The sequence below is a fragment of the Neltuma alba genome, unplaced genomic scaffold (assembly GCF_004799145.2).
Source record: "Neltuma alba isolate B1F8T4 unplaced genomic scaffold, ASM479914v2 tig00005275_pilon, whole genome shotgun sequence".
In the NCBI taxonomy this organism is placed as follows: Eukaryota; Viridiplantae; Streptophyta; class Magnoliopsida; order Fabales; family Fabaceae; genus Neltuma; species Neltuma alba.
The window spans coordinates 6,981-221,414 of NW_021634044.1; the positions used below are offsets into that span (position 1 = coordinate 6,981).

The 214,434-nt window shown below is 37.5% G+C and overlaps 33 protein-coding genes, 2 long non-coding RNA genes, 1 other non-coding gene and 3 pseudogenes across 58 annotated transcripts; 18 read left to right on the forward strand and 21 right to left on the reverse strand.

Moving 5' to 3' along the window:
* The first annotated feature begins 1,824 nt into the window (after positions 1–1,824).
* LOC114747338 (ATP-dependent DNA helicase Q-like 1) lies at positions 1,825–7,474 on the forward strand. The gene is made up of 10 exons (XM_028935659.1): positions 1,825–1,953; positions 2,604–2,933; positions 3,900–4,153; positions 5,148–5,311; positions 5,456–5,552; positions 5,653–5,696; positions 5,869–5,983; positions 6,072–6,425; positions 6,884–7,108; positions 7,200–7,474. Exons 1-10 carry the CDS (start codon positions 1,830–1,832, stop codon positions 7,308–7,310), a joined length of 1,818 nt encoding a protein of 605 aa, XP_028791492.1. The 5' UTR covers positions 1,825–1,829; the 3' UTR covers positions 7,311–7,474.
* Positions 7,475–7,822: 348 nt separating this feature from the next.
* LOC114747282 (FT-interacting protein 3-like) lies at positions 7,823–10,114 on the reverse strand. Its single transcript, XM_028935587.1, has one exon. The coding sequence runs from the start codon at positions 10,112–10,114 to the stop codon at positions 7,823–7,825; it is 2,292 nt and encodes a 763-aa protein (XP_028791420.1).
* Positions 10,115–10,320: 206 nt separating this feature from the next.
* On the forward strand, positions 10,321–15,560 carry LOC114747283 (uncharacterized; annotated as a pseudogene).
* Positions 15,561–17,739: 2,179 nt separating this feature from the next.
* LOC114747316 (zinc finger matrin-type protein 2) lies at positions 17,740–20,836 on the forward strand. The gene is made up of 10 exons (XM_028935627.1): positions 17,740–17,953; positions 18,059–18,139; positions 18,239–18,266; positions 18,414–18,496; positions 18,895–18,927; positions 19,400–19,478; positions 19,579–19,631; positions 19,761–19,821; positions 19,964–20,046; positions 20,283–20,836. The coding sequence occupies exons 1-10, from the start codon at positions 17,933–17,935 to the stop codon at positions 20,370–20,372; spliced, it is 612 nt and encodes a 203-aa protein (XP_028791460.1). The 5' UTR covers positions 17,740–17,932; the 3' UTR covers positions 20,373–20,836.
* A 707-nt stretch (positions 20,837–21,543) lies between these two features.
* On the reverse strand, positions 21,544–22,250 carry LOC114747276 (uncharacterized). The gene is made up of 3 exons (XR_003740363.1): positions 22,198–22,250; positions 21,811–22,036; positions 21,544–21,708 (listed from the first exon to the last, which is right to left on the reverse strand). It is a non-coding gene; the product is annotated as an uncharacterized LOC114747276 (long non-coding RNA).
* A 794-nt stretch (positions 22,251–23,044) lies between these two features.
* LOC114747317 (uncharacterized) lies at positions 23,045–25,318 on the forward strand. 3 transcript variants are annotated; one of them, XM_028935628.1, is made up of 2 exons: positions 23,045–23,470; positions 24,388–25,318. In XM_028935628.1, exons 1-2 carry the CDS (start codon positions 23,401–23,403, stop codon positions 25,140–25,142), a joined length of 825 nt encoding a protein of 274 aa, XP_028791461.1. In that variant the 5' UTR covers positions 23,045–23,400; the 3' UTR covers positions 25,143–25,318. The 3 variants fall into 3 exon arrangements, with proteins under 3 accessions (XP_028791461.1, XP_028791462.1, XP_028791463.1); XM_028935629.1 differs by having other exon boundaries at positions 23,457–23,470; positions 23,613–25,318; XM_028935630.1 differs by lacking the exon at positions 23,045–23,470 and adding an exon at positions 23,613–23,701.
* Positions 25,319–30,975: 5,657 nt separating this feature from the next.
* LOC114747315 (nicotianamine synthase) lies at positions 30,976–32,156 on the forward strand. Its single transcript, XM_028935626.1, has one exon. The coding sequence runs from the start codon at positions 31,013–31,015 to the stop codon at positions 31,937–31,939; it is 927 nt and encodes a 308-aa protein (XP_028791459.1). The 5' UTR covers positions 30,976–31,012; the 3' UTR covers positions 31,940–32,156.
* An 825-nt stretch (positions 32,157–32,981) lies between these two features.
* LOC114747284 (homeobox protein knotted-1-like 1) lies at positions 32,982–37,105 on the reverse strand (annotated as a pseudogene).
* Positions 37,106–42,270: 5,165 nt separating this feature from the next.
* Positions 42,271–50,719, reverse strand: LOC114747268 (uncharacterized). 2 transcript variants are annotated; one of them, XM_028935570.1, is made up of 20 exons: positions 50,294–50,719; positions 49,699–49,836; positions 49,185–49,259; positions 48,924–49,039; positions 48,636–48,750; positions 47,838–47,966; positions 47,640–47,687; positions 47,168–47,370; positions 46,804–47,000; positions 46,413–46,696; positions 46,149–46,295; positions 45,554–45,949; positions 45,296–45,445; positions 44,788–44,872; positions 44,577–44,701; positions 44,243–44,434; positions 44,025–44,159; positions 43,651–43,791; positions 43,005–43,211; positions 42,271–42,790 (listed from the first exon to the last, which is right to left on the reverse strand). In XM_028935570.1, exons 2-20 carry the CDS (start codon positions 49,831–49,833, stop codon positions 42,674–42,676), a joined length of 2,997 nt encoding a protein of 998 aa, XP_028791403.1. In that variant the 5' UTR covers positions 49,834–49,836; positions 50,294–50,719; the 3' UTR covers positions 42,271–42,673. The 2 variants fall into 2 exon arrangements, with proteins under 2 accessions (XP_028791403.1, XP_028791404.1); XM_028935571.1 differs by lacking the exon at positions 50,294–50,719 and adding an exon at positions 50,144–50,240.
* A 2,567-nt stretch (positions 50,720–53,286) lies between these two features.
* LOC114747272 (uncharacterized) lies at positions 53,287–64,917 on the forward strand. The gene is made up of 3 exons (XR_003740362.1): positions 53,287–53,388; positions 61,679–61,682; positions 64,908–64,917. It is a non-coding gene; the product is annotated as an uncharacterized LOC114747272 (long non-coding RNA).
* On the reverse strand, positions 53,804–58,714 carry LOC114747271 (RNA polymerase II-associated protein 3). Of its 6 annotated transcripts, none has more exons than XM_028935578.1 (11): positions 58,648–58,714; positions 58,223–58,322; positions 57,424–57,521; positions 57,207–57,331; positions 56,913–57,034; positions 56,732–56,814; positions 56,050–56,205; positions 54,908–55,090; positions 54,667–54,761; positions 54,482–54,582; positions 53,804–54,120 (listed from the first exon to the last, which is right to left on the reverse strand). In XM_028935578.1, exons 1-11 carry the CDS (start codon positions 58,648–58,650, stop codon positions 54,017–54,019), a joined length of 1,170 nt encoding a protein of 389 aa, XP_028791411.1. In that variant the 5' UTR covers positions 58,651–58,714; the 3' UTR covers positions 53,804–54,016. The 6 variants fall into 6 exon arrangements, with proteins under 6 accessions (XP_028791411.1, XP_028791409.1, XP_028791406.1 ...); XM_028935576.1 differs by having other exon boundaries at positions 54,482–54,579; positions 57,424–57,575; XM_028935573.1 differs by having other exon boundaries at positions 57,424–57,575.
* Positions 60,093–62,651, reverse strand: LOC114747270 (laccase-17-like). The gene is made up of 6 exons (XM_028935572.1): positions 62,444–62,651; positions 62,188–62,339; positions 61,847–62,091; positions 61,622–61,750; positions 60,588–61,520; positions 60,093–60,476 (listed from the first exon to the last, which is right to left on the reverse strand). The coding sequence occupies exons 1-6, from the start codon at positions 62,570–62,572 to the stop codon at positions 60,346–60,348; spliced, it is 1,719 nt and encodes a 572-aa protein (XP_028791405.1). The 5' UTR covers positions 62,573–62,651; the 3' UTR covers positions 60,093–60,345.
* An 847-nt stretch (positions 64,918–65,764) lies between the features above and the next one.
* LOC114747324 (solute carrier family 40 member 3, chloroplastic) lies at positions 65,765–70,680 on the reverse strand. The gene is made up of 13 exons (XM_028935636.1): positions 70,206–70,680; positions 69,559–69,769; positions 69,418–69,481; positions 68,689–68,903; positions 68,426–68,602; positions 68,256–68,330; positions 67,979–68,080; positions 67,777–67,894; positions 67,504–67,650; positions 67,100–67,206; positions 66,884–66,997; positions 66,205–66,505; positions 65,765–66,101 (listed from the first exon to the last, which is right to left on the reverse strand). The coding sequence occupies exons 1-12, from the start codon at positions 70,352–70,354 to the stop codon at positions 66,212–66,214; spliced, it is 1,773 nt and encodes a 590-aa protein (XP_028791469.1). The 5' UTR covers positions 70,355–70,680; the 3' UTR covers positions 65,765–66,101; positions 66,205–66,211.
* Positions 70,681–72,393: 1,713 nt separating this feature from the next.
* LOC114747286 (high mobility group B protein 10-like) lies at positions 72,394–74,499 on the forward strand. Its single transcript, XM_028935588.1, has 6 exons — positions 72,394–72,545; positions 72,804–72,879; positions 73,073–73,244; positions 73,433–73,549; positions 73,705–73,925; positions 74,067–74,499. Exons 1-6 carry the CDS (start codon positions 72,394–72,396, stop codon positions 74,265–74,267), a joined length of 939 nt encoding a protein of 312 aa, XP_028791421.1. The 3' UTR covers positions 74,268–74,499.
* On the forward strand, positions 73,837–100,234 carry LOC114747327 (uncharacterized). Of its 2 annotated transcripts, none has more exons than XM_028935642.1 (3): positions 73,837–73,842; positions 82,139–82,145; positions 99,599–100,234. In XM_028935642.1, the coding sequence occupies exon 3, from the start codon at positions 99,605–99,607 to the stop codon at positions 100,109–100,111; it is 507 nt and encodes a 168-aa protein (XP_028791475.1). In that variant the 5' UTR covers positions 73,837–73,842; positions 82,139–82,145; positions 99,599–99,604; the 3' UTR covers positions 100,112–100,234. The 2 variants fall into 2 exon arrangements, with proteins under 2 accessions (XP_028791475.1, XP_028791474.1); XM_028935641.1 differs by lacking the exons at positions 73,837–73,842; positions 82,139–82,145 and adding exons at positions 93,953–93,957; positions 94,993–94,998.
* On the forward strand, positions 75,749–78,045 carry LOC114747322 (pentatricopeptide repeat-containing protein At5g66520-like). The gene has a single exon (XM_028935635.1). It carries the CDS (start codon positions 75,751–75,753, stop codon positions 77,761–77,763), a length of 2,013 nt encoding a protein of 670 aa, XP_028791468.1. The 5' UTR covers positions 75,749–75,750; the 3' UTR covers positions 77,764–78,045.
* On the forward strand, positions 84,047–85,031 carry LOC114747326 (transcription factor bHLH147-like). Its single transcript, XM_028935640.1, has one exon. The coding sequence runs from the start codon at positions 84,263–84,265 to the stop codon at positions 84,866–84,868; it is 606 nt and encodes a 201-aa protein (XP_028791473.1). The 5' UTR covers positions 84,047–84,262; the 3' UTR covers positions 84,869–85,031.
* Positions 88,023–90,853, reverse strand: LOC114747328 (uncharacterized). 2 transcript variants are annotated; one of them, XM_028935644.1, is made up of 3 exons: positions 90,559–90,853; positions 89,966–90,114; positions 88,023–88,546 (listed from the first exon to the last, which is right to left on the reverse strand). In XM_028935644.1, the coding sequence occupies exons 1-3, from the start codon at positions 90,659–90,661 to the stop codon at positions 88,469–88,471; spliced, it is 330 nt and encodes a 109-aa protein (XP_028791477.1). In that variant the 5' UTR covers positions 90,662–90,853; the 3' UTR covers positions 88,023–88,468. The 2 variants fall into 2 exon arrangements, with proteins under 2 accessions (XP_028791477.1, XP_028791476.1); XM_028935643.1 differs by having other exon boundaries at positions 89,966–90,159; positions 90,559–90,811.
* On the forward strand, positions 91,500–98,613 carry LOC114747325 (intermediate cleaving peptidase 55, mitochondrial). 3 transcript variants are annotated; one of them, XM_028935637.1, is made up of 14 exons: positions 91,500–91,617; positions 91,939–92,025; positions 92,171–92,434; positions 92,979–93,071; positions 93,533–93,739; positions 93,941–94,044; positions 94,143–94,209; positions 94,286–94,393; positions 94,957–95,049; positions 95,349–95,439; positions 95,561–95,631; positions 96,054–96,109; positions 96,780–96,840; positions 98,067–98,613. In XM_028935637.1, the coding sequence occupies exons 1-14, from the start codon at positions 91,564–91,566 to the stop codon at positions 98,175–98,177; spliced, it is 1,467 nt and encodes a 488-aa protein (XP_028791470.1). In that variant the 5' UTR covers positions 91,500–91,563; the 3' UTR covers positions 98,178–98,613. The 3 variants fall into 3 exon arrangements, with proteins under 3 accessions (XP_028791470.1, XP_028791471.1, XP_028791472.1); XM_028935638.1 differs by having other exon boundaries at positions 91,951–92,025; XM_028935639.1 differs by lacking the exon at positions 98,067–98,613 and having other exon boundaries at positions 95,561–95,626.
* Positions 100,235–102,398: 2,164 nt separating the features above from the next.
* Positions 102,399–104,411, forward strand: LOC114747278 (protein RTF1 homolog). The gene has a single exon (XM_028935583.1). The coding sequence runs from the start codon at positions 102,399–102,401 to the stop codon at positions 104,409–104,411; it is 2,013 nt and encodes a 670-aa protein (XP_028791416.1).
* Positions 104,412–104,779: 368 nt separating this feature from the next.
* On the reverse strand, positions 104,780–108,742 carry LOC114747337 (alkaline/neutral invertase A, mitochondrial). 2 transcript variants are annotated; one of them, XM_028935658.1, is made up of 7 exons: positions 108,262–108,742; positions 107,758–108,222; positions 107,190–107,349; positions 106,841–107,052; positions 105,969–106,462; positions 105,801–105,849; positions 104,780–105,378 (listed from the first exon to the last, which is right to left on the reverse strand). In XM_028935658.1, the coding sequence occupies exons 1-7, from the start codon at positions 108,526–108,528 to the stop codon at positions 105,052–105,054; spliced, it is 1,974 nt and encodes a 657-aa protein (XP_028791491.1). In that variant the 5' UTR covers positions 108,529–108,742; the 3' UTR covers positions 104,780–105,051. The 2 variants fall into 2 exon arrangements, with proteins under 2 accessions (XP_028791491.1, XP_028791490.1); XM_028935657.1 differs by having other exon boundaries at positions 107,758–108,741.
* A 1,238-nt stretch (positions 108,743–109,980) lies between these two features.
* Positions 109,981–113,178, reverse strand: LOC114747263 (AP-3 complex subunit mu). Its single transcript, XM_028935563.1, is given in 9 exon segments — positions 109,981–110,428; positions 110,585–110,792; positions 110,934–111,143; positions 111,619–111,866; positions 112,202–112,291; positions 112,367–112,477; positions 112,717–112,742; positions 112,745–112,815; positions 113,052–113,178. Coding segments are annotated over 9 exon segments (1,245 nt in total). The 5' UTR covers positions 113,087–113,178; the 3' UTR covers positions 109,981–110,182.
* A 1,358-nt stretch (positions 113,179–114,536) lies between these two features.
* LOC114747274 (Golgi apparatus membrane protein-like protein ECHIDNA) lies at positions 114,537–117,325 on the reverse strand. The gene is made up of 6 exons (XM_028935581.1): positions 117,142–117,325; positions 116,606–116,662; positions 116,320–116,523; positions 116,108–116,167; positions 115,613–115,739; positions 114,537–114,929 (listed from the first exon to the last, which is right to left on the reverse strand). The coding sequence occupies exons 1-6, from the start codon at positions 117,154–117,156 to the stop codon at positions 114,841–114,843; spliced, it is 552 nt and encodes a 183-aa protein (XP_028791414.1). The 5' UTR covers positions 117,157–117,325; the 3' UTR covers positions 114,537–114,840.
* Positions 117,326–120,832: 3,507 nt separating this feature from the next.
* LOC114747330 (chloroplast stem-loop binding protein of 41 kDa b, chloroplastic) lies at positions 120,833–123,874 on the forward strand. The gene is made up of 10 exons (XM_028935648.1): positions 120,833–121,015; positions 121,094–121,228; positions 121,319–121,405; positions 121,478–121,568; positions 121,706–121,760; positions 122,216–122,276; positions 122,566–122,787; positions 122,938–123,054; positions 123,159–123,248; positions 123,376–123,874. The coding sequence occupies exons 1-10, from the start codon at positions 120,914–120,916 to the stop codon at positions 123,550–123,552; spliced, it is 1,137 nt and encodes a 378-aa protein (XP_028791481.1). The 5' UTR covers positions 120,833–120,913; the 3' UTR covers positions 123,553–123,874.
* Positions 123,875–127,762: 3,888 nt separating this feature from the next.
* LOC114747275 (galactinol synthase 2-like) lies at positions 127,763–129,450 on the forward strand. The gene is made up of 4 exons (XM_028935582.1): positions 127,763–128,204; positions 128,333–128,653; positions 128,737–128,871; positions 128,968–129,450. The coding sequence occupies exons 1-4, from the start codon at positions 127,875–127,877 to the stop codon at positions 129,163–129,165; spliced, it is 984 nt and encodes a 327-aa protein (XP_028791415.1). The 5' UTR covers positions 127,763–127,874; the 3' UTR covers positions 129,166–129,450.
* Positions 129,451–131,036: 1,586 nt separating this feature from the next.
* On the reverse strand, positions 131,037–134,115 carry LOC114747347 (ADP-ribosylation factor). 2 transcript variants are annotated; one of them, XM_028935671.1, is made up of 6 exons: positions 133,598–133,638; positions 133,299–133,459; positions 133,090–133,160; positions 131,830–131,949; positions 131,433–131,633; positions 131,037–131,336 (listed from the first exon to the last, which is right to left on the reverse strand). In XM_028935671.1, exons 1-6 carry the CDS (start codon positions 133,621–133,623, stop codon positions 131,331–131,333), a joined length of 585 nt encoding a protein of 194 aa, XP_028791504.1. In that variant the 5' UTR covers positions 133,624–133,638; the 3' UTR covers positions 131,037–131,330. The 2 variants fall into 2 exon arrangements, with proteins under 2 accessions (XP_028791504.1, XP_028791505.1); XM_028935672.1 differs by lacking the exon at positions 133,598–133,638 and adding an exon at positions 134,051–134,115 and having other exon boundaries at positions 131,039–131,336.
* A 1,039-nt stretch (positions 134,116–135,154) lies between these two features.
* On the reverse strand, positions 135,155–136,955 carry LOC114747287 (WAT1-related protein At1g09380-like). The gene is made up of 6 exons (XM_028935589.1): positions 136,921–136,955; positions 136,432–136,545; positions 136,056–136,299; positions 135,799–135,957; positions 135,451–135,602; positions 135,155–135,326 (listed from the first exon to the last, which is right to left on the reverse strand). Exons 1-6 carry the CDS (start codon positions 136,953–136,955, stop codon positions 135,155–135,157), a joined length of 876 nt encoding a protein of 291 aa, XP_028791422.1.
* A 4,832-nt stretch (positions 136,956–141,787) lies between these two features.
* On the reverse strand, positions 141,788–146,268 carry LOC114747340 (inactive glucose-6-phosphate 1-dehydrogenase 4, chloroplastic). The gene is made up of 12 exons (XM_028935661.1): positions 145,836–146,268; positions 145,347–145,611; positions 144,924–145,102; positions 144,470–144,564; positions 144,042–144,156; positions 143,651–143,856; positions 143,435–143,543; positions 143,310–143,347; positions 143,077–143,197; positions 142,805–143,007; positions 142,511–142,711; positions 141,788–142,437 (listed from the first exon to the last, which is right to left on the reverse strand). Exons 1-12 carry the CDS (start codon positions 145,944–145,946, stop codon positions 142,197–142,199), a joined length of 1,884 nt encoding a protein of 627 aa, XP_028791494.1. The 5' UTR covers positions 145,947–146,268; the 3' UTR covers positions 141,788–142,196.
* A 3,073-nt stretch (positions 146,269–149,341) lies between these two features.
* Positions 149,342–152,170, forward strand: LOC114747346 (pyrrolidone-carboxylate peptidase 1). 2 transcript variants are annotated; one of them, XM_028935670.1, is made up of 5 exons: positions 149,342–149,439; positions 150,358–150,681; positions 151,304–151,408; positions 151,515–151,562; positions 151,735–152,170. In XM_028935670.1, exons 2-5 carry the CDS (start codon positions 150,412–150,414, stop codon positions 151,972–151,974), a joined length of 663 nt encoding a protein of 220 aa, XP_028791503.1. In that variant the 5' UTR covers positions 149,342–149,439; positions 150,358–150,411; the 3' UTR covers positions 151,975–152,170. The 2 variants fall into 2 exon arrangements, with proteins under 2 accessions (XP_028791503.1, XP_028791502.1); XM_028935669.1 differs by lacking the exon at positions 149,342–149,439 and adding an exon at positions 149,562–149,652.
* A 700-nt stretch (positions 152,171–152,870) lies between these two features.
* On the reverse strand, positions 152,871–157,055 carry LOC114747343 (shaggy-related protein kinase alpha). The gene is made up of 13 exons (XM_028935666.1): positions 156,928–157,055; positions 156,271–156,443; positions 156,030–156,122; positions 155,489–155,548; positions 155,115–155,387; positions 154,938–155,012; positions 154,697–154,753; positions 154,433–154,573; positions 154,286–154,336; positions 153,861–153,956; positions 153,657–153,740; positions 153,382–153,484; positions 152,871–153,283 (listed from the first exon to the last, which is right to left on the reverse strand). The coding sequence occupies exons 2-13, from the start codon at positions 156,382–156,384 to the stop codon at positions 153,201–153,203; spliced, it is 1,230 nt and encodes a 409-aa protein (XP_028791499.1). The 5' UTR covers positions 156,385–156,443; positions 156,928–157,055; the 3' UTR covers positions 152,871–153,200.
* A 3,734-nt stretch (positions 157,056–160,789) lies between these two features.
* LOC114747342 (ATP-citrate synthase alpha chain protein 3) lies at positions 160,790–164,944 on the forward strand. 2 transcript variants are annotated; one of them, XM_028935665.1, is made up of 12 exons: positions 160,790–161,132; positions 161,277–161,531; positions 161,619–161,780; positions 161,899–161,979; positions 162,235–162,286; positions 162,604–162,718; positions 162,822–162,903; positions 163,413–163,508; positions 163,625–163,726; positions 163,847–163,963; positions 164,048–164,164; positions 164,523–164,944. In XM_028935665.1, the coding sequence occupies exons 1-12, from the start codon at positions 161,034–161,036 to the stop codon at positions 164,592–164,594; spliced, it is 1,350 nt and encodes a 449-aa protein (XP_028791498.1). In that variant the 5' UTR covers positions 160,790–161,033; the 3' UTR covers positions 164,595–164,944. The 2 variants fall into 2 exon arrangements, with proteins under 2 accessions (XP_028791498.1, XP_028791497.1); XM_028935664.1 differs by having other exon boundaries at positions 161,355–161,531.
* Positions 164,945–165,526: 582 nt separating this feature from the next.
* Positions 165,527–165,600, reverse strand: TRNAI-UAU (transfer RNA isoleucine (anticodon UAU)). Its single transcript has one exon. It is a non-coding gene; the product is annotated as a tRNA-Ile (tRNA).
* A 3,703-nt stretch (positions 165,601–169,303) lies between these two features.
* Positions 169,304–171,035, forward strand: LOC114747345 (PLASMODESMATA CALLOSE-BINDING PROTEIN 4). Its single transcript, XM_028935668.1, has 4 exons — positions 169,304–169,590; positions 169,673–170,233; positions 170,325–170,523; positions 170,623–171,035. Exons 1-4 carry the CDS (start codon positions 169,542–169,544, stop codon positions 170,807–170,809), a joined length of 996 nt encoding a protein of 331 aa, XP_028791501.1. The 5' UTR covers positions 169,304–169,541; the 3' UTR covers positions 170,810–171,035.
* Positions 171,036–171,532: 497 nt separating this feature from the next.
* Positions 171,533–174,506, reverse strand: LOC114747344 (nuclear envelope-associated protein 2). Its single transcript, XM_028935667.1, has 5 exons — positions 174,077–174,506; positions 173,846–173,953; positions 172,180–172,641; positions 171,964–172,065; positions 171,533–171,741 (listed from the first exon to the last, which is right to left on the reverse strand). The coding sequence occupies exons 1-5, from the start codon at positions 174,284–174,286 to the stop codon at positions 171,571–171,573; spliced, it is 1,053 nt and encodes a 350-aa protein (XP_028791500.1). The 5' UTR covers positions 174,287–174,506; the 3' UTR covers positions 171,533–171,570.
* A 2,318-nt stretch (positions 174,507–176,824) lies between these two features.
* On the reverse strand, positions 176,825–179,994 carry LOC114747341 (probable L-cysteine desulfhydrase, chloroplastic). Of its 7 annotated transcripts, none has more exons than XR_003740376.1 (4): positions 178,466–179,994; positions 177,928–178,004; positions 177,583–177,775; positions 176,825–177,143 (listed from the first exon to the last, which is right to left on the reverse strand). XR_003740376.1 is itself a non-coding variant. In XM_028935663.1 (2 exons), exon 1 carries the CDS (start codon positions 179,876–179,878, stop codon positions 178,514–178,516), a length of 1,365 nt encoding a protein of 454 aa, XP_028791496.1. In that variant the 5' UTR covers positions 179,879–179,994; the 3' UTR covers positions 176,825–177,138; positions 178,466–178,513. The 7 variants fall into 7 exon arrangements, 2 of the variants coding, with proteins under 2 accessions (XP_028791496.1, XP_028791495.1); XR_003740375.1 differs by having other exon boundaries at positions 177,583–177,835; XR_003740378.1 differs by lacking the exon at positions 177,583–177,775 and having other exon boundaries at positions 176,825–177,138.
* A 729-nt stretch (positions 179,995–180,723) lies between these two features.
* On the reverse strand, positions 180,724–184,060 carry LOC114747288 (G patch domain-containing protein 8-like; annotated as a pseudogene).
* Positions 184,061–196,777: 12,717 nt separating this feature from the next.
* LOC114747319 (uncharacterized) lies at positions 196,778–202,323 on the reverse strand. Its single transcript, XM_028935632.1, has 2 exons — positions 202,175–202,323; positions 196,778–197,373 (listed from the first exon to the last, which is right to left on the reverse strand). The coding sequence occupies exons 1-2, from the start codon at positions 202,254–202,256 to the stop codon at positions 197,027–197,029; spliced, it is 429 nt and encodes a 142-aa protein (XP_028791465.1). The 5' UTR covers positions 202,257–202,323; the 3' UTR covers positions 196,778–197,026.
* Positions 202,324–204,361: 2,038 nt separating this feature from the next.
* Positions 204,362–204,698, reverse strand: LOC114747320 (low temperature-induced protein lt101.2-like). The gene is made up of 2 exons (XM_028935633.1): positions 204,609–204,698; positions 204,362–204,445 (listed from the first exon to the last, which is right to left on the reverse strand). Exons 1-2 carry the CDS (start codon positions 204,696–204,698, stop codon positions 204,362–204,364), a joined length of 174 nt encoding a protein of 57 aa, XP_028791466.1.
* Positions 204,699–211,122: 6,424 nt separating this feature from the next.
* On the forward strand, positions 211,123–212,979 carry LOC114747297 (transcription factor MYB61-like). Its single transcript, XM_028935609.1, has 3 exons — positions 211,123–211,363; positions 211,461–211,590; positions 211,690–212,979. The coding sequence occupies exons 1-3, from the start codon at positions 211,231–211,233 to the stop codon at positions 212,630–212,632; spliced, it is 1,206 nt and encodes a 401-aa protein (XP_028791442.1). The 5' UTR covers positions 211,123–211,230; the 3' UTR covers positions 212,633–212,979.
* Positions 212,980–214,434: the final 1,455 nt, after the last annotated feature.

Consider the following 214,434-nt stretch of genomic DNA (forward strand, 5'->3'; position numbering starts at 1 on the left):
TCCCGGTTTGACTTATGGCATTGGATGAAATCCAAATAAAGAAAGCGGCTCTGGTTAAGCATTAACTTCTATATTTAGTGGAAGAATCAGAAATTGATGGCAGGCAGCCAACACGGGTAAATAGGGTGAATCCCATCAGCAGAACACACGCCATGTTCAACGTAATCGGTGGTGATTGATAAACGTTGTCAGTTTCCCGTGTATTAACTATAAAACATATTTCCTCGCATTTCGCCGTACCGGATCCCTCCAGACAATAACCTCCCCCGGTCCTCTCGTCTCTGATCGGGGATGGACGAGATCCGGCCCCACTTCGGCGGCAGCACCGTGCGTTATTCATCTCACGACGACGCATATTGCCGGAGAGAGGTAAATAACCAAAGCTCATCCCAGGGGAATTGGTGGAATGACCCTGACACCAAGAGAATGCGAAGATTGGCTAAGTACAAGCTTTACGCGACTGAAGGCAAGCTCAAGACTTCTTTCAAAAGGGGTCTTCGCTGGCTCAAGATCAGATGCGTCGCAATTATAACCACCTTGTAAACAGAACACACGCAGTAGTGCATATGGGCTCCGACTTCATTTTCTCCTTCCTCTGTGATCCACCTGATTTAGAGGTCCTTCCGTTTAGGATTGGCACGGCATGACCTTCGTCTAACCAATACTTGGCTTTCGATCTCGGGACCTTCAAGCTTTACGCGATGGAATTGTACCTGAATGCTGTATCGGGTGAAGGTTTTTCCTTTGGCCAATGGGAAGAAGTCAAGCATTATTGGGTGCTCATTTCTTAGATATTAATGTCAGGTTGCAGGTTAAGCAGAGCAGGAATAAAAGCGCGGAACAACCATTCTGCTCTTCTATGTTGCGATTTCGGTCGAATAAGAAATCTCATTGATTCTCAAATAATGTGTTTAAATTAACTGTCATAAAAAAAATTTAAAAAAAAACACCAAAACGGTGCAGTCACATCCAAGGATCGAATGTTAAGCAGATTCAATTTAGGACTGGTTTTGAAATAGTTTATAAGTAATTTTTTAATCGTGATTTACAAAATACGAGATAAGTATATGAGAGGTGTTTTGTCTCCGTTTATGTAAAATGTGTTTATAAGTAATCTTAATTGTAATAGCAAACATGGCCTTAATGCAACGTCAGAAGCAGCGACATTGGAGCAGTGAAATTAATCGCCACTGTCAATGATGAGCAGAGACACGTGGAGCTCAGTTGTTTCAGGCCCGACATTTTGACAAACAATAACAGATTTGATTTACATAATACTACTTCTGATTTTTAATATAAAACATATTTAATTAATTTATAAAAATTAAAAAAATAGTTAATTTAGTTTTTTATAATAAATATGTATTTTTTTTAAATATTCGTACTAATTATGTGTACTTAGTTAAAACTATTATTTGATACAACTTTTAACATACATAACTATTATAAGGACTGCTTTTAAAAAAATGAATAAATATGAAAAACAAATAGATTAGAGCTTTATATTTATGATTAAGTTAAAATTTAAATTAGTTTTTATATTTATGATCAGAAGTAGTATCGAGTTATCCCGGATTTTTTGTACCAAACAGAAGTTATGCCGGACTCAAGGTTAATATCTAGTTATGGGGCATGTACAAATACGTTTTTCCTCTTTAAAAACAAAAAAGAGGAATGATATTTCGGCCTTTCGGGGGCTCGATCCTTGTAACTCTCTGGGTCTATTTGGGCTTAGCCCACTTATTCTCACCCCAAAAGAAAATTCATATCCTGCGTCTCAGGCAGACTTCAAAGCGGCAAAGCGCGGGAGAGCGGACCGTGGAATCGGAATGGGAAGCGGGAAGAAACACGATCTGGAGCTTGAGAAAGTTCGTTTAGTGAGCTTGGCTCTTGATTTTGGCTTCGACGAAGACTCCGCCAAAAAATGCTTGGATCGCCTTGTCGCCCTATACGGTACTCATGTTTCCACCCACCATTTTAACACCCTCTCTCCTTTTTCTAGTTTTCTGTAAAGTATTGCTTCTCCATGCACTGGCTTCGATTTCTTTACTTGTATCGTAATTCAATTTCTGAGCTCATCTTTTCCCCTTATTAACCAGTGGCATGCTTTTTATTTTTTCCTTAAGGGTGAATTACGGGTTATGCTATAACTATGGGTCTCTCTTTTTCCCCATTCGTTACTTGAACTTTAAGGGTAGTTATTGAAACGGAATGTAAAGGTGTGTACTGTTGAACATCTTTGCATTTGGTATACGTAATTTGTTCATAACCTGCTAAGAATGTGCTGCACCTGGTAGTTGTTCATGGACTCTCTTATGCATGAATTTGTCTTAATCTACTGTTTGTGTCTTTGAAAAGAAAGGAAGGGGGGGTTAGCAGGGGATAAGTCTGAGGACTATACAAAACAAAAGGGGGACGATATTTACGTCAAAAAGCCATATATTCCTATTGATACTAGAAGACATGTCCATGTCTAATAAAATTTCGCTCTTCCATGAGAAATGGTTTTCCTCCCCATTGCAGTTATTATAACCAGCTATAGTACTTCTCTGTCCATTAACAACATTGTCACGCTTATATGCATTTTTGCTTTCAATTTTTAGGTGATGACGGCCGGGATTTTATCACTGTGGAGTACTGCGGTGATGATTTTCTAGCAGCTTTAGCTGATTCAATGCAAGATACTGAGGAATGGGATGATTTACAGGCAATAGAATCAGAAGCTTGTGGAACTCTGACGAACCTGCTTGATAAAAATGTTGTCGGGTGTAAGTATGAAGATAATGGCATTTCAGGAGGTTGCATCAATATTACCGAGGATTCTCCGGAACCTCAGAAGAACCAGAAAGTGGTGGAGTTGGTTTCAAGTGACGAGGAGATGGACTTCAGTATTTCAAGGGAAAAATGTACACCTCCAGGGTCTTATTTGAATGGTAATATATTTGCAGATCATCAGTCTCCAGTATCAGGGGTAAGAAATAATTTGATGAAGTATTCGATGTTATTTATGTTTTATGGTCCTAAAGTCTTGAATCGCTTCTCATTGCTCATTTGATGTTGCTACATTGTGTATTCAATCAAAAGCCTAGTGTGTCAGACAGTTTTTCGTCAATCAATGTTGGCCTGGCCTTGTCATACTCAAACAAGAATTTTCCCTGTTTTCGCAATGAGAACTGGTATTAAGATAATTTGGATTGGTGGGCGGCGTTAACAAAAGAGAAATAACAAGCCATTAAATCATGATCATTGACATATAATACAATAGAAGACAAATACAAAGTAGCTTGTTGGGAAAGTGTGAATGGTGCGTGTAAGAGATTTAAAAATAGAGATAGGATGAAACACCGTTAAATTATTGAAGTACATAGGATAGCTCCATGGATGAGGAAAGACTAAGTGGCAAATGTGAAAAAAAGGCACATAGTCATGTTTCTAAACCTACATCAAAACGTGAGATATGATAGATCTGCACATGTAACACTGAACGAATCAAATTTTTATGTAGATGTTAATATCTGTACACGTGCAAATGACACATGCATACGTAGTTGGAAAACTATGATGGATTTGAAAGCATGCACACGCATATTCTAATACTTTAATGTTAGACTTCTATAAAACCATGCAAGATATTTTTGTTTTCGGAGCTGAAATAAAACCATGCATGATGATTGAAGGAACTTTAATATAATAAAATTCAATACTAGAAACGAATTGGACTGAAAATGTAACTCAATCGATATGGCAGTGATCAAAATTCAAAATTCCCCTGATAAATTGGGAGCCATGAATTGTCTCCAAAACATCTAGATAGGATTTTCGCCTGCTCTTCTTTGTTGGATCACCAACTGAATAACTTGTTATCATCTACTAAAATGGTTATGGTATATTGAAGGACTGCAGAAGTAGCATCACTCAGGGCTCAATTTCTTCAACTGCCAGCAAAATAAGGTTGTCAGAACCTAAGGATGAAAGCCGTACTCTCACTTATGAAGAATTACGGGATCTGGATAACATTGAAATGGCAAATGTTGTTATATTCGGTAATAGGACATTTCGACCATTGCAGCATCAAGCTTGTAAAGTAGCTTTGGCAAAGCAAGATTGTTTTATTCTTATGCCTACGGGGGGTGGTAAATCTCTTTGCTATCAGGTCCTTTCTCCCTCCTAAACGTTCGATATAAATCTTCTTCGTATTTTTTGTGCCGTATGCATCTATCCTCATAAACTGTTGAGACTTAGCTATAGCAAATAGATATGTTATAACTCCTTTTTCAAAGACATAGAAAAGGGTAAACAAAATACATTTTCTTTGTTGAAGTTTGCGAGTCTTGAGCACATATTCTTACAAACTTTTCGCTAAACCTGCCTCTGGTTTGCAACAAGTTAGTATCAAAAATGTCTATTAAATTTTACAAAAGCAAAAAAAAAAAAAAACTATTTTTTCCGTTTATAAATTACTGCTTCAATTTCGAGCATCGTTTATTTTTACTCCCACTATCAGAAAAGATTCAGAAGTGGCCATTACTGAACTCCCAAGTAGGTGGAGCTGATTTTTCCACTTTACAGGCAACGACTCTCTTGCAACAAATACTTGCATATGCTCATATCTTCCCATAGAATAATATACCTTTTTCATCTGCAGAAATATTTTGGTGACATGGAACCATTTGACTTATTGTGTATCGTTTTGTACATTACGTTCTTCGTTGTACTACTTTGTACTCCCTCTGCCCCTAATTGCAAGTCCTAGTTTTTCTAAGCACATATGCCAAGAAAACACTGAAATCTAGTTAATGTGTGAAAATTTGTTTCTTATTTCTGGTTCTACCCTCAATCAAGTGCCACTATTGGAAAGTGTATTTCTATTAGGCAAGACATGTAACTGTGATCCTTTATCAGGGGTATTTTGGAAAAATGTTTAAATTCCACCTAGAACTTTGTAATTAGACTTATAATTAGGGACACGGCAAATCTAAAGACAGGGAGTAATAATTACGGAGAGAAGGAGTATTTCTTCAAAGTCTAATGTTTCCCTTTTGTAGTCAGAATATGATCGTCTCTTTTGGAGTTGCTCTATGCATCCAGACTTTGTTGGATAAAGGAAACTTACGTTCTATTAAACGTGCTTTATTTTGTACTTACAGCTTCCAGCCACTCTTCAATCAGGTGTTACAGTAGTTGTATCTCCCTTACTTTCACTCATTCAGGACCAGATAATCACATTGAACCTCAAGTTTGGAATACCAGCTACTTTTTTGAATTCTCAGCAAACTACTTCTCAAGCAGCAGCTGTCCTTCAGGAGCTAAGGCAAGATTTAGTTCCATGTTTATACTTATTATGATCTGTTCTATAATATCCCCTAGAATTCCCTGGAAGAAAAATCACCTCTCAGGTTGTTGATTAATATCTTGTTTAATAAATATTTTCTTACATCAATTTTCTTGTATCTAGAAAAGTCAAACCATCATGCAAACTCTTGTATGTGACGCCTGAGAGAATTGCGGGCAATCAATCATTTCTTGAGGTTCTAACATGCATGCATAACAAGGTACGCTTCTCTGAATTCTGAATGCTTATTTAGAAACCTTTTCGTAGGAGCTTTGGAGTATGGATATTTAATATATAAGTTTGGTTGGTTCTCTCCTCAGGGACAGCTAGCAGGTTTTGTTGTTGATGAGGCGCACTGTGTTAGGTATATCCTGTGCTTTGTGGACAATATGTAACTTTTAGTCTTCAAATATTTGGAACTTCTTGGAAAACTGACTTCACTATTGTTCAAGCTATACAATTCTTTTTGTATTGTGTAACTACTTGTACGAGACATTCAGTATTTATCACTTCCAAATTTATAATTATGCTCACAGCCAATGGGGACATGATTTCCGGCCTGATTATCGGGGACTAGGATGCCTTAAGCTGAACTTTCCGGATGTGCCTGTCATGGCGTTGACTGCCACTGCAACCCACTCTGTCCGCGAGGTAATGGAATGCCATATAGCTACGATGAACTTTTCTTTTCTTTTGCTTCTAAGTTATCTTATGTCTTCGCAATTTAAATTTGTTTCAGGACATCTTAAGCGCTTTAAGAATCCCCCACGCAATTCTTCTTGAAAGAAGCTTTGATAGGCCAAACTTGAAGTATGAAGTAATTGTTAAGACAAAGGAGCCGCTAAAGCAGCTTGGGAAGCTAGTAACGGATCGCTTCAAGAATCAATGTGGAATTGTTTACTGCCTTTCAAAAAGCGAATGTGTTGAGGTCTCAAAATATTTGAACCAGAAATGTAATATTAAGACGGAGTATTACCATGCTGGCTTGTCTGCCCGCCAAAGAGTTTCTGTTCAAAAGAAATGGCACGAGGGAGAGGTCCATATTGTTTGTGCAACTATTGCTTTTGGAATGGGGATAGACAAGCCTGATGTTGTAAGTCGAGTTAACTTCTTAGTGTTCAATTTTAATTTTATTTGTATTATTATGATAATGATGCTATCTTCTCAATTTGTGAAATTCTGTCTTCAAAAGAAATTTGATAACCCAGAATTTCTGTTTCTAATATATTTGCAGAACCTTTATCTCCAACTCTTTTTTATAACTTTAAGCGGGACTCTTTTTCTTTGCAAGCTGGCTATTGCAGTCCTGATAGACAACCATATTTTAAAAGGACATTTATGACAACTAAAACTCCTAATAATCTTATCCGTCGGGCTGAAGCACATTGTTGAATGCACCAGCCTAAAATATAAAACGAAGCATTTTAGACTGGATCTTCCTCATAAACTAGTCAACTGATTCTAACTGCGGTGAAATTAAACGCTTGTTTAAGTAGGTCCGAGTCATGAGGGTCTCTCAGTACTTGATTATTCTTTTGTGATATCTTTCAGCGCTTCGTCATCCACAATACGTTGTCTAAATCAATTGAAAGCTATTATCAAGAATCAGGAAGGGCTGGAAGAGACAATCTACCTGCAGTTTGCATTGCTCTCTACCAGAAGAAGGATTTTAGTAGAGTCGTATGCTTGATAAGAAATGGCCAAGGTTATAAAAGGGAAAACCTTAAGTCGGCAATCGCTCAAGCCAAAAAGATGCAACAATATTGTGAACTAAAGGTGAGCAAGCTCCTTTTCGTTTCAGTATCTGATTTATTCTCTCTGTCATATCCTGCGCAGACAGTTTATTTATAAGAATTTATATATATAGGATGAATGCCGGAGGCAAGCTTTACTCAAACACTTTGGAGAATCTCTTGACAGAAAAGCCTGCAAATACGGATCTAACCCCTGTGATAACTGCCTCAAGAATGGTCTGTGAGCCGCTGTATATTGCAAGCCTGATCTTCGAAACCATCTCCATGGAGCAACGCCTTTTCTGTTATTTATTTTTCCTTTCAGCTTTGTAGTTCACCTCTTCCACCATATCCTGTAAACACCCTTTCAAAGCGCAGTTAAAAAAAGATAGCTTTTCATTTTTCTTTACCGAAGTTTTTTTTTTTGGGTCTGAAATGTAGTCTTTTATTGGTCACCCAAAAACTGTCGGTCGTTAAAAAAGGACCCCAGGCGGTGTGATGAGGACCCTAGTTTTCAGAGAAAGTAAGCTTTGGACACAATTCATTCATTCTGCAGGATCTTAACTGATTGTGACCAAAAAAAAAAAAAAGCATGACCCGCATTTAAATTATCCGCAAGTGTCTGGTCAGTTCAACGGGGGCATAACAATAGCTTAATCTTATAAGATCCAGATATCAATAAACTAGAACTAGAATATTATGTCTCGGATTGTTCCTACTAAAGAAATGTCTCAACTAAAAATAAAAGCTTCTCCTGTCACAGTATTAGAGTTCGTTTGGAGGGCATTCTCATGAGGAAGTTTTGCGGAATGGAAGGTAAAACACTTCGGAATCTAGGATGCCTGAGATAAAATGTTATCCAAAGAAAGATGATAAATCGAGCGGGAAAAATAATTGTTACAATATAAGAAACGCAACAAAACATTAAAAACAAAGTTGTAGCTCTGGGGTCCCTCCAGCTTCTCAGAGACTGAAGTCTTTCTCCCATAGTTGCCACCTCATTTGCCATTCTTTGTGCAGTCCCTCCAACGGCTCGCAATCGATCATATCTTCTTCTCAAACGCTCTCCTTCGAATTGACTCGGAAACATGTCAAATTCTTCTTCTAAATCATCAGGACTTGCTGCATCAAGACAGGACAATTCTGCATCTATGTAAGGAGGATGCTTGGGCCTCTTGAAGTAACACTTCAGCCCAAGGGAAAAAGGGTAGAAAATCCCCAAGGGTAACAGTGGTTTCGGAAAGAGAAGCACAAGAATGCAGAGCAAGTAAAATAGAAAGGTCGTAAGAGGATTCTTCCAGTATCTAACATCCTCCAACCACTTCCACAAGGAAACAAAGCCACCCATAAGATTCTTGATCCTCCTCAGAGTAGCTTGACCTTTTCTCATGCTCCACATGGCTGATCTCACATCCAGCATATCAAACACCACCTCTCTATGCAACGGCGGTTCTGCACTGCTCAATCTTAGCGATGTAACATGAGCAGCTTGGTTTCTTAAATTATCAATCTGAGTTGGAGACAATGGGAAAATGTAATGGTGTCTGGGAAACAGAGGCAGTATGTAGAATTGATGCACATTAAGGAAAGACCAAAACGGCCAAGAGAACCTGAGGGCCAAATGGATTTCTCCCATGTTCTTCACTCCCGATGGTTGCAGACATATGAGAGGATAAGAGTGGGTGTATATTTTGCTACGCTCAAGCATGGACAGTCGAATTCGTATCTTACCCATCAAGGTATCCATTGCTCCTCTAGCCCTGTTCTCTGCATCTAGTTGATTGTTGTGGAATACTGCAATAGTAATAACTGTGTATGGATCATAAACCTCCCACATGTACTGTTCGTTCCACACAGGAGAAAGACTGTCAACTATTGTCCTTGTGCGAACCCACTTGGGACCATACTTAGCCACACAATATGCATGGGTTCGAGCCCCCATGTTCATTGGCTCCAACCCAGATGCCTTTAACAACCCCAACTCTAAAACCCCAATGCTAGGTCTCCAAAGCTTCTTTGCCGATGCTCTGAAATCGCTGCAATACTCAGTATGCTCGTCCAGCACGTGATATGCACCGTCCAATGAGATCCTTGCGTTGAACTTACTAGCAAACACTACCTCTTGGGAAGGATCAATCACACTAGGCCCTGGCTTGTCAAGGTTGTACCATCTACTTGCCACCCCTCCACCATCTAATCTCTTATCCACGTTTTTCAGAGGAATCACACACTTTCCTAAACTTACATGGTCAGCTAAAGTCCCTTGCTCTACGCTGATTACTAAGGACTCCTTGAACGGCTCTTGTGCTACAAACATCAAGTCCTCATTCCATAATGGGTTTGGGTTCTTCTTCTTAGAAAAGCTTGTTCTTAAACGCAAGCGCCCCAGATCAACTTGGACGAATAAATCTGAGCTCTCAGGATGAAATCTAAGGAGCAAATCTTGAGCTTGAATCACATTGACTCTGAGATACCATAATGTAGGTAAAATATATACCTTGGAATAAGTATAAGCAACAGTATCAATGCTAATCGAAGTACTATTTGAGAGCCAAGCTTGAGGAAAAAACTCATCTGCTTGAGTGCCCATCCACACAGCCAACATGACATCACCTGATACAAGTAGTGTCCCGTTCTGATCCTCGAGCTTATACCACTGCGGTGCCAATGGACTCTCCGGCGGTACTCGTTTCGGGGCATCAGGCACGAGAAACCGAACCCGACCCACGATTGCATGGGGCGTGACCATTCTGTCTCTTACGACAACCTCGAGATTCAAGTCCTGAATTCTGTCTTTCTCGAAGGCGAAGACTTGGTTCCATACAGGGAATGACGTCCTCTGAAAGAAGCGATCGATGGTTCCTTTGTAGTTTCCAAGTCTGACTTCGACGTAAGGAGCGCATGGAGGCAAGTCTCTGGCCCTGACAACTCTGACGTACAAGAACTGCATTTGTTCGACCAGATCATATCTCCTTGTGAGTATGTCTCTCTCAGTGGGTAGTCCAACACTGATGTTGGGAGAAGTCTCCCTTGGACCAAAGTTTGCCATTTCTAAATCTGCAAAAGGACGTGGTTTGATCAAGAGCACGAAGAGTTTAGTAAGCTAAAACATGATTCTTTGATTTAAGTTTTACTATTCCTGCATATATTGAGATGATGCGTGAAATTGGAAACGCAAATCAGCTATCTCAAGTCTCCAAAATTCTGAAAATAGGAAAGGAACGAAAATTCACCCAATCCCCAGTAATTAGGCACATGACGGGGAAATCTGGCTGCAGATTGCCAGTACAAGTATGAAGTAATGCTTTTTGTATTGATTAGAATCTTACAATGCAATCGTATATCTTAAAAATATTAAGATAGAACAATATAATATTATTATTATGCGTGATGATTTATATTTATTTTTTAAATTTATTATGTACAAATACCTTTTGCAATTGCAAACAATCCAATACCGAAGGAAGAATCCAAATTTCATCTGTGTTGAAACGCGATTATTTTTTCCAACAGTCTTTTTTTTTTTTTGGTGTAAGAAGTCAATTTTATTAATCACCCAAAAAAAAAATTACAATCACTAGTAGCCAAAAGCAAAAAAAAAAAAAAACACTAAAAAAAATCTAAAAGTACAACCTATCACACCATCTGAACCCGAAAAACAAACTTACATATGTTAACCCAAAAAAAAAACTCACACAACTACAAAAAACAGAACAAAACCAGAAAAACCAGAAGCAAATAACAAAGCAGACACCTTCAAATAAGTAGCTCCGTTAACCAACACCACACCTGTCAAAAATTCCACCTGGGACAGAAGTATTCAGTGCTGAGTTCCCTACCCTCCTGTAGAATTCATCCGAGCCTTAACTGAGAAATTAATAGGTTAACGAGATTTTTAATAAGAAAAGAGATTCATTTAGCTTGATCGGAACCAATTAAAAATATAATGAAAAAAAATTTTGCAGGCCTGCAGGGCCAATGGCAATAAGCAAAATAGTTATAAAAAGCAGCATATATGCAAGTGTAATGAAAAGAGGAACAAATTATCTATCTTTTTGCCATCAACGAAATATCTAATAAACTTTATATAAACATAAAAATGCTAATTAATTGAAATTAATCCTAACAAGTTTCTCCCAAAATAGAAAGTCCATAACTTGGCGGAGGGGTTTCATTAAAGCACAGATTACGACAACTTATCATTGCAACAATGGCCTAACAAATAAGATAATCGAATTACAATCATTACGTGATGATAGCATATTCCAGATTGCGGCCTTAATTAATACTCCTCCGGTCCTTAATATAAGAACCAATTTTTGAGTTGGTTTTGATCCTAAATATAAGACTCATTTCTTATATTTATCAATTTCTCTAAATTACTTCTATGATATTCTCTCAACCATAATCAAGTAGAAGAAGGAGAGTATTAAGAAAGATGATTATGGTGTTTTAGGAAAAATGTCATTTTTTTATAATTAACTAACTTACGTAACTTCTTAATCTAATCAAATTAGTCAATGGGTCTTATATTAAGAACCAGAAAAGTACTATAATATAGCATTTGATGTGATTGTGGTCTAATAATAAAAGGATACAATTCAATTACAAGTCTGACTTTTTAAAATAAATCTAAACAGACAATAGTGTATCAGTGGGCAATCTAGGCAACAATCATTTAAATCTAATTTAAGATTGGTGAATAATAAACGCGTGATTATAAAAGGAATATGCCGACATAAATCAATGCGCATCACGTTATAAGGGGGAGCTGGCGGGGCAGGTAGGGCTTTGGGGAAAAAAGACATAAGTTGGGCTCAATTGAACCAGCCCACAATCTGTGAATTTAATGTCAGTCCGAGACCTAATTTTGAACGTGAATTTATCTTTTTAAAACCTCAAACACGGAAATATGCAAGGTAATAAAAATCAGATCGGTCATTAAACTGATCCAAGTCGAAGTAGTGAGTCAAGAATAAGTAGATTAGACCGGCGTCAACCCTAGAGTCAAATCAATAAGAAATAAAAATAAATAAAAATAATAATTTAAACTTGTATATCACAATGTCCAATAATTAAATATTAGAATAGTAAATTGGATTACTGATAAAATAATCATATACTAGCAATTTTTTTCCAACCTTCTATGCAAATCTTCCGACAAATTGAAATCATAATATCATACTACTTTCGATATTTAATATAAGACTTTATTTGACTTTTATTTTAATTTTAAATATAAAACCTCAGCCCACTTTGTCTTTCATATTTATTTATTTTTTTTCAAAATAGTCTCTCTAATAATGGTAATTCCAGCCAATAAAATTGATTAGTAAGAATATTTAAAAAAAACAACACTTATTTATTATAAATAACTAACTTAACTTTTTTTTAATCTACTCAAATTAGTCAACTAACTTTTATATTTAGAATTGAAAATAGTACTATCAAAATTACTAAATGTTCATTCTAGCAAAATATTAAAATAGAACGTGATAACAAAATACTTCTTCCTACAATCCTTCAATCACTAAGTAATAATTATTAACCGCTTAAAAAAAATTTCATCAAAATAATTTAAAAACAAAAAAAGGAAAATACAATTGAGTGAATTCATCAAACTGGTCTGATTAATTGAGTCGCTCTCAGGTTGGTACCGATCATCTCAAGTCAATTTTTTCTGATTCATTTGGGTGGACTGGCCAGGTTACCAATTTCCAGTCTAATCCGATTTTCAACATGGTGGAAATGTATTTTAAATTTGAACCAAATGCGCAGAAAGGGACTACGTCAAAGGGAAAAGGCCGGATTTTTAAAAATTAAACTGACAACGCTTTTGACCCTTGAAAACTTACGAGATTACCATGAACCATGGGAAGCTGGGTTCTTCGATCTCTGGGAACCTTCAGTTTTTGTGTTTTTTTAATCTAAATTCCAGTTTTTGTTTTGTCCATTCGTTGTTAAATACCGCTTCTCCAATGAAATCATTGATCAGCCCCCAATCGGTAACATTACGCATCCACGTGTTAAACAACTTTCTCGGTCACAGAAGAGAAGTTTGATTCCTCAAAAGAGAGTGGACAGCTCACAGTTCTGTCTCTTCTTCTCTGTCCCACTCTCTAATTTATTATTGCTTCACTCTCAGCCTCTTGAGCTAAACCAAACACTTCTCTTATTACTCTATCTATACTTCTTTCACTCTGCTTACTCGCTTCATCTCTTATTCTCGTTGACTTTCCCTTTATACTTCTCTCTCTCTCTCTTTTTTGTGCCCCACATAACCTCGATCTCCTCATAGACTTTTCCAAAGGTTCTCCATTGCAGACCAAGTGGTGTTGCTTTCTCCCTTCTCTTGTTTTCCTTTTCCTTGTCTTGTTCTAGGCTTCCTCGCTTTGTCTTGTATCTCTCATTCATTTCTCGGTTTGAATATATCCATTAAGGAAGAGAGGTGAATTAGGGAATAAAGAGAAGAGTCGTAGAAAGTTTCAGTTGAGATTGACAGATGAAATGGTAGCATAGATACTGGATGTCTGGTGGGATTGACGAAAATACTGCGACAAGTCAGAATTTTTATCCAATCTTAAGGCCACCTATTTTGAAAAGAAGCTGGATTTTGGAAATGTATAGCGTTTGCAGTTTCTGGTTGCTAGAATTGAGAGAAAACTTGTGTTCTTGTGAGAAGGGGGTTCTCCGAATGAAACATTTTTGATAAGATTGGGATCGAATTTTACTTTTATTGTGCGTGTTAAAGTTGGATGCTGGTTTTCTCATTACCCATTGCACTTTTTGGCCTTAGTCAATGCTCGATTTACATGATTCATTTTTCTCTTGTACTTGGGGATGCTCTCTCCAGACTTGCCACACTCACGTAGATTTGGGTCCTTGAGATAACTTAGGGATTTCAGCAGGCCATACTCTATATGCTTTTGTTTTGTTGAGCAAAATAGAGACTGATAAGAGACATTCCAAGGGAGGCTTCCTCAGTTTGTTTGACTGGAACAGAAAATCTCGAAAGAAGCTATTTAGTGACAGTCCAAAAATACCTGGTAATTATCTTCTACCCCTACTTTTAGTTCATTGTTTTATTCAGTGTATATATCAGACCGTAACCTTGCCTATTATGCTTATCTGTTGAATCCTTTTCAACGTTTAAATCATTCTCTACTGCAATTGTGGGTTTACCTATTTTAAGTATGTTTGCTACATTAACCGTAGAAGAATCAATGCAAGGAAAGGAAAATGCAGAGAGCACGGCAAAGCCAGTTTGTTGTGGCCTTACTTTTTATCTGTGAGATTTATTCTCGTTGTTAATTATTACAACTATTTCAAATGCATGGGGATGGGGAAGTTGCAAGTCCAAGTTACATAACAAATTGTGATTTTAGTGGTGTGCTATCAATTAATAGTGATGAAGGATGTGGTGCTAAAGCCCCTGGACTAATGGCAAGACTGATGGGTCTGGATTTGTTGCCTGCTTCGACAATCCCTAAACTCTCATCCGCTGCATTATATGGCTCTGACTCTCTTGGATCTTGTCATGAGGATGTTCTTGGCTCAATGAATGGCTATCAACATGTAGACTACATAAATATGCTGCGTAAGCCAGAGAAGTCCTTAATGAATGCCATGGAATCGAGGACACAAAAAGTAGCAAATCGAGCAATCAAGAAATTTCAAACTGAGATGTTGCCTCCAAACTCAGCTAAACCGATTCTCGTTACTCACAATAAGCTCTTGTCCCCTATCAAGAGTCCAGGATTCATCCCCCCAAAGAATACAGCCCATATAATGGAAGCAGCTGCTAAGATAATTGAAGCAAGCCCTTAGCCATATATGAAGAACAATATGTCATCGGCTGGGCCTTCATCTCTTCCCTTGAGAATTCTTAATTTGAAAGAGAAAATGGAGGTTGCACAAAGCGCATCCATGCCTGAAAAGCCTGTGGATTCGAGCATTGCCAACCCTGTCAAAGGCAAGCGTAGTGGCAGGAGCAATAATTCATATAAGTGCACTCCAGCATTCAAGGATTTGAGAAATTCTGAAAAAAAAAAAAATAGCTCTCGCCATTTGGGAAGTAAATCATTATCACTTGTAATTGAATCTAAGGCCAATGTTCAGAAAAGAGATACATTGACTTCAAATGGCAATGGAGGATATGTGAAGCATAAAGAACAGAATGAGATGAAATCAAACCAATTTTTCAGGAGACAAAAACTAAAAGCGCAGCAGTTTATGCAGCTGAAAAATGGTACTGGCCGTAATAGAGCTGTGCTTGGGCAGAATAATCAAAAGCAGAATAATATGACCAACAAAGGTGCATCAGCTTCAAGAATTGAATCTAATAACAAGCTAGCTACATGACTTCAGTCATCGAGAAGTAACACTGGAAGAAGGAAGACAACTAATGAGGGTGTTGTAAATGCAAATAATGTATCCAAAAGGTCAAGCAGAAGAGGAACTAATACTCAAAAAGAGTTTTCACAGTCCAATGCTAAGAATGTTGTAGCCCTAAAGAAATTTTGTATGATGCATGTGGGCGAACACATCCCCAAGTGAACACACCAACCCTTACACACCTTTTCATTGCATGGTAGTATGTTGTGGTTACTTTAGGTGTAGTTGTAAGAAGCATGTTGTTGCTTACAGTTTGAAGAACTGAATATTAACAAGCTAATGATTTTTGTCGCGTTCAGGTGGAAATCTGACTCGACAACCCTCTCTGCCGCATAAGGCATATATCGTTTGCATTGAATATCTTGTATAGAAATCTTTTGGAGCAAGGAAATATTGGCTTAAAAAATCACTGAAAGAATTGTCGTCCAAAACCAGTTGCTGCAAACGTCTCAATGGCAAAATAAATTGATGATATAAATGAGATTTGTTGTGAGGGGTGGTTGTTAAGGGTCAGTTCTTATAAATGGCTTTTTAATTATAATTTACGAAATACAAAGTAAGTATATGAGAGTAGTCTTATCTTGATTTATATGAAACGTGTCTATAAATAATTTTTAAAGCTATGCTAGACAAGCCTTAAATCATGTAGTCCATTTTTCAGATTTTGTAGTGCACGGTTGGGTGTGTTTAATATCTCACTAAAATAAGACGTAGGTAGGTTATTTTATTTTTTGTTGGCCAAAAAGATAGGTTTTTTTTTCCTAAAGTTATTCATATGATTGGTGATAGGAACAATATAATACTCCTCCGGTCCTAATTATAAGACCCAATTGACTTATTTGAGGAGATTAAGGAAGTAAGTTAAGTTAGTTATTTATAATAAATAAGGTTGTTATTCCTAAATATCCTTGCTAATTAAGTATATTGGCTAAAACTATCATTACTAGAAGGATTATCTTGGAAAAAAATGCATAAATATAAGAGAGAAAATGGATTGGGTCTTATAATTAGGACCAAATAAAAAGTCAAATTGGGTCTTATAATAAGGACTGGAGGAGTACCATTGTTGAGAGGAAGATAGAAAAATAAAGAATAAAAATTTTCAAAACAAATTTATACCTTAATTCAAAATTAAGACCCGGGGGGAGGTTGGGTCAAGCCCAGCCCACATGAGTTGGGACAAGATTGGGAACTGGATGACATGTTGAAATGATGTTTTGGCCGGAAAATATGTTGAAATGAAATGCTACTTGTGTCTGTTAAGGAATTCAGCGCTCTTTTCCATAATAATAAATAATTTTTCCTCTTATGCTATTTATAAATTTTAAATTTGAGAAGAGACATGGTTGATTTTACAAATTTTAATTTTTTTAATATTTAATATATTTTTTAATATTATCCTTACTTATTTCTCTTATCATATTTTCTCACACATTTGTTTCATCAATTTTTTTATTTATTAAGAGCATATTTAAAAACAAAATATATTTTTAACATATTTATTATTTTTAATTAATTTTAACTAATTATTTATTATTCTTTAATTAATTATTTAAAATTTATAATAAGGGAAGTAATAAATAGGAAAAATCATAAAAAAAAGACTACTGAAATAGAAAAATTATAAACAGAGACCTATTACAATATTAGTATTTGTTTTGATAACAATAATATGGGTTTTGATAATAATTTTATAAACTGATCTTTGTATATAATTTTTTTAAATTTTAATGGTTTTTTTTTTTACGATTTTCCCTAACAAATAAGCTGAAAATAGAAGTAACAAACATTCTTGATAAATTAAAAAAAAAATCCATGTTATAGGGCACGGGGAAGTAGGACGTAAAACGGAAATTGGCAAGGATAATACTCCTCTGATATTTAATATAAGATTTATTTAACTAATTTGATTATATTAAAAAAGTTAGATAAGTTAATTAATTATAAGAAATATGATATGTTTTTTCTAAAATACCATAATCATTTTCATTAATATCCTCCCTTTTTTTTTATTTAATTATAGTTGAAAAAGCATCAATAATAGTAATTTAAAAAATTAATAAACATAAGAAATATGTCTTATATTTAAAATTAAAATTAACTTAATAATTAAGTTTTATATTAAAACAGGAGTAATTAATAAAAGCTTCTCATTGTACCAAATAAAAAAAACTCGTCTCTGTTTATCGATTATTGATTTGTTGGTTTTTAAACACTGGCTTTTGATTTGACCTAAAAGAGAGAACACTGGCTTTTGCGCGCATGGCACCAGTTAACCCCGCAGGAATGCGAGGTTGATTATTCAGCATCGTTTCACTTTACACAGCCGTTCTCTTGTTAATTAAATCTTTCGGTTCTATCTAGGGTTTGTCTATCGAATTGTTGCAGCGGTGCCGGTGATCTGTCTATTCGTTAATTGCTTCAATCAATTGATTTCCCGTTCCATCAGCCAGGGCAAGATTTTCGAGTCTCGATGGCTCACAACAGTAACAATGTAAGCTCTAATTTTCCTTTGGAGGAGAAAATTGTTTCTCACAACTTTTGCTTTGGAACGCTCATCGGATTTGTAAAATTTTCAATTCGTGGATTCTCTTCATAGGCCGCCGGAGTCGACAACACGTTCAGAAGAAAATTTGATCGAGAGGAGTATTTGGAACGAGCTCGGGAGCGTGAGAGACAGGTGAGTTATTACATTTTCGTTTCTATGTCAATGCCTGCTGACATTTTGCTTGTGGATTTTGAATAGTTTCGCTTAGTTAATCGTTTCATTTGTGAACAGGAAGAGGAGGCTCGATCTAGACCTAAAAGTAAGTCATTTAGTTTCTGATTTCGCTTGCATTTGCTTTCTGTTAGCATTTTGCACCTGAACTTTAGGGCTTTTTTGGTCGTTCTTGATTGACATGAGTACGTTATAGAGTTGGAGCCACGTTTACAACATCATCGTATTTATGCAGGCAAAGGTCCCCCAGTGCAGCGGAAACCCTTGAAACATAGAGATTATGAAGTGGACCTTGAATCCCGCTTGGGGAAGACTCAGGTAACAACTTTGGATAGGATTCTAGTTCTAAATGTATATGCTTTCGCAAAGCTAGGATTTCCGGCGTTGTATTGTGGCTTAGCTTCACACCTGCGACCAGATTTTATGGTTAGTTCCAGTAAGATAACATTTTTGCCTAATTTGCTCTCTCTTGGCTGCATGGTTTGCACAGACATTACGGGAGCTTCACATTCCTTCTCTTTGATCCTTTAACTTTCGTTGGCTTTCTTCGATCATGTGAAATATCTATAGTCTTTAGAACACGACCCCCCCGGGGGGGGGGAGAGGAAAAAACTTAATTTAGAAATGCCTGAGCGTTGTATTTTTCATTTTTATCTTTGAATGAACTTTTTGATTATTCAGTTCTACTAAAAAAATGAATATAAACCTTGTTGCAGGTTGTTACTCCAGTTGCGCCTCTAAGCCAGCAGGTACTTACATACCATGTTTGTCGACAGTTATTCCTAAATATCATAGCTGCCTTAAGTGAACAATTTCTTTGCCATTGTTGCTTTTCCCCACTATGTGATGCATCAAAATTTAGAGTAAAAATATCCGTCACTGAGCTTGCACTTTCCCTTGAAACACAAAATTCTGCTATCTTTTAAGATTTGAGAATTGATACAAGTAATGCTAGGGTTCAAGTAAGGCAAATTATGTGGATGATGATATATGTGAAGAATGGCGAGTGAGAATGGCTTGCTGGCTACTATTTTTCTGGGCATTGACAGTTAGTTTGTTTCTTGTATATATGCACAAAGAACAAGTAACTTAACTTGTACACTTGCATGTTCCAATCTTTGCTACTTGTGTCGTTGCTTATTATCTGGTACTCTGTATTCTGGTGTAACTTGTTTGACATTTCATTGCGGTTGTTCTCTGGATTATTTGCCTCTGTTGCAGGCTGGATACTACTGCCCGGTTTGTGAGTGTGTGGTAAAGGATTCTGCAAATTACTTGGATCATATTAATGGAAAGAAACGTATGTGGTCTTCTTAACATGCCTGCCTTGATTTAACATGTTAGTACTTGATTGAACTGTCTTCACCATTCTGATGATTATTATTTCTTTGTCCCTTAAGATCAAAGAGCTCTGGGAATGTCTATGCGAGTAGAGCGTGCTTCTCTTTCACAGGTATAGTGCAAGTTTGATTTTGCATTGGGAGGGGTGTGTGTGAGAGAGAGAGCATGTCTGCGGATCACTTTTTGTTAGTTGTTTCTGTACATGTGTTGGACAGCGGTGGTGAATTTTCTGATGAAACAGGTTCAGGAACGATTTGAAGTTCTTAAAAAGCGCAAAGCGCTTGGAAGCTTCACAGAGCAAGGTAAAGGCTTTGGAAAGGAGGCTATTTTTTTTTTTTTTTGGTTTGCTTTCCTTGGAAAAAATCAGTACTACCTAAGCAATTTTCTCTGTTTAGTTGTGGACAATTCCTTTTAATAAATATTTGTTTGATGATTACTATACAGATCTGGATGACCGGATCTTAAAACAGCAACAAGAAGAAGAAGAAAGAAAGAGACAGCGACGGGAAAGGAAGAAAGAGAAGAAGGTCAGCAGTTTAGTGCTTCTTATTGAATCTCCACGCATGGGATGGGTTGAAAGAAACATCCCGTCCTACCCCCACCTTAATACTGAAATGTTCATATCTGCCCAAAGAACCCTGGCAGTCCCAAGGGTTCCTTCTATCATGTTATCTTAATTAGTCATTACTGCTTTCCCCCCCATTTTCCCTTTTTTTTTTTTTTTCAAACAACGTATTTAATTATGTTTTGATTATGGGCTCAGAAAGAGAAGGAAGTTGAGGAAGCACCAGAAACAGATCCTGATGTTGCAGCTATGATGGGGTTCGGTGGCTTTCGGTCATCCAAGAAATGATGCCATGCCATATACTTCATTACGGAATCTTAACAATCATTTTGTAATGTTAAGCTAGATTTGGCATCTGTTGCCCACTCCAAGCATATATGGTGAAAGGAAAACGATGATGCATCTAGCAGCAGAAGAGGTGGATGGGGCTTGATGGATTCAATCTATAAATCATGCAATTCGTTTAGGTTATTTTATTGGCTTTGTTGATCTATGGTATATAAAGTGATCCGTGCCTTTTCACCTGCTCTGTTATTTCGCTAATTTGTTTCTTTTTAGACGCCCTTTCTCAATGGTCCATCCGGCGGGTGGACAGAAAATTTGGGAGGAGGTAAAAGAGTAAACTTTATGCATGGTTGTAGGCCCAACTGCCCAGGCTTACTGATTTAAGTATTCTCGTGCCCCGGGGTGAAAGGCTGCTTGGGATATGCTAATGCTTGCGCACTGATACATCCTGATGTCATTTCTCGGGCCATCTGCGTTGATCGTTGAATCCCTTGTGCATGGAATACTGGGCTCTGTTTGAGAAAATGAACTTGAGGGAAGTGGGAGTCTCGTGTCACCTAAAAATTGTTACTTCGAGAGATTGAATTTCGTGTTAGGGGTTGTTTGACTTCTCCTGAAAGTATCTTTGAAAAGTATTTTCAAGCAGAGAGATAAATTTCTTTTTTTTACATGTTTATTCCGTAATAAAATTATGATTTTTTTTTAATATAAACACTTTCTACATACAAGATCTCGAATTATTTTATTTTTATGTTTATTATTTTTTTAAGTCAATTTATCTAACTTATAAATTGATAAATAATTTAATGTTATATGATAAGGATTTTAAAAATTATGTTGCATGTTATTATTAATTGATTTATTCAGTCTTTTTAACTTATTCAGATCAGTGATGTCTTTTGGGGGAAGATTCAAGTCAGTTATGTAATTGTTATATTAAGAATTAAATGCAGTACTTCATTTGTATCCATTTATAAGAGACAATTAATTAAATTCCGTTGTATAATAAACTGTGTAGTTGTTTATAATTCATGGAATTTGTCAGGTTGTCGGGAAAGGCAGTAGCATGATGTAGATTTTTTTAATAGAAGTTTTTCCTCCAAATTTTACCATATGAAGTACATTAGTACAAAAGCAATTAAGGTTACGAGGAACCTATCAATCAGACCGCAAAGAGATCAAACGACTACTTCTTTCTTAATGCAAGTCATTGTTTGGCATTAAAGCAAATTAATTGCTGCTGCCACCAAGACGAAGAAGAGATGGGATCTAATCCAAATAGTTAAATTGCAGGCAGTGCTTATTTCTCCACCAATGTGATCTCCCAAGTTGAAAATCCCTGCACAAGCATATTATTCTCTAACTGAGGACAGCGAATATAAAATACAGAAGGGAAAGCAACCGGCGGCAAAAATCATAGCGGAAACAGTAGTATTTTGACCTCTTTCTTTGGCAAAGTTGCAACCAGCAATCAGTGCATATCTTATTTGCTGCACACTGGCTTTATTGTAGAATAGGAAATCGGATAGCATGTTATCTATGCAATTAAGCACAAGCTGTGTTTCTGCAAGGCATGGGCCACTGCAGAAAAAATCAGTCGCCTCAGGTGGTACGTTAATATTCCCAGATGGATTTAATCTATACAGCTGATCACATGCCACATAGATCTGCAAATTACCCGTGGCCAACCCAAAGAGAAAGCGTGAACACATCAGAGAAGAAACATTATTAATGGGCAAAAAAGAATGACCAGACAAGATTTCAAGAGCAGAAGGTTAACATGAAGCCCATGCAACCAGAGAAAGGAATATATGAGACACCGACTCACGAGGTTATTATCAAAGCAAGATAAAGCTTTTGCTAAGCTCTGTTCCTGAAATTGATCCTGTGCAGCCCCTGCTGAGGGCGAACGGTGAAATACACAAATATTACATGAAAACGTAGACAAAAGATGGATTTCAAATGTAAAGAATGACAAGTGATGGCTAACCTGAGTAGAAGCATAAAATTACTATAAAGATTAAGGAAGCCATGAATAAACTCTTCTTTGGCAGGAATAAATGTCCCATGATTGTGAAGGGTGGGAAGAGAAATATACATAGGAAGAATAAGGAAGAGTGCATCTTATTATGTCAAGGTATGGGGTGCCTCATGGTTCGACTTTTCCGAGGAAGAGGGGAGGGAGAGTCGGAGAGATGAGGGAGGCAAAATGGCAAAACTACAAAAGGAGGTGATGAAGTAGGTCAACCCCCGTAGAAGGGGAGAATGAAGGAGAGGTTTGTAGTTAGCAAAGATGGGACTTCGGAGGCTAATGGCAACGAAATGAGCGATGGTCGATGGAAATCTCAGGCAAAGTGTGACGCAATGCGTTGGTCGCCAAACCTGCGTCGGTCAACAAAGAATGAAAGCAAAATTAAAAGCGGGCATCGTGGAGATGCCGGGTATCGATCCAGGCACCTCTCGCATGCTAAGCGAGCGCTCTACCATCTGAGCTACATCGTCGACCGTTTTAAGTTTTCTTCAATCTGCAAGACCCTACAGATAAAGTACTATTATTACTATTTAATAGCAGAATGAGTACATAATTTGCTTAAAATTTTGAGAGTACTTCTCCGCATAAGGTTCCCGCAACGACTAACATCTCCGTCAGGGAGGTGCCTCTGAAACTTGACATCTTCCCCCAAGTGCTTGTGAATTCTTTTCTTATGAAAAAGGCCCTTGTCAACTCCCAATACAGTATTTGGGCCTGAAACGCCGGGCTTGCTTGCACAGTGGATTCGTAATCCCTTCCCTCAATACGGTGCGTTTTGGTTCGCCACGCTCGGAGTTCGAGGTCGCAGCTGTAAATGTCTTCCCAGTTCTCTCCCCCTTGCTGGAACGAGACCTCGTATCGAGTCTGTCGACAACACGTTCTTTGATTCTTCCCCCCTATTTCAAGTATGTCAACTGGCGGCGATTATTTGATCCGCTGAACGATATAGCAGCGTGATAGGTTATTTGCTTTTTAGGATTCGGGTTAATCGGTAGAGCCATGGATTTCCAGAAGAGGAGGGTTCAGTTACTGCTCTTCGTCGCGGGCATCATTGTTCTTAGCATCACAGGTACTCTTGAATCATTCTGTATTTCTATATCCATGTTTCGGATGTTCTAATTATTAGTGTTGATTACTTTCCCTTTTGAGTATTTTGGCATTAACATTACCCAAATATTAGCATGAGTGAGAATCACTAACTCCACTCACAGGTTTTGAACCTTACCAATTCTGCTGCACGTACTCTAGGATGAATTTATATCTCAACATTTCTGTTGCTTGCGTCGGTCTTGACTGAACAGTATCATTTTCTCCTGCGCCGTTTATATCTTGGTTCCCTGTTCACGATTAAAGTCGCACAACTCCTGCACCGTTTTCTCCATTTACAAAATTAATTTTTTATAGCGTTCACAAATTTTCAAAATGGATCTGCTGAATGTTGTTTGCGCCTGTGTAGGATCGAACGATTTGGAATTTGGAGTGCTAACCATTGTTTGTTGGTATTCATAGTATCATACTATTATATGCTTTATGCTCAAGCCACCATACTATATTTGGTTTGTTGCGTCGGACAGGACAGTTGCAGTTCACTTTCGATCATTCTTTTTGCCGTCCTTAACAGTTCTGCACTTTCTTTTTCTGAATTCTCGCTCAGTTTCAATGTGGAACTCTAATTTGGAGGTCTAAATCAATTTCCCACTGGGGTGAAGGATAGGGCTTACAGGTGGCAGAGCAGCAATGCCTGGTTATATTGTATCCCAAACTATAATTGGGCGATTTAGAAAAATATATTTGTTTTCTAGCATGAATTGTAGGAATGACTTCAACGTCTCATAATTTTCCTTGTTAAGTGATCATTTTCAGAACAGCTTCTAGTTCTTCCCGACAAGCTTCAGCGCATCAGCTTACTCTCTTTTAACCTTTTCCGTTTTTGGTATTTTTGTTTTGCTTGCTGAAGACTTCCTTTTGCATTGTTGTTATTTTCAGCTGAAAAATGCAGGCTGCTGGTTGGGGAGGAGGCGGCATCCCAAAGCGGGAAGTTTACATTCTTAAACTGCTTTGATATGGGCTCAGGAACTTTAGCATGTGTTGTCAAGGAAGGAGTGAAGCTTTATTTTTACAACATTAGAGCTGCTCACGTTGAAAGAGCAAGGAATCATGCAATCGAGTCTGCTCTTGTCGATGCTGTGTCACAAGGAATGTCAGCAAAGGATTCAGCTAAACATGCTCAGAAAGAAGGTGCCAAGGCTGCAAAATTGGCTTCACGCCAGGCCAAGCGAATTATAGGCCCTGTCATCTCTTCCGGATGGGACTTCTTTGAAGCTATGTACTATGGTGGAACTATCACGGAGGGCTTCCTCAGGGGCACTGGTACCTTGTTCGGTGCTTATGCTGGAGGTTTTCTGGGGGAGGAGAGGCTTGGAAGATTTGGCTATCTCGTCGGAAGTCACATGGGCAGTTGGTTTGGAGGCAGAATAGGACTAATGTTATATGATGTGGTTAATGGAGTGCAGTTCCTGTTGAATTCTGTTCAAATGGCTGGCAGTGAAGTTGAAGGTACTTTGGATCATGGAAGTTCTGAAGCACCCAAGAGTTCCTATTTTGAGGAAGCTCCTCTTTATGACAGGTCCGAAGGTTCTGATGAACCCAGTGTTTCTGAATCCTATGCCGCCGAAGAAGCCAATGCCTATGAATCTCCTGCCCATCAGAGCTCGGAAAAATATGAAAATTCCGATTTGTGATGAAATTTTTTTAGCTGATGCGTGCAAGGCATCAACTGCTCGAGTCATAATTGGATGCCTGATGTGTATGTTCGTTCCTTTGGTGTATTTACTTCCACCATTGGGCAACTCCCAAAGTACTGTAAAATATACCCCATGATTAATTTAGAAAAGATTATAATTTTAGTCTTTCTTGATTCTAGTTTCTTTACTCCAACTAACGAGGATTCCATAAAAATTAAGTAGTGATCTTTATAACTCATAAAAAGAGTTACTCTGTCAGGGATGCCGTGTAGGAAAATTGCCTATAGGTGAGAAATTATATATGGAAAAATTAAAAAAAAAGAATTATATTTACAAGTTAAAGTGTTAAACTTGCGCTTACAAAAAAAGTAGAAGCTTTAAACTTGCATATTTGGGAGTCATATTCATGCCATTCATGATTGAATTGTATATTTACAATCTAACTTTTTTTTAAAAAAAAAAATTTGTGGGAATTTCTTCATATAAATTTTCATTTAGCTTGATTAATTTAAATCTATATTATAGTAAAGGTAAAACTGTATTTTTCTAATTATAAAATTAAATAAGATTATGGATATGGGGGTATAGGAGCTTGGCGTTACTGTTCATTAACCTGTATATGATCTTTTCTAAATGACGTGCCTTGCCTGTTAAAAAATTTTGTATATATTTCCTTATGAAGATCGAATTCTCACTCTTACTGGGAGTTAACGTTTGAATTCTCGCTAAAAAAAAAAGCGTGCCAAAATTAATGGGAAAAGGAAATCTTGGTGTGGCGAGATCGTTTGCTGCTGTTATTCCTTTTGACCCCCTTGGTTTGGATTTATCCATTGGTAACCCCACAAGCGACTATGAGGTCAAGCAGCCTCTATAGTCTATGACTTTCCTGTGGCTGTGGAAGCGAGGGAGGGGTCGAAGACGAGGGGGCCCACTTACTTGCGAACCACCTGAGAAGACTAGATGCTCGTCCTGTAGTAATGAGGGCCCATTTCGTTGTTGAAATCCACAGCAATTGAAAGGGAATCAACTCTTCATTCTACCAACAGGAGTTGAGTCTAACAGAAACAGTTAATCTCTCACAACGTGTCCCTACTAGGAGAGGTACTCATATTTAGTACCTGATAGTGTTTTGAATAGGATTAACTCGAATAGGATGATATCTATGTTTTAACCCAAAAAAAAAAAAAAAAACTCTTCATTCCAGCCCTCTGTACATATAATAGGGATTTTGCAGCTGCAAACAACGGGAAGCCCCAATCACCGATGCTTCCATGGAGGTAGCTGAAGAAACGATGGCGGCATGGCCTATGCTGTTCGGTGGCTCCGCCTGGATGACCAATAAGATCAGAGAATACATTTATTTTCGTGTAGTTTTTATGGGCTTGAGGTCTCCTTTTTCATCCAACAAGAAACGAAGGACGGTGACTGTTAAAGGGTTTTTTCGGGTCATGAAATTTGTCTTAATATTGATAAATTTTTCATTACCACATAAAAGATGAATTAGAATTATACCGAATCTTCTTTGTGTTGAAGCTTGAATTATATTGAATCTTCTTGTTCAGTACTTTTTTCAACTTAATATAAAACACAATTAACTAATTTGAATAGATTAAAGATATTAATTAAATTAGTTAATATGATATGTTTCTTATAATGTACTTTAATTATCTTTTTAAATTTCTTTCCTCCTTTTATATTTGATTATTATTGAGGGAATATTAATAAGTTTAATTTGGAATCAAAATTGATAAACATGTGAAATAGTTCTTATATATAGAATAAACATCAATTCCTAAATTGGTTCCTATATTAAGAATCCAACAAGTGAGCATTCACAAGTAAAATTTTTTTAGGGGAATGTCATTAGAGTTTCTATTTTTTTTTTTTTTTGGCCAGAAGAGTCTACTTAATTTATACTACCTCTGGTCCTAATTATAAGAGCCAATTAACTAATTTGAGGAGATCAATAAAGTAAGTTAAGTTAGTTATTTATAGTACATAAGTTTTGTCATTCCTAAAATATTCTTGCTAATTAAGTGTATTGGCTAGAATTATCATTATTAGAAGGACTATCTTAGAAAAAAAATACATAAATATAAGAAAAAATTGATTTGAGTCTTATAATTAGGACCAAACTAAAAATTAAACCGGGTCTTATATTAAAGAGAGGAGGTAGTAATTAATACGTTGTTTGTGTCGAAAAAAAAGAAGTAGCCACTAGCCACGTCGCCCCCTCAATAATGCAATTTCTCTTAATAAAAAAGGTGCATCCGTGCATGATCAGCCTTTATTTTATTTTTCCTCCTTTAAACAAAATATCAGGACAACCGGATAGGTTATATTGTAAATTGTAAAGTCAATAAAATGAGCAAAAAAAATCACAGCCTCACGATTGGCCTGGTGTTTCTTGCACGAGAATGAAAAAGAATATACAAGCGTAGTCAATGACTTTTTTCCATGAGAATCATCATAACCTCACACAACACATTTAAGAAAAATAGTGTATATGTTAGCCATGTGGAATGCGATTATTGGATTATGCAATTAATATTCAATTCAAATACGAATAACCCCTTCGGGATAAGAAATTTTTTTTCCATAACCTGGACAAGGCTGGCCAGGGAAAAGGACCACACGGTCCCTGGGCTTACAGGTGAATTGAAATTCAAATTGTTTTAAAGAGAATACTTAGCATATTATTTAATTTTAATATAATATAATATACTAATATAAGGTCATGTCAATAAAAAATGGTTAATAAAAAAAATGATAAACCACTCTATCTTGACATCATAACCAGGATATAATATGTGTATATTCTACAAAATATACGGAACAAGTGGGAGAATCACGCATAAGGAGCATGAAAAGAAATGAGAGGATGTTTGGTAACTCTCAAAAGTGCTTTTAAAAAGCATTTTTTGAAAAACAAGACAAATTTCTCTACATGTTTACTGTGTAAACTGTAAAAATATTTTTAAAATTATGGTTTGATTTCCATCTAAACGCTCCTGGATCGTCTTAAAGTATCATGGCTATTTAAAATTACACACATGTAAATGGATAAAAATATTTTTACGCGTTTACGATCTCAACTGTGAATCCTGAAAAATTTAGTCGTAAATGAACGGTGGATTATAAAAATTTAGTAAACTCCAAAAAATCGGTTGTATTTTCTGAAAGTTTAATTGTAAATAATATAAGTATATTTTTAAATAAATTGTAAATCATACATATAATATAGATACTAGAAATATTTAGCCAATTAACTTCTGGCTTTTAGGATTAAGTCTTTGGTTTTTATAGTTAAACTTTCAGAATCTATAAAACTTTATAATCACAAGTGATTTCCAACTGATATTCCACTATTTATAATTAAACTTCTAATATCTGTAAGTGAGTATTTTTAATTTATAAATGTTTGCCAATTTATAATTTATTTGTAATTGATCTCTCGAGAACTGGAACTAAAGTCTTTACGCCGTGTAAATTATTTTCTATAATTTATAACTGAGTTATGTGTTAATCGTGCACGGCACTTTTATTTATTTGTTTGTTTTCCAAAAATGTTTTAAAATAATTATTTTATTTTCATTATACTTCCGTGTAATTCTCCGTAAATAAGCAACACAATACGACGTTAAAGTTTGAAAAATTGCAGAACAGTGAATCGTCTCTTCCCTCCGGCTCGTTGATGCCAACCAGTGTCCCTTTCGATTTCGTGAAGACGTATTCGCGATACGTGTCCAATTTATTTTTAATATTTAATTATCACAATTCACTATACATATTTACTCTATGCCATGATCTCATCGACGACACAAAGATAATATTAATAAGTATAAATCGCGATGCATGCTGAGAGAAAAGTCGTTTTTTTTTTTGCAACTAGAGGAAATTCATTAATCATTTGCATGTATAGTATACATGCCAAGTTATTATTATGTCCTAAATGTAAGACCCTTATACACACTAGTATAAGGGTCTTACATTTAAGACCGGAGGAGTATTTTTTTTGGCCAAAATTATTACTACCTCCGATCCTTAATATAAGACCCCATTTGATTTTTATTTAGTCCTAAATATAAGACCTCAATCCGCTTTGTTTTTTATATTTATCTATTTTTTTTCAAGATAGTCCTTTAATAATGATAGTTCTAGATAACAAACTTGATTAGTAAAAATATTTTAGGAAAAACAATATATATTCATTACAAATAACTAACTTAACTAAGTTCTTTAATTTCTTCAAATTAGTCAACTGGGTTTTATAATTAAGACCGGAGGTAATATATTTATTGGCAGCATAGTTATTTGAATACATTTGGTATGCCTGTTTATGCATCATCTAATAAAACAAGATGAAGTTATTGGTCTAAACTATATTTGTTCGTAACTTCGTGTTGTGCAATGTGGATATTTTACTCTCTTTTTTTCTATAATATAATTTATGCATTCTAGGACGGCATGGTGATTTATTTTAAAATAAGAGGGAAAATGTCTGGTGAGGTCAGGAAAAGTTAAAAGGAGAGGGGATGCTGCCGCACACAAAATGGGAAGCTTGATGTCTCATATCTTAAAAATGTCAAATTGTTTTGTTGGGGGGTTGTGGTCTGAGGCTACGGAGAATCATGGGTTAGGAAAAATTAAGAATAACAACTGAAGCTATATTTTGTGGTAAAAATAGCAAAAGTGCAATTAGAAAAGAATATTATTCATGAGCGTATATTTATTTACGGTGTTACTGGATCAATATAATATGGTTTTTAGGCAAGAAAAGATGATCGTGTGCCACCCACGCGCGATCCCAAATGTCAACTGAGTCGGATGCTGAGATCAGCAAGCGAATTGTTTCAAAAATGTTGGACAGTGACGTTCTGACGTTGTTCGGTGATCAATGGGTGTGAAACCAAAAACCACTCGGAATCTACTCATTATTATTCACTCCACCCGGGACCACCCGTAATTTCCCACAGGGTTTTGGTTCCTCAATGAAATTATTGCGCATAGCAGATAAAACACCGTAAAACTCCATGGCGTCTGTTTTCTGGCCTTGCCGTAGCTATATCATTAGCCACTGTGCTACGTCTAGATATTCCCTCCAATCCTTTTATATATAAGTAACATTTTCTTATATAAATATGGTACTATATAAAGATACGTAACACTTTGTTTTTATTTAAAAGTTAATGCTTTTTTTTTCTATTTTTACTCTCAATTAATCATATGTTTTTTAATGTCTGTTTTTTCACTCATTATGTCCTATTTTTCTCAACTCATTCTCTTTTTCACTCACAATTTTCATAAATAAAAATACATCTCTCGTATATGTGTTTATTCAAAAGCTTCATGCACGTCCTGATTTAGCCTTTTACGATTGCGTTATCCATGCTGTGAAGTGTGAGCTCCCATTAGATGCCCTTGTGTTTTATCTGTTTCTTCCAAGTCGCGACACGCACAAAGAAAGATTCATAGATGCCATGAAATAGTACTCCACACAGATCTGAATTAGTAAGCACAGCATGAAGCTTGCAGCCAGCCTATGAAGCCTCTCTCATGTGTTCCCCCAACCCTTTTATTTTTCCTTCAAAATAATACTGTCCGCATGGTTTCTCTTCTTCTTTTTTTTGGGTTGGTTAAAAAACGAGAAGTTGCTTTACGAAATTAGATTTTATTTGGATGCCTTACTTGAACCACATACATAGCAAGTAGCCGGGGAAATCAAAATTTCCACGGCGCCCCTGCGACAGGGAAATATAATCGGAAAGAAGCCAACGATGTGGGCCCTGGGAGCGGGCTTAAATATTGACGCAAGGGGGTGATATCGGGCACAGGGCTAATTGTAGGGATAACCTCATAGTGTCGACATGGTTGGCGAGCAAGAGCTGCTGGTTGACAAAGTCTGCGGGCTGTATGATCAAATCTCAAGGCTACAGAGCCTGAAGCCCTGCAAAAATGTCGACATGCTTTTTACCCAGCTCGTCCTCACATGCATGCCACCTATACCCATCGATGTCACCAAGCTCAGTTCCCGCGTCCAACAGATTCGATCCAAACTTATAAGAATCTGTGGTGAGGCCGAGGGACTTTTGGAGAGCCACTACTCCTCCATCCTAGCCTCCCACCACGACCCTCTCCGCCATCTCCACCTCTTTCCTTACTATTCCAATTACCTCAAGCTCAGCCTTCTCGAGTTCAGCATCCTCAGCCAACACTACCCCCGTGTCCCTTCCAAGATCGCCTTCGTCGGCTCCGGCCCCCTTCCTCTCACTTCCATTGTATTGGCCTCCAACCACCTTCCCTCCACGGTGTTTCACAACTTTGATATCGACCCCGTAGCCAATTCCAAGGCCGCGCGCTTGGTTTCTTCTCATCCTGACCTGTCCAAGCGCATGGTGTTTCACACCAGTGATATATTGCGAGTCTCAGAGGAGTTGCAGGAGTATGATGTTGTTTATCTGGCGGCTCTTGTGGGGATGGGGAAAGAAGAAAAGACTCGAATCATTGATCATTTGGCCGAGCACATGGCCCCTGATGCGCTTCTGTTGCTGAGGAGTGCGCACGGGGCTCGGGCTTTTCTGTACCCCGTGGTTGACCCTTGCGATCTCGCGGGCTTTGAGGTTCTCTCTGTGTTCCACCCCACTGATGATGTCATCAATTCAGTAGTCGTGGCTCGTAAGTTTGCTGTGCCAACACAAAACCTTGCCTCTGCCATGCTGCTCAACCTCGATGATCTCAAGCATGGAGATATGATTAACGAGGGATTATTGCAGGCTGACGTGGAGGAGGACTGAACGTCGCCTACCCCTGTACGTCTTATCACAAATATCACTTGTATTTGTGTGATCTCCTGGTATCGCTCTACGCACTTGTTTGACTTAGTTTCAGTCATGTCTTCCTTAATTGTTTGCGAATCATCTAGCTAGTAGCTAGCGATTGGTATGTATATTTTCTCGTGGTGTCGTCTATGATTTTTTCAAAGAAATAAAAAGACCAGCGATTATGTGTTTAGATCGTCGCTTTTTTTCAAAGAAATAAAAAGACTAGCGATTATGTGTTTAGATCGCCGCCCTCCAGCAAGCCATAACGGTACGGGTGAGTATGAATTGATAGCATCCCCGTCTATATATTACTCACCAAAGTCGATGGCGTATATAGTCCATGAATTCAGGACTTCGTTCGTTCGTTCGTAGATGACGGTGGCTTCTCCTTTTGTTTTAGTGCTCGATCAGTCATGTTTGGTGTCGAACTCGGTTACTGTATGACCGGAGAAGAGGCAGTGGGGGAAGCTAAAGAGAATATGAACAGGGTTTCTAGAAAGATTGGGTGTCTTTTGCTTCAAAATTGTTTATAACGAGGGAGTGACGGTGTTGGGCAGGCGTCGGTAGAAACGAAGATTCTGGATGCGGGTGCGGCGTGCGACGGAGCATTGGGGGGCGATGATGATTCCCGCACATCAATTATTTTAACATAATAATCGCGAAAGGTCAATCATTTAAGTTGCAAGTACGTGAACGAAACCTTTCTTTCAATACTGTCATCACGCCACTTACCAACAATTTATCATCTTATCGTCTTCGCCTGATACCGCAAAACTACAACCTCTTTAAAGGAAGCTGCAGTGTGTAATTTATACACAGCAGCAATATCATTCAACTAAACGACACCTAACCCCCTGTTGAGTCCGCATCCACTAATTCAGCATTCATCTTCCCTACATATCATATCACCCAGCCCATAGCCATTATGCTCAGCTCCTATAACATCACCGTCCCTTCATTGATTGGGCCTTCTCATTTTAATATATATTTATATAGATTGGGTTTGGGCAAAAGATGACCATACAATAACTTCAACAAATTCCAAGGCATTAAGATAAGTCAGATCACGTACGTTATGATCGTTCTAATGATTCGAGCCTTTGGGTAATTAAAATATTTCAATTTACACAATCTGGCTGCACAAGGAAAGGAACCACTACTGTCTTTACCTATCTATCAAGGTCGCTAACGCAGAAACCCCCTGAAGAGCAGCGTTCTAAAAGACATGGTATCTCCTTTTCTTTACTTCTGTTTTGCTTTTTTTGAAACTATATATATTGTCGTAACACAGAACGATAACTGCTTAATCGGCTAGAGCTTTTGAACCACTTCTATAAGCAAAAGAAAGCTAGCTGGCGAACAAGTTGCAGAAAATCATGGCGTTGATGCGTGCTCTCAAGTGTCAGCCAATGCCGCCGTCACTCGCGCCTTCCGTGAGGGAGCTGCGCATGTCTTCGGAGGGTTTCCAATGCCGTTTCCTCTGATTGATGAACCAATTATTGATCTGCTTATGATCAAGTCCAGTCATTTCTGATAGCTTCAATTTCTCCTCTTCCTGCCTCATTATTCTCAGAAATCAGGCTTCTTCTATACCCAAAATGGCATACCTCAACAAACACACACACTTACCGTAGGATAAGGCCATCTGCAGTGGGAGTACCACCATTGAAGGAGAGCCGTCCTCGCATCCTTTGGAAGCTTGTTCTTTTTCTTTTTCTTCGAGAACTCCTTCCTCAAACCGCTAATGTAGCCACTGTACTTGCGAAGCAGCATTTCTCTTAGCTCTTGATCACCTGCAAAACGGCTCCCATAACATTCATCACCATCGCCTGCTTCTGCATCTCCACAAAAAATTCCCTTCTCTTTACTCCCACTCGCCTCATCTGAAATAAATGGCCCACACTGTCACCATCAGCCCTATCGGATACGAGCTCAACCACAAACGAATCATGAGTTTTGAGAAATTAAGAACTGTACATGTCAAATTGGAATTAATTCTACCTCCCTTTCTTAATTAGTTTATCGGCTGATCCCATTCCCGTACATGCATGCATGCACAGAAAAACAGATGAAACAAGATTTCGCATAAAATTCCAGTAACAACTGAATTTGTCTTGATCATTAAATTTCTTGGGGCTTGGTGGGCTGGCAAGTATACTAGATCCTAAGCCACTATGCGTGGTTTAGGGGTGGTGGGGAATCTGCATAATGAACGAGCGGTCGTAGTTTTAAATATTGCTCCGTCATGTACAGGAAGGGGGAAAATGTCGAAACTTCAGGGTGGAAGGACGCTGTTGTTTGTAAAGCAAATGATTGAGCACACAGTAGAAGAAAATGGTGTTAAAGAGTTTGCGCGTAACCAGCCACAATCCAGGGAATACTAATGGCCCTGTTTTTGAAATGCCAATTTAACTTTTTGTTCTCATTGTTGATTTTGATGTCCTCGTGATCTTCACGAAACACAGCTGAAATGGTCCCCCACAGAAGATGATGCAAATTCCACTTTGGTTTTTTCATTTTCTAGCAAAGATCCTACTTGCTTCTTTTAGCTTCAAGAGACAACGTCAGTTTCGAACGAAAAAGCAAGAATTGGTCCCCCGCCCCCTACACATATATATTCTCAGAATCATGCGCATTTCACTTCAGTCACGCGCAAACTGTACATAGCAAAAATTGAATAATGAATATTGAACCACAATAAATGTCGTTTTGACATTACGGCCTGTGTGGCACTAAATGAGAATGAAAAGGGGAATAGCGGTGAGAAAGCTTTCCCACCATAAACATGGCATAAAGCCCACTTTTTCGGGGTGAAGAAAACATCTGCTATCTACCAAACACAATAAAAATACTACCCCCAGAGTCGGATGATTAATATAAGACACAATTGACTAATCTGAAAAAAATTAAAGAAACTAAAAATTATTTTAAAGTAATTATACTTATTATTTTTTCCAAACTATTTTGCAACATATGCTAGAATTAAGCAATTTTTAACTTTTTTAATCTCACCAATTAGTTAACTAAGCCTTATATTAAGTACAAGAGGTCGTACTTTTCCTGACCTTCCTCCTTAACCAGGGTCCCCTTTTTCATGTACTAGTCGCAGTCCTAAGGTTGAATTCAGAAAGATGCCATAGAGGAAATGCCATCTCCTCAATAATCAATAATTCATATATCCTACGTTAATGTGCTAATCTCAGATTTTGACATTAGTACGGATGAAAGTAGATAACAACTAATATACGACGACTTAGCAGCATTAGTCGCTTATTTCTTACTACGTAGAGGAGACGCGAGTGACCCTATGCACCCACGGGACTAAGTTCTCACTCAAATACCACATGCATCATTTAAAAAATTAAAAATAAAAATGACACAATACATCACCAACCCCTTCTATTCTATAATAGTTCGGTCAAGTCATATTAAATACCCCTTTTTAGCAAAAAAAAAATACACTCAGACTTCCTCTCCATTCATTTACTTCCAGTGAATTGAAACTTCCTACTCAATTAATATATGTTTCTTTAAAAACAAAATTGCAACTAGATCGCAGCTATATCATGAAAAAGTTAACTTCTTTTTTTTTTTAAAAAAAAAAGTATAATAGAAGTTTGTATAATACATATCAACATTTAGAGAAGACGAGTGTGATTTTTGTAAAAAATAAACATGAAGAATAAGACAAGCTCAGTGAGATTAGCATGATCAGTGATAACTCGATAACAAGGAAACTAATAACAGCCGTTTAGCATCTGTGCTTTTTTTTTTTTTTTGAAAAAAAATAATTAAGTTTATCACTCATAGATACATCGCTATTACCAACAGTTATCACCAAATTAAACGATTATCACAAATACTTGAAGGATGAAATTTGTTGACATTGAAATGTTCCATAACAAGTGAAAGCAAATAATAGTATCGCAAAAATCTGGACCTTTTGATAGACAGCTTGAAATGGGCACATTTTCATAAATGTTGAGATTAAAAATGCAATGTAGTCTGGATCTCTGACGTACGGGAAGGGCCATTCATGTTCAGCAAGCAATAGTAACAACAATAGAGAGAAAGGGAAAAAAAAAAAAAAACAAAACACACACACACAGTAGATGCCCATTCTTGAGATAATATAATGTTCGAGAGACTACCAGAGGAGGGACCGATGATCCTTGCAAAGATTGCTGAGTTTTGATTCCATAGTGCACAGAACACAAAGTGGCTTCGTCGAAGGCTTGGACAACTCCTCTTTGTATCTATTCAGAACCCACAGTATGATTCCTTGCAGCAGCAACAAATTCAAATCTTTCGTCAGAAGCAATAACACTCCACATATAAATCTCACATAATCCTTTAAACGACGAGGGCAACAACAAAACGCATAGTAACAGTATGTATGTATATCGTATATATATAAATATAAGCGTACCATGAACTTGTCAAGTTCAGGGGTCGTCCCCTATTCTACGAGGATTACCGAAGGTGGTTGTGCTCGCCCTTTATTTTCCTAAGAAGGGATACTCTTTCTGGGGAGGCTCCCACCTTAGAACACAACAAAATACGCCTTTCGCTGCTTAGTAAGCAATATTCATATAAACTGAAGAATACGTTAGCTTAGAGCGCGGCTGGCGTGCGTGCGTGCATTAGTTTGTGTGCGATGTGGAATAATATCAGTGAATTAGGGAAGAATCATGAACCTTTTGGCAGTCTATGTAGGCAGAGAGTAAGTCAGGATAAAGAGGGTGATTGGCGATCTGGGTCTTGAAGAACCGATCTGATCCGGAATCATCCGGGTCGGGCGCTTGGAGGAGGAAGCCACGAGTGTTCAGCCTGTAATTATTATCCAGATATCGCTGACAGAAGGAAGGTTGAACGAAGAAGATATATGAAGCGGAGAGAAAGGCAGGGGGATCACCGGAGAAGAAGAAGCAGCAATTAGTTAAGGGAGAGGAGTGGGGGAGCAAAAAAAGAGGGGAATTAAGGAAGGCACGTGTGAGTGTGAGTGTAAGGAGTGTAAAGGATGAAGATGGAGGGGAAAGAGAGGAGGGAGGAGGAGGGTACAGTGGAAGGAAGGATAAGATGATGGGAAGTAGGGCGGAGAAGTCCATAGTGAAAGAAGGGAAGAGAGGGAGAGAGAGAGAGGGATGGGACCGTAATGCGCTTGGTTCAATGCGCAGAACTGAAGCCTCCTAATTTAATATTCTTAAAGCTCTGGCCAAAAAATAATATTCTTCAAGCCATATCTTTCGTGGTCAGTATACAAGAGTGAGTTTTAGTTTATTTTATACGAATTTCAGGGACATTAAAAAAATTAATTAGGTATGTTAATTATAATAGATATGTGTTGATTTTTTTAAACTACCCTATTTAATCATACACATAAAAATTATTTTTTGATAGAAACTCTTTCAATCAATAAAGATATTTTAAAAAATATTATAAATTTGAGAAACAAAATCAACTAAAATCTTATATTTTAGATCAAATTTAATCTTTAGCTAACTCTTATGTCAAGAATAAGAGGTAGTATGCATACTTGAGGTTCACAGCAAAAAATGTTGAAGGATATACTTCGTAGTCGTATTTTTTTGATAGAAACTCTTTCAATCAATAAAGATATTTTAAAAAATATTATAATTTGAGAAACAAAATTCAATAATAAAGATATTTTAAAAAATATTATAATTTGAGAAACAAAATCAAATTTATATTTTAGATCAAATTTAATCTTTAGCTAACTCTTATGTCAAGAATAAGAGGTAGTATGCATACTTGAGGTTCAGCAAAAAATGTTGAAGGATATACTTCGTAGTCGTACGTACATAAAACCAAATTCGCGTATATCTAACAGCAGTGATGTTATTTGATAAAATAATGTTGAGACAATGATGAATTTAATTCAAAATATTAAGTTGTAAGATAAAATTATGATATTGTTTTTAAGATTTCAATGACATAATAAAACATTCAAACTAGAAGAATAGAAATAAAAATGCAACTTGTGATACTTAATATAAAATTTTGTTTGATTTTTATTTTAATCCTAAATATAAAACCCCAATCCACTTTGTCTCTCATACTTATATATTTTTTTTCAAAGTAGTTCTTCTAATAATAATAGTTCTAGTCAATACACTTGATCAGCAATAATATTTTAGGAAAGACAATACCTATTTAAGACAAATAACTAATTCAACTTACTTTTTTAATATCTTCAAATTAATCAACTAGTTGTTATAATTAGAAAAGATGGTAGTATAAATTATTTGAGGGTGATTGAAGGGGATGCAAATTCGTCTTATTTGTGCTTTATTACCGGGGCATGTATGATTGAGTTGAGCTTTTGACTAATGGAGTTAGCATTACACGCGATAATTCTACTGTGAGGTTTAACTAATACTGTCAAGAAAAATAGTGACGCTAACCTCTTTTTTTTTTTTTGAGAAAAAACCTTAAAATGCATCCGGAAGACTGGAACAAAACGTGATAATTCTGCGAGAAAGTGCTTAATAAAATATTTTATCCAAGAAAACTTAATTATTTTCATTTTCCTAAACAAGTACGTTATCTTTGGGTTTCCACCTCAATTTTCAAAGATTCGATTTTTTTTTTTTTTATGCGCTCCCTTTCTTGAGGTGGCAATGGATTTCTGTTTTCGCTCCAAAAATAATTCCGGCAGTTACAGCACACAGGCCTAATAACAGATAGATTATGGTTTTAATATTTAATAATTACTGCATTAGTGCAGATCAAAATCCAGGGGATCATTGCCCAGATGTCTCTGTATAGACTATAGAAAATAGTTTAGGTGAACTCCATAATACACTTACGAAATTTCATTAGGGTTTAGAAATAATAGAAACTCGCATAAAACCTCGATAAAATAAAACACTGTGAATTAACGAAATCAGTTGGGACTGTTGTGGAGTTAGGTTTTGGAACAAAAATTTTCCTTCATTGAATCTTGATAAAATTTGTTATCCTTTGATTATTGCTTTTATTAATATTTTATCATGGCACGGAATTTTTATCAAATTTGCACTTTTCAGATGACTAAATTTACAGACATCTGATACGTTAAAAAAGCATCATGGACGATTATGATAATCCTGCTATTTTTTGCACACAAGTTTCAACCTTTTTTCACTTGCTGACCGCGAAAGAAATTTTACTACTTTCAGTCCTAATTATAAGAGCTAGTTGATTAATTTGATGAGATTAAAAAAATAAGTTAAGTTAGTTATTTGTAATAAATATGTGCTGTTTTTCCTAAAATATCATTGTTAATCAAGTGTATTGGCTAGAACTACCATTATTAGAAGGATTACCTTAAAAAAAATATAAATATGAAGGACAAAATAGATTAGGGTCTTATATTTAGGACAAACATAAAAATCAAATAAGATTTTATATTAAGCATTAAAGGTAGTATTACTTAGAAGTAGGTCAAATTCTTTTTATAAAATGGAAAGAAAAATTTTCAGAATAAATAGCTTTGAAGAACTACCCGAGACTACCTCAAGCGGTAAACCCTTATAATGCATAGCCAAAAAAAAAAAGAAGTTTTGGAGAAAAATTTATAGTTTTTCTTTTAAAATAGCCTGATATATTTTTTGTTTTATGCGCGCGTGTGAGTAGAGAGAGGAAAAGAAAGAAAATAATTGTTGTGTCTAAATGAGGATCTTCAGTGAAATGGTTTTGCTTTTTTTTTTTTAAGCATACGTATCTTTTTATTGGAGATAATCCTACTCAAAATACTATAGTCTGTAAATACTAAATGTGAGTAACTCTTTTAATAAAGATTCAAATCTTAGTTCATTATATTATAAGAAACTAGTTTCTTTGACTAGATATAATTTCTGTGAGTACTTAGTAATGGTTTTGCTTTTAAGATAAAGGACTAAAAAAGTTAGATGAAGGAGCCCAAAAATAACATCCGTAGAAGACAGCCCACAAGCAAAAGAGAGATGGTTTTGCTTTCCGCAGACGACTACCGTTGCCAGTACTTGACCATATTCCTTCCGTTCATTGCATATGGTGTTGACGCAACCTTGTTGAAAATCAAACTAATCATTCGCGCTGCGAGGATCAGTGACACAAGTGGTTAACCTCATTATAATTAAAATAATTTAATTTAATTAAAATATATGAAATATTCATACATAATATTGAAAAGAATAATATTCAAATTTTTTTGGCCAGAAAAAATAATATTTAAATAAAAAGACATTAATGCACACGTAATATATATAATAGTCTAATAAAATAAAATAGGTAAAGGATAAATCTGTCAGATTATATTTTTTTTAGGAAAATCATTAAAGAGAAAAAAATACAGAAGATAAAATTCTTTACCAAACAAGTTAAAAAAAGCGTTTTACACATGTTTATTGATTTGATTGGTTCAATGATCCTGATTTTAATATCACGTAAAAGAAATTTATCGCAGACTAAAGGAGCGTTTGGAATCCCAAATTACTTTAAAAAAACATTTTCACAAAACTCCTCGCATGTTTTATATATTATAAAATTATTTTTAAAATTATATTTTGGATCCATTCACACACTTTTTAAATTGTCGGGAATATGACAAAAGAGTAGGGACAAAATCATGATTTCAGTCGGGATTAAAAATACCTTTACATGGGAAGCAGTAATTACTCGACCAGCGATATCCTGGAAAGGTGGTTGAAGCCTATCGAGGCGAATCTTCGCATGAAAACGATTGTGACAATTGCCCTTCTCAACACAAACTGCCTTTCATTTTTTCATTATTAAGCTTTTTGGCACGTGCTACAAACTAATCTCCCCGAACGTAAAATCTAAACCAAGTAGTCGCCAGGGCAGAGATGATCCGTGCTCACATTTTTTTTTCTAACAAAAAAAAGAAAGAAAGAAGAAGACAAAAGCACATCTACAAAGAAATAGATGCTGGGGCAGATATTAATCCTTATTTATATATTAGTATGATATGAGTTGGAATGACCATACCTCAAATCATGTACTAAGAATTGAGAGATTTAGCTTTGTTTTATGAAATTTTTTTTTAATATATACTACTAGTATTTTTCAATTCAGCTGATGAAAGCTTAAAAAAGAAATCAAAAGAGGAAGTAAATGGTAAAACTCAAAATGGGAACACTCACCATTTTTTAACGGATTAAAAAAAAAAAAAACAGAAGATGGGTGGGGTCCTAAGCGGAGAAAGAAAGAAGAGGAAGAAGGCGCCTGATAAAATAAATAAAACTAAAGCAAGCGAGGACAGGGAGATCCCCACAAATTGGAATATAATTGGACCTCAATGTCGCACTCTGATTCAATCATGCAACTCTTCATTCATACTTCTCCCCCTTTTCCACCGCAACCCCTTTCTTTCCGTACTGCTTGGACCCCCATGTTTTGAGCGCAAGGGTGACTATCAAGCAAACATCCACTTCATCTCTTCTTCCCACCAAATCCCCCATTTAAATGACTTCTGATTCAATGAATACTAGGTGAGCCGCATCTTTCTCCATGATGGAATAAATCACCCGTGGCTGCAAAAGAACTTCTTTTCCCATGTTTTTTCAGAGCCTCTTAGAGAAATTCATCAGCAAAAGCAGAGCTCAGCTAGACACAGCCAATTAGTTTAGAGCAGATTGTGAGTCGCCGACACAAACAGTTTATAGTGACGCCAGACCACCATGGGGCCACCCCTCCAAAAACACGACACCCAGATGGAAAGGATTTCATAAAAAAGCTGAGCCCGGACAATAAATCACCACAACAAGGATCAGTACTTTTACCCCATTCGTGTACCTGACCGACAAATTCTCCATCACTTTGCTCTGGTTTGCTCCTTTGTTTAAAAGGCCGAAAAGAAAAGTAAGATCTCTTCTTTACAAGATCTATTGAGTAGGCCCCCCTCTCCTGCACAAAGTGTCCTCCCCCTCACCCTCCGTCCCTCTCACCACCTCCATCACTCTCTGGTTTGCTCCTTTGTTTAAAAGGCCGAAAAGAAAAGTAAGATCTCTTCTTTACAAGATCTATTGAGTAGGCCCCCCTCACAAAGTGTCCTCCCCCTCACCCTCCGTCCCTCTCACCACCCTACTCCCTGACGTCACAACATTTCTCAATTTCCTCCCCATTTTATGTGGTCATTTCCGTCTTCGTTTAACCTGCATATCTATCTTCAACAAGATCGTCAAAATCCATATCTCTGTAGGTCTAAGAATATAAAGGATCGTATACTCTCTTATTTCGGAGTTCCATTAATACTTGTCTTACTCATTGAAGTAGAGAAAAAAATTGAGGGCAAGCCATACTAAAATACAAAAGCCGTCGTCAGGCAGTTATATTCAGTACCGGTTCTGGAATACCTAATGATATAAACAGACCTATCAAACCCGCACGGGGATTATCAGCTCCACAAAGTAGGTACCAAGTTAGGAATTTTGTTACACGAGTCATTCGACCATTGTGCCCCGCCTAAAATCTTTTTACAGCTCTCAGAATAGCAGTTCCTCCAATCCAGAGGCTCAAGTACAGAATTTCCCTGGGTTATAACAAGTAAATGCTATGCAATGCGGGGGCAGTTAGGTAAAGACTAGTTAAGTTCTTGGGAATATAAATCTAAGCGGAAGCACATCTAAAGCGATATTCATGTTTCACGATGGAAGTTATGCTACTGATCCTTAAAAACTACTGCTGGGAAGAATATCACATCATCTAACACCTAGCAGCTTTGAGGAAATTGTCGAATGGACTTGCAGGAGGTAGCTTCATGGCCAGCCATGGGTCCCCTGGCAATGCAGCTACATGGGCATGTCCACCATCATTTGCTACCTGCATGCAGGTGGAGAGAGAAATTTACACTACATTTAAGAGTTGGATGTATATTTAGAACAGTCTGAAAAGTTCTGTTCATAGTTTTTGTGCAATTACTGACCGACAATAATGAAATCTTCTATTGCAACCGAGAGATAGTAAATCAGTAACCCTCTATACGGACATGCTTAAATGAAACAAAAAAGGCTCTTAGACATAGAATGAGGCCGACCTTCTCAATTGCTGAAATTCCTTTTTCATTAAATGCCAGAAGTGATTTATCATCTGTATGACTGTAATGGTTCTCGTAGGCAAGCCAGTTTGAGAGCCTCTTCCTTGCACACATCCCAAGGGCTTCACACTGGCTAGCCATGGCATTGTATGGGAGAGGAGAAGTGGAGACAGCCGTTCCTGCTACTTGACCAGCTACCTCTAGTGCCTAAAAAGTAAGAACAATAGTACAGGTTATGGAACCAAAAGAGGCAAGAATAAAGAGTGATATTAAACATATTCTGTGATCTAAATGCCTGTTATATTGCTTGGAAAGTTAGCCTCAGGCAAATTTTGGAGATTCAGCAAGTGTTTCACTCAAACTCGGGCAACCACTGATCCTAATATCTGGCTGCAATATCATTTTAAGCGTTTCATAGCACCAGGGTTCAGTTTGTGCGGCAAAAGTACTGTGCAGAGAGAGACTTGCACAGGCCGGTGGGCCCTACCTGATCCTTTGATTTTTCCCCCCTCTCTGAGCAGCAGATCAAAACACCAACCAAGTAATTGTACCGGCATATCCACATTAAGGTAGATATAGCAAAGTTTGCGAACTACAGTGTATTCCTCTCATAAAATTTACGTAGGCATGGGAGAAAAACTAATACCGATTCCATAAGCTGTCCAATGCTGATAAGACGATGGGGCACAGCTGGGGATGCAGGCATCTTAGGAACAAACCGAGACACGTCAGAAACAGATGCTTCACTGGTGGCATCATCTTCAGCTACTGAATTTGAGAGAAAATCCTGCATAATGCAGACACCAATAAATGGGACCATTCCACAAAACCCAAAAAAAAAAAGAAACACCCTGGCCATGGTGTTCTGTGGCAGCTGGTTGATCTTTCAACTGAAGGTCAAGGTTACGTCTCTGGTTTTAAATGTGTTTTTGAAGAAATTCTGAACTCTTCAGATATTCACAGAGAGCTTCAATGAGAAAAAAACTAATTTCGAATTGTCAATTAGCCGAGAGAATATACCCCATCAAATGACAATGATTCCTTGGAATGCATAATCTTGTGATTCTGATCAAGAATTGATTTTGGCCCAAACATAAATTCTTCATCAGGCCTGAACACTTCTTCCAATTGTGCGGCAAGGCTATCAGCATCCAACTTAACAGATATAAAAGGGGAAAATTAGACAGTGCTAGCAGTACGTAAAGCATAAGGTAAGGTCTCTGAATGAAATGCAATACCTTAGTGATGTTCGCCAGATTCCGAACCAAAATATCCTTTATGGCCTGCTTGTATTCACATATTTTGTTCTGTAACTCAGAAATTGTAGACATGGCCAGCTGATTATCAGCAGCAGTACCATATTCTCTTGCGTCCACATGGATTTTAGCATAAACTTGAAAGTCATCACTGGTTTCCAAGAATGGATCAATCTGTTTTTATGGAAAGCAACCAACTGTTAAGGAGATATTTTTATAGATATGCCCCAAAAAATTGGCTTTTATACCACGAAAGCTGGTATAGTAATAAACTAACAGGCATTAGATGCCAAGTAGCAAAAATCCAGTCACTCACTTCAGATACTGCTAATGACTTGAACAAGTCATTCAGTTCATGAATCTGATACAATTTGCTGGCAAACATCAACATGCTTGCAGACAGTACAAATACAGACCTCTGACAAGCTGGAGGCAACATTCCTGCCAGAACATTAATTGATCAATTTCATATTCTCTTCAATGGAGTTTACTAACATCAGAAATGGAAAATTCTCTACAGGTCACACCATTGCTTGGTTCCAACAACATTTTCCAGAGGGAAAGAGGAAGCTGGAAGAAGCGGACTACCAAGTTATCTTTATCTCTCAGGTTCTGCAACATTACATTTTAACAGATTTAGACAATCAAACATGGGTGCAAAAACAGAAGTCGAAATCAGTAATGAATACTGACCACAGTTAAATGCAGTTTCTTATCAAAATAAGTACCACATTATTGTTGTAGGTGTAAGCATACAAGTCCAACAAGAAGGTAGGCCATCGGCCTATGCAAATACAACTAACTAAGCAATGTGAACCAAGAAAGATCTGATGACAAAACTATCAGTGATAATGAGGACATGATTGATAGACAAATTAAAGCATACAACCATTGGATTTATGGTACATACCTAACCAAAAAGGTGTAATCATGAAAAATCATATGCAAGAATAATTACAACAGTATATAGAGCAAGCAATGGGACTGTATAAGAAAATCTACCTTAGCAAGTAATGGGACTGTGAAAAAATCTACCTTAGTGTGTAAAGCAGTTAGTGTTAACATGAAGGAGTGAGCTATAGCTTGAATATTTGAAGGCAAATTATCTGGAAGATTGGCTTGAACCCAAAAGGAAGAAAGCAACTGGGCAATTTGATCTTCACTTAGCTTCAAGACGTTTGGTTCCTGAGCCAATTTAACACCAAACCTTATATTTTGCCAAAGATCCATATTGACTATAGTATAATGACAAATAACAAAATCCATTCATCAAAACCAATTGCAGATGCTTACCATGTCAGTCAGATTTGATGATCCAGTAGTCTTATCAATGATAGAGCTCAGTCTGTAAAAGTTAGGTGAATTCTTCAAGCTACAACCCTGCTTCCAATCTTCCACAATATCCCTCTCCTTATAATCATCAAGAACAGCTTGGCCATGATTCCCTGTCTTTGTTCCATCACTACCTCTGCGGAGCTTTTCAAGCAAAGCTGAAACTGAAGCAGATGCATATGCAGATCCAGTGGAAGTAGGGGTATGCCATTTTTTGTGTTGGTCTGAATATTCATGAGGATGGTAGGAATTTGGAAAAAGAAGCATAGAAAATATCTGGTGTGCTCCAACACGAGCCTCAACATCCAAATGCAGCATCACTGTCAAGAGTTGCACAAGAAGAACTTCAGGGAATGCCTGCATGAAATCACCATAAATGGTCAACCAGTGTATTCCAAGATAACATAAGCATAAGAAAAGTTCACACAAGCATGGTTCAGTCTGATTGATCAAAACAGAAACAAATAGCAAAAATTTTAATTAGTTAAAATTCTGCTTCAAATTTGTAGTATGCATTCTTTATTTAAACAAAATGATCATGAGAAGTTCATCTCACCTGCTGTGCATGTGAACGGAGTAAAGCCAAAGCTATCATACGGGAGAGTATTATCAACGATCTCATGGTTGCCCTGGCCGCAATGCCAGCTGGCAAATTTTCCAGGGTTATTGCCATCAAGTCAAAGAGTGGCCGAACATCAATAATCTAGTCATCCCAGGAAGAGGAAGTATTTTAGTAGCAGAAGGCAATGACCTAATCTATTGTAAAAATTGAATTTGTGGATAAAATAAAAGGACAAAGAACTGCTCACTATAAACCCACCGCTTTTGCAATTTCTAGTAAGCATTCCTCAATGGAATTCTGAAGCATGATATTCAAGTTTAGCTCTTGCTCTTCAACCAATTCACTGGAGGCTTGAAGGCTTTTCCTAAGATGCCGACAAAGATCACCAACAAAACCAATCTCCACCAACCCTCTAACTGACCTAATTTGCATAGCTAAACCGGTAGCAACTTGAATGACACTAGTTTTAAGTTGGGGATCATGCACAATGTTTTTGTGGTCCAAATGACGAATCAGAGAAGCCAGAATTAACACCTGATTCTCTAGGGAATAACAATTAAAACGAGAGAAAAATTAGAATATTACAGCAAATCCACAATAATTTATTCCCCGCCAGTATTTCTGTCAGGAGTTATTGAGAGACTGGTACCTGAATTATCAGTAAAATATGCCATGGTAGATAGAACCATCATTGCTAACCCATGCTGAGGATGCCAATGACGTCCAGAGTCAAAGTAGACGAACATTGGATCAAGTACACGGCGCATGGTTGTGCTTTCCTTCGCCAACTCAACCATTCTTTGAATGCATATTTGAGCCCAAATTTCTGGTTTCTCAATTTCTTCTCTACAATTATAAAGCAAAATACAGAAGAAATCTAATAACAAACTGCGTAATAGATATTATCAGGGAAAATAAAATGTGTAACTGAAGCAAGCAGCAGGATTTAAATTAAAATTTATCACAAATATTTAAAAAAACTCATTTTAAGATCTTGAATAATGACCATCTACCTATTCAAATGGGAAGGATCCTTTATTTCTGGCCGAGGCTGGAGAATCAAGCTACTAAAGCGGTTCTCATTACCAATGACTGCACCACCCCACCCTTCACATCGGACAACCTCATCCACCCAATTATGACGAGGCTCTGCCCTGATGTCATCGCCTTCACCATACCTAGCTCTCCCATAATTATCTAAGGTGGCATGGACAATCTGCATTTAGAAAGAACCAACATAACAAGGATATCAAATGAAATTACAAGCAGGAATTCAATACATGAAATTACAAAGAGCAACTGATCAACAAATAATAATTATAATACGTTTTCCAGAAAAGCACACATTTCCACCATAATCATCTAATCTTAAATGTTTGAAGACAGAGAGGAAAAGAAACATACAAGATATGCCTCAAGCAATATGACCACAGAGTTTACTTAACATCTATAGTGGTCCCATGGTTAAGCAACTGAATAACTCACCTCATCAAAGTCGTCAAAGATGTGCGAAAATTCAGCCATAAACCATATCTGCCAAGAACAAGGGCATGAAAATGAAAAATTACTCTTATCAAAGGAGGAAAGGGGCAAAATCAACACAAGAATGAAACCAAAGATACTAGAAAGCAACAACTGTTGTAAATTTGAAATGCAAAGGAAATCAAATAAAGCTTTCATTACCATAGCTGAGAGGCATTGCAGGCTTGCTGCCCTCAAACAGCACTTTGCATGTGATTCACCATGCTCCTGTGAAAGGATGCATACTTTCCTCACCAATTTCTCAATGTTGTGAGCATAAGTGGTATCTGCCTGTACAATTATCAAGTCAATAGATGAACAGAATAACAGTGTATGACAGAAATGATGAAAGCTACCAAGTTGTAATTATAACTATACTAGAAAGTGGTATGAACAAATGCTTAATCTACCCCTCTCCCTTCCCCACAGGAGAACAAAGAAAAATGAAGGATCAGCTACTAGTTGGCGACCTGCAAGGTTATGAATGTCGTATATATGCTTTTACTCACTTTAGATTACTCTAGTACTAAAATACCCTTTACCCTTTCCTTATCCATATTACAGATGTCAAGATGCATGATACACAGATCAATTTATCATCATTAAATAAATGCTTGATCTATCAGCTACTAGTTGGCGACCTGCAAGGTTATGAATGTCGTATATATGCTTTTACTCACTTTAGATTACTCTAGTACTAAAATACCCTTTACCCTTTCCTTATCCATATTACAGATGTCAAGATGCATGATACACAGATCAATTTATCATCATTAAATAAATGCTTGATCTATCCCTCCTTTCCTCACAAGAAGATGAAGAAAAATGAAGGGTCAGTCCTTTTCCTGGTTAACATTACAGTCAATTCTAAGTAAAAAATTGATTTAAACAAAGTACAACCATGCACAAGTTACATGAGCAAACAGCACAAAGGCCAAGACTTCTGATTGTGTTCCGTACCTGACTATAGATAAATGTCGTTAAGATTTGGCATCCAAGGGTCCGAATGTCATCATGCTTAGAAGATCCCAAGAGCTCAGAAATAACATTAAGAACATTGACAGCAAAGTAAGCTCTGCAATGCACAGAACGCATTAATGTAATACAAGAAGAACCACATACAAAGTTACGAACTACTCTCAGATTAAGGGGCAGTACATGATAAGCAAACAATATAGCATTTATATAAAAATGGCAATGCCCCATCAGAATGTGGAAATATAAACTCATTAATCCTGAAAAACTTACATCTGCACCTTACACATGGAAAGCAACTTGTTAAAAGCTTCTGTCACAATATTTACAAGTCTGACGTGCCCAGATCGGAGCTCTTTGTAGCATCTTTCTTCAAGATATTTTGCAATCTAGCAGAATAGGGAGACATGATGTACTTCAGCAATTGATTCACTTCATCCAAGTATGTCCATTTTTTGTCTTTAGTTTTTTGTTTTTAATCCGCTTAATCTTCACATATACAAGATACAATACTGAATCTATATTATCAAATACCTTGGGGATTCGGACTGGGTTTCTTGATGCATATTCACATAATTTGATAATCTTCCTGTCACTTGGAGGCCCATCCTGAAAAGCATATGATCAAGTCAAGGATACGAGAGGCTCTTGCTCGTACAAAGCAATGGGAACGAGCTGCAAAAAACATGCCTTTTCAAATGCCAAGTACAATTAAAAACTGTGTTCTTTGCCTTGGATAGCCCCCGTAGTTAGCAGCGCTTAAATAGTTCTAGTTATGCACCAACTCAAGGAAAATGGCAAGACAAATGTCCGCATTTGGTTATAAAAGGTCCAAAAATAGACAAAAGCAGGGTTTTATTTTAGCACAGCGAGGATCATGCCCTAGTAATGAGAACAGCTTGCATTCACCGCCCGAATATGTATTGTAAGAACCATAGAACCATTAGCCAGCAAAAATCAGTCACAATAGTGGGCTATCAAAATGGCAAGCCGATAGAAACTCAAAGGGGTTACAGGATTAATCTAAAAGAAAAGGTAAGATAAGTACTGGGGATTTCGGAAACATATCAGCCAATAGTTTTCTGTAGCGCTTAACCGGTTGGCGAGATCTCGACCTCAAAGCAGGACAGCAGACACACATGTTTCCGCATGCTGGAAAGACCTTCTGGGAGATGAAACCCATTTCCTGCACATTTTCAAAAGAAAAATACAAGAAAAATGGACAATCAGACCCGGAAAAGGATGACTTTGACGGTTTAGCAAAACAAGTAGCGAAAGTATGACACAGAAAAATCTCGAATCAGTGAGGCGAAAAGATGAAAGGCAAGACAACGCTAAAGCAAAATGCAACCCATCCAGAGTTCACAGTACAGACTGAGTAGCAGCGGAAACGAAAAAAATGTGAGATGCGAAGAAAACCAGCTACTAGAGGAGTAAAGCAAGGCACAACTAGAAAAGTAGAAAAGAAACATGTTGAGTGCCACACACTGTACCGAGATTATTCTAGATAGCAACTAGAACCAGGAGACGACAATGCAAAATAATGCCACCCCTCCTCGTCAGGGACTCTCTAGGACGCCTGTGGTCGATTCAACGACATTTCTGAGAACTCTAGAAAAGAAAAGAAAACCGGCAAAGTATACCTAGCCCTGCGGAAGCAGATCGGGAAAGCGAAAGTGGGGAATGGTCCCCAGAGTTCACTAGGCAAAAGAGCACGCAATGGAGACGAACTGTGAAGTGAGCGAGCGGCTGCGAATAGCGAAGAGCCAACGAGCAACCAAACTCGAACCGAAAAAGGCTGTGGATTAAGATGAGAGACTACGAGCTAGATCACGTGATCGGTGTCAGCGTCTTTTCTTTTCTATTGCACAATTTGACTGAAAAAGTAGAGCAGGGGTCTTTTTATTGGGTGCTTGCAAAGAGTAGGCGAAAGGAGAGGCATTTTTTCAAATTTAAGAAAATCTTAAACTTTTCTGTAGGTGGTGGCGCTCGAAGCTGTCACCAGAACCAGGAAGGGGAAATTATTATTGGGTTGGGAAGCAAGCTAGACTACTAGGCATAATAATCGCAGATCTGGATAGGGGTTATTTTCACGATGCCTTGTGCACGCTTTCGGGGAACCGATGTTGAAATTTTGTCTTCTTCTGTCTTTCCTTTTTCTGCCGTGGATAGAAGTCTTACTTCTCTTCAGCGGTTTAACCCGAAGCTCAAGTTTAAAACTAGAGTTTCAAACTTTCTCTGTTAAAAAAAAAAAAAAAAAGTTTCAAACTTCCAGCGTCTCCAAATAAGTAAAGTTTACCACTTGTCCCTCCCGAGTCCAGGCCGTTTCAAGTGATAAATAAATGAACGTCTTTAATTGCATCGCAGTTCCGTTTTAAAATCCCCATCTCCCCCAGTTGCTAACTACAGGCTACAGCAAGTCATAATTCAGGGGCTGTTTGGATAGAAACCAAACCATGATTTCAGAAGTGTTTTTACGGATTACGAAGTAAATATGTGGAGGAGGTTACCTCGTTTTGCAGAAAAGTGATTCTGAAACCTAGGTTTTGGTTTTGCCAAACACCCCCTCATTCTTGATTCTTCGACCTCTTTCGCGGTTTTTTCACTTGATCATCCGGCATCGTTGACTGTCGTGGATAAACTTACCACTTGCTCTGTTGCTCGTCTCGACTTAAAAATGATGCAACCAACTACCAGTTTTTTATTGTGAATTTTTTTTCAATTTTTAAAATTAATCTTAATCATTAGTGTTTTGCAAACGATGAAGCTTGCAGTCATTGTGAAAGAAAATAGCACTTTTAAAAATAAATCTAATATTGCATTAAATTTTGTCGGAGATCTTGTATTAAGAATTAATGAATATAATCTTAGAGATAGGATTAACAGGAGTAGAATCTATTGCTTTTTTTTTTTTTGGTAAAGTGTCTTTTGAATGGGAAAAAAATTGAAAGTAGGGGCAATATTTTTCATCTATAATATTTTTTGTTGTTCCCGTTTCATTTCAAATGAGTCCGACAAATTTTATAGATATATTTTAATACTATAGATAAAGGGACAAAGACAAAGGATTACCTAGATGAATAAATTATGCCTCTTGTAGTCTGTGGCCTATTAAGAGTGAAGTGTAAACCACCGATATCTCCCGTGTCTTGTTATTTTGCAAACACGGGAAACCGGCGATGCCTTGCGAGCGGTGCACATGGCCAAATAATTCCAATTTCGGTCTGTTTGGGATAACATTTAAAATTATCTATAAACACGTTTTATCCTCTCACATGTTTATTTCATATTCTGTAAATTACGATTAAAAAGTTACTTATAAGCTATTCTAAACGGCCATACATCTTATAATGAATTAACTAGAAGTTTCTCCTTGGGTATTCCGCTTAGCATATTTGATTAGATTTAAAATTATAATAAATCATATTATTTACAACGGATCAAGATTTACTTCTTATAAGAGTATTATTTTTTTATTTATTCAAATGTATTTGAATTAGATGTTCAAAATCTAGGAGAAATAAAAAAAATTGAAATTAATTATTTATTTCTCTCTTAAAACCTTCAATTGACACACTATTTAATTATAATATTTCTCATTTAATTCAACATATTCAAATTCAAATTAAGATATTATTCAAATTCAAAATTAATTATATTTTCTTTGTCTAAACCTCCAATTGAAAATCTATTTATTTATAATATTTTTTATTTAATTTAATATATTTAAGTTTCAATTAAAATATTATTCAAATCTTATTAATTGAATACCACCATATACTATAATATCATATCCAGCTTATTTTTAAACAAATAAGTATTTTAAGTTTTGATTGATTGATGATACTTAATTATCCATTTTGCACCACTCCATTTTGCACCACGTTCAGAATGTCCAATCATCGCTGCCCTTGCTTAGGAACAAATTTAATCGAGTAAGCTTGTCGCGGTGGGAATCTTTTGATGAAGTCAAGGAATTTTACAGAGTTTTTTCCCTCTTTTTTTTTAAAAAAACCATTCCTCGTTTCACGCCATACCTGAAGAACCCGAGAATGATAAATTATACCACCGCAATCTCTATCACTGATGTGAGTGTGTTTAGGATCACGGTGAGGGCCCTCAAACTAACTTCTCCACCGGTAAAAGCTGAAAAAAGTGACTTCGTTTGGATCCACCGTGAAGATAAATGGACTTATGCGGAAATGGACTTTTTTTTCATAAGCTGCTGCCTTCAGCTTCTCCGCTTTCAGCTTTTCCGTCTTCGTGCAGCTTCTCCACTACGCCCTTCGTGGGGCCCATGAGTGAGGGAGTGGAGAGAATACATTATGTGAGTTCTTTTTTTTTTTTTTTTCAATCCAGCTAATTAGTTTTTAATATTAAAAAATTATTTTTTGAATAATAAAATCATTTTTTAAAAAATAAATTATTTATTCTTTAAAAAATAAATATTTTTATTTTTATAATTTTAATTTTAATTTTTCTCTAACTTATCAAATTATAAATATATAAAATAAATATATATTGTTTAATAAAGTTTATATCCTTTTCAGTCATTTTACATTCAAACTTACTTTTACATTTATCATCCAAACAAGTTTCAACTTCTCAAACTGACTTTTTTCTAAAACCCAATCCAAACATAAATCACATTACCCTATCTGACTTTTACTCAATCTGACTTCTATAAAAGTCAGATTGAAAAAAAGCTACTTCTGCCACCGCTATCCCAAACACACCCGTATTCCAATAGTCAAACGCACCATCAGTTAGAACATTGGTGCTCTTCAAGGTGCGCAAAATGACACGTATCAATGCCACCCCATGGGCCCTTGCGGTCCAGCGAACTTTAGCGAGGATGTCCCACCTGATCATTAACTATGGCAGCCACAATAATGTCTGCCAGACAGATATGGTGATCGATCCCCGATGGTCCATGGGAGTGGGTGAGACATGAAGCGCAATAATGATTCATTAAGTTGGATTAAATATCCTGCTCGCTTGAGAATAGGTCAGCCAATCATAATTTCTCCCGGACTTGCATTGAACATCTGGGCGCTTCCGGATGGAGGATGGGTAGGACGGAAGATTCCCTCCTTTTCCCCCCGGCAAACTCGACATTAAGACAAGGCATCTAAATCCTACAGTACAACTTTCAGAGAAAAATTATCAAGAAACGCAACATATGGTGAATCCTTAAACAAGACGTTAAAACAATATATGGGATTTGCAAGAGGATCCTTTTCTTTTGCTAATAGCTTACAATTGTCAACCTCAAGAGTCAATGATGCTCAAACATTTTAATATCATGATGATTTACAAGTAGAAATAGCAGCCATATAGATAACATCCATCCTGCACTATGAATGTCAATGTTCAATGCAGTATTTGGATCGGAGGTTATCAAGAATCTCTGCATACTCCATTGGAGTTGCCTCGTTGCAGAACACTTCCTCCCAGATCTTGCGCAGATCTGTAAATAAGCTAGGTACTCAGTTAAATCACGTTTGCATTGGAAGCGTGATAAGTTGAAAGAAAGGAATTGCTACTGCTACAAGAAAAATGGGTTAGGATATGGTTATTACTTGACTCATAGCCTTGAAAAAGAAGTACTCGTGTTGAAGGAAGTGTAGAAGTCGGAGTTAAGATGAAGTTCATATAACGAGGATTCATTCCCATGGGAGAACCCTAATATCATCCTTACTGTAACCATCTCTGATTTCTCGTTCTTAATATAATATATATATATATTGCAACTTCAGTTCTAGTTTAACAGATTCTCAAAATAGGGCAATAGTAAGTGCTTGAATTTGACAACTGAATAATAAACATACCATGCTTATCTGTTGATGTAAGACACACAATGAGCATGTCAAATCTTGAAACCTTAGTCAAGTGTTCAATGTAACTGACAGCCAGAGCTGTATCTTCACTGCCAAACACACACACGGAGACATTGTTTAGTAAAGCTCAAACACGGTTCAATACAACTGATACAGATTCTGAGATAACTGCTTACGTGAAAAAGGATGCCACACACTTAATTATGTCCATTAGTAGTGCAGAAGATAAGGCATTTTTGAATATCTTCGGTAAATCTTGAGGAGATATGGCCTAACATATGACATAGGAGAACCATCATAGTTTATTAGAAAAAGTAGGATACTACTGAGGACCAAGAATAAACAAACAAGGTGCTTTAGCTTGATTGAAACTGACACAAATTAAAGCAGAAGTGACAAGTGCATCACACTAAATACCTTTAACAGACGAGCCTGCAGGGCAGGATCACCTGAAAACCCTCTCCACGAGACCTCAAACTGATAAGCTGAATTTGGCGGTGTTATATTTTTTGCAGCTTCAGCCATAACTCGAGAAGCCACATGTGAAGCAAGATGTTGAACGGATGCCTTCATTTCTTGCTTGTTAATTCTGTTATGTCCCTGTTGGAGATGCAAAACGAGAAGTTAATTACAATAGATACCCATTAGTTGCATGCTTGTTTCCTGTTTCTGAAAACAAATACAAAAGTGAAAAGGCAAAAAGAAATAAGAGGCCCTAATAAAGTTCTACATGCTGTGGGAATTTACAAAATATTTTTTTCAACAAAAGCATTGAACCTGAAATAATATTAATTTGCTTAGGGAACTCATTACAGAAAATATCTTAATAGACATAAGAAAAACCAAATGCTTCAAGGCAGAATGGAAATGTCTCGGTAAAAAAGGCTTTTCATAAGTTTAGGGAGGATTTCACATTAAACCATAACACTCCCCACACTCCAGGACAGAAACTCACAATTTCTCGTCCTCCAGGCTTGATTTTAATTAAGTTTTAATTCATTTTCGGGCCAAAAAAAAAAGGGAGAGAGAGATAAGTATTGATGGAGTCACGACAGGAAAGATGGGACAATAATGGAATTGAGAATATGGAGAGATCATCATAAATATTGTTTAGGCACATATTTTTAAGTGAATTAAGCATAAATAATTGTCCGCCATTTGAACAAAGAATTTGAGTTATGAATTTTAATAAGCCATAATAGTTATTGACTTTTTATTTATGCCAATCAACTACGTAAATTATGAATTAGAAGCATGTACTTTCTAGTATGCCACACATCAAAATAGTGAGCAAAACCTACTCTCAGTACCGCAAATAACATCACGTCAGATATCTGATACCTGGATCCATACAATTTTTATTGGGGCAAACTGCAAATTAGACAATGGTGGTCTTCAGTGCGGTTTTAACCATAAACATGAAATTTCTCTTCTTCTTCCTCTTTTTTTTCTTTTTTGACAAATTAGGGGAAAGAATTCAGAAATATGGTGTGTGAAATAAGCAACCCCAAGAACAACTTCCTTTGACACCAGAGTACGAGGGAGTTGCTTATTAGTACCTTCGTGTGATCTTGAAGGTCAGCAGCCCCTGATTTTTCAGCAACGTTTGGAACAGGATGGACGGTTCCCCTATAAGTATTTGTCGCTGACTCTCCCAGTTTTTGAGTTACCTGCAGAGAGCTTCCCAGAGCTCCAGACGCTTTCTGAAGAATTTCCTGGACGATAGCCAAAAAGCTTCAAGATTCATAAATTGCTCCAATGGAGATGTGAGAATGACAAAAGTAATAGAGGCTGAAAAGGCATATTATTTCAGAAAACAAGTCTTAATCCCACATGTTTGGAGCTACCAACTAGAACCTTTGATTGAGACAATATAAAATCTGGGACTTCATTTCACTTGAGCAATATAATTTTATTATTCGGCTAAACTCTCAACTAGACTTTTGCAAAGATATTTATCATAAGTTAAGATGACGGGGTTCTTGGTCTCCTTACATTCCCGTCCTGCACCAGCTTACTACATTTTTAAAAAAACTAAGGCTTTGAGCATATCTTCAACTTTAGGATTTGGTTGCTATGAATATACATTGGCCCAATACTTTGGTGGGCTGACCATTTCATAAGAGGCAGCAGTTTGCCAGCATCCCATAAGTTTTATAAGGCACCACCTTGGCAAATGATTCATGGTCCACATTTAGAAGTTGTGCTGCAGTCATATTACCCACCCATTGAGGTGCTTACATTCTCATACAAAGATTTGATATCAGCATACTGTTTCTTGATTTCTTGATTTTCAGGTTCCAGGCGCAGAGCAAACTCAGCATCTGCAGTTTATGCAGTAATCAGAGTCAACAAACTCAAAAATAAATCAGAGATGTTTAACTTTGCTAATGGAAAATATCAAGCTAGAGTTTTAACATACCCTCCATTGCTTCTTTAAGTTTCCCAAGTTCTTTTCTGGCTGTTGCTCGACGTGAGTATGCTTTTATGTAACGATCATCTAGATTTAAGGCCTCTGTACAGTCATCCTCAGCCTGTTGAAATCTACAGACCCATAAAAAGGGGGTAGAAAGAAAAATATCAACCAACATGTTGCAGTGACTTTCGTCTCTTTTGCAGTTGAAATCCTACTGTCAACAAAATACAGTTCAACAATGTTCTAAGCTAAAACAGACGTATTGTAAAAAACATGAAATGCACATCCGTTAAAGCATGCCTTCTGATTTTGATAAAGGCCATTGCTTTATTTGCATATGCCACAGCTGTCGGTGAGAAGGCAATACTTCTTGAATAGCAGTCAATAGCTTCCTTAAACTTCTTCTGCTTGAAGTACTCATTACCCTGAAAATTAAAGTTGGGTTAAGTGAACATCAATGTGAATGATGGCAATAGCAAATTTGAAGAAAAAAGATCTTAGTATATAGTGCTACTACCAGTTCTTTTTCTGAAGCAGCATTGGGGACATCTTCAGCGGTGAAACTACTATGGACATGATCAAAAGAATCTTTATTTCTTGAGAAATCATAATGCCCTGAAGTACTTTCTGTAAAAAAAGTTTCTCCTCTTGATGCAGTCCCCCCACCGGCTGATACAGTATTTTGAATTAAAAAAACTTGATAAATTCCCATCAAATTATTAAGCATAATATTTCTCAAATACATGAAATCAACTATATGAAAAGAAGTACATATAGATGAATCCCAAGGGGACTACCATTTTCTTTTCTCTAAGCATTCATGAAAGGTGATAATATATGAAGCATTAGAAACAAGAGCAAAACCAATTAATGAAACTATAATCCCTGTATCCAACAAATGATTACGACATAAATTAATTGGTTGCTGGTAATGCGCCTACATGACAAGGGGACCGTTTTCTGCTTCATTCTCTGAACTAAACATTCTGGTACGAAAGACTACACTAATTCTTAATCCTGATTCTCGACACATGGTATGGAAGAAAGTTCATTCAAGTTAAAAACAGTACCTCTAAAGAAAGTGGAGCCTAAATAGATACGATAAGTTCATTAAAACATAATATCTGATTGCCTGTTCAATTCTACTCGAGTCTCGACAGCACAGGCCTAAATTGATACTCGTAGAAAAAAGATTTGCAGCAAAATGATAGTAGTCCAGTAAGGAAATAGTTAGATGACTGGTTTTCGTTCACAAAATAAAATACAAAAAAATCTGAGAACAACTCGCAAATCTTCTGAGATAAGAAGAAAATTACCAACTTTTTCCTTTTGCAGTGCTTGCGACTTCATTTTTCGCGTTTTGTCTTTCCGAGAAAGTTCCCAATCTTGCAAGTCATTTAAGAATCCCTGGAAATCCTGCAAAAGTAAGAGGAAGAAAAGTGACTCCTGATCATAGTGCAGATAGTTGAATGTTTAAATGAAAACTGAAATCGAGTGCAATGCATCGTAATCAACAGACTATGGCAAGGTGAGGTAAATCTAATACCATGCCCCGGCAGTAGCGAAATTCAGCAGAAAAAATACGAGGAAGAAATGAAAATACTACAGTATGATGCGATAATAAAACGCCGTTGGCAACGGCATCGACGAATCACGGGCGTCTGTTGGGGGAAAGAGAGTGAAGATACTACTATCAGAGAAAGAGAGAGGGGGGACGCTGCATAGTGAAGCGAGACTTTACCATGAACCGGACAGAGGCGCCAACTCTCGGGCTCGAAGCATCTGGCGCCGTCGGCCGGGGCGGGGTTGTTTTATTTTAATGATTTTTTATCGTAAAATTACAAATTCAGTGTGTCGGAAAGAAAATTCAAGATAGTTTCGTGTGGGCCACACCACGCCATTTTTATGAACAAAAGATGATGGCCTGAATTAGCGTCCAGTCCAAACGCAGTCTCTTTCCTCAAAAAGGCCAACTCATGAAATGATTTTGGGCCAAGAAACTTCAAGATAGTTTTTTGTGGGCCAGACCAGGCCATTTTTGAGAACGAAAGAATAATGGGCTGAATTAGCGTTCAACCAAGCCTAGCCTTCCTTCCCCTCCCCCAAAAGCCCAGCCCGAAATTTTTTCACCTTTTTCCCCAACTTTGGGCCTCAAAACTTATGATCATGGTTTTGGTCTTCACTTTTCCTTGAAGCAAGTTGCGCCGGGGGACAATGAATTTCATGCCAAGTATCCATTAATAGTGATTGGTACGGTTTCTTTTATCCTTTACGTTTTTTCACATATTTTATGGGATTTGCCGTAACTTTTCCCATACCTTTGATTTTTATCATGCATTTTAATATAATATGAATATATAAAAGTGTTATATCTTTGAAAATTTCATTTTATTTATTGTTCAATGTTCATGAAAAAAATTCAATACTGAGAAATAAATTAGAGTTAATATGCAAATTTAATCCAAAAATTCAAAATCATAATAATATTATTTCTTACTGTTAAAAAATTAATATTGACATTTAAAATTGTGTTATTAACCATTAATATTTTTAATAATAAGGAGTATAAACTTTTAAGGCAAATTCATATTAAAAAAAGTTTCTGTGTATCCAATATTTCTAATTAAAAATTTTTGGGGCAGATTTATATTTTAACCTGAATAAATTAGGTAACTAATATCCTCAAATCCAACGGGAAAATGACAAGTTTCCTCCAAGTATAAACATATAAAGAAATCATGATTTGGTCCAAATACTTCTTAATAGAGAGTTACATATTTTTAATTTAATTTTTTAAATTGACCCATCTTCTACCGGCCAAGATCTCCGCCAAATAAAATATCCCGGCCAAGGTATTTTTTCCTATAGGATGCACATTATGATTTTTTTTTTTCCCGGGTGAAATGCATATGATGATTTATTTTTAAACTATTCTGACATTTTAATATCTAATATTATTAAAATATGTTAAAAGTTATAAAAGAGACAAGACTAAGGTGCATGCAAACAATAAAGCGTTGGCGTAAATTATTAATTTATAGGTATATTTAATCTTTTTGTTCTAACGATAAAATGCTTTCTTTGATACGGACTTTATTCTAACGATAGAATATTTTATTTGATATAAATTTTTTCTGCCTGAAAAAATAAGTTTTGTTGTCCAAAAACATGATAGAGTCAGAGAGAAACAGAAAGCAAACGACGGTGTAACTTTATTCCTCGCAAATTATTACACTCAATGCTTCGTACAGAAGCTTCTGGTTCAAGTTTAACACAAAAACAATATCAACTACGAACAATCTCTTCGACTGATCGATAAACTCCGGAAGATATGGTGAGTGAGAGGGAAAACAGCATAAAAAATGAAAAGGAAAATGAAAGGCAAACGGGCATCAGTTTTTGGGGAATGGTTGAAGTTGAGGGTTAAGCTTAAAAAGAATCAGCACTTGGGAAGATCGGCGGGGGGAGGAGGTAACTTCTGGTTCGGTTGCTTTCCATCCAGCACAATCCACGCCATCTTCAACCCCCAGCTCAGATGCACTTCGAAATGGCAGTGCATTAACCACACTCCTGTTCATTTGCATCACAAAACGTAATATAATTAATTAATGAAACAGTAATCGCAGCATTTTGGAGCGGTCCGACTAATAATTACTTGAATGAGCAGTGTAATATACTGACCTGGATTATCTGCGAAGAAACGAATAGCTACCCACCCACCAGATGGCACTGCCACGGTGTTCCTTTCCACTGGGTCCACAAGATTATAGCTAGCTGGGTCTTTCTTGGGATCGAAGTTACCAAAACCCTGCCCCACCACATAGAAGTTATATCCGTGGAGATGGAGAGGGTGGCTCTCGGCTCCAAGAATGCTTGTGTCCTGCATTACTAATTCCACACTCGTGTTGAACGGAAGCACCACCGCTTTGGTCCCGTTCATCACCATTGTATTGTTGGGTGGGGTGCCCGTGTAATTAAAAGGAATCAAAGGACGGCTTGGGAAATCAGTGGTGAAAACCCCATTTGATTTCCTGGAATAATAGGACTGTAGCATTGCCGTAGTGGGCATTGCAAAGGATATGTTGTTCACGGAAGCAGCGAACTTGGTACCATTAGGACCCTGGCAAGTCTGGTTCTTAGGACACGGGCTGCTTCCGAGGCCGACAGTGAAGAAAAAGCTTTTGTCTACAGTTTGAGGGACTTGTGGCTTGTCTAAGCTGCGGAATTTAGAACTGAAATTGGCAGCATATGAAGTGTCGTTTATGGCTGGGAGGGTTGGTCTGATTAGGGGAGAGGATTTTGATGTGCCTTCGTACTCCAGAACACCTGCGGTGGTGGTATTATCGAAAGTCCCAAGGCCAGTGTTATAAGGTCTAGCTGCCATAAGGAAACGGGCATTTGGTTGGTTTGGTTTAGCCTTCAAGAGGACATTTGTGGTCTGCCCTGGGCCTATGAGCAGTATGTTGGCTTTAAAAGGTTTGACGTACAGGGCATCGGCCTCCACAGTTGTGAGGCTGTGGTTTGCTATACTGAAAAAGAGCTCATCGTTGAGTGCAGCGTTGATCAATCGTAGGAGGTAAGTTTTCCCAGGCTTCACTTTCAGCTTGAACGTTTCTGTAAGAAGAAAGCACAGGTGGACTTCAATAATTTTCAGCTAAAATGAGAGTTTTGGTAGTAAGTATTACTACTCTACAACTTTACATATATACACAAACCTTTCTGAGAGCAATTATACAACGGACCAGGAAGTCCGTTCAGGGTGTATGCATCAGATACGTTAGGGCCGCCACCAGTCTGAAGAGCTTGGCTTATTACTGCCTCTGTGTCTACATTCCACCACTCACCTGCGATAAAATTAGAAAATAAAGCTCTTAGCATCCGGAAATGGAAAGGGGTTGAGTCATTATCTGTGAAGGTGCATGGTATGGTTTAATCTGTACCAAACAAGATGGGAATTTCCTTGTATGGCTTGGCAAAAGGGTAAGAAACTCCAGGCTTTGGAAGGATGATGATGGGTCCATAAAGGGTCGCTCTAAGCCATGAGACGTGAGCATGCCAAAACAAAGTACCCCTTTGGCCAATTATTGTGAAGTTGTAAACGTAGCTCTGGCCAGTTTGGATTGGGCACTGAGTTATGTATGCTGGTCCATCTGACCATTGGCTCTGAAGTTGTCGAATCCCGTGCCTGTCGCCAGCATGGAAACAGTAGTCAAAGCATGAATATATATGTGTTGATCAGAATCATTTCAAGTTAGTGTTAAAAGCTATATATAGTGCTCACCAGTGGATGCTAACATTGTATTGAACATGATTAACCACTTTGACCACTACTTGGTCTCCCTCTCTAGCAACGATAGGAGGCCCAGGGTACTTTCCATTCACCGTTACCATGCTCTTCGTGTGGCACAACCGTGTCACGTTTCGCATCCTTACCTGTTAGATTTGAACACCAGATGGTGTCAAAATCTTACTTATTGTGAGGAAATGACTGTTAAATCATCATACTAGTAATGACTATTCGAGATTAAGAAGCATACATTAAATGTGTAGTGTCTTGTTATTGGTCCATGCTTTGCAGCCACAATGTCAGGGAAGAAGCTAAGGGAGCTGATGGCCAGAAGAAAAGCTCCTAAATATGCAGCCGGTGGACGAAACAAAGCACCCATATCCTCGAATCGCGTGTGTGTATATTTTGAAGACTCGATATGGAACAGAACTAGGAGTATAACTCCAAGTTCATTAATGACTTGAAGTGGAGTGCCTCGTCAGAGCAAAACTTTGCTTCTTATACTGAATCAAAAGGTTACGTTCAGTCGATTAGGTAACTGTATGTCTCAAAAAAGTATACGGGGACCCAGTTAACCCAACTGGAGTGGTGTAAAAGTCAATTTAATTGGGCCTTGATCTCCTGTCTGATTTGGACAATCATTTTCCCAATCCAATCAGAGCATTTTCCTGTCGATTCCGGAATTTAGCTCTACATTAAGTTTGCTAAACCGGAATACAATGTTCTGTACCTACAGCTAACCGATTTATGTACACCACCTACCAAATACGGAAAAGTTTTTATTTCGGCGTCGTGTGCATGACGGTCCCCCACGCGCACAAGAATTTAGATGGCTGTTAAGGATGTTCAGCTGTAAAGTAACTTGGATAACAAGTGAAAGTCAGATTAACGTGATTGTCTTAGCACTTAGAGGGGTGCTCATGAAGATTATATTTAATCATTTACTGTTAAGATTGTGTGTGTGTGTGTGGGGATATGTGAGTAGTTGGCGGTGGCCGGTGGCGTCTCTTGCAGCCAGACAGCTTCCACTGTCAACCCAAGGCAAGAAGACGACGACGTTTGATCCACCTTTCTTTCAAGCAATAAAAAGAATGATAGCGATAACGTTAGTTTTCCACGAACTGTTATTATCAATAGAACTAGGTGGAGGAAGAAGTTACCAATGAGGTCGAAGTAACTTAACATTGTCTAGCGTCGTGATTTATTGAATCCGTCCCATTACCTTTAATTACCTCACACTTCAAAGGAGAGAGGGACTTTGGAATTCATCATGAAAGTGTCAGATTATACGGAGATTATCATGAAGAATTCAGTTTGGTTATTCTTCGATTGCGCGTTCCCCGGGATGATCGACGTGGATTTCTCCCGTAGCTTTAAGCTAATTACTTAATTAGCTAGTCTTTCCGTATTTTACACATAATTAATCATGTTTGGTACCCTATCTGGCTGCAGTTGATGAGTTAATCTCATTTGAGGCATAATCACAATTAAATATATATTGAATTATTGATCACGACGTTTCATGATAAGGTTGATTTGAACGCAAAGGAAGTACTTCTTAGTTGTTAATCCCCTACCTCTTGCTATTAGAAGGCTTGGTTTGAATCGAAGTACTTTTATCAATATTATTCCGAACTGAATGTCATATGTGGCAACCTATTACGATGGCCGTACAGTGGTGCATGAAATTAAATCAGTCTTTGGAAGTATATGCATGTACATGTCTGTGACATAGTATTTGCAATAAAACCCTCATTGCTTTCTGAGTAATATTAGGATTTAGGACTTACATTCATAGTAAAAGGAAGAAGAGTAACGAAGATACATCCTTTTGTGTTTAGATTAGAGTGTACGGAAGACAGAAGCTGCAAGAACGGGTCTACCATGTTAGCATCACGCTCCCTTCTCCTTCACTGTGGGCCAACATTGCTTTAGTAATACTATTTGCTATTTTTGGCGACCTCTCTCATGCGCACGCCTTCTCAGCTGCTAAAGACTTTATTTTCTTTATGAACTCACCATTATATTCTTTCTTTTTCCAGTCTTTCTGGGAAAACCCGAGCCGCTTTGCAAGATGCAGAAAAGTGTTACCACTACACCAATCACGATCCCTTTCTAGTTGCGTGGCGAGCCGGGGGTTGAGTTGGATCATGTGGTGTTGTTAAGTATTACTACCTCCGGTCCTAATTATAAGACCCAGTTGACTTATTTGAGGAGATTAAGGAAGTAAGTTAAGTTAGTTATTTGTAATAAATAAGTGTTGTCATTCCTAAAATATCCTTGCTAATTAAGTGTATTGGCTAAAACTATCATTATTAGAAGGACTATCTTGAAAAAAAAATGTATAAATATGAGAGACAAAATGGATTTGGGTCTTATAATTAGAACCAAACAAAAAGTCAAATGGGGTCTTATATTAAGGATCAGAGGTAGTATTATCCAAGGCTGTGTAAAATTTGAGCAGTCATTACTCGCAATAAACTCAAGAATTACACATGATTATTTCAAAGAACTTTACTGAATTTTCATTTCAAAAGATTCATTTTCATAAAATGAACATGAAATCATAACTTATAACTTATAAGTAGCTACTGATTTTCTAATTAGTGGCGTCATAATGTTCTTCAAATGTTTTTTTGCCCCCACCAATTTCATTTTTAAAACAATTTCTGGTGGAGTGGAGATATGAACAAGGGGTGGTGGATGGGGACAAGTCTACAAGAAGGAGGCGTGAGTAGGGCGGCCTCGTGGATATGACATTTCCCAAAAGTGTTTTTCCACCATAATAGAAAATGAGAAATGAAACCTGGACATCACGATTACTTGTCATGCAACCCGGCAACTGGGCAACACCCCCCCCCCCAAAAAAAAAAAAAAAGGTTACTTAAGCGTCAAATTTTCCTCGTCTTGAATGAAGCATCGCCAAATTTCACATGCAGAGTTTTATCAGAAACTAATGCCAGATGCTATACAGTGTCATCGTCCGTAGTTTTCCATCCGTAACTAAAAATGTGTCTATATAAAAACAAAATAATAGTTTTAAAAATGATTTTACCATATACGAAACAAATATATGAAAAATATTATCTCGATTTATAAAAAAATACATTTAAAAAGTACTTTTGTAACTTCCCAAACACCCCCTAATTCTCCTCCAATCCTAAATGAGTCTTACATTTAAGACTCCTCCATGATGTTCATTGAAATGCTCTAATTAATTTACAAATATTAAAAAAATAGTATTAAAAATTAGTTAAATTAACTATCTGCATTTTTCTTTTAATCATGTATTGTAACATCTTATTTAGCTCAAAAAATGTAATACTCCTCTGACTTTTAATATAAAACCTATTTAACTAATTTGATTAGATTAAAAAGTTAGTTAAATTAATTAATTATAAGAAATATAATATATTTTTTCCTAAAATACTATAATTATTTTCCTTAATATTTTTTCTCCTTCTTTGTATGGTTGAGAAAGATCCATAAGAGTAATTTAGAAAAAATTGATAAATATAAAAAATATGTCTGATATTTAAAACCAAAATCAATTCAATAATTAAGTTTTATATTAAAGACGGGAAGAGTATTAACTACTAAGCAAATAAACAAGAAACCGTTGAACCAACAAATTCTCTCCAAAACATTTGTCGCATGTTTGGTCCTACTAAGACAATCTGATTTGTACGGGGCATTTTACACATCTTCTTTTGACGGAAGGGCATTTTACACATCTACAAGTAAAGCCGGGTATCTATCTATACCATGGTGTGATCACATGGAAGAAAAAAGCCTCAGGCTTCTTCCACCTCATAAATAATCGCCCACATTCTTAAATACATTAACTTCGGCCTTTGGCAACGTCAGCAGACCTTTGCATCAATCGGGGCAGCTAACGCAACAAACAACTGCCAAAAGAAAAAAGAAGATGCAACGCTTATAATAAGGATACAACGCGACATAGAAAGTATGCCAAGAAATCAGTTAAAAATAAATGAAGTGGATACTTACAAAAATATCAAAATTGAGGATCATAAGAAAAAAGGGTTTTCTGTTCATCTGTTGGATTAAACAACCATCTGCAAAACATCCATGCTGCACCAACCACAGATAGAAGAGACAACATTGCCAAATACCCAAAATGTGAAGGGTCATTTGCAATTATGGCAACTCCCAGCATCATAGATTCTGCCAAACTAGCAACAGCAACCTCTGTAGTCCCTATGAGATTTGCTTTGGATGATGGGATCCCCGTCTGAATAATCTGAGCGCCAACAAGATCATATGACATGTGTCCTAACCGTGACAATATCTGCATGCAGAGGCACATAAAAAAATACTTGGTGAACAATATGTTGCAACTTATTTAGCAGAGAGCTTCTCTCGGTGAAGAATAAAACATTGGGATAGGGAATTTCAGACAGCTTGACACAGGTCGAATTCTGGCGTGCCAACAATCGCGCATAGTATTTCAAATTGAGGATTCAGAGGATCACGTTAAATATTTCATCAGAACTAACTACATTTCATATTACAGTTTACGAAACTATTTCAGTATGTACTGAACTTGGATCTCCATCAATTATATCCACTTGTCATCATACAGGCTCTTGAGCTGCAGTAAGCCACCCGGCTCATGGGCTTTAACATAAATGAACAGTGGCATAATAAAATCATTAAAACGACTTACAATCAGGGACAAGAAGAAAAGAAGTGGGCTTTGTTGGGAAATTGATCCACTCCAATATACAGCTACAGCCATGATGAGAAGTAAAGCTTGAAACACCAATCCTACTGCCCCAGCCTGGATAAGAAAAAGCCTTCTTTTTAATGAAATTTTTTTTTTTTGCATGTATACTAAGTTTTCATCCTTGATTATGTAATAAAAAGAAGCTGAAGAAGCAACCTTTAAAATGCCGAATTGCTTGACCAGAGTTGAAGACACAAATGTCGCAGCAACACCCATGAAAGCACACAATCCACTGAATCCTCCAATGATAGAGGGATGTAATCCTGTTGAAGAATCCAAGTAATATGCTGGGGTTAGCATTAATCAGAGGTGGCGCTTCACAAAATGGGGTATATACTTTGTTAGGTTTATGAACAAGCACGAGTAACTCCTTTTAGGGTTTGACAACAGAAGTTTTCAAAAAGGCAATTTCTTAGTCAATTATGAGAAACAGACATCACTCTTTATAAACTTGAATTTCAATGTTTCACTCTTTTCTGCACTGCAAGATTTGCTCCGTCAGAACTTAGATGAGAAAGTCTTCTCCAGAGAAAGAGTTTGATGAAGGATATTTTACATACCACGCTGTGTTAAAAACGCAGTCATCAAACTTCCTGGTCCAAGAACAACATTGAAGTACAGGAGCACCCACGCAAGACTGGCAGGAAGGACTGGCTGGCCCAGATATTCCTTCCAGCCAAGCTTTATGGCTTCTACACCTTTAACCACTGTTTTCCAGGAGACAATTTAAAAAAATAAAAAATCTGATAAAACCAGATGATGAGATGATCCAGCAAAGAAACTATTCTTTTATTTTTTGTAATAGAACAAAATACTATCGCTATAAATGATACCTATATTGCACGCATCTGGCCCAGAATCTTCAGTAAATACTCTGCAACAAGTTTGTGAAGATTTAGACCGGTCAAGAACACCAGTGGAGAGCTTGTTGGCTAACCATGTGAGTGCAATCTGTAATTTAGAATGAAGGGTGAAAACAAATCCATCTTCCAACCAATAAAAGTAGCAATAGAAGAAATAAGGCAAAGAAATTACTGTAACAGGAAGCAATCCCATCATTAAGCCAGCAGCAAATTTCAAGCAGATCACTGGATGAAATTTAGAAAGAAGAGCTCCAAAAAGTGATGCCCCAACTATCTGTAAATTCACATTTCATTAGTCTCCTGGTCAAAGCTCCTAAAAATGATGTGAAACAGCAGCTGCAAATTTCCCTACACAGTAGAACTGATTCTGTGCTCTAAGAAGTGAGAACTGATAATTGTATACGCTGGCTGATCAACTTAGAATGAACATATGGATAGCTATCAAATACCTCACACACGAGATCAATTCGATTTAGTACTGCATTTGCCTGTGCAAGTGCAACTGGCCTATTCACTCCTGCCAGCTGTCGAAGAAAGCACGATGAGGATTAGAGCAATATTTTTTAACAGAATGTTAAGTCAGAAAAAAGGGAATGAGGGAAGCTCTTTATAAAACTACCAATACAACCCAGTCACGTTCATTTGCAACCCCCACTGCAATACCACATAGCCTTTCGATAGCCCCAGCTGAAACTAATACAACAAACCATGGACATAGAAGCATGGAAGTCACTGAGGTAGGACGAACAGAATGGGCATGAATAATCATCGTTGCAGAAAGCAACTGCGCAGCTGCCTGGCAACAGAAAATATAATAAAAATGATTTTTTTCCCCGGAATTATAGTATCCTGCTGGACTTTGTACTGCTTATAAAGACTCACCTGAATGATATTCAAGCAGTTATATGCAGGTACTCTGGGAAAATAGTCCATAAATTTCCCAACCAGGGGACCTCCAACAATTATAGCAACTTTGGTGAAAAAGCCCATTACCGCAACAGGTAAAAGGCTCGGATGAATCAAGGCAATGGCAGAAGGCCAAGCGAAATTCCAAAGCTGTTCAACTAAATTTCCAGCTATGCAGTTCGCATAGAAAGCTGAAAGACATATACCCTTCAAGTTAACAGTTGCTTGGATAATTCAAGCATTCAACTTCAAACTCATCAGTAGATGTCCAGAACAGAAGATGCAGAATAAGATTATCAAACAAGATTCAATGGCCATCAACTATCTCTAGGACGCAATGGCACACTATAAGATCACAATCAAGGTTCAACTTGACCAACAGAAGGTGGAGGCTAGACAGTGATGCTAGGGATGATATCAATAACTTTCCTCAAGTGCAACAGACAGGAGTTCCATCTCTTCAAGATGATTGGTATGTTTAATGCAATTCAAGTAAAGAAATAACTACTGAATTCAAACACGATAAAACTAGTTTTGTTCAATGTGCCTTTGCAAAAATAATGAAACAGTTAAGGACTCATAATCACCATGTTTTAATTCACCAAAGGAAACTTCAGTTGTTTTTACTCAATATGAGAAATATCACAACATACTCAAGCATCACAACGACTTCATTGGAGTTTGTACACTAAGGAGGCGTCTCACCATATAATGCAGCTGGGTGAGCTGGTGTAGCAGCAAGGACATGTTGCTCCTCTTCCGACAAAACCTGTAGAGAAGACCAGATTAAGACGACAAACATTAAGGCTAGACTCAAGAATACTATATATGGAGAAAATAGCATACAGGTAATGCCGTCAAGAGACTATCTACATATGTGCCTTCAGTCAGTAGATTCAGGGGCTCAGTCTCAAGAATATCAGAGTTGAGTTTAACTACTGGCACCGGACAATTAGGTTTAACAGTTGATGGCTCTCCTTGGGCCTCATCCGTTGGGACCTGATCCAATTGTACACCGGTATCTGTTATTGAACATCTTGTACTTAAACAGTCAAACCTGTAACCAAAAGGGGGCAATGAGAGAGGTTCTAACGATGTTTGATACTTGAACAACTATTTCAGAGTCGCGCACGCAAAATCCCAGTTCTTTTGAACCTGAGCTGTACTCTAAGAAGACGTATTAACACAATACCAACAATCAAGTAATGTTTCATTATTCATGAAGTCCAAATTATCCTCACTCAGCTTCCTTTTTTTTTTTTTTTTGTTAACTATCCGTAGTTTACACAAATCCTATTGGAAGCTTTGAAAAATAGAATCAGGCCCGATAGTAGACTTATCATACAGAACAATATCTACAATGCTATTTTGGCCTCCAAAAAATGTGATGATTCTGTCCATCGATGCAGAAGAAGAACGGTTCGCCGATAGGTATCTTATCTGACGAAAAATAAAACGGATGAAAGAGCATTAATCCCGAAGAAAGGGCGTACCTTTGAGAGGCACAAGGATGATTAAAGTTCAACCATCGGCTAGAAGGGAAGCGATGGCGAATTCGAGCAGAAGACGGCGACGATAGAGAAGCTTGGCGAACCGAAAATTTGAAAGAATAGCTAGAGAGGGCGGCCGTAGCAATAACCATGGACGCTGTTGCCTGTAAAACTTCAAGCTCCTAAACTTGAAGGACCCTGTGGGATTTAACTCACTCATGCAGTCCAGGAAAATCTACGAAAATCCTTCAGCACTCTCCACAATCACAGCTTTTTCAGGTCAAATTTCACTCCTCAACACACCAACCATATATTGGTCGGCTGTTCTTCTTGAGATGGGATTTCAGTGAAGACGAGATTAGGAAGAACAACCGAGTCTCGAAGGCAGAGAAAATGGATAATGCGTAGTGAGCGTTTGAAGGCAATCTTATCCTGGCGATAGAGTTTTCCCCAAAGAACTTGGCTGGCAGCGTCACACTGACTTTACTGACCGCTGTTATGCTGGTGCAAGCCTTGAAGGCGGAAAGTTCAACTGGCGCTGTCTCTGTGATTTGGTGACCCAACCCTCGGGCTGGATCCAAGACGGATCCACGTGGCACTATTGTCCCATCCCTACACGCAGCCACAATACAAGTTTCAGCTTTCAGCACGCTCGTTTTGATTTGCGTTACAAATTTATCTTGCTTAAGCCATGGATATTCATATTTAGTCGTCTCAATTTTTATGGGTGAGGGACTAATCACGTCTCTTTTGAGATTAAATTTAGATATACATTTTACATTTTTATTAACAAAAAAAATAATTCTAAAATTTACATAAGTATGTATATTGTGTTATTTAATTTTTTAGGGAACAATTGTATTTTAATTATTTTATAATTGAAAATACCTTGTTATGCATTGTTAAGAGAATTATAATTATGTTTTATAATTGAAAATACGCCCTGTTAAAAGAAAACGAGTTTGGGGGCGAGGCGTTTTTGTGGCATGCAGCATCGTAACGTAGCAGAATCCCATGAGAAAGAAACGGCATAGGTGAAGAGACGGAACGTGAGACTGTCGAGACTTCTCCGGAAGCCTGAAGGAATCACCTTATCCCGATCGCTGGGGCGGCCGCTGAAATCAGACAATTTAGATATTTATCTTCTGGGCTTCACCTTTTTCATGCCCAAAATATGTTGGGCTTTTCGTGTTCTAAGTTGGTCTGTTAGGCTATCACAGATACGTTTGTTTTTGGGCCTGGATCACAGATATATTTACAGAAAATGTTTTTTTTCCCCCTCCATATTACTGATGTTTTTTTGCCAGCATATTTTATATTATTGATACTGCATTGAGATTATCATCTTGCTGAAGAAATATAAAGAGCGAAGAGGGGGGGGGGGGTACCATAACACCACCAGACAGGGTAATACAAGGACAGATCACACGCGGACCCGCATCATCATTAAAGATTGGCAATTCTTTTGTGATGAAACCTGGATGCTGTGTCTCTTAAATATCACAAAAATCTCGTCCTTACTCTGGACTTCATATTAAAATGTCCTTCAGTCTGGTGAGATTGGACGATATGGTGAAGCTGTAGTAATTTACAATTCAGTTAGATAAAAATACAGCACTGATTAATTTTCAATTTTAACTAGTTGATTTTTGCTTGACGAAGAACAGCGAGATGATTATCATTAGCACGCAAGCAGTAAACATTTTATTTATATATGTTCGCGCGTGAGTCTCTGGATATTATCTCTTCATCATTAGAAGTTTTGGTCAAATTTATGATCGTATGATACGTAACAGATACATGATTAATATATAGCTTGATCAAGGGATCATATAACTGTTCGAACAAAATACTACTATCAAAACAAAATATCCTTGTCATATCTTAATTAACGTGTTAACGCTAATAACTTCGGTTTTGGTTAGTCAAAGCATAAAAGCCAAATTGAAAAATTAAAAAAGTATATTTCTCATTATTTTTGGATAAAAAAGTAAATGACAAAAAATGAATCTGGACCGTCCATTGAAGCAGCTTCGTGTGGGAAGTAGGAAGTGCCCCGGTGTTGCTACTTTCCATGCAAAAGCCGCGATCAGTCGCCAACTAGCTGCTTGTTTTGAGGCAGTGACGCTGAAAGAGGCCCAGAGGGTTGTCGTCACTATAAGCGATCGGAGTTGTTCACATTTCCTCCAACATGCGAAGGTACACGAGAAGGATTTCCGAGGCTAAAATCAAGGCCCCTCAAATCGATCACGCTGATGCTCCAAAACAGGGCCCGTCTAGTGTTTCGGACACTTTTTATCACAAACTCAACCGAGTGTGGGAGTCCTTCGGGCTCGGTCTAATGTTAGTGTCCTAAGCTTGTTTTGTAGATTTCGTTTCCCATTTGCTTATTTCGCTCTACTCGTCTGTGATCTGGTGGGTGGAATTTCAGCTTAACGGGCTTTCTTCTTTGGGTTTATAATCTTCGGTTCCTAATCAACCGCGTGGGAATGCTCTATTCTTCTTCTTCTCTCCTGGGTTTTATGTCTGGAAATGCTTTTAAAATTATCTGCTTTATTATACTTCCTGATTAATCCGCGTCTTTTCTCATTCACTCGACAGTATAGATGCCCGGGAAACTCTGCTGGACTTGTTCCTCTTTTACTCGGAGGTGACCAGAAGAGGAGGATATCATCAGGTATATCTTGCCTAAAAAACCAACCTTGGCTTTGTGGTTAATTTTGTGAAATGTGCACGGGCCTTTTGGCCTGTCTCTCTGTTAAGCGCATTAACCCCAATCATGGGATTTTTCGAATGTGGTATGTGAATACGCATGGGATGTTTGAATACGGTATGATTCTATGCATTGTGTCGTGTGAAATTGTTTTCAGGTCAGTAGAGAGAGGAAATGGGATGAACTTGTTTCTGCCTTAAAGTTGCAAGGCAGTAAGGCAAACTTACCCGTTCAACTTGAAAAGTGCTACGCTCTGCTTCTTTACCCGTTTGAGCAAATCTACCACTACAGGGATCCAGCACAGAAAGCTGTGACTAACCCCACCTTAGGTTGATTCAAGTCCAACACACCGATTTCTGCAGATTTCAATGACGTCCAGTACATTACATATGTGTTTGATATGCAGGAATTCTTCTTGAAAGTTTCTTGCTATGTGATTGGCATTCCCTAATAGCACAATGTTTGTGTCGTCTGTAATTTGTAGCCTCAGAGTTCTTTTCCTCCCCTGTTACTGTAGGTCTGCTCACAGATGTCATAAGCTCAGGGAGGAAGCGTGAATATGAGGTTAGTTTATCTGAATTAACGGAAAATGAAGATGGTGAGGTGGAGACGAAGATGTGCAAGGAAATGACAGGTTTGGTTCTTTGATCTATCATGGAATAGGCTTAGAGATCATATCAGTCATTGACTTGCCTTCCCCCCCCCCCCGCTGGACGAGTTTATAGAAGATAATGAGTGAATTCAGAGATATTTATGCAATATTTGGGATTGCATGGCAACTTAAAGCAGGTAGCGAGCTCTCGGAACAGAAAATGCTGGTACTCGCATCCCCAGATGACAAGAAATTGAAGAAACGTCGAGGTGCTCCTCAGGGACATAAAACTGCATATCAGATATTCATCAAGCAGGAATGCGCTCGGTTGAGAAGTTGTAATGAGGCGTCTGCTCGCTCAAATATTCTGCACATGGCCATTGATGCATGGAAGAATTTGACTGAGATTGAGAGACAGGTAAATCAAGGCTGAAGATTAATAATGATATCCATCAAAATTTGGCTTCATGTGGGAAAGAAAAGAGAGGAGACCAAGAAATGAATAAAAAGGAATGAATTGGCAATGAACCTAAAACTCTCTTTGTTAATTTTGTTGCAGCCGTTTGTGGAGAAGAGCAAAAAGGAAAACGAAAGGCTGATGGAAGCAATGAAAACTCGAGACCAGAATGTCAAGGCTGGCGTTGATTTTGGTGACTATGGTGTGACTAACTGCAGTGATGGCTTAGAGCTTACAATGGGCGAAGAAGAACCCAAAGAGCCATTAACTATTGACATGGGATATATCCCAAGTGAAGCATGAGAGTAGTTGTTGGGGGTTCAGTGGATGTCTTGGGATGCTTTTTTTGTCTAAGGCTGTGGAAGGTATGAAGAGAAATTGCGTGCTGATATTTGTGGAGCTAGTTGTATAGTTGCTGTACATATATGTTGCTCAAACCAAGCTGCTAGCCATCGTTTTCTTTTTCTAGTGTTGAAGCAGCAAAAACCAGGCTGGAATATGTGTAGAATATCCACCCTTCTTATTTTGACTTGTACATCAGCTTGTGTTACAGAGTTGCTTTGTGAATTCCCCTTTGCGGATAATAGCATGATGCATATAGGCAGGTCTTGTTAGGTTGTAGTTGTACGGATTGAGCTCGGAAGGAATTGGGCTTTGAGATGGGCCTCCGTTTCAAATTTTTCTTCCAGACGAAAAAATGACCCCATAATTAAGGGGCTCATATCAGCACCTAAACTGGTTCCATACGTAATGATGGGTCACTTATAAGGAGACACTGTTTAGATGCTCGAACGGAAGCGCCTGATAATATGCCATGTAAGTGGCGACGACGCATCACAAAGTCCTGCATTGTCCCCAGGAGTTCCGAAGGGTAGAAACGAGAAAGGCGTCCCATTTGCAGAGAACCAAAGAATGAAGGGTATTTGTATCCCAATCATGAATAAGCAATGGCGCTCCCCAGTCTTGAGCCACTCCTCATACTCCTCCCTGTTATTCCAGTGTCTGAGGATGTGGATGGGACATCAATTACTACGCACAAAATTAAATTTTTCCTTCCTAATTTATGCAGTCAGAGGATCCTGAATGAGATTCCGGGTGTAATAATAATCATAATCATAATTGGTTCGGATAACGTAAATTGTAACACGTAATCATTTTCCTTTTTTAACCAGGGTGTCCGTGTGTTTAGTACTCCTTCCGTTCCTTATTATAAGAGACAAATAACTAAATTACGTTGATAAAAAAAAGTTAAAATTAGTTGATGACAATTAATATGAAAAAAGCATAATATTTTTTTCCAACAATGCCCTCATTAATAAGGAGAGAGAATATGAGAGAGAATAATTAAATTATTAAAAGAAAAAGAAGTGGGAGGAAGAGAGAGTATGATTTGAAGACAAAATAAATAGGGGTAAAATAGGAAATCAATACAAAAAAATAGAGACAACTTTTAAGTGTCTTTTATATATAAGAACATATCATAAGCATCAAATGTCTAAGTAACAGAGGGAGTAATATTCATTTTAACTATGCAAGTCTCCGCCTTGATTAGTTCTTGCATATGCGTTCGGTGTTCAAATTTGGCTTATTCGTGTGCCCCTCTCGTAGGGACAAAATTTGGAGCCTTGCATGGAAATCCGCTAAAACGAATACATACGCTTGACCGAACGATATCTTGTTTAACTGCGTGGTTTCACCCTGAAATGAAAGTTACTTCGTTGGTAGGACTGACATTTATATGTCGTTTCAGTCTTTGGTAGAATCTGGATGACACAGTCTCGTCAAGATGAGCACCACAACCACAAATTTTCCTTCAGGCCTGAAACCAGAGGAGCTCTCAGCGGCAGGGCAGAACAGTACTCTCCCATCAAAGCTCTCGCACAAGAAAGTCCTGGACATCCTTAATAACAAATGCAGCCATTCTCTGCAACATCTCAAGCAGGCTCATGCTATCATCCTCAGAACTGGGCATTTTCAAGATCATTATGTGTCTGGTACCTTGGTCAAGTGCTATGCGAATCCTCATTTCAACGACTTTGCCCTGGCAGTCAGAGTTTTCCGTCAAATCCCGAGCCCCAACGTGTTTGTGTGGAATATACTTCTCAAGGGATGCCTGGAGAACAACGAACCTCAAATGGCCGTATCCTCTTATAAAAGCATTCTGGTCTTCAATTCTAGGCCCAATAAGTTCACTTATCCTTCTTTGCTCAAGGCTTGTGCCATTACGGGCTCTGTGGAAGAAGGGACACAATTTCATGCTCACGTGGTGAAACATGGGCTTAGTGGGGATGGTCACATTAAGAGTGCTGGGATTCAAATGTATTCATCATTTGGGCTTGTGAAAGAGGCTAGGAAAATTCTTGACGATGGAGATGGTGAATCCGACGTCATTTGTTGGAATGCCATGATCGACGGATACCTGAAGTGTGGACTAGTGGAAGTTGCTCGTGAAGTGTTTGAGAGTATGCCGGAGAAGAACATAGGATCTTGGAATGCAATGATAAGGGGGTTAGCCAAGTGTGGGATGATTGATAGTGCAAGGAAATTGTTCGATGATATGAGCGAGAGAGATGAAATTTCTTGGAGTGCTATCATAGATGGGTACGTCAAAGAAGGGTGTTTCAAAGAGGCTTTGGAAGTTTTCAACGAAATGCAAAAACAAAATATAAGGCCAAGAAAGTACATATTATCTAGTATGCTCACTGCTTGTGCTAATTTGGGAGCTCTAGATCTAGGTCGATGGATTCATTCATATATGGAAAGGAATTTTATTCAAATGGAGTCAGTACTGGGGACTGCTTTGCTTGATATGTATGCCAAATGTGGGCGTTTAGACACGGCGTGGGAGGTTTTCGAGAATATACCAGTGAAGGAAGTTTTCACTTGGAATGCTATGATAGGAGGGCTTGCTATCCATGGCCAGGCAGATGAAGCAATCAAACTCTTCACCAAGATGAATAGGGAAAAGCTGAAACCAAATGATATTACTTTTATTGGCGTTCTAAATGCCTGTGCACATGCAGGAATGGTCGACAAAGGTCTAGCCTTATTTCATTCAGTGAAAGAAGTATACGGGATTGAGCCCGAGATAGAACATTATGGTTGCGTGGTTGACCTCCTGGGAAGGGCTGGACTTTTAGAGGAGGCAGAGAAGTTTATAGGTTCTATGACAGTGGAGCCCAATGCAGCCATTTGGGGGGCACTTGCGAATGCTTGCAGGATACACAGGAATGTAGAACTAGGAGAAAAGGTGGGGTGGATTTTGCTTGATATGGAGCCTCAAAACAGTGGTCGTTATGCGTTATTATCAAACATATACGCAAGGGCAGAGAGATGGGATGATGTTGCTAGGGTTAGAAAGTTGATGAAGGAAAGAGGAATCAAGACTATTCCTGGAAGTACCATGATAGATTTGGGAGGTGCAGTCCATGAATTTAAAATGGGAGACGGGTCACACCCAGAAACAAAAGAAATCCATTCGATGTTGAAAAGTATTATGGAGAAGATGCGTATGGAAGGCTATTCTCCGAAGATTTCCCAAGTTCCCTTTGACATTGATGAGGAAGAAAAGGAAACTGCACTGAGTCTGCATAGCGAAAAGATTGCTATTGCTTTTGGACTCCTTCGTACAGAACCAGGAACAACGCTCCGTGTTGTGAAGAATCTGAGGGTTTGTGAGGACTGCCACTCTGCTTTCAAGCTCATTTCTCAAATATACAGCCGCGATATCATTATGAGGGACCGTGCGCGCTATCATCATTTCAGGAATGGAGTTTGTTCATGCAAGGACTTTTGGTAAGATCTATAAATAGAATGTGCCAATGCATGTTATTTGTGATTCATCACCCAAAAAAATTGTGATTCGTCTGTGATGCGAGAGAGAAATTTATCAGATGATAAAAGAACTGCTCCAAAACAGTGGAACAGTAATGCTGGCGGTGCTTTATTGACTTAGGATCAAGAGCATGGCTGATACTTTGTAGGATTATTTCTTTAGCAGAGCAATAGTGAAGATGTACATAGATGTTCATGAACTTATCATTATCACCATCATCCAGGAAAATATAATCACTATTTTACATTTGCCCATCTAGAATATTGTTCACTAATAACTGATGAGATTGTATGCAACTTAGTATTTCTTTAGGGTTTTAGCTGTTTTCTGATGGTCGTTTCTGATATGAAGTTAGATGCCAATTAAGCTGATAAGTTTACATTATCAATCGAATACCAGTTTTTAATAAGAACTAGAAGGTTTCTAAATTCGAAAGGCACCTTGCTGTTTGATGGATGTGGTGCTTATTGAGCCCAGATGAAGACACTTTCAATTTACCCACGTCCCTTCATAATTACAGCTAGTGTGAACTAAAGATAAGTGCGGCATATTTTGCGCGACAAAGTATATTGCCGTATTTCACAACTTTTTACCTTTTCAGAGTATTGTTCCCACGTGTTTGAAGATGGCCAGGAAAATTATGATGATTAGAAATGGAGAAAACTGCAGGTTTTATATATTTACTATCAGTTTCTCTAGTAAGCATATGATGAATATATCCTGTTTATCCATACCATCATAGAATTAAGTCTTGTCAAAAGAAAAAGAAATCTTTGGTCATATTTTGATTGAAAAGTTTAATAATGAGGATATAAGAAGCTGTGACTAAACTAAATGATGATGAGTGATAAGAAAGAAGTTGGGCTATGATGGAAGCACTACACTCATGGTGTTTTAAAATTAATTTCTAGCCATGCCTCTATTACAGCACAGGGTTCGAGAAGCTATTGTTACTCTTACCATACAGTTAACTGCTAGAAACTATACGGTCAGGGAAACTAATATCCCCAAACTGTAATACGATCACAATTCATAAATTCCGGGGCTGGCATCTTCCATACAAGTAAATGTCAGGGCGAGTATGAGAGTCCCTTTGGGATGGGGGTGGTCCCCAAGGTTGCCAGATATAGCTTCTATAACTTATAGGAGAATTATAATGGGGTCCTCTACAAGAAAAAAAAAATTAAAAAACAAGTTTTAAAAATTATTATTCTCTACTCTAGTGTTCAGATTGTTATTAGACTTTTTAGTAGTTATTTTTCTTGTATAGAACTTATTCTAATTCTTCCTAACTTCTATTACCATCATCATTCTCACTAGTCACTACTCGTGGAACTATCTATAGTGTTTGCGGCAGCAGCAGCATGATTTTCCTCTTTGATCATGCGCCTCTTGGATGATGAACTTTTGGTATCATCAACTGTGTACGAGTGACTGAACAGAGCAGACAGTGAACAGAATTGGGATCGCTCTCTCTTCATGATTATAATTATACGCTACTGCAGAAATCTCCCGTCAGATTCCTCTCAGTTTAACTATGCAGATTCACTAAGATAAAGAAAATAATACATATACATATGCAAAGTAGCATTAAATTAATAGATCTATACATTGATCTATAGGAGTTGGGTATAACGGAAGGGATCATTCCCTCACAGAGTGACGAATCAATGTTCGAATCTTCACTTAGAGAAGTACCTACATTTAGTGCTTGACAGTGCTTTGAATAAGATTACCTCCAATAAAATGACAGCTGTGTGTAACAACCAATGAAAAAAAAGGATCTATACATTAGTGTCTCCTTATCTCCGCTGTTGTGTGACAAGCTAGTGAGGTTTGATACAGGGCGACAAAATTTATAGAAGATATTTCCGTGTTTCGTCACCGCAAGTTGAGAGGTGGGATTGAGTGGCCAAAGATCGGTCATATATAGAGCCAGGTCAACGTGGTGATTTGGTATTCTAACTTCCATTATGCTTCCATTCCTGGGTCCAATGTTTTCCCACTAATTTAGTCTATAAGCCGCTCCTTACTATGCCACATTATGTTCCATTCCTTGATTTCCATTTTCACTCATGTTTTTTTTTATTTTTTATTTTAATCTTCTTTCCGGTCTTGTGTTCTGCAATCTGCACATATAATATTCAAATGATGAGTATTATGACTTGTGGTCTAAGAGTCGCTGTCCCACCTGCTGCTGCTGGCAAACAGAACAGCATGAATTGAATCATATTAAATAATGTCAAGTTTTTCATCATAATTTATATGAGCAAGCTTAGAGCGGTTGTTTCGTGGATAAGCATGGAATGGATTGGCTGCCAAGGAAGACACTCGTGCGCAGTGTTTTCAATTCAATAAAGAAAAATTAAAAGAAGAGGACGGCAGATCAGCCTCAATAATTAATCAGAAAAACACACACACATTTTAATATACCTTGCAATTGGCATATGGAAACAATTTTTGATAAGCAGTCTGGTGTGGCCAATCATTTCGGGTCCCGGAAGACTATGAGCTCTGATTGAAAACGGGATTGAGTAATGAAATAAGACAAGAGCAAAACGCGTTAGTTCCACCAAATCCCACGTTAATACATCTTCTGGTAACTCTTTTTTTTTTTATTTAAATTTCTGTCCTTAGTTTGGTGCAAACCACGACATATATACGTGTTGGTTCATTTATTCCCAGGTCTCATCTTCATTCATTTGACGAATTACACGGGTTCTTGCCAAAAGGAAACGAGGGACGAGAATAATGATGGAACCATCGCTGATTCTTAGCCGAAGAAAGAAAAGAGAGCATGGCTGATTCATAACTTTCAAACTAGTCGTCTTCATTTTTCTCACCCCATGTTTAGGGGGGGAAAAAAACCAATCTTGAAGATAGTAATAGTTTTGGTAATATTTAATTCCTATTAAAATATATTAAAAATAAAGTTGTACCGATGCAAATGAAACACATGGAAAAGAAAATTATTGAATCGGAAAGTAATCGTATCAGCTGTGAATGGTGATTTTTTTTCTATAGGAACGAAATGAACAAGCTACTAAAATTTGAACGGAAACCAGTCCTAGAAACTTGTTGAGAGTCTAAAATAAAACTTGCTAGTTTTTTAGTATTCGCTCCACAGGAGAATGTAGCCAAATGGAGCCCATTTCATGATTGTGCACCCTTTAAGATGTTTGTCTACACTCAAAAAATTTCATATCAAAACGCCATTCGTCACCGTCATCACAAATAGCACTCACCGCAGCTTCACATCAGCAATCGCCATTATCTTCGAGTCCGTCCGCCAAATTCACACATCAGTCCAAAATCAGTAACTGACCTAAACCAGTGCCATCCTGAGATGTATTCCAACAGCACTGACGGACTCCGAGGGATTTTAAAAAAAGGAAGAGAGAGAGAGAGAGAGTAAATTTACACTGCAAAATATGTTTTTTGAAATACCCACTAGCTTCAGCTCAAAAAAAAAAAAAAAAGAAATACCCACTAGCCGCTGTGTCTCAGATTCGTGACGCAACAGGGTGCTTGAGGCGTGGATGGGTGAAATGTGAAACGACAGGGCGTATTAATGGAAGGGCAGCGCTGTTGGGGAGACGGCAACAGGAGGACAGCGGGGCGAAGAATGTTGTTTGTCGCATGCGGTCCATTGGATTAAGTGCTGCGTTTGAAGAATGAATACTTAGGGTGTGTTTGGATGAAACCAAACCGTGGTTTGAAAAAGTGATTCTGGAGAATAGATTCTGGAAAAAATAGATTCTGTGAAGAATAGATTTTGTAAAAAAGTGATTCTGAAAAGTGAGAGTGTTTGGATAGTTGTTATCAGAAACATTTTTTATATACAAATTACTAAAAAAAGACATAAGTTAATATGATAATTACAGAAAAAATAGATTTTATGATATATTTTAATTTGAAGGAATAAAATTATTAATAATATGTTTTTTACCAACATAATTAATAATACATAAGACAATATAATTAATAAATAATTAATGTGTATATATTTATAAAATATAAGATTAAATATATTTATAAAAAATATGTTTATAAAAAAAATAACAAGATACATATCATATAGGCCTTCACACTCTCCCTTTTTTCTCCAAAGCAAAAAATTTTGCTTTTTCCAAAACCATGGTTTTGGAGTCAAAACCATGGTTTTGACCCAAAACCATGGTTTTGGTTTTTGGAGGGGTGTTTGGGTGACTTATCACCCAAACCATGGTTTGGGGTGTCACCCAAACGGAGCCTTAATCGATGAGGGGCACCGCAACAGAAAACCAAAAAAGAAAAAAGAAAAAAAAAGAAGCACAATATATGTGCAATGAATGGAGAGTGTGTGTGTCTGTGTGGAGGGGGCAAAGCAGACTGGCATGTTTATGACTTCGTCTTTTCCAGATTCCCTCTCCATTCTCCATGCCACATGCCTCCCCCAGACCCCCCACCCTGCGACCTAATCATATTAAAAGAAAGAAGGAAAAGTCGTATATTGGTATGTAGGTGGTGACCATGATTTAGGAGAAATGGCTGATTAGCGTGCTGATGGGAAGGCCACATGAAGAGATTAATTGGATATTGTTGGGAATTAAGAACAACCGGGGGGGAAGGAAGCCTGGCCACTTGGCATTGGCATGTGAGAAGGAGAGAGAGATGCAGAGACTGGGCAGAAACAGACAAAAATGAAAAGTAAGTGGGCATGAAAACAACCACATGCCTTCCATTTGAGCGTATTCTTATCCAATCACTTTTTCCCATCTCACCCCCCCCCAGCTTTTCTCCTCCTTCTCATTGATTCAATGCCATCAGATTTCAAACCCTCCACGTCCAATCCCCCATCGCCTGAAGCAGGTGGAAAAGCTAAAGGTAACAAAAAAGTGGTCACTCCTACCATTCCATCCACTATGGCTTTTATAACGTGTCATCCATTTCTCTTGCATTCCTTCGCCTTCACAAGGGATCCTCCCCGTTTTCAACCTTTGATTAAAATGATATCTTGGTGTGCCTCCGCCTTGGACTCAGCATTATGTGTGTAATAAAAGTTGTCGTACGTTAGAAATATATTTTCACTGCTCAAGAATGTGTGGAATTAATTTTCCCCCATTGTTTTACCGTGAGATGGAAGGAGGATGGAGGGACAAATAAAGGTGAAACTGATCAGTCACGGTTGGTTTTACCGTTTGGGCAGAAACGATACGATCGTTTCTTTCCCCCGCCTGGGCGCTCATGCGGCCGTAAAATGAAGAAAAATATGGACCGTAGGATAAGGAGCGTCAACACGGAAGCACTGTTGGATTGGATACCGTTAGGAATTCGTACGATACAAAACGGAAAAGACAAGTTTTACCAGCGGGGTAACGTACATGTCAAAATAACATGACCCTCCGAACACCGATTCGCCAACCAAACAAAAAGAAAGGAAAAACAAATCACGATTATGTTGCGCCAAATGAAAGCTAGACACCTTGGTTATCCTAACAACGCTTTCCATCTTTTCCTTATCTTGGTCCCCCCCCCCCCCCAATCTGCCTCTGGCTTTCAATCTTTGCAAGCAGGTCAAGATGATTGAGCCAGCAGCGAGGGATCTAAATCTAGTCTTATCTGGAAGCGCTGCAGGAATACTAATATTCCTGATTAGGGAGTGTTTGGACGTCACATGATTTCCTCCCATAAAAGTGTTTGATTAATGTACTGACCTCCCATGTGTTTGATTAATGCCTCCCCGTGACCATTGAATTTTAATGTGGGCGCGACCGGAAATTTGGAATACAAAGAGGGTGAGGGGTTGATGTTGCAGAAAAACAAGGCGAATTAGTTAGGAATGCATATGAATAATATGATAATTTAAGACGGCAACTGGTCCACTAGGCAGCCACCTTGTCCAATCCAAAACATCAAAACGAACCTAAACTTTTTCTCCCATGTGAGGTCTCCATCCTCTTCCCTCTCTCTATTAATTTTCTAATCCCATTTTCCTTGTATTCTAATCTTCACTTGTTTATTAGTCAAACTCTCCCATTTCTTCAACTGTTTGGCCTTTAATCCTCGCCAAGGAAACTTCCTGGCCTTAACCTCCACTGCCATTGCCGCAATTTACAAATGCTATACGGCTAATCAAGGTGGCTCCTAACCCACATCCACATGTAGATTTCAATTTTGTCTCCCACAGTGAAAATATTTATCTGCCGTAGTCCCACCCTCGCCCCACCATCCCCCCCCCCTTCCCTCCCTTCTTACAAATACTGATTTAAAACCAGATAAGCCATTGCACTGCGCTGCTTTCCATCCCCCCTCTCCATCTCCTTCCTTCCTTTCCCAGCATCTTCTCCCCTAGTATTCTCCGTTCAACGGAGCAACTATATTGATCATCCCTTCCTTTTCGTGTCACCATTCTCTTGCGTTCCTTCCCTGGATTTTTATTCTCGATTCTACTCTGACTCTGCAGAAACTTGAACAGAAATATATGGCGTCTTTGGAATCAATTGTGGATCCTATTGGTTCAGATACGTACCAAGAAGGCAATCAGAGAAAGCGTAGGAAAATCGAGCATGATGGCAGCAACGATCAGAATTCGCTCGCTCCGATTCCGTGGAGATCAGAGGCAGAGCAGCGGATCTATTCCTCCAAGCTCGTTGAAGCTCTCCGCCGCGTTCTTCGCCAGAGTTCTTCCGCTGCCAAGCCTCGCCCCGGACGCGATGTTCGTGAGATTGCCGACAGGGTTCTGGCAGTGACAGCGAAAGGCAGGACTCGGTGGAGTCGGGCGATACTGGCCTCTCCTCTCAGCCGGAGAAAGTTCCAGAGGCAGCATAGGAAGGTGAAGAAGGCGGCGAACGGATTGAAGAAGCCAGAGGTTAGAAGGGAGAGAAGAAGGCTGCCGGCTGTGCAGAGGAAAGCGCGAGCTCTCAGCCGGTTGGTTCCCGGTTGCCGGAAGGTCTCGTTCCCGAGTCTTCTGGAAGAAACTACTGACTATATTTCGGCCTTGGAAATGCAAGTGCGAGCCATGACAGCACTCACCGAGCTACTCGGAGGTGGCGCGACGGCTGATCGGCTCGGGCGGCCTCGACCGTGAAAACGTCGGAGGCGAGTATGACGACTGCGTCGTTAAGCGCAGGCTTAGGTGTTTCTGCCTTTTTTCCCCTTTAAATATATTGGATTTTAAATTTAAATTCATGCATTTTAATGTGTATATGGTTTTCGTTTCCTCCTTTTACTTTTAGAGCTGAGTTCCACCACTACCATTTTCTTTTCATTTTTGTTAGAATTCTTTTGTTGAGTCCGATATGAGCATTGAGCAGACGCAGCATACCCGCTTTGATTCTTTTCCTTTACACTTATTTTTTTCTTATAAAAGGAAACTCGGTAGGTTCTTTATAATCACTCCCTAGACTCCAGAGTTATTTCCCAGGAGGAACCTGCAAATCAAATTCCATGCTTCCAAGTTTGAGCTTAACATGCTCTCATCTCAGTATTGGGCTCATTAGCAAGAGGAATTTCAAAAGAGAATTCTGGAATTGTTATTAAAGAAATTCTTTGTCATATTCAGGAGTTGATCTTACTCTTGAAAAATCTACGTGCCACTGCTGCGTATGCTTATGAACCGATATAGTCACGAACAGAGCTATTACAACACATACACATGGAAAATCTAATTAATGACCCAAGTCGAAAAGTGAGGTGTTTACTAATTCCTAGTTTTAATTGGAGCAAAATGAGGAGAGTATTTCGGATCCAGTGTTGATGTCCTTGCCACCAAATAACGAGGAAGAGCTCATGCTAGTGGAGAAATAGATTCGAAAGTGAGGTGAATTGATGATTGAAAGGTGGGGAAAAGATTCATGGAGGACAGGGCCAAGCGATATGGGCAAATCCAAACAGCCTCATGTGCCTCAGATGCCCTGCGTTATCAACTGAACGTCCCCATTCCCTTCCTCAGTTCCCGCCACATGCGAGCCTCAGCGAAAGTTCTTCCCCCGCATTATTTCCAGAACGGTCGAGCTCATCACCAATCCGCACTCTGTTCTTGGAACAGACAAAAAACGCTCATATGAATTTACACACAGGCCCCCCACCTTAATGGCCACACACATTTTAAAACCTGTATTTGACTTAAAACTAGATGGGAGTTCTGGGATATTTATATTGGTCACACTATTTTGAGGTAGATTTGAACTTAAAAGCGAAGGGCAGTTGTTCATAAATACTTGGACGGTAGCATGCAACAAATCTGAAATCAAATATATCCTTGTCACAATTAAAGACGGACACGTGGGGAAGCTTGACAACACAACTGTCAAGATTCAGATGGCGACAAGGTGGCGATCCCATCACGAGGGACCGCCTACGTTGTGCTTGGAGAAATCACATTATTTGTGCTCTTTCTATTAATTTTGTCCATTTCTCCACTCATCCCATTTCACATGCATCCATGTGCCTCCTTTTAAAAGTCGCCCCTTATTACTCATTAGGCCTCTTCCTTTTGTATTCTTTTCTCCCTCCTCCCCAAAGTTCTGCTTATTATTACAGACCCCAAGCAGCCTCCAAATTTGAAGCCTCGTCAATAAAAGAGAGGCGCTTCATAACAGGTGTCCTCGCCGCCCACCTTAAAAGGTAAGCCATGTCCTCGCATTCCCAATTAGGCCAATAAAAACTACAATTTGATTCCGTAGGGAAGCTTATCTGACCCACACGCTTCTTTTCTCTTCACTTCTCTTTTTAATCCATCATTTTTGTAGATTGAAAAAAATAAATTATACCACTATTCACAATTCATAAATAATGTCATTTATCAGAACTCACCTGTGATGTGCTCCTCTTAGTATAACTTGCCATTGGGCCAGTCTTTTCTTTTCTTTTTCTTTTTTAAAAATCGAATGCCTTTTTTCCTTTTTGAATTGGGGGTCTGTTGATGTGCCTTTGAAGATTGGATGGAAAATCATTGGAGAGCAGTAGGTTGGGAGACGAGGCTATGTTTTGGTAAAAAAGAAGGGATTACGTGATTGTGATGATTGGGGGCGATGGTTCCGAAATGTTGAGTTGAGTTGCAGTTCACTTTTGACGCACATGATGCCCACCCAAACTATTTCAACGAAACTAAAGCTTAGGACTTAAGGAGCCTTGCAGCCTAAAGCATCATCATTTTGGGTGGTATTGCGCCGTTAACCTATTCACGGGAATCTCTCCCCTTCCACCCTCTCTTACACGAGTTGTGAAAAACTGTTAAATTACTTTAAAAATCGAAAATCTCAATTATGCCCTTATTAATTTTTTTTTTCATCTGTACTTTTATTAATTAAAGAGATACAAATATCATTGGCCTCTATAATTTATGCAGCCTCATGATTACATGAATAGAAATAGAACATCCTCCAATTTTCCGACCAAATTCCTTCTTCCCCCCCCCCCCCCAAAAAAAAAGACACCTCGGGTAGGGGAGTAGATGGAGTAATACATTGCTTGAATATAAAACATGTAGTCTCCACTTGCCTGGAGGCGTCCTCAGACTCTGCGCTAAGAGTTTAGAGAAATCTATTCAACGTCCTCTGAATCTGCATAATCGGTGCCATGAGGCGCCAAACCACACCTTCACCCAAGTCGCGGATCACTCGGATCAAGGAATGCACCTTTACCTGCCTAATTATCTAATAAAGTATCATCTGCTTAGACTCAACCATCCCCGGGCAGCATAGTCAATCGGAGGTAGCTTTTCCTATATTTTCTTTTTCATTCGCGAAGTTTAAACTCCCAAATCGGTTTGCTTAGTCTTTCTGTGCAGACTGGAAAAACAAGTCAATTTCATTTTATTCGGCTAATTCTCTTCTCTCTTGAGCGAACCCAACACACAAGGCCCCAAAAATTGAAGAGACTGAGCAAACATCGATATCTCATGCGCATCAACACCATATCGAAGATCAATGGGGCAATCCACCACTGACGCAAAGAAACAATGACGGGAACCAAGCTTCCGTTTCCGATGAGTTTGACCTTGACAATACATACATAGATATAATGACATTTGGTATAGTATAATACGAAGAATTAACATCAGTAATAATCACCATAAAAAGTTTACGTCTTATTTTATCCAGGTTTTAATCGCATGATAACTTTGGACTCGTAATTTACATAAGTTGAGTTTTAGATTAAATTTCAACAAATTAATTACGACTTCCGTCAATCCAAGTGTTTGGTATTCTTGTTAAGAATAAAGTATGCTAGTGTTACGATTATATTCTCATCATACTTCTATAATTCAGCCACAAAAGAAGTCAATAGATCTGTTCAATCACGAAACAATTAGGAAGGGATGCATATGGCTGCAAAATTAAAGAGCATTCGTTGAAATTTACCATAGCTATCATGGAATAAATGAAGCATTGTGGAATCTTCCAATCCCTCAACCCCCTAGCTGCTAAAAACAAGTCATACACCAAGACAAATGCAGTAAATGCACCAGAATAAACGACCAACCACGCAGACGGTCAACCAGGACAAGTCTCTTGTGTTTCAATGGCGCATATACCCAAAAAACTATCCACAAGACCTGAATAGGATGAAGAAGTTGGGTAGCATCAGAATCAATAGACTTGTTCTTTCCGTGCAAAATCCAGCATTCACTTGTTGGTGCATCTAGAACTTTAGGTGTGATAAAGAAAAGCTATCAAGAAACCGATCATGACTTGATCAGTTCAGTTCGTGGCCTCCATAATCCCAGCCGGTACTTGTGTGCATATTTCAATATTAACTTCCTCTGCAAAGCAAAAACTATAGGTCACAAAGAGTTTGCGTGTAGGCCATACGCATTTCAATTCTCATGGTCCAAAAAGAGTATCAATCAAAAGGCGTCTTAAAACAAGATAGTAAAAACAACATAAAACCTTTATTCCTACCAAAGATAAAATGGTCATTATCCCTGCAGCCTGTTTGACAAGCCAGGGAGTTATTGTTCTACAGCTAGGTCTGAAGAATCTAACAGAAAAAAGCTACGAAGAGAATCTAATCTCCCATACAATGTCTGAATAATACTTCACATCAATTCCCTAAAAATCAGTCCAGTACACATATACAACAAGGAACTAACATCAAAATAACTGAGCATACTGACTCCTAGGAAATTGACAGCAGATCCTCATGAGAAATTGACATCACATAATAAAACAACTCACAGATCACATGTCAACACATTAGACAACATATGACAACATACGGGGGAAGTAACTCTTCATAACAGAAACATCCATATTCCCTCGTAATTTTCTCTTATTCCTACCATTTATAGGTCGTGTTATTCTACCAGTGACATATTCAATCAAGAGGCAGGATGCTGTAGTGCTGCTACTACTAAGTGCTAGGCACAAACAATTGCTTAAAGGAGTCACCAGGAACTTCCTTCCAATCAACAGTCAGTAAATCACATGCAACATCAGAATGCAATACAAAATATGCACGAGTGAGATTGACAACTATTTTTAGCAGCAGCACAAAATAAGGCAGTTGACATCTATCATTGCCTTCAGTAAAGGTAAATCCAGATTCCAGTTGCCTATTCGTCTAGGATCCAATAATACGCTGAAAAGAAAAAGAGTACATGAAGCATAGCTCTAGAGCATAATCATACTGTCAAATAATACTGGCAATCCATACCGAGGAAACATCTTTGCAGTATAACATATTTCCTCAAGGGAGACTAAGAAGGTTATAGTGGCACAGTTGCTACGAAAGATTGGGCAAGCATCCATTCTATACCCCCCCCCCCCCCAAAAAAAAAAAACACGAAGCTAACGGATTCTAAGACAAATCCCAAATCAAAAGGAGCAAAACATAACAGATCAAGTTCATAAGAAGCCGAACTTTCAAGTTTAAGTGGCATTTGAAGGGAAAACAAAAAAATTAAAATTTGAATAATGTCACTGGCCAAAAGTGGAAAAAAAGTGTAGGATAAATCCGTAAATTTGTACACAAAAAACAGACAATAACGAAAGTTTAGCAACAAACGTATTAGGAGAAATTCCCAAGAATTTAAGAAATATCTTAAACGACACAAGAAATCAGTCATTGACATGACATTTGTGCATGAATAATAAGGCACATAAGCAGGTGCTTTTGCAAACGATAGAATGTTCTTGTATCCGCATGCAAAGAAAGCAAATAAAGATGTGACTGGGATTACATGTTTGCAGGGAATGCCCAGCTTCTTGAGCTTGAGAGTGCGACAGACAAGGAGCTTTTGGAAGTCACCGATTTCTGTTTCAAGCTTAGAAACATGGGATTCAACTCCATTCCCTATTCCATTCAGAAACTCGGGGATTCCAACCTTCGCTGCAGCAGCAAGCATCATAACAAGGTTATTATCTATCCATAGGTCTGCCACTTATGAAGCAAGAAAACTTATCCATACGTGAGGACACATTAAGACCAACGAAGCATGATCATTTCTTTAGTTCGAAAATAGCTAATCCTAGGAAGGCTAGAGGTGAGTTATTTTTCCAAGTTCTACAAACTCAACAACGAGAAAACAATGAAGCCCTCATCCCTAGTTATACAAATGACAGGCAGACTGAGGCTAAGTGGTGCGAGAGATTTAAAAAAGAAAAAAAAAATCAGATTTTGAACAGACCAGGTATCACGAAGCTAAAATTCACGCATCCCCAGGGCCTCATTTACGATTACCAAAAGTATCTGATACTTTGTTTTGGGCATATCAAATAATGAATGAAAATGAAACACGGAGATAAAATGGTTGGGAAAGGGAGGAAGCATTACCGATGTATGGAGTTGATTTGGAGAAGAATCTAGAGGAATAAGGTGCAGAAGGGGCTACTGTGGACACGAACTTCGTCCCAATGATTCGCAGCATCCACGCCATATTGCCTTCCGGTCTTAAACCTTCGCAAATCAGGGAACAATCAATTACTCAAAGCCAACTCCAAACTCAATCCCAGCCAACACAAGATGAAAGTGCGCCAGTTGCCGCCTTCACAACCCCGGCTCCGACCTCAAGACTCAAGCAAAGTGAGTAAATTCATGTCGTTCCTCTCCAGCGCCTTGCCTCTCCAGCTTCTCCACAGCCGCGATCTAGTCCGTCTGCACAATCTAACGGTTCAGAAAATATGTGCGGGTTGGGTGTTAGCGGAACACGCTCGTCTAGAGGATGGGGGATAAATGAAACAGATTTTCTCCGATGAAATCTGTTCAATTATTTATGTGATTATTCGCATTAATGAAATATCTTTCTTGAAAAAAGAAAACTCAATTTAGAAAAAAAATGAGAAGAGGGGGAGAAAATTTATTTTGATTCTTTCATATAATTTAAAATTTCACGCCCTCAATTTTAATGAAACAAAACTTCCAAAGCTTATAAAATTGAAAAAGTTGGGGTCGGCAATGACATATTAGCTGGTAAAAAATCTATAAAAACTCGGAAGAAAATAAAAAAAATTATATAAAGTCAAGTAAAGTGAACAGAAAAAATAAATTAAAAAAATTACGGGAGATATAAATTATAAAGGGGGTTTTCATTTATTTTCCTCCTGTCAAAATGTTGATCTTAAGGCTGACCACGTCAGATCAAATTATGTATATATATAAATTATAAAGGATAAAAAAATCGGTTAACAAACACTAACGCCCCGCCACAGAGAGGGAAAGTTTTATTCATGCGGGGTAATATGAAATTTAATTTGGGTAGGACGTAGGAGGCTTGGAATCTTTCAAGTTTAAACCCCTAAAACCTCTGGGCGGAACCGCGCCGGTGGCTCTGAGGCAAAAATGCAGTGTATCGTATCTGCTAGAAAACTATCAAAGGGGGTTTTATTCAAACAGGTACTTCTAAAACCATTTTTTCCCTCTTTCCTCTCTATAGTAACTCTTGTTCTCTTTCGTTAGGTCTGTAAGATCAGTGGCGCTGCCAGATACTTACTGCTCTGGATGACATTTTTATGCTGTTATTTATTTAAATTTTATTTTATTCTTTGTGGCATTCAGGTGTTTGTTCTAGCCTCTTGAAATTTACTCGTCTCTTTTCCAATCTTTTGATCTTTTGTTGTTAGTGTATTTGTGTGTATGTCGGTTTCCCCCCATCAGATATAGTGGAAGGATTTGGTGTTTCATTCAAGTACCATTAACTCCTTGGCATTTTCCAAGTTTGGCTCGCAGGTTCTAGGTCCTCGTTCGTATTGCTCTGCAATTGTTGCTGATATTGGACAGCCGACCCCTACATCTCATCCGCAGGTGCTATTACGTAGTATTTTTCATTTTTTTTGCAAATTAATATATGCATAAATGAAATCTTCCTAAGGTAGACAAACACTAACACACTGATGCTCACTTATTTGTTAAAATTAATTAGCATTGCATTCACTGTCTTACCTTGCAGTTACTGAAAGATGGAGAGATTACACCCGGCATAGCTACAGAGGAATACATCCTAAGGAGAAAAAAGTTACTGCAACTTCTCCCTGAGAAAAGTTTGGCCATTATCTCGGCTGCCCCTGTAAAGATGATGACGGATGTTGTGCCTTATACATTTCGGCAAGATGCTGACTATTTATATATCACAGGCTGCCAGCAACCTGGTGGTGTGGCAGTTTTAGGGCATGACTGTGGTCTATGCATGTTCATGCCTGAAGCTAAGCCTCATGTGTGTTTGTTACCTTTAAAAAAAAAAACTGTCTTCATAATTTCTACTCAATAAATTTCTGTGATTAATTCGAGTTTTTTCTCAATTAGATTATGAAACTGTTTTGTTGCATTAAAAAATTGCATGTAACATTTTTAAATTGTTTTGTTTTAAATAAAGATGTTGTTTATGTAATTACTAATATGTCATCTATAGAAATTGTCTCAACCTTTTCAATTATTCATCAAATGAGAATGCATACTGATATTCCATTATGTATGTGGTTATCCTCCGTGCCATGATATTATGGTAGCATATTAGTAAGGTAGTTATGGTAGTTGGTTATAAGGGCCTGTTATGTCAGTTAGTAGCTGCCAGGAAGGGTCCATGGTGCTATATAAGGGGGCTTTGGATATCTGTAATTGCTGCGGTGAATATTGTATGTGATTTTCGGATTACTTTGTGACACCCTCTATGATTTTCCTCTTGTGGCTTCTTTTATAACTATAGAATGAAGCAGCACCTCATCTTGAATGTAAAGTGATTTTAAAATTAATTTATATAGGATGTGATTTGGCAAGGGCAAATAGCTGGAGTTGATTCAGCATTAGATACATTCAAGGCTGATGTGGCATATCCTATGAGAAAATTGCATGAGGTGAGTCATATGTGTCATTGACTATTAAAAATCAAGATTAATTTGATGTTAGATAGATGTTATCTAGCCATCTATTGTGACCTGTGTGCTGAATTGCTTCCATAGTTGAAGTAAGCTTGCATTCAGTCTTTCCACAATTATGCCAGCTAAACATAAATTTCTATACTGATATAAGTAGCTAATAGATATCAAGTATCGCTTTGATATCAATGTACTTATGATTATCAGTATCGAAATTTGGTTATCAGAGTTCCACTACAACTTCGTATGAGTTAGGAAGAATATCTTATATGCCTAAAATTTAAACCACCAGAATGTGATATGCCAGCCTCCATTTAGCTCGTAGTTGACATGAATGGCTATTTACTGTTTCGTGATATATTTTTGTCTCCCAGGTGAAACAGTTATTTTTTATTCTTCAAAAATATATTTTTGTTAACATATTTAGGTGATGGACTCAGATTCTTTCAGATATGTTGAGGGGATCCTCAAAATTGTTTCACAATGTTCAGACTGCAATTCCAGCATACACGAAACTGGAGGCCTTCCAAAAGCTATTATTTTCTAACAATGTAAAGGATCTATCTATTTATACCCATCAGCTACGGTGGATAAAGTCACCTGCAGAGATTAAGTTGATGAAGGAATCTGCATCAATTGCATGCCAGGTACTTTAAACTATGGCCTATGAATGTGATATCTGCAACTACTTTTTCATGCCGATATAATAAGCAACTTGAGGATTCTTGGGTATCAATGGTCAACCATTTCATAAGACCATAGATTCTATTAGTTGATGGTGATTTCTAGGTTAGAAATCTTTGTGGAGTTGTGAGGGGATATTCTTAATATACTTTGGTCTTGAGTAGGCTCTCCTGTTGACAATGTTGCACTCAAAGATGTACCCTTTTGAAGGTATGCTGGCTGCAAAGTTTGAATATGAATGCAAAATGAGAGGTGCTCAGCGAATGGCGTAAGCATCTTACTGTTCTACAATTTTAGTTTTAAATTGCAATTTTTAATGTTTTGCTTCTGTTCATGCATAACGTTTTTCCTATGGTTTTTTTCCAGGTTCAATCCTGTGGTTGGTGGTGGACCTAATGGAAGTGTTATACATTATTCTAGGAATGATCAAAAGGTCCGTCACTTTCTAAATGAGATCATCTGGTTTGTGGAATTTTCTTGTTTTTGAATCTTTACCATACGTCCGGCAGATTGAAGATGGAGATCTTGTTTTGATGGATGTTGGTTGTGAGTTGCATGGGTATACGAGTGATCTTACCCGTACTTGGCCACCTTGTGGTAGCTTTTCTTCTGCCAAGGTTAGAATAATCAATTTTTCAATCAATTCTATTTATTGCAGCGGCACTGAATAAATGTTTATCTTATTTTCTTTATCATCTTAGGAAGTTCTGGAGAAGTTTGATTTGTTATTTACGCAACCCTATCTTTTTCACACGATTTTTTGCCTCTCTAAGCCATTTCATTGATTAGTCATTGAGTTTTGTTCTTGCATCAATTTGACACCTTCAGAATGAGTTTGCCTATTGAAGCCCTGATTGACAGGATTAAATTATATGGATTGTCAATCTTTAAGTAGAAGTTTATCTATTGTACTTCTGCTCTGATTTTCAAAATGTTTAATATATCAACCAGTCGTTTCATTACTGTGGCATTATGGCTTCTTTTAAAGTGTAAAGAGACCTTTAAGTTCACTTCCTCATTCCAGGCATTTCTTAACTAATATAAATTTCTTATGATGGCGTGATACCGTGTTAAGATGAAAGCCATCCATGCAACACGTGCCTTAATTCTAAGCTAGCCTCACAGTCTTCTGCTTAAAATTATCTTTCAGACCAATAACATGGCTTTTTATATGTTTCAGGAAGAGCTTTATGAGCTTATATTGGAAACAAACAAGCAGTGTGTGCAACTTTGCAAACCTGGTGCTAGCATTCGGCAAATACATGATCATTCGGTACCTCCATCACTGCACCTTTTTCTTAATCATTAGCCATTATTATTAGAAGCTATGTTTTTGGTTATATTGCTGCTGTTTATTGCTAGTGGTTCACCTATCATACTATTTTGCATAATCAGCAACAGTCATTAGAGTATGCTGGTGACTTGAGTGTCTCTTGCTAGACCTTTCTGTTTTTGAGTGGCATCTTTGCTTTGCTTTTGCTTCACTTGATCTTGCTGCTTATTCAACTAATTGTTTCAGCCTTGAAGCTTGTTTGCCTTAATTACATTTTTTGAAATGGTCTGGTTGCTTAGGTTAAAATGCTCCAGAAAGGACTCAAGGAGTTTGGAATTTTGAGAGGTGTTCCGAGCAGTGCCTACCATACACTGAACCCTACTTCTATAGGTTTCTTTAAGCATCCCTTCAAATACAGTTTGGCTACTCTTTTTTCTGACCAAGATTGAGGAGAATTATTTGAAATGATAAATACAGACTGGATGTGTCTGTTCATCTTTTATTGGTTCAGGTCACTACTTAGGAATGGATATTCATGATTGTTCAAGGATCAGCTATGACTGTCCTCTGGAGCCAGGTGTTGTAAGTTGTCTCACTCACTGCTGATCTTTGTTTTCTTGCCTTTTCTAATTTTCAGTTAAGCTTAACCACTGGAACTTTGTCTAACATGTCCATAGATTTATTCCTGCCCTAGTATGATAGACTTGTATTGGATGAGCTAAGAATAACAGATATCTCCAGCTAATATGTTTAAAAGTAATTGATGCTCAAGGTCCTCTAAAGCATATTACATATAACTGAAGTCTTAAAAAATTACACCCAGGGGATATTTTTCTGGCTGAAAAGGACAATTTTTTCCTCTCCTTATCTAGGAACGTGGCGACCATGTAGGAGTTTTATTGTTTGCATAATTGCTTGCTATAGCCATGCCAATTGACATCGTTCATTCACATATTAGTTAACAGCTTGTTCTTTTTTATTATTTATTCATTTATTTTGTGCAGATCATAACTATTGAACCAGGAGTATACATCCCATCTCATTTTGATGGTCCAGAGAGGTGCTTACTGATTTCAGAAAATTTGCTTAAACTTGAAATTAAATTGTCATGCATTCGTACAGTCCTGTACTTATTCTTTTGGTATATCCGTCTATACAAATCATGCAAATTCATTCGCAGGAGGTTGGTACTGAAGCTTTGAGAGTTTCTCCTCTTTGGAAATTCTTTCGGTTTATTTGTCTTGTTAATTGGTGCTGTCCGGTGCTTACTCCTCGTATGACTGGCTTTGAAAATTTATCCTGTTATGTTCTTTCTTATTTAGAATCTGCATATACCAAGAAGCCAAAATCAAACAATTGGAATTGTTAAGCAATAATTTCGTAGCTTGTTTATTGTCTTGATTCTCCACAGTTTACTGATTGAAGTGTTCGTACGCATTTTCCCATCTAAGAAATGTGCTACTTCATCTGGATCTTGAATTTTGTACCTGAGAATTGAGAATCTTCTTTCTCAAGTTAATCTGTTTCAGTTGTACTCTTGGGCTACTATGAATATATGATGCGTCTTTTGGTCCTTACTTTCACTATTGACTATTCTGCTTGTTTTATCTTGCGGTCACTGGCTTCGGAACATCAGTGTCATGTAATTTGTGGTATAAACTCCTTAAGAAATTTTATCTTCTGCCTTGGCATCAAGCGTTCTGATTTAGCTCGGAGAATCTGCGATGCAGGTATCGAGGCATTGGGATAAGAATTGAGGATGAGGTTCTCATCACGGAAACAGGTTATGAGGTAATCTCTACGTGAATTTTTTATTTAAAGAAAAAATTAATATGCAAATCTTTAAAATTATCATTTTTAATCAAGTCATTGTAACCCACCCCTTGGGGGGGTTAGGTTCTTATAGTTTTCTCAATTATAGGTATATAATTTGTTAATCTGTTAATGACATGGTTTTCATTCAGCATACGCCTGTAATAATTTTACTACATGGATCTAAATAAAATTAAAATAAACCAAATTATTAAGTGTGTGTGTGTGTGTGTATAAATGTAAGAAGACAGTTATGAGTCTAATAATTTTTTTATTTTTATCTTGATAATAAATATATTTTATTCCATCATCTCATTTTATTTTTAAATCTTTTTATTTTGTGTATTGTGACAGCTTATGTATTGTTTAGTCAACATCCACATTAGGTCAGATTAACGAAAATAGGGTGAACTTATAAAATCTCATCAATTAATTTTTCCTATTTTAAAAAATTGAGATTACAATATCAGATTTCTGGCAGCTGGAGGAGATTTGACTCCCGTTATTTTGAGCGCTATAATAATGTGCCGGGTTTGTATCAAAAAAATAAAATAAAATGTGCCGGGTTAGCTTTGTCTTTCACAGTAAATGGAAGTCAAATATTCTAATTAGAGGTCGAAATAAGACGATATTTATGTAATTTAGCATTTATTTTGCTGTCGAATTTAGCATCTATTATATATTTTTGTACTACCTGTATTATACTCCCTCTGTTCTTTATTATAAGAGACATTTGATGCTTATGACATGTTCCCATATATAAGAGACACTTAAAAGTTGTCTCTATTTTTTTGTATTGATTTCCTATTTTACCCCTATTTATTTTGTCTCCAACTCATACTCTCTCTCCCTCCCACTTTTCTTTCTTTTAATAATTTAATTATTCTTTCTCATATTCTCTCTCCTTATTAATGGGGGTATTGTTGGAAAAAACATTATACTTTTTACACATTAATTGTTTTCAACTAATTTTAACTGTTTTTTTTATCAACGTAATTTGGTTATTTGTCTCTTATAATAAGGAACGGAGGGAGTAGTTTGTAACATATTCACAAGGCCTACTGTCCAAGCAAATGGTCTATATAATGATCTTGATTTACATCTAGATTCCTCTTTTGTGACCATAGAATGGGAGTAGAGTATGTTTCTCTGATATGCTTGATGCATCTTATAAATCTCTAACAAATTGTGGAACTGTCTCGCAGGTCCTTACAGCATCAATTCCTAAGGAAATCAAGCACGTCGAGTCCCTGATAAATAACTACCATAGAATGGGAATGGATAGCCACAGTAAGATGGGAGCTACACAGAGTTAAAGTATTGTACAAAGAACCAGGACAGTGAATCCTTGAAGAAAAGGGAAACTCTTTCCAGGGACGCCTACCGACATTTGAAGACCAACAACAAACCACTCCGTAACTACCCATGCTTGTTAATTTGAGGCTCAGCAAGTTTACTGCTTCTTGTAGCTGTGAACTTGGAGACCCGCCTTTTTTTCTGGGTGGGGATGGTGTCTCTGTTTTTGAGATTATTGCGTTGATTATGACCCCTCAGCCAGTCTCTGGCCTTACCTTCCCTCCCAAAGACAAAATAAAACAAAAGCGGATGGATAATGGATTCGGTTAATTGTTACTTATTTTGAGTAAGAACCTCATCCAGCTATTATGTCGTTGAAAAAGATTGTTTGCAAATCTGTAATCTGAACCTACAAATAAAAACACTTGGTTTAGCGAGAACTACTTGTGGCAAAAATTGGATATGGATGCAATATTTTCTCCCATGATTAGAAAGACGCTTCATGGGGTAAAAACATGCTTGTTCGTTTAACTTGATCATAATAATAGCTTTGTCATGGACTCGTGGTAATGTCATTTGAATAATTTTTTTTTCCGCAATTGTTTAAGCATTGTGACATGTATACATCGTTCTTATGTTTGTTGTTTGGGTGTTTTTGGTCCCAATGTTGATTATGTTAAAGTTGTCGGCATTACTTCAATCTACATGATTCTGGAAGGGAATTGGAGTTTCTAGTGAGTGAACATGCAAAATGTTGGCAGTAATAATAATATCAAGTTGTGCATCCTGCGAACAGAATCCACTCAAATAAAGATGATTAAGACGGAAAACCATCTGAAAAGGATGGATCCACGGCGGTTGGTTCCTTTCAGGGTCTTGGGATGTGATTAGACCGCAATTGCTTAAAAATCAGAATGCCCCATACTATGCTTGCTTTGAGAAATGCAGGTGGTTGTGTTGGCGAGTAAAAGCAACGGCTTAAAGACTACGATGAGATTGGGAAAAAAAAAAAGTTAAATAGAAGAGGTAGTTCGATGAATGTAACAGTCATTCATAATAGCATGGTAAGAGTAGGTCTGAGGCAGCAGATTGCTGCCCGTAGGCTCATCCCAATAAATAGGTCACCCTCCCAACTACATTACGCGTGATTCTTTTCCATTGGCTGCTCATTTCAACCCACCGCTTCCCCCTTTAATGTGCCATAAATTTATGAAACCCAACCATGACCGTTGAAAGTTGAAAACACGTTGCCTTGTTAGTCCCCCCATTTTGCCCCTCTTTATTCCTACTCTCGCCGCCTTCTCATAACGTCTTTTCTTCGAGTTTTTGTGATCTTGGAGGGCAATTTCGCTGCTTCCCAACTATTTATTATCCCATTCCTTCTGCCTTCCTCCTCACCCACGATTTCGTTTACTCAGCCTGTTACACAGACTCTCAACAGAACAGGATGTCTCAGATCACAGAGGAGATCAGAGCGAAAGCAGAGATGTACCATGGAGATGAAATGTGCCAAGTCAAATCCAAGGAATTGTTGAAGGAAATAAGTCTGCCCAACGGGCTTTTGCCCTTGAAAGACATGGAGGAATGCGGGATTGTGAGGGAGACTGGGTTCGTGTGGCTGAAGCAGAAGAAGAAGTCGACCCACAAGTTTGAGAAGATTGGGAAGCTTGTTTCGTACGAGCCTCTGGTGACGGCGGAGGTTGAGCATGGAAAGATCAAGAAGCTGAATGGGGTGAAGACGAAGGAGGTGTTGATTTGGGTGTCACTGAGCGACATTTATGTGGATGATCCGCCCACCGGCAAGATCACATTCAAGACACCGGCAGGGCTATTCAGATCATTCCCAGTTTCGGCTTTCGTAATTGAGGAAGCGGAAGCCACCGCTGAGACTGCAACGAAGGAAGACAAGCCGGTCAGAGAGGTGGACGCCACTGTGGAAGTCAAAGAGGTCTGAATCTGTGTTATTGTGTCTTCTCTTGTTGTCTGCCTTCTTGCTCTTTGTCCTAAAGTCAGCTAGCTTTCATCCTTAATTATTAATAATAATCCTGCTAGTGATAAACTTGCGCTCTTCGCTCCAGAGCTTGTTTCTCTCCTTTTTTTTGGCCTTTTCAAATTACTGTCTTTGGCCAATCATGCCGCGGAATCAGAAGACAATTGTTTGCCAATTGCCAGGAATTTATACGAGTCAGCCGTTTTACTAGCTTACTAAAATAGTTAATAGCAGGAGTACTTGCTCGATTAACAGTAAAACAAAGGGCGTTCCAGAATAACAAAAAGAAGGAAGTGTAATGTCTCCTCCAAATCCCAAACCGCCATCGCGAGGTTGACAAGTTCAGTACCTTCAGACTTGCAAGATCCTTTGGACCAAAAAAAAAAAAAAAGACTCGCAAGATCTTATATGAAACTTATAGATATTTTAATTATAAAAATATTCAAATCAATATCTTTTTTTTTTGGCCGACATATTCAAATCAATATCGATTAATTATAATTAATGTAAATATTACTCAAAATACTGTATGAAAAATGTAAGGGCCCACACACCACCCCGCTTTTTCTCTCCACAATCACACTGAACGCGAGAGAAAATCCGTGTCTAGAGTGCCATCGTGTCACTCATCAAATCTTATTCATATATTATTAATCTTCTAAGAAATCATGTTTAACATGAATTTTATTATAGAGTAATCTAAAGTGTACAGTGAATGAAATGGGTCATGTTATTTACGACTTATAAATAATATAATTTTGATAATTTTACATCTTGTAATAGTAATAGTGTTTTCTTGTTTTATGTTCAACATTCGTGGGTTTCAATTCTTGTATCAAAGCCCTCAGCATCGATTACCAACACTTTCCAGCGTTTATGGTTAATTAGACAAATTTCATTTACATCACAAGGATTATAAAAATGAATTATCCTAAGCTGTACTACCTATCATAACTTTTATTATATAATTAGACTGGCAAAAAAAAAAAGAAAAAGAAATTTTCTCTCATGCTTTGCGTGGGCGTTATGAATAGAAACATTAAAATGGATTCAAATACATAAAATCTGGGTAGAATGTACTCGAAATAATATGGTAACAAAGTGATTTTTTTTTTTGCCAACGAGCTAATATATACATATATACATACATACATATATATATAGACGAAATCATTATTAATGGCTCTGAAGGTTAGTAATTGACCATTAATGTTTCCCATCAAATTATTGATGAGTTGATAGTAGTAATGAGGTAGCAGATGCTCGATAATGACCCAGCGCACAGCAAAAAAACAAACTTGACTTCTCCCCATTGATTTATTCTGTCCACTTTCTTCTCTGCATTAAATTCTGAATGCTCTGGATTTAATAGTTATAAAATGTTTATTTTAATTTTTTTTACTGCACTTCTAGACTGTTCAAATAAATCTTTAAAATATTAAATTTTGGATCATTCAAAATTAAATCTAATAATTGATATGTTCAACAGGAGAAAATGGTGAAATACGTAAATGGAGGGGGGGGGGGATTTTCCATCCAAACGTTAAATATTGAGAAATATTGTTGAGAAATGCCGACGCAAATCATGCTCAAGTGATTACTCTTAGGAAAGCAAGTGTTTAGTTTTGAGGAGTTGCTTTTGTTTATTGGAAAAAAAGGAAAAAGGTGATTACTCTTGGGAAGGATTGTTAAGAGTGCAAGAAATATTTCAGCAAAAGTTAAAAGAAAAAGATATACAAGAATGGCTCGTACGTATCTATAGCATGGAAGGTAGATTGAAGCAGTCAAAGTTTGTGGCGCAGGATATGGAACTGTAAGGGTTAAAGTGCTATGAATGTGGAGTTTTCATCGGACCCAACAAAAGCCTCTGCTGATTCCACACTGCTGCATCTTTCTGTTGCTATCTTCTAACTCGCAAGGAGGCACACCATTTTTGGTTTGGCATTCGTTCCCCCTCTCATTTCAATCGCGTTTGGCATTCATTCCCCCTCTCATTTCAATTGCGCTTCTTTCATTAACCTTTCCTGTTCTTCTCTTTGTAATAGTTACAAACGTGACGTCACTGTCACGCTTCCCCCAGAAGCCCCCTTCCTTTTTCTCTGCATATTTTTCGAAACCCCAACAGGGGAGATTTGGGTTTGAAACTCGGCCATTCACACACACACACACCTACCTCTATTGGTTCTGGATTCAAGTTTTACTCTCTCGCCTTTCCCCACAAAAAAGAGGGGATTATCATACGTTCAAGAAAATGGCAGACTTGGAAAACATGCTACTGGAGGCAGCCGGAAGGACCGGTTCTCCTGTTAAAAAACGGCACACGCTTCCAAAATCAAGCTTTAAAGGCGAGGGCTCATATTCTGATGGCGGAAGTGAATCCAGAGACGAAGACTCCGATGATGATGATGCTCATGCTTCGACCAAGAAGCCGTCAAGATCTCAATCCCATGTCCCCTTAAAGAAGAGGTTAGACCCCACCAAAAGACCTCCCCAACAACACGATCATGACAATGGTGATGGTGGCGCTCTTGGTGGTGATGATGCAGAATCCAGCAACGAATCTGACGTTGGCAGTGATCTCTATAAGAATGAAGACGACAAACAGAGGCTGGCCAAAATGACTGAGCTTGAAAGAGAGATGATTTTGTCTGATCGAGCGGCCAAGAAAGGAGAGAAGGAATTCAAAGAGCAGTTGAGATTGAAGAAGATGGACAATGCAAAGAGCAGCCAACCATCAAGAAAATCAGAAGCTCCATCGTCTCTTCCATCCTCTGCCAAGGTACGTTCTTCTGCTAGATATGCCGAGAAGACAGCCTCCAAAGGAGACGCTCTTAGTGAATTGAGAGCCAAGCGTATGAAGCAGCAAAGCATCCACGTTCATGGTAAAACGAGCAAATCAAAAGCCTTGAGAACAAACTCAACAGGTCAGGGAGTTTCGTCGGGCAGGCGAAAACTTGGAGTAAAAGCAAGTTCAAGTAGCTCCAGTCAGAGTGAGAGCATGATAAGGTCTGACAGTGACAGAGAATCATCGGGCCCCAATGGGCTGGCCGACAGCGACGATGATAGAAACATGACAGGATCAGAGGTCCCAACATTTGACGACATTCATGAGATCACCTTAAGGAGGTCAAAACTAGCGAAGTGGTTGAATGAGCCGTTCTTTGATGAGTTAATCGTGGGTTGTTTTGTGAGAATTGGGATCGGAAAATCGGACCATGGACCTGTGTACAGGCTCTGCATGATCCAGAGTGTTGATGCGAGTACCCCCGATCGACAGTACAAGATAGAGAATAGAGTGACACATAAGCGTTTGATTTGTGTGTGGGGAAGTGAGAACTCAGCAGCCAGGTTTCAGATATCAGTGGTATCAGATTCAGCACCCTTAGAGAAAGAATACAGACAGTGGGTGAGAGAAATAGAGAAAACTTGCAGCCAGATGCCCAGCAAACAGGATGTAGCGGTAAAGAGGGAGGCTATTAGAAAAACCAACACATACATATACTCAGCGGCCACTGTGAAGCAAATGCTAGAGGAAAAAAAGGCCAGGCCTCTGAACGTTGCGGTGGAGAAGGACCGTTTGAAGAATCAGTTAGAAATAGCAAGAAGTAATCATAATGAGGAAGAGGTGGATAGGATCTACACAAGGCTGCAGGAACTAGAAGCAACTCGGCAAGCTCGAGACAATGATGCCAGGGCCAAAAGGCTGGCCGAGATGAACAAGAAGAATAAGGTTGAGAATTTCAAAAATTTGTCGGAGCTTAAACGAGTGACTGGAAATTTGAAAGTAGGGGAGGATGGTTATGATCCCTTTTCCAGAAGATGGACGAGGTCGAGGAATTACTACGCTGCAGAGCATGGGGAAAGTAATGAAGCTAAACAAGGTGAAAAACAAAAGGATGAATCCAAGAAGGGCGACAATAGTAAGGAGGTAAGAGAAGAACAGGAAGCAGGAGGGACAACCAAGGTTGGTGTTAGAGCCACAGAAGCAGCATTGCAAGCAGCCGCTGACGCCGGGAAGCTAATTGACACGGTTGCTCCGGTGGATCATGGAACAGAAACAAACATGCTTCATGATTTCGAGTTACCGATTTCGTTGGCTGCTCTTCAGAAATTTGGGGGACCGCAGGGCTTGAAGAATGGATTCTTGGCGAGGAAACAACAAGTCGAAGCCACAGTCGGGTGCCAAGTCCCTGAGAACGACGGGAATAGACACGTTTTAACATTAACCATCAGTGACTACAAGAGAAGAAGAGGACTCCTGTGAAAGTGTGGGAAATTTAAAACTGATGTTTCACCCAAGTAGATTTCATGCTTCCATTCACCCCTCCAGATAAAATGAAATCTAATGGACGATTCGCATTTAAAATTTCCAATGTATAATTTTTTAATGATAAATTTAATTTTTTCTGAGGAGTGATAGACCTGGTTATAACACTATCTTCAACTTAAATTCAGTATCTACTAAAATAAAAATTTATTCAAAATATAAAAATAAATTTAAATTTAGTCTAAACTAATTCAAAATAAATTTGATCCAGACCAAAAATGCGCATAGAATATGCTCTCGTAGAGGGTCATAGTCATATGCTATAAGATTAACGCTGACCCTAAAGTTAAACAGTGTTCTAAGTGTCATCGCAATGTCAATGATGGGACGGTAAATAAACTATCAAGGCAAACAATAACTTATATTTTAGTTAGTTTACATACAGACAAGGAAAAACCCCTAACCTACCAAAAAGAAAACCTTCATTACCACAATTACAGCAATGCAGAATCTGTTACTAATTTCAAAATTCAATTTACAGTGTCCTATGAAGCTCTTGGTAATTCGTGTAACCCTAAACAATGTTAGTATACACCAGGCATTCTGCCAGCATAGTTCAAAAATCCGAGAAGTCTAATCACACCAAAATCTGAGACTTGGCAGCACCGCGAGAGCATATTTTTCTGCCACTCTTATTAAGTGCACAAGCACACAACTCGAGAATTTCATAATCCTCCTCCCAGAATAATATCGATGCCATTTCAGGATTTTTCAAAAGCATTTTAGATGCAAGGAACCCAGCTACTGTCCATGTTTGATAAAGCCGTGATTGTTTTCCGATAAATTTTCCAGTACGGGTGTCATAATATTCAGGCCAACAATCTGCAGGCAGTCTCTTCTCTGCTAAAGCAACTGCTTTCTGTGCTAGTTTAATCCTCCCCATCTTGATGCATGCCAGCGTGAACTGAAACTTGTGAGGATGGAAATCAGATATTTTATACAACATTTCCTGACGAACTATTTAAATGCAAAGATATTCTCCCTCACAGTCAACAACCCGCAAGAATACTGTCCTTTTCCCCACCCTTCTTTGTTCAATGTCTTAATAGAACAGGCATCTTTTCAAATAAAACGGGGTAGCACACGCTGGAGGGAAGGGGGAAACGTCATTTCAATAATTAAACTGGCTTATGCCCGTTCAACATGCCAAGTAATACATCTAGGATGGAAAGAGGCGGATGCAAAAATGCCGCTGGTCAAAGCCACACCCATGCATCCAATACCCTACGGTCAGTGTCATGGTAATCAAAGGCTCACTAGTCCGAGCCATCAAGACACACCACAAGATGGACCTACCAGCATACTATAAAATCATGAAAACGTTACCTGCCAGAGCAGCGTCGGCCAAGATCCACCATTGTGATATGACCAAGGCCTGCACAATTTCAGCAAGGAGCTTCAGTTAAGACTCATAAGCAATTCTGATTATAACAAGAAGATAGATGCGTCACAGAGGAGCAAACAAAAGATGAGAAAATAACAGAATGAACTTACGTATTCTTTGGGTCACTGCCAGTTATAATGCGCCATTCTTCATACTCCAAGGCAGGATAACATATCTTTAGAGGCACGTGCCCCACAAGATCATCCCATTTGATTTCTATCAGATTCAAGATAGCCTCATTCTGTTTTGGGGTGCCCAAAGATGACACAATAGACCAAATATTGCCAAGCATGAAAAACCTGAAATCCATGTGAGCTGGCTGCAGGTTGCCAATCAAATACCCACCTGCCTCTGGAATCCAATCCATTAGCCACGAAGGAATTTGATCTGGATATATGTTGAACTTGTTAATGGCATCCATGGAGTATTCTTCTGTTTTATACCTGTATATCTCATTCACCTTTTTCATATCCACCCAATAGTATTCTCTAATGTGGAATGACAGGGCACTTAGTCTGTTGTTAATAGCCCTCACCAAATTCTTGGATCCGTCATCCATAGCAAGCATCTCACGGGAGCAGCGAAGTGCTGAGTAAAATAATGCCTAAAGGTAAAACCATATAACAAATTGTAAGACAATATATAGTAACTGATACAATGGAGGGAGTACTTAGAAATCATGCCACTTGAACCCAATGTTTCATCTTACGTTTGCAAAGGATAAATTGTCTCTACTAAATATTCTATAGGCATCAAATAACATCAGGACTCAAAAGTCAAAAGTATATAGGCCTGGAGACTAGAGCGAGAGCAACTGATCAACATAAAGAATCATCAACACCCCATCATTAAGTAAAACAAAATAAAGAAATAGCAGACTTTTGAATTATACAGCACCTAATACACGAGCCAGAAGAACCAAACACTATCTTTAAGAAGAAAACCCAGCAATGGAACCAAAAGATAGCTAAGTCCGACTCACTTGAATCTCAAGGGGGTGGCCATGAATGCCCATTCTCCTGTCTATCATGCAAGAACCATCTGTGACTAACAGAGAAGGAAACATATCAAACCCATCAGTCAAACACAAGTTAAGGATCATTTTCAAGCCTGTTTGAACATCAACCCTTTCTTGCAAACTGTAGTCACCAGTGAGCTTCCCATAAGCCCGCAACAAGATGATCCACCACAACCCTATCACGAAACCACCATAGAAATAATAGATGAAACTCACTATATGACATTGTCGAATGCACATTCTTTACAAAGCATTAGCAACTTTTGCAAATCATCCCCTATACTCAATATTCAAGAAACCACAAAACACTAACCTGAATCTACAGGAGCAACACGACCGATTGCTGATTCCCCAAAATCAGGATCTAAAACTTCTTCATACTTCTCTTCATCAAGAGGCACAGTTCTAACTTTGAAACTAGCAGGCATCAAACCCTGCCCAGGACTATAGCAATCCACGGTTTTCTCCCAACTCTGATAAAAATAAATGAGTGAAAAACCGTCAAATTTGAAATATTAAGCAACATAATGCAGGCTAACACTGGACATGTTGGAATTATTGCCAAATCATACAAACACTGACGAATTGGATAACCGTTTCAAATGTGATGCAATAATAGCAATTATTATATAACAACATTACAAAGCGATACTTCGTCTATATAATTAGATATATTATAATAACTATACTCATTAATTGCACGAAAATCAAAGTAAACTAGAAAGAGTCACTAATTATTAAATAAACTAGCAATTTAAGAAAATTAAGCATCAAATTAATTCATAAAATATTGTCCGATTTACAAGGTAGGAAACACAAAATCCATAACGAAGAGAAACCAAACAATTGATTTACTATGTGACATAACCGTGCTAAATTACCTGCAATTGCAAGGTGTGAAGGAGAAAGTTCTTGACAATCTCTTTTTCTCCCCTAAGCAAAAAAGCAAGTGCAGAAGGAATGAAGTCCCGAAGAAAGACCTGATCATAATTTAACGGTTGCTTGTCACTAGGGTCATTCGCTGCCACCGTCCCAATAGGATTGCCACAATATGTCACAACTGCATCCTGCAATAATTTCCAGGCCTCTTTTTCGGCATCAGACTCCTTAACTCTACTCTTCAGACTCACATCCTCAGATACATTCAAACCTCCTGGCTTCTCTTTAATGTCATTTTCACCACCAACTTTTAAGCTAGATTCTTGCTCTTCTGCAATATTCTCATCTCTATCTATAATTTCCACCACTAATGGTTTCACATTTATACTGCCCTGTACATAAATCCTCTCAAAATTATTTTCATTCACACAGGTTTTAGTTGAAGTTGAGAAACCGCGAACTTCGGACGCAACTCTAGCAATGACAGAAACATCCCTTCTTTCTGTTGCACTTAAATTGAAGAACCTTGAAATTGCCCTCGAATGGCCAAGATTTAAAAGAGGTGAGCGAGAAGCTTTCTGGGTGTAATTACTCATGCGTCGAAACCCCAACATTCGCAAAGGGTAGTAACTGCAGCGATCCAAATTAATAGGAAGTTTCGACGAATTGTCGGCCGCAGTTTGGCGCACCTTTGATGGTAGGAAGCGGAAAGAAGATGAATTCGGGTAATGAAGGAGAATCCTACGGGAGGATTTCATGATAAAATTGCTCATGAAGCTGACTACGATCAAGTGCAATCAGGAAACTGAAAGACAGACCAAATCGGAGCCCTGGTAACTATGTAAAGAGCGATTGTGATTTCCAAAGAACAAGTTAGTGCAGTATTATAAATCGAAGGAGCATTGAAAATTTTCCTTCCAAAAAGCAAGACTACGACGACAACCGGAGAGCCAGAGACGTTTCCAGCCCGCAAATATTGGAAAAGAAAAAGGTTCACGTGGAAGAAACGTGACAATATACCGGAGAGCATTGAAAATCTGTCTTGGAAAGCAAGCTGCCAGCCGCCGCCACGAACCCTTTCCCGGCACCAATCATAGTTTTTCAAAATTTGAGAATTGTTCGGAAATGTTATTTAAAATATAGACACAATTCATTGAAAATTTCTCTCATACATTTTTAGTATATTTTATACAAATAAAAAAAATTTTAAAATACATTAAGTCTATTAAAATATAAAAAAAAATTAATTTTACCCCTATTTAATATATACTCCTCTTGTCCTATTTATAAGACACTTCTAACATGTTTAACATAGATCAAGAAAAACCTTAAATTGCATTAACTATTCATTAAAATAAACTTTTCAATTTTATCCCTATTTAATATATACTCCTTTTAAAAAATAATTATCTACACTATAATAAATGAAAGAAAGTATGGTACATTTATGGTACAAATTTAATGAAATGACTTATAAATGGGACAAAAAAAAACTTTTCTCTATGCCCTATAAATAGGACTAGGAGAGTACATCTTTAAAAAAAAGATAACTATTTACACTATAATAAATAAAAGATAAAATAGTATATTCACACTAAAAATTTAATGAAATGACTTATAAATAAGGAAAAAAAACTTTTTCCTTCTACCCTATAAATAGGACCAGAGGAGTATGTTAATACAACTTCACATTTAATTTAATTCTAAATAGAAAATTCTAATTTATTTTGTTCATTGTATTTAATCCATTTTTTTATCAAAATAGTTCTGATAGTAGTTGTACATATTAAATTTTATCAAATAGCTAATATACATAATTAACAAAAATATTTTAAGAAAGACAACTCATATTTATTATAAATAAATAAATTATTTTTCTTAATCTACTAATATTAGTCTTATATTGATTATTTGATTGTCTTTGATACCTAATTAGTAGGCTCCTTGAGAATTTTGAGCGCTGACTTGTATTGCTCATGATCTGCACATTCATTTGATTTAAATTTAACATTTGATAGTTGATATTAATACTTCTCTTATCTTGTTTTGGAATTATACTTGCATCGTTCGGTGCTTCATCAAAATTTGTAATCAGGAAAGTGGAATGTACTATTAAAAGCACGTGGGATGTACAAAATCACGAGACGCCAAAACTACGGAACGGTGCCATATGGACCGTTACCCCAAAAGAATTAAAAAGTAGCGTGCAAGTTTGGGCTATGGTATTGAAAACACAGCATAATTGGATGCTGAGATTCCATGAAGAAAAGTACTACAATCTTATTCCGTAAAAGAATTAACTGCTCGATTTAACAAAACTGGAGATATTAACGTTTTCAGACAATCATAATTAACCTATTTCATAATGAAAAGAAAAACCAACCAACTGAAAATTCCACTTGCATTATGGTTTTTGTTACACGTAAATTATGACCTGACTTCAAATTCACCTGCCCGCGTCAGAGCTCGAAAGCCTTTATAGAAACGGTACGGTACGCTTTGCAGATCCAGTTTATCTATTTGTAAACCAGAGAGGGCAACGCCCATAATCCTAAAACCCACGCGAAATGTTGGGAAAACATGGAGGCGCTCCAATCCATTCTCAAGCACAAGTGTTCCAGACATTGACGGTGCTTTATCTTTTGGGATCCGTCCAATGGACCAAGTGCATGTCTGAGAAAACAAAGACAGAGTATGAAAACACATTGAAATGATAGAGCTGTGAAGTTCATAAAGTATGTACAATTCTTCTCGGTAACCACATCAGATAAACTATAAGCAGAAAGACTGCTACTGGCTAGAAATATGATAATCATGCGAAGTAGATACCTTGTCAGAAAGGATGTTTACTGTTCCGTGATTTGAAGTGAGGTCAGCTGATGAGATGCAAGGAGGAAGAACAAACTGAACAGTAACTGAGTCAATTGTCTTCCCAGGGTCATTTCGTATTCCAACCAATACATTAACACGACATGTTCCCCCATCTGATGTTAACTGTGGCTTCACATATATTGGGGTGCTCTTCAATTTTCTGACCCTGAAAAAATTAAAAACTATAATCTGAGAGTGCAAACCACTTGGAATACAACAAAAAAACAATAAACAAACCAAGTTAAACCATCATCACCGTGGTCTCAAATCCTGATTTAGAAATTCACATCATGCCTGAGTCATTTACCTGTAATTCATTAGTTTAAACTGTCCATCAGGTGGCACAAATGAGAGAATTTGATGAGACTCCCAAGGCCGAAAACGAACACATCGATGGAACCTCACATCATCTAGAATAGAAGGATTTGCAAATGAAAGAGTCAAATCAGGTGTACCAGTGATATGGGAATTCACTTGAACTTCGCCATTAATCTCACATTTCACCAGAGCACCATCCCTGAAAAAACAGAACTTCGTAACAAACAAAACACGCAGCTGAAAGACATGAAGCACAAGGCAAGTGTCCTTAAATGAAGTAACCATCAATCACCCCCCAGATGTTTACGTCAAGCCCGAAAAGTCAAACAGGTTCAGACCAAACAACACGCCATTCTCTGAGATTCTAGAAAACAGGTCACCCCTACGAGTCGGATATCAAGCTACTCTAGATACACCTTGATGAATTGACAAATTCGAGTGGAAATTTAAAGAGTATACAAGACTTCCACGCTTTACAGCTTACGGAGGCACATACGCACAATGCTTTTCAGGGTTATTGGCAAGCTAATCAATTGCTTCGTCACTGTAATATTTCATGTTTTCTAGCTACCCCAAGGAATATCAACATTACGATCATTTTCTATCCCCCCAAAAAAAAAAAAAATCAACGGTAGGAACTAAAAATGAGCATGGGAACATTTGAGCATAGATACCTGCTTATTATAGCATCCATTTCCTCAACAAGATCTACATAAACTTCATTATTTGCATACTTCGGGTCAGCTGTTCTCCAGGGAACACAAGATGCCGTTGCACCTGGAAGGGTGTCGCTCACATTTGAACTGCTGCCAGTCACAACGCTCAACATTTTACTAACAATATTTGGGGGAGCTATCATTTCTTGAAGGATATTTGGTTCAGTAGTTAGCGGGAAGCCATTGTCTATCATCTCATCTAGCAGCTGCCAGAATAAAACAATGTAACACTTTTCATCAATCCAGCACAAAGCAATGGACAAAACTACAAGTCTACAACAATTGACAAAAATGTTCAAATGGGAATTTAATAAAAGGGGAACAGAAAGGATTTTCTTTATATTTTTTGGCGAAAGTAAATCGTAAGTATATTAACTTCACAATTCGTATCCATTTCACATATTAGTTACTTGCTGACCAACTTAAATTTATGTTAAATCATACACCTGTGCACAAATAACATGAATAAAACCTATCTGAAGATATTTAAAGCGCTGATTCAAAGACGCCAATTCCCAACATCATAACATCGCAGACGTACCTCATATACAATAACGAAGTTGTCTTTTATCAGGTCTTCGTTCAACCCTCCAAGATAATCATTGAGGACATCAGCTACCCTACAAAGGAACTAAAAATCAGATAGTTAAAACAAAATTACTATGAGTTATGTAGCACCGTATTATGAGTTGCAGAGCACATTTACCTCAATTCCCATCAATGGTGGCATTTCAACTTGGGTGCACGCCAAAAACGTAATTCCCTCCCGGAAAACTTGGAATAGATAATGCGTCGGCGATGCAATCACTGGTAGTTGCTATGCACAAGCACAGTTATTATGAGAGGTTAGAGGCTTAAAGCAAGACCGAGAACAACCTCAGTAAAATCATAAGAACCAGCAAGACAGAAGTTAAATAAAACGTAAATGACAAAAAAAATTCTGAATAGAATGGCCAAATAAGGCTCAGTAAGGTCCATAAAACTTCACCCCCAACCCGGGGGAACTCAATATGACTGATGAAAAACAAATACAACTTTTCAGACTGAAGAAAATACCTTGAAGGAATCACCTTGCGAAACGCCTGCTCCCAGAACCAGGCACATATAGATCGATCTACGCGGTGCCCAGTAAGTTGTTTCTCCAGCATGACCTCTCTAAGCAATCGAAGTTTCGGAGTCGACCAATCAATACCGTAAGGAGCCATCAAACATCAGAAAATAAAAGAAATCGATTGAATTTATAACATTGAATCACCGGTCAGTAAAAGCTTGAATCCCAGAAACTAAGCCGCAGCAGAAACTATCTAATTGGCATTAACTAAAAATTTTAAATGGGTTGAAGGGGAAAAAAAACACTATTTCTCGCAAATATAATCAACAAACTAACCCACCCGGAATCGGACAGAAGAAATATGCACTGAAGCATCTCTTGCCCTCTTCTATGTGATCGAAAGGAGGAGTTCCAACTACAAGTCGAAGAAGCGATATATATGTGTGTGTGTGTGTGTCTCTGATGCCAAAGCCAGCCAGAGCCAAAGCCAGCCAGCCAGGGGACTCCGAGAAAAAATACATTAATCATTTTATTCTCGTGAAGAAGTACCAAGGTGACACGGGAAAAAAAAAATTCCCCACCAAAAACATCTCATAAACGCGATCGGAGAGTGGATTAACTTAATTTTATAATTGACCATAATAAATGGAAGAAACGCGATTCATATAAAAAAATTTTAAAAAAATGAAACGACGGTAATTGAAAAAAACAGAATGCACAATCAGTGACTCAGTGTATGATACAAGCAGGGGGGAAAAATTACTAAAGAATAGTAATAAATGCACAGGGAGCCAAGTAAAATTAAATTTGCATCTTTTATGCATTGCGAGTTCATTTGCATAGTTTGATATATATTACTTTAAAGTACACGCATTTTTTTGAAAAATTATATTTTTACTCAATTTTAAATTTAAAATACTCAATTGACGAATAGTTTTGTAAAAACAAAAATTTCAAATTAGATTGAAGTGTAGGCCATGTTTGTCTTAAAAAAAGTATAGATTTTTAAAATATGTGGAGAATTGCAAAAGGGAGATCAAATTGAATTGACATAATAAATATAAAAAATTTGATATAAGTATTGTGTATATGTATATATGTTATTTTTTCGGTTGAACTATATATGTTTATGTATGTTTTTTGCCAACTGATCTAGTCTATATTATTTAAAGAAGGAACTCAACAAACTACTTGATATTTTGGCCGAATTTGATCTCATTTAAATTAATTTTTGGTCTTATAATTGAAATTTTTTAGTTTTCGTCATATGCATTTGAAATCTGTTGTTAAATTTTTTAGAAAGTGAAATGAAAGTAACATATACAAATGAATTAATTTAAATTCCTGATTTAATTTGTTCTAAAGTATTAATAAGTGGGACACATTTTTTTAAATAGATCAGCTAAAAAAATTAGCAGAAAGCAAAAGCACCCTATTATTTTATTTTATTTTAAGCTTTTCCAAGTTATGTTATTTAAGAAGCAAATAAACAGGAAATAAAATATAAAAACGCTCCATTTTTCTTGTCATATAATAAACAAATTTATTGATGGACTGATTTTCTTTACTTCAGACAGACATATAAATAAATAAATAAATAAATACGTGTGTGTGTAAATCTATAAAAGATATCATAAATAAAAGATGAAAATTAAACTCAAATAAAGGCACAATTTTTTTATTTAAAAAATTTTGTATTTCGATTTGGGGTGGGGTGGGGGGGGGGGAAGTGGAAATCGTTTCCCGTTAGAGCGTCGTGATTCCGAACACAAGTTGTGCCATCTTGGACCTGTGCAAGCTGCATGTATTTGTCTAGTTCCCTCTGTTGAGTCTAAATGTAAAATTCTCTTTACCAACGGCGGAAAATAATAAATGACGAGTATGATTTACATCAGAAATAAAGAAATTGCATCTAGTATCTGCTGTGTAATCTCGCCAGTCTCACTCAATCCATTACATATGATCAAGTACAAAATTTCAGAATATCCCGTCTCGCACCTCCGATAGTTCAATTCAGACGCAGCCCAATCTGATGCTGGCAGAAATAGTTGTTTTTTTTTACAAACCACCAAAACGTATCCTATAATGCACTTGTTCGGCTACCATTAACATCCTTGGTGACGGATAACTCAGACAACACTAAATGCTGTCTGTATGGAAGATGTGACCCGCGAGGCGATTGTCTGAGTGGCAAACTGTTGAATCTGCTTCTTAGCGTCTGAGAACAAGATAAGCATATTTAGCATAACCAGCACTAGACTTTTCCAAAGGGTAGCCCGTCGAGGACTACCAGATGAAATAATGACACTCGAGGTAAAGTTCATCCAGAGGATTCCTAAAGATTCAGGAAAAGGGAGGGGTGCAGGAGCCACTTAGCCAGAAGCACGACCATAAATATCAAGTATTCCTTTTTACGGAGAAAGCAGAAACCAGTGTTACTGCCTCCCCCAACACCCCCCCCCCAAAAGAAAAAAAGGAAGAAAAAAAAAAAAAAGCGGCTATCAAAATCCCAACATTCATGTTAAGGACTAATAGAGGCTTGCACGGTTGCATCAACAATGAGCTGACTAGAAAATCACACCATTGTTTGACACATAATACCTTGTAAACAATATTACAACCCCACAAGAACTAGGCAGAATTCAGTGACATAATCTGCCACTTTCAAAATGAGAAAGAGGTGCTCCAGTACGGGTGGCCTCATCTGCAGGAGTAGGGTGACACAATTATCTGTTCTCTAAATCTCTAATGGCACGATGGCAATTAATGTTGGGAAAACGGTAGTAAACTGATATCAACACCAGATGCCAGGATCTCATGGGATGGGGAAATAAAGTACTCCATACTATTTATGGGAGAAAAAATATGAATTCTAAACAAATCAATAAATTGCTTGCGCACCTTTTCGGCATTTGGTAAAACCCACAATATTTGCAATGCTTAGGGTCAAACAAACTCCTATGACAAGGAGATAATCAGCTTGAAGCCTTATGAGTGAGAATATTCCGAGCACGATCCAAGCAATTGCCTATAAGACACAAACTTCACTTTTTGAGCAGATTCACTTAAGGACATTCATATGCTTAAATTACAGGTAAAAATGATAAACATGAGTAGGAAGCAGTTCAGGCAGAGGCAACATATCAAAATTAACCGCCAATCAAACTCAACTCTCATGCAACACATAAACCCCCTCACTTAACAAGATCATTCCATCCCCGCTCCCCTTCTGAAAAAAATCAAACAATCCTCTTTTTATCCGATATTTGATACTTGATACTGTCACAATTACAAAACACCGCATTTCTACATAAAGGACATAAGAATAAAAAGCTGTGTCATTGAATGCTGTATTCAATCCACATTTTCTTAGCGCAAGATAAAGTATTTTCTTACCGCAAGGTAAAGGGTCCACCAGAAAAGCCAGGAATCCTTCTTATTCATCCGGGCCAGTGACTGAAAGAGAGGGGGGAAACATGACTAAGATGCATGTATTATGCAGCACTAGGAGTGCATTCTATTGCAATTGAGCGGATATAATAGATGATGAGGAGTTAATAGCTATTATTTCAAAGATGACACCACATAAAAATATATAGAACACCTACCTCTTGGTCAAGGGATTCAAATCTCCAGACACTTTCACCCAGATCATTTATTTCATTCCACCACCTCAAACCAACTAAAATACGCCCACTGACATTCTTGACGACCCAAAAATCAAGAGCAGCAAGAAGGACAGTCACCACAAATATGATGACAAAGTTATCAATGAAAAGGGCAGAGAGAATGTAAAATGCCAAGGCTGCAGCCTGCCAGATACTGAAAGAGTTAATTCTATGACGTCAACATGATTAATTTAGAAAGTTATACGATGAACACAGTTAGTTAAACCTTGAATAGAACATGAAAGAAGCAAGTCTTTGGATTGGCGTAGTTTTCACCCACAGGCTGCACATGGAAGAAAAATTAATCAATTATCTATCGGGAAACAACAGCATGAGATTTCGAAGTAAACAGAAGGCTTCCGAAAGAGCTTCAATTCGACCAAAGAAGGCCAAATATACAGCAAATACTGAAGCAAGATGTGAATTCCACATCTTTCAATTCAATCAATCCTCAATTATGAACACACATTCTGCGTTCACCTAAACATGCGTATCGATTTCCATCAAAATCGAAGAACATTTTAATTGCAGATAGATCATCAAAAGTTCGACCAAGCAACATCTAGCCAACATTGGCAAACCAGATCTAATCATAGGCAAGAACCTATTGTTAACAAACATCGCGGCACAGACACCGGAAAAGAAGGAAAAGGAGAGAGAGATAGAGAGTACAGCATAAACCCATTCCTGAACCAAAAAAAAAAAAAAGTTGAAAGCAAGAAACCTCGAAATCGAAGACTAAACTAGAACGAGTTTCGTCACCTGGTTGAGATCCATGTTGTACGAGAAGGAATAAAGCTTCTAAAAAGTTATGGAGGCAAAGCTTACGGTCACGACCATAACAGATCTTGCAAATTCTTTTTTTCAATACAACAGATCTTGCGAATTCTATCGTTTGCTCCCTCCGCGATCACTTCAGACTACAACCCTCGTCTCGGGTCTCTGTTTGTTGGACCTCCCCCCGGATCCAAAATGATGTCGGATTTGCATGAAAGCCCTCGACATTTCATAAAATTGCAAAAGCGCCCATCTAACTCCCCTCGCTCCGCCGCGTCAAGATTGCGAGGCGTACTTGATCGCTCGTTTCGGCATTTCACGTCATCTAAAAATAACAAATAATACTTTTAATTTGAAAAATAACAAAACAAAAACCCAATTTCATATTGTAAATATAAAATTTTAGTGAAATGTTTGAAAAGAAAAATAATAAATAAAGACCCCCTAATATGTAAAATTATGATTTGGGACTCTTAATTTGAAAAATGATAAATAAAGATTCAGTCTCATATTACAAATATAAAATCTTAATAAAATATCTGAAATATTCCTTGATCAAGTGACAAGTTAATTATATAAAATGATAAGTTCACTTTAACAAATGACAATTTCAGTAAACTAAATCATAATTTGGCTGAGGGGCATTACAAACATTTTACCAAAATTTCATATTTACAATATGAGACTGGGTCTTTATTTGTTATTTTTCAAATTGAGAGTCTCAAATTATAATTTCATATATTATGTGGTCTTTATTTGCTATTTTTTCTATCTGAAATGCCCCTTCCAAGTGACAAATTGACTATAGAAAATAATAAATTCACTTTAGCGAATAACAATTTCAACAGACCAAATCATAATTTGATGGAGGGACATTTCAAACATTTCATCAAGATTTCATATTTACAATATGAGATTAGGTCTTTATTTGCTATTTTCTACATTGAGAATCTTAAATTGCAATTTCATATATTAAGGGGTCTTTTTTCTCAATTTTATTTTTTTATTTTATAATGTTTAAATTATGCTTAAATATTGTAAACAGTATGATTGTTTAAAATTTCTCAGGTCAATTTTTTTTTGGAAAAACCATATTGGAGGTACCTATACTTTTTTTCAATTTTCAATTTGGTACCTATGTGTTTTTTATTCTTAACTAAATCTTTATTTTTCCTTTATTAACATCATTAATCCTTATGTAGAGACTAAAAATATCAATAGAACAAAGTTATAAGAGCTAATGTTGCTAAAAAGATAAAATTAAATGTTTAATTAAAGGGAAAAAAAACACATAGGTACCAAATTAAAAATTGAGAGAAAGTATAGGTACATTCAATATGGTTTTCCCTTTTTTTTTTTTGTGAACAAAGAATTTTAACCACCTGTTTTATCATGCTGCCCCTCGCTATTTTTTTTTTTAATGGAAATAGACGAACTTATATGATTTTTCCAGCATAGTTTATATTTTTATTTTTATTAGTCAATATATCAATATATCAAATTTTATATCATCTAAAAAATTCTTATTATATATTTCCCGACGTTTTAAATTTTTTTATACTTTTTATCACATATATTATTCAATATATAAAATTTTATATTATCTGTACGTTCTTTTGTTAGCCATACTATTCATCAAATCAAATTCTATATTATTTATATATTTTCCCAATAAATCAACTTTTACATGTGGCCAGAACAAGGAGATCGATTTTCGCACAAAGAAAACTACGTCTCATAAAATTTATGTTTTTTTAGTAATTATACATTTTAAAATAGATTTTTATTATGTATCATTTCCATAACTTTCCGTTTATCAAGCTTATTTTATTAGAAAATATCTAAACATGATGACTTTTATCAAATTAAATTCAGAGAATTCTGGAAAAATACTTTTAAAATTTCAAAAACTTAAATTAAAAATAAATAGAAAAATTTATTATTATTTACTTTTCAAATGTTATCAATTATTATTAAAACATGACGAACAAAATTGATTTAAAATTTAAAATTTTAAAAAAAATTTGGATTCTTCCAATTAATTTTTGTCAAACCAACTTTCAAAAACACGAATTGAAACGACTCGTGCTGTATAACAACACAAAAAGCTTGCTGGTAAAAAAAAAAAAAAACTTATCTTCAATATGACTTTTAGAAAAATGAAATTAGATAAAAGTTAGATTGAGTAATGTAATTTATGTTTGGATTAAATTTTATAAAAAGTAATTTGTAAAGTAGAAAAATTGTTCGAATTATAGTTAGATAAGTAAGTTTAATTTGTAGAATAACCAAAATGGATATGATTTTTATAAATAATAAAAAACAATTAAAAATATGAATTTACAAAATATAATGATTTTAAATTATTATAACTGGAAGAAGTTATATTTAATGAAGAAAAATATATTTAAATTAGAAATCATAGTAATATGAGCATTTTTTTAACCAATAATATTAATATAATTAATTGAATGATATACTGTGCATAATTTATTTAAATATAAAGTGAGAGATAATACTAAAAATTAACAACTTTATTTGGTATTGACAAGTTTGAATTTACAAATGACAACAAATTTTTGTTAACATTCCTTGTTTGGCATTTACAAAATTTCAACTTCTTTTTTTCATTGTCCTAAAATTGTTTCTACTTAAAAGAGTATTCAAAATAAATAACTAAAAATTAATTAAGAAATATAAGAAATATGCAGACAGAAGCATAAAAACAATATAAATATAAGGGTAAAAAAAATTTTAATTTAAAAAGTTGCTTTTGTATAAAAAAATATAAAAAATAACTTTTGACTCATAAATTAGATTGTTCAAAAACTGTAATAAATAGTTCTTAAATTTGCAAATCACTTGCTAAATTTTTAAGGGCTTGTTTGGATTCTTGTTACAAATGATAAAAGCACACGGGAAAGCATAAAATTGAGGTTTGTGGCTTATTGTAACTCATAAGATTGTTTGGATGGGGTTTCTTTTCTAACTGACTTATCCAATACAATCTGGATTAATTTTTCTAACTGACTTACGGAAAAATTGTGCAAATCTTATGATCTAATTAATTATGTGATTCTATTTAATTTAATTAGAGACCAAATAAATTTTAATTTATATTCATGTTTGTCCATTATATATATTTAATTAATTATCTACAATATATTTTCAATTTTTTTTTCCGTAACGAATATTTTTATTCTATAATTTTACAAATAAACTATTTATATTTTATCATAATAATTTTAATTTTTTTAAAACTATTATCTCATTAAAAACATAAAATTTCAAATACTACTTCATGCCCTTTTCAGTCATTTTACAACTAAACTAACTTTTCTATTAATCATCTAAATAATTTTTAACTTTTTTAACTGACTTTTTAAAAGCACCTATCCAAATATAAATTATACTTATACTAACTGACTTTTACTCTAATTTTAGTTACAAAAATCAATTAGGTTAGAAATCAGTTTTGTCCAATACCAATCTAAACATACCATAAGTTATTTTTAGCCTTGGGAACGCTGCAACAAACGGGCAATATGTCTTCGTGCGAGTCGCCTTCTTTACAAGCAGCACTGACAGAGGAAGTCAAAGTCATTTTAATCTTCCAGAGGCTAACGATGTGATAACAAGTGTTGGCACAGAAAAGGAATGAGAGGTTGTGGATGGGCCGCTGCCTTATCCCAACCGCTCAAAATGAGGTGAGCAATTGGCGCCAGGAAACACACTTCGGAACTCCAGCTCCAACGGAATGGCAAGGCTTGTGTCCCTCCAACAGAACCACCTAGCTTGCCCCCCCTTGGCCTCCTCTCTTTCTGATTTCAATGGATCCAGACTTCACTCCCAAATTCAGGTTGCTCCCCTTACCCTTCAATCAACCTTCTTCACGTGTCCCTGGTATAACTCATACCATGCTCATTTCTGATAACAGCTGAAAAAGAAAGTATGGCAGCCAAAAGGGGGATTTTACGTCTCGGCGTCAAGCAACAAGAAAATCCTCATAATGGGAGGCACTCGCTTTATCGGTGTGTTCTTGTCCAGGCTTCTTGTCAAAGAGGGTCACCAGGTATCACTCAGCCATTACATTCCCACATTCTTTAGCTTCCCAACGACCTAACGCTGACAATCTGCCAGTCGATCTTCATAAATTTGGCAGGTGACCCTGTTTACCAGAGGAAAAGCACCCATCACTCAACAATTGCCTGGTGAATCAGACAGCGATTATGCTGATTTTTCTTCTAAGGTATGCATTTGCTGAGCTTGATTCGTCTCATATTCAGAGCATTAATGGTTTGTGATAATTTGGTTTTCGTAGATCCTGCACTTGAAAGGAGACAGACAGGACTTCCAGTTCGTTAAGTCCAGTCTATCGGCAGAAGGGTTCGATGTTGTTTATGACATAAATGGTGCGCACAGCCTTACTTCCTCTCACCTTATGCGTCCAGTATCCTTCACATTTTTCATTATGGTCGATAGTATTTTTATAAAATTTGCATGTCGCACGCTTCGGCTTCGAATAATGATTGGTTGGTACATGTTCCAGGACGGGAGGCAAATGAAGTGCAGCCCATAATCGAAGCTTTGCCAAAATTGGAGCAGTAATGACTCCTAGTCTTTTTAAGTATTGTAGAATCAACGTCAGCAATAAACACGGCTTGTTATTAGTCTGTTCATTAACCAGTTACCTAGTCAGTTCATTTTGACAACAATTTCAGTCATACAGTAAAAAATTGTGAAATTTCCGAAGTCCTTTTATCAAAAGTGTCATCCACAATTTGAAATACTAGCTGCTTGGAAAATATTATAAAGCTTCTCGTCTCATAAAGAGGAAATTTTGAAGTCTTAACATGAAAGCTACATATGATCCGTTTGTTATCTTTTGCCCCCCATTTGCTCATGTATGTGCACATTGAAATTTGACATCAATGAATGAGAAAGCTGGGTTGAGAGGGTGGACATTAGCTATGCAGATGAAGTTCAATCGGCAGAAGATTACAGATTGTTGACGCTTCGATGGATTGTATCATGACTAAATTTGGGATCTAAATTGCAGGTACATATACTGCTCTTCCGCCGGTGTCTACCTCAAATCCGATGTATTACCTCATTGTGAGGTAAGAACCTTTTTGGCTGACCTTTCTTCCAGTGTCTTCAGATATTACTTGCAAGACACGATCCATAGAACGAAGCAGCCATGTCTTGACGAAGTCAGTTACCCTCATGTTTTTTCTTTCACGAAAAATCTACCGCAATGCTAGAAGATAATATAAAAACTGAAGATGATCTTGTGATTTTGCGGCATGACATGTTGATGTTAATTACTCTTAGTGAAAGATACAATGTGAGAACTTAAATTAATTATGTGTAAACATGGTTGGGGGGGTTTGGGCTGTGGGGTGGTAGGTTGATGCGGTAGATCCAAAGAGCAGACACAAGGGCAAGCTAGAGACAGAGAGCTTGCTGGAATCAAAGGGCGTGAATTGGACATCAATAAGGCCTGTATATATCTATGGGCCCTTGAACTACAACCCTGTTGAAGAGTGGTTCTTCCACCGTTTGAAAGCCGGTCGCCCTATTCCCATTCCGAGCTCCGGCATCCAGATTACTTCACTTGGACATGTCAAGGTATTCAAATGTAATCGTTGCGGGCTGTATCAGCATCTGAAGATTATAGCATCTCACATAACTACCACTCTTATTTTCTCACTATTGTGAATAGGAATTAAATTGACATGATATTTTTGTTATTGATAAAGTACGGTTCAATTATAACAGGATTTGGCAAAGGCCTTCGTGAAGGTTCTTGCTAATGACAAGGCCAGCAGGCAAGTTTTCAACATCTCAGGTGACAAATATGTCACATTCGATGGATTAGCAAAAGCATGTGCCAAGGTAAACAGTTCGTGTTAGTAAAATAGCAGATTTCTTAATCAGTCCTTTTTTTTTTCCCACTATAATAGATTTTCCCCCTTTTTTCCTCCTCTGGTATTGTGCAGGCTGGTGGGTTCCCAGAGCCAGAGATCATTCACTACAATCCCAAAGACTATGATTTTGGGAAAAAGAAGGCGTTTCCCTTTCGTGACCAGGTGAGTAGGGCAGTCACAAGATCGGTAGTTTGACGGTTTATAAATAAATAGGAACAATATGAGATGCGAAGGACTTTGAATTTTGATGAAGTGCGTAAATTGATGACAATTTGCAAATTATATGCAGCATTTCTTTGCATCCATAGAGAAGGCAAAGACCGTGCTGGGGTGGGAGCCAGAATTTGGGCTGGTGGAAGGTCTTGCAGACTCCTACAAGCTGGACTTTGGTAGAGGAACTTACCGAAAAGAGGCTGATTTCTCAACTGATGATATGATTCTGGGCAAGACTCTCGTTACTGCTTGATCCCCTGTTCATTCCGACAAGATTGCAATAGCTCATCGCACCATGTCCCACCCCAAACGTGTCCCCAGTGAGTTGGTTTGCTACGTTCATGAAACAACAGAGCCCAATTTTATCTTTCTGATTGGGCACAGCATCCATGCATCAAAGGCCCAATAGTTTAGAGTCCTCGCACGTCCTTTTCCCGGTCACTCTGTGTTGGTTGTTTTGATGAGCAATGAACAAGTTCCATCTCAAGCAAGTAATACGGTTGGTTGGATTCTTCCGTTCCAGCTTTTAATGAGACTATTTCCGGTCAAAAACAAATAGATGAAGATTCTGGAAATGGATTGATTGACCGATATACCCTTTTTATCCGGGCGAAAAACCGACGCAAGAAAGAAGATCGCGATAAAATCGTGATGATAAAATCACTCACTAACGGCAATTTGACCAGGATTATTTGTCATAAGAATCTAAAGAATTCATACACGTTAGATGAATTAAAAAAGAGTACTTTACTAATTTTGTTAAAGAAATTCAAAATATTTATTTGATAAAATTCTTTAAAAATATTATTAAAAAAGTACTCATCCGATCCTAAATATAATAACATAACAGGCGTTTTCGTGTACTATTGTGGAAGTGATATTATAGTTATTTGAAATTATTCATTTCCATTCTTACAGGCGTCTCATTTCCGTTATAATCTTCATCCTCGTTCCTTTTAATATAAAATTACGAATTAAAGACAACCTTGGATTAGATCTCGGCTTTAATATTTCAATAAAGTTCAAAACAGACAAAAATGTGTTATGCTTTAAATTCTGATGCCAAAAGTAAAACCACGAAAACAGAAAATAAGGAAAGAATAAACCGGTTGATATGGGAACCGGAGAGGCAGAAAGAATAAAGAAAATGTCGATCCTAGCTTTCCTGGTTCATTTCTTAGAGCATCAGAGGGAGATTTTATCTCCTAAGGGCTCACCAGGGAAATTTCCTGTACATGGCCTGAATTGTAGGACACCAAACGATCAGTTAATTGCTGTTGGGACCGCAAAGAAAAAGTAAGCCTTGAAATCTTGCGCGCAGCACAACGTTGACTGGTTTATTCGGGGGCCCCGAGAAGCTTCGCCAGCAGATTAACGTGTTCATTAAGGTATTTGGGAATATTGTGGGAGAATATTCTTTCCCCTTCATTCTACAACCTCGCCCCCCATTCTACATGCTGCTTCATCAGCACCCAAACTGTCCGCATCATTATCCATTTACCATTTGCAATGGTCGGTTCACTCTCAAACGTTCAACAACATTATCCTCAAACATTCAAGAAACGTACTATAGTTATGTTATATATTCCTTTTCATTATCCTAACTATTAGTAACTAATTCCTCCGCGGAAACGGTTTACCCCCTTGCCCCTTCAAATCCGATAAATGGGAACGAGTCCAACCTTGGTCACCCGGTCCAACGAGCATACACGTATCGCCACGTGGTGATTCCACGGCCTCTACTCAAGGCCCCGACGCTGACACTTGTCCCACAAAGTCGGGCGCGGCCTAGACACGCAACGGATTTCATGGACCCCACTCCCTCCCTCTAATTAATTTAAAATAACACATACGATGTATAATTACGCGCGATTTGAGTGGCCCCACGCTTAAGTGTCCGTTTGGATTAGCGATGAACAATTATGATTTTAGATAATCGTGAATTTTATAAGTGATACTGGTGATAAGTGACACTAGTCAATCGTGATTTCTGTTTGGATATATTTTTTTATAAGTGATTTTAAGAATTTTGATTATATTTGGTTTTTATTTATTAAAATCACTTATGGATGTATAATTACTAAAAAGGACATGAAGTTAATAAAGTTGTTTACATTTTCATAATTATTATATTTAATAATGAATCTTATTAAATATCATTTAATAAATGACATGAATATTTGAAGAGAGATTTTTGGAAGAGTAAATGCAGAGATATCAGTTTAGATAAAATAACAATAATAAATATAAAAATAAGCTGAAAAATTATTTGTCATCATTATTTTCTTAATTTAACGATGCTCCTAGAATCAGAATATTACCTGAATATTTGATTGCGTTGTTTCAATCATATATCATCCGTTATCTTATTTTTTTAAAAAATGTCTTTTAGATAAAATTAAAAGAAAAACAGTTTCATATTGTATTTTTTAAAAAAATTAAAATAATTACCATTAGAATGAGGGGTAGATTGGAGAAAATTTAGTTACTAAAGATTCATCGGGATTTTTCAAATGTATAAGCTACTTCTTATTGCTTATCCTAAAAGTGTGGTGGAAGGTTAAAATCACGATTCATCGGGATTTTATAAAAATTATCCAAACACCCTAAACATGCTTCATAAGCACTTATTTGAATTTAAACGGGCTTATTTGAGATCCCACCGCTTAACCAAACAGGCTCTTAAGTGTGAAATCACGAATCAGCGTAACGGATCATCCCCCCGAGACATGGATCTCCCCCGTAACAACCGTTCTGTGGCATGCCACGTGTCCGGTAACGGTGACGTGGCCACCATCCCCGCGACCTTGAATCGGATTTTAATTTTGCGGCAGAAAAGGGTAGATACTAGACGGATAGCATCCTTAATATTTAATTATGTAGGGCCAGTCGGTGATGTTTGGTCGGTGGAAGTTAACCAGCCCAGTCAGTATTTTTCATCACTCTTTACCATTTTCTTTTTTCTCTTTCTCATTTTTGGAATTAATACGTCTACTTTTTGGAATTAATAAATCTAGGGAGAATTACAATGAGGTCCCAAGTAATTAAAAAACAAATCTCAGAGGTTGTCATTCTCACTGTAGGACTTGTTATTACAGACTGCTCAGGTTGTTACTTGGGACTTTATAGTGATTATTTCTCTTATGTGGGACTTAAATGTAATTCTCCCATAAATCTAAGTTCATCAAATGAACAGAAAGGTCAATTGTCCAAATTTTCTGGTTGGAAAAATAAAAATCAGATGCATTGCTTTCTGTTTGCATTGATTTTGCAGTCGCTGGTGACTCTACAGTGTAAAGATTGGAACATCTTGGGAGCGCTGGTCTCTCGTCTAGAGACAAAAGGTCCGCGCGTATGGTCCTCTCAACCTTCATGCTTATTTGATCATCCATCAGATTAATCCGGGCAACGTAAATTTTTGAAGGCAGAATAAATATGAATCAATAAAAACACACGTAGTGAGAGAGATCTTCGGGTTTTCAGATGTGGGAGCTCCTCACACGTGTGCTGGGGATGGCAACCGTTCATTCGTTTTTTTTTTTTTTTTTTTTGGGGTTGACATGGGCACGAAGATGGCAAGTTGGCAACCATTCATCGAAGGCGGGACGTGAAATTAAAAGATACTGTCAATCAGAAATAATAATGGAATCATGCGAAAAAAAGAAAAAGAAAAGAAATAATAATGGAATGATACGCGTATCAATAATTAATTCCAGCGTTAAAGCGGGGTAGGATGCCAAAAGTGAACTAAACCGATAATGTGGTAATAAAATAAATTGATTCCTCAGAAAGGACAGCTGGCACCGTCGATTCCAGGACATATATCTTCTCTCTCTCGACCATAGGATCAAATTGCCGACAGACGCGGAGTGACATTTGTCACTCGGTTTGAGGCTGAAATACCCATATCACCTTCGGGAAAACAGTAAGTAGGACCTAAGCGACCGAAAAGTCTAACTCAAACTGGATTAGTTTACTCTCGGGATGCAATAAGATGGTACTCCTCCAGTCCTAATTATAAGACTCAATTGATTTATTTGAGGAGATTAAGAAAGTAAGTTAAGTTAGTTATTTATAATAAATAAGTGTTGTCATTCCTAAAATATCCTTGCTAATTAAGTATATTGGCTAAAACTATCATTATTAGAAAGCTTATCTTGGAAAAAATGCATAAATATAAGAGACAAAATGGATTGAGGTCTTATAATTAGGACCAAATAAAAAATCAAATGGGGTCTTATAATAAAGGCAGGAGGAGTACTATACTATTCTTTTTCTTTTCTTTTTTTCACGTAGATACTATATTATTCTGATGAAATCCCCTCAACTCTCAAAAGTTCAAAGATAATGTATATTATTCCGCCATCACTTTCGGTTTAATTTACTTTTTCTTTTTTAACAGTGAACAAGACCCTCCAAAGCTCTATATAAACTGCTCCCCCCACCTCTGTTTTCCTCCCACCGAAATCGACATTGCCTTTGTTTCAAGCTAACTCGCTCTCTTATCCTATACATTTTCTCTTCTTTCAGTGAAACCTTCCTTCCTTCTCACTCACTCTCTCCTCGGCAACACAAATGGCTCCCGATATCACCACCGCCATAGCCAACGCCACCGCCGCCCAGGCAAAGGCCAACAGAGGGGACCGTGCCTTCGTGACTTTCCTCGCCGGCAATGGTGACTACGTCAAGGGAGTGGTGGGACTGGCCAAAGGTCTGAGAAAGGCGAAGAGCAAGTACCCTCTGGTGGTTGCTATTCTGCCGGATGTTCCCCGGGAGCACCGTCAGATTCTAGTCTCTCAAGGCTGCATCGTCCGCGAGATCGAGCCAGTCCACCCTCCCGAGAACCAAACCCAATTCGCCATGGCTTATTATGTCATCAACTACTCCAAGCTCCGTATCTGGGAGGTTTGTTTCCGTGTCCCTTTCTGTTTTTGCCTATTGCATGTCTTGTACGTATTCTAGGACTCGCTAGTTGGGTTATGGCTTATTCCAACATATGTGGGCGTTTCTCATATGGATGGAAAATTCTGCAGTTCGTGGAGTACAGCAAGATGATTTATCTTGACGGAGATATCCAAGTGTTTGACAACATAGACCACCTTTTTGATCTGCCAAACGGCTACTTCTACGCCGTGATGGACTGTTTCTGCGAGAAAACTTGGAGCCACACCCCACAGTACAAGATCGGGTACTGCCAGCAGTGCCCTGATAAGGTTCAATGGCCAGCTGAGTTTGGACCCAAGCCTCCACTGTACTTCAACGCTGGGATGTTTGTTTACGAGCCCAGTCTGTCCACCTACCATGACCTCCTCAAAACCCTCCAAGTCACCGAGCCTACTTCCTTCGCTGAGCAGGTATCTACTTCGTCCAAACAATTCTATTTGAGATCTGTCCACTCGTGCTTTGTTCTGATTAAATTCGAATCTTTTGGTTGCAGGACTTCCTGAACATGTACTTCAAGGACAAATACAGGCCTATACCCAACGTCTACAACCTCGTGCTGGCCATGCTGTGGCGTCATCCTGAGAACGTTGAGCTTCAGAAAGTGAAAGTGGTTCACTATTGTGCTGCTGTGAGTATCTTGGATATATAGTCAATTTTAGTTGTGGATGGATGATGATGATCTGAACTTGTACTGAATATATACGTATTTACTTGTGGGTGGCAGGGGTCAAAGCCATGGAGATATACAGGGAAAGAGGAAAACATGGACAGGGATGACATCAAGATGCTGGTGAAGAAATGGAGGGATATATACGAGGATGAGACGCTGGACTATGTGAACCCTGTGAAAATGGGTCGTATTCAGGAGGCACTTTCCCAGGCTGGCAGGGTTCCATTCGTTCCCGCCCCATCCGCCGCTTAGTTTCCTTATTGTCCATCAAAGTCTGTAAAGAAGTACAGAGTCGTGCTTTGGCTTTTTTTTGGGGGGTTTGTTTGATTTGGATGATCTTCCAATCTACAATGGAAGTCGCACAAATTTTTTAATGCTTTAAATTCTTAGGACCTTGGGGATTACAGAGTCATTTTTCCCTTATTTTTCTTCTTTGTAATGATGAATATGCAGCCACAGTAGTGCAGTACTGTTGAGCTGTGGTGGTATCCGTATATTGATGAAAATGAATATAAACGAATATATTTATTTTTGTATAAAGTTCTCCATTTCTTTTCATTTTCTGCCGCGCTGTTAAGTCTCTGCGACCGGGGGTTCGAATGCAGCGGCTTCGTTGAACTAACAGGCCCCATATATTTTCTGAACAAGAAGGGTTTTGAATTAAAAATTGGAAGCGATCGTTTCGGTTACATAGGCGCTAGGATAGATCCAGCGTCCACAGAGTGAATGTTTATTTGCTTTGCGCTGACTGCCATCTTCATTGCTTTGCACTGACTATACTCAAATCTATTGCTTCCATGACCTTTTATAACTTGACCGAGCTCCGTTCCAAGTGTGCGAGCAATTCCGCTGGCAGACTTATGAGAGTCCTTGCTCTTCTGGATATACCAGCAGATTCATCTTAAAGTATCAGGAAGTTTCCTACTGCAATGCTAAATGATGAAGTATTTTATATATATATATATATATATATATATATATATATAGTTTACATATGGAAACTCCAAACTGAGAATGAAAAACGCCGGGTCAGGTCTGTTTGGTTAGAATGGAGGCACGCGTGAGCGATACTGTATTACATTACAATTTTTGTTACTCTGACAAACGCCAAAGAAGGTCGCAGGTTCGAGACCTGCAAGGGCCATTGCGCTATTTTATTTCAATCTTTGGGCTTCTTTCGGGCTACGCTGAATAGCAGGCTTTGTTTATTTTTGGGCTTTATTTCCCCAACGCCGTGTGTCGGTGAACCAAGGCCCATCCTTTTCTTGTCACTCCGCCCCAGATTCTGATTCCCCCACACCCCAAAAAAGAAAAAAATCCAGTACTACCCGCTCTACGCTGTTTCAAGGGGAAAGCGTTCTCTCTTTTCTTCGGTTATTTGGGTTCAGCAACGGTGAAGTTTAATTGTTCACAAGTTTGCATATAGGCCGCAGGAAAGGCTTTGTAAAATTAGTTTCAATGACAACTTTTCAGGTGAAAAAACATATTTTGAGAGGCAAGTAACTCCAATTTCTCTATGAGAGAGGAAGAAGCTGTGCCTCGGTTGTTTATTTAAAAGATTATTCTCTTGAAGTCATAAGAAAATTGTGATTGTGTCATTTTACAATATTTTTTTTGCGATTGTTATCATTTTATTCCCCGATTTTAATAAAACTTGCATATACAAGTTTTGACATTAAAATAAATTATTAAAATATTGTACAAATTTCTTAAGCTGCGAATTTTTTATGACTGCTAGCGGAACCCATTATTCTTCCTCCTTTTTGTTTTTGGCCCGGATTCTTCCTTTTTATATGAGCTTGACTAATTGTTATTCTTTCCATGATTGATTTCAAGCAATTTTTGAGCCTATAACTTGCGAGGTTATAGTTATACAATAATAACAGTGACCTTTAAGATTAAAATATCTGCGCGCCTCTAAAAATACCTTCCAATTTTAACAAGAAACTTAGAAAATAAATGAACCCATTAATGGTTCATTAATTTTCTAACGCAAAAGCTTTCTAGCATCACTGAGCTAGTCTAAACTTTCGTGGTTACCCAACAGTCACAGTGACACTTGACCCGAAGTCAAGTTTAAATATTTGCGCGCCTCTACAAAAATAATTTTAACAAGATACTTATCAGAAATAAATGAACAATTTTGTTTTGTATGCAGTAAAACACTACAATCAACATTGTATTGATAATCCAATGTCCAATGCTAAGACAACTGTGTTCGTGACATGTGCAACATCTGATTCATTAATTATTTAGAATCTACATGATCGATAAGCCATTGCTATCATATATGATTCTTCTCATTAAAAAGAATGTATGCAGTAGCAAAACAGGACTCCGAAAAAGCCTAGTAGTGACTCAAGCTCAAACCCACTTCGAAGCAAGATTGCGTTGCAGCGTTCCTCAAGTGATTGCTTTCAAGCCTGATACACGAAGCATCAAAACCAGATGATTACTTTTTTGGGGAAAAAAAAAGAGTGAAAGAAATCATCTACAGGAGATTTTAAATTCAAGCTCACCTTGTTGGCTATGTTGTTGGAAAGCCAATCCAGTCCCTCGTAGAGTCCTTCCCCAGAAGTGGCACATGTGCTTTGGATATACCAGTGGCGTTGACGAAGAGAATGAAGACCAAGTTTGTCTGTGATTTCTGCAGCATTCATGGCGTTTGGAAGATCTTGCTTGTTGGCAAATACAAGCAGCACCGCATCTCTCAACTCATCCTATACGGTAAACCACAAAAAGGCAGTACTAGTTAACACGGAATGAAAGTAATACTACTAACGACAGGTGTCACCATCATCACTTGAATTGTTGTTAGCGCACGTGTGAGCTAGCGAAATCCAACATTACAGACTTGAATCAAGGACCAAGCTTCCCTCATTATTAAGTTTCAGAATACAGACTACTCTGTTTTACCTCATTCAACATCCGGTGGAGCTCATCTCTAGCCTCAACAACACGATCACGATCGTTGCTATCAACCACAAAGATAAGCCCCTGGGTATTTTGGAAGTAGTGTCTCCATAGAGGACGAATCTGTGGTACAGGTACAGAAGGCAATTAATGGAACGAGCATGTACATTTAATAGAAGATTACAAGCAAGATTTCCAGTCAACCTTAGTAAAATGTTAAAAAAATGTTAGCCAGGTAACTAAGCAAACAAGATTACAATACCGCATACCTAGCATCTCAAAAAGTAAATATAAGTAGACAGGAAACTAGGTCAAACGTTAGCTAGGTAATAAATTTTTGAAAATGGAGTGGATTCAAAGTGCATAAGCAACAAACCAATTCTACAAAATAAACCTGCAACACAAAATTCATGTTTAGGAAGTCTTTGTCCTATATCTCACATGTAAACCATATTCAGATATTCTTCCCCTCAAATCAAATGGTAAAAAGGAAACAATTTAATTTAACAGTACATAAACCATGACAACTGTCCATACGAGTACTCCGTTTGATGTTACAGTGTAACCCACAACAGGGTTAGCCTTCCCCGTTACAATGAAGAAAAAAACTTGAAAGACGAGTTGCTCCGCTATTTACAGCTTAGTTTGTGTCATGTGCCAATGATGACACCTTTATTTAACAGTTAAGGTAAGACCATCCACAAGCACATATGCTAATAAAAAAGGATAATACTGGACATAGTCTACATCAGTGACATGGATCATAAATTAATAATCAAATATCACAGATCACGCATATGATTGCTTGTGCATTTAAACCGTGCCTAAACAAATGTTTCAAGGACTACCATATACTTTATCATGTAAGCCACAACAGGGATAGCCTTCCCTCATATAGTTAAAGGAAAAACTTGAAAGACAAGATGGCTCTAATTTATGTAGCTTATGCTTTCGTTGCGTGCTAATGATGAGTGATGACATATTTAATTAGCACAAGACCGTCCATAAGCACATATGCCAGCAAAACAAACGAAGATAACACAAGGTAAGTCTTGTAGACGATAAATTTGAAATTGAAAAAAACACACACGCGCCCGCGAATTATTTTTAAATCTTTCTTTCCTTGATGAAAGCACTTAATAAAGAAAAGGAAGACACAAGGAAAAAGCATCATTCGTTGCAAAAATAAGTGTAAGATTATTCCAAAATTGTAAGTGATCTCTCCAAACTACAACACAAAACAAAACTATACTAACTACACACCTTGTCTTGGCCTCCTACATCCCAGACCGTGAAGCTAATGTTTTTGTATTCCACAGTCTCCACATTAAATCCTGTTCGACATTGAAGTTGGGTCTTGAGATCAGATCAAGAATACCAATATGCACTCGAAGTTCTACAATTTCAGAAAATGAAATATTTTCGTACCAAAAAGTGCGAACATGGGAAATATAAATTTGAAAGTACCATACCGATTGTAGGAATGGTAGTCACGATCTCTCCCAGCTTCAGCTTGTACAAAATGGTGGTCTTACCAGCAGCATCAAGACCTACCATGAGAATTCGCATCTCTTTCTTTGCAAAGAGTCGACTAAACAGTTTGGTGAAAGACAGCCCCATCTCTTCGCTTAAGCTGGATCCAGAATTCAATACGAGACACAGATCAACAAATACGTAAAAGGGCACATTTCTTCATTGATCAATTTCTATCTTCAAGAAAAAGGACATCACAGAAACATTGTATCGTTTTAGAAGACAAGCAGATCTTCACCTAGTTGTAAATTTTCGCAGACCCATGCAATGAGAACAGTATTAGTGGTCGGATTCGGGCTAAGAAGCCAACAATGTCAAAATAATAACAGTAAAAACAGAATAAAAAATAATTATATAATACTCCGATCACAAGGTAAAAGGCCCGGTCGGAAAAATGAGATAGGTAGATCGAAAAAAGTAGACGTTTGCATGTGTCCGTGCAACAGATCTGCTAGAAATCCAAATAATAATTTTTCTTGTGGTCCTTGCAACAATAAAGGTTCCAGAAACAATAAGATCTCAAGAGAAAAAGCTCAGATTTACGAGAATACAAGCGACAGGAGTAGAGTGCAAGTGATTCAGATCTCAGATCCACAATAGAAACCCAATCATCCAACGAATGCCCTTCCGAGACATTAAGACCGATAGTAAATATTCAAAAAAAGCAGACTACAGAGGAAGGCGCACTTACATGAGAACAACGCGCGATGGGTTTAGAGAGAAGGACGGGTGAAGAACGAGCTGCCGAAGCCGAATTGAGAAGCCAGGCACTCCCGTCGGTTAATTTTATAGGCGGCCAAGTGATCCCGACTAACGGGAGTAACAGTCATGATGACGGCGTTATGGTCTTGTTTGTTTAAAATCATTATTTTAAATTCTACTAAAAAATTATTATTTTCAATTTTCAATTTTAATTAAAAATCAGGGAAGTTTTATTTAATGCGTCTCAGGGAAAAGGAAAATTCTCTTTCAAGGAGGGAGAGGGCTTGAATTTTAATGAGAGACGAAGGGGACTTCAATTTATTTCATTTGAAACTAAGCCAAACTATTGAATTCAAATCATCAATATATCAAAATAAAACATAAAATTAAAAAGGAGGGCTCATACTCTACATTAAATATGATATGATACGCCCATGGCTTATAAATTACAAAATCTTATGATAATATATATATATATATATATTAGCCATTCACTCGTCATGATTGTGTGAAAATTATTTAAGATGAATTTAAACTTCTTTGATTTTTTTGAGTTTAAGAATAAAGTAAATTATTTTACGTTTGCACAAAGTAAAAGAACTCATAATATTGCAATCTCTGCGGGTTCACAACGAAATTAAAGCACGTGAACTAAAAACTATGCAGACTAAAAATCATCGTATATTCATTTGATAGAGTAGTAATACTCATAATAGGTTAATTATCAAGAAATCTGCGTGTGGGTTTTCACCCTTGCGTATGAGGCATGATGTTAATGCACGTAAGAGTTTGAAGTGGACTTGCCATGATCTGTAATTTTCTTCAAGAAATTAATTTTACACAGGTGTCTGTGTCGATAACTAATGCGACGTTAGAGCTGATAAACCAATGAAAAGCTTCCCCCCCCCCCCCCCAATATTCATCTCGTAGCATAAAAATCATGATCTTGCGGCGTCTGCAACTTTGTAACTTAAGCTCTTCTGTAGCTGATATTAAATGGAGAAGTCAGATAAACATATTAAGGTTAGGTAGCATAATTTGTGATCTCACTTTCATCCATAGCTTATCAAGAGGATATACCAATTACAAAAATTTAAACAGCAGTATTATGGTTCTCATCCGAAGCCCTGCAGCCAAGGTGCATCGAGTCGTTTCCGTTCTGCGTCAACGCTTCATCTTCAGTCTTCTGAATTGCGTCTCCCGCGTTGGTCTTTCCCCACAATACAGAATACATCCCCAAAACTATCAACACGGATCCTATGGCGCTGCAACGAAAGAAATTAAATTCTGGATTCATATATTCGGGAGCAAGAATTACAGATGCAGAAGTGACTATGAGTAGAGAAGGATAGCCATAGAAGATAATAAGGCTTTTGCATAATTACTTACGTTCCAGCATGTAACTTGTCGCCAAGTAACGCCCAACTGACAAGAGCAGTGATGACGAGTTGCATCAGGCTGAACACAGACATGAAAAGAGCGCCTTTCCTCTCAATAGCCCACGACATTAGACTACAAGCTACCCCAGTGCAAACTATACACTGATCATCTTCATAATACCATTTATAATCACCATCGTTATTATAACAAGTGTCATTTAACTTGTTAGCGTATGAAGCTTTTTGTTCATAAAGAAATGGTTCTCTGCTGCTTTCAAATTCTCAAAACCGTGGTGCATTGGAGAGAAGTCATCCTCGTTTTGTAATGGTGAGAATGAATATTAGCCAGCAAGCATACCGCATAAAGTGCAGATGCGAGTCTCACAGAATTGGCGAGTGACCAAGCTGAGGGTTTGCGTACAAAACACAAAGCAATGGCCGCACATTCTATGCTTGCCAGGAAACACATGTACGTGATGCTGTTGCAAGGAGCTGGGTACTTCTTGCATAAGTTTGCCTAGATTTTTAACAAAACGATAAATACATGGTAATTCACGCTCCTATGTATATATGTGACGACGTATTAGAGTTACTTTATGATGAGATGAATCTGACTTGGATTACGAACCAAAGAGCCCAAATAAGAGCACTCCCAATGACTAAGAGAGGACCAAATAACGAATTTGTTTCGGACATGGAGCTTGCTCGTCCCGCTTTCTCTGCATATTCCCAGTGAGAACGGCCTAGATTGATGGCTTTGCCATGGTAAAATGATAAGAAAAGCGCTTCTCCAACACCCACAACAGTCCCTAACACCATAGCTTGCCCAGCTTTCGTCTTGATTCTCACACACTCTCGTCTCCCATGACAAATTCAAGAATTCTAGTGAATCAAAGTATGAGAGAGAGGCGCTTGAAGATGAAGTTGATCCGGAAAAAGGAAATGACGAAAAAGTAGGAAGAAGTGAATAAAGAGAAAACTCCGTTGGTACCCGGAGAGGACAGCGAGAATGAAGGTGAAAGCGGGGAGCATATTGGTGAGCGCAGATGCAATGGTAGCAGTGGAATATTTTAGCCCCACGAAGTACAGTATCGAGTAATATATACTGGTAAGTTTTATACGGGGGAACGGGAGGAGGTTAATAATTATTCCTCTGATACTAAATATAAAACCTCTTTATACGTACAAGAGTCTTATATTTAAAATGGAAGAAGTATATACACTAAGTAACCTGCATAACAATATATACTTCGAAACCGTCTGGTCAAAACTTGTAAGAACAACGTCTGGTCAAAACTTGTTTGCTCCCGAAATTCAGCGTATGAGGTCACTCAGTACTGCAGACTGGTTACGTATTGGGCCTGGCATCCAATGACATGGACACACATAAATTAGAAGACAACTGAATGTAGAGCAGTTCATGATTAGAGGCAGCCGTGGCCTTTTGGTTTGGGTTGGCATGAGCACATTTGGGCTGTACCAGTCAGTAGTCACTGTCACGCTGAGGGAGCCCATGTTTTACCAACTTCAGGGCAATGCTTCATTCCACGTGTCAATGCCATGGTACCAGAATCAGTAATCAATAATATTATCTCTGGTTTTTAATATAAGAACCTGTTTGATTTTTATTTTCATTCTAAATATAAGATTCTAATTTACTTTGTTCCTCATATTTATCTTTTTTTTTAAATAGTCCTTGTAATAATAGTAATTATAGCCAATAAACTTGATTAGCAAGAATATTTTAGAAAAGACAATACCTACTTATCACAAATAACTAATTTAACAAGTTTTTTTAATCTATTTAAATTAGTAAAGTAACTCTAGTATTAAAAACTGGAGGTAGTAATATATATACACCGAATTCTCAAGTTCGTAGTCATTCTGCTTCCTGACTTAGCGTGCGCCATCATATTCATAAATTCATACATGTTCACCTTCTGCCCTGAATTTGGTGGCTTCCTTGCCCGTTATCATTTTTCCCTTTTAAGTTATTTGTTACTTCACAGTATATCTTTATTTTGAAAATTTTATCAGTTCAAAAATAATACTCCTCCGATCTTTAATATAAGACCCATTTAACTAATTTGATTAGATTAAGGAAGTTAGGTAAATTAGTTAATTATAAGAAAAATGACACATTTTTCTTAAAACACCATAATCATCTTTTTTAATACTCCGTCTCCCTCTTCTACTTGATTATGGTTGATTGAGTATCCATAGGAGTAATTTAGGAAAAATTAATAAATATAAGAAATGAGTCTTATATTTAGGACCACAACCAACTCAAGAATTAGGTCATATATTAAGGACCGGAGGAGTATGATCATTAAGCATTGGTCATGTATATATTTTTTAAGAAAATTAGTTAAATTGAACGACGTAAAACTGGAATCACGAGAGAAATTATTTCCCTTTTAAGAACCACTTGTGCCAGGTAAAACACAAAGGCGCATAGCCACGCGGTGTAGCTTAGACATTCATGTGACGCTGTTTTGGCGCGCAACCAAAAGGACAAGCAATTCGACGAGAGCATATCACATTCCAACTCATTCAAATCGTACCTGGATTCTCACATGGTGAGTTTTTTCAGTAACTTTATAATTAAGAATTTAACTCTAATTACGATCTGCTGATAGTGGTAACTTCGATTACGAGTCGAAAATAACCTTGGGGCACAGTGTTAGTGAGAAGTTACGTATGGGACTTTTGAGAGTTGCAGCTGACAAGTACAAGTGAATTAATTAAGAAGCTAAAAAGGAACAAACCTTTCAAATTCAAAGAAAAGACAATACAACAGAAGATAATTCTGTCTTCAGTGGACGGCCCAGGTAACAGGGAGAGTGAGGCTGCGCACTTCATTATTTCAGGAGGCCTTAGTAGTCCGTCGTCTTTTCCATATTTATCAGAGGCCACACTTTCAGTGAAAACACGACCTTATTCTCTCGCTTTCTTCATCTGTCTAAACTAAAGAGAAGAGCGATTCCCAGGCCAGACATCCCGATAACACCAACCGCATCATTCGTTTCAAGTACTACTGTATACTACCTCCGATACTAATTATATATCTCGTTTGTAAGGAGTGGAAACAGACAAAACATATACAAGAGCAGTGCGATAACTGAACAGGCCCTGGATTTTCGTTGCTTCTTAGGTTGAAAAAGGACAGTAAATGGAGGAGGGCGGGGTTGATTAAAGAGGTTTGCCGATTCTGGATGACGACTGAGTAGTCAGGACTACATAATTTGCTGCATAATTATACACTACGTACAAGCTCTACGCCAATACATATCAGCTTCGGTTAACATACATATTATCAAGTTCATCAATCCGGTCCGGTCCAGTCTAAGCGCATATGTAAATAACCCGGACTGCAAATCTGAAGCTGAAGGGTCCCTGTACTGCTAATTAATTCACAAATTAATGACAATATGCTGATTGAGCAAATTAACATTGTCGATGAACCGCATGCATCTAATTAATATATATGGTGCAATTATAAGGAAAGGTTTAGGTCTAAATAGTCATTTTGTTTCTCATCATCTTCTTCAATTTGTGGTGGCGGTGCCGGTGCCGGTGCCGGTGCGGCAGCCTGAGGTAGTTGTTCATCTGCCGCCTGCACAGCGTCATCGTGCTTTGCAGAGGTAGAAGAAGAAGGAGCAGATGGATTCGAAGAACATGCGTTCTTCGGGAGCCTTGCTGGTAATCATCAATGAAATCCGTGCATCCTTCGTGCTTCGTATCAAAGCATAGAACTTCTCCAGCTTCTCCTCTTCGCTTTCTTCTTCATTATTCTCTAGCTTCCTTTTCCTCCCCTCTCCTTTCATCACGATATTTTCAGCTTCCTGCACAGCAGATTGAGAACGAAAAAAGACAGATAGAAAGAAGAGTTCAATTAAAAAAGAGATATAGAGAGAGAGAGAGGATGCAGTTGGAGAAGCCAATGTGATGGAAACTGAAGAACTGAAAGATATCAGGACTGAGTGAGTGGGGATATGGTGCTTTGCTTGCTCAATTGGTTAGCTGAATAAACAAAACAGTGTTAATTGACTCGCCGGACCGGTCAAGACCCCGGGGATTTTTTTTATTTTTTATTCACTAAAACCAGATAATGGGCTGACAATATTGCCCGTCGCTGACACCCAGACAGGGAGCTCACAGTAGGGGTGTCATTGTAATTGAACATAGTGCCCACCCCTACGATGATGTGAAACCATTATATTTGTGTTATTAAAAAAAAGGAAAGCATCATATTTGCGTCAGCTCATGGCGTCATGGCTCCACTCACTTAAATATGTGTCACGTCCTAAATGATGAGGGTCATACATAATTATTGATTTAAGAACAAAATATCAGTATAAAATGGATTTTTACATTACATTAATATCAGTATAAAATGGATTTTTACATTACATTATTTGTAATACAGTTTAGTTCTTAATTTGTAAAAAATATAACTAATTTAATTTGCATATACTTATAGTATAAAATATTAAAATTTGGTGAGGGATAATGTCATCACAGTAGTGGTGTAATTTTCAAATAACATTTCATTGAATACCCAACTAATCAATCTTTATTATTTGCCTCAGACGTAGCAGATAGTGGTTGGGAATGTCTTTATCTCATCAAGCATCCTTTCTACGATTGTCAATGCCCCATTTCCCGTTGGTATGGGTTAATCCATACCCCTTTTGTTTTTTATTCTTTAAATGATGTATTGTTTAAAGTCTGTTTACCGCTTATATTTCGTCCGGATTCTCTATCTTAATGACACTGGGCATTTCTTCAGATTTTTTGAATGTGAAATTACGAAATTGACTTTTTATAGATGTAACGAGTGTATGTTTTTTGATTAAATGAAGGGTGACAAAAATAATTCACTGCTTGTAGAAGAAAACGACAAATCTTGCTCTCATTATTGTGAATCGGGAACGTCTTTTTGGGTTTTTTTGTTTTGGCTTTTTAAAGTATTGATTGATGGGGGCCATTTTATAGCTAAGTGCGAGTGAACCAGGTCAATGCAGATAATTATTTTTAAAAATTGACTAGCCTAAAAAAGTTATTGCTTTAGTTATAAATATAAGAACTAATTAATTAATTTAAATAAATTATAAAAATTAGTTAAGTTAATTATTTGTAATAAATAGGTGTTGTCTTTTCTGAAATATCATTACTAATCAAGTGTTTTGATTAGTACTATTATTGTTAGGAAGACCATCTTAAAAAAAGTATAATAATATAAAACAGAATAATTTTTAAATCTTATATTTAAGATCAAAATAAAAATTAACAAATCTTGTATTAAAATATGAGGTGATATTTTTTATATGCACTGGGACGACTTGACTGGAACAAGTGACAATCAATCAAGTGAAAGAATTGGAAGCAGCGAGTGGGAGGTTGTGTCGAGCAGCGTATGGGAGACAATGATTTTATCTTTTGGTAGCGTGATATGTTTTTTTATTACAGCAATACATTTATCTCGTGTGATAATGTGAGATATGGTGGAAGCTTCTCAAGAATTATACTTTTTTTTTTTTACTACCTTCTATCTCAAATATAAACCTTGTTTATAATATAAATTGTATTACAAATTAAATCTTATATTAGGATTGGAGAGAGCAATAATTTTTTAAAACTCTACTTGATATATATATGTGTGTGTGTGAAGGATTGTTACAAGGATAAAATCAGTAACAAGGAGTGAAGAAAGTGTTGAGAGATGTTAAATATGTTGATATAATGATGCATTCCAACACATCAAAGATTAACCCCATACATGGAAAGAAAATTAGAAAGGAGAGAAAAATAAAAAAAAATTAAAGGAGAAATAGGTTTTTCTTTTTTGAATAAGAGAAAAATATGAAAGGAAGAAAAAGCATGAGAGAAAAAAGTTAAGTCCTGTGTTTCATTTTTTCTCTATACACGAGAGATTGAGGGGTAAATAAGATTTTCATGATTACTCTCATCTCATGTCTTCTTGAGTTCCTCCTCTCCTTATTTATTTTCTTTATTATATTTTAAAAATTATTCACTTTTTTTTATTTTTTTATCTTAAAACAATTTTTCATTAGATAGTTTGGTTTTAAAATATAATAATCTAAAAATATATAAAATCCAAATAATTTAACTTTAAATTATTTGATGATGCTAATGTTAGTATAATTTTCATATTGTAATATTTAATTTCACTTAGTTTAAAACATGATATTTTTGATAAGGATCTTTTAGTCATATTTTCTCTTGTCTATCAAAATATTTTTTTTCTTACTTTGTTCTCTTTCTTCTCCTATTTTTTTTTTTCCGCCTCACTTTTCTGCTTATCCAAACATAGCATAAAATTCTTAAACATAAAGGCATATAACTCATTGCAAAAATAAACTAGCACGATTCAGTTATAAGATGAACAAGGATTCGTCTAGGAGAAAAGCCTGCTGTTGCCTACCGTCCAATCAGATTATTCAGAAGTCTTTCACATGATTTTTTTTTCAAAATGTCAGATCAAATATTTGATAGCTCAATTGTTTCCAACTTTTCACATCAGTTTTCTGGGTTTCATAACCCACAGCCCAAGGAAACGCAGCACAAAGAGAACTTGGCAATCTCAACTCCGAAGTCACACAGCCTCGTTCGTCAATATTCTTTATTTGCTCCGGTTTTCGTTATACAACCTAAAACAGAGAAAGGACTAAGGGGGCTTGGGGGCAAGGATAAATAAAGAAGATAGGATAGTTTTTGAACGAACGAAACAAGTCATTCCTCTGGCCATGGCACACCGTGGTTTGCCCACAGGTAGTATGCTCCAACGGGACCACGACCACCCACCTCGTACAACTCCACTGACATATTTTCTTTGTCTATCTCATTCAGAATCTTACTCAGAATGTTCCACGCCGCTTCCACCTCATCGCTTCTCATAAACACGTGGTTATCCCCATCAATTACATCTAGCAGAAGATGCTCGTATCTGTCAGGCACCTCCATTGATTTATACCTGTCACAACATTTCACTCATGCATTAATAATAATAATAATCATAATCAGTGCAACATTTTACAGGTTCTTACTTGTCCTTGTAAAGTAAATTCAATTCGGAAGAGTCCAGCTTCAACCCCAATCCAGGAATCTTGTTGTTTACTTTAATCAGGATTGCTTCATCTGGCACATCACGAAGAATTAGTTCATTTGTCGCACGCTCAATGTTATGCCCGACGCACCCGTGGTAAATATTTCCTGGAACATGACGAAACCGGATTCGTATCTCCATTCTGCGTTGTAATTTCCAACCCAGGCGAGCAGATAAACCGAAATAAATAATATTTCTATTAAGTATAATATTAAAAAAAAAACATGATATTTACTGGTGTTTGATGAGTCCCAGGCCAGTTTTGACCAAAAACGGCACACCGTCCCATCGCGCATTGTCAATGTATAATGCAGCAGCGAAATATGTAGGCGTCAGACGGTTTAAGGATACATCGACATGGTTTTCCTTACTAGCTTTATACTGCCCAAGGATGACGTCTTTAGGTTCTAATTCGCGAATAGATCTCAAAACCTTGACCTGCGAAGTACCTCGTTACCAACACCATTACATGCTTCGGGGTTTTGAGCGTGAAAGTAATGTGCGAACCTTTTCGTTTCGAATATCTTCTCCGTCAAGGCTTACAGGTGGTTCCATGGCAAGCAACGCTATTGTTTGGAGAACATGACTGTGGATAATGTCACGAATAATCCCATAATTTCCAAAGTACCTGGCATGGGGGATGTAGCTGATGTCAAAAATTGCAATTTTCCTGTGGCGGGAAAGCTCATTATGCATATTCAGTACCCACAATAGCTAATTGAATTTACTCAAAACTTTACCTTCCAGGCTGCGTGGCCAAATCCTCTGATAAAATGACCTGCGATGAATTTAATCGAAGCAATATAATATCACTAGCGGAGTGTTGCACAAAGAACTGATCAGCTTAAACTTAAAAAAGAGTTACCTGTACATTATGTATATACGCACGGCTCCACAATGGCTCAAAGACTAGATTCGAAAACCTTAGAACTGTGAGATTTTCAATAAGATTCCTCCCTAAAAGATGATCAATCCTGACAACAGAATGATCTCACTCATAAATTATTTATCGATAATTCTGAGTGCGCAAGAGATGACGTTTAGAAAGAGAGGGAGAAGGTCGAGTGCCCGATATAAACACCTGTATAATTGCTTTTCCTGAAACTTGGAAAGAAGAGACTGTGTCAGCCTATGAGAAGAGAGTGCATCAAATCCAAATGGTTTTTCAATTATAACACGATTCCAGCCCTTTTGGGTCTGAGCACAGCTAGCAAGACATGATGCAACATCCAGAAGTGCTTCTTGTGGAACAGAGAGGTAAAAGATCCTGTTTGATTTATTCCCCCCCTGTGGTACACCATAAGCTGCTATAGAATCAGTTGCCAAAACGCATAGACCATATAAGGCATCAAGTAGGTAGACAAGCATGCATTCGAGAAGAAATTTGCTTTTTCAACACACGCCCCCCCCCCCCCCAACAACCAAAAAAAAAAAAAAACACACATACACTAGTGAGATTTATTCTAAATTACCTCAATCTGCGTCATATGATAGTTCAACTTGGACATCCCATGTTTATTGTCATAACCTCCATTGATGTAGTATGTTCTACTAAGGAAAGCATCCATTTTGTCCCCACAGTTCTCTCTGACAATTTTTTTTTTGGGTATTTAAATTGACGTAAAGATCATATAATATTGAATAAGGCCATAATGTAGAAATGCACGAATGGAAATGGATATCATTCTTCCATAATTGCGACAGAGGAAATGGTTGACCCGACAGTGCAAAATTTCACATGAAAAGTCAACGTTTTGGGACGGAAGAATAACCGCAAATCATGAGGAAGCAGTTAGTTTCTCAAGTTAATTGATTAAGATGAAATGTAAATGATATCTTCCTGTAATTGGAAACGGGGCACAGAAGGTAATGACTTGGGTAAGTGACAAGAGTAACATACTGATGATCAACTCGACATGTTAGTGTTGAAGCTATGATGGATTGTAGGTCTTCGTCAGTCATATTCTTTCTTGAGTATCCAAAAATAGCAACATTCTGCAGACATAGGAATGCAAATCCAACAAAATATTTGAAAATTTTAGAATAGGTAAAGATGCAAGTAAGTGTAACACCAGCAACCACTCCTCATGACAAACCCCAACTAACTTATCAGTCAGCATAAGGGAAAATGTTAGTTTAGAAACTACATGATACCAGAAGGTCAAGAATCCCATACCATGACAAATTATATTAATGAAATTGAGGTGGGAAAACAAATTACGATAAAGATAGTTCTGAAAGTAAATCTGCCCAGGGCAAAACATTCATATTTATCATGTATCAATGTGAGCTTTTAACAAGCATGTATAAGAAGTAAGAACAGTTAAGTTAAAAATAAAGAAAAGCTGCTGTACCTCAGGAAGGAAGCCACTATAGTACAGAGCAAATAATGCAGGAAAAATTTTCCCCCTTGCTAGCTCACCAGTAGCTCCTATAACAGCAATGCAAAGTGAGGGTGTCCTACTAACATCAGTGGCAGTACTGGGGGAACTTGTATGTAGCCGAGGCGGAGATTCAATGGAGGTGACCGTATCTGGAGAAACATTATGCTGAAGGTTTGTTGAAAGACTTCAATGTGCATGGATGCTGTAAAAGTAGCTTTAGGAATGATCTTCTTTTAAAAGGAAAAAAAAAAAAATCCATTTTTCTTATTTTATTTAATTATTTCCGCTTAGTCTGAAACTTCAATCTTGAATAAATTAAGTTTCCGAGCAAATTATGAGACGCAAAATGCCGTGGAGATAATAAGGGAACTCTCAAAATTGGTAAAGGCTAACCATCAGAAACATCGAGGTTTGAGGACGAAGCTGGAGTTGGTCTTTCTTCATTTGAAAATCCTGTTTCCAGGGTGCAGGTCAACTGACTTCTATTTTGACTTCTCGATCTCTTAGACTCCCTAGCTGGTGGACATTTTTCACTCTGTAGATGGAAATTCAACCTCTCAAGTATCCATGATTTTAAACCACGGAATCTTCGGCACATGTTCGTGTCTGCACCACTTAGCCTGACACGACCACGAAAGTAGCTTGCAGCAGCCTGCAACTAACGAGGACAACAATGAAACTCACTGCTAGCACCGATTTTTGCCAAGCCATCAACATTTAGAAACAATGGCATTAGGAAAAACTATCTTCAATTTTTTGAATCACTTCATTTTTTCACATTGAGCTTCAGATTTCCAAGCCCAACCAAATTACTACCAAGAGAGTTTGTTTCCCTATTCCACATCAGAAAACAAGCAATAAGTAGGCAATGAATCAACTCACCGGACAGCTACGAACGGTGATTCTGAGACCATCGGAGCAAATATGTCTCGGTCTTAAGATTGAAGATTCTGAGCAAGTTGCCATGGTAGAAGAAAAGGACATGGCCGACATATTTCGATGAGTTTGGAATCTCTCCGTTAAGACTTCGCACGTCAATTCTAAGACTTGAAATGGAAGAAGGTTGCAATCGGAGCTCTTGGCCCCAGAAGACGGAGAAACAGTGTTGACCGTTATTCGGAGAGGCAGATTATTGATCGTAGGATTGGGAAGTTTGGTGGGGATTTTGCAGCATGATTATGTACGATGGTAGCAAACCTTGCACTTTGCCCTAAGGTCTGTTGGAGGAACTACGATCCTCACAATAGTTGTACTGTGGCTGCCAAACTCCTTTTCTCTGGCCCCCGCCCTCTGCCAGTCTGTCGGCTTGGTCCTTCCACTAACCGCCATAACGACGTCGTTAGAGTTCCCGCTCTCAGCATCCACTCCAGAACATGGGAAGAAGCCAATGCCTGTGGAAACGTCCTCGTCATCTTACGCCTTCGACGTGAGATTGATACGCGTTGATAGCATACATCTTTATCAAATTATTTGATTTTAAAACATAAAAACATCAACATATTTTTTACCAATTAATTTAATTTAAAATTATTTTCATGACGTCAATCATAAAATTATTTTTGCCTTCATTTTAATTTTGGGAGGACAATTACATGGCACATGATTTACTTCTTCACTTCTCAATACAAAGAGTTGCGAAATTAATTTTGCTAGGTTAACAAAATTAAATAAGTTACTTAATCTTAACAAATGTAATCTTAGCTAACATTAAATTATATAGGTTAGATGAATTAGTTTGAGAAAAAAAATCAAGATATAAAATCAATTAAAATTTTATACTTTCTAACTAACTTTTATATTTAATAGTAGAGGAGATTGTTATATAAGAGTACTAGAGTTATTATGATATTGGCTTATTTATTATATGGTTTTTTATTTTATTTTCTCTCCTCTCATAATCAAACCGCCCCCCTCACCCCAAAACCAAACGAAGGGTTGAAGAAAACGGGTAGCCCACGACAGCCGGTGGCCCATATTCCTGGCTCCTGGGAGATGGAGTTTTGTATAGCTTGCCTGGCAAGACACAACGATCACATGACTCGGGCTTCTTTGGTATACCAGGTGTTGTTTGGTATGAGAGAAATTAATAAAAAGAGGAAGGGAAGAAAATTTTTAATAAAACATAATATAAAAAGATAATAAAAATTAATTAAAAATTTTTAACCCCATTTTTTTATTTTTTTTACATTGAGTTCATTAAAATTTCTCTTTTCTCCTCTTCTTTTATTTTTTATTTTTCATATCAAACAGACCCTTAGCGGACAACAAAAAAACCGTTTAAAATAACTTATATGTGATGTGCAGAATAAGAAGTAAAAATATGAAAAGAATTTTATGTTGATTTTTTTTTTCCAAAATTAAGATTTAAGACTTGTATCAAATATTTGAAAAAGGATGCTCTAGATCTAGCAAGGTCAATAAGGCAGCATTGAAGAGGGCTCTTTTGAGCACTATTATCAAACTCGCGAGTTGACTCTCTGAGTTTAATGTTTTTACGTTTTCAGCTAAATTTTTGAATTTGATTATGTTTAGTGACTTTATATATGATTTTTATAAAAAAAAAATTTTGTTGAATATGATAAATTATGAACATTGATAGATATAATTTCAATTATTTAAATTTAAAATATATTTAAATGAAATTATTCGCGTTTTTTATATATTAATTATTTGATTATATACTTTTAATATCAGTTTATTAATAAAAATAAACTCTTATGAGTTCACGATTCGAGTTTACGATCCGAATTTATATTATTATTACGAGTTTGTTTAAATTTGTGAATTTGACAACTTACTTTCAAGTCTTACGAGAAAATCCCAAGGAATGACTCATTTCTTTAATGCTGACTTTTCCGCAACACACGAGCCTCTGCTTGATTCGTTGTGAATTTCCCCGTCTTATCAGTTTATGAATTGGTTTCCTGCCTCCATAGCATGAGTTCTCGGTCATTTCATTCCTCACATCGTATCTTATGATCACCTGTTTGCTTCCAATGCGTCTTTCTTCCATCTTAATGTTTTAAGTGTTTCCGTGAGCTTCATCCCCCGTTATTATTCACAATTTTATATGCCAATATTAGTCGAACTCAACATTCTAGTAATAAATTGAACCACACGACGTTCGATTATAACAAAATTTATATCCTTACCCTCTTGTAATTTTAAAAAATAATAAATGTAGCCAACAGTAATTAATCTAATGACGAACTTTTATAAGCGTTCTCTAAATCTAAGACATGTCTTGATTTTAATAAACTCTCAAAACTCAACTCATCAAAAAAATTTTATAAAAAAATAATAAATGTGTAATATTTTAATTAGTCTATTTATGCGGCTCTGCTACTATTGCACTATATTTAAGAGTTTACGATTTCAATTAGGAAGCGTCTTTCAAATACGGCACATGGAAAATTGGAGTTCTATTAAAAGGATATCGTTTCTAAAGTGGCTACAATTATTGGCAAACCTAGATATTTAAAAAAGAAAAACAGAGAGACGAACAAGTTAGATCCATATATATATATATATATATATAATTTGTCGTGATTACTATATTTCCTTTTTCCACGTTCAGATCGGTACCCCATTGTTATTTTATCCGCTTGCGCCGCTGTTCATCCCCCATGGCCAACATAGCTGAAAGCTGGATGAATGTGTTCAAAACACCAAAGGTGATGTGGAGACAGATGGGGAAGGACACAACCACCAATCAATTGGTAATTAAATAGTAATGCTAATTCAGATTTTCACCATTCACCAACACCCCCACCCCACCAACCATCAAACCTCAATAATGAAATTTATTGGCACTAGAAAAAAGTAATTTTAAAGAATATTTTTTATAAATTGAGACAAAATTTTTTTGCATATTTACTTGTATATGATAAAATTATTTTTAAAATTATAATTAAACATTCATTAGCCTGAACTCTGCCATCTGCTTGAACCCCAATACTGAATGGTCAAGGTGATTTGATGCTACGCGATGCTCGAATCGTAGGACGGTCCCCTCTTTGTAATTTGATGTTACTTCGTGCTGGAGTATGGACCGAGCACTTTCTTTCATGCTCTGAAGTTATTCTATCACTCTGATAGTCTGATGGTCAAAAAAGAAGTTACTCTATCACTCTACCAAAAAAAAAAAAAAGAAATTAGCCATTATTGTGGCTCTGGATTCTTACAGGTGGAAGGCTGCTTTTGAGCTTTGACGCTCTGTTTGAAAAAGTAGACTTCCTTCGTATCGAAGACACAATCCCCACATTGGGAGGGTGAAGTCAACATTTTTATATTTTTATGCTTAATTTCGTGATGATGGCGTCCTCAGCTGAAATGTTATAAAGCAAGAAAAGGAGTCCTTACTCTGCTCATCGTTTTTTTTGTTTTGTTTTAATTATCGTATGAAGAGGGACCCCTGAAGCTTTGAAAGAGATAAGAATTGGATCAAGAAGCCAATTCAACGTGCTAATCCGCCGTCTATTATCAGGTTTAGGTCACTCACTATTAATAAATAAAAAAAAATTGATACAATTACAGTAAGTCCATTATGATGTCGGACTTTGTTGTGTGAAAGCGACCTCCTTTGGTATTTTTATTTTCTATTGTCTTCCTTTCTCTAAATCCGATCGGACTCTTAACTTGATCAGCTTTGAGTAGATAAGGCTGGGGGATGTGTCATCTCCTTTGTTGAAGATTACTGGTACCCCAAAAGGCTCTCAAGTTCATTTTTCTTTTTAAATTTTCATGAAACATGCTTAGTTATGATTATCGGCTTTTTTCCTTGTTCGATATTACTTTTCCGGATGTTTGATCATTCCTGAGCCTGATCGGTTTAACGTTGATGACTTTTTCATCTCAACTTTGGGTTTTATCTGTGGCTAACTGCATAATTCAGTATGCATTAATGGCGGGTGTTTTCTGTCTCTCTTTTGTCCTGAAAATTCTTGAATCCTCTCAAATGGGTCTGTATCTATGTTCTGAAATACGATCGTCCTTTTTGTGCTACTTCGCGAGACAGGATTCTCTGATATAAGCTGTCTACTTATTTAATTTGCGAGATTATGCCACGACCCACTCTTTTCCTTTGTGTTTCCGTAACTGACTGTTTTTCTTCCATAAATCGGCTGCAGTTTCCCTTCGAACCACCTTCTCTGATTTGATTTGATTTATGAGGGATAATTTCCACCCTTTCGATTCAATCAATGTTTATTAGCTGTCGTCATAAAATGATGAAGGGCATACAATTTGAAGGAGAATTTTTATACAATCCCAATTCCTTTTGTAGCATTTAAAAACAGATAATTGATGGGCGTGATTAAGAACTATGATGTGATTTCCATTCACCTGATCGACGACAAACAGTCCAATTCTGGGCCTTACTAACTGAAACATCATTTTTTTGCAGATAACTCTTTTGTGCTTAGAGCAATAAACATTAAATCCTCAAGGAAGCTGGCAAATGGGGTCCGAATGTCCTCCAGCACCAGTAACAGTCCATATAACTGGTTTTAAAAAATTCCATGGAGTTTCAGAGAATCCAACAGAGACCGTTGTGAATAATTTGACAGAGTACATGAAGAAGAAGGGTTTGCCCAAAGGTTTAAATATTGGGAGCTGCAACATTCTTGAAACTGCTGGTCAAGGAGCACTTGGTACCTTGTACCAGACGTTGCAATCTGCCATTAGTGCCAAAAACTCTGAACCTTCGAATTCCAGAAGAGTTATTTGGGTGAGTTACCCGTATAAATTTGTAGAAGTACAGTTATGTTGATTGATTCACTCTTCTTAAGTTTATGTAGTCAGATCCATATTTATACTTATCAAGTTTCCCAACGAATCTTGTTCTGGTACTCATGTTTTCTGGTGAAAAATTGTGAATAATTTTTTTTTTGGTCAAAGAAGAAAAAAAAAAATCGTGACTAAGACATCACCTCACATGGTAAAGAGATCAATCCAGCACAATAAAAGTGGAGGAACCTTTTACTGCTTTTGTATTGAGTGGGGTTGAACTCATCACAGAGAGTTCCATGTCACCGCTGCTCTATCAAAGTCCGCTCACCTAAAGCTTTTTGGCTGAAATAGTTTTTGTGTGACGCACTGAGAACTGATTTATGCAATGTACGAACCATTTCCAGAAAAGATAATCAGCTGATGACTTGCCTTTGATTAAAGCGCCGGTGACAGTCAAATAATCATGTCCTAGACTCCTAGATATGAAAATCCTTTAAGAGAGAATGGTAAGATACCCAGTTGGCGGGGATCTTGCCTTGAATCTGTTGTTATGTGAGTACATTTGTATCTCTAAAACCCAGCGTCTCATTTTCTGACTGTATATGATTTTGGTTATTCAGCTGCATTTAGGGGTTAACAGTGGTGCAACAAGGTTTGCTGTAGAGCACCAAGCTGTCAATGAGGCTACTTTCCGTTGCCCGGATGAAATGGGATGGAAGCCTCAGGTCAGTTTGGGACACGTGTTTTATTGGCTTTCATTAAAGCCTTTCAAACGGATATTGTTTGATTATGTTGTCATTCACTAAATTCTCTACATTTTGTCTTTTGCAGAAAGTCCCCATTGTTCCATCAGATGGTGGAATTTCACGAACACGACAGGTAAATCGGATTAATATGATTTTCCTTTCCCCCTGTGTTAATGAATTCATTCTCTAGTTCCATCATTGTCCTGGCTGAAGCTGCAAGTATTTAAATCTGCTTCCCTTTTTGGAAGCAATACATATGATTTTTCTGACATGGGAATTTGCCATATGATTTTGAGTTTATGCAGACTTGCCTTCCAGTAGAGGAGATCACCAAGGAATTGGCGAAGAAAGGTTACGATGTTATGACATCTGATGACGCAGGCAGGTTTGTGTGCAATTATGTTTACTACCATTCCCTGCGCTTCGCCGAACAGAACGGCATCAAATCCCTCTTTGTGCATGTCCCTCTCTTCTTGACAATAGATGAGGACACTCAAATGCAATTCATTTCTTCCTTGTTAGACGTACTTGTTTCTGTGTGCTAGCAACATTCTGAAAGTGGGACGAATGTATCTCCGCTGAAGACATTATTATATATTTAAATTTGAAAAGATTAAGGAAAATGGCAGATGTAGCAGAGGCATTTGCTTTCATGGTTAATGTTTCTCAAGGTTTCAACAATTTGTCTGGACGAGTCTCTGTCTGTTTTCGCATTGTGAATAAGTGTTCATTTTCCTAAAAGCTGTTGTTCCCATGTTGCATTTTTTGCGTTTCTTTATGAATGAAGCAGATCTGCTTACTGAATGTTGGAGTAGAACTAGAAGCCAATTCGGGCGGGGGATGTTGTAAAAATTGGAACAGAGGGAGATAATGAGAAGCAAATGGCTGAAAAGCTAACCTTTTGGTTTCCAATCATATAATGCTACCCACGGGGAACTTCGTAGAAGTTTAAAGAGACGGAGATAATAGGAAGCTAATTTATCCCAAGGTTGAAAGAAAAACCTTTTGGTTTCCGGTTACATAATGCGACCCCTGCATGGAGTCACTGTATCTCTCCATTTACCATTTTAATGATACAAATTAATTTATAGTTTTATAAATTATCATCAAATTTGAACTGCAAATTTAATCTGATAGTTCTCTACCACAATGAAAAATCTAGTTAGTGGGGGTTGCAGTTTCTTAAATGGTGCTGGCAGGCTGGAAAGCGACATGATGAATCATAAAAGTCAATACACAACAGGATCAGTAGAATGAGTGAAATTATAAGCAATAACGCTCATTTAGTGTGAGACGACATTATGCGGACCATCTCAACAAGGAAGAAGAGATCAGCTGTGGAACAAATAATTCCAGAGGGGGAAAAGATTGAATTGAACGAATCGCGACATGGACAAGTAATAAAGGCAAGAGGATAACAGGCGCACGCAGACACACCCAATTCCAGATAAAACACTAGACGACAGCGGCTAACCACCATACGGAGCATTGCTAAATTAGCCATCTATCCATCATTGTCGCCAGTAATACAAGTATCGCACATAGCATTTTGACAACTGCGGATATTGTCTTCTATCGGATGTTACAATGTGTTGGTGATACAGGAGTGTGTTCGCAATACCCATCGAGGGTTGGGTAAGATTACCATATATCTCTAAATCAGGCTTTTACAGGGCAAGGTTGTACAAGAAAGTACACAAGTGGAACGACAATCACCAGTAACGGAAACACGTAGATTTCATATGGAAATATCTTGCAGGTTTGTTACATTTCACAACCCAAGAAACGGGCATTGCTTCCTCGCATGCTCTGGAATCAGTTTTACGAGTATCTCTGTTGGAACTCCCTTCAGTTCTGATACAAAGGAACAAGGAAATCCCAGAAGGTCAGTTATAATTATTGACCGCAACGAAGAGTTGCATAAACACAATTGCACGATTGCAGTATCATACCATGAGATTTGAAGTTGAATAGCGGCGGAAGGAAACGACCATTTGGCAACCGAGTGTTTGGATCACGAAGTTCATCAAAGAAAGGATGGGTCAAGGCATCTAACTGTGTCCAGGAACAAACAAAGCATAAATCGCATGCATATAACCTTCTAGGCTAAACTAAAAAAATAATTATAAAACAAAGGCTGCCCTCATATCCTAGCAGAAATGTTACAGAAAGCCGGACAACACGCTTATGGGGGAAAATTGGGTCAACTAAAAAGCCATATACTCACAGCTGTGCACCGTAGATTAGGGGAGTATTGTAGTAGTCTAGAAACCAAATCAACAGCTTCTGGAGGCATACGCTTATGGAAAATCTGGAAAAAGCAAGTTAATAAATATTTTAGTAAGGCATTCAATAATAGGCAATCAGCAAATAATTGCATGTTTAAAAATGACCATGAAAGTGCCCGTAGATAATCTAGCAATACACACACCTTGTGCCATGGATGAGCTTTTATCTGAGGGAATTTAAATTCTGTATAGTTAGGATTCATGCATTTAATCTCTTCCCTTGTTGGAGTGCCCAAAACCTATCAAAACAATCAACAGGCAAGAAAAATGTTAAAAAGAAAAGATCCTGCCACCGTGTAAAAAAGCAAGGATAACGCATCAAACTAACTAGTAATCAAGCAAAGCCTTATATATATATATATATATATATATATATATAATTGTCCTTGGCTGTCTACCGAAAGAACTATTGAAAAACATCAATGCATCTCAATCTTCTAGAGCTTGAGTGTCGTCAAATCATCCACTTCCGTCTTAGAAAGTTAGAGCAAAAGGAAAATTCAACATTCACTGCTTAATTGCGCAAAAGTGAGTCCAAGTCAGAATACCACCGTCAGTGATGGATTACCTTGATGATCTCAACAAGCTGATCGACGCCGCTCTCACCAGGAAATAAAGGCTGAAACAAAATATAAAACAGTTGCAATCCTCTGTTACATATAGGTACTCATATATACATCACGTATCACAAGAGCTCACATCAGCAGATACCAACCTGTCCAAGAAGCAACTCAGCCAAAACACAACCAGCAGACCAGATGTCAATAGCCGAAGTATACTCGGTTGCTCCAAATATAAGCTCAGGAGCTCTATAATATCTAGAACATATGTATGAAATATTTGGTTCCCCTTTTACCTGTGAAATGTCAATCCAAATAATGTCAAACATTGACGTCACCAACTATCCAACCAATGAAAACTGAAAGCCCAAGAGGAAGGAAGTAAACAACACAACTACACAAATGTACATGGAACATACCAACACTTTTGCACTCCCAAAGTCACATAATTTAACCTGGTGGGTGTGAGGATTGACCTGCACAGAAGAGAAACCTTTCATCAGTATAATCAAACAAGCACCATTGAGCCTTAATAGCTTAAACCAACAAATAACTATCTTCTTCACATTGGAACAAATTACCATCTTTCGGCCTCTTGAAACATAAATGTAGTGTAAAACTTGTCTAGAGAATATATGCAACATAAATCAAAGAACATACCAACAGATTTTGGGGTTTGATGTCCCGATGACAGACTCCAATACAGCGATGAATGTAAGATAATGCCCTAAAGATCTGCAATACATCAATTTATTACAACTCCAGCGAGATGAAAGATCAATATACATAGGACAGACATCCCACATTTGATAAAGCGACAATATTTTTATAATATACCTGGTACGTGTAGAGCTTAACATATATCAACGGCATCCTCTGATTCAACTTGTTGTAATGTTTGATCACACGATGAACAGTTTCAGGAACATACTCAAGTACCAAATTAAGGTATAATTCATCCTTTTCAGTTGTTGAAAAGAAACAATGCTTCAAAGAGACAACATTCGGGTGGTCAAGGAGACGCATTGTTTGCAGCTCCCTGTTCTTGTACCTTTTGTCTTGGAGAACCTTTTTTATCGCTACAGTTTCGCCAGTCTCCAAGCACTTTGCCTGAAGTTATAACCGAAAAAAGCACACAACATTATGAACTTTGAAAAAGACCAAATCAGCACAAGGACGAAAATATCCAGTCTTTTGACATGAAGCAGTACCTGAAAGACAACTCCAAATGACCCATGCCCAACAACACGCTCCGCCATATAGCTTATCGTCTAAAACAGACAGATGTAACATTAGCGGTGGGAAAAAAAAAAAGGACCCCAAAAAGAAAATCAGAAAGAACGTTCATTGGGAGATGCATCCTCTATAACTTTTATCATTTTATTCAATCATATATCGTAGTACTTCATCAGTTAGAAACCATTAAATAACATATTTCTCATTATAAGACCCAGGCAAGTTGATACGGCAAATAGTTATGCCACGCTATTCACTGGATAGAGGCACAGAGTTACAAGGCGGGTGTAGAGAGCTGGCACAATATCTAAATATTTTCTTAGAAAATGACTTCGGACCTTTATCGTAATTTTCTTCAAAATCACAAAATACATAATCAATGCAGCTACAGGAGAAGGGAGACATCCATGCACCAAACTGGAGCATCAATCGTTCACCAGTCGAGACAGGGCCAGAAGTCATATTATCTCCAAATGATATACAGCATATTGTAGGGCTTTAAAAACAATGGCATACCTGCTTTGGCTGACCATTTCTACCCCCGATGGTTGTGACAATAATGTGACCGGCCTCCGTTCCATTACCATCAACAACAGCGGCTTCCATTTCCTGCGAGAAAAATAAGCTATGAGAAGCTGGGTCTGGAACTCGTAATCAAAAAGACCAAAAGATAATTAAATCGAGAAACTAACAGCAAGACGTACAGAAAGGGGGGAAATAAAAAGAAAAATGTGCAAACAGACTCTGGCTGACATACTTTATCATCCCTAATTTTCATATCGTTCATCTCCTCAGGCAGTCTGTCAACACCTGCGGTATGACCAGCGGATTCTCTTACCCCTGACGTTGGCACGACACCAAGCGACGCCATGAGCCAATAAATTTCACTGATTTCCCGGCTCTCTGAACTTGTGCAAACTACTCATTTACCTGCAAAAGCACAGTTGGAATGGGATCAGATCAGCGGGTAGCCTGGAGCCCTTAACATGGAAACTGAAGCCCAAATAGGAAATTTGAGTTGAACATATTCAGCAAAAATAATTGCGATTTTTCTCCATCAAAGATGAAAGATCAATCCTTCCACTGTATAAAAAAACAGAGAAAGAAAGAAAGATCCATCCTTCCAAACAGACGAATCAGCCGGAAAATCATCGTCGCAATCAGCAGTCTCGGAGAATTCAAAATAAACACCTAATTAAAACCACCAGTAGATCTCCTTAAACCGAGAAGGTCAAACGCCAAAGAAACTGATCCAAGTACCCAAAAGCAATGGACGAAAACTGGCGCTTGAACTAAGCCTCAGTTACTCTTGAATCAGATTGTGGGAGGAAGGAAGAAAATTCAGAAAAAATAACGGCAATATATCTGAAAATAAGGGAGGGAGATAACAAACAAAAGGGGAAAAAAACAGTACCGTCCGAAACATAGAACAGTGGAAATCAACCAGGCTAGTTGGAAGAAAGGCTGAGAAGGCGAAGATCAGAAGTTCAGATCCACGGCTTCCTCCTGGGGATTAGTAGGAGCAACAGTTTTCCACTTTTCTGCGTGGGGAGGTGTGCTATAATGCGCTGGTGACAGTCAAAGAAGAACACTATTTTATGCATTTTTTAAAATAAAGAAATTGCATTTACAGCTGATAAACGTTAAATTGAAAAGAAAAATACTGTAAGAGGCCTGACTCTCTTTTTTGACCATTCAAACTTGCTTTAAATTTTCTCCTCTCTGGTATTTAAAAAAGGTCGGAAAAAGAAGTGCTTTTGGCGCCTTCCTGTGTGGGCACTCCTGCCCACTCCTTTCTACCCCAAACCCAGGGGCATTTTCCTTTTGTTGTCCAAATCTTGCCTCACTCGAAATACGAATTTATAATACAACAAATAGTTTAATTTATCTTATGTACTAAATAAAAAATGGAAGCACGACGCATGCGATCTGTTAGAGTAAGTAACAAAGGTTATATGCGAAACGAAACATATGAACCGTGGGGCACGGGCGTTGAAGAGGGGTATAATGGTCTTTGCGAGAGGGGGCGCCCGAGTCGTGGAAGAAACTGAAAAGTAAAGCCATCGTCATTGCCCAGTATTGGTACATGACGAATATGCGATTATAAAATTTTGAGCCGCAGAGCCAATCATCGAACCGAAAACCAGGCAGCATTCCAACACATTTACGAAACTAGCCCTTTTAAATATTGAGCCTAACAATAACAATATTCCTTGTGAGCTGTGACTTCGGAGACTGCGTCATTTTTATTTTTTATTTTATAAAAAAATAAATAAATAACTCGCCAGCCAAAGCCCGCATTGCACGCGGACCCCCTTAACGAAGCCAGTCCCTTTTGGACAGGTTATTAGAAATATTCACACATGAACGTCATAATTATGTATATTTTTTTTATAAGATTAATACAAATTTACTCTTATATTTTAGTTTTGATCTCTTAAATTTTAAATCATAAGTTTTAGTCCCTTAAATTTTTTTCATTTAAAATGTTAGTTCATATAATCCAATAAAAACTTAGACTGTTTTACTACTTGAGAGACTTAAACTTATAGTTCGAAATTTGAGGGGTTAAAATCAAAATGAGGGTAAACTTGAGAGAACAGATATTATATTAACATTTTTGTAAAACTAGTGAGAAAATATGTGCCTCATTTGACGTGCGGGTTTGATAACAAGATGAAGCTTCAATAATCACATGATTATAGTAGCACTATTTAAATTCAATTAAGTTACGAGGTACCAAATGGCTAGGAGGATGGGAGGCATGATTGAGAGGAGAGAAATGGTGTTAATTAGGTAGGGTGACGAGATCGGATTAACAATGAAGAAATTATAATGGAGGGAGTGAGTGAGTGAGTGAAGGGGGTACACCGACTCTGTGTGGACTTTGAATGATATGATCACTTTGCGGACCTAGTTACAGGATATGTTAAATATCTAGTGTGATGATTCACGCAGTGTCGTTGTGGTTGCCAGCAAGAGCTGGGCACCTCAACGCTTCGCCAGGGAATCCAACCACTCCACATCTAACTTCTCTGTTCGATACCTAACTCCCTTCACTTCCCTTTGCTTTTGCACCCGCTCGAAATGACCTGTAAGCAGTTGAAGTAATTCCAGATGGGGGCTTAGTTAGTGGAGAATTTGATTGGCGAGCCCTTGGTCTTCTCCTCTGGTTAAGGCTCACGCATTAATTTCTGACGTGTCTTACGTACGGAGCCATCTAAGGAACCGGTCAGGAAGGGCGCCACCTCTCCCAGCCGGCTGGCCTTCGCTGTGAAGGAACAGTTGTCATATTCGAGCACCCTGAGAGGACGAGCTCTAATCAAAACCGCATTGCCTGAATCTGCTTTAAGAAAGGAGAAAATTGCATTACCTTCCCACATTCGATTATTTTCATCTAATCCTCACACTTGTTGCCCTCTTTTACAAACTTATAAAATTGCTTAAAATTTGCTGATGTTCTTAAAATTAACTCCCTTCCTCCCTGGTTTTTTTAAATGTTCAGGAAAAACTGTCAAAAATAAATAAATAAATGAGTTGGCCCGATTTTACTTATTATTGTTATTATCCCCGTCATAATTATGCGAATTGATGCGATTTATTATTAAAATGTTAATACGCGTAGGTGTCGAGTTGCTGCTTTCATTTTTCACTGGAAGTAAATGTTTTGTATATTTTCCGTAGCTGCATTAGTTTTCCCTCTCTATCCGGTAGTATGCATTTCAACAATTACTGTAGGGAAAAATCACAATAAAGTGCCATCTAAAATAATTAAATATTAAGATGTATCTTAAAATTATTAGATTAATTTGAAGTTTTAAGAAATCTCATTACAAGAGATTCTATTTATTTAATTATCATATTGCTCTTATTTTTCTTTTAAGAGTATACATTGACAACTGAAAATATAGTCGTTAACAATTTAAGGCGTAACGATTAATAACTATCGCAGCAGCTACTGACAATTCATGCATTATATTTTTATGATGTACTGAGAAAATATGTTATTGATACTTGCCGCGATAATTATTAATCATTATATTTTAAGTTGTTAACAACTACTTTTTCAATTGTCAATACATACTTAAAAAACAATTTAATAATTAAGCAAATAAAATCTCTTACAATAAGATTTTTTTAGAACTTTAGAATAATTTAATGATTTTTTTAAAAAAATTTATATTTAATCCCCTTAACTGGGATTTATTGCAACTTTCCCTTATTGTGTAGTGTTAAGTATTGTAAAGCTGAGGTGGACGGTGATTTTGATTGATTCGGAACCTTTCCTCTTCCCATCCTCTTCTCTCCTTTTTTTTTTTTTTTGGATAATTAATATATAAGTCTTTATAGTTTCAACTAGTTTTTAATTAGGTCCTTATAATTTTTTTCTTTTTATCAGGTCCTTATACTTTCATGTATTTTTAATCAAGTCCTTATAATTTTTTTTTCTTTTTATCAGGTCCTTATTGTTTTACTTCGTTTTTAATTAGATCCTTGTAGTTTTTATTCTTTACTTTACAAATAATAAAATTTTAAAAAATAATAAATTATTGTAACAATCTTATGTTAATGTTCTTTTAAATTTTTAGTTAAACAAATATATTATTTATTTTCAATTCGAATTTTTATAATTATAAAATTCAAATTATAATAATAAATTTTTCTAAAATTAAAATATGATTATAAATAATTTATATTTAAGTATAATTATTATTCTGATTATTTATTAATTACTAAATGATTATATTAATTATTTTGTCCAATTATATAATTATTAATTTAAAAATGAAATTAATTTTAAAGAATAAATTTAATAAATAATTTTTTAAAAACTACAAAGCACCTAATTAAAAAATAAGTGAAACTATAAGGACCTGATAAAAAGAAAAAAAAATAGAAGGACCTGATTAAAAACACATGAAAGTAAAAGGATATGATAAAAAGAAAAAATTTTATAAGGACCTAATTAAAAATCAGATGAAACTATAAGGACCTGGAGATTAATTATCCCTTTTTTTTAAACCATGAGATTAATATATTTTAACAATTTTAATTTTAATTTTTTAAAAATCATTTATAAAAAAGTTTAAAAACATTTACTACACTTACAAATCATTAGAATTAAATTTTAATATATTTTATAATTTATAATTTATTTATTTTTATAATTTAATATGTTAATACTAATTTAAAAAAATTTTAAATCGGAAGCATTAAAATATTAATCTAAGAAACTGGATTTTGATGGGGAGGGGAAGTAGGCTAATCGGAAGCAAGGGGAATGAATTTGGATTGAGATTGAATATTGGCAAGACACGTAAGACAGGCACCAACCTCCGCGGCTGCAGCCAGGAACCACCGCCGTCGAATGCTCTTTATCGGTTCCAACGTCACCTAATAGAACAAAGGCCGTCACCTCCGTCCCCGTCGCCATCCCTCCCAACCTCTCCCGTTCTGTCATTCGTCCCCTCCTCATTTTATCCTTTCGAATCGTTGCTCAACCTCATCGGCTGTCGTGCAATGGCCAGGAAGAAGATCAGAGAGTACGACTCTAAGAGGCTCCTCAAAGAGCACCTCAAGAGAGTCGCAGCCATTGATCTTAATATCCGCTGCGCTCAGGTCTGCATAATCACCAACTTTTCCCGCTTTTTAACATCGCAGTCTGAACTCCTCAGACTTCTCTGTTCCTGACTGCTTTAATTAACACGTCATCACCTATTTGCATGTAAAAGAAAACTGTTAGCCTTTGATTTATTTGGCGAGAGTTATATGGTCACTCGAAAGTTCTCTGTCTTGAGTTCATCCCTTATCTGCTCTGTACTAAACCACGTTGTAATCCAGGTGACGCAATCGACAGACTTTGCTGAGCTGACTAATCAACAACCATGGCTTTCATCCACAAAATTGGTTGTGAAGCCCGATATGTTGTTCGGCAAGCGGGGGAAGAGTGGCTTCGTGGCTCTGAATCTAGATGTTGCCCAAGTGGTAGAATTTGTTAAAGCTCGCCTTGGTGTTGAGGTTATTGCTGAAACGAATATCGCGGGAAGTCTTGATTGTTGGTTCTTTTATTTCGTCTGCCTGAATTTTGTATTGGACAATCGTTAGGTTGAAATCGGTGGCTGCAAGGCACCTATAACCACATTTATCGTCGAACCATTTGTTCCTCACGACCAAGAGTATTACCTATCAATTGTCTCTGAAAGGCTGGGCTGCACCATCAGCTTCTCAGAATTCGGAGGCATCGAGATTGAAGCGAATTGGGATAAGGTGTGTGTGTGTGAAGTTGTTTCATTGGCGGTGCCAGTATTTTCACTCATATTTGTGCTACCATTCTACAAATGCATCTTCATTAGGCTGACATATTTATTACTGCTATCTCATGCAGGTTAAGACTATATTCCTTCCGGCAGAGAAACCTTTGACACTCGAGGCATGTGCTCCTCTGATAGCTACGCTTCCTCTGGAGGTGAGTGTCGATGTTCTTTTCTGATATTTGTACCAATTTCCCTCTTACAAACAAAGAAACCGGTGAAAGGTTCACAATTCACTGCCTGATAACAGGGATGATTGTAATGCCTGTTGGTGCTAGACACTACTATCTTTTATCAGAGATTTCAGTCTGCTGCACCTATAGTCTAAATCTTGTTGGTGTTGTCATTTTTTATCCTACATTGCTTGACTTGTCATCTCGAAATTGCTTATTCTGCCGGTGATTTCTCAGGTCCGGGGAAAAATTGGTGATTTCATAATGGGTGTATTTTCTGTCTTTCAAGGTATGAATTTAATTCTGTGGAAACTATTGTGTTCTGTCACTGGGCATAACATGACCCCCGGAAAAAGAGCAGGGTCTAAGACCTTTTTATATTTAACATTTAGTCAGTTATCTTGACAAATCATGCAGGGCTAGTTAAGAGACTTGTGAATATCGTTCTTTTCCTAGTTATAATCTGTAGGAATAAACATGACTAATCACTTTCATGAAAGACGTGATTCCTTTACATGTTGTTTTGCTCATTAATAAATACTTCTATGACACATGTTTTTATGCAAATGATCTTCAGGTTTAATCTTCTCCCCATTTCCTTTGTAGATCTGGATTTCAGTTTCCTAGAGATGAATCCCTTTACACTGCTGGATGAGAAGCCATATCCATTGGATATGAGAGGTGAATTGGATGATACTGCTGCGTTCAAGAACTTCAAGAAGTATACTTTTTTGATATAGACGCTAAGAATGTTCAACCTGAAGATTGTGCTGTATATGCATATACCTGACTTTTATCCTGTTACTACAATGTCATGCATTCAGGTGGGGTAATTTAGAGTTCCCATTGCCTTTTGGAAGAGTTCTGAGCCCTGCAGAAAGTTTCATTCATTCCCTGGACGAAAAGGTTGTTTTCACTTTTATCTACTTAGTTAACGTTATATCAGTATATGCAATCTCTTTCTTGCACGAGATAGCCTTGCAACTAGGCTTTTTTCATTTGACGATTTCCTTACAATATATATGGTTATTCGATTGACCTTTCATGATCTTACTAATGTAAAAAGTATGAGAGCGTAACATCGTTGTCCACTAACCTCTAATTCTAATGCAGCTTTTTTTTTTTTTTTTTGGGCCTGAGCCACTGGTGCAATTGATTAAGAAGTTATATCTTTTCTATTTATTAGTGTATTTTATATGTCATTAGCTGTATTAGGACATCGTCTCCAGAAGTATGTATCATACTGTGTGCTTTTGAACAGTCAGAGTTGGGGCAAATCTTAAGAACTTAAAACATGTCATTAGAATTTGAAGGTTTTTTTTTCCTATCATAATTCTGATTAATCTGGGATGCAGTTCTCCAGGCTTCCTCCGCCTTCAATATTGGTATAATATACTTTCATTTCCATACTGCAGACAAGTGCTTCCTTGAAATTTACTGTATTGAACCCAAAAGGACGTATTTGGACAATGGTAGCTGGAGGAGGTGCAAGTGTTATTTATGCCGATACTGTAAGTTGCCAAGTTGATGGACTTATCCTAATATATCCTAAAGCCAAGGAACCAGACAATGGTTATTGGAAGGTCAGTAGTTATTGTGGTGACTTAATTTACCTTCTGTTTGCTAGGTTGGAGATTTAGGTTATGCATCAGAGCTTGGCAACTATGCTGAGTATAGTGGAGCTCCAAATGAGGAGGAGGTGCTGCAGTATGCAAGAGTCGTGATTGATGTAAAGCAATTTGATTCGTTTCCTTTTAACTTAAGTTTCAGTATTTTGTCCTAGTTAGTGACTTCATCAAATTATATTTTGTGTGAATAATTTGTGTGAATATTGTGCTTTTTACTGCAGTGTGCTACTGCAGATCCTGATGGTCGTAAGAGAGCCCTTCTTATTGGAGGTGGCATTGCAAACTTCACAGATGTTGCTGCCACATTCAGTGGGATCATTCGAGCCCTGAAAGAGAAGGCATGTTTTAATTAGATGTATCCTTATCTCACTTCTTGAAGTTAGGTTGTTTACCATTAATTGATTTCCCCCATCCTCCTTCAGGAGTCAAAGCTTAAAGCAGCAAGAATGAACATTTATGTTAGAAGAGGTGGTCCAAACTATCAGATTGGTTTGGCAAAGATGCGCGCCCTGGGTGAGGAACTGGGGGTGCCAATTCAGGTAACGACCATCTTTGTTGGTAACATTTGCGTTTAAGTGTGCTGTCTTTATCCTCATCTGCTTACCATTCATGGGCGGAATTCGCTGCGTAGTAATTTCTAGTTATGTCTGAAACTAACATTTGCCTCATCTTCTGTGGACTGCTGATTTGTGCTCAAAAAGGGATCCTAAATGTTATCTTGGAACCTTGGAACTATTACCCAGTGCTTTGGTATTAAAGCCTCTATGATGATAAAACGGAAACTCTAAAGTTGTCGAGATTTCTCCTCCAAATGACGTCTTTTATCTATTTTTTTATTGAGGGTCCAAAACCATTAATTACGACTGTAATGAGATTGTGATGATGTGGTGGTTTCAGGTTTACGGGCCGGAGGCCACGATGACCATCATCTGCAAACAGGCCATTGATTGCATCATGTCTGAAGCATAAAGCCGCAATCATTTGCCCCATTATGTGTTTTATTTTCATCCCAACTTGGGGTAGTTTTCATAAACTCGGTGAAGCTGTTGGCATTTAAAAAAAAATAAAAAATCATAAACTCGGTGAAGCGAAATAGGGGTAGATGCTCAAATTGTTCTTATATTTACCCCCTCGTGTGATTTAACTGTTGTGTTTTTATGTGCCTTCATGGCCATGGGAACATGAATTGTCATCGCATCTTTTTCCGAGAGAAATTTGTGAAAACTGTAATTTTAGTTGATGACATTTTTAAAGTGTGTCAATATCCATGTGGTTTTCTATCAAGGACCAGCCTGCGAGGAGTTCAGGTTTCATATTTAGATTATGATTAGTTGATAATGAAATTCGAACTGAAAATTTAGTTGAGCCTTTTCCTGAAGTGAAAATTTTGCTCTGAACTAGCCGTTTGATTAACAATGCAGCGAGAACATAAATCTATGATTAAGGATTCAGCTTGTTGCATATTGCGCAGCATTCTTAAGCAACATGATCAAGATGTTGGCCAAAAAAGGAAAAAAAACAAAAAACACTCAATCTTGATTCTTGAGGCCATAAAAATCCACTTCTTCAAGTTTTTCATCACATATTTCATTAAAATGAGTTGAACTCATAATTATGATGCCGTCTATGATTGGTTTTTCCGGTAATTCAATTTTATTAGTTACCGTCACCGACAACGTTATTATCATGCATTTGAATGCCATTATTCATGTGACGATGAAACTTTTTCCTGCGGCTTTGTTGCTTCACTTGCTTCTTCGAAAGGAGTACTCACGCAATGAAACGGAAAACAAAACGTCAACAAATACAGCGCTTTTTTAATATTTTAATTATAATTCAGAATCATAAGAGCATCATTATCGTGGGTCGGAGCTTAGCATTTCACGCGTGCCAAAAAACACTGGTCCCGGCGGGGCTCGAACCCGCGACCTTCGGCTCATAAGACCAACGCTCTAACCAACTGAGCTACGGGACCTGACGTTGTTTTTTGTCGGCAAATAATATAACTGTAATATTATGCTTTTCTGACAAAACCATATGTAACACTGCTGAATTGATTTTGAAGACGGTAGAATCCGTTGCTGGGCCACCTATAAACATGCATGAAACTACATTTTGAGCCCATGCCAGAAATAAAACCCTAAAGTCCTCAGAAATCAGGTGTTTGTAATTCAATTTGGGACTTGCTCTGCAGCAGAAGTTCTTCGAACCTATATCAACAATTATCAGCAAAAATGGGATGGTAACAGCTTGGAGGGGACAAGAAGCACCATGGTGATAGTCACCTGGAAGGCACCACAATCTGGGTGGTGCAAACTAAATGTGGATGGGAGGGTGTCGTGCGATGGAATAGCAGGTTGCGGAGGAGTTATAAGGGGAGACTGTGGAGAATGGCTAAGTGGATTTTCAGTTAGATTAAATAATTGCAGCTCTCTGGAAGCCGAAGCATGGGCAGTCCTCGAAGGTTTACTATTATGCTGGGATATGGGGTTCAAAAGAGTTGAGGTAGAGACGGATGCTATACAGATCACTCGAGCTGTGCTATTTAATGACCCGGTAATTGGAAATGTGCAAATATTCACAAGGATCAAGATGATGCTGGAAAAGACGTGGCAAGTGCAGGTGAAACATGGATATAGGTTGCGGATAAAATGGCCCACCTGAGTGCTCAACAAAGTGACAGGAGGAAGATATGGTCCTCGCCACCTCTGGAAGTATGTCAGATGCTCCAAGATGATTGTTCAGGAATAGGTGTCATGCGTAGAGTAAATATGTAACTTCTTGGGTTTTACCCTCCTTCACCAAAAAAAAAAAAAAATATCGGCAAACTAAACAAATGATGGGATGAAGGAAGAAATAATTGCGTACGCAGGTATTAGCATGCGCTTATACATAAATGGATCCGAGTTTAAATTGATTCAGAGCTGTAGCTCTACAGAAAATCAAACGCATCATAGGACTGTGACAAGGGCAGCTAGGCGAGACATATAGCAGAGCTGCTAGCTTTCCCAAGCCTTGTTATAGAAAGATAGTACAGTCAGGTAGATGAAGATGTTAGTAACCATCTAAACAATTACTTGGAAACGTAATTTAATGGGTGTGTCAGCGTCGTCCGAAGATTTTAAGGGCCCCATGACCGTTCCTCCTGGGTAGTTGGGGCAGTCTTAAATTCCCTACCAATATCACTTAATCCTTGAACTCAAGGCTTAAAGGTTAATATAAATTGGGAAGGAGGGGAATGGCATTTTCAAAAACAGAGAGAAGAAGAACTGAAGAAGGCTGAGAAATATGCAGAGAGTGAGCAAGCTTAAGGTGCTGGTGGCGCTAGCTATGATGGTGATGGTGGTGCTTGCTTCGGAGGTTGAGGGAGGACGGAAGCTGAAGGTTCAGGAGCCGCAGAGCTTCTTGGGAGGAGGCACGGGGACAGGCGGGGGGACGTTTCCGAGCCCCGGCGGCTTTGCCGGATTCTTCTGCACTTTCCCAGGAAGCTGTACCCCAATCCTTCCCGCTAACCCAGGCGTGGGAGTGGGATCCCCACCGCACGTATAAACAAGCCAGCCAAGCCACCTCAAACTGGTCACTGCTTATTTTCATGTTCTGTCAGCTTGTTCGTGTGCGCGCGAGTGAATTTGACACTATCGGCATTCCGTATGTTTGTTCCTATTCTTATGTCGCCAGGGCTTCTAGTTTGTGAGCACAGCAAACTTTCTTTTCTTTGTGTAGTTTGAGTGTGGGAGTACGCAGCGTTATCTGAGTGTTTCTCATGAGTGAAGTAGCTAGCATGTCGAATCATATCACCTTTTTTTTCTATAGACCTGAATTAATTATACAGCAATGTGTCTTCATGATCTTGCTCCTTTGGTCCAAGCAGAAGTGTACGCGCAACATAAATCGCCATTTGTTTCCCGAATTGAAAAAGTGGGAACTCTGTATCTGTGTCGTAGGATCTGTCATAAATCAAGACAGTTCACCACTACGCGTATTCTTAGTCAAGAAAGACGCAACTGAACCGCACAAATGTATTGCAGTTAAGAAAGGGCGGATTAAAGGTATAAATGTCGAAGAGCATTGATTTTAATTTGGTAGGCTAAACTACAGCTATAAAGCTATGCGCCCGCTAATAAATTTACAGTAAAGGCAAGGGGTATGGTGAAAGCTCAACGTAGGCAGGAAGTAGGAAGGATCGTGTGCGGGTGGGAGCACTTTAGTAGTGGGATCTCGCTTTTACACGTTGCCTGTGACTCATAAATGATCTCTTTAATTGCTGCCTTTGCTTTTGTGGTGGGCCCACACTGATTTGATTGACTTGAAACCCACATGGGCTGTCTTCTCTCCTCCTCCGATCTCCTACGTGATGCTGGATATTCTTCATAGAGGAAAAATGAAAAAAGAAGATAATCCCACCCCCATATGACATATTCTTCAAATCTGGGTCTTTTTACGTGATGTGTGTGTGTAGGCGATATAGCCATTAAGGCCTCGCCCATTTCCTTGCACCAATAATTGTTAGAAAAATCACAAACCTTCAACAGGATATATTCATTAGGACCATCCGTCTTTCAAATTCGCAGTGAAAAAAATAATTTATTTTTAATTTCATTTTTTAAAAAATTAGATTGAATAATAAAAATAAGATTAGGTAACATAATTTATATTTAGATTGATTTTTATAAAATTAATTTGTAAATTAGAAAAATTATTTGAATTGTGATTGAATAAGTAAATTTAGTTTACAGAATAATCTTATTAAATAATAAAAAAATTAAAAATATGAATTAACAAAATATAATAATTTTAAATTATCATAATAGGATGAAGTTATATTTAATGAATAAAATATATTTAAATTAGAAATGTCAAAATTTTCAAAGCAAATAATATTACACAATTCATATAAAATAAAAATAATATTAAAAATTAAAAATATTATAAAAACTGTTAAAAATTATTTGTACTTAAAAAAATTAAAAATAAATACTAAAAACTTATTGGGAATCACAAAAAATATATTAAAAAAAAGTGTAACAATAGCATAAACATAATAGCAAAAATGTCTTTTAATTGTAAAAAATTGTTTTTGCATAAACCATATGTAAGTTTTAAAAAACAACGTTTAATTCATAAGTCAGATTAGCTAAAATTTGTCACAAATCTTATCATATTTATAAATTTCTGTTTTGTCCATCAAATGCCCCCACGAAACAGGCACTGTAATGGCTGGATCTAATTTGATAGCAACACAGGGAAATTCATTTCCTCTAACCAATAAAAAGGTGATGGCAAAAAAAAAAAAACAGTAAAAAGGTAGTCGTCATCCAGATACGTTAGTTCATCCTCACTCGAAAAACTGTGCATGGTTAAAAAGCTAGCCGACACGATGGCACAGGAATTTTTCTTTTTCCTAAAAATATTGACAAGGATCGGTATATTTAATACTTTTCAGCCAGGTATAAGAAAATGCGGGGTAACATGCAACGCAGAGAGAGCACAGCAGTAGGAGCACCGCTTTCAGTGGCCATCGCCAAAAAGGAAGCTGAACCCTTTTAAAATCAGCCGTAATAATCCAAATGTCACCACAGCAATAAGCGGCGAGATGATGCCCGCGCGATGAACCGGGTAGGGACTAGGGACTCGCCAAAGAAGGAAATAAAATATGAATTGAGGGGCTTAAAAAGAAGATAATTAAAAGAAAAGAGGACGAATTACAGGAGACGACAAGAATTCCAAGGGCGTGATCCTTAAGGACAAAGTAATATGTTTTTCTTTATCCTCACAATCCTCTTTCATGCGACACTTTTCCGCTTTTCCCTCTCCATCTTCCCCCTCTCACTCTGCCCCTTCTGTCTTTTTAATTCCCCATTCCCCCTTCCCTCTGAAATCTAAACCTCCGCTCTCCCTCCCCTTCTCCACATCACAATGGCCAAACCTCCTCTTTCTTTCTTCCTCCTCCTTCTCTACTGTTCCGGTGAGTCCTTTACTCTTCACGCCCTCTTCTTTACTTGTCACTCTTTTATTCTCTGCTTACTCCCCTTTCGTATTCTTTTCAGGATTCATGCTGCTCATCTTCTCCGATCGCTACTCTTCCGCCCCACCTGTCGCCAATATCGTCCTCTCTCACATTCCGATCATCGGCAAGATCCTCCCCAGAAGAACTTTAGGTGACACCACCGTCATCACTGTGCCCTCCAGCAATCCTGTCACTGTCTACCCCACCAATCCATCTGCAGTGCCTGTCACTGTACCTTCCTCGAATTCCCCCGTACCGGTTGCGGCTTATCCTCCTCCGTCTCCGTCGTCGACCGGTGTCCCGGTCACAAATTCTCAACCACCACCTCCATCCGCCACTAATGCTGCTCCTGCCGTTTCTGGGCAGAAGTGGTGTGTGGCTAAATCTGGAGTTTCACAATCTGTTCTTCAATCCGCGCTTGACTATGCTTGTGGAATGGGAGGTATCGACTGCTCTCAGATCCAGCAGGGAGGGAGTTGTTACAATCCCGACACTCTGCAGAACCACGCATCTTTTGCCTTCAACGCCTACTACCAAAAGAACCCCGCTCCGACCAGTTGTGACTTCGGAGGCACCGCCACCTTAGTTACCACCAACCCTAGTAAGCTTGATCTTGTTATTTTAGCCACATAATTACTTGTCTCGTGTGTGATTCACCCTACTGAGTACACTACATTTTTCCCCTGAAATAGGCACGGGCTCTTGCGTTTACCCAGCGTCTTCGTCGTCGTTGTCGTCGCCAACAACTCCGACACCATCATCCCCAACAACTCCGTCGTCATCTTCTTCGTCGCCGCCGCCAACATCTGCGTCGTCGTCGTCGTCGTCATCATCACCGACGAAATCTCCAACTCCAACAACACCGTCATCATCAGGAGGAGGTACTCTTGGGTGAGTTAAAAGTGACATGGTTTCACCAATTCTCCAATGTTGACCATTAAGCCTCAATGGATGCTAACGTTAGCGTGTGCGTGTTATCACTGTTTGCAGTTATGGTCGCCCGACATCATCGGCGCCGTTGACTTCGAGCAATCCGACGTCAGGATATATGCCACTTGTCGGGTCGCAAAGCCCACCTTCCACTTCCTGGTCGCATTCAAGTGGTGTCAGACCTTTTGTTGCCCTCACGGTTCTGCTGATATGGTTGGTCACTGCGAACCTCAACATGCGCACTTAGAAGAGGACGACCAGTAGCTCTATTATTATGACTTGGGTGAGTGTACTAGTAGTAGAATTTAAGTAAATTGCGGTTTCTGGCTTCTGGGCTGTTATGTTGCTGCACGGGTTGTGGTAATGTACATCGTTTGCAAGAGCTATAGTATATTAGTCATTAGTGTGAGGTGTAATGGTGACAGACCTACTTCAAATTCATTTGCATAAATGGGAGATTGACATTCATATCACACTATTGTCCGCCCATATGCTTGAAAACCCAATCTGCTCCAATTATCAAATAAGCGAGTTCTGTTTCGAACGGGCATGTCACATATTCGGTAGTCGTAGGATTGAAGCGTATAACCACGCACTCTCGTATCTTGTTGGCAAATCAGTCTGTTCCTGTCCGAGATACCAAATCGAGGGTCCTCCACAGAAGCACCTTATCACTTCAGCGTTGGTTGCTAATTGTGAACGCTTACTGAGAAAGACAGAAGACAAGACCCAAATTATCAGAAACAGCTGACGTTTATGAAGTGCATGACTCATCCCAGAGAATGCGCAAAAAGACATAGAGTGACGGCACAAGCACAGCTAATCAGACTTGGTTGTAATTTTACACTAGAATCTTAAAGGCGTTAGCTGAAGCTAATCAGCTAAACTATTGTATATCTAAACAGTATTCCTTTCCTAGTTTCTACCAGCAAAATGGTTTCTCATACTTCCCTGGACTTTCCTAGCATCTTGAACTACTTCACAACGGAAAGGACATTGAGGGCCCAATCACCGCTTCGAGAACACCACCAAGATCAGCATGGACATGGAGGCCACGATTTTGAATCCAGAGCAATCCCAGAAATTTTGGTTTTGCTTTTCTGCACACACTTCACTTCGTTGTTTTGCTTCTAACTGATCTCTCAGATCTTTTATAGCTTTGTCCCGTCTCTCTTCCATCTGTATCCACAAAACCATATATCATACGTGTCATTTGCCTGGGGCGTGGATTCATTTATATGCTTACTCATTGAGAATGAAACCAACTCTTTCATAATTCAATGTATATCCTGACTCAAACAGCAATTCATAAAACAAATCCTGAAAATTGTAATGGCAGCACCGTAGAGTGCAAATCACGCAGAACAAAAGATGTTATGCAGCTAAGAGCGAAAATCTTACCTTGTGAAGCTTTCGCGTCTGACAACGGGCTTCTTGCAGACAAAATTCCAATTTCAGCACCCTCTTCTTCAGCTCCTGATCAACACACCGCTGTTTCTCTAACTGTAATTTAAAACACCCGGATATTCATAAATACATGAGCCATGATGCTTGAAGAACATAAACAAAGCAATAAATAAATGAGTACTTGCGCGGGCAGACGGAAGCTGGATTTACCTGTGATTCTAATTCCTCAATCTTGAGCTTCGAACAAGAAGACATGATCTTAATTTCATCCTTAAGTTTTGCTATTTCTTCATCCTTGACAATTAGAAGCTCATTTATCTTCTCGAAGTTCCTAGGAGAAACTTCACCTAATATTTTCCTCAATTTACAGTTCTTGTTCGCTTCAGCTTTCGCAAAGGCTTCCATGATATCGTGTTCAATCTGCAGAATGCCATCTTTCAGTTGCTTCTGTGAAGATTCCCTTGCCTGAAGATCCTTCTGTAGATTATCTACTTGCTGTCCCATCCAAATGACACAAACCTCATGCTCTTTCAGTGAACGATTTTTCTCATATAATTCTTTGGCGAGTTCTGCATAGTGGAGATCTGCTGATTGAGCTGATGCGACACTTGCCTCAGCAGCTGCTCTAGTTGCTGCGATCTGTGTTCTAAGATCATCTAACTCATTTAGATACTGCATCAAAATTAAACGATAAGTTAATAAATGACAAGCACGTTACTAATTGGGCTGCCACCAATAAACACGATTCATTGTGATTTTACTATAATGACGTTGTGCTGCACAATTACAAGAGATTTCAAGCGAGTGCGCTCACCGACAGGATTTAATGTTAACAATAGATTGTTTTCAAGTCTAGTTATAAATGTCAGAGTGCCTGAGGCCTCTCTCATGATCTATCTTGATTCGATCAACAATTTTCACCTGCCTTCATGCCAGATGTCCTAATACATTCATGCGTATAGATCGCCAGAGGGAGAGAGAGTAATTTTAGATCCGCCGTCTAATTTTCATTTTTGTTTTATTACATTAATTAAAAAAAAAAAAAAAAAGGTGCACGGTATATCGTTGAATGTGACAAGAAACTGAGAATGCGCTAGGAATTCCGGATTCGGGGCAGATCTAGTGCCCGTAGCCCTGTACGCCTAACAAACTGTTGAACCTAAGGAAAAGAAAGAGGGGGAGCGGGGGGGAAGAAAAACAGAGACAAATAAATAATGTCCACCACAGTGAAATATGCTGTACAGCTGTGGACGTAGAAAAGTCCGCAGAATTTGAAATCGTTGCACCTTGGCTTTAGTTTAGTGGCTGTTAGAAGTCAAAAGTAAAATAATAAAGACATTCACTTTGGTCGCACAGTATTGGCAAAGCCACTCGGATCTAGTGATCAAGCTGTTATGCAAATAAATCTGTTCGAGGATGTGCGCAAAAAAAAAAAAAAAAAAAACAAAACAAATCAAGGTAGGTAACAAGTTAAACGAGCAACAATCGGGTGCCGTTTAATTTAAAAATATTTTACTAATCCTGTTGACAATGTGGCTACAGAATTTGCCACCTTCAAGGAGCAAATATCATAAACTACAAGATAATTCAGGCTAACGGGGAGTTAACAACATAATGATAACACCAAAGCATTCAGTCACCCTTTCTTCCCATGGGCTCCACCATAAACGAAATTGGAATATGAAAAAAATATTTGCTCAGATAAGCATCGAATATGCACGGTTCGTTTATGACCAAAAATAGGTTAATACAAAATACATAAGATAGAGAATTGTATTAAAATTTCATATGTGCAAACAAAATTGAACAACTCTGATTAGAATGAGATTGTTTTTTAAACGAGGAAACGTTAAAAAAAAATGATTAAAATCAAAACCTTCTCAGCAGTAGCGGCTGAAGCTTGAAGTTGCTCGTTTCTCTCCTCCAATCTCCTCCGCAACCTACCAATTTCCTCTTCCATGCTTCTGGCTTTAATCTCTGCTTCCTGCGAGAAAAATTCATAAAATATATCTAGATTAAAGTTTGTCCCCAGTGAGCCACAAAATAGAAGGAGAAATGATTGTCTTACAACTTTCAAGATTATTATTATCATATAGTTGTTATGTACCTGTCTTGTTAGGGTTTCTTTGGCAAATGATTGCTCTTGTGATATAAGGCGGCTCCGCGCCTCCTTCAACTCTGCAGCTAATGACACCACGTTGCGCCTAAAACTCTGCTTCCTTTCATTTAAATCCTTTATCAGTGGATCAATATCTCGAGCTGCTACTGATGACAACGGCAAAGATTGGGACGACGATGGCTTCTCCAAGGTTGACATGGTTAATAAAATAGAAATTTTAAATTCAATATACAAATGCTCTGAATCCACTTTTACGAACACGAGACCAGCAGTTTCCGGTCTATCATAGGAAACATATTATCGCCGTTCCGCCTGGAGATGTGTTAGCTGGACATCAGATTCGAATGCACTTCAAGACAAAAGATATATATCAGTTTAGAAGAAAAATAAGCTAGGACGAGGCTCTACTTGCAAGGAAATCGTACTACTCCTCCGGTCCTTATTACCCAATTTGACTTTTTATTTGGTCCTAATTATAAGACCCAATCCATTTGTCTCTTATATTTATGTATTTTTTCCAAGATAATCCTTCTAATAATGATAGTTTTAGCCATATACTTAATTAGCAAGGATATTTTAGGAATGACAATACTTATTATTATAAATAACCAACTTAACTTACTTCCTTAATCTCCTCAATAAGTCAATTGGGTTTATAATTAGGATTGGAGGAGTATTTTGCAAGGAAAGGTTTCAAACAACAACTCAAATCGAGGCGGTCTTCACTGCCAGATACTGTATAGTTTTTGGGGGTGGGGGAAATTTAGTCCAATAAAAATTAACTAATTTCAACAGGCACACAGCAGGCCAAATATCCACCTCCAAATCCAATATTCTCTTTTTTTTTTTGGCCGAAAAAATCCAACGGCCCACCGTGGGTCTGTTTGTCAACGTCGAACAATAAATAATGAAGGAGCGTGGAAAACAGGAGAAAGACAAAATGAAAATTAATGAGTTGCTGTTTGTGAAGTTTCAAAAAGATTTGAACCACAAGTTCAGAAAGTCTGTGCAGGTTTCGAGATACCCCTCCCCCAGGGGAACGTCCCAAGTTCGACCTGAATCGGGAAGAACAACATCAACTCTCGCCCTCAATTTCAGGGAAGAAAGAGACATTAAGAACAGGTTCAAGAAAGCATGAAGCTCGCATGGTTTGCAAAGAATCTTAAAATCGATTAGCGGATAATGGTTTGAAAGGAGAGATACCACGTTCAGTGAATACCTCATTTACGGTCAGTCTCCGTCTTCGATCTTCGGTATTTTTCAGCTCGAACCATCTGCTGGAAATCCGTAACAATAAAAAAGAAAAGGACCTAAGTGCACAAGTGAAGTATTTTCTGATTAAACTTGGTATTTATTTCATGCATTTTGTCTCCTTGTGCTGTCTGTAAGCGAGAGACGCTTGTTGGAAGCGCCATGCCAAGAGCATGAAAGGGAGGAAGCAGAGGTTAGGTTCGGATTGGAAGCTAGGCTCGTCAACGCAGGTGCGGAGTTTTCGAACCTCGGGTTTGGCGACGTGATGAATTCCGAAGCCCCAACTAGGGTCCCATGGTGATGACCACCAAAGACCTAGCGCGGCAAAACCAAATTTTAGCCTGGGCCAATCATTTTGAAACACGTGCATATACAAGGAAGCTCATCACGTAGAGCCCTCAGGCTGAAATTCAAAACGAAAAGTTGGGCTTTTCGGCCACGACAGTAGGCCTCAATTTCAACTGACAAGCCCATAGGCCTAGTTTGGATTGCCCGTTGCAGATAGTAAAAGCACACGGAAAAACATAAAACTGAAGTTTGTGACTTATCGTGGTTCAAAAGATTGTTTGGATAGAACTTTTTTTCTAATTGACTTATGAAAAAAAGTACCTTTTCTAACTGACTTATCTAATGTAATCTGGATCAACTTTTCTAACTGACTTATGAAAAAATTGTGTAAAACTTACTACCTAATTAGTTATATGATTCCGTTTATTTTAATTAGAGATCAAATGAATTTTAATTTATATTTATGTTTATCCATTATATATATTTAATTAATTATTTATAATGTGTTTTCAAATTTTTTTCCGTAACAAATATTTTTATTTTATAATTTTACAAATAAACTATTTATATTTTATCATAATAATTTTACGTGTTTTTTAAACTATTATCACATTAAAAACATAAAATTTCAAATACTACTCATACCCTTTTTAGTCATTTTACAACTAAACTAACTTTTCTATCAATTATCCAAACAACTTTTAACTTTTTCAACTGATTTTTTAAAAACACTTATCCAAATATAAATCACATTACAATGACTAACTTTTACTCTAACTTCATTACAAAATCAGTTAGGTTAAAAACCAGTTTTTTCTAGCTTAATCCAAACATTCCCATACAAGTCGCCCTTTGCGTCCTGCGAATTCACCCGCACTCCCCACCACCTCAACCCATCGTATTCTTATCCGAGATAGGAATTTAGAACCTTCCCCCTTTTCCGGCCAAAAAAAAAAAAAACCTTTGCTACTTGGTTATATTGTTTTGAATCTGGGTTTTGCACATGATTATTTTTCCTGGGTTTTCATTCCAAACATGATTTTCACGAATGGTCCAAACCATAACTCGTCCTCCAACTCCAAGACCATGCCAGCACGACTCCTTCTGTATACTAGATGATAGACTGTAAACAAATGCAGTTCCGCAGAGCCGGTGAACGGGCTAACGTAACCAAGAACGCAATGTCAGTTTCCCGGATTCCTAAAATTCAAACGATGAAGATTCCAAATGAAAATGAGATTAGGGTGAATGTTAGCATGAACTGGCCCAATGGATGTTACAAGCATGGAACAACCTAAGAATCTTTTATTATACATGTTTACAAGGATAGCTCCGCCATATCAACATCCACGTAACTCCTAAGGTCATTCAGCTCCCCCTGCTAAGTCACGTACTTGCAGCACTATCTCTACTACTTAGAAACTCCATGGTACCAAAACCATCATAACCGACATTTGCAACCTACTGAATTGTTGCCGTTATTCATCTGAAAGATTCCTACACCCATTTCCCTGCACTGCACATAAGCAAATTGTCATTCTTCACGGTATCCATAATCCATAATAAATAAAATAACAAGAAAAAAATAATTGCAATAAAGAAAATAAAGTGGTGTCTTCAGGTTAGACATAAAATAAGGCGAGAGCCTCTCGCTGCTTTAGCATGGTTTGTACTTTAGTATCCCTGTAATCGGCAGGTCCAAAATTCTATCACACGTAGCTGACTGAAGCGACCAGGAATAAAATCCCTGTTCTTTATTCTTTCGCGTGACCAAAAATTGCTTTTAATGGCAAGAATAAGTATGAAAAAGACGCAATTGATAGAACTAGATCTGTTCAAAGTAAAGGAGCAGGAAACACAAGACGAGCTGCCAGTCACCAGAAAAACCAAACACGTATCTGAGTTACTGAAAAAAGACAACATACTGTCACCAAAAAAAAAAAAAGACAACATACGCTTCGCTAGCGTTGAATCTTATCTGCTAATCGCTGCAAGGACATGCACCTTATTTTGGAAAAGGAGTAAAGAGACATGTTGGGCTCCAAAAAAAAAAAAAAAAAAAAAATGATACTGTAAGATGATGAGACAAATATAATAGATACTTCATGATAAAGTAGCCCGGTTTTCTAACCACTTCGACGGGATTCTCTGACAAACGAGCATGCAAAGAAAACATACCAAGTAGTAAGCATATCACTGGAGTGGAGTCTGGAGAACACCAAAGCTCCATCAAGACTCGGGAGATAAGATAATAACAATGACAAAAATCTAATTAAAAATTAAAAAAAGGAAGTTCAAACCTCAGTTTTGTCTTTCATAATATAAATGATATATCCTCTATATTTGGCAGGAAGAAGCTGAGGAGGGGGATTTCGATCTACCACACATACAAAATAGAAATAAACAAGACATGAGTAGAAGTCACGCTTCTATAAATTAAGGGTCTATGATGAGAAAAAGGGTTAAATAACACTGAAATTGAAACGTATAGACGGACAAAATTCGAATGCAACATAACTAAAGTTCTGTAATTTCTCAAGCGTTCATGGAAAATGCTAGGATATAAGTTACTTATTTCCGCACAATCACTACGAGTTTTTAAAATGGAAGAAACGCCCAAATTGATGCTAAGTCAAGCCATGTATGACCCAGTGGATTTCAGCATCTGCTAAATCCAAGTAGTATTTGCGTTCAGAACAAGGAGATCCTCATTAGACTTGGCAGTTGGCACCTCGTATTCGGCCATCGCCAATTTCAGAGCTAAATTATATTACGTCCAGTCGGAACTATATATTTACAAATATTAATTATGAAATAAATAAATAAATAAGAAACTACCTCGTACAAAGCGGATGTATTATCCAAATGAGTTCAGAGAACACCTCTTCAATTAGAAAGAAGGGCACAGGTGAACTTATTGCGCACAAGCTGATTAATTGCATCCCTGAACTTGTAATAATCATCAGCTTTGTTGTAAACTTGATGAGAAATCCGGGCATATCCAGTCACTAATCCAATTTCCCCATCTTTTGATGGCCTGTAATATATAGGCACTTCAACGCCAAAATCATCCCTCAAATGTGCTCTTAGGTTCAGTGCATCAGAATCGCTCGATATACCCAAGCAAGTTGGTAACCCTACCATAACCATGCTCGCACACATATCAGGAGGACTACCAAGATGGGTTCCCCACGCCGTGGCCAACATTCGTCCCATCTCCACAACAGCTTCATGATTCCTCTTCTTGATTCCTTCAATACCGCCTTCAAATCTACTGACAAATTCCAAAACTTCGGGAACCACCAATTGTGCACTATAATCTCTTGTGCCAATCCAGGCACTTTCAGTGGCCAACCCATTACCATACTCATGGGACACCACGGGATGATGCAATTCAGAGCAGCTAGGCGACTTCCGACTGTACAAAACGGCAACGGAAGGCGGGCAAAAGAACCATTTGTGCAAATTGGTGGTATAAAAGTCTGCCCCGATCTCTTTCACATCGACATCAATACACCCAATAGCATGAGCTGCGTCCACGAAAACTTGGTCAACGCCTTCTTCCCTACAAATCTTTACCAAGTCCCTAACAGGGATAACCACACTCGGCATTGAAGTGACGTGATCAATCACAGCTAGCCTAACCCTGCTACCGTCAGTTTTTCCTCTCTCCAGCGCCCTCCTAAATTCACTGATAATTTCCTCATTAGAATTCACAGGAAAAGGCAGCTGAACCTCAATAACTTTACCTCCGGCGCGCGTAACATAGGCCTCCATTGACTTCTTGACGCTACCGTAAGCGTAATGAAGCATAACAACGGCGTCCCCTTTTTGAAATTTTCCCTCTTGAAAGGCCCAGGCAGTCTGCTGAAGGACGATAGCAGCAGCCGTGGTGGCGTTATCAACTATAGAAATCTCATCGACGTGGTCAGCATTAATAATTTCCTTGATAACAGTCCTGGAATGAAGAATCCCCTTCTTGAGCTCGTTGAAATAGAAATGGTCCGGCTGGCGGAGATTCTTCATCTGCCATTTTTGCTGAGCGGCAATTACAGAAGCGGGGCAGCAACCAAAGCTACCGTTGTTAATCCGTGCAACGGCGGGGTCATGATGAGCGAATTCGGATTGAATTTCGGAGTCAGTAATGAAGGAACCAAGCTTGGGCTTTTTGGGTACGTGAGAAACGGAACTGTCGCCGTTGAGGTGATTATCGTCGTTTTTGTGATTATGATGGTGGTTGTTAGAAGCCATTGGAAGGCGAAGAAGATGAGTGAAAAGGGCTAGGGTTTTCCCACGCCAAGAGATGAACCCGAGGAAAAGAATGGCGTGGCCATACTCCCGAGTCACGATGGACGGTGGGGAAATGAGTTGGGAATACAGACATGTGTCACCTGAAAAGCGGATGATCTATATATCTATTATTTACACGTCATGCTTCCGCGCAATAAATCATGTCAATGTAAAATTCATCCGCGCAACGTCCTCCAATACACTTGCAAATTAAACATTTTCAGGTCAAAAAAATAAGACCCGATAAATTAGGTGAAATTACGCTTTAAATAAGGTTGTGCGACGAGATTGGTGCGTAACATATGTAATGAATATTAATCAAGAGACTAAATTCATTTAATGTAAGGAAACAAGATCTAAAAAAGTGATGACAGAATATTAACAAATAAATGATAATTGAAGGGATCCCAGGGTCGATAGTGTCCTAAGTCCCTCACTGCCGCACATCCATCCTTTTCTTTTTCCAAAACCCTCCTCCTCATTCTCATCAAAATGACACCCTCCACCTTACTATAATCATAAAATTTGTGTTGCCTTCCCAATTGCTTTCAAAAATAATAATAATAATAATAAGGCCGCCCAAAGAATAAAGCCAAGGCTCAACCCGGCCATCCAATTATGTTTCAGCATTTAGACAACAATAAACGCTGACATCGATCACACCAAGCCAAAAAATATAAATTCAAGAATGTACTAGAGTCTACAAAGTGGCGCACCCACGAGATAGAGATAAAAACCAGTAGATACAAAACAAAACCACGCAGGATATTACATGGCTGACCCTCGGCTGCAACACCATCTTTGCACTACTCTTCGTCGCTATCACAGCTAAATATAGAAGACATGGCAACTTCTTGCTTCTTTGCAGATCCCTCAGATGAGTTATAAGAATTGGATGAGGAAAAATTATGAGAATAGTGTTAGCCACACATATCGTTCATAATAACATGAACAGATTAGAGGGGTTAAAACTAATGAGACAATGTGTACAGTAAATAAGTTTCACAAACCAACGTATGGGGGGAAAACACACTAGCATGGTTGAGCATCATGGGGTGCATAGTCGGCTTCCTCCCAAAACCCTACATTCATTTAATTATGTATGAGAAAAATTCAGTAAATATAATCAAATATTTAGTTGGACATACCTTGGAAGCACTGCCTTTCGAAGCAAACCCAAACTTAAACTTCGAAGTCTTCCGCTGGTCCTGATCAGCATGGGCGGTAGCAGTTCTAGATTCACAGGAAACCGAAGCAGGGCCAGATTCTTCGTGTTGCTGTTGAATCTGTTGCTGCTTCTGCGCATCAGCACTGGTTGACACGAAAGATTCCAATCACAACATGACATGGAAAGAAGGCTACCAAGATGACATCAATTCCTTCACCAACCACCCATCTACAACCCAAAAATTGGGGGGGGGGGGAATGAAGGTAATACGAAGCTTGAGAAAGAGCACAATATCACGTACCAAAGCAAAGGGATACCTTTGAGCGAACTTAGCCATTTCTCTCTCTTGACGTTGTTTTTCTCGCTTTTGCCTCGCATCCCGACTGCTGTCACCATGCATTTCCTTCATTTGTTTGAAGCCCTGTAGCCCCCATCAGGGAAGTTGCATCAGTAAGGGGGGACATTAGAACTGACTTTGACATCAGAGTTAGATTAAGTTGCCCAGGTGCCTACCTTTCCGTGATTGTGATCATATGAGTTCAGGTGAGCTTAAAATACCATTGCTAATTTGTATTGCTTGTTGCAGAGATCACAATAAAAAACTTTTGGTATCACTTTAACATCAGCTTGAATTTTTTGCTCCTGTTCTGCTAACACCTGGATTTTGATAATGTGCACGAAGCAGGCAGAAGAAGCCCCCAGGTAATACAAACCGTAGGAAATTCTCAAGACCTTCCCAAGTTGATGGTTCCCTATGACATACCCATCTAGTCAAGGAGACAGGCATATAAACTATATGCAGCCTTCTGCTAATAGGTGCAGGTTTCAGAAAATTTAAAACATCAACTTCTATGCTACTACATGACTTTGGGACCAAGAGTAACTACAAAGTATTGTTACATCATACCTCCCGCTTCCTCACATTTTCCTCTGTCTCCTCTAGCTCGACATAAGTTTCTTTCTTCTTGTTTGCCTATTCCCAATTTTGGATCTCTTATTCCAGATTTTATTGGTTCAATAATTCCTGCAGATATAGCAGCCCAATATTAAAACAGGAAGGGGGAAAGGAAAGTAAAGAGCTGGAAAAGTGCCCACCTAAAGTCAAAGTCAAGCGCACACACGGGTCATTCAGTGAGATCAAACAATTGATAAGACTTGAGAAAATAATAGCAACTTACAATATGCAGATGGTCAACTGCAGTATTAAATGTCAGAAACATCACTTTCCTCAACGTTTAGAAATATACAAAACCAATAAAAATACATCACTTGTTTTCTAAGAATTCAATAACCTTGCTCATCCTTTCCAAGAGACCCTTTCCTCTCCATCCCATCTTTTGGAGAAGCTTGAACCCGATATTTGATGATGTTAGCTGAGTGTCTAATGATGCTTGCTCCACATTATCCGGATCAACATTTTCTGTTGGCCGTTGGTTGATTGGCAACCAGAAACCCCCAGATATATCATCACTAAGGGAGTCTTCATGCGTCCGTAAAAATAATTCAGCTCATTGCGTAGAAAATCACAGCGATGGTTGAGTATTTACAATACAAGCCAATTGACATGATATACAAATAATTTTTAACAGTATTACAAGATGAATTTCTTAACGACATCCAGAGAAGAGCAAACCAAAGAGGAGTCAACTTGATTCAAAGATTAATTTATTACCCGTTCATTTCCAACTTGCATCCTGTCACAGGCACCAGTTTCCTGCCTACTCTCGGTCCACCGATATTCCATTTTGTATCTACCCAGGTCATGAAAATCAAACAAACAACACAAAGATTGTTAACAAAGTAGGTGCACAGATGTATTACATCATGCAGCTCAGAAATCAAAAGCTGTACCTAAATCTGAATATCTGAATTCAACACCATTGGGCATTGGATTTTGTCAAACACTCAGAAAAAGAGCATGATCAGTTCAAAATCACAGCCTGTGAGACAAAATAAAATTATGAGTGCAGGGTTTGGAACTATAATTTCCCACGACAGGCAAGCGTCAACGCAAGTGAATGAGTCCGTGTTTACGGCCCCTAGAATAAAATATTCATCCTCATAGCATCCAAACATACTCGAGAGCTGTATTCAGAGCGATAGAGTGATTGAACTCTTTTTTGGTTTTTTTTTCAGAGATAGCGTGAATCAGCTCTAAATGAATTACACCATGGTGGCAATCTCGTGCAAGAATCAATATATGGTCTCAAAATATTATCTCGAGTTTCATTTCTTTCTTCAGAGTTCATACCCTCTCATAGTGAGGATTGTTTATAGATCAACATCATGTTTGAAATTAGAGTAGAATCCGTTTTTAGAATTCTATCAGTACTTTAATATTGTAGAACTCATTAATTAATATATTCTGCAACAATTTTTCTATGATTTCACCCACGGCAGTAGTTTCCACTGCAGTGATAAAGATTATAAGACATGTTCACGACTGGAAGGAAGGTCTAAGGACGATAAACATGCGACCGTGCAAAGAATGAAAGAAACATCAGTAGACCTCAAAAGATACCATCTTTCACCATTTAAAAAGGGGCAAACAAAAAAAATGAAAACCCAGCATAGGAAGTCGTTTTGGGAGATGGTCAGAAAGTTGGCGGGATTTGGAGAACCCTAGACTATGTATAAGGTCAGCAGCGCCGCACCATACGCAGCAGTAATTGGAAATTAATAGGGTGTTTGCCTAACTCTAAAAAACGTTTTTGAAAATCATTTTTTAATAAATCGTTCGTATATTATAAAAATATTTTTAAAATCATAACTTTCTATCTATCCAAACACTTTTTAAATTGAATACCGGAGCATGAAGGAACATCAGGGATTATCTGGAACAGCAAGTACCTTAATTTATAGACGAGTGTCGGAGTCCTCACGGATGTGTGGGGAGGTGATCCCGACCACGGTGATCCACATCGGTTCTTCGAGACGACGTAGTGTCGATGGAACTGGCGAAAAGCCGAAAACATGATTGATGGACCAGGTCGTATTATTGGATCAGAGCGAATTTTGGGTTTATCAGCTTGGACATGAAGTCGGCCTATGAAAAACCCAGGACCAGAGATTTTGACGGTGTTGGCCCAAAAGTTCGAAAAGACGGGCCGTCAACGTTCCCGTTTTAGTCCCAAAAAAGAGTATGCCAATTTTTTTGGTAACATCATGACCATGCTAATTGATAATTAATAATTATCTAAATTTGATTGTTTCATGCCCAAAAAAAATCCAATAATTGAAGACAAATTTGAATTATGGAAATGGGAAGGCTTTATCCTCAAGGTGGAAATCCTGATTTCAAATATTAGCAATAATAGTTACTTTAGAACCCCCATAAGATATCAAGTTATTATATATAAATAATAAATAATATGATTTGCTTTTTAAAATTATTTGTACTGTATAGAAAACTCTGTGATAATTCATCTAATATATACCACTTCTAATTCTTAATAGAAGAGTCAATTTGACTTTCAATTTGGTCCCAAATATAATTTTCAATCTATTTTATCTCTCATATTTATTATTTTTAAAATAATCCTTATAATAGATATACATATAAAAAATTTCATCAAAGGCTAATTCTTACAAATTACTGAACTAATTATCATGTCAAACGCATATAAAACGGCGAAATGGGAATCAGACACTGGGGGGACCAGTATTCCGTACGCAGGCGTGGTGTGTTAAGACCTGACAGCGCAACAAGGGACATGTGCCAAACCTTATATTCCTGAGCTAACAAACCCTGAAAACTTGAAAAGAAGGAAGGCTACCTCCCACAATCTAAATCCTGTGAGCTTATTACCTACTATTCTCCTTTTGCTTTTATTTCTTGTTTAATTTATTTATGAAAGAAAGTCCATATTAAAAGAAACAGGGAAGCGCAGTTATCTGGAAAAAGCCGGAACTTCACGCTCACGCCTGGAAAACAAGGAAAAGAGACCATCCTTTTAACTTAATTATATGGCTTTATTTTCGTTGTAATCATTATTGGAGAAAAGATCGATAACGGATATATGCTACAGATAGAAAAGTAGAAAAGGGGGAGCATAAATTAAAAGCAACTTAGATCCCAATTATTTACTTTCAACTTTATTTCTCTCTGTGTTGTCTATTTTCCTTGCTATATGAGTAGCAACAGTTTCGGTTTGCCTGCCCAAGCCTTCCGCTACACGATATTCCAAGAACCCACCAGACAATGAAATGTCCTTTACACATTCCACCCTGCAACTCTGTATCACCCTCCATCATTCAAATAAGGTTCCTCTTCCGTCCTTACAAATTTTCACTGATTATTTTTTCACACATCCCTTGAATTTTTGAAAATTCACATATAGAACAACCCGTTAATTAAAACAGCAATTGTAGGCTTCTTATAATACTTCTCCGGTCCTTAATAGGACCTAATTCTTGAGTTGGTTTTACTCTTAAATATAAGACCATTTATCATATTTATCAATTTTCTCTAAATTATCCCTATGGATACTTTCTCAACCATAATTAAGTAGAAGAGCGAAATGGGGTATTAAGAAAGATGATTATGGTGTTTTAGGAAAAACGTGTTACTGTTCTTATAATTAACTAACTTACCTAACTTCCTTAATCTAATCAAATCAGTTAAATGGGTCTTATATTAAGAATCGGAGGAGTACTTATATTATTGGTTTTCATGTGCTTTAAGCCAGATTCATGTGGATTCTTTTTCTTTTCCTTTTTTTTTTTTTTTAACGAGGATTGATTAATCGAAGCTTCAAGAGAAAGACGGTATAAAAGTTGGGGGGATTAGCGATTATCTACAAAACATTAGTGTTTTACAATCAAGCAGCAGTGCTAAACCAAGTAACAGGATTTAAAAAAAAAAGATGGAAATGACTAAATCTCAAATCAAATTCAGTAACAATATTTTATTTAGTATTAACAATACTAAATTTATAAATAATAATAAATTTTTGTTGACATTTCTTATTTGGTATTTAGTAATTTTTAACTTTTTTTTTTGTCATTTTTCCCAGGATTTACTACAGAAAGTGATCTAATTTACTTTTAGCTCCCTTTTTTTTTTTTTCCAGGTATAGTGAGGCATAGATATTTTCTTGTTGAAATATCCCTGAAAGAAAGATATAGAATTCATTCTTTTTCTCTTTTGTTGATGGTGGAAAGCTAAAGACCAGAGAAGTACGAGTTGTAAATATCAACCAACCAAAGGAGGAGTGTTAGCTAGAAGATATATTGCTTTAACAGAATCACGCTTTTGTTGCCCATTGGAAGCTTTACCCATAAAAACAAATATAACTGAGCTGCTTTCTTGCTTCCTGGTGTTATGCAGATTCGCCAATGGATTAATGCTCTTTGTGCCCATTATACAGAAACTAAATTTTTACTTTATAATGTTCTAGAATTATGCAAAGCGTGAGAACTAAATATAAACCATTAAATTAAACTAAATATTCACACCGTTACAGCAAGGAAACATGACTTAAAAATATTAGTGCTCTGAAAAGAATGAGAGGAATAATATTGCAAGCTGGGCGTGCCAAACTATTCCAAAAAGCTCGACAGCCTGTGAGCAATGAATGATATATACGAGAAAAGGGAAAGCTGCAGGAAGCTTATTTAATTTCTGTGATATTTCTCCAACCCACTTTTTTACTGCTAATTTCGCATATCATGTCTTATGGCACACCGCATGCTAAAACTTGCAATGCTGGTTTATGCAAATTTAATATGTTCTGATGCAGCTGTCTCCCACAAGGGTTTAGCCACTTAGGACTTTCTACGTTCAAAGAGTGACTTAGAAGGCAACAAGAGAATCGACTTTTGTCTTAAAAAACTCTTGAAAACGTTACTGTCCTTGGACGTGCACGAACCAAATCAATAAAGCCAGTTTTCATGTTTCACATGATTTATAATCCGCTCTTCTTGAATATTTAATGCGTCCAACTGATACATTCGTATTGATGCGCACTATTTTCTTCTATAATTAATATCACATATATGCTTTGATATCTGTAAGATATTCTAATGTTGTTCCGAGATCACGACGAAGCGTCTGCCGAAATTACTTACATTCGATATATCAATCTAAAGAAGACCTTACGAGAATATGTAGGTTTGGTAAACTAGGTAGCATAATGCTAACTGGTTAGTTAAATAGTAAGAATATAATTATTGAACCGATTAAAGTTAAAGCAAGTCTAGTGCAACAAAGTGAATTGCAGAGGCAGCAGGAAACGCGCATTAAGCAACAATGAAGGGTGAGGAGTGAAGAGAACCAGCAAGAAAGAGGATGAATGCACAAGTCAAGGAAGAAACCAGCGGAGGAGAACAAACGTGCCTTTGTGGAAAGTAGAGTTCAATAATGGTCTTTCCGTTCGTATGATGAATCAGATTCTCCTATGCCACCCCTGTCTCAGTTTCACAGAGGACGGCCTACTTCTATAAATAGAAACGTCCTAGCCCTCCCATCTGCAACACAAACCAACACACAGTTGCTTCAAGTCCTTGTCCATTTTATTGCTATACCCAGTGTTCTTCCTTCTCGTTACTTTAACCCACTAGTACTACTGCTAGAAGCATGGGAGGGAGCAGGCAGAGGAAGTCATCATCTTTCATGTCGGTTTTTAACATATTCAAATCCAGCAGGCACAAGGGAGGCCATCAATATCACGATGCTTATGAAGAAGGAACGAGAGCACGCAAAGTGTGGCCTAGCGATGAGGACAGAGGTCGATGGGGTGTGGCCGAGCCTGGCATTGATGTGAGAGCCGCTGCTTTTATTGCCAAATACAAGCAGAGGGTTTCCGAGTCTGAAATTCACTGTGCTCAACCCCAGCAATAATTAATTATTTACTAGGATGTCCTCTGTGTTGTAATTAGATATTGATTTGTCGTTTGTGAATTGCAATAAGCGATGTTTATATGAATAACTCGTTTGTTCAGATGGATATCAGATTTTGTAGTACTTGTCTTGTTTTGCGCGAGTAAGTATACGAAATAGGGAATCTTGTATTCTGAGAATTGAAATTAATCACTCCCTACTGTTTTTGAATCGCAATAAAGAACATCAACGTGAATAACTTTGTCTGTTCAACGTTCTTCTCTTCCGTTTGGCTGCACTTATTCAATTTGGCGCTCACCACAACCGCGAGCAAGACTTGAGAATGTCCATTTGGTAGCCAACGTTGCAAGTTTTTCTCCAAATACAAAGAACCTGGCAATGGAAAAGTTATAATCACATAAATTATTTCTGGTTACGTTACTCAGTAACTCTGCTCATGAGCGCGGCAAAGAGAGAAAAGGGGGGCGGGGTGAGGCACTTGAAAATTAAGATCGCTTGACGAATAGATTCTCTTATTTTTGGCTTTTTCGAGGAAAGTACGTGATGGAGAATTCCCATATATAGTGGCAGGGTTTTGATGCTTCAATCCATGCACAATATTCACGCACGGCTTTCTCTCTTCGTATACCTACCATCTATTGATACGGCGAATGATAGTTTGATCCATCAGATCACCTGCATTTTAACCGACCTGAAACGATCTTGATGAATTGTTTGACAAGAAAACAAGCATGATTGTTGAAGAGATCAATGAATGACAGCTCTTGGAATCTCACATCTTTTCAGGGAAGTGGGGTTGTAGTTTCCATCAGAAACAATGTCGTACGTTGTTCATGTTTCCTTGTCGAGTTCGTCCTTTCGCGCGTCCCATATTCCTTTCTTAAATCTCAACCACCATTCACTACCAACTTTTTCACCTTTTTCAGCCAAACAAAAAAAAAGCACTCGTCAAAGCCACATGGCTGGTGCAAACGCGCCAAAGGCCCTTCCACTTTGCAGGATTTTCCAGAAAAGAGAGTGAAAGAGAAAGCATCCAATTTAACAAGAGTCGTCTGTACTGTTATAGACTTGTCGTTTAGTTCGGTGTAATATTTCTGCTCCTCTCCCAGTAAAAGTTTTTGTATGAGGCACAATACATTAATTATTATCATATTTTATGGCCAAAAAAAGCTGGCATCATACCGATTTAAAACCCTTTCCTTATTAATATTTTTGCGAAACTCGGAGGTGAAAGTTCAAATGGGTTAAAAAACCAAAATATCTAAAGTGCGTCGAAATAATTGGCAATGACCGTACCAAGCGATGCAGATTCAGAAATGAGGGGCCGTTAAGTGAGAAGGAGGAAAGTGGGAATAATAACGTGAATCTTCAGGTGAGAGGAGAAGAAAGTACAGAAGCTGGAGAGCCAACAAGAGTGCATTATTAGGAGAACCCTGCAAGAACCTTGTCTTGGTCCAAGTACGAACCAGCGGACCACAACAAATGTGCTTTGCTACCTCCAAAACCGTCGTTTCTTAACCTGCCATGTCAGCTTCAGTTCACCCAATTATATGCTCCTACTCTTTTTCATCAGATTCTTCACTGTTCTCACGGTTTCATCGAGCAAGCCTCCCCCCAGTATAAATTCATTGCCATGCAGCCATACCTCAATCCAAAACCAAGACACAAGCTCTCACATCTCAGCTTTCTTCCTCAGGCAAACACAGCGCGTGACTGTGTTAATTAGCCAAAAACAAGCAGCAATGGGAGGCAACAACAGGCAGAGGAAGTCATCTTCAGGCTTCATGTCTGTGTTCAACGTGTTCAAATCCAAGAAGAACAGAGGAGGCCACTACGATTCCTACGACGACGGAATGAAGGCCTGCAAAGTGTGGCCCAGTGATGAAGACAGGGGCCGTTGGGGGGTCGCTGAACCTGGGATTGACATTAAAGCCGAAGCTTTCATCGCTGCCTACAAGAGACGTGTTTCTGAGTCTAAACGCTTTGAAATTGATCCTGCTGCAGCAGACGCCCAGTAATTTATATTTGTTTATTTCTATGTATTGCCGTCTTTACATCCATATTCCTTCAAGTTTGTACTTACATTAATAATTAGTTGGAAGTGAAAATAGATATTAATAAAAAGATTTATTGATTGACTCCCCCTGTTTTAGCATGTGTATTTGCAACAATAGTGTTTTATGTGAAGTAGATGGGTCATAAGGTTTGATTGAACATTCAACAACTGCATAACTCCCTTTTCTCTCACGGCTTCATTTGTTCAGCCTAGGATAAATGTATAATTTTTATCAGCGCGCACGCTGGACTTGTCTCTGTCACAAACCCTTGGAGAGTGATTTGAGTTCGAAAATACGCTTTTCTGTCTAGTCTTTTGAGTCAGAGGTTTGTTTTGTTCCTTGCTAAGGTTCCATATTTCCTTCTGCCTTTTTGAAAGTAAGGCATAACAATGAATATGGCCACAATCAAATCAAAGGCGGCTACAGAGGAAGGGTTAGAAAAACAGGTTTTCTCGCCACAGACCTTGAGTTGAGGTGCTGGAGATAAACGTTGAATAAAAACAACGAAGATGTGAGATGTGAGAACTAACGAGTAAAAGATCAAAAACGAGGGAAAGTAGCGTCATTAGTGAGGGTCTTCAAGTTTTACTCGACGCAAGCTAAAATCTTCATTAGAATTGGTGGGTGCGCTCTGACTGACCATATGGTGTTTCTTCCTTGTCTTGTCTAGGAGGGTACATGGGTTAGCTTGGTCAACGCTCTTTCTCGTCCTGGTGCGCCGCCCAAAGCACGCATGACGCCTCCAAGGCTCCAACTAACCCATGCCCTGAAGGCTTCACCGAACTATTTAAAAAAAAAAAAAGAAATTCAAAAAATTATTTTTTTTGCCATCTTAATATAATTAAATTAATCATGTCGGTCTTCAAAAAAATATAATTAATTTTCCGATATATATTTCCTTCACCACGCTATTGTACTTTTTTTTTTTAACCAGATATCACGCTATTTTACTGACCGTTAATCAGAGTTAATATTTGCCCAAGAACACACAGAATTTAAATGAGAAGTTTTCTATTACTCTGAATTAAATCAATCAATGCACGAGTTTAAATGTTTGTCGTATGCTGGGACCGCCGCTGGGAGCGGAGGAAAGGAGAGGTTTTATACTCAGCAGTCAGTACACACTCCGTTTGCAGCCTGTTTGGTAAGTCGTTTTGGAAGGAAAAAATATAAGGAAAGTTATTTGTCATAACTTTTAACTAATCTGATTTATGAGTAAAAAATTATTTTTTTAAGTATAATTAAAAAAACACCTAAAACTTATTTATACCTTGTATAAAAATAATTTTTTAGAATTAAAAGATATTTTTGTCTTTATGTTTATGTTATTCTTATGTTTCTCTCTATATATTGTTTTTGCTTCCCAAGTAGTTTTTAGTTATTCACTGTTAATATTCTTTTAAATAAAAATAATTTTACCACTTTTTATAATATTTTTAATTTTTAATTTTTTGTTTATTTGATATTTACATAAATTATGTAGAGTATATCATCCAATTAATTATGTAATATTATTTGGTTCAAACATTTTCACATTACTATGATTTCTAATTTAAATATATTTTATTTATTAAATATAGTTTTTTCTATTATAATAATTTAAAATTATTATATTTTGTAAATTCATAATTTTTAATCATTTAATAAAAGTCATACCTATTTTGGTCATTGTACAAATTAAACTTACTTATTCAATCATAATCCAAACTTTTTACTTGATAAATTAATTTTTATAAAAATCAATCCAAATATAAATCACATTGTCTAATCTAACTTTTTACCCCATCTAACGTATTGAAAATAAATTATTTTTTCTCTCACTAATCCAAACATACCATTGAGCACTGAGTTTTTTTTAATTACTGTCATTTTTTAAATGACTTTGAGTATTGAGTATTTTTTTCTAATAAAAATAACCTTGATCTGGCCCCAGAATTCTGAACTCCGTTATTCATTATCCTTCTCAGGTCATATTCCACACCTAATCCCATCATCCCCGCTTTCTATAATAATTTTTTTTACCACTTTTTCTAAAGTAATTTGGATTTTTGAACATCACGATAGATGTTGCTTGGAGATGGGGGTAAATGTTAGTGAAGCGTGGTTGAGTCTAGAACTGTCTTGTAGTTAATTCTTAGAAACAGATATGAGATTGCCATCATGTTTCCTGAAAGAACTTATTCCATGAAAAGTTTTCTTTTCCACTCCTCTAATCAACTCCTCCTTCCCTCTTCCATCTTTCTCTTTATTCTTCCAGGAATAAAGTACGATTTTGTTACCATAAAAGTTGGGCTTTCTTTTTGAAAAATATTGAGTTTTCCGCAACCAAAAAAAAAAAAATCTAACAACAGGAAAATAATTATTCGTGAAAGCATGGGCTAGCTGGAGATGGTGAGCTAAAAGCTACCGCTGAGTAAAATTGCACACAATTGGGTGACAACAATAAGCAGCAGATATCCTTTTCCTTTTACCTGCTCACGTCTTTACATCTAATCCCCTACTCAAGAAAATTTTCTCATTATGATTATCACAGTCACAACTATAGGTCGTCACATGCCCACTCACAATGCAAGGTTTCATACCTGATGATACTAAACTATAGGGTTTTCCGCCTCTCATCCAACACTTAAGATCTCAACTAACTTGTGCTCTGAAAGTTTCTGCAGAATTCTTCAAAAATAATTCTCCTGCTACATTCAGGAGAACTCAGAAAAGTGACTAATTATATATATATATATATATATATATATATATATAGCCGGCAGAACCACAATGGTGATCTAAACGGATCACAGTAAGGCATGGCTGAAATAAGTGCATGTTAAAACCAAGGCTTTGAGATGGCACCTAAGAATTTTATTTATTCACATACACACGTGTGTGTAGTTGCTGCACTAGATAGGACAAAAGGAGCGATCAAATAGGCAGCACATGGGAACCATCCAATTCTGAGGGTATCTTAGGAGAAGTAGAACCTTTACTAACATAGCATGCAACTATGGACAATCACTAAGCACCATTCATATTCCCAAACCCTTTAATGCAAAAAAAAACTCTACATAACTCTAGCGTACAAGTAACTTTTAACGTCGCATCCTCATTTAATTATATATGGAGGGAGGAAATTGTGTTGGGGGGAGACAAAAAGGAAGAAAAGACAATATATAATGGGAAGATCGAATCTCTACAAACAGGGGGTTAGATTAGGTGGATTTCAGCTCTCCAATTTTGTGATAGAAATGGAAGAAAAGACAATTCTATGGTTTGGGAAGCAATATGGAAGGTTGGTGTGAGAGTTCAGCTTCAACACTGGCGGGTCAGCGCAGAATTTACACAAAACCTATTAAAAGAACTTTACATTTTGTCATTTTTGTGTGTGGAACTTCATAACAAAAGATGCTTTCTTGTAGAAAGGAAATATAAAACTTGGCGACACCGTGAACTCTAAGCTTCAAAACTGGTTGTACTTCATTGTGCAGGTAACATTGAACAGTTGAACCGGTGAATTATCTTCAGTAAATGTCAGGGACAAGACACTGCCAAGGCATAACAGAAGATTTGGCTGGCCATAATTAGACCTAGTTAACTCCCCTAATTGTCATTCTTCTACGGATTATTCTCACTGCTCAAAGGAGGTTATTACTTTTAATCCAACATTATCTCCAGTTACCGCAATTTTTTAATCTTTTCCTCCTTCATGTATTGGTTCATTTTACCATAACAAAAGAACGGGGCATGGCCCCGCAGAGATAACAGATAAGGGCATTTTTTATCTCCAATCACACACAAAGGGCTTCTGCAAGTCGAGGGATTAAGATATTATTAGTGTACAAAAATGGTGGAAAGTGGAGTTTGAAAAAGAAAACATATTAGTGGAAACGACAAAAGAATTTTGTCATTGATCTATTTTAAATTAAACTACATTAGTGGAGGGTTGATCTGTAAAGCTACAGGAGGGAGAGAAGAGGGAAGAATATGATGAATGAGGAGTGAGAACATATAATTGGTTCAAAGGAAGCTGACATGGCGGGATAATAATAATGATAATAGATTACAGTTTTAATTAACCAGTTCCAGCAACTCTTGTTGTCTCTCCTGTGATTCTACTCTCTTCTCCTCCCAATACTCTAATGTTGTGGAAGGCGAAGCTTGCCCAGCAAGTGATTCAGTTTCAGGATGCATTTACATCTCCGGTACATTTAGTACCATCAATAATTTCCTCCTCGCACCAGAAATGTTACGCCAACACAAAATTAGAGTAGAACAAATGGTCACCAAACACAGGAATCCCATTCCGCCAAGTAGAAAGCCATTGGTTGGATGCATTTGCACGACGCATATACGTTTGGCTTGAACAAGGGTTATTAGCTTGATTGACCCTTAAGGGTGTGTTTGGTTGGAGGGGAGGGGAGGGGAGGGAAAATGAGCCCCTCCCCTCCCCTCATTTGGTTAAAAATTTTGGAGGGGAGGGGAGCTAAAATGTCCCCTCCCCTCCCTCCCCCCATTTTGGCTCCCCTCCAAATTGGGGGTTTTTGGAGGGGAGCCAAAATTTTGGACCATTATGCCCTTATGGCTTTTTTAATATTCCACTTCTACCCATAGAATATATTATTATAATATTTATTTCAAATAAAAATATATTATCCTAAGTAAAAAAATAAAAAATATATTATAAAAATTATTTACAAATAAAAAATATTTAAATAAAAAATTATAATATTATAAAATTAATTGTTTTTTATAATATATTATTTATTAAATATATTTTAAAGCTGGAAAAAAAGATAGCCTAAAGAAAATAAAATTTCATTTTTCTTATAGCATATAAAATTTGTTAATTTGATTATTTTAAATATATTATTATATTAATTAGAATAAAAAATTACTATACCAATTTTTTAATACACATATTAACATGATAAGACTGAATTTTTATTAAATTATATAATTTAAATTAAGATGTAAATTAATTTATATAATATATCAATAAAAAACATAAACTAATATGTAAGGGTAAAATGGTAAATTGATTATTATTATCCCTCCCCTCCTTGAACCAAACAAGGGATCATTAAATGCCCTCCCCTCCCCTCCTTTTTAATCAAACCAAACAAGGGGAGGATGAAACCTCCCCTCCCCTACCCCTCCCTCCCTTCCCCTCCCCTCAAACCAAACAGGCCCTAAGGCTTTGTTTGGTTGGGGTGTTTTTGAGGGGAGGAGAGGGGGAGGGGAGGATGTGTTTGCTTGGAAGGAGGGGAGGGGAGCTAAAAAAATTTGTCTTTTTGTGCTGCCCTCCCCTCTTCCTCCCCCCTTCCAAATTGGGGGTTTTTGGAGGGGAGAGAAACATTATGAGAATCTTAACAAATATGCTCATACTATTTTTTGAATATTCCAGTGGTGCCCTTTTGATATTTTTTTGGTTTCGCATGATTACTTTCGTATTCCTTTTCGCGGTCGCTCAGTTATATACACACATACACACAAATATAATATGCATATATGTTAATATATTAATTAATTATATATATTAATATATATTATAATTATAATATGACACTGTTAATATCATATATATTTTTTATTTCCTAATATGTGGAGGATATTATTATATAGTTAATGTCTTGTCTTTTTTTCTCCTATTCACTTTTCTCATCTATATTTTACTTTTATTTCATTTTTTTTATCACATATAAGTGAGGTAATTGGTTTTTTTTGAAATTGATAAATTAGGAAATAATAATTTTGATATAAATATTATAATAAAAGAATAAATCAGTCTAAATATAAAGATAAGGGTATATTTGTCAATTTATAATCCCCTCCTCTTGTGAACCAAACAAGAAATCTCTCTTCTCTTCCCCTCTCCTCCAACTAAACAAAACCCCTTCCCTCTATTGAACCAAACAAATCCTAAAAGTAAGGCGGTTGGTAGTAAGCAATGGTGATTAAGGAAGGAATAAAGGAAGTGAAAGGTCGACAATGAAACATGTACGACGCACGATATAGTTTCCAAGAAACCACGACCTCACTTCCAAGCAGTCTCTAGGATTCCCAGAGCCGGCGTTCATTTAATTCTTCAACAATAACACTCTTGTCAAGCAATTAATCCCATCTTTTTTTTGTTTTTCAAATCACTAAATTCAAGGTGATGTATCCCAGTGTCACTAATTGTGTCCCTGGTTATAGTTACAACCAGACATCGCCCACGCGGAACTGTCCATGCTCTGAACAATTTAAGCATCAAATCCCTATAACTAACAACCGCTCCTTTTATTGCCCGATACCAGAAAAAAGGGATTCTCAGACAGAAATTCACTGTCAATCTCAACCCCAGCAATCATTGGAATACCTCATAAATGAGACCATTTTAACGTTGTCGTTTGTGCCTGTGCTGTAATTAGGTGCAGTTTACCAGTCATCCATCGTATTCGCAGTTGAAAATATTTACATGAACGTCTTGGTGAGTTCACTCAGGTTTTTCCTCGTCAACAAATCACAGATTTCTTAACTAGCCTGGTATTATGAGAACTGAAACCGTTTCAACATTGCTGTTTGCCCCGCTGTTGAAATTAGATGCTGTCTACAGCTTGGTGAATGGCAATTAACAATATTGATGTCGATGAATTCGTGTATTGATCTGAACTCCAACTATATTGCAATGGATCTCAACGAGTGAAGGCGTAGTCGTTGAAGCTCCAACTAAACCACACACACAGTCATAATGGCAAATAAATACACACCCACTTCACATAAAAGCACCCGCCATATAAAATTGTAAATTAAAGCAGAGCGAATTCTTGGAACTCACTGGGCTTTTTATGATTATTATTATTATTAATGTATACAAACTAGAAGTGATATGGAACTGAAAATGGCAATCTATAGGAATTAACAAATTTACATATTGAGTTTCTTATTGGGCGCTTGCTGAGGCAGGATCAAGCTGTGAGTACAGCTAATTATTGTTTCTAGTATAAACCGGAAGGAATATGGACGTAAGAATGGCAATCCATATAAACAAGCAAATATAAATAAGAAGTTTCTTATTGGGCGTCTGCTGCAGTAGGATCAATTTCAAAGCGTTCAGACTCAGAAACGCGTCTCTTGTGGCGAGCGATGATGGTTTCGGCTTTAATGTCAATCCCAGGGTCAGCGAACCCCCAAGGGCCCCCGTCTTGATCACTGGGCCACACTTTGCGAGCCGTCATTCCGTCGTCGTAGGAATCGTAGTGGCCTCCTCTGTTCTTCTTGGATTTGAACATGTTGAACACAGACATGAAGCCTGAAGAAGACTTCCTCTGCCTGTTGTTGCCTCCCATGGCTGCTTGTTTTAGGTTAACGCAACCACACACTGTCTTTAGTATGAGGAACAAAGCTGAGATGTGAGAGCCTGTGTCTTGGTTTTGAATTGCGATACGGCGTTGTGGTTCTGAATTTATAGGGAGGCCTCCTTCGTAAAACTGCCCAGCAGTGAAGAATCTGATGACTGGGCAGATGAGGCTGACATGGCAAGTTTCTTAACGATGGCTCTGGCTTGGTGGCCATTGAAAGTGATAGTTTCCCCTTTGACCGAATAAAGCCCTCCACTTGTTTCGCTAACTTGTGCCCTAAGGGAAAGGCGTGAACCTTCCATCCATTAACCATCACGGCGTCAAGAAGATTAGGAGCTGGGGAGGTACGAATATGTTCTACTTTTCCCCCCTCCACATTATATTTTCCAAGGTTTAATATTTATTTTTTTTCCTGATTTTGTAACTTATTTCAAAGGAGCCTGTTTTGGTCTGAGCACCAACTAGCGTCCAAGAAACACCAAGAAATTCTCTTTAACCTGTTCGGTATTACTTGCCCAATATTGAGAAACTCCGTACATATTGGGGCACAAATATGACAATACAACCCTTTATTTTGAACACAAATCGACCCAATTGGCCTCCTACGTGTTATGTCCCTAAGAAATAAGAATATTTCAAGTGACTATTGAAATAGTTTGGACTGCACACCATATTGCTTTATGACATGGGGTGCGTAGAGGAAGGGTAATAATACGGTGAGGGTAGGAAAATACAGGGTGCTGTGTTCTTTACGGTGAGCAGGGATATAATCTCCGCATATATCCTTCATTTTTTATTTTTGATTCAGAAAAAACAAAAGCACAACAAGTAGGTGGATGCCAGGCCAAAAGCTAATGATGCATTGAGTACTGCACAGCATTTTTATTGCAGGAACGACCGGGGACTCCTGACCATCCATAGTTATGGGCTATATTCGTATGGCTTCAACTTTTTCCGGGATACCACCTGATGAGACTTCCTTTGGGTGGTTTCTATGGCTTGCTTTCTCACCTAACTGATTCAGATCCTCCAATGCTTCACCTTTTTCGTTTTTGTCCCATCTTCCACGGTCACTTCATTGTATGTGTGTCAAGTTAGAAAGACAATATATCCACCTGTGATTTTCTCTCCTCTTCTTCCTTTTCTTTTTTTTTTTTTTTGGAACAAATACTGGATACTATTACTTCAACAAAGTCAAAACATAACAGGGACTACAAAAGAAAAGAAAAAAAAAGATCCAACTATACTTATTTTCTCACTATTTTTAGGCGCCTTTTGTTCTGCTATTTTATGAGCATTAATTAATATAACAAACATTTATTCACTTATTCACCAAAAAATACTTATCTCTAGTAGGAAATTTTTATATACACTGATCGTGCTTAATGAGCTCGTTTTGTTGGGCGGAATTTTGACAGCAGCATTTCCAAATTACATGTGTAAAATAAGATATGTAAATAAATGCACACAGGTTTGGTCCCAAGAAAAAACAATAGATGAGAAGAAGAATGTCTCTACTAACTCTTCTTTCCACCTCTTGTTCACTTAATATTTCTATTGTTGAATTGACTTTCAATGGTTGAGATTCAAATCTAAGTAAAAATATTATAATAATATTAGATATAATAAAAATTTACAATTGGTAAACCATTCACATCAAATTTAAATACTATAAATTTATCTACCTATATTTTTATTATTTAAAATTTGATATTATAATGACATTTTTACATAATAAATCTTAGTCGTTGAAACTTGATCTAATGGTAAAATATTAAGCGAAGAAAAAATGGAGAGGAAAGCTAGTGAAGATATTCCTCTCTCCAATAGAGGGGGGATTTTTTTAGTAAAGGTTCTAGATACCCTCAGAATTGGACGGTTCACATGTGCTGCCTGCTTGATCGCTCCTTTTGTCCTATATAGTGCAGCAACTACACACACACGTGTGTATGTGAATAAATAAAATTCTTAGGTGCCATCTCAAAGCCTTGGTTTTAACATGCACTTATTTCAGCCATGCCTTGCTGTGATCCGTTTAGATCACCATTCTGGTTCTGCCGGCAACAGAGTTAAAAACATATACTCCTCCGGTTATTAATATAAGACTCATTTAACTAATTTGATTAGATTAATGAAGTTAGATAAGTTAGTTAATTATAAAAAATGTGACACGTTTTTTCTAAAACACTATAATCATCTTTCTTAATACCCCTCTCCCTCTTTTATTTGATTATGATTAAGGGAGTATTTACAGGGGTAATTTAGAGAAAATTGATAAATATGAGAAATGGGTCTTATATTTAGGACCAAAACCAACTCAATAATTGAGTCCTATATTAAGGACCGGAGGAGTATATATATATAATTAGTCACTTTTCTGAGTTCTCCTGAATGTAGCAGGAGAATTATTTTTGAAGAATCATGCAGAAACTTTCAGAGCACAAGTTAGTTGAAATCTAAGTGCTGGGTGAGAGGCGGAAAACCCTGTAGTTTAGTATCATCAGCTATGAAACCTTGCATTGTGAGTGGGCATGTGACGACCTATAGTTGTGACTGTGATAATCATAATGAGAAAAATTTCTTGAATAGGGGATTAGATGTAAAGACATGAGCAGGTAAAAGGAAAAAGATATCTGCTGCTTATTGTTTTCACCCAATTGTCTGCAATTTTACTCAGCGGTAGCTTTTAGCTCACCATCTCCAGCTAGCCCATGCTTTCACGAATAATTATTTTCCTGTTGTTAGATTTTATTTTTTTCGGTTGCAGAAAACTCAGTATTTTTCAAAAAGAAAGCCCAACTTTTATGGTAACAAAATCGTACTTTATTCCTGGAAGAATAAAGAGAAAGATGGAAGAGGGAAGGAGGATTTGATTACAGGAGTGGAAAAGAAAACTTTTCATGGAATAAGTTCTTTCAGGAAACATGATGGCAATCTCATATCTGTTTCTAAGAATTAATTACAAGACAGTTCTAGACTCAACCCCGCTTCCCTAACATTTAACCCCATCTTCAAGCAGCATCTATCGCAATGTTCAAAAATCCAAATTACTTTAGAAAAAGTGGTAATAAAAAAAAATACTATAGAAAGCGGAGATGATGGGATTAGGTGTGGAATATGACCTGAGAAGGATAATGAATAACGGAGCTCAAAATTTTGGGCCCAAATCAAGGTTTTTTTATGGGGAAAAAAAACTCAATACTCAAAATTATTTAAAAAATAATAATAATAAAAACTCAATGCTCAAGGTTCATTTGGATTAGCATTGAAAACAGTAATTATTTTCAACCTTTAGATTAGGTAAAAAGTTAGATTAGATAATTTAATTTATATTTGGACTGATTTTGTAAAAGTTAGTTTGTCGAGTAAAAAATTTATTTGGATTATAATTAAATAAGTAAGTTTATTTGTAGAATGACCAAAATATGTGTGACTTTTATTAAATAATAAAAAAATATGAATTTACAAAATATAATAATTTTAAATTATCATAATAGGAAAAAGTTATATTTAATGAATAAAATATATTCAAATTAGAAATCATAGTAATGTGAAAATGTTTGAGCCAAATAATATTACATAATTAATTGGATAATATATTTTGCATAATTTTTATAAATTAAAAATTAAAAATCATATTAAAAATTAAAAATATTATAAAAACTGTTAAAATTATTTTTACTTAAGAGAATATTAAAAATAAATAACTAAAAATTGATTAGGAAATATAAAAAATATATAGAAAGAAGCATAAGAATAACATAAACATAAGAGTACAAATGTCTTTTAATTTTAAAAAACTACTTTTGTATAAATCATATATAAATTGTAGGTGTTTTTACAACCATACTTGAAAAAATAATTTTTATCAAAAACTGTGATAAACAGTTATTGACTTGTTTTTCTTCTCTCCCAAAAGCCTTACCAAACAGGCTGCAAACCACGGGTACCGACTGCTGAGTATAATACTTCTCCTTTCCTCGGCTCCCAGGCGGTCCCAACACGCGACAAACATATGTACTCGTGCATTAATTGATTTAATTCAGAGTAACAGAAAACTCCTCATCTTCCTAGCTAACGGCAGGCATATAAATTCTGTGTTCTTGGGCAAATATTAACCATGATTAACGGTCACTACAATAGCGTGATGAAGTATATGTCGGAAAATTATAACTATATTTTTGGAAGACCGACATGATTAATTTTATTATTTTAAGATGGCAAAAAAAATAATTTTTTTGACTTTTTAAATAATTATTTTTTAAATAATTCATTAAAAAAAATGGAGATTTTAGCTTGCGTCGAGTAAAACTTGAAGACCCTCAATAATGACGCTATTTTCCCTCATTCTTGATCTTTTACTCGTTAGTTCTCACATCTCACCGCTTCGTTGTTTTTGTTCAACGTTTATCTCCGGCAACTCAACTGAAGGTCTGTGGCGAGGAAACCTGTTTTTCTAACCCTTCCTTTGTAGCGGCCTTTGATTTGATTGTAGCCTATTCATTGTTATGCCTTGCTTTGAAAAAGGCAGAAGGAAATATGGAACCCAAGCAAGGAATAAAACAAACCTTATCTATTTTCACTTCCAACTAATTATTACAATAAGTACAAACATGAAGGAATATGGATGTAAAGACGGCAATACATAGAAATAAACAAATATAAATTACTGGGCGTCTGCTGCAGGAGGATCAATCTCAAAGCGTTCAGACTCAGAAACGCGTCTCTTGTAGCGAGCGATGAAAGCTTCGGCTTTAATGTCAATCCCAGGTTCAGCGACCCCCCAACGGCCCCTGTCTTGATCACTGGGCCACACTTTGTGAGCCTTCATTCCGTCGTCGTAGGAATCGTAGTGGCCTCCTCTGTTCTTCTTGGATTTGAACACGTTGAACACAGACATGAAGCCTGAAGAAGACTTCCTCTGCCTGTTGTTGCCTCCCATGGCTGCTTGTTTTAGGTTAACGCAACCACACACTGTCTTTAGTATGAGGAACAAAGCTGAGATGTGAGAGCCTGTGTCTTGGTTTTGAATTGCGATACGGCGATGTGGTTCTGAATTTATAGGGAGGCCTCCTTCGTAAAACTGCCCAGCAGTGAAGAATCTGATGACTGGGCAGATGAGGCCGACATGGCAAGTTTCTTAACGATGGCTCTGGCTTGGTGGCCATTGAAAGTGATAATTTCCCCTTTGACCGAATAAAGCCCTTCACTTGTTTCGCTAACTTTTGCCCTAAGGGAAAGGTGTGAACTTTCCATCCATTAACCGTCACGGCGTCAAGAAGATTAGGAGCTGGGGAGTTACGAATATGTTCTACTTTTCCCCCTTCCACATTATATTTTCCAAGGTTTTATATTTATTTTTTTCTGATTTTGTAACTTATTTAAATTAGATTCAACCAAAAGGGGCTTTTTCTCTTGTTCCTTCTTGGCGCTGCCTTGTGAATCTTCTATTCTCCCTTTATTCCTTCCTTAATAATGAGTTAACACTTACCGTTCTTCAGCTTTTTGGGTCAAACAAACGAAGAACTCTTTAATATACGAGCCTGGTCTATGCTGCCAGTGCAGCATTCCACTACGCAGATTTTTCCTCTCCTCGCTTTCAAAGGAGCTTGTTTTGGTCTGAGCACCAACTAGCGTCCCAGAATAATCAACAAGAAATTTTCTTTAACCTGTTCGGTATTACTTGCCCAATATTGAGAAACTCCGTACATATTGGAGCACAAATATGACAATACAACCCTTTATTTTGAACACAAATCGATCCAATTGGCCTCCTGCGTGTTATGTCCCTAAGAAATAAGAATATTTCGAGTGACTATTGAAATAGTTTGGACTGCAAACCATATTGCTTTATGACATGGGGTGCGTAGAGGAAGGGTAATAATACAGTGAGGGTAGGAAAATACAGGGTGCTGTGTTCTTTACGGTGAGCAAGTATATAATCTCCATATACATCCTTCATTTTTTATTTTTGGTTCAGAACAAACAAAAGCAAAACAAGTAGGTGGATGCCAGGCCAAAAGCTAATGATACGTTGAGTATTGCACAGCATTTTTATTGCAGGAACGACCGGGGATTCCTGACCATCCATAGTTATGGGCTATATTCGTATAGCTTCTACTTTTTCCGGGATACCACCTGATGAGACCTCCTTTGGATGGTTTCTATGGCTTGCTTTCCCACCTGATTGATTCAGACCCTCCAGTGCTTCGCCTTTTTCGTTTTTGTCCTATCTTCCAGCGTCACTTCATTGTATGTGTGTCATGTTAGAAAAACCATCTACCTGTGATTTTCTCTCTTCTTCTTCCTTTTTTTTTTTTTTGGAACAAATACTGGGTACTGTTACTTCAACAGAGTCAAAACATAACAGAGACTACAAAAGAAAAAACAAGATCCAACTATACTTATTTTCTCACTATTTTTAGGCGCCTTTTGTTCTGCTATTTTATGAGCATTAATTAATATAACAAACATTTATTCACTTATTCACCAAAAAATACTTATCCCTAGTAAGAAATTTTTATATACACTGATCGTGCTTAGTGAGCACGTTTTGTTGGGCAGAAATTTGACAGCAGCATTTCCAAGTTACACGTGTAAAATGAGATATGTAAATACATGCACGCAGGTTTGGTCTCAAGAAAAAAAAAACAATAGATAGGGGATTTTTTCCCCCCTCCACAGAGTGTACATGTGGGATTGGAAATCAAAATATTCCAAAACGAACGAGCCGAGATTACAGATCCCGGAAACTGTCTTGCTCTTCTTCATTCACATAGTTCGTTTGGGATTTGCTTTCGATCAAAGTAAGCTGTAGATGGGGCTTGTTATATTAGGCCCATCAGGTCCAGAAGTTTTCTTTTGGTGTCCTCCGTCCAAGACGATGATAATGTTGGGGCGCCGAAGCTTGGATGGCAAGGAATGAGAAGCATCATCACTAAATGAAACGACGTGACTAATTAAGTTATGGCTTCAATATAATGCTGGTGGTTTGAAACGAGTTGAGATAGATATGGAAGCGAGGAAGGAAGGAAGGAAGGAAGGGAGTCACTTGAGGAGGACGTAGACGGCGTAGACAATGCCGGGGATATAAGCAATGATGGTGAGGAGGAGGCAGATCCAGAACTCCAGCTGCATGCATCCAATCCAATTAACATTATTATGTTTCTGGTTTGCTCACTCACCGACAACGCCAGAGCCATAAAAACGTCACTATATCATTCATTCTTTTGATTTCAAGAGATTATAACGCATGGCACAGAGAAACTAAAGGAGGCGACGTCGTCGCACGTACCTTGATTCCGAACTTGAGGAACACGCCCAGCGGAGGCAAGAATACGGCCAGCAGTATGCCTACGCAGTCCACCGTCTTCTCTGCGTCCATTTCTCCAGATCTCTCTCTCTTTCTATATTCTCTACAATCCCAAACTTCCTTTGCCCGTTAACATGCTAATTGTCCCCAGGCCTCCTCACACGTCCGCACACCTGTCAACTTCCTTCCTTGCAAGCACAATTCTAAATCCATCCGTCCAATAAACACGCACCCGCCCATCATCTCAAAACATAACCTCCTCACTCCTCATTTATCCTTAATTAACACCTTGTTTTACACACACGAGTGATCATTTCTAAAATTCTTCATTTGGATTGCGTATCCCAATATTTTATGCACGCATATTTTCTTTTACAATTCGCACCCATCATTTTAAAAAAAAATTGCATAAAGCCTTGTAAAATACAAATACGACAATACATCAAATTCAACATTTTAGTTCCTCCGAATTATTTTCGGTTCCTGTGGCTAATAAATTTTATATTACGCAACTCGATAGTTAGAGTTGGCCTAATATTGGGGACACGGACGGCTCAAAAAGGGATAGGCTTCATGACCCAGACAAAAGTTAGGCCCGCTGCCTCTCGCTGTGATGTTCGTCAGTCCCTATCATCGAATTGGTCTCCTCAGCAAATGTGGCTCCCATAATCCTTATTGCAATACTACAGAAATAGTAACCATGACAGCGGCCGTGGTCTCGTTAAAAGAGGCACAGGGCGCGCATTAACCCACGATCTCGAATTCGCGGTTTCTAAGTCTACTCCTACGTCTGTCCAGCAAGTTTTGTCAATGGTACTGGGCTACATACAAAGCCCAATTTCCATATTGGGCTTCCTATTTGTACGCAACACAGCTGCGGCGGCCTAGAATAAATAGGCCCAATGAATGGGCTGACATGTAGACTTAACTGAGGCCCAAAATATGGGCCCCGTTTCCACTAATCACTACAAGTTACAAACACGGGACTAACAAATTATTCCCCCCGGGGGGGGGGGGGGAACAGAGACGGGATTATGTTTAATTCGATAATCACGTCATATGGGTGGAATATAATTTGTATGAATGGTGTGGTCGAAAACTCGAAATGAAGAGGTGCGTTAGTGCTCATTGATCGGATCAAAATTGCGTGTTCAATTCAGGCCGAGGCAGTTTGGGGACACAACAAAAAAAGCAAATTGCATGTGCCAGATTTGGCCTAACACTAGAATACCATGTTTCTGCAAAATTAGGAGCTAGCCACTGGATTTCCTTCACCCTTGCCTCTAGTTCTGTAATCTCTTCCGTCTAAGGCCATACTGCTTCCTTCCAAAATTCTCACACAATATGCCTATCAGAACTGATCTCATACTACTTCGATACATATATTTTAGAGAGGAAAAAAAGAAAATAAAATAAAAATTCACGGGGCAACTAACGTTGCCCTTTTATCTCTAAGTGAATAGTGAATGGGAGGTGGCCGCGGGAACAAAAGATAATGACACAGTGGGGAAAAGGGGTCGCACAGGCATGTTGAGGAGAGGACACGAGCTTTACGGATTGTCTTAGATTTAGCTCGTTATTATAAAGTAAGAACCAACTATAGGTGCATGGATGATGGATAAGACGTAGGGCTGTCTCGTGTCTGGCACTGTTTGTCCTCAAAATCTTTTTTTTTTTTTTTTGGTTGGGCGAATTTGATAAGACCTGTGATATGATGAAGATGTGCTTAGGTTCTCCATTGAGAGATGGGCACAGGGGCTTGTGAAAATGAAGTCGGGCACCGGGGCAAATGCCTAAGAGAATCTCAAACAGTGGATTCTGAGTCACAAGGCTCTCTCTCCCAGAATTACAAGTAATGATGCAAATGGGGTGTTAAATTTGACTATCATTTCCCACTTGCTAGCTTCACAAAGAAAGCAAAAGCAATTGTAATTATTCTAACAAAGGGAGCGTAAAGGGTAAAATTTCAACCAGACAGAGACTTTGATAATTGTTTAAGGCTTTTTGCAACGTGTTTACATGTCCTCAAGCAAGAGAGGAAAGAAAAGCTCCGTGTGTGTGCGTGTATTATATATAAATAACACTGATAGATGGGGGCAAACAGATTGAGAACCTAATAAAATAAGGAAAAGGGCAGATAGTGAAAGAAGAGTGGAGGAAGATTTCAGATTAGGGAAACAATAATCAAGTGTTAGATGTTAATCTTCCAGAAAGGGAAAGCAAAACGTCATGACAGAGACGTGAGTGAGTTGATGCAAAACCAAAGATGCATGTGCCTGTGTTTCCATTCCAATCCCCCTTGATGGCCCAACTGAGAAGCCATTTAATCTCCTCCATTACTTAATTATTTTACGTCTTCTCAGAATCTAACCCTTTACCTTACAATCCCCTTTCTCTCTATCAACCTGCCCTCTCCTTACTAATTTATTCATTACTCTTTCCCACTTTTCATCATTTCACTATACCGTTTCATTTTCTTCTACGTTTTTGTCACAGGGAAGGAAGTACATATTAGCAATCAAGCTACAAAATATATTTAGTCTTTAATTGATTTTGATATACACCAGTGCCAATATATCCAATGGGTTATCATATGTTGAACTTTCCGTATGAGGCGAGACTTTGATCATGTTAAGGAGAACCGAAGAAGCTATGGAAACTGAAGTTAACTCCAGAAGAAAAAAATTGAAAGAATGTGTTCTCTGCTTAAGTGACAATACTAATGACACCCCTGCGGAATAATCATTAGTGTGGATTTGTTTTAAGGGCTAAGTTCACTGCAGTAGCTTAACTAATGATTAGTTTAGGGTTGGAAGGTTTGAGAGAGAGCATGTCAGTGTTTGAAAATCGAAAAAGTTCACTTAGTGGCAGTGGTTACAACTGTTGCTACGTTTCCAAGCAGGTTATTTTTATTATTTTATGTCTAATATTTAGGAATTGACAGCTATTAATTTCCATTGCACTGAGCAGAAAGAGGTCATGAATTGAAATCAAAATATAGACACAATATATGCCTCTTTCTTGTCAATTAGTTGTCTGTTACATTTATAATTAGCTGCTGAAAAGATGTGTTTAAGGATAATGCAGAGGCATCTATCAGCAATTGATTTCAAGGGCAAGAGGATTGTGTCTCCCTCATTTTCAAATGCCTTTTCCTCATTATTACGATCTTCCCTATCTTTCACTTTATAAATTCCCCATCACCATTATAGTTCTTCCTCTCACTCCAACCCTTTTCAAATCATGCCCTTCACTTTACGTGGAAACCTCATCCTTCCCGTTCCATCAAAAAATCACCCTTATGCCTCAACTTGGCTGATGTTCTGTTCTACCAATTCATGTTCCAGTTTTATGTAATTCCCCATCTTAATTGAAAATTGATACTAATTTCTTCTCTGTATCGCTTGTGTTCTTCTGGTTTTTAGATGGATGATGATACGAGGCAGGCGAGGACAAAATTCTTGTGGTATTTCAACAATAGTAATCAGTGGTTTCTCCGAAGACTTTAAACCACAACTGAGAACAAACAAACACACACGCACAAGGGGAAGGGTTTGTTTAATCTGCGTGTGCAGCAGCATGCATTGGACTTGGACCTGAACAAATAATAAGCTGAATTTGATGGCATAAGATGGACCTACCAAGATTGTTATCACATATTCTAACACACAATAATGCCACACACAAATCAAAATCCTTTTGTTATCAAATTTTGCCTTGCCGTGGGACCGACCCCCCCGAAATTACATATTCACCCTTCCCAAAGGAATCACAGCTTACCAACTTGGGAGACAAATACACAGCAAAATGAACAGGTGATTTTGGATGAGATTTGTTCCAACTCTTGTCTCCCCCTGGTTTATCATTGCCTTTCAAAATTACCGTGGCTATAAACTACATATGTTACTAACTATTACCCTAATTTACATTTTAGTTTAGTTAAGACGCTTGTCTATTATATTTATTCGACCATAGAGTTCATGCATGCATTTTTTGTCGGAGAAACCAATTCAATATTTGCCTGAAACTCCCCCAGATCACTCTGTTCTGGCACCGAATATTTGCCGCTACATTCATTGATAATGAGACGCCGAGTTTTAAGTTTTTTAAAAATCCCTTAAAAGGGCTTAAAATATTTCAATTTCATAGCTTCCAATCATTAGTTATCAGAGATTGATTCCCGAAACGCGGACATCAATGTTTCATTTGCCCGGGGAAATAAAAAAACAGAGAAAAGGGATTATAGAAGAAACAGAGGATCAATAATATAGCCGAACAACTTCAATTTGATCACTTGATTAAAGAAGCAAAACTGATTATTTGCAGTGAAACTCCAAATGACAACGAAGCCGACATTTATTATTAACGCATACAGGCAAAGACAATTTACAAAGGTTCCAGTTTGACTTCACTTAACAGCTCATAAGGGAGTGCGAATAACAAGATAAGCTTTTAAACGCATGATGAGGTATGGCGCATGGAGATTGTAAAGCATCTTCCATGGAGTTTCTTTTTATAATGGAGTCATTGTTTACGCCACGGAAACTTTCGGAATGTCAGAACAAAGAGACAGGCTATCGATATTAATGTATTATTATTGAGAGGCGAAGATACTTCTTTCAAATTATGAACGTGTTCATGTTTAGGTTAAGGGCTTAAAGGACAACTGACCAGTTTGGATGCTTCTGTGCCATGAATATATCATTTACAGATTATTGTACAATTTGGGCCATCTGAAACAGACACAGACAAACGAATTGATTAATTTTATATGCCCACAAATGTTCCTTGATTACTTCTATTCCAAGATATGTAATTACTATTTAGAAGCAAGAAAAAAATAAAAGAAAAAACAAATAAGTTCACACCTTTTATTTGAACCCTTTTTTTTTTTTTTAATTTACAGTTGCTCACACTCATGTTGTTTGACCTTTTTGTCTCGAAAGTTATGCTGTTCTGAAATTATTCATTAGGGCGTTTAATTATGGAAGTTGATAACTTGTCCTTCTGTAAAGGACGCGCAGTAACAAGCTATTGATGAATTCGATATTCAAACACGCTCCAATTCAATCCCTCATCATTACATGCTGGGGAATCTTCCCTTTCTGATCTCATAGTTTAAAACCATTCCAAGCATTTAAATTTGACTTCTTCCATTCAAAAGTCAACAATCCTGGGGTTTTTCCCCCGCACAATCACCTGGTATATTTTTCCGTTACTGTAACACGTAAGCAAACTGCAATAAAAGTTTTGACAATGTAAGAGTACCTGCAGATGGTAATAATTAATTGATGAGCCAAATTTGTCTGCTTTTATAGATTTCAAGAATCGCAGGCTTCGATAAACAAAGGACAAGTGCATTATTGTGATTGTCGTATTTATACACACAAGTACATTTGTTTATTTCCATTATTAACGATTATTTAAGTGCCCGACCCTTCATATTTAAACCCCAAAAAAAAAAGGAAAAAAGAAAAGACTACGCTTTAATTACCTTTCCCCACAGTCATAGAATTTGGATAACGGCCGAGTATTGAAATTTAAGAAACCCGATTGAATGCCAAAGTAACGTAATTTTCAAATTGCAAAAAACACAATCATTTGGGGCAGTTGGTTGAATTTCCAGTATTTTCTAAGGGAAGAAAGTATGACTCTGCTAAAGATGTGAAAAAGTAAATCTGTATTTGTGCCCAAATGATGAAACTTTTCCAAAGGATCAAGAATTCTGATAAATCATCCCAAGGAAGCCAAAAAGAAGAGATGCTCAGCTTTCTGCTAAAGAGTACGCGGCCCAAAAACCTATTCCAGGAAAAAGAAAGAAACATACAGCATTTCCTGAATTTCAAAGCATCATCACCAAAGGGAACTAAAGAACGTATAAATAATCGATTTAATGCAGCATCCTTTCTTTGTTCACTTTACTAATCTCAGCCCTTTACTTGCTCATCACAAACTTACCCTTTAGCCTCACCCTTGGCCTGTCTTCTTTTGCCTTCGAATTCCATACAATTTATTATTATTTTACTATATTATGACGTTTTAGTCTTTCTTGACAATGACTTCCAAGACCAAGTAGAATGCATGGTATGGCTACCTAAATTAGTCGCAAAGGACGGTGAAAATCTTCCTCGCTTTGGAGCTACTACTTACCAAAAATCGAGTTAAAATGGATGGACTCTTTTACTGTCTTGTGAGGTTAAGCGCTTTTTATTTTTACTGTCAAAACATGAGATCTCCTGAGAAAATGGCCTCCTGGTGGGACCCAGATGATTATGTCATGATTGAATTCACTCTATACATCGTCATATAATTTGAAACGAAAATAAAGCGAGAGGAAGTAGGACGGATATAAATAAAAATTGAAAATCCTGCTGGGGCTCAACTTTCTCGAAAGGCTCCTTCTTCTATTTATTCGATTCCCTATCAAGCTGCCATTTTATTTTCGGAACTTGCTTGACAAAGCCCTCTGAAACCTCCTTTTCTTTGTCTTTCTTGTTTCCTAGAATTCACATAAAAAGTCCTTCCTTCCTGCTGCTGTATCCACGTAGGTATAATAGTTATACCGAGCAAGGACTCCCAAAAAGCACTGAAAAAGTCGCTGCACATGGGAAGGCACTCTTGCTGTTACAAGCAAAAGCTAAGGAAAGGCCTCTGGTCACCAGAGGAAGACGAGAAGCTTCTCAATTATATCACCAAGCATGGCCATGGATGTTGGAGCTCTGTCCCCAAGCTAGCTGGTACTTTCTGTCTCACTGATATTGCACTTGGTTTTGTACTGTGTACTAACACTCTTTTTAAGCTCAAATCTCTCACTGATACTGATGAATATGGCAGGCCTGCAGAGATGTGGGAAGAGCTGCAGATTGAGGTGGATAAATTATCTGAGGCCTGATTTGAAGAGAGGAGCATTCTCCCAACAGGAAGAAAATTTGATTATTGAGCTCCATGCAGCACTAGGAAACAGGTATGATACATGTTTGCAATTTGCATATATGTATCGTGCGTACTCTAATTCAGGCTTTGTTTAAATGGTTTCATATGTGGTTGCTGCTGAATTTATCAGGTGGTCTCAAATTGCAGCTCAGTTACCGGGAAGAACAGACAACGAGATAAAGAACCTATGGAATTCCTGCCTGAAAAAGAAGCTCAGGCAAAGAGGCATTGACCCCAACACCCACAAACCTCTCTCCGAGGTAGAGAACCACAAAGATAAGCCTTCCTCGGCCGACAGAACCAATCAGAAAACCTCCGTATTCAATGAACAGACTTTGGCTCATGAGTCAGCAAAACCAAAACCTCCACAACTATACCCTCCTCTTCAAGTTTCATCCCCTTCCAACTTCAACAATAGCAACAATAATTCCCATGATCTATTTCTTGATAGGTCTTGTTCCGATGTTGCGGGTTATTTCTCTTTCCAACCCTTCAACAACTATGCAACAAATCCCGACACCAGTACTTCTCTTTGCTTCATCCCCAGCTCTACCAGTTCCTCTCAGGCTATGTCGGGCCTTAATTCGGCTGTCAATCCCACTATTCCCCATTCAATATTGCCTACAAATGCAAATTCCACTCTTGTCCTCCAATCTGATAACAATCCCTCTGCTCATATTCATGGTGTTCAGGCATGGGAAGCCACTGCCTTTAATAACAATGGAGGCAAAAACAGTGGGAGCAATAGTGATATACCATTACAAAACAGCAATAACTTCATCGAGAACAACACTTTAACGTGGGAAAACGATTCCCATGTTAACGTGGCATCCTTGCAAGCAGAACAAGAAGACATAAAATGGTCTGAGTATCTTAATACCCCGTATTTTCTGGGCAATCAAATCTCTCAATCTATCTACAGTGAGGTTAAACCAGAAACGGGGTTCATAACAGATGAGGCGACTACTAGTTGGCACCATAATAGCCAGCAGCATCCACAAGTTTTTCAAGCTTCAGATGCATATACCAAGGATATGCAGAGATTTTCAGTGGCTTTTGGACAAACGCTTTAGCTTCAGTTCAATGAAACAGAAAGGTGCCGACATTTTTATTATGTGCTGGGGTCAGAAATGTGCCTTCTGCGTTCTGACCACAGGTGTGTGCTATAAAATTAATTTTCTTTTTCTATTTTTGAAATTTGTAAATGTGTTTGATAGCAAAAGCTAGCTTCCAGCATTATGTCACAGTTTAATATTTGGGATTGATTCGAGGCTTCTTTCCGTCATTTTGTTCGTCAAACAGAGAAGAACCACTGCAGAATAAGACTTGTTCTAGGTCGTCTCTTGTTATATATTCTTGAATTTTCATGGATCTGTAGCGTATAGGTTTTTTATCTGTATAAAATTAACATCATTCTTTACATTCGTCTAATTTCAAGCTTCGACATTATTATGTGACATGAAGTTCATGGAGCAATATCGGTGGGAGTGAATAGTTTCAAATCCTAATGACTTTTTGGATGTCCGGGATTTGTTCTCTCTTTATGAAGTGTTCTAACACAGTCCATTCCGGCTTTTTTCAAGCTGAGAATCCAGCGAAATTGCATCTTGTTTTCTCCATCAAGGCTCAGGGGACCATCTTGCTTAAATGGGTGTCCATCATTGTCTCCTAAAGATGGAGATGACTTTCGCTTTTTGCATCAACGGCTTAAGAGCGAATACAAGATCAAATTATACTCTGCCTAGTACATTTACAGGAAATGACTTTCAACTCAATTAGAACCTCATAAAAAGAAGCAAAAAAATTGAAAAATGGAAGAATAGCTATAGGCCTAAAAAAAGAAGATATTTTAGAGGAAGAATGGACTGGGAGGTAACACGATTTGTACCGTTTTAGATGATAGAATTTTGTGCGAAATTATGTCGAATAGAGGGGGCCTAATTCCTCCGCCTATTTCTTATAACTTCGCTTCAGGGGGATGGGGCCCCCCGGTGGCCGTGGGCATCCGCTAACCGATGTTCAAACGCCACCGGATTCAAAGAGAGAGAAATTAATAATTGAAATAGCAACAAGCCATCCTTTCCTTCTTCATCCAATAGGACAAGTTTTTCCTTTTCTTTCTCAGTTCCCTTTTTTTGGGTCACGCAGCGGTAAAACTCGACAGTTTTGGTTGAATAGTCGAGAGTGGAAAATGTACTGGGAAAACCCAGGAACCCAACAATTTATCGGACAGTTGATATTTCACATGATAGGGCCGGTAAAGGTGAAAAAGTGAAGTGGAGTCAAAGTAAAAATGATGGTATTTATCAATCCTTATTTCTCAGTCTGCATCAACAGACATCAGTGAAACTAAAGTCAAACAGTTCCAAGGCAGTTTCCGTGACAGTGATGCCTTTTCGCTTTCAAGTTTCAATCCACACCCTTTTCTCCCATTCCCTGGAGGGCTAAAACAAATGGAAATACAAAAAATCGTAACACAAACACGTCGTGTTCCTAGTGGAAGGAAATCAAAGCTGAATGGCTCATGCTAATGAGGAATGTCCCGCTCAGGTTACGGAGAGAACTGAACAATTCTGATATTAGTATTGCCAATTCAAAAAATGAGGACAAAATTCTGGAGCCATCGTACAATACTGGCTCCTACCTCTGTTTAAAAGTCCGCGTGCCCGTTCAAGAACTCTATCTCTTCATTCAATATTTAATACGCACAAGATAGCGATTGTATGTATTAAAAGAACCCTGCATGTGCCACAAATTATCGGGTCAAATTTGCTGGGGCCCCACAATCATCAGCGTCCAGAAACACAAGAAGAAAGAAGGTGGTGGCTATTCAATCCCAAGTATGATTCCCCAATAAATAGGAATTTAGCAGTGG

Coding starts and splice junctions, on each gene's coding strand:
- LOC114747270 (XM_028935572.1), bottom strand. CDS start 62,572: ATGGGTGCTTTGTTTCGTCCACCGGCTGCATATTTAGGAGCTTTTCTT. Junction 62,092..62,187: donor TACAATGTTAGCATCCACTG/GTGAGCACTATA, acceptor TGCTGGCGACAG/GCACGGGATTCGACAACTTC. Junction 61,751..61,846: donor GGAAATTCCCATCTTGTTTG/GTACAGATTAAA, acceptor ATTTTATCGCAG/GTGAGTGGTGGAATGTAGAC.
- LOC114747327 (XM_028935642.1), top strand. CDS start 99,605: ATGTCTCAGATCACAGAGGAGATCAGAGCGAAAGCAGAGATGTACCAT.
- LOC114747316 (XM_028935627.1), top strand. CDS start 17,933: ATGGCTCACAACAGTAACAAT. Junction 19,479..19,578: donor TCATATTAATGGAAAGAAAC/GTATGTGGTCTT, acceptor TTGTCCCTTAAG/ATCAAAGAGCTCTGGGAATG. Junction 19,822..19,963: donor TGGAAGCTTCACAGAGCAAG/GTAAAGGCTTTG, acceptor ATTACTATACAG/ATCTGGATGACCGGATCTTA.
- LOC114747274 (XM_028935581.1), bottom strand. Junction 115,740..116,107: donor GGTGGACCCTTTACCTTGCG/GTAAGAAAATAC, acceptor TGTGTCTTATAG/GCAATTGCTTGGATCGTGCT. Junction 114,930..115,612: donor TTTTACCAAATGCCGAAAAG/GTGCGCAAGCAA, acceptor TCTTGTTCTCAG/ACGCTAAGAAGCAGATTCAA.
- LOC114747324 (XM_028935636.1), bottom strand. CDS start 70,354: ATGGTTATTGCTACGGCCGCCCTCTCTAGCTATTCTTTCAAATTTTCG. Junction 68,331..68,425: donor AACGTGACTGGGTTGTATTG/GTAGTTTTATAA, acceptor TTTCTTCGACAG/CTGGCAGGAGTGAATAGGCC. Junction 68,081..68,255: donor GAATTGATCTCGTGTGTGAG/GTATTTGATAGC, acceptor GTGAATTTACAG/ATAGTTGGGGCATCACTTTT.
- LOC114747275 (XM_028935582.1), top strand. CDS start 127,875: ATGGCTCCCGATATCACCACCGCCATAGCCAACGCCACCGCCGCCCAG. Junction 128,205..128,332: donor CCAAGCTCCGTATCTGGGAG/GTTTGTTTCCGT, acceptor AAAATTCTGCAG/TTCGTGGAGTACAGCAAGAT. Junction 128,654..128,736: donor CTACTTCCTTCGCTGAGCAG/GTATCTACTTCG, acceptor TTTTGGTTGCAG/GACTTCCTGAACATGTACTT.
- LOC114747341 (XM_028935663.1), bottom strand. CDS start 179,878: ATGGCTTCTAACAACCACCATCATAATCACAAAAACGACGATAATCAC.
- LOC114747340 (XM_028935661.1), bottom strand. CDS start 145,946: ATGTCGGCCATGTCCTTTTCTTCTACCATGGCAACTTGCTCAGAATCT. Junction 145,612..145,835: donor TCACCGTTCGTAGCTGTCCG/GTGAGTTGATTC, acceptor TGTCCTCGTTAG/TTGCAGGCTGCTGCAAGCTA. Junction 142,438..142,510: donor AATTTACTTTACAAGGACAA/GTAAGAACCTGT, acceptor ATGTTGTGACAG/GTATAAATCAATGGAGGTGC.
- LOC114747322 (XM_028935635.1), top strand. CDS start 75,751: ATGAGCACCACAACCACAAATTTTCCTTCAGGCCTGAAACCAGAGGAG.
- LOC114747268 (XM_028935570.1), bottom strand. CDS start 49,833: ATGGGTTTCATCTCCCAGAAGGTCTTTCCAGCATGCGGAAACATGTGT. Junction 46,296..46,412: donor TACTAGAAATTGCAAAAGCG/GTGGGTTTATAG, acceptor TGGGATGACTAG/ATTATTGATGTTCGGCCACT. Junction 44,160..44,242: donor ATCTGGCGAACATCACTAAG/GTATTGCATTTC, acceptor ATATCTGTTAAG/TTGGATGCTGATAGCCTTGC.
- LOC114747345 (XM_028935668.1), top strand. CDS start 169,542: ATGGCCAAACCTCCTCTTTCTTTCTTCCTCCTCCTTCTCTACTGTTCC. Junction 169,591..169,672: donor CCTCCTTCTCTACTGTTCCG/GTGAGTCCTTTA, acceptor TATTCTTTTCAG/GATTCATGCTGCTCATCTTC. Junction 170,524..170,622: donor TCAGGAGGAGGTACTCTTGG/GTGAGTTAAAAG, acceptor CACTGTTTGCAG/TTATGGTCGCCCGACATCAT.
- LOC114747282 (XM_028935587.1), bottom strand. CDS start 10,114: ATGGCAAACTTTGGTCCAAGGGAGACTTCTCCCAACATCAGTGTTGGA.
- LOC114747315 (XM_028935626.1), top strand. CDS start 31,013: ATGGTTGGCGAGCAAGAGCTGCTGGTTGACAAAGTCTGCGGGCTGTAT.
- LOC114747328 (XM_028935643.1), bottom strand. CDS start 90,661: ATGGCGTGGATGCTGCGAATCATTGGGACGAAGTTCGTGTCCACAGTA. Junction 90,160..90,558: donor CAAATCAACTCCATACATCG/GTAATGCTTCCT, acceptor CATAAGTGGCAG/ACCTATGGATAGATAATAAC. Junction 88,547..89,965: donor TGGGCATTCCCTGCAAACAT/GTAATCCCAGTC, acceptor TTTGCTTTGCAG/AGGAAGTTAATATTGAAATA.
- LOC114747297 (XM_028935609.1), top strand. CDS start 211,231: ATGGGAAGGCACTCTTGCTGTTACAAGCAAAAGCTAAGGAAAGGCCTC. Junction 211,364..211,460: donor CTCTGTCCCCAAGCTAGCTG/GTACTTTCTGTC, acceptor TGAATATGGCAG/GCCTGCAGAGATGTGGGAAG. Junction 211,591..211,689: donor CATGCAGCACTAGGAAACAG/GTATGATACATG, acceptor TGAATTTATCAG/GTGGTCTCAAATTGCAGCTC.
- LOC114747320 (XM_028935633.1), bottom strand. CDS start 204,698: ATGGACGCAGAGAAGACGGTGGACTGCGTAGGCATACTGCTGGCCGTA. Junction 204,446..204,608: donor TCCTCAAGTTCGGAATCAAG/GTACGTGCGACG, acceptor GGATGCATGCAG/CTGGAGTTCTGGATCTGCCT.
- LOC114747286 (XM_028935588.1), top strand. CDS start 72,394: ATGCGAAGGTACACGAGAAGGATTTCCGAGGCTAAAATCAAGGCCCCT. Junction 72,546..72,803: donor TCCTTCGGGCTCGGTCTAAT/GTTAGTGTCCTA, acceptor TTCACTCGACAG/TATAGATGCCCGGGAAACTC. Junction 73,926..74,066: donor TGACTGAGATTGAGAGACAG/GTAAATCAAGGC, acceptor ATTTTGTTGCAG/CCGTTTGTGGAGAAGAGCAA.
- LOC114747278 (XM_028935583.1), top strand. CDS start 102,399: ATGGCAGACTTGGAAAACATGCTACTGGAGGCAGCCGGAAGGACCGGT.
- LOC114747346 (XM_028935670.1), top strand. CDS start 150,412: ATGGGGTCCGAATGTCCTCCAGCACCAGTAACAGTCCATATAACTGGT. Junction 150,682..151,303: donor ATTCCAGAAGAGTTATTTGG/GTGAGTTACCCG, acceptor TTGGTTATTCAG/CTGCATTTAGGGGTTAACAG. Junction 151,409..151,514: donor AAATGGGATGGAAGCCTCAG/GTCAGTTTGGGA, acceptor TGTCTTTTGCAG/AAAGTCCCCATTGTTCCATC.
- LOC114747319 (XM_028935632.1), bottom strand. CDS start 202,256: ATGGGAGGCAACAACAGGCAGAGGAAGTCTTCTTCAGGCTTCATGTCT. Junction 197,374..202,174: donor CAAATCCAAGAAGAACAGAG/GAGGCCACTACG, acceptor ACCAAGACACAG/GCTCTCACATCTCAGCTTTG.
- LOC114747330 (XM_028935648.1), top strand. CDS start 120,914: ATGGCAAGGCTTGTGTCCCTCCAACAGAACCACCTAGCTTGCCCCCCC. Junction 121,761..122,215: donor GCTTTGCCAAAATTGGAGCA/GTAATGACTCCT, acceptor TCTAAATTGCAG/GTACATATACTGCTCTTCCG. Junction 122,277..122,565: donor ATGTATTACCTCATTGTGAG/GTAAGAACCTTT, acceptor GTGGGGTGGTAG/GTTGATGCGGTAGATCCAAA.
- LOC114747325 (XM_028935637.1), top strand. CDS start 91,564: ATGCAGTGTATCGTATCTGCTAGAAAACTATCAAAGGGGGTTTTATTC. Junction 91,618..91,938: donor AGGGGGTTTTATTCAAACAG/GTACTTCTAAAA, acceptor GCATTTTCCAAG/TTTGGCTCGCAGGTTCTAGG. Junction 94,394..94,956: donor GTAGCTTTTCTTCTGCCAAG/GTTAGAATAATC, acceptor TATATGTTTCAG/GAAGAGCTTTATGAGCTTAT.
- LOC114747326 (XM_028935640.1), top strand. CDS start 84,263: ATGGCGTCTTTGGAATCAATTGTGGATCCTATTGGTTCAGATACGTAC.
- LOC114747344 (XM_028935667.1), bottom strand. CDS start 174,286: ATGTCAACCTTGGAGAAGCCATCGTCGTCCCAATCTTTGCCGTTGTCA. Junction 173,954..174,076: donor AAGAAACCCTAACAAGACAG/GTACATAACAAC, acceptor TTTTTCTCGCAG/GAAGCAGAGATTAAAGCCAG. Junction 171,742..171,963: donor AGACGCGAAAGCTTCACAAG/GTAAGATTTTCG, acceptor TTGTGGATACAG/ATGGAAGAGAGACGGGACAA.
- LOC114747338 (XM_028935659.1), top strand. CDS start 1,830: ATGGGAAGCGGGAAGAAACACGATCTGGAGCTTGAGAAAGTTCGTTTA. Junction 1,954..2,603: donor TCGCCTTGTCGCCCTATACG/GTACTCATGTTT, acceptor TTCAATTTTTAG/GTGATGACGGCCGGGATTTT. Junction 5,697..5,868: donor GATGAGGCGCACTGTGTTAG/GTATATCCTGTG, acceptor TTATGCTCACAG/CCAATGGGGACATGATTTCC.
- LOC114747337 (XM_028935657.1), bottom strand. CDS start 108,528: ATGAGCAATTTTATCATGAAATCCTCCCGTAGGATTCTCCTTCATTAC. Junction 106,463..106,840: donor GCCACCCCCTTGAGATTCAA/GTGAGTCGGACT, acceptor TTTTACCTTTAG/GCATTATTTTACTCAGCACT. Junction 105,379..105,800: donor GGCCGACGCTGCTCTGGCAG/GTAACGTTTTCA, acceptor CACAAGTTTCAG/TTCACGCTGGCATGCATCAA.
- LOC114747287 (XM_028935589.1), bottom strand. CDS start 136,955: ATGGGCTCCCTCAGCGTGACAGTGACTACTGACTG. Junction 135,958..136,055: donor CTCTTTGGTTCGTAATCCAA/GTCAGATTCATC, acceptor TTAAAAATCTAG/GCAAACTTATGCAAGAAGTA. Junction 135,603..135,798: donor TCGCATCTGCACTTTATGCG/GTATGCTTGCTG, acceptor GAAGATGATCAG/TGTATAGTTTGCACTGGGGT.
- LOC114747347 (XM_028935671.1), bottom strand. CDS start 133,623: ATGGGTCTGCGAAAATTTACAACTAG. Junction 133,460..133,597: donor CTGCGAAAATTTACAACTAG/GTGAAGATCTGC, acceptor TTCTGGATCCAG/CTTAAGCGAAGAGATGGGGC. Junction 131,634..131,829: donor TCCACCGGATGTTGAATGAG/GTAAAACAGAGT, acceptor TTTACCGTATAG/GATGAGTTGAGAGATGCGGT.
- LOC114747317 (XM_028935628.1), top strand. CDS start 23,401: ATGGATTTCCAGAAGAGGAGGGTTCAGTTACTGCTCTTCGTCGCGGGC. Junction 23,471..24,387: donor CATTGTTCTTAGCATCACAG/GTACTCTTGAAT, acceptor TGTTATTTTCAG/CTGAAAAATGCAGGCTGCTG.
- LOC114747343 (XM_028935666.1), bottom strand. CDS start 156,384: ATGGCGTCGCTTGGTGTCGTGCCAACGTCAGGGGTAAGAGAATCCGCT. Junction 155,549..156,029: donor GAAATGGTCAGCCAAAGCAG/GTATGCCATTGT, acceptor TGTCTGTTTTAG/ACGATAAGCTATATGGCGGA. Junction 155,388..155,488: donor CATTTGGAGTTGTCTTTCAG/GTACTGCTTCAT, acceptor TTATAACTTCAG/GCAAAGTGCTTGGAGACTGG.
- LOC114747342 (XM_028935665.1), top strand. CDS start 161,034: ATGGCCAGGAAGAAGATCAGAGAGTACGACTCTAAGAGGCTCCTCAAA. Junction 161,532..161,618: donor AAGCTCGCCTTGGTGTTGAG/GTTATTGCTGAA, acceptor GACAATCGTTAG/GTTGAAATCGGTGGCTGCAA. Junction 164,165..164,522: donor AACTGGGGGTGCCAATTCAG/GTAACGACCATC, acceptor TGGTGGTTTCAG/GTTTACGGGCCGGAGGCCAC.
- LOC114747271 (XM_028935573.1), bottom strand. Junction 57,035..57,206: donor GCCTTTATCAAAATCAGAAG/GCATGCTTTAAC, acceptor ATGGGTCTGTAG/ATTTCAACAGGCTGAGGATG. Junction 56,815..56,912: donor ACTTAAAGAAGCAATGGAGG/GTATGTTAAAAC, acceptor CATAAACTGCAG/ATGCTGAGTTTGCTCTGCGC.